General features: G+C 53.2%; 6 protein-coding genes and 1 pseudogene across 12 annotated transcripts; 3 read left to right on the top strand and 4 right to left on the bottom strand.

Annotated features, from left to right (window-relative positions):
- Positions 1-2244: 2244 nt before the first annotated feature.
- UBR7 (ubiquitin protein ligase E3 component n-recognin 7) lies at positions 2245-21591 on the bottom strand. The gene is made up of 11 exons (XM_004754791.3): positions 21267-21591; positions 19351-19484; positions 18873-18933; positions 17287-17382; positions 13947-14000; positions 13623-13728; positions 11736-11944; positions 11428-11577; positions 10741-10903; positions 8872-8933; positions 2245-4419 (listed from the first exon to the last, which is right to left on the bottom strand). The coding sequence occupies exons 1-11, from the start codon at positions 21414-21416 to the stop codon at positions 4327-4329; spliced, it is 1278 nt and encodes a 425-aa protein (XP_004754848.1). The 5' UTR covers positions 21417-21591; the 3' UTR covers positions 2245-4326.
- An 18-nt stretch (positions 21592-21609) lies between these two features.
- Positions 21610-25043, top strand: GON7 (GON7 subunit of KEOPS complex). Of its 2 annotated transcripts, none has more exons than XM_004754790.3 (2): positions 21610-21886; positions 24154-25043. In XM_004754790.3, the coding sequence occupies exons 1-2, from the start codon at positions 21679-21681 to the stop codon at positions 24246-24248; spliced, it is 303 nt and encodes a 100-aa protein (XP_004754847.1). In that variant the 5' UTR covers positions 21610-21678; the 3' UTR covers positions 24249-25043. The 2 variants fall into 2 exon arrangements, 1 of the variants encoding a protein (XP_004754847.1); XR_006604634.1 differs by having other exon boundaries at positions 21743-21901; positions 24154-24289.
- A 2309-nt stretch (positions 25044-27352) lies between these two features.
- LOC123390611 lies at positions 27353-27530 on the bottom strand (annotated as a pseudogene).
- Positions 27531-34853: 7323 nt separating this feature from the next.
- Positions 34854-37165, bottom strand: TMEM251 (transmembrane protein 251). Of its 2 annotated transcripts, none has more exons than XM_045073014.1 (2): positions 37079-37165; positions 34854-36182 (listed from the first exon to the last, which is right to left on the bottom strand). In XM_045073014.1, the coding sequence occupies exon 2, from the start codon at positions 36164-36166 to the stop codon at positions 35771-35773; it is 396 nt and encodes a 131-aa protein (XP_044928949.1). In that variant the 5' UTR covers positions 36167-36182; positions 37079-37165; the 3' UTR covers positions 34854-35770. The 2 variants fall into 2 exon arrangements, with proteins under 2 accessions (XP_044928949.1, XP_004754849.1); XM_004754792.3 differs by lacking the exon at positions 37079-37165 and adding an exon at positions 36618-37072.
- Positions 37166-37214: 49 nt separating this feature from the next.
- On the top strand, positions 37215-39371 carry MOAP1 (modulator of apoptosis 1). The gene is made up of 2 exons (XM_004754794.2): positions 37215-37473; positions 37578-39371. Exon 2 carries the CDS (start codon positions 37694-37696, stop codon positions 38741-38743), a length of 1050 nt encoding a protein of 349 aa, XP_004754851.1. The 5' UTR covers positions 37215-37473; positions 37578-37693; the 3' UTR covers positions 38744-39371.
- Positions 39372-84707: 45336 nt separating this feature from the next.
- Positions 84708-251276, top strand: ITPK1 (inositol-tetrakisphosphate 1-kinase). Of its 4 annotated transcripts, none has more exons than XM_004754795.2 (11): positions 84708-84937; positions 123012-123036; positions 183542-183667; positions 206603-206720; positions 233236-233334; positions 233696-233736; positions 237237-237402; positions 241598-241723; positions 242974-243041; positions 247316-247478; positions 249061-251276. In XM_004754795.2, the coding sequence occupies exons 1-11, from the start codon at positions 84843-84845 to the stop codon at positions 249417-249419; spliced, it is 1386 nt and encodes a 461-aa protein (XP_004754852.1). In that variant the 5' UTR covers positions 84708-84842; the 3' UTR covers positions 249420-251276. The 4 variants fall into 4 exon arrangements, with proteins under 4 accessions (XP_004754852.1, XP_004754853.1, XP_044928917.1 ...); XM_045072982.1 differs by lacking the exon at positions 84708-84937 and adding an exon at positions 96127-96143; XM_004754796.2 differs by lacking the exon at positions 241598-241723.
- A 3076-nt stretch (positions 251277-254352) lies between these two features.
- CHGA (chromogranin A) lies at positions 254353-266934 on the bottom strand. Of its 2 annotated transcripts, none has more exons than XM_013057448.2 (8): positions 266695-266934; positions 265819-265865; positions 263364-263457; positions 262459-262527; positions 260176-260271; positions 258213-258635; positions 257046-257530; positions 254353-254864 (listed from the first exon to the last, which is right to left on the bottom strand). In XM_013057448.2, exons 1-8 carry the CDS (start codon positions 266738-266740, stop codon positions 254781-254783), a joined length of 1344 nt encoding a protein of 447 aa, XP_012912902.1. In that variant the 5' UTR covers positions 266741-266934; the 3' UTR covers positions 254353-254780. The 2 variants fall into 2 exon arrangements, with proteins under 2 accessions (XP_012912902.1, XP_012912901.1); XM_013057447.2 differs by having other exon boundaries at positions 258213-258638; positions 266695-266933.
- Between the last annotated feature and the right edge of the window lie 12638 nt (positions 266935-279572).

The following is a 279572-nucleotide window of genomic DNA, read 5'->3' as shown; positions in this document are numbered from 1 at the left end:
AGAATTGGAGGGACCAGTCTGGCAAGTGGCCCTCCGCAGATTGAAAAGTTGTGTCCCTGTGTTAGGGTTCTCTGGAGAAACGGGGGTGGGGGGTGGGGGTGGAGTCCAGGCACTGTCCCACCTGCTGAGCTTCTGAAGAGAACAAAAAGGCAGAGGAAGGAAGAGGACTCTCTGCCCAGCCGTCCCTGCTGGAGCACGGATCTTCTCCTGAACTGGGCGAGTCCATCGGGGTCTTGGTGGCTGGTTACGTCACGGGCTCCCCTCCTTCTCGGGTGTTCGGGCGTGGACTGGAACTGCATCATCAGCTTTCCGGGGGCTGCAGCCGACAGCAGATCGCAGGACTGCTCAGCCTCTGTTCCTGTGGGGGACAATGCCTATGGTACACGGGGTAACAGAAGTCATATGTATGCCCGTGTGTATCTCCATACAGGATGTGTGTCTATGTGCCATTGGTTCTGTTTCTCCAGAGAACCCAAACACAGGGACACAACTTTTCAATCTGGCTGCAGGTGAGCTGCATTGAGGAGCCTTCAGGCCTGAGGCAGAGGCAAGAGAGGGAAGCCAGGAGGCTGAGATGCGAGTGGGGGAAACAGAGTCTCGTGAGCCACAAGCCCCACACAGGAGGAAAGATGGCTGAGGAGAAGCCCAGGTGGGAGTCTTCAGGTGGGGGCATCAGGGCAGGGCTGTTCGGCCAGGTGCCCGAGAGCACCACGAACAATCTCTCTCATTCCAGCTGGAGGAATCCCTGGGAGAAGACCGAAGATGGGGATGGGAGGCCAATGGAAAAGACGAGAAGCAACAGCTAGCCTCTTTGTTCGGGAAAATATATCAAGGACTGGGAGAAGGGGGTTGAGTGCCATGTGGGGCAGGGAGCATTCTGTCCCTCCAAGGGAACCACCTAAGTGTTCTCTGCTGCAGAAAAGTCTATTAGTTGTGCAAGCTTCGGGCAAGGCTTAATCCCGTGGCTCCATGTCTGGATCACTGAATCTTTCCCTTCTCTTTGCCTTCCATGGTTTTGACCCCTCCAAAGGCGGACCCTTCCAGGATTCACAAGATAAGGCCAGCAGCTGGGAGCGGTGAGGTTAGTGCCCCTCAAATCACGTGGCAGCGAAGGGGCAGGGCAGAGAGCGAACTGAAAGTTGGGGCACTGCCCCCAGCAGCACGGAGACGGGGGAACCCAGTGGTCAAGATCGGCACGGGGCGCCTGCGAGAACCAGCCGTGGGGGAGGAGCTCCTGTCCTGACAGAAGGGGAGGCTGGGTGATTTCTCAGGTCCCTTCCGACCGAGGGATCCTGTGATTATAAGCAGGGGACACACACGATCTGACGCCCAGTGGTTCGGCGGGGCAAGAAGGGTACATCTGGCTTTGACCCAGTGCCAAGTGCTACGTGCCTCCTCAGGCCAAGCCTTGCCTCCAGCAGCCACTTCAAGGCGACCTGAATGGGAGACGCCCTCACGGGCCTCTGGGAACTGGGTTGGCTCCTCGTACTTCCCACGTTCCCGGGACCACACTCTTCACTGGGGAGCAGAAATAGGTCACCGCCAAGGTCCTTCTGTCCTTGGATTGCTGTCAATTTCCTCCCGCCCCAGTAGGGTCCTTTCGTCCAGGAGCTGGGGGAGCTGCCGCTTTCTGGGCACTTCGGATTATGTAACCCTGAGTTTGCAGACCCATGAGCAGCTTCGGGGCCATGGACAGCATTTCATTCACCTGAGCTCAGCTCACCAGGCTGATGACAAGTCTGGATAATTCCCACGGTGGCAAGAGCTGGCATGAGGCCAAAGATGGGCTTCTGCATTGGCTTTTGGGTTTGTTTTCATGTTTACCTTGAAATGAGAGCTACAGCACGGGCAGACCTCAACATATGACTATGGGCTCCTGGCCTCTCTCCTTCCACACGGAGCAGTCCCTGAACACACTGCCTGCGGTCACAACCCAAGCCTGCGGTCACAACCCAAGCCCTTTCCTTCGTCCCCCCCACTCATTGAGGCCCCAACAGGAATCAGGGACACCCCTCATAGGAGGGGTTCTAAAGCCAGCGGGGGCCCCTGCTGGCAGACCTCAGCTCAGGCCACATCTCCTAGAAGAGCAGGAAAGAAATTTCCCAGTCCCTCCACTTGAGCAGGACACCAGCCAGGGCAGGAAGGGCTGCTAGATTCACACTCCGTTCATATCCCTTATAACCGCAGGGGAGGGCAGCGCTGTGCACATTTAAATAGGACTAAGAACCACCTATAACGCCATTATTTTGTTGAACCGGTTTTATTTAAATTTTACAGAAACCTGATTGAAGTATGTCATTGTAAGTCCAGTTAACAATTCTACAAAAAACGCACATACGATGCCAGAGTTCCTTAAAAGCAATACCATATTCTTGTCTTGCATAAAACATGCATTTATGTTATGTCAACTGCCACACGTTGGCCAAAATTCGTCTCCACAAGAAGAGACAGTCCGTCGCGGTCAGTATGAAAACTAGTTGTGAACATAGGTTTAAAAAAAGAGGTTTTCTGGTTAATGTAAAAGAAGGGTCAGTACCTTTCTGGAGGAGCCCTTCAGCCCCGGGAGGAGTGTACTTTGTGCCGGCTGGGAACATGTGGCCTCCGTGGCGGTCCTGGGTGGCCAGGAACCTCGTGGCCAACAAGCCGACGCCCGGAGGCGGAGACCCTGCGGGCCATTGCAGCGTCCAGGCACGAGCCTGCATGGAACAGGTGCAAGTCCTCAGACTCAGATGAGGGTCCCCAGCTGTCCGCCATCTCAGATGCCCCAAACCTGGCAACCTAGCCTCTCTACAAGACCAGTGCAGGGCACACAAGCATGTCCTGTGGCCACAGGCTCACCGAGCTCCACACACCACTCCTCATGGGGATCTGGAATTAGGAGTCTTGATGCAGAAAACCAGGGGTTGGACCGTTGCTTTGAGGCCCCGATGTTCTCTAGGCCGAGTTCATCTCATCCAGGGCCTGGTATTGGCCATGGCTGGACACACAGAAGGAAATCAATGCTCCCTTGTGGCCCCGAAGCCTCTGAGGCTTAAAGTCACATACCTTAGAGTGTGTCATCTCTTGTCAGCAGAGACCACGTCACTCCCGAGGGAGTTTATCAAAGGTGTTTTCCACATGGACTCAGGGCCATAAAGCACTTTCATACCAACCAAAAGGACTTCCCCTCAAATATGGGGTTTTATACAACCATCCAGAAGGTTCTTCAAAAGAAGATCTCATGGTCATTAGAGAACCAGCTATGGACGTTAACTTTTATTTACATAAAGCTCATCATTCGTGCAGCCTAGGGCCTAGTTGGGAATCTCTCACACACCGTCCGCCTCTTCCGAAACAGGACACTCACTGCCCTGCTCGCTACAAGGAAGCTAAACCAGTATCTTTTTTCTTCAACACAGATTTTAAGGGAAAAATAATAATTTACTGGGGTTCTAAGAACATTTCCATAACAGAACAATATCAAAATAGGTCCGTTTTTACTATACGCTTATGAATATCCCTGATAATATAAAGAAATCCAGAGGACTCTGTAAACCACCAAGATTTCACAGGGTAGTACCCGGTCTGTTTTCTAGGCAGCAGAAAAGGGACTAGTACACTGGCGAGTTTTCTCCAGGAAGCCCTGTGAGCACTACAGTATGGAAATGCTAATATTCTAGTGCCAAGAGAACTATGAATGAAATTTTCACTTGAAATTTATTAGTAAAAATCGTAACAAAGGTTGGCTTCCTCGATCCTGACCTCAGCCAACCTCCCTGCCTGCGACAACATCCAGCCCAGAAAACCATCGGCCCTCAGCCCCACTGAAGGTTGGGCCCGGGTGAGCAAGTTTCAAGACGCCTCTTTGCGGTGAGCACACCGGAGCAAGCACGGATGTGGGAAAGGAGACCAGGCCTGAGGAAGCGCTGACCCAAGGCACCACAATCAGAGGGGTGAGGGACCTAGCGGGGTTCTGGCAGACAGGAAGAAGGCTCCTGCTGTGCCCTGCAGAGCAGGTCCCTGGAGACAACAGCTTTGCGGCAGGGGAGATACGTTCAGGAGTTAAAGAAAATATCATTAGCAAAGAAACCAGTTTACTTTCTCAAAACCAAATCAAACTTCTTAAAACTCAGAAGCAAATAACCTGGGGGTTACTCGGTGGTCCAGCGGTTTGCGCGCCGAGCTGCGCTGGGCAGGGGCGGAGGGGGCCGGCCAGGCGATCGGCACCCACGCTGTGGCTACTGTGGTTAGGGAGGGAAGAGAGCGCGAGGCCGGGACAGGACCAGGTGTGAGATGCGCCTCTTTTATTCCGGGCACCATTAAGCGGCCTCCGTGGCGGCCTCCGCTCTAGCTACAGTAGTACTGCATGCCGTCCACTCGTCTCCTCTTCTTGGACTGGAATTCTTCGAAGAACTGCTGGATGTCTTCCCTCTTGACCACCTGTTGAGGAAAAACACAGCTTAGGAAGGGGCTGTGCATTCTGTAAGGGCAGTAACCAATCACAATATTCACAGGCGAAAGATCCTGCTGCTAAGAATGCTTTTAATGTGGAATTGATTCCACGGGCCCCATCTCAGAGGCATGGGCCTGGTCAAGGTCACACAGCTAAGAAGAAGAGCAGGACAAGTCCCTACCCTGGGTTCATCACACGGAATGAGAGAAAAGCTGCACCTATCTCACAGTGCCACTCGAGGAGCAGATCAGGTTCAATGCCTGTGAAACACAGCCCGGCACAGAGTAAGTTCTTTTTTTTTTTTTTTTAAAGATTTTATTTAGTAGGCAGAGAAGCAGTCAGAGAAAGAGGGGGAAGCAGGCTCCCTGCTCAGCAGAGAGCCCAACGTGGGCTCGATCCCAAGACCCTGAGATTACAACCTGAGCCGAAAGCAGAGGCTTTAACCCACTGAGCTACCCAGGTGTCCCAAGTTCTTAATAAACTATAGCTGCCGGTGCCTGGGTGGCTCAGTTGTTAAGCATCTGCCTTTGGCTCAGGTCATGATCCCAGAGTCCTGGGATCGAGCCCCCGCACTGGGTTCCCTGCTCAGAGGGGAGCCTGCCTTGGCCTCTCCCTCTGTCCCTCCCCCTGCTCGTGTTCCCTCTCTTTCTAATAAATAAAATCTTAAAAAAAACCCATTAGTTGAAAAGAAACTGGCAGAGTCAGCACACAACTGAGCACCCCGGAGGTCTCCCGAGACCACCGCCTTCTCTCAGTTTCTTGGGAATGTCCTTGGAGCTCCGTGTGAGTACCCAAAGAAAACAAAGTCTGTTTTGCTTTGAGATTTGTATTTTCTTCTTTACTGGAAAAAACTCTGCCCTCTCCATGAGTCCAAAGTCAGAAATGTTTGCTACATCAAAAGAGTAATTGACCAAAAATAAAGAAGCACTATCTTAGGAAATAGGCTATCCATTTCATGCAGTGAGAAATTCGTCTTCCATTTCACTGGAAAAAGGATTATTAGAGCATCATACAAAGGTGTTTATGATATTAGCAAAATAAAATATTAGAAATAAGAAAATAAGGCAAAGGAACAATATGGATGAAAAGGAAAGTGGGACCACCTTGAAGGAGTCCTTATTCACCCCAAGAATGTCTAGCCAGCTGCTCTGACCTCCAGCTGCTCTGACCTAACTGCCACCCGAAGTCCATCAAAACAGATAGGTTTGGCAATTTAGTTTAGTTTAGTTTTTTTTTTTTTTTTTAGATTTTATTTATTACTTGACAGAGAGAGATCACAAGTAGGCAGAGTGGGGGTGGTGCTGAGCAGAGTCTGATGCAGGACTCAATCCCAGGATTCTGGGATCATGACCTGAGGGAAAGCAGAGGCTTCACCCACTGAGTCACCCAGGCACCCCAGGTAACATATTCTTACTACTATGAAAGAATGAAGGTGAGGCAGGAAGAGGGAGAGAAAGAGAAAAAGCAAGCCGGGGGATGCAGGTGAGCATGCGGCAGAGAGGGGAAAAGGTAAGAAAATGGACAAATATTTGCACATGAAGTGAGACTCTCCCCCTTACTCCCCAAGGTAGGCGCTGCAAACATCCACAGACAGCCATGCCAACTTGATGCCTTCCTTGGGGTAAGATAAGATATTTATTAATCCTCTAAGTGGAAGAACAACACAGACCAGTAACTGATATGCCAGCTTCACAAGCACCAAGGCTGAGACAGCTGGTCACCCAGCAAAGAATCAGAGCCCCTAACAGATGCAGGCTCCAGGTGGCCGACCCACTCGAGATGCTGAAGTTCAAAGCTCTACTCTATGTGCTAAATGGCTTGGAACTTCACAACTATAAAATGCTAACATACAGGACACTTGGAAATTCCAGTTTGAAGGAACTGTCCCTACACCGGATCACCAACAATAAATACCAAAAGGCAATAAAAGAAAAGCAATTTTCCTTCAATAAGGTTGGGAGAGGTGACTTAAAAGCATGAAAATTAGAGTGCGCAATTTTAAGCTTCTAGACCTTCAAATGGTCACAGCCAACATGCAGAGTAGAAATGTTGAAGAATAGGGACGCCTGGGTGGCTCAGTTGGTTGGACAACTGCCTTCGGCTCAGGTCATGATCCCGGAGTCCCGGGATCGAGTCCTGCATCACGCTCCCAGCTCCACGGGGAGTCTGCTTCTCCCTCTGACCTTCTCCTCGCTCATGTTCTCTTTCACGGTCTCTCTCTCAAATAAATAAATAAAATCTTTAAAAAAAAAAAAAGAAATGTTGAAGAATAAATACTGGGGATCAATCATAAATCATTTCACCGATTTGTCTCAGACATTTTGTAGTTTCTAAGGATTCTTTCTTTTATAGTCAAACACAAACATAAAATAAAAGGCAGTCCCTCATCTGAGAACATCTACAACTTATCAGGACAAATACAGCCAAAGCAGAGGAACCTTACTGCAGCTTAAGGTTCTTATTTGTTTTTGTAAAGGTCTAGTTACCCATGTCATGGAACAAACAATTATTTTTTTTTAAATTTTATTTATTTATTTGACAGAGAGAGAGATCACAAGTAGGCGGAGAGTCAGGCAGAGAGAGAGAGAAGCAGGCTCCCGCTGAGCAAAGAGCCCGATGCGGGGCTCGATCCCAGGACACTGAGATCATGACCTGAGCCGAAGGCAGTGGCTTAATCCACTGAGCCACCCAGGCGTCCCTGGAACAAACAATTAAAAAATATATTGTCCTCTTAAATCATCACATCAGATACAAAAAAAAATTATCATAGACTCATAAAAAGCAGCTCTAGTGATGACAAAGATCCATATACTGAAGACACAGAAGAAAACCTTGAATAAAATTGCTTGTCCTTTTATGTGATTTCAAGCGTGTGTAGTAAAATCAATAATGGGCCTTGTGACCACAAACTGCATAAAGCAGAAGGTACAAGAAAAGAGTCAAGAACACACATGCTGGGGCACCTGGGTGGCTCAGTGGGTTAAAGCCTCTGCCTGCGGCTCAGGTCATGATCCCAGGGTCCTGGGATCGAGGCCCACATCAGGCTCGCTGCTCCATGGGGAGCCTGCTTCCTCCTCTCTCTCTGCCTGCCTCTCTGCCTACTTGTGATCTCTGTCAAATAAATAAATCTTTAAAAACAAAAAACAAAAAAACACACATGCTCTGACACATATAAAAGACCTGAAATGCCCACGAATACTGCAGAGGTTAAGACACCTGAAACCAATATAAAATTGCTAACTACACTTCAGTAAAAAAACAGTGCCAAGGTTGAAAGTTACACCTGTGAACATTCTTAGTTTTTGTTTTTATTTTTTTAAGCAGGCTCCTCGCCCAGCATGGAGCCCAACATGGAGCCCAAAGTGGGGGCTGAACTCATGACGCCGACATTAAGACCTGCACCAAGATCAAGTCAGATGCTTAACTGACCGAGGCACCCAGGCGTCCCGTGAATATTCTTAGGTCTAGCGAGAGAACTAGAGGAACAGGAATGACTGCAGTTCAAGTACTGCCAAGAAGCGGGAAGCTGAGAATGAGCAACATTCTCTAAAAAATAAGACACCTACTAAATAGAAAACTCTTAATTTCTGACTTTACAACTCATTATGGAGAAAGGCAGCGCTGGGACCCTGTCCAGATCTGCAGGCAGCTCCAAGCTCTTGCCACATTTATGAGCGATGAGAAAGTGGCTTCAAGGAGGCCAGCAAAGACTCCTTCCAAGGGACCAAGTGTCAGCACACTTCCCCGGCAGCCGACAGACACACCTGACTTGATTTCTGTGTCTGCGCACAGCAGAGCAAACCATCCGAAAGGACAAAAGAAAAGTTAAATTTTGTTTCTATCTGCCTGTGGAGGCCAGAAAAGTATTTCAGAAGAACATTCTGTCACAAATGTATGAATAGTAAAAAGCTAGGAAGTCCTTGTACATTCACCTGCAAGACTGTTTTGAGAATCCCACATTTTAGAATCAGTGTCACCCTGAAAAGCATACAGACTCTCTCATGAGCAAGAAAAATGTTTTCGCCCCAATTGTGAAGGTCTTTTATTCTAAACTATAAAATCAAAAAATCCAAGAAGAGGGGTCTGGCATTAATTTTTCCTTGCCTGGTCATTTTTCCTTCCTCCTCCAAGGATCTCTGCTTGAAGGTCAGGATGGGCAGAATCAGGATGGCTCATGTCCTGGCCTTCTCTGGCCACACGAACTCTCTCCAGACCCTGTACGGCCGCTCCGCTCCTAATTCCCAACAGCCCAGGGCTGGGAAGGACTCCCACCATGGCCAGGCCCTGCTTTCCCCACCTCTCACTGATTTCCCTTAGCTCTGCCTGCATTCACCTCCCAAGTTTCCAGTTTGACATACATGGTCATTTCTTCCTCCAAGAAAATAAACAGTTTATTCAGAACATACAGGGCCATGATTAAAGTTCTTTAACTCACATACCGTGCCTTCATCAGCAAATCTCTTGAGATAGTCTTTAAGTTCGGTCTTCAAGTCATTGTATTCTAAATCAAAACAACAAAAGAGGTAGTAAACATGAGACACATCATGTGCTTTTAGAAACAAAGTACTTCTTTCTCACTAAAATTTGAGAATGTTAATAGTTTAAATTTTTCTCTAAGTGAAACGTGCATTGAAACTTGCTCCTATGGGCCGCCTGGGTGCACAGTTGGTTGAGCTTCTGACTCTTGGTTTCGGCTCAAGTCGTGATCTCTGGGTCATGCGATCGAGCCCCACATTGGGCTCTGTGCTCAGCTCAGAGTCCGCTTGAGATTCTCTCTCCCTCTGCCCCTCTTGCTCATGTTCTCTCTCTAAATAAATAAGTAAGTAAATAAATAAATAAATAAGAAATAAATTTCTCCTGAGTTTTTTCATTTTGATATCAAGGACCCTACTTCTTTAAAAAACAAACCAACCAACAACAACAAAAACAAAAACAAAAACCTCAGGACCAAAAAGATTAAGTTATTTTTTAAATTTTTAAAAGATTACTTATTTATTTTGAGAGAGAAAGAGAATACAAGCAGGGTGAGGGGCAGAGGGAGAAGCAGACTCCCCCGCTGAGCAGGGAGCGGGATGCAGGGCTCGATTCTGGAACTCCAGGATCATGACCTGGGCCAAGGGGAGACTCTTAACCCACTGAGCCACCCAGGTGCCCCAGCTAAGATTTTTTTTTTTTAAAGATTTTATTTACTTCACAGAGAGAGACACACACACAGAGAGAGAGAGAGGACACAACCAGCAGGAGTGGAAGAGGGAGAAGCAGGCTTTCCGCCAAGCAGGGAGTCCGATGTGGGGCTTGATCCCAGGACCCTGAGATCATGACCTGAGCTAAAAGGCAGACACTGAACAACTGAGTCACCAGACACCCTGTCAGCTAAGAATTTTTTAAAGGGCTTCCTATGGGGTACCTGGATGGCTCAGGGGGTTAAGCCTCTGCCTTTGGCTCAGGTCATGATCCCAGGATCCTGGGATCGAGCCCCACACTGGGCTCTCTGCTCAGCAGGGAGCCTGCTTCCCTTTCTCTCTCTCTGCCTGCCCCTCTGTCTACTTGTAATGTCTGTCAAATAAATAAATAAAATCTTTTAAAAAATATAAATAAACAAATAAATAAATGGCTTCCTATATCTCTGGAATCCTAGTAGTTGAAATAATCTTGGGCTTGTCAAACTTTACGTTTTAAGACTTATTCACTCACTTAATAGTTTCTGTTATGTATGAGGCCCCCCCCAAGGGCCACAGAAATCTTTCAGATGCAGCCTCCATCCTTGAAAAGCTTTTAGTCTACCAGAGGCAAAGGAAATTCATCAAACAGTTAAAAACGAAAGACAGAAATGATGACTGCCTCTGAAGGGGTGGTACCCGAGCAGACACCAGGATGGAAATGACCAAGATCAGCTGGGCACACTGGGGGACCATCTGTAAAGGTCTGCCAGCAAGGGCTGGGATATTTCCCCCTCTGGTGGCTTCCTGGAGGACGGGTAATGTTCAATGCAAACCGTTTCAGTGGATGGAGAAAGATACTGATTTTCTATTATTCCTTACTCATACATCTACCATGAATCAAAAAAGCACACGTTAAGGGTTCTCAAGCACCTATCGCTTCTAGCACGTAATTCTGACAGTGGTAACAACCGCTGCATACCCAGCAACGCTACAATCAGGCAAGTGTAATTGAAGGCTACTTTATAATTCCAATTTCAAACCTTGTTTGTATTAGGTGAAAACAACAATTAAGTGCTCACTAAACATATTTTAAGAGTTAAGGAAACCTTAATGAGCTTTGTGAATTTTTGTTCAAACAGCATTTACCACAAATGAGTTCCACTTGCTGGACTCTGTCCATGCTGTTAAGGGTGTCCATTAAAGGGTCCCTCCTGTCAGCTGCCTGGTCGACCTTGCCCTTGTTTTCATAAGCCAGAACTGTGTCATATTCATCTGTCAGGAACAGGACATCTAGCTCGCCATACATTTTCTTCAAAAAATAAAACCAGTTTCCCATTAGAACTGTATGTTATTCTCAGAAAGTCAACTTCAGGAGAATCACTACAAATGTATTTAATGTTTTCAGGTTAACTGCCAGAAAACCTGAGCCTTTAGTACAGAAATGCTTGAGTGATTTATTCTTCCTGCCCAAATCTCTCTCAGGAATCTCCCAACTTCCCAGTAGGTGTTGTGGGGTCTTTATTTAAAAACGACGGACTTAACGTAACTTTCATGGATATTTTTATTTCCAAGCAAATTCTACGATATAAAAAAGAGAAGAACTTCTATTTTCTACTGAAATGAAGATAAGTGAATAAAAAGTCCTACATAATTCCTAATTTCTCCCACAAGCAGTCAGACAACAAGTAGCATTACATACATTTGTTTAATATAAAATATTTCAGAGTTCTCTACAGTCCTAGCAACAGTTTCATAAATATATTTTCCAGATGGCCCTATTTGTGGCATCGGTCCATAACAAACACGGTAACATAACGGTGACCCCGAACTCACCATGCAGTCTTTGCAGGTACATAACTTGCTGCGCCAGTTGACGGGCCAATAGGTGGCAGTGTCCTTCTTTACAAAGCGCTTAGCATTAAGCTCTTGAAGTCTGCAGCCAGACTGTGATTCTGAGTTGAGATGCTGATTCTTAAACCCTGTCTGAAATGAAATGAAATTCTGAAATGTGTTTTTTACACTATCACAGTTTCCAGAGCTTAGGCTATAGAGAGGAATTTCTTTAGGCATGAAATCCTACGGAGCTTCCAGAATTAATGCTTCCGCTTTATTTCTTTTATGTCTCAGACTTCCTATGTTACCTGAAGATCAGATTCAGAACTAGAGCTGGCACATGGTTCATTAGTCTGCTCTGCTTTGACTTCCTGGACTGCATCCTTTCCATGTTCTGGAACATCCTCTCTGAGGCTATTATCTTGATGATCTCCATTTTCGGGTTTGATGACTTCCTGATCACCTGTTCCATCAACATTCAGCACCAACCCGTCATCCTCTGTGGACACTTTGGTGACTGCGGGTTCAGTGCAAAGAAACACACACACATATCCATATTATTATTAAACAGTGAAATCACTTAGTCTGATCATAAAAAATTTCAGAATCTGGAAAAAGAGAGTCAACTTTATTCTCTGGAATAAAGAGAAAGGAATCATCAACTCTTTTTTAGGTTATGTCTACCTAATCCAGAGTTCAAGTAATTGAACGGTTCATTTAAAAATGTCAGTCACAGGACGCTGGATGGCTCAGTCTGACTTTGGCTCAGGTCATGATCCCAGGGTCCTGGGACTGAGTCCCACATCGGGGAGCTTCTTACTCAGCGGGAAGCCTGCTTCTCTCTCTTCCTGCCACTCTCCCTGCTTGTGCTCTCTCTCTTTCTCTGACAAATAAAATCTTAAAAAAAAAAAAAAAAAGTCAATCACAGGGCACCTAACCGGCTCAGCCAGAAGAACATGCAATTGATCTTATGGTCATGAGTTCAAGCCCCACACTGAGTGCAGAGATTAGTTAAATAAATACATCTTTGGGACACCTGGGTGGTTTACTGGTTAGGTGTCTGCCTTCGGCTCAGGTCATGATCCGAAGGTCCTGGACTGAGCCCCACACTGGGCTCCCTGCTCGGCAGGAAGCCTGCTTCTCCCTCTCCTCCTGCTCATGCTCTCTTGCTATGTCTGTTGAAATCTTGGTTTCTCTCTCGCAAATAAATAAATAAACCTTTAAAAATAAACAAAAATTAAAAATTAAAACGTCAGTCACTGGAGTGCCTGGGTGGCTCAACGGGTTAAAGCCTCTGTCTCCGGCTCAGGTCGTGATCCCAGGGTCCTGGAATGGAGCCCTACATCAGGCTCCTTGCTCAGCAGGGAGCCTGCTTCTCCCTCTGCCTGCCACTGCCCCCTGCTTTTACTCTCTCTCTCTCTTTCTCTGATAAATGAATAAATAAAATCTTAAAAAAAAAAAAAAAAAAGAACTTTGAGACAAATCAAAAGAGTAGGGTTAGATTTTAGGTATGGCTATGCTGTTTGTGGTTCATATGGTAAAATGTTCCCTAAAGGTGAGAAGGATAAGACATTATGAGGTCAGAGCAGCAAACACTATGAGTAACTGCCACTCTAAAAATAAATTAATTAATACATTTGCATTATCAGTAAAATAAAATACCTAATGCCTCAAGACCATTCATTGTTGATTAGCTGTTTCAGGCCAATTTCTATAGTATATACATAATACAATATAATATAAGCACTGGGTAGCGAATTACACCCCACACCTCCCAACCAATAGCATGTCTTCCATTTAAGAACAATTTATTTTGGTTCTATTTATTTTTCAAAGTCCCATTCAAAAACTTCCTCTTCCATTTTCCCGGATTCTGGTCTCCTCCAACTTAAAAACAGTTGCTAAAAGACCCTTGACCATAGGAAACAGCCTGAGGGTTGCTGGAGGGGAGGGGGTGGGGGATGGGAAACTGGGTGCCGGGCATGAAAGAGGGCACAGAATGGAATGAGCACTGGGTGTTATATAAGGCTGATGAATCCCTGACCTCTACCTCTGAAACTAATAATACACTGTAAGTTAATGAATTGAATTTAAATTTAGAAAAAAAAACAAAACAGTTGCTAAAAATTCTGGATTGAACACAGAAATGCCACGAGCCCGGGTTTGGGGCACCCCGATACCACAGAGACACGTACCCGCCAGCTGCGCAGCGTAAGCCCACAGGAAGGAGCAGCGCTTCATACAAGCCTGGCACACCATCTCCTGGAAGTCTCCGCTCTCGGGGGGAACGGCACCGAGATGCTGTGAATACGGGAAACCGAGGATTTTGCTTGTGGTCTCCAAGCTGCCCCAAATCCTCGTTATGTAATGAACAAATACCACAATACAGCACCGATCCTATCTTCATAGTTTATTTTTAGAAGAGTAATCATAAGGTAAAAGATAACGCCATTCAAAAAGAAAGGCTCTTTTCTCTTTTTGTGAAGACGAGGGCTTTAAAAGGTCAAAGCTTTCCTTACCCTCCCGTGGAACCAGTCTTCGCAGACCACACACTGGATCATCTCATCCGGAATCTAACGTAGAAAGCAGTTCGCATGTTAATGAGTACAGTGAATTCTGGGACACAGAAGTCAATCTGGCAAACAGTAGAAGCAGATACTAAATGATTCTCTGGCGATTCTGTGAGACTGCTCTCCATGTGCCAACAGTCAAGGGGACAGGGAGAAGGAGCGGGTCATGGGGCTAGAGAAGCTCACTCTCCAGGAACTGCTTTGCAGAAGGAGCACACTGAGGTGAGCACTTTGGAAGCAACCATCAAAAATTCACTTGGGCGGGGGGCGCCTGGGTGGCTCAGTGGGTTAAGCCTCTGCCTTCGACTCAGGCCATGATCCCTGGGTCCTAGGATGGAGCCCAGTATTGGGCTCTCCGCTCCGCAGGGAGCCTGCTTTCCTTCCTCTCTCTGCCTACTTATGATCTCTGTCTGTCAAATAAATAAATAAAATCTTTTAAAAAAAATTCACTTTGGGGGTGCCTGGGTGGCTCAGTGGGTTAAGCCGCTGCCTTCGGCTCAGGTCATGATCTCAGGGTCCTGGGATCGAGTCCCACATCGGGCTCTCTGCTCAGCAGTGAGCCTGCTTTCTCCTCTCTCTCTCTGCCTACTTGTGATCTCTCTCTGTCAAATAAATAAATAAAATCTTTAAAAAAAAAAAAATTCACTTTGGTTACTTGGCATCTTTTCATTTTATCCATAAACCAATGCCCAGGGAGGTAAGACGACTTGACCAATGCAGAATGTGGCAACCCCACATTCTTCAACCCCATCATTTTACTTAAACTGGAAAGTAAATATCATAACCAGTCTTTTGATAATATGGATAGCAACAATTTCCCTAACTTGAATTAGTTAAATAATTAAGCAATTAAATTCTGGCCCTAGGAAAACAATATACCAAAGGGCACAGACTCTTTTTGGAGTGGTTTTCCTTTCATTCCCAGACTTTCATGTCTACTGATTAATACCCCAATGTTGTTCTGTCTTTTCCCTACTATAACTTCTTAAAGGGGAAAAAGTGTATGTACCTTTATACATGCCCATACATAGACCTATACACACACACACACACTATATGTGTGTGTATGTGTGTGTGTGTGTATATATATATATATATATATATATATATATATATATATAAAATTCTTTTTTCTGCCTTGTTCAATTTATTCAACATCTTATTTCTGTCTTTTAACAGTGTCATAACACTTTACCTCATAACTTAAAATATCCAGTTTTAAGGATTTTTTTTTAAATATTTTATTTATTTATTTGACAGACAGAGAGCACAAGTAGGCAGAGAGGCAGGCAGAGAGAGAGGTGGAAGCAGCTCCCCGCCAAGCAGAGAGCCCGATGCGGGGCTTGATCCCAGGACCCTGGGAGCATGACCTGAGTCAAAGGCAGAGGCTTTAACCCACTGAGCCACCCAGGCGCCCCTAAGGATTTTTTTTTTAAAGATTTATTTATTTGACAGAGAGAGACATAGCAAGAGTGGGAACAAGCAGGAGGAGTGGGAGAGGGAGAAGCAGGCTTCCCACTGAGCAGGGAGCCCAATGTGGGACTCAATCCCAGAACCCTGAGACCATGACCTGAGCCGAAGGCAGCCACCCAACAACTGAGCCACCCAGGCGCCCCAGTTTTAAGGTTTTATCTTTGTTAACTCAAAGATATCTTCAACTTGTTCCCCTACATAATTTGGTTCAATAATTACAGTTCCAAGACAACTAGAAAGCAAGAGGGCAAAAGGCTAATTTCTCTAAACATAAAAGCACTTCTTCAAATCAGTAAATACACAAACAAAAGCCAGTCAAAATATGGGCCAAGACTATGAACAGACAATTCAGATAGGTTATTACAAATATTTAATAAGCTCATGTATGATGCATAATCTCACGCATGATCAGGGAAAGGAAATCTTTAAAAGATAATGGGGTGCTTGGGTGGCTCAGTGGGTTAACCCTCTGCCTTCGGCTCAGATCATGGTCTCAGCGTCCTGGAATCGAGCCCCACATCGGGCTTTCTGCTCAGCAGAGAGCCTGCTTCCTCCTTTCTCTCTGCCTGATCTCTCTCTCTCTGTCAAATAAATAAATAAAATCTTAAAAAAAAAAAGAGAGAGAGAGAGAGATATTGCTCTTCACCTATCAACATGGCAAAATGTAAAAAGACTGCGAACACGTAGGCCTAACAAGAGTATAGGGAAAACACACTACCATCTACTATTTGCGACTGAACTCTTTTTGCAGGAAATATAAGTATCCTATGTCTCTCACTGGTTCTCCCTCTAGGTATCCATTAATGCTCGCAGGAATACACTCAGTCATATTACTGTATAAGGATGTTCACCGCAGCTTTCTTTACAATGCCCAGAAATCACACAGCAGCAGTCTGCGACAGGACACCCAGGTCACTAACTTACAGCAGGTCACGTTATGAAGTGACCTGGGAGCAAGGTGGATTTGTGCGGTGTCATGTGGAAAGAGGCCTGTGATATACTGGTAAGTGAGAAAAGCTACACAAGTGAATGTACTGAATTTTCACTTTTGTTAAAAGGAAACTACACATTGAAACACACACCCACTTACATGGGCAGAGAAAGAGGTCTAAAAACATATCCCCCAAAAAGGTTATATCTAGGAAGTAAGAAGATGGAGTGAGGAAGAAGAAAAATTCTTTAAATTCTGTGAATATTTTTAAATAAATTTTAAACGTTTTGGGCGCCTGGGTGACTCAATGGGTTAAGCCTCTGCCTTCAGCTCAGGTCTTGATCTCAGGGTCCTGGGATCGAGCCCCGCATTGGGCTCTCTGCTCGGCAGGGAGCCTGCCTCCCCCTCTCTCTCTGTCTGCTGCTCTGCCTACTTGTGATCTCTCTGTCAAATGAATAAATAAAATCTTTTAAAAATAAAATTAATTTAAAAAATATTAAAATTTTGTATATATTGAAATCTTTAAGAGGATTCAGTCTGTATACCCCATTTCTTTTCTTTCAGGGAGGCAAGAAGTTGAAGATCATTTTTTGGACAATGTTTGGGGGAGCAGAGCAGGCAAGCAACGAGAGAGAGGAAGGAAGAAAGCGCTGGCCTTGAGAAAGTCCTGTCCAATATTTCACTCTCATGGTGTAGAGTGAGAATAGTCGAGATCTGATTGGTACCAGTTACAGCTCCAGCCCAGACTCCTAGGAAAGGATAAACCTAGAATCCTCTCATAATCCCCAAATCCCCTCTTAACAGCTACGGAGATCCACACTGGACAACAGGCCGAGGAGTGAAGGCTAGAGGAATTAACCTCCAAGTAACCTCTAATTCTCTTACCTCATCCTCAGGATCAGGATAAGGTCTCTTACAAATGCAGTACAATCCAAAAAAGTTGTCATTGTATTTATTGCCGGGATTTATCTTTGCTTTGTCCTGAAAGAGATTAATTTCAATATAAAATATGGTCTAATTTTGACTATAATTTCAGGTATCATGAAAGTATAAATTATCATAAATGCCATACAAATGATCATATATACGACATATAATACATTATATTTATTATATATCATCAGTGTAATATAGTAAGGCATGATAAATAACATGAATATAATATCATAAATATCATAAATTTCCTATTGCATGAAGTCCATGCATTCAATCAACTTCTACATTAAATAACTTCCTCCCCAAAAGTTGGTCTTTAACTTTCAAAGTACCAAGAAAAAGAATTCACTCCTATTAAAAGGGTACTTTTTCCAAGACACAGAGTATAAATAAAATTAATTTTTTGTACTCTCTTTGCAGTAATTGGAGGAAACCAAATATGTCAAATTTAATTATAAATGCTGGTCAAAGTTAATTATAAATATTAATGATCGACCCATGTAAATGAACACTGGCCTAGAATTTCGAAGTATTTCTTAATGCCCAGCTGTGATTGCCAAAGCTCCCAGGTTACTGGAAGGTAAAAAAGCAGGCAAGGAAATTGTCTAAAAATAACCTCGAAAGGAGGGAAATAGTAATTATAACGGAATAGTAATTATGACTAGACAGTGTAAAATCCCTTCCTTTCTACTTAGGTTTTGTTACTTCAGTAAACGTTACCATATAATTAGCAAAAAAGCAGTGAAAAACTCCTGTGTGCATCTAGCTCACATTCAATACGAGCAGTTTTTTGTTTTTTTTTTTTTTTTGTTTGTTTTTAAAGATTTTATTTATTTATTTGACAGAGAGAGATCACAAATAGGCAGAGAGGCAGGCAGAGAGAGAGGAGGAAGCAGGCTCCCTGCTGAGCAGAGAGCCCGATGCGGGACTCAATCCCAGGACCCTGAGATCATGACCTGAGCCGAAGGCAGCGGCTTAACCCACTGAGCCACCCAGGCGCCCCAGTTTTTTGTTTTTAAAGTCATACCCTTTGTTTTAAAAGCCTTAAACCATGAGCACAACCAATATAATCAAACCTGAGTTACTTTAAAGAACATTCCCACCAAAATATTTCATATTAATTACAGTCTGTAGTATAGGCTCTAAACAGGTTAGTTTTCCAACACCATAAAAAATGGAATACAGTCTAATACTGATTTGCCTATTTGCAAAGAATAAGCATAAGAACTTCCTTTTGGGGGGTGCCTGCGTGACTCAGTGGGTTAAAGCCTCTGCCTTCAGCTCAGGTCATGATCCCGGGGTCCTGGCATTGAGTCCCACATCAGGCTCTCTGCTTGGCAGGGAGCCTTCTTCCTCCTCTCTCTCTCGCTGCCTGCCTCTCTGCCTACTTGTGATCACTATCTGTCAAATAAATAAATAAAATCTTAAAAAAAAAAAAAGAACTTCCTTTTTGGAAAATGCATAGTTTTAATCCACTTTCGCAAATATCAGTCTCAGCTATTTTCAGTGCATTTTTAGTTACAGTGCTTACTTACAGGAAATAATTTGCATTCCAAATTTTTAAACTTGCTGTTCCCACAATCACAACGAAAGTTTCTGGAAAAAATGAGGAAAAACAGCTTTTAATTTTTCTTTTAAATCTAAGGAGTTACTCTTTAAATTAATACCACAGCCCAAAAAGTGATCTTGGTTGTTGTTCATGTATCCAATTTAAAATTTCTCCAAGCATATAACAATAAAATAAACATGCACAGAGACAAATATTTATATCACACATACACAAACAGACAAGTAAAACAATGGCAGGAGGAGGAGGACAGTTTGAGTTTATACCGTAATTATACTTTAAAAGGCCCTCTGGAAAAACTGTTCTCTCCAATTTAATTACATTAAATTACATTAAATTTGACCAGTGCACAACTACTTTAAATGGAAAAACAAGAAAAACAGTATAGGTGGGAAAGAATTCAAACACTTAAAAAGCATTCAGCACCAATGTCTAACTGTCTTTACCTTTTTGTGTATAGCTCAAATAGTTTATGACTTCCATGACATTCGTAACTGCAAGCCAGGCAAATTCCTGCTGGTTCTTCTCCCTCTGGGGTGCACGTACTACAGGCATATAGTGCTTGTCTCTTTACTGAGCCCTAAAAGACAGCCCCAAAATGGAAAGAGATAATAATTACACAAGAAAGTACCAAAACACCGTTGCATGTTTCAAATCATTATATATGTCCTATATTGGTGTTCATTTTCATACAAATTTTTCTTAAAATGATAGTTTTAAATTCCCAGCCAGATGAAAATAAGAAAAAGCTTGTCTGCACAACATTTTAACACATGAAAATATAGGAGAATATGCACAGGTTTATGTAAGCAGTATCACACTTATAATTTTGGAAAACACTTGTGATTCTGCCAAAGAGAAAATCAATGCATTAAAAGAACCCTTTGACTTTAGGAGGTGCATGCAGAAATATTTAGAGTGTCATTGTGTCTGCAACTTATTTTCAAATAATTCGGGGGAAAAAGTGTATTATATAGAAAAGAGAGACAAAACATACGTGACAAAAAATGAATACATGTAAGAGATACACAGGAGTTCGTAATATTATTCTTTCAACATACCTACAGACTTAAATTTTTTCAAAATTAAAAGCTGGGAGGAAAAACAGGCAATACTCGTCGAAATCTTGACAGTGGTTACTCTCTAGAAAGGAGGGAGACAGAAGCTTCTAGGATGCCCTTAATGTTCTATTTCTTGATCTGGGGGGCAGGGGTTAGTAGGTACATACATATGTTCACCTTTTCCCCCAACCCATAGACACGACTCGTGTGATTTTCCGCATACTTTACTATAGTAAAAAGAAAATTTTTAGGAAGTCTGTTTTATAAAGCTAACTACATTTCTAGAAAGGCTTACACACATTTTTTTTTTTTTAAGAGAAAAAGTTGTTTTAGTGGTGACCAAAGGTTTTAAAATAGCAGCCAACATCTGGGACTATCTGTAGATACCAGGTTAATTCAACAATCTAACCACTGAGCAGGGTAAACTCAACCGGTCCACGATGACAAGTGGTATTATGAGCTCAGTCCGCACCACATAACGGCCCCAAGTCTCTCGCCTCGTCCCCCAATTTCCACGCATCCCCCAGAGTCTGGGTAACCTCCTTCTTCCTACCAATTCTCATCCCGACTAGATTCCTTCTACCCACCTTGTTCCATTTTTGTACCTAGAAACACAGGACGAGTCACAACGCACCCCCTCAAATCCTGATTCATAACGTCTTCCAAATGCCAAATTTACCCTTCAAGCAAATCCTCTCCTTTCCTCCCCTCTTTCGCCAGGGCCACCTGCTGTCGCGGTTCCGGTCGGCTTCCGTGGGGGGCGGGGGGCGGGATGCAAATAGACACTGTACTTGCTTCGTCTGGCCAAAAAAACTACTACGAGCTCGCGCTTGTCAAGCTAAATTGTAGAGGATTAGCTGTCAAGGAACCCAGCCCAGGGGAGCTTTTTCAAATCCAGAGCTCTCTCCTTTAACTCTGCTTTGACTCTCCCCATTCGCTTCCTAAGAAACACTCTTAGGACGCGAAAAGTAAGGACAAAGATGTCGGGATCTGAGAGGTCACGGAGACGCTTTCTGAAACGCAGCCGAGGCACGGAGGAGAGACGGGAGAGGAAGGAAAGAGCAGGGGCCCCACGGCCGGAGCCTGCAGAGTCCAGAGGGACCGGACGAAGGAAGACCGAGGGAGGAGGGGGGCCCTGCTGGCTACAGGCTAAGAAGGAGGACCCACGAGGCTGAGGTTTAAGGGCAGCTGGGCCTGGGACGGGGAAGCCTACGACGAACGGCGGGAATAGGGCAAGGCGGGTCGGGAACAGGAGGTTCGGCGGGAGCCCGGGGGAGGCGAGGCCCGGGCCGCGCGCCCACCTGCGAGTAGGAGCACTTCTCGGAGTCGCTGCCGCCCAGTACGGCGCACGCCTCGTTCTCCAGCTCCTCGTCCTCCTCTAGAACGTCGACCAACGATACCACGGGCTCCAGCTCCGACTGCCGCCCGGCGGACCCCTCCGCCCCGGCCATCCTCAACTGTCAGCGGGACCGCCGCTCGGCCCGGCGGAGGCGGGAAAAGCGGCTGCGGGAGGCGTGGCCGGAGGAGGCGGAGCCCAATGCTAAGAGCCAATCCCAAAGAAGGGAAGAGAAGGAAGGAGGAGGAGCGACTCCCGACAAACGGAAGTCACGCCTCTCCCTTGGCCCGCCTGCGCCCGCCCGCGCCGGCCGCGTGTTGACTTCCGCTTCCGGATGGTACTTCCCAGACTCTCGCTGTTGAAGCTCAGCGGTCGTCATGGAGTTGTCGGGCGAGTACGTCGGGCTGGATGGGCAGCCGCAGCTGCTGCGGGTGCCCTGTGAGACGCCGGACGACGCGGACCCTTTCCAGGGCCTGCTGTCTGGTGTGGCCCAGATGAGAGAGCTGGTGATCGAGCTCTTCGGCCCCCTGGTACAGCAGGCAGCGCCAGACCAGGAGGCGGCGGCTCCAGAAGAGGCCATGGACGGTGAGCCCTGAGAAGGTGCTGGAGCGACAGGAGGGCGGGGCAGGGGAGCCCGGGGAGAGTGGCCGACTTGGAGAAAGCCTCGAGGGAAGAAGAATCCAACTAAAAATTGTTATCGTGTTATCTGGGCTGCTTCTACTTAAGCGTTTTCGCGACTCTTTCCATTTATGCCAAAGCGGGGAGGTGGTGGGGGGGGACCCATGCTGAGTGCCTAGTACCCTGCCAGGCGCTGGGCTGTGCTCTTGGAAAAGAATGAATGAGGTGAATGCCGCTCAGTTCCTGGCCTTGTGGAACTCTCAGGCTGGTGGGGTTAGACAAGCAAACACTTACTACAGACTAGAAGTATGACCCCAGGGCCCTCAGTAAACACTGCACGCTCAGAGGACCCAGGAAGGCTTCAGAAAAGGGGCATGACTTTAGGGTTGGGGGTTGAAGGATGAAAATGAGCATTCCCCGGGTTGAAATTACAAACATGTTAGGGAGACTGCCATCTATCGCAGAATCGGTTATGAAGACGTCAGTTTAAGGAGCTCTAACTCCCAGGGACTCCTTTCCCCTATCCCATTTTAGAAGGCACAGTTTGAAAGGAGAAATGTGAAATTCAGGTGAATACAGAAAAAGGTAAGGTACATTTTCTGCCCTGAGCTGAAGAACCCAAGAATTAAATTCTTGAATCAGGACTTAACACCTCTGAAGAGGGGCTTAAACTGTACTGTACTTTTTTTTTTTTTCCCATCTTGACAGTTACAGATAATGTGAACTCAGACCATTATACTGAGTGCAGACAATAGATTGGTGCCATGAATACGTTAATTGGGTGTTGCCACCTACCTTAAAAGTGAAGTCCTGTTTCTTGGCTCCAGAAGTACTTCTCTAATCTGTTGAAAGTGTTGTCATTGGATTATAGCTAGAGCCATTTCTTAAAATACTGGAAAAATAGCCGCCACCTATTCCATTAATGGCAGGTCTGTAGTGTCTTTGTATTGGAGAACATGTTTTTGTATATTAAATGAAGACCCCATAAAGCTTAGGTTTGAATTTCCTTTGTTAAAAGTAATAGAGATTGAAATGGTGCATTTTTGTGTTATAGGAATTCTATCTCAACAAATGTCCAAAATTTAAAAATTATTAACAATTACTAAAGAAAAGTGTTAGAACTCTAAAAAGTACTAAGTAGTGAAATTGGGTTACAAATAATCCAGTTATCAAATATGCAAAGGATCTGAATAGACATTTCTCCAGATGAAATATACAAATGGTCAGTAAGCTCATGAAAAGATGTTCAGCGTCACTGGCCATCAGAAAAATGCTAACGAAGACCACAATAAAAAACCCATCATGCTTACTAGGATGGCTGTAATCAGAAAGAACAATAACAAGTGCTGGCTAGGTTGTGAAGAAATTGGAGGCCTTATACATTGCTGGTGGAAATATGAAATGTTATACCTTCTTTGGAAAACAGTTCGGCAGTTCCTCAAATAGTTAAACATAAAGTTATATGACCCAGAAATTCCACTCATTCCATTCCTAGTTCTGCACAAAGAGAACTGGAAACACATTCACATGAAAGCATATTCATGAATGTTCGTAGCAGCACTGTTTTATAATAACTAGAAATTGGAAACAGCACAGAAGTCCATCACCTGATGTGGATAAACAAAATGTGGTGTATCCATCAGTGGAGTACTGTTCAACAATAAAAAGGAAGTACCAATAAACACTACAGTGTGAATGAACTTTAAAAATATGTTGAGTGAAGAGAGGCAGACAAAAAGGCCACATATTTTATAATTCCATTTATATGAAATGTCCAGAATAGAGAAATCTATGGAAGTAGAAAGTGGATTAGAGGTGGCCAATGGCTAACGGGAATGGAAAGTGGTTGTTAATGGGTGTGAGATTTCTTTCTGGGATGATGAAAATGTTCTAGAATTAAATAGTGGTGACAGTTGGTCAACCTAGGGAATATACAACAAATCAAGAAATTGTACACCTTAAAATTTAAAATCTATCATCACTTTTTTTGGAGATACAATTCATATACCTTAAAGTGAATTTTATGGTCTATGAATTTTATCTCCCAAAAAAAGTGATAAGAAATATTTCAAACACCAAAATTCTTGAAATCTTTTTAACCATACATACTTTAATCTGTTATATGCATGATTTTATTAACCCTTAAAGTTGAAATATCATTATCAACCATTTTAGCAGTCTCTTTCTTTGAACCACCAAACATATTGTCATACAACAAATATTTATTTTAAAAGGTGATGATGAAGATGATGCAGAAGATGAAAATAACACTGATAACAGAACTAACTCAGATGGACCATCTGCAAAACGGCCCAAACCACCATCTTAACAGTAGCTTTTATGAAATTTTAAAGGCTGCTACTATATCTGAATTACCCCACAGTGACATTTAGGAAAGACTTGAGCTCTAATTTGGAAAAGCATTTGTTTTATTCCCCTAGGACAACTTTGTCAAAGAAAAAAAGTTTCTTCTGTTTCCAGCAAAGAAAGATACAATAAATGTTTAGAAATGAATCTGCTTTCTTGAATGAGAAGTAAATTTCAGACCATGGAAATAAAATAGAACACTTAATGATGTATAAAATCCTCTTCTAAGTTGGCAACTGAATTTTTATTGTTTTCTGCTTTTTAAACAACCATTGAATGAAATTGTGTGATGTCTACATCTTTTGGCTTCTGCTTGTTATAAAAAATACATGTCAGTTCTTGGACAATAACATTTGAAAGAACCATGTGATACGAGCAAGTGGTGAAAATTGGATATTAAATTTAAGAACGGTAGTTCTGTGTAAGAAGAAGGAAAATGGGAAAAGAAGTACTGAAGGAGTGAGATGAGCTCTTGAGAGAGACCCAAGGAAACCTAGAATCCCCACTCACACCCAATATTCAGACCTCCAGAGATGATATCATTCAACAAATATATATTTAACTTGTACCTGAAGAGAGCTAAGTTGGGTGTGATTTTATGCTGTAACATGTTATGTACATAAACACAGATGTAAGTCTTTAACTTAAACAATCTGTATTGACTATAACATAAGGTATTTCTCATCCTGTATCCATGCTTTGATTTTGCTTACTGAAGTACGATTGAATCCTTTAAAATACATATATATTCCTAAAATGTGTGTGTGTGTTCCTTTGTGCTTGTCGGTGGGACGAAGACATTTTGTATTTAATGTGCATGTTTCCTGATTCATTTATGTAGCTAAAATGCAAAGAAATCAAGTAGCATGCATATAAGGAAATACAAATAGTTACAGAATCTTAGAAGTAACCTTACAGGGGTGCCTGGGTGGCTCAGTGGGTTAAGCCCTCTGCCTTCAGCTCAGGTCATGATCCCAGGGTCTTGGGATGGAGGCCCACATCTGGCTCTCTGCTTGGCAGGGAGCCTGCTCCCCGCAACCGCCCCCACCCCGCCTGCTTGTGATCTCTGGCAAATAAATAAATAAAATCTTAAAAAAAAAAAAGTAACCTTATATATTATATGATTTATTTCTGAAATGAATTGAATCTTAGAATAGGTGTTTGTCAGGCACCTGGGTGGCTCAGTCATTAAGCGTCTGTCTTCGGCTCAGTTCATGATTCCATGGTCGTGGAATCAAGCCTGGCATCAGGCTCCCTGCTCGGAGGGAAGCCTACCTCTCCCTCTCTCACTCCCCTGCTTGTGTTCCCTCTCTCACTGTGTCTCTCTCTGTCAAACAAATAAAATTTAAAATGAAAAACCTTGGGGCGCCTGGGTGGCTCAGTCGTTAAGCATCTGCCTTCGGCTTGGGTCATGATCCCAGGGTTCTGAGATCAAGCCCTGCATCAGGCTCTCTGCTCTGCAGGAGGCCTGCTTCTCCCTCTCCCACTCCCCATGCTTGTGTTCCCTCTCTCCCTGTGTCTCTCCCTGTCAAATAAATAAAATCTAAAAAAAGAAAAAAAACTTTTAAAAAATTACAAAAAAAAAAGATTACCAAAGTACTTTCCCAGTTACACATACTGAAGTCTATAGCTTAGAAGGTACATGCTATTAAGGAAACTGAATTTAGATACCTTTTAATATTTCAATATCTTTTTTTTTAAGATTTTATTTATTTATTTGACAGAGATCACAAGTAGGCAGAGAGACAGGCAGGGGCATGGGGAAGCAGTCTCCCCACTGAGCAGAGAGCCCAATGCAGGACTCAATCCCAGGACCCTGGGATCATGACCTGAGCTGAAGGCAGAGGCTCTAACCTGCTGAGCCACCCAGGTACCCCTTCATATCTTTAAAGTATTGTTTCACTTGGAACATCAGCCTTCCACTTAAGCCCATTTATGTAACCAAAGCAATACCAAATAGGGGGGGAAAAAAGGCAGCTAGAAAAGGACAAAGAGGGAAAAGGTATTTTGTATTTTCAGCACAAATAAGAATTACTGCCTTTTATAGATCTCATATGTACCAATCAGAGGGACCAGAGAAGTGGGCAAAGGAAGGGAATGGCAGGAACATAAGAAATCCACATGGCTTTTAATTGAAAAAAGGTGCTATTTCAAATAAAATCAAAGCCACAATGTAATACCATTTTTTACTTTTCAGACTAAAAGATCAAAAGTTTTGATGCAGGGGCACTGGGTGGCTCAGTGGGTTAAGCCGCTGCCTTCGGCTCAGGTCATGATCTCGGGGTCCCGGGATCGAGTCCCGCATCGGGCTCTCTGCTCAGCAAGGAGCCTGCTTCCTCCTCTCTCTCTGCCTGCCTCTCTGCCTACTTGTGATCTCTCTCTGTCAAATAAATAAATAAAATCTATAAAAAAAAAAAAAGTTTTGATGCAATACTGAACTGGAAAGGATGTGAGGGGTATACAATCCTGATGGTGAGAGTGTGATTTGATACAAGCTCTTTGAAAGCCAAGTGGGCACTTCTGTCAAAATGTTAGAGGTATTGTTCTTTGACTGAACAATTTCATTTATAGAAATGAATCCAGTGATAATAGCACACACGTGCACAGATCTATTTACAGCACTATTCATTGTAGCTTCATCCTTAGTAATAAGACTGTAAAGAACCTAAATGCCCACTTGCAGACTCTGGTTAAAATAAAAACAGAACCTAAATGTCCATTCTCAAGATGCTAGTCAATTAAATAAAAATAGAATATTAATATAATAATTTTGCATGACCATTTAAAAAGACCAAAGTGTAGCTCTGTGTATTAAAGAGCAATCTCTAGGATGTGCTGGTAAATGAAAACTAGTAAATGAAAACAGCGTGTAGAATGCTACTCATGGAGGATATTGGCTAGATACACATTGGGTATCTAAAAGGTTAGCCAGGGGTATGGGTGGCTCAGTGGTTAAGCCTCTGCCTTTGGCTCAGGTCATGATCTCAGGGTCCTGGGATTGAGCCCCACATCAGGCTCTCTGCTCAGCCTGCTTCCCCCTCTCTCTCTCTCTGCCTGCCTCTCTGACTACTTGTAATCTCTGTAAAATAAATAAATAACCAGAAATCTGCTGAGCAGAGGGGGTTGGGTTGGGAATAACAGAGAGACTTTTCACTGTACACTCTTGTTCTCTTTGCATTTTAATTAGCAATAATCACGCCACAGATAAACCTCATTGGCTATGATACTGCCACTGCGCAAAGCTTCTCTTTGCATTTTAAAGAAACATATTTTGTATTTTTCTACACAAATACAGAAAAAGTTACTGTTCTTCAAAAGTTATTGAAACTGTCAAATGATCTTTTAATTTTTTTATTTTATTTTTTATTTTTAAAAGATTTTATTTGTTTATTTGACAGAGATCACAAGTAGGCAGAGAGAGAGGAGAAGCAGGCTCCCTGCTGAGCAGAGAGCCCCATGCGGGGCTTGATCCCCAAACCCTGAGACCACGCATCACCTGAGCTGAAGGCAGAGCTTAACCCACCGAGCCACCCAGGCACCCCGATTTTGTTTTTTTTAAGTAAGCTCTATGCCCAACGATCCAGCGTCACATGTTCTACTGACTGAGCCAGCCAGGCACCTCAATTTTTAATTTGAAAAAATTATACTTTAAATTTAGTAAGGGTAGACCAGCCATATTAACAGTTTAATACATTTCTCATGTAAGTAATTCAGGGCAAAAATTAACTAATCTAGGGTACCTGGGTGGCTCAGTGGGTTAAAGCCTCTGCCTTCAGCTCAGGTCATGAACCCAGGGTCCTGGGATCAAGCCCCACATTGGGCTCTCTGCTCAGCAGGGAGCCTGCTTCCCCCTCTCTCTCTGCCTGCCTCTCTGCCTACTTGTGAACTCTGTCAAATAAATAAATAAAATCTTTAAAAAAAAAAAGGAAATGAATGGGACGCCTGGGTGGCTCAGTTGGTTAAGCAGCTGCCTTCGGCTCAGGTCATGATCCCAGCGTCCTGGGATCGAGTCCCATATCCGGCTCCTTGCTCCGCAGGGAGCCTGCTTCTCCGTCTGACTCTGCCTTCCACTCTGTCTGCCTGTGCTCGCTCTCACTCACTCTCTCTGACAAATAAATAAAATCTTAAAAAAAAAAAAAAAAAAGGAAATGAAAATAAAATTAACTAATCTAGACTTAAAAACCAAAACAAAGGGATGCCTGGGAGGCTCAGTCAGTTAAGTGTCTGACTCTTGATTCTGGCTCAGGTCATGATCTCAGGGTCATGAGATTGAGTTCCAAGTCAGGCTCTGGGCTGGGCATGAAGCCTGCTTACGAATCTCTCTCGGGGGCATTTGGGTGGCTCAGTGGGTTAAGGCCTCTGCCTTTGCCTCAAGTCGTGATCCCAGGATCCTGGGATTGAGCCCTGTATGGGGCTCTCTGCTCACCAGGGAGCCTGCTTTCCCCCTGCCTGCCTCTCTGCCTACTTGTGATCTCTGTCAAATAAGTAAAATCTTTAAAAAAAAAAAAAAAAAAAAAGAATCTCTCTCTTCCTGTCCCTCTCAAAAAAGGAAAGAATAAAAAATCAGGGCACCTGGGTGGCTCAGTCGAACAGCTGACTCTTGATTTGGGTCAGGTCATGAACTCAGGGTCATGGGATGAGCCCTGTGTTGGGCTTCACGCTCAGTGCAGAGTCTGCTTAAGATTCTCCCTCTCCCTTGGCCCCCTCCACCTGTGCATGCACACACTCTCTCTCTTTCAAATAAATAATCTTTTAAAAATCTTTAGAATTCTTTTTGAAAAAATCTTTTAAGAATCTTAAAAAAAGGGGCGCCTGGGTGGCTCAGTGGTTTAAGCCGATGCCTTCGGCTCAGGTCATGATCTCAGGGTCCTGGGATCGGGTCCCGCATCAGGCTCTCTGCTCGGCGGAGAGCCTGCTTCCCTCTCTCTTTCTCTGCCTGCCTCTCCATCTACTTGTGATTTCTCTCTGTCAAATAAATAAATAAAATCTTTAAAAAAAAAAAAAAGAATCTTAAAAAAAGAAAATTTAAAAAAATCCAGGAACATCTGGATGGCTCAGTTGGTTGAGCATCTGTCTTTGGCTCAGGTCATGATCCCAGGATAGATCCAGCCCTGCATCAGGCTCCCTGCTCAGTGGGGAGCCTGCTTCTCCCTGTCCCTCTGACTGCTGCTGTGCCCACTTGTGCACATGTTCACTCTCTCTCTGTCAAATAAATAAAATCTTTTAAATAAATAAAATAAAAATCCACATTTCCCCTCTGACTACTACTTTGTCAGAAAAGGGAGCAGAACATGACTTCTATAGAGGTAAGGAAAGTGCACTAATATGAGGTAGGACACCGTTTAAAAAAAAAAAAAAAAAAGGTGGGGCGCCTGGGGGGCTCAGTGGGTTGAGGCCTCTGCCTTCGGCTCAGGTCATGATCCCAGGGTCCTGGGATCGAGCCCCACATCGGGCTCTCTGCTCAGCAGGGAGCCTGCTTCCTCCTCTCTCTCTCTCTGCCTGCCTCTCTGCCTACTTGTGATCTCTGTCTGCCAAATAAAATCTTTAAAAAGAAAAAAAAGAGGTTTTTCTAAAACCGATATGCCTAGTTTTAACCTTGAAAAAGATGCCCTCTTGCCAGTGCATTATTCTCAAAGTATAAAATGAATTTTATAGTGTTGCCCTAACTCTTCCAGTTCTCAGGTGACCTTTGGGATCAGAATTGCTCTATTTAAAGACATGTCCCAGGGAACAGTGAATACTAGAATGTAAGCTTCTATTTAAAAAGTAGCAGCTCACATTGGGGCAGCAACAAGGCCATCGGGGTACAATTTTAAATAGAAATTAACTCCAATGCAAAAAGAAAAACAGAAATTTACTCCAGTGCCACAAATTCTGCTGGAAATGGAACTAACTTCTCAAAACACATTATGATTTTAAGTGAGCCATTTATGGGGCCAAGATACTGCCTTAAACTCCAGAGTGCCCCAGTGGTGGGCTGTAGCTCTAAGAGGTCGGCATGACACTTGATGATTCAGAAAACTGTTATCTTCATGATTGTAACTTGAGAATTGCTCAAGACTCTAATCTCACCACCTCAAACCTTGTTTGTAAGTGTGGTTTATGTTTTTGGGTTTTTTTTTTTTTTCCTGCATGAATAAGGAACATCCCTAGACAACCAACATCATAGCTGCTGGCAAAAATAAATGGACTCCATTTAAATCTTGGCCTCAGAAAGACTATATCACTACGTGCTGAAACCTGAGAAAGCTTAACCACTAAACTTATCTTGAACATGTGACAGATGGGACTTTGCACTTAGTAGAAAATGTTAACTTTAACCTTTATGTTCTCTGGAGAGCAAACCAGATTGCTCTGCAGTCTAATGAACGAGGTATTCGATGGCAGTAAAAATCAATTATTACTCATGTAATAAATAATTATGAGCACCTACTGTGTGCTAGGCACTGTTCTAGGCACAGGGTATACAAACAAGAGCGAAGAGACAAAATCCCTGCCCTCATGGAGTTAGACAAAATGTGTAACGTGTCATGTGATGTTAAGTGCGTGGAGAAAAACAGGGAAGGAGGATGCTTAATTTTAAACAGGCTGGTCAGAGGCAGCCTCATAAGGCTGACAACTGAGCAAAGGGTTGAAGACAGTGATAGAGCCTTGGCCAGGGCTGAGCAACCAGACAGAACATACAGAGTGCATAAGCCCTGAAATAGGTTTTTCTGGTACATTCTAGAATCAGCAGGAAGATCGGTGAGGCTAGAGTGGGATGAGGGGTGGACAGAATAGTAGAAAATGGTCAAGAGCCAGTTATTTAGGACTTTGCAAGCCATGTTAAGAACTTTTGAGTTTTATTTTCAGTAGGGAAGCTATAGGAGGGGTTTTGAGAAGTAACATTTTAAAAGAATCTCTTGCCACTTGTTCGATAGACTTAGAGGGGACTTGAGCAGATTTTGGTGCGGAGAGAAATGAAGAGCTTGGTTTTGGACAGGTTAAATCTCAGATGCCTGGTAAGACATCTTAGTAAATGCCAAACAGGCAGTTGGATATCCAAGTGTGGAGCTCAGGAGATATGCAAGGTAGTAATATAAATTTGGGCACTTGAAGCCATAAACCAGGATAGGATGACCAAGGGGATTGAGTATAGAGATGAGAACTGGAGGATGTCAACATTCAGAAACTGGGCAGAGCCCCAGGGAGGAGCCAGCAAAGGAGACAGGAACAGTTGAAGAGGAAGAAGGCAAACCAGGGAGGAGTCTAGAACTGGAGTAAAATCGGGTAGCTGCTAGCCACATGTGGCTGTACTAATTAAAATTTAAAATTCAGTTCCTCAGTCACATTAGCCACATCTCAAGGGCTCATTTCATGCAGCTAGTAGCTACTGATTTGGACAATACAGATATAAAACAGTTCCATCATCACTAAAGCTCTATTGGACAGCAGTGATCCAGAAACCAACTGAAGAAAATATCTCAAGGACAAGGGGTGAGTCTTGACCATTGGGTGATGTGTAAGTGACCAGTGACCTCTTGACAACAGGAAAGTTTTGGTAGAGTGGGAGGCAAAACCCTGATATAATAATCTGGTTCAGAATAATCTGGAAGGGAGGAACTGGAGCCAAAAATACACCTTGTTCCTGAACTTGGCCTCTGGCAGGCAGCCGCCTACAGTCTACTCTGTATGATCATGTCCACACTTGACAACGCCCCTGGAGTGGAGGGCCTGATAGGCCCCTCATGGGACTCCCAGTGCTGCTTGCCCAGATCATCTCAAGCTGCCATAGGAACAGCTCAGTTGGTTAAGTGTCTGACTCTTGATTTCAGCTCAAGTCATGATCTCAGGCGAGATCAGGCCCATCAGGCTCAGTGTGGAGTCTGCTTGAGATTCTCTCTCCCTCTCCGTTGCCCCCCACTTTTAAAAAATAAAATTAAAAAACTGGTGGCATCTTTAAAACTAGAAAAGTAATATAGTGACTAAAGCTCCAAGAATTACATGTTTCTCCAATTTAATTATCTATTCTCTATCCTGGCACATTCAAAAACAATAAAATATCTGGCATATTTCCATGAAAAACACACAACAGGTTTTACTTCATTTCAGATGTGGTTGCAAATAAGGTGACTTATTAAGCAACTAGGGGGAAGAATTAAGCAACTAGGGGATATTAACTTTTTATTTCTGGAAGCAGATACTCAATTATGAATTCTGGGATGCTTGTCCTTTCCCTAAAATCCCTGAAGCACTTCCTATATTTCCATGTATCCAATCCTGTACTTACTGCTTACTGTACTGATGTAAATATCAAGATACAGGTTTCCTCTCCATCAGCTTAACCTCCTCCTCAACCTAATCACTGGATTAATTTCACCTTTCCCTCTACAAAGAATGCTTGGATCTATTAGAAATTTTTTAAAAGATTTTATTTATTTATTTGACACAGAGGGAGAGTGAGCACAAGCAGGGGTAGTGACAGGCAGAGGGAGAAGGAGAAGCAGGCTCCCTGAAAAGCGGGGAGCCTGAAGTGTGACTTAATCCCAGTACCCTGGGATCATGACCTGAGCCGAAGGCAGGCGCTTAACTGGCTGAGCCACCCAGGTGCCCTGCTTTGAACTATCAAATAGCCACAGACAAAACAGGAATAACTCACAACTTGGGTAATTAATTCCTAAATAATCAAAAACATTAATCCTGCAATCTGTAATTTAGTAATTACATTTGGAAGTACTGAATTACTCCCACTCTATTTTAATACTTCTACTACCAAGGCAATCTGCTCTTGAAAGATAGAGATAGATCAAGCACTTTCTAAATCACCAAATACTAAAATCTGAAATATAAAAGATAAAGTCAGGGCGCCTGTGTGGCTCAATGGGTTAAAGCCTCTGGCTTCGGCTCAGGTCATGATCCCAGGGTCCTGGGATCGAGCCCAGCTCATCGAACTCTCTGCTCGGCAGGGAGCCTGCTTCCTCCTCTCTCTCTGCCTGCCTCTCTGCCTACTTGTAATCTCTGTCAAATAAAATAAATAAATTCTTAAAAAAAAAAATCAGGGGCACCTGGGTGGCTCAGTGGGCTAAAGCCTCTGCCTTCCGCTCAGGTCATGATCCCAGCGTCCTGGGATCGAGCCCCGCATCGGGCTCTCTGCTCAGCAAGGAGCCTGCTTCCCCCTCTCTTTCTGCTTGCCTCTCTGCCTACTGTGATCTCTGTCAAATAAATAAATAAAATCTTTAAAAAAAAAAAAAAATCAGGTCATGATCCCAGGGTTCTGGGATCGAGCCCAGCATCAGGATCTCTGCTCAGCAGGGAGCCTGCTTCCCCACGGCCGCCCTCCACCCCTCCAGCCTACCTCTGCCTACTTGTGATCTCTGTCAAATAAATAAATAAATAATAAAAGATAAAGTCTACTTTAATGAATAAGAATTACTACTTTATAAGACAAGTGATAGACTCACAAACCTTGCATTATATCAACCATTTATGAAATTTTAAAAATTGAAATAATTTTCTTAAATCAATCATTTTCAAACTACCACTGCCTCATAACTAATCAAATCAAATCAGAAACTGCTCAGTGATTCTCCTCAAATTATCCTTTCTTCTGCAAAGCAGTAGAACGAGGTGATAGGGCCGGGGGATCTGAAGCCAGACATCCTGAGTTCAAATCCTGGCTTTTCCACGTCCTTGCTGTGTGACCACGGGCAAGTTATTAATTCCTGTGCTTCCTCTTCTGCAAAATGGCACTAGTACCAGCGCGTACCTGCCTCATAGCCTGTTGTGAAGAAAGATGGAAATCACTCAGAAAACAATGATGGCACTATGCATACTACTAGTTAAGTACTCAAAAGATGCCAAGTGATTTGGTTATCTGACCCTCACAGAAACGGGTATTTCAAGCTGCTAACTACTGTGGACAGTCCGAGCATTGTATCAAAAACTGTAGCATTTCAGTCACCAGACCTCTGGAAGAAGTAAAGGGAAAGTGAGATCAGTTACCTGGAGAAGGTTACCTGGAGATTACCTGCTGCTTTTGAGTTACAGAGGTACCTGCTCTTTCAAGTAAAGCTTGCTGTGGAATGTTCAGCCTTCCATTCTAGCCAAGTCAGACTTGAACGCTGAGGTTGTTAGAACACTTTTAGGTTGTCAGTAGCTCAGACGAGAAAAAACTTTCAATAATGCCATTTCCATCCTTTGGCAGGGCCCAGCAGACAGCACCGTGAAACATGTCATTTGTGAAAAGCACTGCAGGTCGGTGGTTAGGATAAAGGCATCATACCTCTCGCTCTGCTGCTTCCCAGGTGTGTGACCTGAACAAGCAAGTTACTTTACTTCGCTACCTCAGTGGCTTTATCTGTAAAATCTGGATAACTGTTTTCTTAGGGTTGTTGAGAGGATTAAATGAGTTAATTCTGTCAACCTCTTAGAACAGAGCCCAAAAGAAAAAGCACCAAAAAAGATTATGATTATTTAAATCTATCAGTGTAAAACACTGCCTTGGTACTAATGACACAACTACATAAAAATACATCTTGATCCCGCCCAGAAAAAAAAAAAAAGGAAAAAAAAATCCTAAAATCTGATATTTCCATGTTTTAGTTCTTTGTATTGGTACCAGACATGAGGTAGTAAGTACAAATGCAAAGGAAGAAGCACACAGATCACATCTTCATGCAAATCACCTGTTGCCTGAAGACCTGAAGACTGGACCTTAGGCCAGAAAAGAAAATCAGAAGGATGACAACTGGTAGTATTTTAGAAGGGTGTCACACATCTGACAGGGACCAGACTAAATATTTCCACTGAACACCTTGTTTCCATCCTCTATGTGTTAAGATTTCTCAACTTTCAAACATTTAGTTTCTTCCCAAGTAATCTTTTAAAAACTAGTAGCATTAATAACACTGATAATGCTGACAGCATTACCAAAAGGAAGCACAAATTTTACTTATCAAGACAGCCATCACCTCAGTAATTTTATACCAATTTCTCACAAACTGGTAGCAAGCAAGCAGAAATAGTTGGCTTAGTTACAACACGCTGAATTGGTGTTTTAGTTTGAAGAATTCTAAAGCAAGCCAAGTTAATTGTATAAAATTTAAACTTTATGACCATGTTTGGACCTCTTTACATTAAGCACAATGGAAATGTTCATACTCATTTTTTTCCCCAAAGGAAAAATTTATGAATCATCACTATGTTGCACAGTAGAATAAAAATGGGAGTTCAGGTACTTATTCAAGTTTCTAAAGAATGCAAATAACAGACACGATTTTACTTCCAAAATCTGAAGTCATCAACATGATTTTGTAGTACTGTATCTCAGGCTTCAACTTAAAAATTCATTATTATTCAGATAAAGATAGCCCCCTAGTCACACTTTTTAGAAAGCCTCTGCCCCACCACAACTTCCTGAGATCTGTGAAGAAACTGCAGTCTTGTGACCAGGCTCCATACGGTAGTGGCAGTTTTGTAACTGTAAGGAAAAAATGGTGACCGATTCTACGTATCAATCAGTTGTAGTCTGCTGATCTGATTAGAAGCCTTGACAAATGCCTGGTGGCGATTGCAAATGACTGCCAAGCATATGGGGATAATGCAGTAGCCCACCGTTTTGGGGTCAGCTCTTGTACAAGAATAAAGGAACAAAAACATCTGTAAATAAGGTATCAGAAAAATAACTGTCCAAAACCAAAAAGGCAGGGAGAGTAACCGAGCTTTCAAGGAGTGTGTCCATGTGGTTCCTTCAAGGGGCTCTTCTGGGTGCTGCTGAATGTGTTCCAAGGCCAGCCTGTTGTAAGTCTCATTGATTTCAAAAACATAGTAAAACGCTCCTGCACTTGCTAACAAATACAATCCCACTCCAATCCATCCCATCCTCTGACGGAAGTTCATCATTCTCCATGCTCTGTGCCTTCAAATTAAAAAAAAAAAAAGAAAAAAGAAAAGAAAAAAAAAGTTAGGGTCTAGTAATGCTGTCATCGCAACGACTCCCCATTAGTGCATTTAAGGTTTGAAATTATTAAATTCACATTTCCTAAGAAATGTAAACAATGCACAGCTTGTTGCTTTATGTAATAGTTAAGAGAAAGTAAAGTTTCAGCATATACTGAAAGTGCTTTTTATGTAAGTCCCACAGAATTAATCAATCTCTGTATCCGGCTTAAATAGGTCCAGCACACCTTCCCTTGAGAAACTGGAATTAAACTGGTTTTCTAAGGAACACTTCACCATTATGGTCCAAATAGTTTCTGCCTTCACAGTACTGTTTTGGACGTGAACACTAGATTCTACAAGTCAAACCGATGTCGGAGCCCCCACGTTAAGACAGTAACTCTTAAACACTTACAGTGGTCCCGAAAATCTTCCTGTTCCCACGGCAAGCGTTAAAGAGTCACTCAGTTCTGAATATTCGGGTGGTTTTGGCATTTCAGAGAAAGCCACCATAAGAGAAATCCCCGGGGTCACCGGCTGGGAGAAATGGGAGCGCCGCCAGCCTGGAGCACAAGCTAATTGTGATTAAGCACAGCGTGACAGCGGCCAGTCACGCGGCGGCCCGGCCCCTGTCGCTGCGGCCGGAGTCCCAGCCGGTGTCACCCGGGCCGGGCCGGGAGGCTCCCCAGCACCCCCACCCCGGGCCTCCCCGGCAGCCGGCCCCGCCCCCCGCCGCGCTGCAGCGCCGGGCGACCCCGACCAGGGCTGCGCGGGCGGCGCCGGGCCCGGGCCTCTCCGCCTCGCGGCGCCGGGAGCCCAGAGCGGGGCAGCGGCCACCGGCCGAGCCTGCAGAGACCGGCAGCTCCCGGATCTCACCTTCCTGTCCCGTTTGGCCCGCCCGCCCGCCGTCCCGGATGCAGCCACGGTCGGGACTTCCGGCTTGGGCCGGAAGCGCGCGCCCTCCGCCCCGTCGCGACGCCGGGCCGCCTCCCAGCGCGCGCCCGGGCTCCGCTCTGGCGGGGACGGGGGCTGGGGTTGCGGCCGCGCGGGCCCCGGCGCTTCCCTTCACGTGGGCGGCGGTCCGGGCATCTTCGGGGCCGCTCGGCCCGGCCACCGGTGCCTCGCGGCGGTCAGTGGCGCGGCTGCGACGGCGCGGGCCGCCATCCCCCGGTGGCGCCGAGTGCTGGAGAGGCCGGCCTCCCGCGGCGCCGGCGACGGTCCGGGGCGCGGACACTGCAGAGCGGCGAGGGGCGCGCGAGGCCGCGGAGAGGGTGAGACGCGGCTTGTCGCAGTGGGGCGGGCCGGGAGGTCGTCCTCAGGTGCGGGGCTGGCGTCACTGACCTCTGCCGCTAACGCAGCTGCTTTGTGCTCGCAGGCCTCGGGTCGGGACGTTGCCGGCGCTCCGCGGGGGTGCCGCGGGGAAACGCCGTGCCTCGCGGCGGCGTCCGTGCCCCGGCCGGACTCGAATGTCAATCCGTTGTTCGGGGCACCATGACGCTGAGGCTCTTGGAAGACTGGTGCCGGGGGATGGATGTGGACCCTCGGAGAGCGGTGTTGGTTGCCGGCATCCCCCCGACCTGCACGGTGGCGGAGATCGAGGAGGCTCTGCGGGCCGGTTTGGCGCCCTTGGGCGAGTGCAGACTGCTCGGGAGAATGTTCCGGCGGGATGAGAACAGGAATGTGGCCTTAGTGGGACTGACTGAGGAGACGTCTCATGCTGTGGTCCCTAAGGAGATACCTGGAAAGGGGGGTGTCTGGAGAGTGATCTTTAAGCCCCCAGGCCTGGATAATGAATTGTTAAGCAGATTAAATGAATTCTTAGAGGGAGAGGGCACAAGGCTGGGGGAGCTGACCAGAGCCCGTGCATATGGAAACGACCCTTCTGACCTAGGCCAGAACATGATCCCAGAGGTGCAGGCCCCTATGTTGGCCCGGGCCTTAGAGGAGGCTCTTCAGCCTGTTCTGCAGTACCTGAAATACAAAAAGCTGAGAGTGTTCTCGGGCAGTAACCCTCCAGAGCCAGGAGAAGAAGAATTCGAATCCTGGCTGTTTCATACTACTGAGATGATGAAGACATGGCGGGTGTCGGATATGGAGAAAAGGCGGCGATTGCTAGAGAGCCTTAGAGGCCCAGCATTTGATGTTATTCGCGTCCTCAAGACAGACAATCCCTTCATTACCGTCGCTGAATGCCTGCAGGCTCTTGAGCAGGTATTTGGGGTGATTGATAATCCTAGGGAATTGCAGATCAAGTATCTGACCACTTACCAGAAGGATGAAGAGAAATTGTCTGCTTACGTGCTAAGGTTGGAGCCTTTATTACAGAAGCTGGTGGAGAGAGGAGTAATTGAGAAGGATGTTGTGAATCAGGCCCGCCTAGACCAAATCTTAGCTGGAGCCGTGTGCAGAACCCTTCGCAGGAAGCTGGCCCTGCCGCAGGGTGGCCCAGCCCCTGGCTTACTGCAGCTGCTGGAGCTGATAAAGGAGGAAGAGGCAGCTGAGGAGGAGGAGGCCCTTCTCCAAGAAGGGCATTTGTCCTGAGTCTTAGGCAACCGGGAAGGGAGAGCTGGCAGCAAGCAGAGCATGAAGGTAGAACAGTGCGTGTCCTCATGATAGACGTTGATCAGTCCCTTCCTTGCGCGGCCAAGGAGCTCATTCTGTACAGTTCTCTGTCTAAATCCTTTGTCATTTCTGGGCCTGTTTCGTGTCTCCCAAAGGTGTCCTAGACTAGGAAGAATGTAGTTCTGCACTAGTATTTATGAATATAGATTTACTCCTGTGAATTTATCATACAAAATTGTACAGAGGGCCCGTCGCTATGTATGCATGTGCTCTCAGAGATGTTAGCTTATGTAGTGTGCAAGGGTAGCGTGTCTGGTGTGATGATGTATCAGAGGTAGTTTTTAGGTGTGTATTGCCCTATGTTTATTATGAAGATACAAGCAGTGGCTAAGATACTAAGTTATTTTCCGTCTGAATCACAATTCTCTTGATTCTGTACAGTCCAAATCAGGCAGGATCAAATGCTGAGGTTGATAAGTTTGCAGCTGTCACTTCTAACCCTGGATTTCTGATACATGTCATCAGAACATCTGGTTCTGAATGTCATTTTAATAGGTGTTATAAAATGATGTATGTGAACTTATAAAATAAAGGAATGCTGATACAATGACCTTTTTAAGATGTTTTATTTATATCAAGATTCCAAGAGAGATTTCATTTGAACAAAGAATTCCAAAAGCATAAATCTGAAAAACACTGAGGTTACACAATCTTAGTCCCTTGGCTATTTTCCTCTTAGGGCCCAGTGGGTAGAAAGTAGTTTTTTTCTTTTTCTTTTTCTCTTTTCTTTTCTTTTCTCCTTCCTTCCTTCCTTCCTTCCTTCCTTCCTTCCTTCCTTCCTGATTTATTTATTTTTGAGAGAGAGCAAGAGTGAGCAGGGGAGAGAGAGAGAAGAGAATCTCAAGCAGTCAGCTCACTGAGCACAGAGCCCAATGTGGGGCTCAGTCGAACAACCCTGAGATCATGACCTGAGCCAAAACCAAGAGTCAAATGCTCAACTGACTGAGCCATCCAGGTGTCCCTGGGGAGTAGTTTTCTCAGTGAGGTTGCTAGAGGGATCTTCAACTGATGTACGAGGGAAGGAAACAAGATCAAACACAAATTAGGGCAAAGAGTATTCCAAATGGATCAGCATGTCAAATTTGGAGAGTGAAAGGGAAGAAATAAAGGTACTATGCTTCTCCGTGATAGACTGGACTAAATTAAAGTTTCCTCATGTGCTTTCTTGTTGAATTCTCTTAAAAATCCTCCAATATAGGAAAATCCAGTTTCTCACTTGTGGAAATGGGCACAGAGAAGTTTAAAAATACTTGCTCAAGGGGGTACCTGGGTGACTCAGTCTGTTAAGCATCTGCCTGCAGCTCACATCATGTTCCCAACACCCTGGGAACAAGTCTCACACTGGGCTCCTTGCTCTGCAGGGAGCCTGATTCACCCTCTGCCCAAAGCTCCCCTTGCTTGTGTGCACCCTCTCTCTGACAAATAAATAATAACTTAAGAAAATACTTGCCCAGGGCAAAACAACTAGTAAGTGGCGGGTCCAGAATTCTGTCCTCTGCCCTCCTGCAAGGCCTATATGCTTTCCATTGCCAAGAAAGAGAAGCAGTCATAAGAGTATGAGGACCCAACAGCCTTACAAGGGAAACATGGCAGGTGTTAACCACATTTCATATATGTCTCATATGCATTAGTGTAGAGTGTGTTGTTCTGAATCATTACTGCCAGCTAGACATGAGAAGTGGGGAGTATGAGAACCTGTAAGACCTAGGGGCATCCAGGAGGGCAGGCCTGGGTTAGTGACTTGGTCCCTAAAAAAATAGTGTGAAGAAAGTTTGAAAATTGCTGAAAAGCAGAAAAAAGTCTTCCTCATTGATAAAAACACCCCGAAGGACCAAATTTACAACTGTAGACTGTACAGTTAAATTCAGGTTAAAATGCATGCATGGAGGTCTCTCCAGAGTTCATAATAACAGCTGACATCCAACACTTGCCGTGGGCACTGCTGAACACATTTAGCCAAACAATACTGAGAGCTAAGGTAACTTGCCCGGGTTTTCCCAGCTAAGAAGTGGCAGGGTCAGGATTTATACTCCGGGCATGTATTTCCAGAGTCCTTGTCTATGCCGCCAGGTTAAATTCTCACAGAAACCTGTAAGACATACTGTCATTTCCCTGTTTTACAGATGAGAAGCTTCAGGCCTTGCCGGGGCAAGGGCACATAGTCTGATTCCAGAGAGCTCTTCTTGAGGTGTTCTGACACCATCTGGTCAACACTATAGAACTGTCCAAGATGGCAGTTATGTTTATGAAATCATATGCAGTAGTATGTTCTTTAATAGCCTGTGTTCTGGGAGGGAGACAAACCATAAGAGACTCTTAATCTCACAAAACAAACTGAGGGTTTCCAGGAGAAGGTGGGTAGGGAGAGGGTGGTTGGGTTATGGACATTGGGGAGGGTATGTGCTATGATGAGTGCTGTGAAATGTCTAAGCCTGGCAATTCATAGACCTGTACTTCTGGGGCTAATAATGCATTTTATGTTTATTTAAAATTTTTAAAAATTATTTTAAAAAGCTCACATTTCAAAAACGTGAACAACAAAACACGATAATGCTAACTGGTTGTGTCGGGATGATGGGATTGTAAAGATATTTTCATTTTCTTTTGCTTCCTAAAAGTGTGTTCTTTTCTTTTTAAGTAAGCCCTAAGCCCAACATGAGGCTTGAGCTCACGACCCCAGGATCAAGAGTCGCCTGCCCTGCTGACTGAGCCAGGCAGGTGCCCGTAAAAGTGTTTTTTAAATGAAAAATACACAAAGGAAGTGCTCAAAAACCAAAAGGAGGTGAAATGTCAAAGGGAAAACAGGAACCAGCGTGAAAGAGCTCCCGCTGGTAAAAGCTGCAATTTGAACAGAGCAAACAGCATAGCGTTGGGTTATAACCCAAAGTATAAAATAAATATCCACGAGTTCATGCTGATATAAACACATGAGTGAATAAATAAATATGGGAGAGGATTCAGGTTTTGCTTATGCAAGAATTTCAAATCATTTATGCGGATGCTTCCCCCTCAAGAGGTAGAGTTTATTCCCTTCTCCTGCTGAAGTGTGGGCTGAATTTAGGAATGGAGTAATGAAAGGGAGAAAAAGTAACTTTTCGGTGGAGAAACCTGGCAAGTACTAGTTTGGCTAGTTAACATCAAGGTTAACATCAAAGAATGCATAGCCCGGTCTAATGAGAGGAACACAAGATAGGGCCACCTGCGTGGCTTAGTCAGTTAAACATCTGCCTTCGGCTCCGGTCATGATCTCAGGATTCTGGGATGGAGCCCTGTGTCAGGTTCCCTACTCAGCGAGAAGCCTGCCTCTCCCTCTTCTGCTCTCCCTGCTTGTGCTCTCACTCTGTCAAATAAATAATCTAAAAAAAAAAAAAAAAAAAAAAAAACCACACACACAAAAAACCATATAAATGCAAATTGAAAGATATTCTACTAAATACCTGACCAACACTCCTCAAAGCTGTCAAGATCATGAAAAATAAGGAAACACCGAGAAACTATGGCAGACCAGAGGAGACTAAGGAATCATGGTAGCTAAACGGTATGTGGTAGTGGGGGAGGGCTTCTGGAATAGATAATGGACTTCAGTGGAAAGGTGAAATCCGAAAGTAGTCTGGAGTTTTAGTTAATAGTAATATAGCAATGTTGGTTCCTTGAAGGTAACAAATGTACCATGGTAACCTAAGATGTTAATGATAAGGGGAAACTAGGTGACTACTAGAGTGGGAACTCTGTACTATCTTTCTAACTTTTCGGCAAGTCTATACTATTCTAACATAGAGTGTTTATCAAGGGGCACCGGGCTGGCTCAGTTGGAAGACTATATGACTCTTGATCTCTAGATAAATAATAAAATGTTAATTGAAATACGTATACAGATGCTTACATATATACATATATACATGCACAAGCAAATACAAATGACCTGGCATGCCATTCAGTGAAAAGAAGTCATTAGGGAGTGAATAACTAACTGGAAGGCTCACAGTTCCTAAAAGTGTTTCTTCATCTAAGCACCACCAGGTGGCAGTAAGCACTCAGGCTATCAGTGGACAGGCCCCAACAGAAAAGGATTATTTCTTACATAAGTGGTCACACGTGCCCCCCTCAAAGACTGGAGAATTTCTCAAGCGTCTATGTGGAAAAATATTTAAGTACCCAATCTGGGAAGTGACTTCCTCTCTAGTCCATGACATTTCTAGAATCTTCTAATTAGCCTGAGAGGTCTGGCCTAGGCAAATGGACCAATGTGTCTATGTAACCGAAAACATCCTTAATGATTCCATTTCACTTCCGCCTGAACATTTCATTAAATTGGAAACCAGATGACTTTAGAATTCAACTTCTGAAAGCGTCTTTTTTTAGGCAGAATGACACGTGGGTCGAAAGTACTCTAGCTTCAGAGGGTTTCCTTACACTCTCCTGCCTCTGCTACAAGCAAGCCTAACTCTGCTCTTAGAGATGTTAATTTTCTTAGGTAAAAGCTGGATTCAGTGCAAATAATTCAGTGTAGAGTAGGGTTGTAAGGCTTTCAGTCATCATCCTGAGAGACGGGTTAAGAGTCAGAAAGCTGGGTCTGAAATGCTAGATGAGGCAGGCAAGACTCAGAAGTGAGTGACTTGCTCAAAACCACACAGCTAGGGGAGCCTGGGTGGCTCAGTGGGTTAACTTTGGCTCAGGTCGTGATCTCAGGGTCCTGGGATTCATTTCCATGTCCAGAAAGTCTGCTTCTCTCTCTCCCTCTCACGCTACCTCTCTCCCACTCATGTTCCCCACCCCCACAAATAAATAAATAAATAAATGCATTTAAAATAAACACACACACACACACACACACACACACAGCTAACTTAAATCCAAACCTAAGGTTGCTTCTGGCTTCACTATGATTTGCAAGTAAAGGCATTATATTCCTCTTGGATTTCCGTTTACTTACCTACAAAATCTATGGTCTTCTTTAGCTCTAAAACTGTGACTCGAAAGGTCTTCTAGTTGTCTGTGTTTGAATATCCTTAATTTAAAAACTGACTTAAATTCTTTTTTTTTTTAAAGATTTTATTTATTTATTTGACAGAGACAGATCACAATTAGGCAGAGAGGCAGGCAGAGAGAGAGAGGAGGAAGCAGGCTCCCTGCTGAGCAGAGAGCCTGACTTGGGACTCAATCCCAGGACCCTGAGATCATGACCCGAGCCCAAGGCAGCGGCTTAACCCACTGAGCCACCCAGGCGCCCAAACTGACTTAAATTCTTAACATGCCTTAATATATGTCACTTAACCTGTGTTCCCAAATTTTATCAGAATATCTTTTTTTTTTTAAGATTTTATTTATTAATTTGACAGAGAGAAATCACAAGTAGACGGAGAGGCAGCCAGAGAGAGAGAGAGATAGGGAAGCAGGCTCCCTGCTGAGCAGAGAGCCCAATGCGGGACTCAATCTCAGGACTCTGAGATCATGACCCGAGCCGAAGGCAGCGGCTTAACCCACTGAGCCACCCAGGCGCCCTCAGAATATCTTGATGAGTGTGCTTTCTAGCTCCCCAGCTAGAGTCTATGTTCCCCTTGATATCAAGGTATATTATATCACTTGTAAGTCCAACATGGTATTTCACACTTGGAAGGTAATATTTTGTAACTAATTAGTAATGCTCTGATATGCCTTATTTTTTTATTAAAGATTTTATTTATTTGAGATAGAATGAGAGATCACGAGTTGGGGGGGAGGGGCAGAGAAAGAGGGACAAGCAGGCTCCCTACTGAGCAGGGAGCCCAACTCGGGACTCGATCACAGGACCCAAGATCATGACCTGAGCTGAAGGTAGCCACTTAACTGACTGAGCCATCCAGGAGCCCTTCTGATGTGCCTTGTGTATAATAATAATCATGGTGCCTGGGTGGTCAGTCAGTTTAGCATTCGACTCTTGGTTTTGGCTCAGGTCATGATCTCATGGTTGTGGGATCAAGTGTGTCCAGCTCCGTGCTGGATGTGGAGCATGCTTGAGATTCTCTCTCTCCTTCTCTCTCTGCCCCTCCCCACACACACCCTCTCTCTCAAAAAGAATCAAATATAATCAAAATAATTATAATCATAATATAATAAAAAACAATCATAATCATAATCATAATGAAAGCTATCATTTGTTACCCTCTTCCTGTGTGCCAGGCATGGAGCTAAATGCTTCCCCTACGTTACCTCATTGAATTCTGACCACAATCTTCATGGGTACTTTACTAGCCCCAATTTCAAATGAGCACACAGACCTTTGGCTAGGTAAGGTGGTTTGTCCAGAATCACACAGCGAAAAGCTGCCCAGATCTGTCTGGTTCCAGAGCCAGGACCCTAACCACTGAGCCAGACCTCGTCCACGAGCATCTTGGCTCTGAACCCAGCTGGCACCATCTCAGGTGTGGAACATCAATGTAAGGACTGGAGCCAGTTTCTGACCGTGGAGCCTGAAGCCCGCCCTGCCTGATGCTTGCCTCCAAAGAGAATTAAGAGTAAGGATGATACAACCCAGCGAAAGCCAGGGAAGAGACGGCACCGGGAGCCACGATTCAGCTCCTCAGTCCCCTTCCTCCTTTGTATCTAAAGCCAGATGGCTCGCCCGCTCTACAGAACCGGGAATTTCGGGGGAAAGCCAGCTGTTCCATAGCCCCTGCAGGAAGGGGGGACGGTAAGTTTTGATTCGTTTAAGATGCTTCTGTCGCCTTTGCCAAACTGCTCATTTTAGGCAGGGACAAATGATGCAATTCTATCCTGTGAAATACGAGCAGCTCTTCTTAAATCCTCATTCACGTGAGCAAGGCTCCAGTGCCAGAGCCTCTCCATTCACACGTCCGCTTTGCCGTTTCCTAACTCTGTGGCTTTTAACCCTCGGTGGTGGGGGACGGGGGGCTTCCGTTTCTTCAGATGAAAATGAGAATAAGAATGGCACTGGCTCACAGGGTCGTAGTGAAGACCAAATGAATTATTCGTGCAAAGTGCCAGCACCCGCCTGCTCCGTAAGCAGCTATATGCCCAGAAGTCACGCCCTAAGCCCAGTTGTCTCCGAGTTCCTGTGGATCACAAGTCCGGGAGGTGCTGGCCCCGTCACCTACGGCAGCAGAGGTGTTGACCGGGACTGTGGCCGTCTCCTGGGAAACCTTCCAAGCTCAGCCCCCCGGGCTGGGGAGCTCGCCACGGGGCCCACTCAGGACCCAGCAGCTGATTTCTACAGGAAGCAAGCCGTCCAGAAGGGAGTGAGAGAAGACCCCGAGATAGAAGCCACAGTCTTTTTATGATCTTGTCTCAAAAGGGGCGCCCCATCTCTTCCGTAGTATTCTAGTCATTAGAAACGAGCTCTCAGTCCCAGCCTGCACTCCAGGGCAGGAGGTGACACGAGGCTGTGAATTCCAGCAGGTGCCTGCGGCAGCCATTGTCACCTTCCTTTACAGACACAGAAAACAAGTTTATATACATATTTTTTAAAGATTTATTTATTTTTATCTTTTATATCTATAAAGATTTTATTTATTTATTTGTCAGAGGGAGAGAGAGAGAGCACAAGCCACGGGAGCGGCAGGCAGAGGGAGAAGCAGGCTCCCTGCTGCGCAAGGAGCCCGATGTAGAACTCGATCCCAGGACCCTGAGATCATAACCTGAGCCAAAGGCAGACACTCAACTGGCACCCAGGTGCCCCTAAGATTTATTTATTTTTATTTTGAGAGAGAGAGAGAATGAGGGGTGTAGGGGAGAAGCAGGGGTGAGTGCCGGGGGGGCCAGGGGTGGGGTGAGGCAGAGGGAGAAGCAGACTCCCCACCCAGCAGGGAGCCCGAGGCAGGACTTGATTCCAGGCTCCCAAGATAAGGACCTGAGCCAAAGGCAGACACTTTGGAGCCACCCCAAGCGCCCAATACTTTGGTTACTTCTACTATATATGTTACCTTTAAATAGTAAAATTCTTCTATGAGATCCAGGCTAAAAGAAAAAAAAAAATCCTCCGTTACATTCCTCGTCCCTAACTTAATTGAGTCACGTATCAGAGTAATAAACACGGGATTCTTCTCTGTCCATTTTACAGGCTGCCACGGGCCCTCTCGGGTTTTATAACCAGCATATGCTCGGCCTTTTTGGAGTACAGCCCTAATTGCTTCCGCAAACTATCTCTGCTCCAAGCAGTAAAGGCCCAGCTGCTTTTCAGTTTCCAGTTCCCTTCTGATCTTGCCTCCCTCCTTTTGAGTGGTCTTTTAGCAGAAGCAGTAAGCCCCAGGGCCCCTGACACTCCCATCCCCTCCGGAGTGGGGAGATTTCCCTTATACCGACCAGCTTCTGGCTTTTCAGACGCTGCGCCTTCAAGATGCTACAAAAGCTTTTAACATGTGCATTCTTTTTATCTAATGTATCCCACTTCGAGAAAGGTCTCCTAAGAAACTAAGAAGGGATGTCCACAAGGAATGGGCTAAGTTTTCCGTTGTAATCCTTTTGATCATTGTGAAAAAGGAGAAATGACATCAGGGCCCAGGAGCACGCAGCAGGCTGAGGAGATGACACCATGCCCAAAGGGTCATCTACTCTGTAGCCGTTAAAACAGAATCGTGTTGGACGGAACCCCACGCAATCACTGTTTCTGTAGGTCAAAACTGGTTGAATTTTAGTAATTTCCTATGGTTCCGCCTAATGGAATGATGTTTGCTGGTATACAAATACAAAACAGAGTTATCTTTGGGTGGCAGAATTATAGGCAATTTTATCCCTTAAAAAAAAAAAAAGTTCCTGCTTTTCTCCAGTGAATACTTTCTATGGGTGCAAAGTTTACAGAGTCTTAAAAAAAATAGTAAGAGATAAATTCCAAGAGGCAAACACTATTCACTTATTTTTTTTTTTAGTTAGTAATTTATAATGCATTAGGCAAAGCAGGGGTGAGGCAGCTTCTCTGCAGGGAACAGACAGGCCACTGCTAGCCAGCTGGAGGGGACTCCGCTTACTCCAGGAGGAGGGCCTAGCTTGGGACACTCAGAAGACGAGTTCCATCTCGAAGTGACTGGTCGCCATTTGAGTCTAACTGAGACCAGCACAAGTAAAGAAACGTGCACATCTGGGGTGCTGGGCTGGCTCAGTTGGAAGAGCAACTGACTCTTCATTTTGGAGTTGTGAGTTCGAGCCCCATGTCGGGCAGAGAGAACACTTAAAATACATTTAAAACAAACAGTTTCAAGAAATGTGCACATTCCTCAGAACGTCTGAATTAGACACTTGCTCCTTTCTCCAGGGGCAGTCTGTCTTCTTCTGGCACTGGCCCGGGTCTTCTTGTGGATTCTCTCCCCCAGGCTCTGCCCTGGTTTAGGGTGCTGACAGATCCATGGCCAAGACCCAAATGAACCAGCAAGTCCCATTTGCACGAGGTGAGCATGCGACGGGATTTGTTACGGCTCTTGGGATATTTATTCCAGTTTTGTTGTTGCTGTTGTTCGATTTTTAGTTTGTTTTTTAGTTTTCTAGTCTTCCTTACCAAGTTATCGTTTCCTCCAAAAAGATCCATCCTTTGGTGGAGGCAAGTGGACCAGCCGTTCCGAGCCCGCACTGCGTCTCATGACCTATATGTCCCATCCATGGGTAGCCCTGTGCCCAAATTTCCTTTTTCTCTTTTCTTCCCTCTTTCATGTTGACGGATTTTTTTTTCAAATGGGACTGGTGTGGTGGGTTCTCAAGCGTGTGATGTCAATTCTCATCGTAGAGCGGGGGCATGAAAGAGCGGACTAAGTTCTGTGTTCGTGGCTGGGGCTGGGGCTGGCGATGGGATGGCAGCCAGCTTTTTGGCTGGGGGACCCCCAGATGTCAGGAGCTGGAGGTCTCCTCTCCCAGGCAGTTCCGTTCCTCCAGGGAACAATCCTTTATCTACTTACGTTCCAGAAGCCCGGTGGGAAACAGAGCCCTGGGGCCTCCCTGTTTGGAAGGCAGACCCTCGTCACTCTCCTGGTTTTCAGTCAACTCCACACTGTGTCTGGTGAGTCAGGAGCATCTGTGGCTCAAATTAAACCCGTCCACAGAAGAACAGCCCGTCTCCAGCCCGGGTGAGCAGCAGAGGGTGAAATGGGGGCCCCAGGAGTCTTCTTGCTCCTTCCATCTGACTTATTCCTTAGATCAGGCAAACTCTGAGTAGCTTCCTGTGCCCCGATAGTGAATTACCACAAACCTGGGGACTTAAAACAACAGAAATGTATTCTCCTGCAAACCTGGAGACACGGGTCCCAAATCAAAGTGTCAACAGGCTCTTGGGAAAAATCCACTGTTTGGCTCCTTGGCTTACGTCTTGGCTTGTGGTCACATCGGTCCAATCTTTAAGGCCACCATCGTCAAATCTCTCTCTGGCCCTCTCTTCCCGTGGCCTTCTCCTCCATGTCTGTGTCCAACCCCCTCCCCTTCCTTTTATAAGGAGGCCTGTCACCGCATGTGGGGCCCACCTGCATAAGCCGGGATAGTCTCCCCACCACAAGATCCTTGGCTTTCTCACATCTGCAAACATCCTTTCCCGGGTAGCGTTCACAGGTGCAGGGATAACACCTCTGGGGGCCATCATTCCACTGGTATGCCCTCCGTTTCCGGTCCTCTGTCCCAACCTTGCATGCTTCTGTCCCTACTGCCTTTCATACCTTTTAGAAGGTCCATGCGGGGTGAAGATTTGCTTTCAGTTGGCCCCCCCTCTGCAGCATGTAGCTTCCTCTGCTCCCCCAGGTCCTCAGGCAGAGTCAGACACTGTACGTTTGGTTCTAGGCCATTGCCATAAAGCGAGCCCCGCAATAAATCGAGCCAAGTGAAATGTTTGTTTCCCAGTGCATGTAAGTTACGTTTACACAATACGGAAGTCTATGAAGTGTGCAGTAGCACGATGTCCAAAAAGAATTCATACTTTAAAAAGCCTCCATTGCTAAAAAGATGCTAACCACCATCTGAGCTTTCAGCAAGGCATAATCACTAATCACAATTGCCAAAAAAAAAAAAAAAACCCCAAAACCAAACCAAAACAAAACAAAAAACCCATAATAATGAAAAAGTTTGAAATACTGCAAGAATTACCAAAATGCAAGAGAGACCTAAAGTGAGCCAATGTTGTTGGAAAAACGGCGCCCATAGATGCTTGACACTGGGTTGCCATAAACCTTCAATCTGTTAAAAAAAAAAAAAAATAAGGGCGGGTCTGCCAAGTACAATGAAGCATAAGCACAATAAAGCAAAATCCGCCTGAACTTGTCCACGGTCCAAAAATGTGTTGACGCCTTGCGGTGGTCTGATTGCTGACATCCTGAGCCCCAAAGCTGACAGTGTTAGGAGCTGGGACTTTGGGGCAGTGATTGAGGTCATGAAGGCGAGGCCTCACGGATGGGATGAGTGCCCTTGTAGGAGGGGCCCCGGAGAGCTCCCTCGCCCCTTCTTCCCACGAGGACACTGCGATGCAGAAGAAAGCCCTGGCCCAACCATGCCGGAACTCCGACGTTCGCCTTCCAGCCTGCGCCCGGAAGAAATAAAGGTCCACTATTCATAAGCACCCAGTCTGCGGTCTTTCGCTCCTCTGCCCAGGGGGGATTGTGGTACACTTCTCCGCAGGGGATGCACCCCGCCCCTCCTTGTTCTGGTAGACTTACACTTGTTTTAGTCCTTGACTGTCATTTTGGATGGGGTTCAAGTGGAAATAGATATAAACATGTGTGCTTAATATACAATGTTTAGCCAAATGTCTCTCCACTGGTTTTAAATATTTTTACAGATAGCTTTATTACTTCTTCCATTTGTTGCAATATTTATTTGCTTGTTTTCAACATAGAATCACACGAAGGGCAAGATGATGGAATGCTAGGAATCACACCTCTTAGCTAAATTTGATGGTCAAAATTTGAGTCAGCCGGGCACCTGGGTGGCTCAGTGGGTTAAGCCGCTGCCTTCGGCTCAGGTCATGATCTCGGGGTCCTGGGATCGAGTTCCGCATGGGGCTCTCTGCTCAGCGGGGAGCCTGCTTCCTCCTCTCTCTCTCTGCCTGCCTCTCTGCCTACTTGTGATCTCTCTCTGTCAAATAAATAAATAAAATCTTTAAAAAAAAAAATTCGAGTCAACCTTTATCATGCATGCATTTTTGTCTTTACATACTTTGTACCTCTTTTTCTTTTTTCAAAGATTTTATTTATTTATTTATTTGAGGTTGGGGGGAGATGGGGAGTGGTTAGAGGGAGAAGCAGACTTCCTGCTGAGCAGAGAGCCCAATGCAGGACTCCATCCCAGGACCCTGGGATCATGACCTGAGCCATAGGCAGTTGCTTAACTAACTGAAGCCATTCAGGCACTCCACCTCATATCTCTTTTAAAAGACCTATTTTTCTGGGGTGCTCCTGGCTCAGCTGAGAGTCTGCTTCTCCCTTTCCCTCTGTGTTCTCTCTCTCAAGTGAATAAATAAAATCTTTTAGAAAATTTAAAAATAAATAAAACAGCTGTGGTTTTTTTTTTAAGATTTTATTTATTTGTTTGACAGAGAGATAAAGAGCCCAAGTAGGGGAGCAGCAGGCAGAGGGAGAGGGAGAAGCAGTCTCTCTGCCGAGCAGGGAGCCTGAGGCAGGGGTTCAATCCCAAGACCCTGGGATCATGATCTGAGCCAAAGGCAGCCACTTAACCGACTGAGCCACCCAGGCGCCGCTAAAACAGCTATTTTCTTATAACACTAATACCACATCTGATAAAATTGTCAATAACTCGATCCTCTAATATCCAGTTCATTTTCAAATTTCCCTGATTATCTCAAAAATATCTCTCACAGAGTCTGCCTGGAATGCTCCCTTCCCCCACCCATGCTCCTCCCCCCATTCTCTCTCAAGTACATAAATAAATAAATAAATAAATAAATAAAATGTTTTTAAAAAATCTCCTAACAGTTGATCTGTGGGAATCAGATCCAAACAAGGACCAGACACCTTGGTGTCTCTGGAGTCTTTTAGCTAAAGGGGCCCCTCCCCTTCCCTCATCTTGTTGAATCTCCAGTTTTGAGAGGACACATAAGAAATGTACTTATGGGACGCCTGGGTGGCTCAGTTGGTTAAGCAGCTGCCTTTGGCTCAGGTCATGATCCCAGCGTCCTGGGATCGAGTCCCACATCTGGCTCCTTGCTCTGCGGGGAGCCTGCTTCTCCCTCTGACTCTGCCTGCCACTCTGTCTGCCTATGCTTGCTCTCGCTCGCTCTCTCTCTGACAAATAAATAAATAAAATCTTTAAAAAAAAAAAAGAAATGTACTTCTATTCCCTACATTGCTCCAAAATGGCTCAGAGAATCTAGTAGAGCGCACTATTCTTTGATAGAAGGACATGTGGGTGTGATTCGCGGGACATAAACTCCTGCCCTGGACATTTCTGTCCCCACAAAGTCCTTTTACTCTCACGTGCAGACTTCTTCAAGAGGCGTCTGTTTTCCACCCAAGGACCTTGAGTAGCCCTACCCAGGCAAACTTATTCTTGGATCAAATGCTATCCAAGAGAAGGCAGAGATGCAAAATACCAAATTCCTCCCGAGGGAGCTCTGGGGGCCCAGGGGATGGGTTCCCTGCTGTGCTCCCTTATGTTCCCATACAAACTGCCTCTACGGAAGGAACATCCAAGGACCCTCCCCTTGAATGATGGTTTCAGAATATGACCGAAACGTGCATGGGGAAAGCAGGAGAGGGGGCTCCCAGACCTCCTCTTTATATTTGAGGGTCTGCGCTCTGTGTTAGTTTCCAGAGCCGATGTAACCAAGTGCCACGTGCTGGAGGCTGAAAACGACAGAGAAGCGTTCTCTCACAATTCTGGAGGCTCAAGGGCAAGATCAAGGTGTCCCCAGGTCCGTGCCCTCCCGGAAGTCTCCAGGGAAGCATCCGTGTCACGCCTCTCTTCCAGTTTCTGGTGTTAGCAAGGTGTTCCAGCTCCTTGCTGTTCCTGAGCTTATCGACACACGGCTCCAATCTCTGCCTCTGCCGTCATGTGGCCTGTTCCCTAGTGTGTCTCAGTTTTCTCTTCCCCCTTTTTTTTTTTAAGATTTTATTTATTTATTTGACAGACAGAGATCACAAGTAGGCAGAGAGGCAGGCAGAGAGAGAAGGGAAGAAGCAGGCTCCCTGCTGAGCAGAGAGCCCCATGCGGGGCTTGATCCCAGAACCCTGAGATCATGGCCCGAGCTGAAGGCAGAGGCTCCAACCTACCGAGCCACCCAGGTGCCCCGTGGGCCAACTTCTGATCTCGTTTCTCAGGCCGTTCTGTGAGATGCCCAGTAGCCTTTGGTAGATCCCTCTGCAGCTTCCGTTGGCCGGAATCCGCTTCCTGGCCTTGCAACTAAGAGTCTTGAATGAGATGCAGAACATGAGCTCCCTCTGGCCTTAAATGTGGTTTGGTGGCCCCTGGTCACGTATCTCTCCGCGCTCCCCACCCCCATCTACCTGCTCTGGGGCTGGGACTCTGAAAACCATACTCCAGAATCCTGGGCCCACTGACTTGCTGACAGACCCAACCCGTGGAGAGAAAGACTGGCAGGGAGGAAGGGAGAAGGGACATTTTTTGCTGCTGCCCCATGCTCCTGTCTGTGCTGTCTTGGCAACAGCGGTCGGTGCCAGCGTCTGGATTCCCCCCCACCCCCACCCTTCTCCATCCTCACAGTATTCCTGCGGTGGCTGGGCAGCGCCCCTTCTTCAGGCTTGTTTTTCCGATGGGACTGATGGGTGACAGGGTCATCTCCGATCACGATCCCAAGTTAGGGACCTCCAGCTTGTGACATTGCTGGGCGTTGCCCTTGTTGGGCCGTACCTGGTGAGAACCCGACTCTGTCGCACGTGCAGACAACAGAGGCATCTGTATCCCGAGTTTTCCCTCCAAAGCAGTGAAATTCCAGCACACCCCTGTGCTCTGAATGGCCCCTCGCATGCAGCCCTGCTCTCAATACCTACGCACAAAAGCCCCACTTTCTTTTCTTTCCTGGTAGACTGATGGGCCAATAAAACTAGACACTCAGTCATTCCCCGCTGAAAAACTGGTTTCCCTTGCCCGGAGGGCTGGAAGAATTCATTCTTCATCTCCCACTGGGAGGAGGAGGGACATATTCAGAAATATTGGCACTGGGACCTGTGCTGGAGGTGAGCGGGAGGCTTCTCTCTTCAAGTGTATTGACTCTTTCCAAGGCAGGGATGAAAATGAAGACATTTTCAACAAAACTGACATTTCCATATTTAAAACGCTCATATGCTGCCTCAGCCTTAAACTAAAATAAACACTGCAAACAAAACGTCATAAACGTTAAATGAGCAACATTAAATCAAAGTGATGGGTGGTGATTTGCTGGCACTGAATCACTGTGAATCACCCGTGTGGGGTTTGATGGGGAAAAGATGTCTTTTCAACTTGAGTTTTGGTTTGGATAATGGACCATTATTTGAATCACTGACATTATCACTGTTGATTTTTCTTCTGGTTTTGAGTAATGAACTCCATTTTAACCACCTAGTCATTATTTTAATGAGCCAACCCATTCAATCGTGTACCCTCAAAATATAATACAGAGAGAGGGGCGCCTGGCTGGCTTGCTCCCCAGATCCCGCAACTCTTGATTTCAGGGTTTTGAGTTCTAGCCCTGCATTGGGCCAAGAGCCTACTTAAAAACGAAAATCAGGGGTGCCTGGGTGGCTCAGTGGGTTAAAGCCTCTGCCTTCGGCTCAGGTCATGATCCCAGGGTCCTGGGATCGGAGCCTCGAGTTGGGTTCTCTGCTCAGCAGGGAGCCTGCTTCCTTTCCTCTCTCTCTTTCTTTCTCTGCCTGCCCCTCTGCCTACTTGTGATCTCTCTCTCACTGTCAAATAAATAAATAAAATCTTTAAAAAAAAAATCAAACCAAACAAGCACAAAATATGATACAGAAAATATTTCATAGCATTCAATGAGATTTCTTCATGAACTTTACTGCTAGCACATTGGATAGGAAGGAGATTAGAGTTGCAAAATCCATCATTTCCTAGAACCATGCACTTTTCTTGCCATCTTTCTCTTTTTGAATTCTGGTGAGATGTTTGCCTTCAATGATACTGCATACTGATTCATCTGCTGTGAACATGACTTCAGTCTGAATGGAAAAGCAAGTTTTAAAATTGTGAGGTGCTCAGCGGGGAGTCTGCTTCCTCCTCTCTCTCTCTCTCTGCCTGCCTCTCTGCCTACTTGTGATCTCTGTCAAATAAATAAATAAAATCTTTAAAAAAATTTAAAAAAATAAAATAAAATTGTGAGGTGAGGAGCCCCTATGGGGCTCAGTGGATTAAGCGTCTGTCTTTGACACAGGTCATGATCCCAGGCTCCTGGGACCCAGCCCCCAGATTTGAGCCGGCATCCCTGCTCAGGAGGGAATCTGCTTCTCTCTCTTCTTGTGCTCTCTCTCTGTCCGATAAATAAATAAAATTAAAATAAATAAAGCCGTAGGTGGCCCTTGGTTCTGGAATGGTCAACTGGATGACCCTAAATTGAAAACAGAACATTTGAAGCTTTTAGTAGAACTCATAGACCCCTGCCCTAGGAATATACCTACAGACTCCAATTTGAAAAGCTCCACCATGAGTTAGGAAAGGAGAAGGCTAGGATGAAAAGAGATTGCTGGGGCGCCTGGGTGGCTCAGTGGGTTAAAGCCTCTGTCTTCGGCTCAGGTCATGATCTCAGGGTCCTGGGATTGAGCCCCACATCCAGCTCTCTGCTCAGCAGGGAGCCTGCTTCCTCCTCTCTCTCTCTCTCTCTCTCTGCCTGCCTCTCTGTATACTTGTGATCTCTGTCTGTCAAATAAATAATAAATAAATTCTTTAAAAAAAAGAGAGAGAGATTGCTCAGGGGCCCCATGTGTGGACCGTAGAGGAGTCCACTGCTGACTCGCAGAAGCAACTTAGAAAGACCCCAAGAGATGGAAGGAGTTGGGGTGACTTTCCAAGGACAAGAATAGATACCTCCTATACATGTGAGGTAGAAGTGGCTTCCTCCAGGCAGCCTGGTGCAATCCTGCCCAGAGTGGTGCTCCTTTTGGCAGTACATAACATGAGATATATGATTGCCTTTTCATGGTGCTTCCTGGAAACTTAAGATGCAAACTTCTTAAAAACTCAAAAATCAGGAATTAGAAGATTTTTTTAAAAGATTTTATTTATTTATTTATTTGGCAGACATAGATCACAAGCAGGCAGGGGGGTGGGGAGAAGGAAGCAGTCTCCCTGCCGAGCAGAGAGCCCAATGCGGGGCTCGATCCCAGGACCCCGGGATCATGACCTGAGCTTTAACCCTCTGAGCCACCCAGGTGCCCTAGGAATTAGAAGATTTAAAGAAATCCAGGGCAGCGCAATTATATTTTATGTGAATTTGAATGATGATACCTAAAATAGTGCAAAAACATGAATAAGTCCTCATGTTATGCCCCATACATTGAAATGCAAGACCCCAGCCAATTTTAAAAAATTAGTCAAGAAGCCCTTAATTTGGGGCGCCTGGGTGGCTCAGTTGGTTGGGTGACTGCCTTCAGCTCAGGTCATGATCCTGGAGTCCCAGGATTGAGTCCCCCACTGGGATCTCTGCTCAGCGGGGAGTCTGCTTCTCCCTCTGATCCTCTCCCTTCCCGTGCTCGCTCTCTCTCTCATTCTCTCTCTGTCAAATAAATAAAAGCTTAAAAAAAAAAAAAAAAAAAAAGAATCCCTTAATTTCAAAACTGGCGGGACCAGGGCTTGTACTCTGTTCATGAAATTGCCACAGGGTGGCGCCAGTTCAGCAGAAAAATCGAAATCCCTATCCTGAGCCGGCGCTGTTTCAAATGTGCGGGAACTACTGAGCTCAAGTGGTCTTTTAAGTGCAGAGGCTGAAAGCACATCACTGCGCTCATCGCTTTCCTGGAAAGGTCAGCTGAGATAAAGGGCTATGACGAAGGACGGTCACTGCCATAGCTCTTCTTACTTGTTTAAGTGTGAGCATTTTGCAAAATAACGGAGGTGGTGCAGAGAGCAAATGTTCCAGGGGAGCCTGGTGGGCTCAGGCGGTGAAGAGTGTGACTTGATCTTGGGATGTTAAGTTTGGGCTCCACATTGGATGTAGAGATTCGTTAAAAAAATAAAATCCTAAAAAATCCAAGGATGTTGGGTTATGGACACTGGGGAGGGTATGTGCTATGGTGAGTGCTGTGAAGTGTGTAAACCTGCCGATCACAGACCTGTACCCCTGGGGCTAATAATACATTATATGTTAATTTTTTTTAAAGGAAAGAAAAAAAAATCAAAGGATGATGTCAATTACACTTCAATAATAAAAATCAAAAGACAAAAATTGTTTAAAGGTTCAGTGGAAGGATGATATTATAACGGTTGTGGAATTTGGGCTCTGAGGATCAGGAGCCCAACTTTAGAGCTACTCTCATGGGAAAATTATTCTTGGCTTCTTGGCTTACTGAGTTGAAAATGATACAAGTCTCTAGATACCCATCATTGTTGGGGTACCTGTGTGTCTCGGTCAGCTAAGCATCCGACTCTTGGTTTTGGCTCAGGTCCTGATTTCAGGGGCTCAGGTCCTGATATCAGGGTCCTGGGATGGAGCCCTGCTTTGGGCTGCATGCTCAGCGTGAAGTCTGTTTGTCCCTCTCCCGCTTCCTCCCTCCCTCTCTGCTCCAGCTTCCCCTTCATGCCGGCCCTCCCGGTCTCTCTCTCTCTCTCTCAAATAAATAAAATCTTTGAAAGAAAAGAAACACATCGTTGTCATTAAATGTGGTGGGTCAGATTCTGATTCCTAGGAGCTGGAAAGGAAGCCCTGCTCTCCTAGAAAACCCAGTTCACTCCAGGATATCCTAGAAGAAAGAAGCCATTTTTATAAAGTTTATTTATTTATTTACTTAAGTAATCTCTACACCAATGCGGGACTCAAACTCACAATCCTGAGATCAAGCGTTCTGTGCTCTTCCAACCGAGCCAGCCAGGTGCCTCTAAACAAGCGGTTTTCTAGTCCCATTTCATCGTTATAATAGAGTCCCACCTGGTTTGGTTATTCACCTGTCCACTCCACAGCTGATCTCATCAGTGTCTTTCTTTACTGCAACAGATAAGGAAGCTGAGGCTCAGAGAGGTTAATTAATTTGCCCAACACTCCACAGCTGGCAGTTTGCGGAACTGGGATTTGAATCTAGGTCAAGCTGACAACCAAAGCCTGCTTTGTCCCTCTACACTACAGTGCCCTGAAGCTACGCCAGTGCTGTTATCTCTGCCATCAGAAATTCAGTAGGGGGGTTTCTAGGGGGCCCAATCAGTTGAGCGATGGTCTCTTGGTTTCAGCTCAGGTTGTGATCTCAGGGTCCTGAGATGGAGCCCTGCGTCGGGCTTCACCCTTAGTGTGGGGTCTGCTTAGGACTCTCTCCCCCACTCCCTCTGCCTGGGGCGCCTGGCTGGTTCAGTGGGTTAAAGCCTCTGCCTTCGGCTCAGGTCATGGTCTCAGGATCCTTGGATTGAGCCCCACATCAAGCACTCTGCTCAGCAGGGAGCCTGCTTCCCCCTCTCTCTCTGCCTGCCTCTCTGCCTGCTTGTGATCTCTGTCTGCCAAGGAAAGAAAGACAGAAAGAGAGAGAGAAAGAAAGAAAGAAAAGATAAGAAATTCAGTAGGAATCAACAGGTGTCTCTGTCCTTGATGAGGGGGGAGGGAAGGCATTTCTCAAGACCATATCGTTGCTTTCATAAACTGTTAGGACATTCGAAGTGTCCTTGGGCAAGATGATTTTGAAGATTATTTAAGTAGAAGTCACACCTTCCTTTCAGACATAATGTCACCAACTATGGTTAACTGAGCAAGGGCATATCTATGAGCAAAACTTCGGTGATTCACTTGCAAGGTTTTGTTTTAGCCAAGTCAGCAGACTGATCATTTCAAGGAGTCAAGGAGAGGCTGATGTAGGCAGGACAGAAAGGGTAGAGACCTGTGACTGAGCAGGAAGGTCAGAAACTACAAATGCTTCCCAATTCTTTGGGACATTGTAATGCTATTTACCCATCCACTAACCAAACACAAAGAAGGAAGTAAAGGCATGATATCCCGGATAACGTACTCATTGCCAGATAATACCAGCATCTGCCTTGTAAAACAGCAGCTCTCTGGCTGGCTGTGTTCTTTCTTTCTTTTCTTTTCTTTTTCTTTTTCTTTTTTTTTTTTTTAAGATTTTATTTATTTATTTGACAGAGAGAGCTCGAGATCACAAGTAGGCAGAGGACAGGCAGAGACGGGGGGGGGGGGGGGAGGAGCAGGCTCCCCGCTGAGCAGTGAGCCAGATGTGGGGCTCCATCCCAGGACTCTGGGATCATGACCTGAGCCAAAGGCAGAGGCTTTAACCTACTGAACCACCCAGGCGTCCCTCTGGCTACGTTCTTAATTAAAATAAATGTCGAACGGTGGTTGGGATCCCCTAAGTATGATGATAGGGGACATACACACTACGTTTTTGTTTTCAAAATGCTTTTACATCTGTTATCTTAATTTATCTCTGCACAACCTCCCAGCCTCGAATAAATTTTTATTATAGCACTTATCGCCCTCTAGTTAATGTTTAGTGTCTATGTCCGTCTCTCCTGCTGCTTTATGACCTTCAGGGCAGAGACCCTGCCGTATTTATGCATCTGTAAAGCCCGAACACTTGGCAAGGCACTGGCTAGGGCTTGTTTTCTGGAGAGAGATGGAAACCCACTGGATGCAATTTAAGCAAAAAGGGGCTCTGTTTCAAGGAGCCCCAGGGCGGGGGTTCAGCCGCGGCTCGGAGGAACAGGCTGTCTCGCTGGTCCACATCTCTTGCCTCCGCCTCCTTCACACCTCCTCCGAGCAGAAGTGTCTTTCAGGGCTTCGTGGACCGCTCGGCTGAAAACCTGGCCGCCAGCACCTCCGGAACTTGGCCGGCCGCGACCCCAGAGCCCCATCACTCACTGGGTCCCACTCTCTAGACTCCAGGGGTCGAGACTCCGATTGGCCCAGCCTCGGTGAGGTGTTCCCCTCTTGTCCAATCAACTGTGGCCAGAGGGGTGTGGTCCAATCGCGGCAACCGGGTTGTTCCCATGGTAACCATTGGGCAAGGGCAGGAAGGAAGGAGGCACAACTGCCTGAAAAAAGGGGAAGGGGCGGAGTAGCCCAAACAATAGGAGGCCACGTCCCGTATATACTTGGTGCTCCATAAATGCTTAGCGATCCGGCTGGCTTTAAGTGGTGCAGAGTGCTGTCTCGTTCTAGGTCCCCAGGCACCGTGAGCGCTTCCTGGCCTCAGGGCTTCCCACCTACTCTCTCCCCCAGGGCTCTCGCGCACCTGCCCCCTGCGCACCTGCCTCCGGCTGGCCTGCCTGAGTCCTGCTCCTCCTTCTAGGGTTCTACATCGGGATTCCCCACCTCTTCAGATGGAGTTTCCTGACCCCCTTCCAGAATATCCTGCTCAATTTCTTCAAAACACTTAGCACTTTGCAGTTACGTGTTCATGTCTGGCCTTCCCCCCCCCCCCAAAGATTCTAAGCTCCAGCGTTCCCAGAGACCCCAATGACTCCCCTACGCTATGAAATAAGCCACGCAGCTTGGGGGGTGGGGAACAGCAGGGGAATGAAGGCCCCATTAGGGAAAACTCTGGAGATGGCAGGGAGTTTACGATCTCCCCCGTCCTGCCACCCACGACAGACCCTCAGAGGACTGAAGGGAGACCTGACCCCAACTCAAGCCTCCTATACCCACTGCTTGGGGAAGCAGTTCTGTGGGAATCGGTGTGGGAGACCAAATCTGGGGCCAGCCAGCCTTCTTTCAGCCATGGGCTGTCCCTGGAGCAAAGCTCAGACCCCTCCAACCATAATGTCCGAGGCAGGAAGGGACTCTCTGCTCCGCAGCACCCTCGAGGGCTGTCTGCCTGATGGCTCTGGGATGCTGAGCCTTCCCCGGGGGGACCGGACACCCTCCACATCTCAGTCTACCAAGACGTGGCATGAGTCTGCCCAGCACTCTGGGACCCCAGGTGGAGGTAGCCTGGAGGTTCCTCCTTCATGACAAGCTTTCTGGTAGACCCTCTCCCTTGCCCTGGGGAAACACTGTCCTGAGCAAATCACCTTGTAGAGGACAGTCGGGACTCACCCAGAGGCCCAGGTCAGAGGCTCTCTCCTAGGCCATCGGGTCCTGGGCCTCAGGCCTGTTTTTCTTGCCTGCCTTTTCCATCTGGCTGTGACACACGCCTCCGTAGCTCCAGCAGTCCTGGGCCTACCGGGGTTAGTTCTCATTCAGCCCCCAACAGCCTAGTAGGAGGAGTCCCCTGCACGTCACACTCGCCATACCAAGAAATTGTCCGAATGCGTCGTGCTTATCGAGTCCTTTCATCTTTACAGCCAACGCCCTCTGAGAACAAAGGCTAGATAGACCTTGACTGGAACCCACTTTGGAAAATCTGAATGTGGACTGGGGATTAGAGGACAAAAAGGAATTATTTCTCACTTCTGTGAGTTATGAAAATACTGTTGTGGTTACTGTAGGAGGAAAATGTAATTTTTTTCTGCATAATGAAAAATTTAGGGGTGAAATTCAGTGATGGCTGTGTTTTAAATCATTCAATGACGGGGCGCCTGGGTGGCTCAGTGGGTTAGAGCCTCTGCCTTCAGCTCGGGTCATGATCCCAGGGTCCTGGGATCGAGCCCCACATGGGGCTCTTTGCTCAGCAGGGAGCCTGCTTCCTCCTCTCTCTCTGTGCCTGCGTCTCTGCCTACTTGCGATCTCTGTCTGTCAAATAGATAAATAAAATCTTAAAAAAATAAACAAATAAATAAATAATTCAATGACAACTAAATGAAGCAACTATGGTAAAAAATTATACATTGTTAAGCACAGGTCGTGGTATATGGGTGTCATTGGGCTACTCTCTCTACTTTTCTGTACATTTGAACATGTTATATAATAAAGGGCAAAACATGTTTAATAGGACACAAGTAGTATTAATTAGTAAACCCGTTTGACAGGCGAGAAAGCTGAGGCTTGGGGAGGTCCAATGGCCTCCCGGAGGTCACAGAGCCTGAGGGGCAGACCCGGATGGAGCCCCACCATGCCCGTTACTGCGTCCACACCTGGCGCATGCTCAGTCAGCCCCCACTGAGCAAACAGCAAAGGATTCAAGGGCTTGGGCCATTCCGACTTCAGCAGCATCCCTGGAGTGCATGGTCTCCTCTGGGCCCCAGCTCACACCCCTAGGGTTGCTGGATTGACTGGGCCCCTCCCACTCCTTGTCTCCACATGGGGAGCCAGAGGGACCTTTCCGAAGCATGAACCTGATCCTGGAACTACCCTGCCTGAAAATCTTCCCGAATTTTCCACCTGAGGTCCTGATGCTGCTCTTGTTTTATCTTTGATTTTTTAAAATTTCTCTCTTACTTCTCTGAATAAGTCATAACGCAATTGAGAATTCAACAAATGCAAAAGAAAATAGAGGAAGAAATGATTCGTCTCCCCATCCATTCAGCCACCTGGTCCCTCTGCCTGGAGGCTGTCACTCAACCCGGTGTCCTGTATATCTTTCCAGCGCTGGCCCACGTGTACAGACGCACATAGGGAGGGGGCCGAGGAGCAGGACCCTGTTCTGCTCCCACACTCCCACCACACCTACCTCCAAGCAGAGGAACTCGGCTTTATCTTTCCAGGGCTGGCCTCCTGTGTGAGATTTTATCTGACGGGGCTCTTGGTGCTAAGGAAGGGTTGAAGCCACCGATCACATTGAGGATGGCATCCCCGGCCCTTCTCCTGCCCTGCCCAGCCTTCCAGCTGCACACTGTCTCCTCCCAGTCAGCTCAAGTTCTGGCCATACCAAGCTACTGTCGCCATTGTGTCCTGTGCTTTCTTGCCTGCCGCTTTGCCTGTGGCATTGTCAGAACAACTTGCTTTGGGGTGCCTGGGTGGCTCAGTGGGTTAAGCTTCTGCCCTGGGCTCAGTTCGTGATCTCAGGGTCCTGGGATCGAGTCCCGCATGGGGCTCTCTGCTCAGCAGGGAGCCTGTGTCCCCCTCCCCCTCTGTCTGCCTGCTTCTCTGCCTACTTGTGATCTCTGTCTGTCAATAAATAAATAAAATCTTAAAAAAAGAATGACTTGCTTTGCTTTACCTTTCTTTGTTTCTGCTTGGTGAGTTCATTCTTTAAGATCTGTCTCAAATATCTCCTCCTGTGTCAGCGGGACCCAACAAGATTCTCTGCAACTTTGTGTTGAAGACCCCAACTATGTATTATCTCCACCCTCACCTTGCTTGGGAGGGTCCAGAATCTGAGATTAGCTCAGTGGGATTGCTCTGGCTCAGGGTCTCTCACGAGGCTGCGGTCAGGGACTGGCCAGGGCTACAGTCCCTTCTGAGGGAATGACAAGGGCAGGAGGGTCCACTTCCAAGCTCACTGACATGGCTCTTGGCAGAAAGCTTCAGTTCTTGGCCACATGGACCTATTCTATAGGTCCTCACGGGACAGGTGGCTTCCTTCAGAGCAAGTGACCCAAGAGAGCGAGACACAGGATACACAGAGTGGAAGGCATGGTCTTCCATAGCCTCCATATCATCACTCCTGCTTTGCTCTGGTGGCCACACAGACTGAGCCTGGTGCGGCGCTGGAGGGAACAACACAGGGCTGTGAGGACCGATCAGTCACAGCTCCCCATCCCAGTCCCCAGGGCATCCACACCTGGTACATACGTCTTGCGTCTCACTGTCTCACTCCCAGATCTTTTGTTGTTGTTGTGGTTTTGAGAGCAGTGGTTAAATTGTACCCATTTCCGCCTTTATTTTTAGCCTCAAGTCTGGTCTGATATAGAGTATTTATTCCATAAATTAATGCTGAAAGCATGAATGACTGAATAAGCGAGTGAATGAGTGGCTATCCAGATGGGTAGCTCAGTAGACTAGAGAAGAGAGCATCAACTATTACATGACAAATTTCCACCATTTTCTGCCAGTTGCTCAGAGCCCACTTCCTTTTTCTTGGGTTACTTCTCCTTCCCTAACACCCCTTGGCAACAGCCTCAGAGGGTTGGGCGCCATGTTGGTTTAAGGCCATCCTGGTTCCTCCTCACAGCTGACTGGGCCAGGGCTGGGCACCTGACCCGAGTCTGACCAATGGATTCCTTCTCCAGAGACTCTGAACCTGGGACTGGGAGAGAGCAAGCTTCAGTGGGACTGCTTTCTGCCGAGAGGGGCCTGAGAACGGGAAATTGTTGGCAACAGCAATTCTTTGCCACATGGCCTGGGGAGCAGAGAAAGCCAATCCGCCACGTGGGAAGAGAAGATCAAATAGAGGAAGGAGAATGAGGAGAGAGACAGGAAGGCTAGCCCCTGTAGCAAATGCACCCCAGTTCCTGCTGAGACCAGACAACTCTAGTTTGGTTGGTAACTCTAGCTTGGTTCCCACAATATACCCTTATGTTCTCAGACTCCCCTCTAAGCAGGGAGCCCACTGCAGGGGCTCCATCGAAGGACTCTGAGATCATGACCTGAGATGAGGGCAGACGCTTAACCGACTGAGCCCCCCAGACCCCCCTTCCCTTATGTTCTTTTTTTTTTTTTTAAGATTTTTTAAAAATTTATTTATTTGACAGAGATTACGAGTAGACAGAGAGAGAGAGGGAGGGGGAAGCAGGGTCACCGCCCAGCAGAGAGCCCCATGCAGGATTTGATCCCAGGACCCTGAGATCATGACTGGAGCCAAAGGCAGAGGCTTTAACCCACTGAGCCACCCAGGCGCCCCCCCCCTTAAGTTCTTTTAAGAAATGGGGTTTGAGCAACTGTGTACTGCCGCTGACTCGCACTGGCTCGTGGAAGTTTCTGGAACATATGTCTCAGACGGCACCACAATGGTAGCTTGACTAAGGTCCCACAGTATGTTTACACCACAGAAAGTGGCAAATGCTACCAATCGGGGCTCCCTCACCAAGAGCTGGTTATTAAACATTTGCAAGCATGCCACTAGGTTTAAGACCATTCCAGGGGTCTCTGTAACTTACAGCCCAAGGAGTTTTTTTGGACTACAACATCTAGGCAAACTCCTACTCATGCTCCACAACCCCGTGCATCTCCTATGAGAAGCCTCCCCTGGTGTTTGCAAGAAGTTAGTTCTCTATGTCCTCGCGGTACCTAGGAGACATCACGAGACAATCCAGAGCTCAGAGTTCTGTGACCCAGGCCTGGCGCAAATCAGTCACCCCACCTAGGCAGTAAGCGCCAATTGCCTTCGAGTGAAGTCCATGTTCCTTAGCACAGCGGGCTGGCCGCCCAGCGGTGACCCCTGCCCTGCCTGTTTCTCCAGGCTCTTTCCTGCCAGCTCCTCCCCTGCGCACCCGGTCCCTGTGCCGTGCCCGCCCCATCCCTGCCCCATTCCTACCCCATCCCTGCCCCATCCCCAGCCCTCTGCCTCCTCCATCTATATCCCCAAGTCTCTGCTCCACAAGTGCTCAGTGTCCCCGGGAATGTGATAAAGATCGCGGACCTTCACCCCAGAGGAGACACACATGCAGACACGTGCATTTGCATTTGGTGTCAGGAGATTCGCGGACAAATCCCTTCTTTTCTCCGAGGCCCCTCCAGCCTCGCTTCCCACCAAGCACAGCTCCTTCTTGTCGCCTTCAACGACTCCACCGTTTATTTATTTTTGAGCCTTTTGCTATCCTGGGAGTTTCCCTGGGGAAGCACCTACTATTGTCTTATGAATGCCTACACAGGTGACTGCGGGATGACAGGTGCGTCCTGACAGCCAAGTTCTAATCGTGAGATCGGGCTGCAACTGCAGACACAGCCTGCTGTCTAAGCACGAAGGCGCGTCACTGGGGATGACTTCAGCACAGCTACAGGGAAAAAATGCCAGCCCAAGGCAGGGACACACGTGGAGAATGAGGAGCAGGGGTGGCTGGAGCCCACATGTTCCCGGCACCAGTGGCTCAGGGTGTGGGGGCACGTGGGGCAAAGGAGGAACCCTGGGAAGAGCCTGAATTTTGGGGTCCTAGAGATCCGGGGTCAGATTCTGGCTCTGTCACTAAGGCTTGGGACCATGAACAAGTCACTTTGTGTCTGAGCCTCCTGTTTTCTCTTTGTTGAGTCACTGTTAAGATTAAAAGACAATGTATGTGACTTGCCTCAGTTACAGGCGATGGTCAATAAAAGTCAATGTCCCCTTTTCCTGTATTCTTGCCACGTTGGTCCTATACCACAAAAGCAACTCTGTTAGACTAAAGCCGAACATTATGATCTGAGGGTCGTGGGATCAAGCCCTGCATTGGGTTTCCCTGCTCAGTGGGGAGTCCGCTTCTCCCTTTCCCTCGGTCTTCCTCCCTGCTTATGCGCTCTTTCTCACAAATAAATAAATTTTTTTTAAAGTGTATATAGGGCGCTTGGACGGCTCAGTCATTAGGCGTCTGCCTTTAGCTCAGGTCATGATCCCAGGATCTTGGGTTTGAGCCCCACGATTGGGTTCCTGCCCCGCGGGGAGCCTGCTTCTCTCTCTCTGCCTGCCGCTTCCCCTGCTGTACACACACACACTCTCTCTCTCGCTGTCAAATAAATAAATATCTTGAAAAATAATAAAATAAACTTTTAAAAAAGGGCCTCTTTGCAGGAAGGGGCTGGAAACACAAAGCCTGGATGTTGCTTCGGCACTAGCCCCGGGTTGGGGGTTCTTTCCCCACTAGGGAGACTGATGCTCAAGTAGCTGTTTGAGGGTATCCAGCTAACTCCCTTTTCACCCTCTGACCCCATCCTCACTTACATCTACAAGAACAATACAATTATCTGTACTCTTGTGTTGGAGGATTTGCATATATTATCTCTTTTCGTTCTCAAAGCAATATTAGGGGAAACACTGGCATGGCTCCCATCTCACAGATGAGAATACTGAGTCTTAGAGAAGTGACCGAACCTGCCCAAGGTCACATAACAAGAGTCAAGGCCAGGACTTGAACCGTGGCCGACCTGCTCTCCCGCCTTCTTTGGTCCTTAATCCCTGACATCACCCTCACCTTGTCGGCTTGAGGCTTCCTGTGTTCTGGCTAGTTCTAGCGTTGTTCAGGAAGTAAAACCCCAGGCTCACAAAACATGTCAATGCCAAGCTTTTACTTTTATTTTTATTTTTAAATTTTTATTTTTTTTTTAAAGATTTTATTCATTTATTGGACAGAGAGACAGTGAGAGCGGAAACAGGAGCAGGGGGAGTAGAAGAGGGAAAAATAGGCTTCCCATTGAGCAGGGAGCCTGATGCAGGGCTTGATTCCAGGACCCTGGGATCATGACCTGATCTGAAGGCAGATGCTTAACGACTGAGCCAACCAGGCGCCCCTCTGCTCATTTGCACATTTGCCCAAATGCTCCTTTTATAATGTTCACAGCATGAAATAAATTCACAGATAATGAAATTTCCTTAAGCCCATTCTTTAAAAAGAATCAATAGGATGTACTGTAATTTAAAAAAGAAATAAAAGAAAGTTAACATTGAGTAATTTCATATGTATTCTTAACATAGAAATGTTCTGGTGGCAGTCTGTGTCACACAGAGGAATTATAGATGGGACACGACACAGAGGTGATGTGTTGCCTCAAATTCCACAGGGATGTGATTTCCTAAAAACAGTGACCAACTCTTGGTGGAGTCCCAAGCAAAACAAAGTATAACTTTCCCTCCGTAGACACGGTTCTTGGATTCCTGGAGATGCAGGGAGTGATAACTCCGGGTACTATGTCGGTTGTGCTTCATTAGAAAACCAAGTTAAGGTTCAAGTTCTTATTATAGGTATATTATAAGCAGATTTTTCACCTACACGGATTTCGGTTGGACCATTCTAGAGTTGCACGAAGGGAGTTAGTCTTCATCCCTTCAAACTTCCATCTGTCTTGTGCATCCAAGAATGTCTGGTCTCCCTGACACCGGCCACCTAAACGTCTACTGTGCTCCCCCAATGGGACAACCCCGGACATTTCCTAAAATGTCCGCTAGGCGTCGCTGCTCTCGAGAGAGAACCGTCGCGGTGCTCCGTGTTATTTTTCTTGGCTTCCACCGTTCTGTGATCTTGTAGGCTACATTATTTTTTATTTTTGGTCCGTGTAGTGTCTGTTTTCAATACTAGAATGTGAGCAGCAGGAAGGCAGGGCTTTGCTTCTCGCCCTGATGCACAGCCGAGGCCCGGACAGCGCCTGGCGCCCGCGGGCACTCAGGGAAGTAGGAATCTAGGAGTCCTCTCCAGGATCACCCTAATTTCGGTCCCTAGACCTCTGCCTGCTGTGTGTTCAGGATCAGCTCAAAGAGGATACAAGATTTGCAAGCCAAAGTTGACTTACGTCCAGCCCCCCACTTTGTACAACATTGAGATTTTTGGTTTTGTTTTGAAAGATTTTAATTAATTAATTAATTAAGAGAGAGAGGGTAAGGGAAGGTAGAGGGTGAGACAGTCTGAAGCCGGCTCCCTGCTGAGTGTGGAGCTTGCGGAGGGTTGGGGGGGACAGGGAGAGGGGGTTCAGTCTTACCAGTCTGAGATCGTGACCTGGGCCAAAACCAAGGGGCAGTCGCTTAACCCCCTGTGCCACCCAGGCACCTCAAAAACATTGAGATTTTTAAGAGTGACCACCACCGTCCCTTTCTTGGCGCAAATCAGATTTTAAGCATAAGAACAACAGTCAGTGATATTCACTAGACGCTCATCACATGCTCGATATTGGTTAAGATAAGAATTATCTCTTTTTTTTTTTTTTAAAGATTTTATTTATTTATTTGAGAGAGAGACAGTGAGAGAGAACATGAGAGGCGAGAAGGTCAGAGGGAGAAGCAGACTCCCCGTGGAGCTGGGAGCCCGATGCGGGACTCGATCCCGGGACTCCAGGACCGTGACCTGAGCCGAAAGCAGTTGCTCAACCAACTGAGCCACCCAGGCGCCCAGGATTATCTCTTTTTTGATCTTCTGGGAAATCCCTTGAGTGAGGTGCTAGAGTTGTCCCCATGTTACAGATGGGGAAACTGAGACTCAGTAGAGAGGCTGGCCAATGTTCTCAATGCCCCTCACCCATCCAAGGGTGAGGCCTGGGCTTTGAATGCCAAGCATGCCCTGCCCACACGGGGAGCCACCGAGCTATCCTCTCCTCTTGAAATGCTCTGGGCGGCACAGAGTAAAAAGTCCGGCTCAGGACCCAGAGACCTGGGTTCCAAGAGTTGTCTTGCCACCAACTTGCCATGTGACTTTGGGCAGGCGCCTGGGCCTCAGCCTCCTTATCTGAACTGTGACCACATCCACAGCCGTGTTGCTGTCTACCTCAAGAAAAGGACATTCGACTCTGCCTTGAGGCGGTCAGGGGAACCCAGCGGGGCCCAGGGGGGCCTGGAACTGGCTCAGGGAGCCGCACCCGCAGGAGGCCACGGAGCCCTTCTCGCATGGAGATAGACCAGAGGGAAGGTGGGCCTCAGGCGGGCTGGCGGGCTTCTCTCCGAAGGGTGGCCCAGAGGGCAGTGGAGCTGGGCCGGGTTTCCCCGAGTCCCAAGGACACCTGGTGCTCCTGACTGACGGTCAGAGTCCGGGAGAAAGGCCAAGGTTCACACTGCAGAAGGCAGAGAGGAGGCTCCTGGAGTGTTCCTAGTCTTAGGTTAGAAGATAAAAGCAATTGAGTCCACCAAGGGAGCTGGAAGTTGGACATGAGAGACAAAAGTGCTTTCTAGAAGTCAGGGTGTGGATGCAGAAATGGGCTGCTCTGGGGGAGGGGAGCTTCTGGGTGAGGAGATGCTCCAGAGCCCAGCAGGAAAGGTCCTGAGGGGCCTTGAACATCTCTGAGGGGCTTTTCCTCAGGGATGACAGGAAAGAAGCCGCTCTGACCCTCTTCTACCAAGCCCTCTGGGCCCAGCGCCGCCTGGATATTTCTGGCGCTCCCAAAAGAAAATAAATCTTTACCCACTAATGTAAGCCGGCAAAGTCTTTACCCAACAAAACAAACAAACCAGCTCTTCTAGGCCTTGCTTGCCTAGCTTCCCGAATATAACATCAGGGACAATGCCCTTGGAATCCAGTCCACTCAGATTGTCCCACTCCCAGGAGCAGAGGAGGGGCTAACCCCAGGTGGTAGATAAAGGTCACGTTCACACTGAGGGGGCTTCAAAGATTGGATGTGGGTCTTCGGGGTAGGATTGCTAGATAAACTGCAGGAGGCCCAGGAAAACTGGAATCTCTTACAAAAACCAAACTTGGAAAAAGTGTAAGTATATCCTTGGATGACTTGGTGGCTCAGTTGGGTAAGTATCTCTCTTTCTCTCTTAAGATTTTACTTATTTATTTGAGAGAGAGACAGACAGAGGCAGAGGGAGAGGGAGAAGCAGACCCCCAACTAAACAGGGAGCCCAACATGGGGCTTGATCCCAAAACCCTGGGATCACAGCCTGAGCCAAAGGCAGGCCTGTAACTGTCTGAGCCACCCAGGCACTCCAGCATCTGACTCTTGATTTCAGCTCAGGTCTTGATCTCAGGGTCGTGAGTTCAAGTCCTGCATTGAGCTTCATGCTGGGTGTTGGGCTTACATACACACACACATGCATACATACGTACCTGCATACCATTCATTCATAAATAAATAATATAGAAGTATAAGTATATCCCACAACCTATTTGGGACATACTTATACTAAAAAAAAAATTCACTTTGTATTGGGGATTCAAATGTAACTGGGCTTCCCGTATTTTAATTTGTTCAGTCTGGTAAACTTGGGGGCTGCATGTAAATAAATACAGTAAGCAAGCAGGGGTTAACCAGAGTCTTTAAAACACTTGTCAGGGAAGGACCTCCCTGGTAATTCAGGGCTTCTGCACATGGTTCATTTACATATGAAGACGCGGCCCCATTTGCACTAGAAAAAATAGACCCTGAAATGGCCGCTCTGAGCAGGAATCACCATTTTAAAAGCTTCCCGGGAAGCCCAAGTCAGCATCAGCCTTTGGAAATGCCTCTGACTCCTTACTGAAGGAGGCTGACCCCGTTATTCCCCTGCTGAGGAGTCATTTCCAAGGGAGGTTTAGGTGGAGACGCCCAGCACGATCTCTAACATTGCTAACACGTCCCATTGCTAACATGTCCGTGCGCTTCAGCGAACTGCTTGCTTAGCCCTCACAGTAAGACTGAAAACCGGGGGAAACTCTGGAGTCCCATCTGGAGTCCAGGCAGAATGGTGCGTCATTAAAACTAATGATTATTAAGGCTGTTCGAACAAAGAAGGTTGTTTTTTGTTTGTTTGTTTGCTTTGGTTTTTTGAAGATTTTCTTATTCATTTATCTGAGAGAGAGAGAGAGAGAGAGAGAGCAAGCGTGAGTAGGGGAAGGGGGCGAGAGAAACTCAAGCAGGATCCATACTTGTTGCACAGCCGAGGTGGGGCTCGACCTCAGGACCCTGAGATCGCGACCGGAGCCGAAACCAAGAGTCTGAGGCTTAACTGACTGCACCACCTGGACATTCCCCAACAAAGACCATGCTTAATGAATGGTGAGAACGTGGGACAAACCATTAAAAAAAAAAAAAAAAACCCAAAACGTGTCACCTGTTTCTAGAGAAGATGCTGGAAGGGAAATCCGTGTTAACTGACTGTTAGTTTTTCCTCCCACGGTCTCTTTTTCCCAAAAATCCTCTACCGAGTGTGTATTAAATTTTATTTTCAACAAACAAAACCAAACTGGAAAGTCTTCTCCAATCCTCCTTTAATCCAGAATCTACCCGAGGTCATCGCACAGAGGCCTACACTATCTGTCTTACCTACTCTCCTCCCTTTCCACTAAACTCAAGGCAATATTTAATAAAGGCCTCTTAGGTACCAGGTCCAGGCCTGCAGCAGAGCAGCTGGAATCTGGAGTTGAGGAACACAGAAAGCCTACCCTGGGGGGTGTTCCGCCCAGTGCTTCTATGTAGCACCTGCTAATGACCCCTGCTTCACTCACCTCCTCAGGATGCCTTCCAGGATAGCGGCTCCTCCTGTGCCCATAGAGCTCCCCACGTAGTCAGCTGATTTTCCCACTAGATCATGAGCTTCCTGAGCCCAGATGCTGGGTCTCTTTGCTCTGACTCCCCGGAGAGTGTGATAACCTCAGGAGAGGTTTGTTTGCTAGATGAATGCTTCCTCTATCCCACACACACTTGTAGTTCCTCACCCACTTTCCTTTGCCATTTTATTTCTCTTAGTCAGCGGCTTGCTTTCTTCAGGCCTGGCCCCATGTAGCCCCATAGACAGACACGAGAAAGGTGAGGCTTCCTTTCGCCTCGCCCGTCAGCACGTTCACGTTGATTCTCGGACTTACGTCAATCCACCAGAAATCATGGACAAGCAACCGGCTGATTTATTGTTCAACGACTCTATAAAAGCAACTTTTTACAGGGTCCAATGTAGCAGAGTTTGAGGGTAAAAGCAGGAGTCATTTAAGTGTAAAAAAAAGAGAAGTGGAGAACTGGCAAACAGCGTGACCATTTGAAGCAGGGGTCAGCAAACGTTTGCTGGCAAGGGCCAGATGCAAACATTTTGAGCGCGGCAAGCTGTGCGGTGCCCGTGGCAATGACCCAGCTCTGGAATTACGGCGGGAACCACGGCCGTGGACAAGACAGAAAAGAATGGGCGGCTGTGTGCCAAGAAAACCTGATTTAGGGGACACTGAAATCCTCATTTTGTAAAGTTTTCATATGTCATGAATTCTTCTTCTTTGGATTTTTGTCCCGCAACCATTTAAAAAATGGGACAACTGGGGGCACCTGGTGGCTCAGTCAGTTAAGTATCCGACTCTTGATTTCGGCCCAGGTCACCCTTTCAGGGTCCTGCGATCAAGCCCTGTGTCCGGCTCGGTGCTGAGCGTGGGGTCTGCTTGGGATCCTCTCCTTCTGCCCCTCCCCCTGCTCACTGTCTCTTCCCCTCAAATAAATAAATAAATAAAATTCTTCCAAAAAAAAAATAAAACTAGGAGACCCATTCTTAGATGCTTGTCTGTACCAAAACCAGCGATAGGCAGGTTTGGCTGGGTTCTAGCTTGCTGTCCCCAGTATGTAGTGTGGGCGCAGGGGTCAGTGCCAGCCTCTCCAGCTGCTTACTCTGACCTGGTCCTTTAGCCTCTCAGCCCCGCGGTGTCGTCCGGTGTCAGATGGGAGGACTTGACTTTGGCTGCAGCCACGCTCCTACAAGACAATCCTTAGGAGACTGAAGGAGCCCTCTGCATGTAAGCAGTCAGGGCCTTATAAATTTGTGCGTGGTGGCTAGTTCCCTTTTTGTTTTGTTTTGTTTTCTCTTTTCAGCATGTTATTTGTCTGCTTAAAATTAGAAAAAAAAAACCCATAGTTTTTAAATTAAACGTTTTATTTTGGGCCGCCTGGGTGGCTTAATGGGTTAGGCATCTGCCTTCAGCTCAGGTCACCATCCCCGAAGTCCCAGGATCAAGCCCCACATCAGGCTCCCTGCTCGGTGGGGAGTCTGCTTCTCCCTCTGCCCCTCACCCCACTTGCGTTCTCCCTCTCTCTCCAATAAAGTCTTTAAAAAAACGTTTTTTATTTTAATTCCAGTATCGTTAACACACAGTGTTTAATACGTTGGTTTCAGGTATATGATGGAGTAATTGAACAATTCTCTACATGACTCAGTGTGCGTCACTATAAGTGCGTTTATTTATTTATTTATTTTTTGACCATAAAGAACACTGGATAGCTGATTATAAATGATGATGATGATGGTTTTATGACTCATTTCTCCCTCCACCCCCAACGTGCTGGGACAGGGCACTGGTTCTCAATCCCTACCTGCATCCCACCGGCGTTCAAACATCTGTGGGCTGACAGACTGGTCCATTGTTCCATTTCTTGTATTTCTCTCTCTTTTTTAAAAAAATATTTTATTTATTTATTTATTTGTCAGACAGAGATCACAAGTAGGCAGAGAGGCAGGCAGAGAGAGAGGAGGAAGCAGGCTCCCTGCGGAGCAGAGAGCCCGATGCGTGGCTCGATTCCAGGACCCTGGGATCGTGACCTGAGCCGAAGGCAGAGGCTTTAACCCGCTGAGCCACCCAGGCGCCCCCATGTCTTGTATTTCTTTACGTTGATCTCAGGAACAGACGATCTCAAGAACAGCAATCTTCATCTCATTGCGCATTACCATCCCTGGGGCCTGGAAGAGGCCGCTCTTGTCTACTTTTTGACTCCGACTCTCCCACCAGGTAAGAATTCTGATCCACGGGTCTGGGGCGGGGTGCGGACAGAGAGATGTGTTTTCAGAAGCTCTTCAGTGATTCTAACGTGTAGCCAGGGGTGCACAGAATCGTGTTCTGTTACGGTTGCCAGTATCTTGCAGGTCAGAGTCACCCACGGGCCAGCGGCAGCAGCCACACTTGCTAGAAAAGCGGGGTCCCAGCCCCCCACCCCCAGGCCCGCTGGATCTTTGAGATGATTCCAGCGGATTCCTGTGCTCGTTCAGGCTGAAGCAGCGTGTTGCTCTGGTGTCATGTGTGGCTCCCACTTCTGTTTCTGCAAGTGACGTGTGCTCCGAAGTGGTGTTTGAGAAACACAGCGCTTTCGATGGAATCCGATTTTCGACGCAAGCGGAGCGGGTCCTGGTAAAGCACCAGCAGTAGAGGACGTGGGCTGTGAACTTGTTTTTCCTTCTCTCTCTCTCTGTCTTTCCCCCCCTTTTTCTCTTTTTTAATTTAGGTTTCTGGTAAAGCAGTTCTCTGTCTGGCAGAGTCCAGAGGGCAGGACTGTGCCAGGAAAAGCAATTTAGGACTCGGGAGGCCACCAGGGGCCTCTTTCCCCATGACCCCGGAGAGTGGACGTCATGGGGACTCACGGGGCTGCCAAGGGTGGGCTGTGGATGGCATTTCTTAATATAGTTAGTCAATAGCTATGTTTTCCAAGTGCCACAGAGGACTAAAGGAATGTCACTAAATGTCTGGCATAGAGGGGACAGATGGTTTGCAGAGGGACAGTTCCCAGGCCTTGGAAGGAGAACAGATATCTTAGAAGGGGGCGTTCATGGAGACAAATCCCCATGCATGGGCCTGGTCACTGCTTTTTTTGTTTGTTTGTTTGTTTTGTTTTGGACCATTGTGGCTTTGGGCCTGAATCTAATGGTGTGGGCAGAGAGCTAGCACGGGCCGAGGAGGCTCTTGCCTGGCCATCCTTGGAGCACGGCTTCCCTCAGCTTTGCTTGGCTGCCTTTCTCCCTCTGCCTCGGTTAGTGGGCCTGGGTAGAGCGCGTGTGGCCGCAGCTAGCTGCATTTCGAAATGGGGTTACGCGGGTTTGTTTCTGTATTTCCTTCCCCACTCCCCCCCCCACACCCCACCTTCCGAGGTCTTGAAAAGAAGGTTCCCGCCCTCCACCCCTCTTTGCGGCTTCTCACAGTGACAGAGAGGAGCAGGAAAAGCCCAGCATGGGGTTCAGGCCCCTCTCGGCCACCGCCACCAACCATGTGACTTTAGCGGGCATTTGGCCTTCCAGGTGCTCTTTTGCTGTAAAGGGAAACCCACGCTCCCCTCTTTACAGGGAGGCTGCAGAAGTCCTTCTTGCAAAGTACCAAGGGGCTCTCTGCAGACCACATGGCAGGGACTCAGCACCTGTGTCTCCTCTCAATTACCATTTCTCTCTCACTTTTTCTTTTTTAAGATTTTATTCATTTATTTGAGAGTCAGAGAGAGCATGAGAAGGGAGAGGGTCAGAGGGAGCAGCAGACTCCCGACTGAGCTGGGAGCCCGATGTAGGACTCAGCCTTGGGACTCCAGGATCATGACCTGAGCTGAAGGCCGTTGCTCAACCAGCTGAGCCACCCAGGCGCCCCTCGGTGAGCATCTCCTGCCTTGCGTCTGCTCCCTCCCACTAGAGCTGCAAGGCCACTGTCCGTCTCTCCTACCCCACTTTTCCTAGGGTGGCAGCCGACTTTTTTTTGCAACCTCTGAGGAAATCGTGGATTTGGGCAAAATTATCAGTTGGTGCTCAAATCAAAGGAGGTATGTCACTGGGGCGCCTGGGTGGCGCTGTCGGTTAAGGCTCAGACTCTTGATTTCGGCTCAGGTCCTGATCTCAGGGTGGTGGGATCGAGCCCTGTGTCTGGCTCTGCGCTGGGTGTGGCGTCTGCTTGAGATACTCTTATCCTCACCGCCACCCTGTGTGTGTGTGCGTGTGTGTGCATGTGTGTGTGTGTGCATGTGTGTGTGTGTGCACGCACCCCCCACCTCCCAAAAAAGTGTGTCAGCAAGGGGATGGACAACACAATTGTGGCCTATTCACCCCATGAAATAAGACAGTAAGGGTGGAAATTCTTTTTTTTTTTTTTAAGATTTTTATTTATTTATTTGACAGAGAGAGAGACCACAAGCAGGGGGAGCGGCGGGAAGAGAGAGAGGGAGAAGCTCGTGCCCCACTGAGCAAGGAGCCCGAAGCAGAACTTGATCCCAGGACCCTGGGATCATGACCTGAGCAGAAAGAGGACACTTAACTGACCGAGCCCCCCCAGGGACGCCGGGAGATATTCATACACACAACAGTAAGTTTGTATATACATATATACGCAACAGTATGCCTCTCACAGAGAATAGGACGCCATGAGGGAAGATGCAGAGAAATCCAGAAGGTTGGCCTTCCACAGGACAATCAATCTAGTCTCTTTCACAAGGTGAACTGGTCAAGGTCGGAAGAGATCAGGAGACCGGACAACCAACCGGCAGTGTGAAGTCTCAGTTAGGACAAACCAGTTGTAAAGGAAATTAGGAGCAATTAGGCAATTAGAGGCAATTAGGGGTATTTAAATATGAATCAAGTTTTAGTTGACAGTAAAGAATTGATTTTCCTGGGGGCACCTGGGTGGCTCAGTGGGTTAAGCCTCTGCCTTAGGCTCTGACTCTCTGCTCAGCAGGGGGCCTGCTTTTTCCTCCCTCTCTACTTGTGATCTCTCTGTCTCTCTCTGTGTCAAATAAATATATAAAATCTTAAAAAAATTGTTTTTATGTTTTATTTTTAAATATTTTAAATTTTTAAAATTTATTTTTATTTTCCAATTCTTCTTCTTCTTCTTTTTTTTTTTTTTAAGTAGGCTTCCCATCCAGCTTAGAGCCCAATGTGGGGCTTGAACTCAGGATTTTGAAATCCACACCGGAGCTGAGAATGAAGAGTCACTTAACCGACTGAACCACCCTGGCGCCCCATATTTTTTTTTTTAAAGATTTTATTTATTTTATTTGACAGAGATCACAAGTAGGCAGAGAAGCAGGCAGAGAGAGAGAGAGAGGAGGAAGCAGGCTCCCCGCTGAGCAGAGAGCCCAATGCAGGACTTGATCCCAGGACCCTGAGATCATGACCTGAGCCGAAGGCAGCAGCTTAACCCACTGAGCCACCCAGGTGCCCCTGGCGCCCCATATTTTATATGTGTTAGAGCATCATAATGCTAATGTGGTTCTATTAGAAAATGTTATTTTTTTAAAAAAGATTTTATTTATTTATTTGACAGACAGAGATCACAAGTAGGCAGAGAACCAGGCAGAGAGAGAGAGGGGGAAGCAGGCCCTCCGCTGAGCAGAGAGCACGATGTGGGGCCTGATCCCTGAACCCCCCAGGATCATGACCTGAGCTGAAGGCAGAGGGTTTAACCCACTGAGCCACCCAGGCACCCCTAGAAAATGTTATTTTAAAAAGATGCATACTGAAGACAATTCTGATTCATTTTCAGCGTGGTGAAGGTCAAGCGAACCCACAGGAGGACATTTATTTTCAACAGGGAATGGACATTTACTGGAAATCTCCTGGGTGCCAGCCCTTTTTATATTTTCTCATTTCATAATAGTCATGCGATTTTCCTTTCTGTAACTATTATTCATTTAAAAAGTAATACATGTTTGATGAAAAATACTTTGACTGCCAAACAAATATACATTATTCATTAAATGTAATACATGTTTGATGAAAAATACATTGATTGCCAAATAAATATACAGAGTAATACGAGACGCCTCTCACTGCAGGCACCTTGTTTTTCTAGTTCCTCTCCCCTAAGGCAACCACTGCTCATGGTTTCTTGTGCACCTTCAGAAGCAAAGACAGTCTCCATCCACACAAACATACATATGGAAGTGTGGTCCCCTACTTTCTTTACTTGGTGGCAGCCTCCCGTCTACACCGAATTACGCTTATTTTGTTCTTGACTTAACATATCTGACAAAGCCTTCCGTACTCCGCTGTCTGAAGGCCACCAACGATCTCCCATTGTCAGGTCCCAGGCCACCTGTCTTCCCACCAGCTGACGCTCTTTCCTCCAGGACCACTTCTCTCACGTGGCTCCCAGGGCCAGGACCCTCTTGGTTCCTCCCTGACCTCTGAACACTGTCATACCTCTGAGGCCCAGCCTTGAACTTTTTTTTTTTTTTAAATTTTATTTATTTATTTATTTGACAGAGAGAGAGAGAGAGATCACAAGTAGATGGAGAGGCAGGCAGAGAGAGAGAGAGAGAGGGAAGCAGGCTCCCCGCTGAGCAGAGAGCCCCATGCGGGACTCGATCCCAGGACCCTGAGATCATGACCTGAGCCGAAGGCAGCGGCCCAACCCACTGAGCCACCCAGGCGCCCCAACTTTTTTCTACCTATACTCACACCCTTGCTGACCTCACCCAGGCTCATGGTTTTCAGTCCCATCTCTGTGGCGACCACTCCCGATTGTATATCTCTAGCTTGAGTCATGACCCTGCACCTTATCAGTTGGTCTACTTGATGTCCCTCAGATGTCAGACACATGTCTCCAACCTAAACTGTTCAAAACAGGACTCGTGACATAATCCCTGAACAAGGCCTTGCCTCTTGCTGCCTTCCTCATTTCAATTGTGGGCAGATCCATTTTTCCAGCTCTCAGGCCTCAAACCTGAGACATCCATGATTTCTCTCTAGCATTCAACCCCATATCCCATTTACCAGCAAATCCCATGGATTCTTCCTTTGAGCGATATTGGGGAAAGTGACCACATCTTCCATCCTCCCCTGCTAGGGCCCAGGGCTGAGCCACCATCCTTCCCTGCTAGCGTACTGCAATGAACCTTCACTGTGTCTCTCCGTTGCTCTTACCGCCTCACCGGTCTCTCCTGCACCCGGCGGCATCGTCCTGGGGAAACGACCAAGGTCCTGTGCTCCTTTCTTCAAGGAATCCTGTCTTGTTCAGAGAGGAAGGCGTGCATGGTGTCCTGGGAGCCCGGCATTCTCTACCTGTGTTTTCCTCTTACCCTCTCTTTTGCTCATTTTGCTCCGTCCAGACTGGCCTCCCTACTCTCTGTTGTTAACACCCAGGCCCGAGGCTATGTGAGGGCATCTGCTGTTTCTCCACCTGAGAGCCCTTTCCCCAGATACCTGCACCACTTGGCAGCTCACCTTTGTCACATTTTTGCTCAAATGTTGCCTGCCAGTGGGACCGCCACTGAATTAAGATCCCAGTCCATGGTTTCCTATCTCCATGAGCATGACCTACTGTTTGTCCGTAGCACGCATCCCTTGTGTAATATACTATACACTTTACTTTCTTATTTTGTACATTCTTTTTTTTTTTTTTAAGATTTATTTATTTGACAGAGAGAGAGATCATAAGTAGGCAGAGAGGCAGTCAGAGAGAGGGAGAAGCAGGCTCCCCGCTGAGTTGAGAACCTGATGCAGGGCTCCATCCCAGGACCTTGGGATCATGACCTGAGCCGAAGGCAGAGGCTTTAACCCACTGAGCCACCCAGGCACCCCTATTTTGTACATTCGTTATCCACCCCAGGTAGACATTTTTCAGTTTTCATCACTCTGGTGACCCTAGTGTCTAGAATAGCACAGGTGCACAGTAGGGGCTTAATAAATATTTAGGGAATGAATGAATGAACTGGTATTATTCTATTTCATGATGATGATGATTTCAATGAAGTAGGCTCCACACCCAAGGTGGGGATTGAACTCACGACCCTGAGATCAAGAGTTGCATACTCTACCAACTGAGCCAGCCAGGTGCCCCCCTATTTAATGATTTTAAGGGCTGCAGAAACCCACGGTGGGGATGATGTAGGAACAGCAGGACACTCATCAGGCAAGTCTGATACAGTCCTTCCTTAATTTAGCTCCTTGACAAACTTACAGTCCTTTATACATTTACACTCATTTAAACTTTTTAAAAAAGTTTTTATTTATTTATTTAACAGAGAGAGAGAGAGAGAGACGTACACAGTGAGAGAGGAAACACAAGCAGGGGGAGTGGAGAGGGAGCAGCAGGCTTCCCACAGAGCAGGGAACCCAATGTGGGGCTCGATCCCAGGACCCTGTAATCATGACCTGAGCCAAGGGAGACCCTTAACAACTGAGCCACCCAGGTGCCCTCAACCATTTAAGCTTCTTAATGATTTTATGAGCTAGGTTTGATAGTCACTCCCACTTATTTTATTTTTAAAGGTTTTATTTATGAGCGAGAAAGAGAAAGCGAGTACGGGCGGTGGAGGGGAGAGGGGCAGGAGAGACTCTCAAGGGGACTCCCCGCTGAACACCAGGCCTGCTAGGGGGCTTGATCTCACAACCCTGAGATCCTGAGCCCAAGTCCAGGGTCAACGCTTAACCATCGGAGCCACCCAGGCACTCTTTATTTTATTTGTAAATTATTTATCTTTGGTGTCCCATTTAATAGATTATAAGACCGAGGCTCAGCCAGATTTATTAATTTGCCCAAAGTCACACAGATAATAAGTGGCCACCACAGGCTGTCTGCATCTGAACTAGTGTGTTGAATTACTTGTGCCGAACCAGTGCAGGCTGGGTATAACCAGGACTTTGTTTCTTTTTTAAAAAATTATTTTTATTAACACATAATGCATTATTTGCCCCAGGGGAACAGGTCTGTGAATCATCAGGCTTACACATTTCACAGCACTCACCATAGCACGTACCCTCCACCAAGGTCCATAACCCCACCACCCCTACCCCTACCTCCCCACCCCCAGCAACCTTCAGTAACCAGGACTTTCGTAACCAGTCTCCTACTAATACATACCATCCTATGGTTCTCAGATCAGGAACACTGGACTCACAGAGGTTAGGAAGATTGCCCAATACCCATCAGCCGTATCCTAGGTCTGAAGTCTCCATCATTTCATTGTCTCACTTCCCCAAACCTGTGTCTCCTCCAGAAGGACTGGGATTCGGAGGGTTTCCCAGACGGCCAGCCTCTATACTACTTGGCAGTGCCCTTCCTCCCCAATGCCCTCCCTCTAACCACAGCTCCTCTTCCAGTTCTGGAATAATCCTCTCCCAGATGGCCCCAGGACTCAGACGCACAATAGACCATTTAATCCCTTAATGGTCCATCTGCCTCCCAGAGCAAATGTAGATGTCTCCAGGTTCCGGTTTGGGTTCTGGAGTTTTCCTGCTTTTGCCTCTTACCTCAAGAGAGATCAGGGATCGCCTGGGGGGACTAACCTGACATCCATTTATCAGATCACTTTTCTTTTTTTTAAAGATTTTATTTGTTTATTTGACTGAGAGAGAGAGAGAGCACAAGCAGGCAGAGAGACAGGCAGAGAGAGAGAGGGGGGAAGCACAACTCCCCACCTAGCAGAGAGCCCGATGCGGGGCTCGATCCCAGGACCCTGAGATCATGACCTGAGTCGAAGGCAGAGGTTAACCCACTGAGCCGCCGAGGTGCCCCATCAGATCACTTTTTTTTTTTTTAAAGATTTTATTTATTTGACAGAGATCACAAGTAGGCAGAGCGGCAGGCAGAGAGGGGGAAGCAGGCTCCCTGCTGAGTGGAGAGCCCCATGCGGGGCTCGATCCCAGCACCCTGGGATCATGACCTGAGCCGAAGGCAGAGGCTTTAACCCACTGAGCCACCCAGGCGCCCCATATCCGATCACTTTTTTTTTTTTGATCACCTTTTTTTTTTTTTTAAAGATTTTATTTATTTATCAGAGAGAGAGAGGGGGAGAGAGCGAGCACAGGCAGACAGAATGGCAGGCAGAGGCAGAGGGAGAAGCAGGCTCCCTGCCGAGCAAGGAGCCCAATGTGGGACTCGATCCCAGGACGCTGGGATCATGACCTGAGCCGAAGGCAGCTGCTTAACCAACTGAGCCACCTAGGCGTCCCCCTCTGATCACTTTTTAAAAAAATGATTTTCTTTATCTGAGAGGGAGAGAGAAAGAGAGAATGCACACAGGAGCGTGGGAGAGGCAGAGGGAGAAGCAGATGACTAGTGAGGAGCCCAATGTGGGGTTCGATCCCAGGACTGGGATCATGACTTGAGCTGAAGTCAGCCACTTAACCGACTGAGCCACCCAGGCGCCCCTATCTGATCACTTTTATGAGCACTTCTGCGCAGGCCGCTGGTAGAAGCAATTTGACTTCATCTGAAGCCAAACCGAATCCAGCCTCTCAGCCAGTAGGACGTACTAGAGTGTTCAGACACTCAGAGTGGTAAGAAGACAAAAACACACTTCCTGCCCTCGAGGGGCTCACAGTGGGGGACAAACATGAGTCAAGTAAGACAAGTGTGATTAGTCTCCTGGTCATTGAAGGTGTAGGGATCCCTGGGCTGAGAGCCGGTGGATGACTTCATACGCAAAAAGGGAAGAACAAACCAGAAAAACGGACCGAATGTAAGGGTCCTAGGGAAGGCGGGCATCCCAGAGGCTAAGATGGTGGGGGCAGGGTGAGGGGAGTTCTGTGGGAGATGAGGCTGGGAGGTGGTGGTCTTGCCAAGGACTTTTTTTTTTTTTTTGCCAAGGACTTTTGGCTTTATTCCAAGTATGGCGGATTTGCTTTCTGAACCCTGTTATGGCTGAAGAGTGGAGAACAATCTAGAGGGACCTACAGGGGACAGACAAGGCAGGAAGGGTTGGTAGGCTTTGTGGTTACTCAAAGAGGTGCAGAAAGTAGTAAACTGAGAAATATTTGCCCCAAGGTCATGCCCCTCCCTGGGGTCAACTCACATCCAAAGACCGATCCATTGGGCTGCAGTGGGATAGGTGAAATGGTTCACTCCTTTAGTCCAAGTGGGACAGCTGTGGACGGTGGTTCTAGCGCCAGAATCCCACCCTTCCACGGGATGACCAAGAACTGAACACAGAGATAAAAACCCCACCCCGTCACGGTTTTAGACCTCACAGTCACTGCACTTTCGCAGTGTCAAGGGCTCTCATGAGGCAGGGCTTACTTATCTCTTGCTGGAAGAGGGAGCACCGGAGGCTCAGAGAGGTTCAGGGGACTGCAAGGTCACACAGTTAAGTGCGCATCGAGGTCAGAGGTGCAGGAAGTGGTCACGTGTGATCACTCCCCAAGTCCCAGTGCAGACGAGCCTCTCCTAGTTGCAACTTGGAAGACCAGCAGGAAGAGGGGTTGGGGAGGTTGTAATTAGGGGAAGAAGACAGGCCCCTAGGTCTGGGCCTTAAAAGCATGAGCTCAGGTTTGGTCAAGGAGGGTGTCATTCCTAACAACTTGGTTCTTTCTCTCTACCTCGGTTTTAGCTATTCTCCCTTCTCAGGCCTACCAAAATCTTCCAATAATATTTTCCCAGGCCAGCTGAAATGTCTCCCCCTGAAACTTTGAGCCTCGCCCCCCCCCAATTATTTTTCCTGCCTGAGCCTGAGAGGTCTTCTCCCCCCAAACCCGAAGCTCTTTTAAGGCTCCAAGAAGGCTGGAAGCTCCCCTGCCTCACAGGGCGTGGGCAGGGCGGGGCCGGGCGGGGCCGGGCGGGGCCGGGCGAGGCAGGGTTAAAGGCACTGAGGCTACCGCTGACTTGCACTCCGAAAGCAGTGGGTCTCCTGGAAGTGTTCCAGCCTCATCTTACATGCTTCTAGCTCCCGCCCCGTCCCCACAGAGTTGAAGGGGACCCGAGGAGGCAATCAGCCTCCTAAGTCTGAGAAGACCCTGGGTGTTCAGGTCACCACCCTAGGCAGTCCTCCTCCTCCCCCCACCCCTCCGCCGCCCTGGGCAGGGGTCTGTCTCCTCAATGAGATGACCTCATTGAACGTCCGTATCCGCCCTCCCCGCAACTGCAATTCTACAGAATTACTCAGGGTGGGGGGGCGTTGAACACTGCTGGGGGTACAGAGGTGCTTTTGATTTAAGAAACTCCCACGGGTCAGGCAGAAAACGCCCACGGCATGACGCCTGTTGCCCCTTTAACAAGCAACGACCCCTGGGCAATGGCCGCCCTACACCCAGTCCCTCGCCCTCCGTCCCGAAGCTCACCGGCCAGAGCCCGGACGCAAATACGCCGCAAACAGCCAGGCCGGGAGAGCGCGGCGCCTTTAAGAGGCGGCGAGCGACGCTGCCCCCTAGCGGCCGGAGCTGCGGCGCTTCCTCCGCCCCGGCGGGGTCCAGCGGGCCGGCCGGCCGGGTCAGCGCGGCGGCGGCGGCGGCGAGGGCGGCGGGGCCGGGTTCGGCGGGTGGACGGGCTGCGCGCGGGGACGAGAGCTAGGAGGAGGCGGCGGCGGAGGCGGGTGAGGATGGCGGGCCGCGCCGGGCCGGGCCGGGCCGGGGAGGTGGGGGTGGGGGTAGGACGCGGGCGGCCGCGTGCGCCCCGCCGGGGTCCGAGCGCGCCGGGAAGGGCACGCGCCCGGCTCGCGGCAGCGGATCGCGCCGCCCGGGGCTCGGGGTCGGGGCCCGCGGGCGCGGGCGGGAGGGCGGGGAGGAGGAGCCTTGAGGGGCGCGGGGTGGGGGTGGGGGCCGGGCCCGCGCCGCCGCGGCCGCCGGGGGGCGTGCGGCCCGGGGGGTCCCTGGGCTCCGGGGGCCCGCTGCGGCCCCGGCCGGGCGCTGGCGATCTGGCGCGCCGGCGAGCCCCGCGGGCGGCGGGGGCGTGGGCGGCGGCGGCGGCAGCCAGTGGCACGCCGCGCTGAGCGCCGCTCCCTCCGCCCGGGCGCCCGCCCCGGCCCGCCCCTCCCGGCAGGACTGCGCGCCCCGAGCCCCGTTCCGCGTCCCCGCCGCCGGAGGAGGTGCCCGCACGCTCGCGGCGCGCGCCGGGCCGCCACACTCGGCCTGTGGGCGATTTCCTCCGGACCCGAGCTCCCCGCCCGAGGAGGAAGATGCAGACCTTTCTGAAAGGGAAGAGAGTTGGCTACTGGCTGAGCGAGAAGAAAATCAAGAAGCTGAATTTCCAGGCCTTCGCCGAGCTGTGCAGGTAAGGAGGGACGGGGCTCGAGCGCCCGGGGACCCCCGGCGCCCGGGGACCCCCGACCCGAGCCCGGCTCAGCCTCAGCGGCTGTTTCGGGAAGCTGGAGCGCTGGGGAAGGAGCGGTGCGCGGGGATACTGAGTCCGAGCGGCCAGGTGGCTGTGGTGGCTGCCGGCTGTGCTCGAGGGAAGCGGCGGCCAGGATGGGCGGTGTGGCCGGGACCCGGGCTCTCAGGTGCCCGGTGACCAGCGCCCCCCCCCCCCCGGGTGGGGAAAACCCCAGCTGCCCAGAGCGCGTCGGCGGCGCCGCTAAAGGTGGCAGAGGGATCTGGGCAATCGGGGAGTCCACGCTGTCTGCCTGTGGCTGGAGGTTACTTTTGGATCGGAGTGTTTTTCTTCCTTCGTTCCTTTCGTGGAGAAGAGCACCGCTGTTTGTACATTTGCGGATCACCTACTGTGTGCCCCGCGTGTGCAGCCCTCGACGCTGTCATTGCATGTCACCGGGTTGAGCCTGTGTGAGGCGAGTAGCAATACTTGGCATGTATGTGGTGATTTGCTGTCTCATTAGAGCCTCGCACCGGCCCTGAGAATTGACCAGGGTGGTGACTCTGGGCCACGTGTCTGAGAAGGGAGAGCTGATCTGCAGAAAGGTGGGGTCCCCCGTCTCGCCTGTCCGCCTGGGGTCCTAGAGCTAGGGAGTGGCTGGTGCAGAGGAGGTGGGATAAATGTATGTGATGCAGAATGGCCTTCCTCTGTCTGACGCCCCCCTCTCCCCCCCTGTCCCCCATGCTGGTGATCAATGGTGGGGATTCATGGTGTTTTAAGAAGATCACATTTCTAGTCTATTACAGAAGCTTCCAGTCTTGGGTCAGGTACACCTCACCTTGCTCTACAGCCGTGGCTTTACCGTTGGGAAGCTGTTAGGTAAATCCCAAGAGACTCTGGCTCCCCAACCCTTTTGCAAAGTGTAGGTGGGATCCTTTTGTTTTGCAGTGTCTCCTCTTGGTGGATTTGATTGTTGAAAGTGTGTTCTATTTGCACCCCCCCCCCCCACCGTTGGGTCCCCAGATGTGTCGCAGAATCGAACAATTGGGTTTCCTTATCTCCTGGTCTGCAGAGCAAGTGGCAGGTTTGAGCCGGTCACTTGCCAGCCTGTGGCACCTCCGTGACCCTCCTGCCCGTCCCTAGGGCCTGTTGCTCCTTTGCCCTGGGCATAGCTCCTATGAAACAGCTCCTGGCTCTCCATCCTTTGGCCTGGGGATGGAGTTTGGCTGCCATTTCTCAGGCTGGCTTCCTCAGGAGAAAACAAGCTTTTCATGGGTGGTGGGGCATGCCAAGCAGCCCGGGAATTCAGGAGGAAATCAGGAAATCAGGAGGAACTTGGAGCTAGAACTTTGAAAATGGGTCCTAGGACTTTGGAACATTAAAAAAGAACGCTTGAACATGGCACCACAGACACACACACACACACACACAGACTTATGGAAAAAGTCCCCGAGACATAGGAGACGTGGAGAAGTCCCTTTGACTGACATATCTTTGAAGCCCCATGCTGGTGTGAGGTCCCCGAGCTCCTCCTGCAGTCATCTGAGTCTTGGGAAATCCCAGCTAATACCTTGCACCCTTTTCTCTGGAGGTCTGTCTGTATTTGTGTCATCCTGTGTCTGCAGCTAGAGCACGAGGCTTGTCATCTGGCTGGTATGTTTTGCTCGTTAATTAGGAGCCTCTTGCAAAACACTTCCAGCCCAGACTCGGGGCTGCGTCTTGCGGCTGGACTTGCAGATGGCCTCTCCCTCCACTCGGACTCCCCCGGCCTTTAAGTGCTGCCGGAGGGGCGTGCAAGGCAAGCCCTGAAGTCAACCATTCTGGGGGAAATCCAGCGTGGAGGGTTAATTTCTCGAAGGTTGTGGCCCTCGGAGTCTGGATGTCTACTACTGGCCAGAATATTGGCTTCAGAGAGAAGACAGAAAGCATCTAGGCCATTCTAGAACCTCAGGAAGCCCTGCTTGGGTTTTCATTAGAGCAGCTCTAGATATTTATCACTTAAGCTTAAGAAGGAAAAGAAAACACCCAAGAAAGAGTTTTCCTTCTTTTATTACTTTCTGGGAGGCGCCCCCTGGTGGCCACATTTCTAGACCGGCTGCAGGAAGCTCCCTTTGGGTTGATCAGAGCCCTTTGCTGCTGTTGTGTTTGGTATGAATGCTGGTGTGATTTTTAGTGGCCCAAGAGGAGACATTGTCCTTTTTTTGACCTTCACAACCTGGGAGTGCAACGCTCCTGTTTTGATGGATGATGAATTGCCCATGACTTTCTCATGATGAGAAAGTCCAGAAATGTTTGAAAATGATTTGAAGCTCTGCTTGAATGTTTAGGGCAGTCCGCGCCAGAGAGGAGGGCCTGAGCGGACCAGATGGGTTGTTTAGTTGAATGTCAGGCCTTGTAAAACTCTTAGAACAGGAAGGGATGTTGGGGATCATGTCATCCAGCTCCTTTGTTGTCCAGATGGGGAGACAGGCATGAGAGGGGCAAATTCCAAACTTCTCTTCCTTTTGTTGAACTTCTAGAACGGGCCCAGCCTGAGGACCTGGAGACCCCACAGAAAGCCCTTTCTACTTGGGCACCCTCTTACCTTCACAGGGCTCCAGCTGCTGCCCTGTTGTCCTGGAGACACTTTTCTTTCTTTTTTCCTTTTAAAATTTTTCTTTTTCTTAAGATTTTTTGAAAGTTTTTTTTTTTTTTAAAGATTTTCTTTATTTATCTGACAGAGAGATCACAAGTAGGCAGAGAGGCAGACAGAGAGAGAGAGGGAAGCAGGCTCCCCACTGAGCAGAGAGCCTGATGCGGGGCTGGATCCCAGGACTCCGAGATCCTGACCTGACTCAAAGGCAGAGGACCAACCCACTGAGCCACCCAGGCCCCCCTCTTTTTAAAAAAAATTTTTTTTAAAGGATTTTTATTTATTTATTTGCGATCGAACAGGAGCGAGCAAGGAAGAGAGAGAGTGCAAACATGAGAGGCGGGGAGGGGCAGAGGGAGGGGGAGAAGCAGGCTTGCCGCTGAGCAGGGAGCGCTACAGGGGGCTCAGTCTCAGGACCCTGGGATCAGGACCCAGGCCAAAGGCGGATGTCCAACTGACTGAGCCACCCAGGTGCCCCCTGGAGACACTTTTCCTTTCAAAGCTGAGTCGTGCCCTTAGCAAGTATGTAATGCCTTGTTCTGCCAGAGGACATTGCATGTTTTTGGCGGCTGTAGGGGGTTGGCACCTGGGCCTGCCAGGATGTATGTCTGGTAGGCATAAGGGCCCACCCTTCACACCCCTGGGGCACCTTGATGGGATGGCCCTTTCTGACTAGTCAGCAGATGGGCCTTTGACTCAGCTCGTTTTTCGTGGCACTGTTTGTTCCTGTCATCCCTCTCCGTGTTGTCCCCCCTCGGGGACAGGGCTGTGGATGAGGCTCTGGTTGTGTTCTCTCTCCTTCCACCATCCTCCCCGCCCTGCTGCTAATGCCGGAGCAGCCTCGCCCTTCCCTCCCGTCCTCTCCTTGTGCCTTTTTCAGGATGCCCAGGGGGGACTTCCTGGGGGAGTCAGAGAAAACAAGTTGGTAGTTGGAAATGTGGGGGAGGTTTTTAATTTTTAATTTTTTTAAAGTTATCTACAGGGTCTTGCATGGAGATGCTGGCGGGCCCGCACCCCTGTGTTCCCTCTGTCAATGTCGTCCGTGTTCCTTCTCCATGTCTTTGGCTTCTCACCCTTTTCTGTCCTGCGGCTGAACCTGTGCTGGGGGAGGCGGTGGAGAGTCACTGGGCTTCCGGAAGCATCTTGGTATGAGATGGGGGTGGCCCTCTGTCCGTCTTTACTGTTAGGTCCGCTGCCTTTGTCATGCGACCCTTCCAGGTACTTGGTCTCAGTTGGTGCCCCAGTGGCCCAGGGCCGAGGGGTGGGGATGCTGAGGCCTGGGGAGGGTGGGAAAGAGACCGCTCAGCCAGCCCGTCAGCGCCCTGGGGCCTGGTCCCGAGGCCTCTTCACTGGATGACATGGCTTCCTTGTTATGTCTCTTCTCTGCCCAGGTTAGCCTGGGGCTACCTCGAGCTACCTCTCTAACAAGAGAACCTTGGAGGCCAGCAGGACTGACGAGGCCTGCAGGAAATGGGTTTTGGGAGCAGTCTCAGACCACGTTCCTGTCGCAGCCTTTCCCACCAGTTCCTTCAGAAGGAACTGGGCCCAGCGTCCTCTGAGGCTCAGGCTTGGCCTGAGAGGCAGCAGGTCCCGGGGCTACAGGGTGGGGCCCCTTGCCCGCATGGAGCTGGGAGTGTGGTGTTCACAGTGACCTGGCCTGGGAAGCCTGCCAGGAAGGGCTTGGGTACCATCAGGCCCTTCCTTCTTCTCCCCCTACGTTCCTTCCTTTAAAAGGGGGCGTCTTGACGGTCCCTTTCTGCTGGGATGGCTTAGCGTTCTGGGCTCGGGATTCTTCCAGGAGATTCTTAGGGAGGGGAAGGAACCCATTGCTGGGGTGAAGTGATGCTGGTCTGGGGGTCGGTATTGCTCTGTCTTAATGTCTGGGTGTGCCCCATTTTGGGGGTGTAGGGGTGGGAGGAGGGACTGACTGTGTGACCTTTGCCCCAGTGCCCCGACTCTGTCCCTAGCTCAGCCTTGCCAAGAAACGCTTTCTCCCTGCCTCCAAGGGGGGAAGCCGGACTTCCTGTGGGCGAAGCTGTCCATCGGGACAGTGCCGTCTGTGGGTCCCCAGCCCGATTCCACAACAGACCACCCACGTGACACTGGGCCCTCCGTGCCTCAGTTTCCCCCAGGCAAAGTGAGGATGTTCGCAGTTACAAAGCTCAGGGTGGTGTGCAGGAGAGGAGTCAGGACGCAGGGCCAGGGAGGGTGAGGGCCTGCGCCTCTGTCCACGGTGCTTAGTCCTGCCGGCGCGCTGGGCTGGCCGCGAGTGGGTCAGCGCGCCTCAGCCACTCCGGGATCTTTGGCACTTGTAGGTTTGATGTTCTCGGTCTGGGCCGTTTGTGAGAGACCCCGAGTCCCTCTATGGTTGCTGCCCGATCACCCTGCTGGGTGTGGGGTTTGTGGGGACGGCAGCCCCACGTGCCTCCCCACGTGCCTCCCCACTCCGGGATCTTTGGCACTTGTAGGTTTGATGTTCTCGGTCTGGGCCGTTTGTGAGAGACCCCGAGTCCCTCTATGGTTGCTGCCCGATCACCCTGCTGGGTGTGGGGTTTGTGGGGACGGCAGCCCCGGCTGAGGTGCAGGGACCGTTCTCCTTTCCCAGGGGCCGGGAGGCAGGGCTGCTGCGCTTGCCTGTTTAACGCAGGAGCACGACGGTCCTTCCTTTTTTTTCCAAAGTTTGCACATTCCAGAGGAGTTTGTGCTGGGTTTCCTGAAAATGCTGAGTCTAAAGGAGCAATTGTGTTACGATTTTTAGTAACTTCTATTGTTTCCTTTATCTTTGTGAATGATTACCCCATGCATATGATACAAAAATAGCAGAGGACTGCAAGTACGTGCTGCAAAGTCCGTTTCCTTCTTGTTCCTGAGCTCCCGTCCCTCGGGGACCCCTGCCACCGGCAGCCCCTCTCTCCAGGTGTGCTGTGCGGATGGACACACGCGTGTTCTAGCCGAGGCTCATTTCACGGAACCCCGTGTCTTAGAGAAATAGCACATCTCTGCTTCATCGGGGGCAGATCCGTATCACTTGCCTCGTTTCTTCACTGGCCGAGTGGTCCAGCTGTCCTCACGACAGACCATGTCTCTCCCCTGCTGAGGGGCCTCCGCCGGTAGAGTCAGGGGGACAGCCATGTGGGTGACCGTGGCTCGATGAGGGAGTGTTGGGTCAAAGGGCACAGGCGGTTTACTTTTTCTGGGGCTTTCTGAAGCTGCTGGCAAAGAGGGGGCCCGCTACCAAGTGACAGCGAAGGGGAGAGCCTGTTACCCACACCCCCCCCAGTGCAGCCCCCGCGGCGGACGGTTGGGATCTTGGCCACATGCACGGGTGGCATGGGACCGTAAATTTGCATTTCTCCTTTGCTGTTGAGACTGATTGAGACTGATTGACGTTGTGGGGCCTCGGGCTTCGGGGCAGAGCTGGGCTCCCTGGGCCTCCAGGCTGGGCCCCTCCATTCCTCACCCTGAGGCCATCATGCCTCCGCTGTGTGTCCCCGTGTGGGTTGGCAGGCTCGGGGCACCGCTGGTCGTGTCCCCAGCGTGGGTTGGCAGGCTCCGGGCACTGGGTAAATGCTGAAGTGAAGCGCCTCACGAGGGCACTGCCTAAACAGTTGCAAGTAAATAGGGTTTCTGTTCCCACTCATGTTGTGAATTCAGCTGGTAAGCTAGCTCTTTGTGGGAATGTTCTGGTACCTCCTTTTTAAAAAGTAAGATTTACCGTAGAAAGCAGATCATCACTCAGGAGCCGCTCTACAGACTCCCAAGAGGGAGACCCAGGCCTGGCAGGGTGGGGTGGCTTGTCCAAGGTCATACCATGAGCTGTGGCTACAAGGCCAGTATGCTCTCCCCACCGCCCCTCCAAAGTCCCTTTTGTAACAGCCCTGCCTCTGGAGGTGCCTTGGGGAGCAGCCCGGCCATTACCCTTGGGCTGTTTGAATCCAGCCCCGGGGCTTTGTCTTGCCTGCTGCAGGCCTCCCTCAGCGACCGGCTGCCCTGCGGCCTGCACTTCCCCAGCTGGGCCTCCCGGGCTGGTTTCTGTAGCCCTTCGTGGTGCCAGGCGCGGATTGTGACAGCTCCTGGTCGTGCCCTCCCCCCACCCCGCTTCTGGGGCTCAGAGGCTGGCTCTGTCGCTGTGTGTGGGGACTTGAGGATCGCTCCTATGAGGATGTCCCCGGCATGCCCTGGGTGGCCGGAAGCCATCCCACCATGTGGGACAGGCCTGCTGGCAGAGCCCACTGCTAAGCCATCGGCTGCCCCTGGAGGGGGAATCCGGGCACAGTCAGGCGAGGTCCCTCCCCAGTACAGCTTCTGAGAGGTGCCTGTGTGTGATCTCTCTCTCTCTCTCTCTTTCGGAAGAGTGTGTTCTTTCTCATTTGAGAGCCATTCTGTAGAGCGGAGACCTGCGGTTGTGTCTGCTTCCGAAACCCAGGGTCTCTGACGGGACACATTGTAGGAGCCGAGAAGAGTACCTCTTAGAGAAGGAAGGAACTGACTGGTGGGTGTTGGAAGCCTTTTCCATGTCAGGGAGGAGCTTCATTCCTTCATTCTTTTTTTCCATTTAGCATATCCTGAGCAGGCCCCCGGCCAGCCCCAGCCATCCCTTGCTGCGTGCTGGTCCCTGTCCTCAGGCACCCACATGCTTGGGGAGATGGTGAAGTCAGCGCACAGACGCGCTTCCATGCAGCACAGTGTCGTTAGTGCGGGCAGCCTGTGAACAGGAGAGCTGCGGCAGGGGTAGCTGCAGCCACTTTAGCACCCTGTGGTCAGAGGAGGCCTCTCTGGGGGTAATGTTTAACCAAAGAGTCTGAGAGCGGTTTCTTCTGGGAGCTGAGAGAGCTCCGGGGTGGGAGTTGTCTGCTGCTGAGAGGCCACGTGACCCCGGCTGCCTTTTTCAGAGCCCTGGGTCCCGTGTGGTCCGTGGGCAGCTGGTTTCTACTTCAGACAGGGGGTCCAAGAAGGCAGTAGAGCGTCCTTGGTACCCTTGTTCACTGGCAGTGTGATGGGGGGCCGGGTGGGTGGCCCTGGGACCTTTTTCCCACTTGAGGCTGCAACCAGGCTCTGGGATCCCTGGGAGCCGAGGCCTGAGGCTACGTGCTTCCTCCCTGGTCTAGCCAGGTCCAGCCTTTGTGTTCAGGAAGGAGCTGCGGTGAGCCCTGTGGGTGAGGGAAGGAAGGGGAGGGTGGGGATCCCACAGCCCTGATGGGTAAGCCCTAGGGCAGCTGACCTTTGCCCTTTCCCAAAGCTCAGGTGAGGCCTCAAGGTGGGGTCTTGGGACGGGGGAGGGAGGCGGGGGGGGGGGGTGGGCAGCTAGCTGTCTTTAACACACATTGACCTTCCTCTAGGCCAGTGTTTGCTCACGTGCCCAATAAAAGAATCACCTGGGGCACTGGTGGAAACTACACAGTCTCCGGGGCACGGGTCTGGGAGTCTTCTGTCCGCAGCAGTGCCCTGGTGATTCTACTGGGAGACCCCAACGGGCCTTTCACCGAGTGTGTTACTAGGGTCTCCCCCAAAGCTGTCAGGTGTGTCTAATGCTGAGTTAAACAGGTAAGAAGGGGTCCCTTGAGGACAAGGACTCTCCAGGAGGGCATCCGATTAGATTTCCAGGCCCGTCTGTCCTGGGAGCTCAGCAGGCAGTTGGCTACCTTTTGGGCAATCCTCTCTCCTCTTCTAAACCTTGCTTCCCTCTGGCTGCTGGCTTGCAGTGGAATTACTGAGAGTTGGGTTCTGAGGCTGGACGGGAACTAGCTTTTGCACAGGAGACAGTCCTGGGGGTATCACAGGGGTTGTCAGGCCAGGGCTGGGATGGGGGGTGGCGGCCTGGCCCGCGGGTCCCCACTTTGCCTTTTGCTTTGCACGCCTGTTGGGGTCGAGTCAGAGGTCTGCACGCCTTTGGCTCCCAAGCCATGAAGCTGGGACCTGGGGCTCAACCCTCCACGCTTTGGGAGGCTGTCGTGACGGCCCCTCCCTCCCCCCAATCCCCAAACTGGTGGGTCACATCAGCGCGGAGCGAGGAGCGAGAACCTGCCGTGGCTCAGGCACTATTGCTGATGGGGAGTCGGTCGGGGAGTCGGCCGACTCCGGCCGTCCCAGGTGGGGGCGTGTCTCCCCATGCCAGATGGGAATGCTGTGGCCTGGGGAGGGGCGCCGTGACCTGCCTGGGTCCCCCAGCTGCAAGTGGCAGAGCTGAGGTTGATGCTGGCGGCCAGTTGACTCCTGCAACAGCGCGGGCCGTGGCTGCCCTGTCAGGGGGCCTTGGCCCCCAGTGTGAAAGTCGCATCCAGGTACCGCTGGGTTGACAACCATCTCGGAGGCAAACCAGGGTGTTTTTTTCTGAGCATTCCCTGTGGACAGGTACTGGGCCCAGAGGGGTGGTGGGTGGTGTGGACGATGGTAGACATGGAGAGCAAGACTTGCCCAGCTGGCCGGAGGTAACTGGACAGGCCTCCCCGAGCCTCTGCTCTGCTGTCAGGTGAGCCTGACGCAGCCACCTGTCGGGCTAGTGAGCACGGCAGGTGCGTCGTGGAGGATGGCATTCCCCCTTCTCCCCAGGAGGCTGCTGCCCCGGCCCTCCTGCCTGTCCAACCTGGGGCCTGGGGCCTCTGACGAATCTCCGGGAGCCCCCAGCCTGGGGCAGACAGGCAGCCCCCACAGCCTCCCCTCCTGATCCTTTTCTGGTGTGGGGGTCCTGCAGGGTCAGTGACCAGGACACACCTCCCGCCTCCCTGCTCGCTGCTTCCTGAGAGGGCTGGGGGGGGGGTGATAGATGGCGCCGAGGTGTTCGGCTTTCATTTCTGCCCTCCGCCCTATTTGCATCCAGCGGTGGACGGCGGGGGCGTGGAGGCAAGGAAACATATGGGCCACCCCCCAGCCCCCGAATGTCTGCGGCGGGCCCAGCCGTCTTCTGTTTAAACAGCTCATTCCCTCAGGAGCCGCAGGACAGTATTTAGTGAGTGCCTACTGCATGCTGGCCAGCCCTGGGTCGTAGGGACCCATAGAGCCCTGCAGAGTCCACTCTGGCCCCTGGGACAGCCCCAGTTCTCCTAGGGAACATTTGCTGGGCTGTGCCCCTAAGAGGGGAGGGGGGTACAGGGGTGCAGCTTGCGTGGGGTTCTCTTCTCTTCTCCCGGGGCCCTGTGAGGACCCTAGGAGAGGAGAGAAGGAGTCCCAGGTGCCCATCCTGGAAGGACCGGCTCCCGCCCTCTCAGGATCCTGGGTGTCTTCGTGAGGAATGTTCAGTGCTGTGGGACTGTTGGTTTCTCTCTGAGATCTTATTTTTTATTTGAAAAATTTTTTACTCTATTTATTTTTTTGAGTAGTAATCTCTGCACCCAGCATGGGGCTTAAACTCAACGACCCTGAGATCGAGAGTCCTGTGCTCTACCGCCTGAGCCAGCCAGGCCTGGCCCCCAGCCCTCCGCCCCGTTGGTTTCACTTTGGATGGATTTTCCCTTTGCACCTCACCCATCCTTTTTTTTTTTTTTTCTTCAAGATTTTATTTATTTATTTGACCCAGAGAGAGAGAGAGCGAGCGAGCGCGAGTGCTCTTGTGCATGAGTAGCGGGGAGGCAGGTAGAGGGAGAGGGAGAAGCAGACACCTTCTGAGCAGGGAGCCCGATGCAGGGCTCTATCCCAGGACCCCGAGATCATGACTTGAGCCAAAGACAGATCCTTAATTGGCTGAGCCACCCAGACGCCCCTACGCCTCACCCATCTTGTAGATGGGGAAATGAAGGCCTGGAAAGAAGATGTAGCCCCGCGCTGTAGAGCTAATAGGAGGGCCAGCTTAGATTTGCACTTGGCCTTGCTGACACTAAAGTTTATTTTCTTTACTGTTCTATTCTTTTTTTTTTTTTTAAAGATTTTATTTATTTGACAGAGATCACAAGTAGGCAGAGAGGCAGGCAGACAGAGAGGGGGAGGGAGCCTCGCCACTGAGCAGAGAGCCCATGCGGGGCTTGATCCCAGGACCCTGAGATCATGACCTGAGCTGAAGGCAGAGGCTTAAGCCACTGAGCCACCCAGGCACCCCTACTGCTCTGTTTTTTTAAAGATTTTATTTTATTCTTCAATCTTTTTCTAAAGATTTGTTGCAGGGTTCTTGAAAAGAAAGGGAGGTCTGACCGTACCCTTGGAGGGCCTGTTCCTGCCTCTGTGTGAGCATCTGGATTGGGGGGGGATGGAGCTCTGGGAGGGAAGGAGTTGTGCTTCCTGAGGAATCTGCCCCAGTCCCCTTGCCCGCACCTTGACCTGGGCGCAGCCACGCTGGTGCCTGTGCAGAGGGAGGTCCAGGGCCTGCTTCCTCACTGCGCTGGGGAGGAAGGTCCCGGCTGGAGCCGCTGGGCCTCGCACAGGCTGTCTGCAAATCGGGAAGTGCCCCTGCGGGGAGGAGGGTGCTTCCGCCCTGGGTGTGGGGGGGGCGCTGTTGGGTCCCCACTGCTCAGAGGTGCTCACTGGCCTCTGCCGGAGACCGCGGAGTCAGGGAACAGCTGCTCGACCTGGCCTGACGTACCAGCTGCTGCCTTAAGGCTCTCAGTCCATGTACGGAAACAGAGGCTCAGAGGAGGGGTCTGGAAGCATTTTCGGGGTTCCTAGAGGGTCACTGCCGGGGTGGGATTTGAACAGCCTTCTGCCTGAGTCCAGGTGTTAGGCGTTGCTTTCGGCAGACGGACCCAGAAGACGGGAGGATGGCTTTCGTTGGGTCCGTGCTGGTTTCCAGCACCTCATCCTCAGTGCCCGGGGTCATCAGCTTTTCTCCTTTTCCCTTTCAATTTCGTTTTGAAATCCCGCTTGCCCAGAGGCAGGAAACTTAGGCACTGACTCAGTTGACAGCCGCTCAGCTGGGGAGGCCGGCCGTGGTTCCGGGAGATGTCTGGGGACAACGTGTGTTTTGGTTGGTGGTGGGATTTGAACCCTGGTTTGGCCTCTTACTGGATGGGTGGCCCTGGGTGCCTTTCGGCACTGCTCTGGGCCTGAATTTCCTTCTTTTTAGGAGTTGGCCTTGTGCCTGTGCCCAGGAGGCTCTCGACAGGCAGACTTCTCCCTCCTTCCTCCGGGCCAGAAACCGTCTTCGAGGGAGAAAGGGGGCTGTCCTTCGCCCCCTCACCTGCAGTCACACCTGTAGTGTCTGCCTACAAGTGTTAGCTGAGTCAGGGTTGTCTGGTGAGGTACAGAGGTTCACCATCTTGGAGGAGGAATTCTCCAGAACCTCCGAGCTACGAGGTATCTTTGCAGATGAAGATTTAGGGTTCAGAGCGGCTGGCCTGGCAGGTTGGCGCACCCGCCGCGTGGGGGCTGGGCTGGGGTGCCACCTCCAGAGCCCACACTTGCCCCCTCCCCACCCCCCTGCCTTTGACCTCCCGGGAACCATGTGCGAGGGTGAGGCAGGCTCTGTTCTGCTCTGGGCCATCTGGGTCAGCCATCCCCAGCCACAATGGGCTGTTTTGGTCCTTGGTCCCGGACGGCTGGGGTCCCTCCACCGCCTCCCCTCCCCTGTGGTCTTCCTCCAGCCTTGCTGGCAGTGCCGAAGGCCAGCTGTTTGGATTCCGGAAGCTCTGCTGGGAAGGGTAGGGGTGTGGACAGGTCCCTCCTTCCCCGAGGCAGCCATGTGGGATGTGGGCAGTTCTGTGGGTGCCTGTGTACCAGCAGAGGACCGGGGACTCTCCTGAGAGTGAGACCTGTGCCCGGCCGGGTGCCTGCAGATCTGTCCCTGTAGCTGGAGGCCTCCCTGGCGGCTGCGCGCTCCCGTCCTCTCCCTCCTCTCTTGGTCACTAGTGACCGGATGAAGTCCGTGGTGAGCACGGTCGGTTAGACGGCTGATTCCTACAAGCCGCCGGGATGTATTGGTTCCTACAGAAACCTCAGTGCCAGCCGGGCTCAGTAACGATGAGGCTCTGTAAGTGGGATCTCCTCGGAGAGTTCTGGCTTCAGGGGCTCAGACGATGTCCCAGGACCTGGCCTCTCTTGTGCTGCCTCCCTGCCCAGGCTGTGTGGCTCCAGGTGAGACCTCACACCGACCTTTATCCCGAGCCAGGCTATGTGCTGAGTTCTGGCATGCGCTCTCGTGTGATCTAAGCCCACTCCTGTCTCCTGTTAGGGGACATGGGGGCGGAGAGGGGCTGGGGAACTTGCCAGGGTCGCACAGCTAGCAGGTGGCAGAGCTGGGATTCAGACCTGGGTACACTGGCTCCAGGGCCTCCCTCCAGCACAGGTGCAGGTCCTAAGAGACCCAGGATTAGTTCTCATTGGCCCTGATCAGTGAGCCTGAGCCGGCCCGTCGTGGGGGCCGGTGAGGATCCTTTTCCTTACTCCGCGGTCCGGGTGTGGGCAGGGCGGACCCCGCACAGGAAGTTGGGGACTGCTTGCTGAGCAGACTCTCATGGGTACTGGGCAGTCGGGGTGGGGGGCAGCGGTGCTCCCTGGTTCTGGGTTCCTGGGCCTGCTAGGGGGAGAGGGGCTGCCTTCTGCCAGCCTGAGGGGTCACACACGTCTCCTGGTCCAGGGCACTGCTCCTGAGAGGGGAACGAAGAGCACCCCCATAGGTCAGAGCCGAAGGCTGGGCCCCTGGCTCCGTCTGAAGAACGAACCCGTGGCCAGCTGGACTCAGGTAGATTCTGGGGGCCCTGGGCCCAGGGTTCTGACACTGGGTGTCCTGGAGAAAGGGCTTATGTAATTTTGCCTTGAGGGATGGATCTCGATGGGGCTTTGGGGAAAGTCTGCCAGTAGTCCAGGGTGAAGGCTGACGTCCTCTGTGCCCCGCTATGCTGTGCGGAATGTTGGTGTTGGACAGTGTTTTGGGGTGAAACAGTCCCATGTTATGTAAACTGTTACTGATGGCCTTGTCCCGTGCATGAGGAAATGTTTAAAAGGCATCTTTCCTTCCCAGGCCAGGAGCCTGGAGTATGTCGCAGTTGTGAACTCTTTGATTGAGGTTCTGGAACTAGAGGGGACCTCCTTCTGTCCTGGGGGGCGGGGGGAGCGTGGGTGCAGCGCCCTTAGCTGACATCCTGGCCCTCCTGCTCCTGATCAGGCCTGGTGTGGGAGGAAGCCCCAGGATGAGTTCCTCCTGGAAGGGGGAGGAAGTGAATGGTGACTGTCCACACCCAGACTTGCACACCTCTGGGCCCCAGTCCTGAGGGCCCCTGGCTGAAGGGCCAGGCTGGAGGCTGGGAGAAGGCTCAGGATGATGGGGTCCAGGTAGGGCTTGAGGTCTCTCCTGGCTCCTTCCTGGAACCAGTGAGGAAGTGGGGACTGTTGAGAAGCCAGGAGCTGTGCAGCCCAGAGCTGTTGTCCTGCCTGGCAGGTACCTCTGCCTGGGTGTTCCAGAGCTTTCAGAGGCCAGTGGTTCTTTTCCGTGCCCTGGCATCCTGAGGTAGAGAGATAAAGGTGGTACTGGGGGAAAGCAGTGGAAGGGAGGGCGGTCCTGGGCACTCTGTTTTGCTGTGCCCACTGTGGACAGCCAACAGTGGCTGTCCTGATATTTGCTAGCCCCCCAGAAGCCTCTTGGGACTGTGCCGGTGGCCGGAGCCCGGGTCAGGGGGCTGAGGTCTGGTTCTTCTGCTGTCTGGTCGTGGGGCATTCATCGGACTCCTTACGTGAGGGCCCCCTCAGAGCCCTGGGAAGTGAGTCTGCAACCCGCTGCCTGCGGCTCTGCTGGGGGGCCGCTGTTTGGACCCGAGCTGTCACGCTGGACAGCGGAGAACTACAGGGAAGTTCTTTGGGTCTGTCGTGGGAGGCCACAAGGAGGGGTCATTTCAGTTTATCTGCTGATAAAAACAGAGCACTTGAAACCAAGTCAAGAAGTTTGCTGACTTGTCGGCAAATGAAATTGCTGAGTTTCTCCCGGGTAGATTCGTATCTGACTTGTGAACACTAAAAAAAGCCTTTCCTTAAAGCCTGACCTACCTGATCAAAAGTGAAATCCTAGTTATGCTTCCACACATTTGACCCTGATCCCTGGAAGCCATGGTACCACGTTGTGGCCTCTTCCTGGGCGTGTGCTCAGCTGACACGCCAGTGTGTACGTGCGTGTACACATGCACACTTGCGTGTGCACACGGGTGCGGGCACACACACAGCCCTCCGCTTCCGTTTCCACACCACGATGGCCTTACCTCTGCTCTCCTACCTTCAACTTTGTTTTTCGTGTGCTGCAGTGGAGACATGCCTCTGTCCCCACGCGGCACCCGCTCTGCTGCAGGGCCCCTCAGCAGCCCATCTTTGGGGTTCTGGGCTTGCCCCCGGCGCTTGCCATTTACCGTCTTCCTTATCTTAGGCCTCTCAGGCCGCTGTAACAAACAAGCTTGAACGGCCGGCGTTTATTCCTCGTGGTTCCGGAGGCTGGCTGGCCAGTTCCCGGGGAGAGCTTTCTTCCTAGTTGATCGACAGCCGCCTTCCCCCTGTGTCTGCCTATGGAGGGGAGAGACGCAGAGAGCCCTCATCTAAGGGCACTCACCCCCTTCTAGGCTCCTCTAGCCCCCGTCCCCTCCCAAAGACCCCACTCCTGATACTATTACGTTGGGGCTTCGGGCTGCCCCATGAATTTTGGGGGGGACCCAGATGTTTCGTCCATAGTGGCTCTCCTGCTGGGGGTTGTGCAGCACCAGCTGCTGTCTGTCTAAGGCCGGGCGGGGCCTCAGGCCGGTTTGGTCCCTCTACCTCCTACCCGTCCTACGTGTGGCTCAGCATGCGCTGCCTGGGGAGGGAGGTGATGGGTGTGCTGCCACTAGCCAGCTTCTGAACCCAGCCCCCGCGCCCGGGGCATGACTGACTTTGGGCAGGTGAGGGGTCTCCCGTTCCTCATCTGTAAAATGGGAACATTATCACCCGATCGTGGGGCAGATTGGGGGAATCAGAGAGATGATGGCTGATTTGCTGCTGGTGGTTTCCAGCCCATAGCAGGCGATCTGATTGTGATTTACCCTCTTCCCCAGATATATATATATTTTTTTCCTTTTGTTGCAAGATGAATTTTAGAGACCTGAGTGTCGTTTCTTCTCTTAAAACTGGTCAAAAGAAGGGGCTACTGCTGTGATTCCTTCAACTGGAAGCACAGGTCTTGGTTGATAGCTCCTAGCTCTGTGCTCTTCCCTGCCTTCTGGCCAGCTGGGGTGGGGGGCCAGGGCCCTTGTGGGCGGCTGAGGGTCCTCTCCACAGCTTCCCCAGCTGCCTCCTGTGGTTTCCAGCAGCGTCCACCCGCCTTCCCAGCCCCACATACTTCTGGGAGGGGCCCCCGCCAGCCAGCGCTCCCTTCACGCGGAGTCCCGGCTCAAGGAAGCGATAGCTGTGTGCCGTCCCTTTCCCTGGAATTAGTTGTCCTCTGTGAAGACCATCATGAGACATGAATGAAGACATGAGCGCTGAAGACATCATGAGAACAAAATTTGAAGAGACAGATGTCTCCTCCACCCCCCCACACTATGTCTTTGCTGCTTTGTGTTTTGTGTGGAACACGGAGTAGGAATCACTGTGTCCTCAGCATCATTTTTGCATCCTGCCCACAGCACTGTAAACAGATTCCGTGTTTCTACAGTCTTCAGAATGATCTTCCTAAATGTAGTTCCTAGGAGCTTTTATTACGAAAATTTCCAACATGTACAAAAGAAGGGAAAAAGAAATTAACAGTTCCCCCATCTCAGTATTAAGTGTTAACCGTCGTGGACTTATGGCTAATCTTGCTTTTTATTTCCCACGTATTATTTGGAAGCAAACTCCAGACGTATGACTTCACATGTAAATATTTCAGCACGGCCTTTAAAACACAAATGTAGTGCCGTTATCACACCTGGAAGTAAAGTGACAGAGCACGATCCTTTCCAGTCAGGATGGACCCGTTCTTGCTGTTGGACATGCGTGTGTAATGGAGTGAGCTGTCCTCTTGTTATCAAATACTTGGATTATTCTTGCTTCCCTTGCTGGTGTAGATAATGCTGCCTTGGACATCTTTGTGAATATATATTTTTTAAAGATTGATTTATTTATTTTAGAGAGAGAGACAGATTACGAGCAAGCAGAGGGGAGAGAGAACCCCAAGCAGACTCTGTGCTAGGCACCTAGCCTGACACGGGGCTTGATCTCATCACCCTGAGATCACAGCCTGAGCCAAAAACAAGAGTCAGTCACTTAACGGACTGAGCCACACTCAGGCCCCCCCATCTTTGTGAATATCAATATCTTCCTTCCCTTTCCGATCTGTTGTGTGTAAGGGGAGTTGGATCAGTCACCCTAGAGGCACAAACCATCTGAAGGTAGTGGCTTTGAGCAGGATGCATTGGTTTGGCTCACCCTTCGGTGGGCCGGCTGTTCAGGCTGGGCTCCCTGCCGTCAGCTGCAGGTCAGTCAGCGTCTCCGCCTCTGTGGAGTGGCCTGTGACTGCCCGGGCCAGTGGGGATGACCCGGCCACGTGTGTCCTTCCTCCCGCACGCTGCCTTGCCGTGTTCTGGTCCAGGAGGCGGGGTTCCAGGACACGGTGGGCATGTCCAGGCCCCTGGAGGCCAGATCTTTTTTCCACAGCTGTTGGCCAAAGCAAGTCACAGGGCCAGCCCCAACTCAAGAAATGAAAATGAACTTCACCTCTTTTTTTCTTTTTTTTTTTTTTAAGTAATAAATGGAGGGGTGCTTGGGTGGCTCAGATGGTTAAGCGTCTGCCTTTGGTTCAGGTCATGATCTCTAGGTCCTGGGATTGAGCCCCATGTCCGGCTCCCAGCTCAGTGAGGAGTCAGTCTGCTTCTCCCTCTCACTCTGCCCCTGCTTGTACTCTCTCTGTCTCTCTTTCTTTCTCAGACAAATAAATAAATCTGTAAAAAAAGGTAACTGGAAATTCGTTGACAGAAATACAAAGCCCTTCACATAAATCACCTGTTTCTGGAGGTCAGGGTTACTTCTCCTTTCCTGGAGGTCTTTGCTGCCTTTGAGATTCAGACGAAAGCTGCAGAACGTATTCCTAGGAAAATACCCCTAACGCTGTGATATAAAGAATGCCACGGATTTTCTGAAAGTCAGGGTTCTAGGGACCTCAGAGAAAATGTTCTTGTTTGATGCTTGTGGTACAGGTTTTCGGGAAAGAATATACAAGCCTTTTCAGAACAGGGTTTCTTACCAGGTGATCCATTAAAGAGTTCTGTGGTCGCGTATGTTTGGGGACAGTGCATCTCATGAGATTGAAAGCACATTTTATCTCTGTTTATCTTGGCGGGGTACGTGTGGCCTATTTAGCATCTCAGAGAAGACTTTTTGGGAGATGCTGGCGGATACCGCTTGGTCTGCAACTTACTAGCTTTGTGACCTCTGGCAAAGAACTTAGCTCTGAGAACCTCCATGTTCTCGTCTGTGAATGTGGGACAGTGATACTAACTCCTCGTCACAGCAGTTAGCTTGCACAGTAGATGTCACCTCTTGACTGGGGCAGTGATGTCATTGCAGAGGGCACCGGCACGGAGCAGGGTCAAGAATTGGGAACATGTCTGCATGTGAGAGAGTGTGTGTGATCTGGCCCTGTGTACCTGCCAGCCTCCCCGCAGACCCCTCCTTCTTTGGTCCCTGGCAGGTGCTCAGAGTGTGCTGTGCTGGGCGTGCGGTGGGTGGAAAAGCCAGGGTCCACCTCGGGAGACCCCGGGGTGCTCATTCTTGTGTGGGCTCTGTGATGAGGGATGAATGCCCATCAGTTGTTCAGAAAACATTTCTGAGTGCCCCACTCTGCCCCCTGCTCCAGCCCCCAGCTCCAGCCAGGTGCTCCCTGGCCTGGGCCTCCAGGAATTTGGTGTCCATTTAAGGAGAGGCTCACGACCACGGATGGGGGCGGGGCGGGGCGGGGGGGGGGGGAGTTGCAGGTGTGATCGCAGTGTGTGCAGTGGTGAGTGTTGGTCCCCATTTGTAGCCTGATGTTACCTGTGTGGCTGCTTCCCTGGCTGACCTTCATTTCCTTTAGCTGGAAGAAGAGAACATCAACAACGGAGCCCCCAGATCCCAGACTGCTCTCACTGGGAGAGCCCTCAGGGCTTTCAGCGGGGAAACTAGCAGGAATCTGGCCATCACTCCCTCCTGAGCTGGTGGGTGCTGTAGCACTTCTCAATGCTTCCAGGCCCAGTTTCCTGTTGTTGGTCTGCTTCTCCGTGTTTCTACAGGGACACCTCGTGCATCCCCTGGGAGAGAGTGTGCGCACAGATGGCTGGTGGTGTCTGTGTACTGGCCCTCGTGAGAGACCTGTGGGGGCCGGAATGGACACGTCCTTGCAGCTTTAGTCTTTGAGGAGGAAAGAGGGGGGAGGGCCTGTAACAAACATGTCAGCCGGTAAGTTAAAGGGGGTAATTTTAGCATGGGTGAGTCCTCAGGGTGGTCACAGAAGGCCTTTCTAAAGGAGGCACTCAGGGCTATGGCCTGACTCGTTAGAAAGCAGGTATTTGAAAGTCTGGGGCCAGAGCCTCTCAGGTAGAGGGGAACAGCACCTGTAAAGGCCCTGGGGTGCTTTTGAGCAAGGGCTTTTGTGTGTTTGTGGAGCAGCAGGGAGGAGGGCGAGGCTGAGGGAGGGAGCAGCAGGCGCGCGGGGGGGGGGGGTGTGGGGTGTGGGGGGGGTGGGGGGGGTGGGGGGGTGGGGGGGCAGACTCTGAAGGGCCTTTTTAGGCCGAGATGTATAAAGTTCTATGTGACGGATGAGGGCAAAGGCTCCCATCAGATGACTGCAAAAACTGTGAATGCGGTGATCCTTTAAAGAGCTTTGGCAGGGCGCCTGGGTGGTTCAGTGGGTTAAAGCCTCTGCCTTCGGCTCAGGTCATGATCCCAGGGTCCTGGGATGGAGCCCCGCATCGGGTTCTCTCCTCAGCGGGGAGCCTGCTTCCTCCTCTCTCTGTCTCTGTCTGCCTCTCTGCCTACTTGTTTGTCAAATAAATAAATAAAATCTTTAAAAAAACAAAAGAGCTTTGGGCAGCACTTGCTGGCGGTGGGGTGGATGGCTGGAGCTCCGTGCTCAGGCGCACAGGCAGGTGGTAAGTGTCAGACGTGAAGTGGTGCTCCCACTGTCCGTGGTGCTGTGCCCAGTCCTCAGATGGGTGATGGCCTGTGGGTGTGACCGTGCCCGAAACCAGCAGTTGTCCTGGGCTTGCGGACACCTCTGTCCCCACAGGGCCGCCGGGCTGGGTCCCCTCCAGCTGCTGGCCAGGCAAGGGTGCCTGGGGCAGCCGTGGAGGGATGGACCTTGCTCTTGGCACCGTCCAGCTCTGTGGTTTGGGCTGGTTTACCGAGGGTCTCCGTGCCTCAGTTTCTACATCTGTGGGGTATACACGGACCTAACCTTCGCATTTGGGGTGTCAGTTGGAAGAGTGAGTGTAAAGCCCTGTGGTTCGCTGCCTCTGTGTGTGTTTGTTTATAAATATTTGAAGCAGCCCCAGTAGCTCCTTGCAAAGCTGTGGCAAGCGGTGGGCGTGGGTGGCTGGTCTTATTGTCACAGGGCAGCATCGTCGCAGGGGAGCGTCGCAGGGGAGCGTTCCTCCGGTGGTGCTGTGGGTCTGCCCTGGGGGCTCAGCTGGGTGGGTGGCAGGGGCATCACCCCCCACGGCGTTGCTAGGGGTCAGGAGGGGCTCCCTGGGCAGGGGGGTGAGGGTTTAAACTTCAGGTTGTGAGCCGGCATGTGGGAGGGTGAGACGCTATGAGGCCGGCGTCTAAACCTATACCGGTGCCCGGGGAGCAACGAAGCCAGACTGGAAGCCAGATGCGAGCCCTGAGAGTGACTGCCCCTGGGGGACATTTGGTGATGCCTGGAGCCGTTGCTGGTTGTCACAACTGGGGGAGGAATGGCACCCCGAGTCTGGAGATCAGGGTGCTCTGGTGGCCAGGACAGCCCCTAACGAGAGAGAAGGATCTAGCCCCACTGTGCAAAGAGACCCCAGCTGAGGAGCCCAGTCCTCTGTGGACAAGCACGGGGATCTGCCTGGACGTGCAGTCAGCTGAGAAAACTAAAACTTCCCAATAAATACGTGTGTGTGCGTGCAGAGATGCTTCTACAGAAATGCGGGTGCACACAAGACACGCACTTCTCTACATACACCAGAATAACCTGGACGGTTGGAAAACAAGGAGCAGCTGGGGGGGTGCAGGGCAATTAGGGGATAAGGGGCACAGCTAGAACAGGGCCCTTGCCAGCATAAATCCTTTCCTGCCTTTGCATTTGAATCATGTAACTGTACGCCAGTGCATTTACATTCCCTCAAAACTAACAAAACAACCTTTCCCTCCATCTGCAGTCTCCCTCCACCACTCAGCCTCACGGTTCTGAAAGCCTCCAGAGCAGGACAACCCAAGGTCAGTCACCCCAAAACGTCTCACTGACAACTGTAACTAGACCCTTGACTCAGATGCCCACAGAGGCAGAAAGCCAAACTCCAAAGATGTCCTGTCCCCGCCCACACCTGTCCCCACAAAGCTGGGCCTCTGGCATCTCTGACCTAGGCAGGGCTGATGTCAGAGCCCATGGGGTGACCCAGCCCAAGCTGGGCATGCTGTGGTCCTGGCCTGTGCCAACCGGGCCAGCCAAATTCCCATCCCATTACAAGCAGCCTCCAGCAGAAGGGAGCGTGTGCTCACTGGCCTGGGCCCTGCTGAGCCTCGGCACCGTCAGACTCCAGAGGGGCTGGGAGCCAGGAATCTAGGAGGAGGGCTGGAAAGGCGGGCTCACCCTGCCTCCCCTGAGCTCCCAAGCCCCAGGCACCAAGTTACCCTCTCCTCGTGCCAAGGACACCTGCCTCCCAAGACCCGCCCCCATCATGAAAAACACATCCCACAAAGCAACATCTCAGCAAGGCCTGGTGGACACCCCGCTGGCCCTTTTCTGTTTTTTTTTTTTTTTTTTTTTTTTAAGATTTATTTATTTATTTGAGAGAGAGAGAGACAGTATGCACGCAGGAGCAGAGAGAATCTCAGACTCCATGCTGAGCACGGGCCCCACACGCGGCCTGACCCTCGGACCCTGAGATCACAAGCTGAGCCAAAAGCAGGAGTGGGATGCCCAACCGACTGAGCCGCTCAGGCGCCCAGACGGAGAGAGTCTTAAACCGTGGAGCCCGACGTGGGGCTTGAGCCACGAGATCAGGACCTGAGCTGAAACCAAGAGTCGAGGCTTAACCGACTGTGCCCCCCAACCCCCGCCAGGCGCTCCCCGACCCTGCCAGCCTTTCTGGCAGTTGCTTTGTTTGGTCCTTACCATGACCCTCCTCCGCTCACCGAGCTCTCACCCTTGCACACTCCACAGCGTCTGCCTCCCACCCCGAGGACGACCGTTCACTCAAAACCAGGTCTTTGTTTCTACGGTCCACAGTCAGGCATGTCTGGACCCAGTGCCCGTCTCTCGACCCAGCAGGCAGCTAATCACCCGACTCCGTGGGGGTGGCCACACGCCACATTTACATCTGCGGAGAAGCTTCACCAAGGATGAACCTCCCGGTTCCAGAGCCCCAAGGGCAGAGCTAGGTGCCATGGGCCCCCCTGCGGAGCCCAGCCCTTGCAGCCCTCATCAGTAACCCCTCTGTAGTCCCCATGCTACCCTGGGTGGTCGTGATGGGGCCCCTTATGCCAGGGAGGCCCATTCCACATCCCGTGTGACCGCCTCCCGCCTGCCGCCGACCCGCACCTCCATCCGCAGGCCACTTCCCCCATGGGGAGGCCTGGGCCTCACCCCTCCCTCCTCCCCTCAGACCCGCACCCAGGGGGCAGCAGGTTTTCCAAGCCAGGGCGTCTCAGATGTGAATGTACAAATGCACACCCCCCTCCCCGGACCGTGCATAAGTGCAGCCTGAGCTGTGGGTCTGGGTGGGGGAGACTGCAAGGCTCCCAAGCTCCCTCCCGGCCCAGGCCACCAACCCCAGAGCACACCCTGACAAGCGAGGTTCCAGCAGGTCCTCACAGCTGGCCGCAGTCCGGTCCCTCCCCGCTGGGTCAGCCCCAGCAGCCTCCCACCCGGCAGCCCACAGCCCCGGTCCTGGCCGCTCCGGTCTGTGCTCCACACCGCTCCACATCGGCCTCCGGCCGCCCTGCCCACATGCCTGCTCCGGCTCCCACAGCCTTCCAGACAAGGCCCAGGTGCCCAGTGATGGCTAACGGGACTCTGTGCCACCCGGACTTGTCTCGGGCCTCATCCCCCATGTCGGGCTCCAGACAGACTGAATGTTTCCTGGCTCCTGGTTGCTCCTTCCGGCTCTGACCGCTGGAGGGAGGGCCCGGGGTGGGGGCACCCCAGTCATTCTACCTGAGGGGCCCAGCAGGTATCCAACCTCTGATCTCCTCATCCGTTTGATGCCAGGATGAGCACACCCAAGGATGTCGGGGTCCTCTCCTGCCTCCAGCCAGGAACAGCCCCGTGGCGGGACGAGACCACGGGGGCAGGGAGTTGGGGGAGATACAGGAAGGTAGCGGCTCTGTGGGCCGCTTGAGAATGAGACAGCGAGTCCGCAAGAAGCAGGGCGGTGTCTCTCCAAGTCTGCTCTGGAAACTCATCTGTGCCCACAGCTCTGAGGAGACATCTGTCCCCTCTGGAAACTCATCTGCCCCCCAGCCTCACACGCCACCCCCGTGGGTAAGGCAGCAGGAGGCTGTCAGCCAGACTCAGCCTCAAGGAGCAGGTTTAAATGCCACCATTTTATCCTCAAGTGCTTGCCTCGTGCTCAGTGCTATTCATGGACCTCCTGTCCCCCGCAAGCAGCCGAGTGAGGGGGCCTGCCGTCACCCCCGCTGAAGCCTACAGACTGCATTGACGTCCCAGTGGGGCAGCTGGGTTCCGAGCCAGGGGGCCAGGCTCCTGACTACGTGGCGTGGCCCCTCGCAGAGTGTACAAGTCCTGCCATGGGCCACCCTGGTCTCCAGCCTTGGGGTGCCATTCCTCCCCCAGTTGTGACAACCAGCAACGTCTCCAGGCATCACTGGATGTCTCCCGGGGGCAGTCACTCTCGGGGCTCGCGTCTGGCTTCCAGTCTGGCTTTGTTGCTTCCCGGGCATGGGCATAGGTTTGACCTGCTTTGGTCGCCACTCACCAATTCCCACACACCCGACCAGTCCCTGTGGCGGTGCACTCGTGGTCGATCAGCGTGGCTGGTTCTCTGCCTGCCAGGAAGGACGCCCAGATGGAGGAACGTGGCTCTCACGCCCTTGTTGGAGACCCTGAACCTGTCCAAACTGCTCCAAACCTCGGCTTTCTCATTTTGGAATGGGGCTGTGATAGCCCTTTCTCTTCCTGGGTGCCAGTGTGGACTGAGGACACTGTGAGTGGTGTCCTCCCGCCAACATCGCTAGCGTGGGGCTTGTCCACGAGTGCCTGGTGACAGTTGACCTCCTCCTGACTTTTCCACGACTTCAAGTCCCTCTTCCTGGCCTTGGTTCTGTTGTGTATAAAATGGGGGGACCCCTTTGCAGTGGAGGCCCCAAGTTATGAGGTCCCTCCCTACCCCCGCTGTGGCAGAGAGGAGGAATGGAGGCCAGCCGCCCAGCCAGAGCCTGTGGCTTCTTGAGCTTCTGGTCCACATGCGCGGAACTGGTCCGTACTGTAATGAGGGTTAAATGGGAGGAGGCAGCGAAGGGTCAGGGTGACATTGACGGGCAGCTCACTGCGTGCCGGGTGTCATTCACTCCTCATGTCATAAGTTACCACTGTCATGCCCAGTTACAGATGGGGAAACTGAGTCACAGAGCGCCGCCCTTGGCTCTAGGAGGCATAGAGCAGGTGAAGCTGTCCTCGTTAGGATTAACTGGATGCTCTCGGGACTTGAGTCCGAACGTCACAGACCCTGAAGGTGCAGAAAGAAAGAGGAGAGAGAAGGGCCTCCTGCTTTCCTGGGGCGGGCCCTGCGCTGGAGGCGGAGGGGCTGGGCTGGGCTCCTGGGGGGGCGGGTGCGGGTGCGGGTGCGGGAAGCCCGGGCAGCTGGGAGTGCTTCCCCGGGAGCAGGCTGGCTGGCGCTGGCGCCTTTGTTGGCTTCATTCGTTTTTGCCTGCAGGGGCCTGAATGATCTGAGCTGCCGGTAAAACACTTGTCGGGGCCGATGCTGTAATCACACTGCGAGGGACACTTGAAATTATATCCACATTTGGGAAGCTAATTTGAAAGAGCGTTTTCCTTCCTAATTATATGCAATCAGCCAGTGTTATCGGGGGTTCTTTTTTCCCTCAGCCAGGAGACCATCTGTTTTTCTCTTCCTGCCTCTCCTTCCAGCATGGAGCGGGCCACCTCCCCGGGAGAGGGACCCCCAGCCCTTGGCTGCCTGGAGGCCCCCCGTGAAAGCTTTCCGTGATGACTGATGGGGGACGAGGGAGAGGGGAGGTGAGCGTGAGGCCGGGCTGGGGCTGCAGGGTGGGTGGTGGCGCTCGCTGTCAAGTCTGAGGCACAGGTTGGTGGAGAAGGTGATGGAGTATGATGCTGTGGTTTGGACACTGTGGAAGCCAGGATTCTTACGGTGCAAGTGCCAGAAGACCCAGTTCAGATGAGTTTAAGCAAAAGGAATTTCTGGGTCCCGGTTACCAAATGGTATAAGAATAGCCCCTCCGGGCCCCAAGACATGCCTCCTGCCCCTGCCTCTCTTTCTCTCCACACTGTGATCTTTCCTCAGTTCTTCAGCTGCTCAAAACTCTTTCCTACCTCAGGACCTTTGCACACGATGCAGTTCTTGCTTCCTTGCAGGCTTTTTCTACCCTCATCACACCACTGGCTTCTTGGCCTTTAGATCTCAGCACAGACCTAGCTTCTCTGCCTCAGCCCCTTGAATGTTCTTCTCAGAGCATGTCACGTGTTGTTATATTTATTTCACTTGTTTGCATGTTCACGCTCCCCTTTATGCTCTGAGTTCCTATATGACAGGAATCCTCTCAGCTCTCTTTACTCTTGTGTCCCCCGTAGTGAAACTGTCCCAGGCACATAGTAGGTGCTCAGGAAATATGCGTGAAACAAGTGAATGAATAAAAGACGACTTTGGAGAGAAAGGTAGTTTTTGTGAAAGCAAGTCACCAGGAGGAATTTAGTTTAAGAAAACCCCTGGCAACTTAAAAAAAAAAAAAAAAAAAAGCCCCCTCTGTGTGCCCCCTGCTAACTGGATTCATTCCTCTCTGTCTTGGGTTCTTATGCTGGCGGTGAGGGTCATTCCTGGAGAGCTGTCCAGCAGAAAAGCGTCTGAGTCAGGGCAGTGACTTGGATGTCTCTTAGGGTGGGGTGTCTGCCCTTTGCCTGTACTCAGGCTTCTCCCTTCTGAGGAATCACAGCTTCCTCTTTTTTGGCATTTCCACTTCTGCCCAAGGCCCGGGCTCTTGGCTTTAGGTCGCTGCTGCTGCGACAGCCCCGTGGGGGTGTCTACGGGATTTCTTATGATGCTCGGGGCCTGTTGCCATGGCTTGCAGCTGCAGAGCCCCGGACGACGGGAGTCTGAGCAAAGAAGGAGGTGGGGGCATGTGCCTGTCCCCCCAGGCAGGCCCTGGGCCCCCTGAGGCTGGGCTGGCTTGTGTTTTTATGGTGCCTTTGATTTTCTGGACTCCAGCGACCTGGCCGGCTGTTCTCTCTTGCTGGTGGATTTGGAACCTTCTTAGGCCATGAGCCCCACCATGTCCCCCACGTACCAGTCTCCGCCCCCCGCCGGCGGTGGTGGGCATTTTGCTGCTGCGGTCACGGGCCGGTTCCCCCCGCTGAACTCTGCTTCCGGGGTCCTGATTGGAAGGTGTAGATTCCAAGTGACATTGTAGTCCCAGGAGCTGTCAGCCCTGTGGAGGAGGGAGAAACAGGTGATCTGGGACCCGGCTGGTCCCCGTTCCCTGTGGTCTTGGGACGTCAGGGCCCCTAGAAATGCCTTCTGGCTCTTTCCCCACAGGCCTCCCCCAGCCGCCCCGGGGTCAAGGGATGTCAGCGTAGGATCAGGACGGTTGGCTGGGTGGGGGGCCAAGGGGCAGCTGTGTCCAGCCCAGTTGCTCCTCCGGAAATCCCTGCAGCCTCACCCCACAGACCCACCGGACCCCCGCCCCCCGCCCCAGGCCACGGGCCGAGCCTGGTCTTTGCCGACAGGTGCGACTTTAGACAGTGGCTCCGCTGTGGCTTACTTGGTTTGAGTTTGGGGGCAGGTTTCTTTGTTTAGAGATACAGGTATAGTTTTTCCAGTTTTATTGAGATGTAACTGAAAAATAAAATTACATTGAGAGCATGAGGATGTGAAGATTCGATGTGTCTGTGATCCGTGGAGTGACTGTCTTGGTGGAGTTAGTGAACACGGCCGGTTCCCCCGTATTCGCCTGTTTCTGCTGGTGGCGGGAACAGCCCCACTCTCCGTGGACTTTGGTCACGCGACACAGCCTTGTCAGCTGTGGTCCCTGTGTTACACATTAGATCCCTGGACATGACTCATCTTGGGACTGAATGTTTGTCCCTTTCGCCAGCCCCCCCCATTTCCTCCTGCCCCTCCCCCCGGTCCCCGGTGACCACCATTTGACTCTCTGTTCCCACGAGTTGGACTTTTTTCCTGTTAGATTCCACAGGTAGGTGACACCGAGCAGGATTTGTCTTGCTCCGTCCAAGTTTGGACGAGTTTCTCTGTGAATTTCCTCACTTTAAGAAACAGGACCATCACACCCCCTAACGCGGCCTTTGAAATGACCCCCGCTCTGGCCCCTGACTCCTCCCTTGTCCTCTCTCCCTGGCTCAGGGAGAACAGGCCTGAGCGCGGCTGAGGGGGCCCAGGAGTGACTGACTGATGTTGCTGATCATTTGTTCGGGTTGTGCCGGGGCTCTGCAGTCTTCCTTAAATTTAAGGGTCCCAAGAGTGCCAGATGAAGGCTTTGCCTGTTTCTGGAGTTGGGTGTTCAGTGCATCCAGAAAGGTGGGGAGCCCCAGACTTGTACATGGGGGCCCGGCAGGCCCCTGGGGTCTTCAGCGTGCCTTGTGCTGGGCTCAGGCCGCAAATACCTCTCTTCAGGGATTGTCTGTCGCTGCTCCAAATCACTTGGCAGGGTCTGGGGGACTGGGCCGTCAGTGGAGCCGGGTGGCCTTGGAGTGAGTGGTGGGAAGGTCTGGCCGGGCCGGGCATCTCTCGTGGGCCTTACGGTGGACCCAAGGATCAGGAATATTACACTCCCCGCCCCCCACCCCAGCTTAGGGCCAAGGCTTCCAGGTCTGGGGCCGCAGGTCTCCACGGCCCAGACCCAGGATGCCTCTCCCCGTCAGGGATCCCCATGTGGGTGTTTGCTTCTGCCCCTTGGGGTCCTCGAGGATTCCCGATGGGGCTGAGCTCTGGCCTCCTTGGTGACTGGGGAGGCTTGGGCCAAAGCTCCTGATTTGTCCCTGGCCCACCTGTGGACACTTCAGGGGGGTGTCTGAGACTCGTGGGTCTTACGGCAGGGCCGTAAGAGCCTTTGTGTTGGGGGAGACGGACTAACGCCCCCCGCCCCCGCCGGGTGTCTTCTGGGGTGGTGCCCCCTCACCCAGCGGAGGGGCTTTGTGGATGTGTGTGAGGGCCTGGACGGAGGAGAGCCCCCTGGACGCTTGGGGGCACCGGCACAACGATGCTAGTCCTTACGATAGGGAGGCAGGAGGGTCTGGAGGAGATGAGACGGCAAAGCAGAGCTCCAAGTTCTGGGGCCCCAACAAGCCAACGGGTGCGGGCGGCCTCAGCAGCTGGCCAGGGCAAAGGCGTGCTTTCTCCCTAGAGCCTCCAGAAGGAAAACTCAGCCCTGCCGATGCAGTTGAGGTTCCTGACCCCCGGAGCCGTTGCGCAGACACTCGTGTCCGGCACAGGGGCCGTGTCGGTGCTGATCCGTTACAACAGCATTAGGAAATGAGGACAGTGCTCGTCCGCACCGCCTTTCTCTCCAGGCTGGTCTCCGGGAGGGACCGGGTCATGGTCAGAGCCAGGCTTCGACTCCCTACCCTTTGTCACGTGCCGCTGGAGAAGGCTGTTACTTGACCTCTTGGGCCAGGGACACCACCACCATCCTGTAGCAGCCCCGGGGTTGGGGACATTTTTAAATAAGGTGCTTTGTGGTTGAAGTTTTCTGAGATCGGGGGTGGGGAGAACCTCACCTTCCCTTTGATGGGGTGGAGGGGGCTGGGGAAGCCCCGCGCCCAGAAGCCCTGGCTTGGACAGCCTCCCTCCTGGTCACCCTCCGGGCTCAGCTCAACCAGCAATCTTTAGTAGCCTTCCCGCAACCCCTGCTGCCCCCACCAAATGTTTGCTCTATTCAGGGGGGCCCCTGTGGCCACCAGCATCTCTGGGCAGGGCTTGTGGCGTGGGGGACTCCTCTGTTCCCAGGCTAGCCCAGGGCTGAAAAAAGAAAGCCCAGCAAACGTTTGACGGCAGTGCTACGGGGACCTCTGTGCTCCAGTAGTGGGACGCCCAGCAGCGTCCTGCCCCCTCCCCCAAACTGCAGGGCTTCAAAGAACCCTCTCATGGTCTTGGAATCCAGCCGTCGGCCGGCCGGAAGGGAGCTTTCAAGCACAAGGGAGTGTTAGCCGCAGGATCTGGGCGGGTAGAGACGATTAAGCTCCCTTGGAACACAGCCCTTAAGTGTCACCCTCCCCGGTGCAGGCCCAGGACACACGTTTGTGCGGCTATTTTAAGGGTGTGTGGTCCCTGGAGGATAGGTGATAAAAACATCCCGACCTCCTTGGGCCGACTTCTCGCTCCCCCAGTGGCTCCCAAGGAGGAAAATGTCAGCGCTGCAATGCCTGTCTCTCGTCCTGCTGAAGCTTAGTACTGTGTTCGTTAGGCTGGTTTTCAACTGACTGTGCTTTCTTGGGAAAGAGAAATTGCTGTGAAGAGAACAGGGTAGCCCCGAGGCAGGCAAGGCTGACAATGGGAGGGGGGTGGTTTGCTGGAACCAGCCATTCCTGCAGCCCCTGGGGTCTCCTAGCAACACCCCCCAACCCCACCCCAGCCGTTTACAGCCCACCCCTGAGGAGGAGAAAGAAAAATTACAGCACCTGCAAGGAGGTAGTAAAAGATTTGCAAGGGATTTCGGAGAGTTATTAATTTCAGAAAGTGGGAGTGTGCCAAGTGCCATTGAGGCAATCTCCGTATTTGTTTTCAGATGAAAAGTTGCGGTGATTTCCAGTCTGAAGTGGTGACACTTTGGATGTGGCAGGACACTCCCTGGGGTAATCTCCAGCCCATCCCTGCCTCAGTTTCCCTACCCTGAAAGTTGAGGGGTGGAGGTTTTAAACATACCTTGGCCCCTGGTGGCCCTGGCTGCTCTCCTTTCCTGCAGGAGATGCTGGGGAGGTGAGTCACCAGCCCTGCCTGTTGCCCACCTCCTGGGTTCACCAGGGAAAGCCCTTTTCAGGGACCCCTGGGGCTTGTTCTGGGTCGGAAGGAAAACGCTGACTCACGCTTCTGCGTCTGCACCCTGTGGAACCTGTGAGCTGCCCGCCTCCTCCAGGTGGGGCACCTGGTCTGGGGGAAGGTCTTCAGTGATGAGAGTTGGTGACAGTCCACTCAGGGGAACCCCCCCGCAAAGATGTATGGCCATATGGCAGCTTCCAGTTTATCTGGTTCTTTCCTGGAGCTATCCAAACAACTCAAATGTTTGTATTGCCTTTAAAATTCTGTTCGCATGTTGCCTTTATATTGGGCCATTTCAGTTTCTGGCGTTGTGAGTAAGAGGGAAATCCCAAGTTGTGAAACCATCAGTAGGTGAAGTGGGCTTCCGAGGCTGCAGATGCACAGGGATGGCTCAGGGTGGGAGCCCCCTGGTGCTGGGAGACTGCGGCATTCATTCAGGAAGAGGCCCACAGAGCATCTGCCAGGTTCAGGATCCACAGTGGGCACGGGGTGCTGAGCTCCCAGCCCCCGGCCTCGGGAGCCCAGGGTCCAAAACCCAGCATGAGCCGTCTCCAGTGTCAGACAGCTGTGGGGCCACAGAACCATCCTTTGTGCTCTGGGGAAGGGGCAGGGGAACAGCCTTCAGCTGGCATGATGTCCAAGCTGTTCGTCCAAGCTGTTCGTGATGCTTGAGCAGGAGTTTGAGGGGGGGAGGAAGGCCATAGCAGGCAGAGAGAGAATAGTTTGTGCCAAGGCACAGAGGTGGTTCGGGCCCGGGTGTTTTTAGAAAATGGGGTCCCTCCTGGGAAGGTTTCCTGAGAGGAGGAGCTGGTGCCACCTTCCCCCCAACACCTTTATGCTGTGCCCCCATGTGCCATGGGCCAGGGGTTGTGCTCAGAACTTGGGGGCGTGGACGGAGGCCACTGGTCCTGTTTCTTGGAGGGGCATTTATCAGGGAGGCAAGGCTGCAAAATCAAACAAGCCCCGGAGGTTTGCGGCAACAGATTGATTTATAGCTTGTCCCTAGTCCTGTGGCTCAGGCCTGGTCTCCGCAGTTTAGGTCAGAGAGCCTTTTGTTTCTTGTAGGGCCTCCACCCTGGGACGCCTGGAGCACTTCCCCTCAGGTGATACGTGAAGATGTCTGTAGGTGTTGCCCACTGGCTCCTGGAAGCAAAAAGTGCCCTGTTTGAGAACTCCCACAAGCCGAAGGGCCTCTTAACGGGTATCCATCTGGTTCCTGGCCTGGCTTTGTGACTGCCCTGCCCGATTTCTTTTCAGGAGTGGGTCTGGGCCAGCTCCGGGGGCCATCTGTGTCCTCATGCTCCCACGGCAGTGGCTGATGTCCTGGAGGACTGGCTGCGGAGCTGGATGCTGGCAGTTGAGAGCCTGAAATTGGAAGTGACCTGGGTCACTCTCTGCTCATTTCATTGGCCAAAGCAAGTTGTGGGGCCTTGCTGAACCTGGGTGTGTGTGTGTGTGTGTGTGTGCGCGGGGGGCAGGGGAATGCCCAGCAGAGCTTCCAGGATTGGGGGCCACCGTTACTATTGTCTACCACAGCATTCTTAGCCTAGTTGGGGGCGGCGACACGGAGCCAGGTGGCCTCTCTGTGCTCAGTGCGGGGGCTCCGGGGCTCTGAGGAGGCTGGGAGCCAAGGGAGGTTCCTGGGGAGCTGGCCTCGAGTGTGAGGTGGTGACCTTGGGGTGGCAGTCAGGGCAGCGGGCAGTGTGTCTTGTCTGTCCGCACACATGGGGGAGGGAGGAGGTCCAGCTGTGGCTTTACCGGAGTCCCGGGGAGGCCCTCTCAGGGCCTGACCCTCTGCAGGGTGGGGAGGCTGCCTGCAGGTCTCTTGGGTGCTAAAGGCCATTATTATTCCGGCCTCCTGAAGTTGGCCAGTCACCAAACCATGCTACAAATGGCTTGGACGAGCGCATGCCTGGCTTTCCACTTGCATAATTACACACTTCCCATCTCTAAGTGGTTTTCAGCTCTGGGTGCAGGTGCAGCTCCTTTCCCCTCCCCTCTCGATGGGAGGGAGCTTGCGTTTCCGGGTTGATTCCCTCTGCTGTGAGTCTCCCTTGGCAGCTGGGTTAGTCTGCAGGCCCGCTTTCTGGGGCGGCCTGCCCCCTGTGGCCAGCCCTCAGCTGTGCCTGGGCAGGAGACAAGTGACCGTGGCCTTGCAGATTGCAGGAAAGCGGTTCTTGATGAGCCCGTGAGCCTCCCGTTTTGGACAAGCTGCTTTAATGGCCGCCCCGCTATGTCCAAGGGCCTGCAATTCTCCCAGCTGCCACCGGACTCTTCTCTCCCCGGCGGTCAGAGGAGACCTCTCGGTCTGAGCGTCACCCTCTCCCCCTTGGTTTACTTGTCTGCAGGCGTCATTTCTGACATCTGCCCTGGAAGGTGGGCCGGAAGGGTCACGCCTAGTCATCAGATGGGGAAGCTGAGAGCCAGGCCCCGGCCTGCTGCTGGTTTCCACAGGGCCCCGCTCTGTGGTCAGGCAGGCCTGCCTCTTGTTGGGGGTCGTTCTTCCAGAAGGCCCCGTGTTGGCCCTCCTGATGCTGCACGCAGTGGCCTTCTTGTGGCATGGGCTCGTGGACACATCTCCCTCGGGTGCTCTACCTCCCTGACTTCGGGGACCTCCTGCTCCTCCTGCTTTTGATTCTCTTCATTTGACTCCTTCGTCATCTCCTGTCCTCCGGCGCTGGGCCGTCTTCAGGAAGTGGTAGTCGCTGTCACTTACAGAGTACCTGCTGTCATCAGCGGGGCAGTGGTCGGTGACGGAAACGCAGTGTAAACGGGCTTCAGCCAATTCCGTAAGTGCGGGGCCGGAGAGGACAGGCTCCGGGCCGGCTGGATGGAGCGCTCGAGCTCCGACAAGACGGTGCTCAGGCTTTTTCTCCTGCTGTGGCCTCCTCCTTGTCAGTCTGGCCACAGAGAGGCCACGGAGCGCTAACGCTCTTGGCCATGCTCTTTGTGCTGTGCATAGTCCCCTAGGACCTTGGGCCCCCTGCCCATCCTGCATCCAAGCGAGGTACCAGGCCACGTGTCACTCCAGGAGAGGATACAGCCCCTCAGTTGTTTGCATGCCCATTGTGTGGGATCAAGGAGGGCCAGTTCTGGAAGGCAGGAAGGCAGTACAGAGTGAAGTAACAGAACCCCACATTCGTAGCGTGGGCCCCAACAGCCCTGTGGGGTGGGTGCCAGGATTCTCCTCACTTGACAGATGGGGAAACCGAGGCATGAGGTACAGTTGGGTCTGCTTCCAGGGTCTCCTCTTAGGGACACACCTGCCCCTTCCGCTTTCACCTGTCTCCCCGATCGTATTTTCCTAGCCCTGAACTGTCTGCTCAGCTCAGTTCTCTTTTTCTGATCCCCTCCTGGTACGACCACAGGCCAGAACACAGAAGAGTTTAGCCACCTTTGTGCGGCGTGCGTGCTATCCTCTGCTGGTGCTGGCCTGCGCCTCGGCCTGCTGTGCCCATCATCTGGTTGGAGGGGCTGCCCCTGGATGAGCCCTCCCACCCCCGTCTGGTCCTGCTCCTCCTCACACCCAGGCTACACCTTGTTCCCAGACCTGGCTGCTCCGAGCGGCCCCCGGGGCCTTGGCAAAGCCCGAATCCCTCCCAGGATCCCACTCAGAGTCCACAGGACCAGAGCTGAGGTTTTGGACATGTTCCACTGGGGGTATTTGGGATTTGCTGGTGCACAGGGTAAGGGCCAGGCTGTGCTGTGACATTCTGGGCCTCTGGGGCTTCCAGCCCCTTTTCATTGCCCCTGCCCAGCCCTTTCTGTGGATCTTGCCCCCCCTCCACCAACATCCCCAGGCACCTTTGCCGAAGGGGGTGCTCCTCCTGTTGTTTCTCTTTGACCTCTATTCCCAAGTGTCTGTCTGTTTCCTTTCATTGATAGGGTCTATGCCACCTCCTCCCTGAAGCTGTCTCTGATTGCTCCCCCAGGGGCTGTGAAAGGATAGTTTCCTTAAATGAGCATTTTAAATTCCTCAGGGCTGTGCTCTCCTTTGACTTCCAGCGAGGAGGAGTCCTTTTACAAGATAGATTTTCCCTTCATAGCAATTCAGCTTTTGGAAAAACAGGTTTATAATTAGGAGCCCTGGGCATAGTTCTCTGTCCAGAACTTATTAATCAGTATTTATCGAGAAAACAACAGTTTCAGAGTCTGTACAAGTTTTCTCCAGGTGCAGGTTTTAAATAAACTTCTTTAATTCTTTAACTTTTACCGTTACTTTTTCTATCATTTCGGATGTAGTTTCTATGTTTATTGTAGAAAACTAGAAAATACAAGGAAATGTAAAGGAAAAAAGCCACCCATGTCTTTCCTGCTGCGGCCATAGTGGACAGGCGGTGCACGCCCTCGCCGTCTGCATGCCAGACAGTCGAATAGTTAAGTGAGTGTGCTCAGACTCGGGACCAAACGCTCCCGGCAGGGCAGTCTTGTGGTCCCAGAAGGGCACTGTTTCAGCTCCTCTTTGAGTAGGACTTGGAAGCTTTTCTAGATAAATCCTGAACTCCTCTACTTCATGTTATTTTTAAAAAGTATACATATTTTTAAAGATTTTATTTACTTATTTGACAGAGAGGCAGAGAGCCTGAGCACAAGCAGGGGGAGTGGCAGGCAGAGGAAGAAGGAGAGACACAGCCTCTCCACTGAGCAGGGAGTCCCATGCGGGACTCGATCCCAGGACTCCAGGATCGTGACCTGAGTGGAAGGCAGACTCTTAATGGGCTGAGCTCCCCAGCCCCCCCGCCCCCGCCCAGTTCGTGTTACTGATTGACAATTGATTCATGCCTTTATCAGGCATTTACCTTATGCAAGCACTGGGCATGGAGGCAGCTGGAGTTTTACCAATTATTTAAAAGATAATTAAAAAAAAAAAACCACTTGTAGTGTTTGAGAATGTGTTGTTGGGTGCACGGGGCACAACGGTCCAGCGTGAGAGCGTACAGTGAAACAGAAGTCGTCTCACCCCACCCCACTGCTGCCCTTGCCCTTGACCAGAGGCCACCCACCACCATTTTCTTTCACTCTTTCTGGTGGTACTCTCAGATTCCTTCTCTGTGTGTGTGCAAGCCCGAGTTCTCGTGCCGGCTGATCTGAGCCCAGGCCGTGGCAGGCGGCGCACAGAGCTTTGCACCTCGCGTTTTCACATGGGGGGTTGTCTTGGTGATGAAGCCTTCTGGGCGCGTGGGGGGCTTCCTCGTTCTTTTTATTACTGCCCAGTATTTCTCTGACCACGTGTGGTTTGTTAATGGCCCCTCTTGGGGTCTTTAAGTTGCTGCCGGTCTTTTGCTGTCACAGTTAATAGCCTGAAACACCGCACATGTGAGGATGTCTGTGGGTTGGGCTGGCGGCGCTGGGGTTTTCAGGAGGAACTTTTCATTGCTTGCAGCCGGTTTTCTGGCTTATCGTCCCCTCCCTTCTCCCCCTTGGTGTCAGAAACCAGTTTCTGGACTTCGGCAATTTCAGGAGCCTGCTGCTTGGGAAGCGAGGGTAGTTGGCCTCTTGGTCCCACCGGAGTTTCAGAGGAAGGAATGAGACCCCGGCAGGTTTACGTTCTCCTTTGCGCCATGGGCTGCAGCGGTGTGCATGGGGTCCCTCCACCGTGGGGCGTGGGGCTTCCTGCCTGCCTCCCTTCCTCACTGAGACCCCGGGGCTCCGAGACCTGGCCGGTCTTCCTCTGTGCCTCCCCTGCCAGCTCTGCTGTGCCTGCTGCTTACCACCGGGGCGTGGGTTGGCCACACGGGACACACCATGTGTCCCCGTGGCCAGCCACAATAGGATCTGGCCAGTCGAGCCAGATCCTATTCTTGGAGCTCTGAGCTACAGAGGAGCTGGGCTGGCTCCTGGGACCTCAGTCCCACTTAAGATTTTCCACCTGCCTGTGCACAAGGTGACTTCTTGTTGTTTCTTTTATGTTACGGTTCTCTTGTGTTTTCAGAGTTGGAGTCCTGTTTGTTTTTTAGGTCTGGGGGCGGGCGAGCTGACTGGGACGGTGTCAGATGAGGGCAGGTTGGAAGTGACCGCAGTCAGCCTCGGAAGGAGATGAGAGCCACACGCCGGGATAATCGGGATGCCATGAGGATTAACTCACAGGGAAAACCCAGGGCCTGGAGGCAGCCCAGGACAGGCCCTTTCCTCCTGGTGCAGGTCACGTACGCATGCACTTGCTGTCCCCTTCGGTGCCATCTGTCCTTCCCGTGGTGTGGCCCCAAGTCTTGTCCTTAGGGACTTCCCAAGGAGCTGTTCCCTCAGCTGTTGGAGATTTTTGTCCTGGATCGGGGCCAGGGGCAAAGTGAGGAGTCCCTCTGAGCCCAGCCTGGCTGGTCCCAGTCACGAGTCAAGCGGCCGTGGACTGGTCATGTCACCAATGCTCGGGTGGAGAAGGACAGTCTGGGAGTGAGACCAAGGCTCTGAGGGGTTCCCGCTGAGCGTGCTGGTGGCCCAGGGGTGTGCTCTGAGCCCAGTCTCTCCCCTCATGACGTCATGGCAGCCAGTGGGTGTTGGCCGTCATTCGTTCTGGAACAGCGGAGAAGCTGAGTGATGGTGGGGACCCCGGAAAGCATCACCCATTGGTTTTCAGGTTGGGTTCCTCGGGGCCCGGCGGCATGTCAGGGTGTCGGGTTGAGGGACGACTGGCTTGGTGTATCCTGCAGCGCCAACCAGTCTGTCCCTCTGTCTTGCTGACTTAGGTAGTGGCTTCCCTTCAAGGTTCCGCCGGCGCCGGCTCCAAGGAGGTGCCGGGAAACACTCGGGTGAGCCAACCAACAAATGGAGGGTTGGTAGGCATCCCCGCCGCAGTGTCATGTGAGGGGATGGTGACGGTGCCCGGGGGCCTTGGTGCCTACCTCCTCCCCTAGACCATGAGCCCCTCCAGGGCCTAAGCGTTTGGTGTGGCCCCTGAGTGCGGGGCCAGGCTGCACACGGGAACCTGAGCTGAGTGTTTAGGGAGTGCCTGGGTGCCAGGCGGGCACCCTCAGTAGGCACACGGTACACACAGCTGTTGGGCCTGCCATCGTCCCTGCTTTGATTTCCAGCCTTGCCGGGGCACAGCCTCCTCTGAGCACCCTGGCCTTTCTTCCCAGGAAAATGCACATGGGCATAGCCATGTGCCGTCAGCATAGCCTACAGACCCCTGTTCCTGTGCCTGTGCCCTGCCCCCAGAGACAGCCCATCAGGACTCTGGAACGAAGGGCCAGGATGGTGGTGTTCCCTGGTTCTTGGGACTGTTCTGGCTCTGGATAGGTGGGTCGGGTGAGCGTGTCATGGTTCAGGGGAAGGCCTCCTGGGAGAGCGTCGGTCTGAGCCGTATCTGAAAGGCTGGGTTGGAAAATATGGACCAAGGCTTGGAGAAGGGACACAGCCCATGTGCCCAGATGCTTGGGGCGGGAGAGGTAAAGTGAGTGAGTTGCAGGGGCCCTTTGTGCATCCGTCGGAGAACTGGACCCTGTCTGGAGTGGGCTGGGGTGGCCGTGAGATTGTGGGTGGGGTGGAGGAGGCAGGGTCCAGGCTGGCAGCAACGTTGGCGAGGCCCGTGGTGGTGGTTGAACCAGGCTCAGAGGACGCGTAGGGTGTCCGTAGGGGCTAGAGACTGCTGGTGTTGTGTTAACTAAGCCGAGGAGGGTTGAAGGGTTTTGGGGCCTCCTGCAGCATGGGAGAGCGGACTGAGGCAGGCCTGGGAGGCGGGGCCAAGGTGTTAGACCAGATAGCAGAGGAAGCGGGGAGCCATGGGAGGTGCTGGAGGCAAGGAGGGAGGGTCAGACCATCGGTGGTGAATGCGGTGGAGGGGAGCGTCCTGGGGTGATCCAGGTTGGAGCTGTGCCCCTGAAGGGCTGGCCTGAGATTGGAGAGGGAGACAGCGGCTGTGAGGAAAACAGGCAAACTTGGGGTCTTTGTAGAACAACAGGCAAGTCCCCCTGAGAGATGATTCTTTCTCTCTCTCTGCCAAGAGGTGGTCTTGAGGACTGACTAGGAGCTCACAAACCTTCCTGTTGCTAATGGGTCTGTTCTGGGGACTGCGCTTGAGGGATGCAGCCGTAGGCTGTCCCGTCCTCCTGCTTCAGCTGGCCTTAGTGAATGTTCTGGAAGGATGCTTCCTGCCTGCTTGAGTAACCTTTGTTTTCTTTGTTTCTCTCCACAGGAAGCGAGGGATAGAAGTGGTGCAGGTGAGTACAGACCACGCCCTCGCCATTTTCTCCTGTGGGTGGGCCTTTTAGGGCTCCCCCCTCCGCCTCTCCCACAAGCGTCTGGGTGCTTGAATCCCTTCCTGAACTTCTCCCTGTGTGGAGTCTCCGATTTCTGCCCTGGCAGGACGTGGGTTGTGGTCGGTGGTCTCGGGGGTTTGTGGAGTTGCAGCTGCTTCATTGGTGGATGGAGCTGGCAGGGGGAGACGTGCGGCTGTGGGTAGGGGCGGGGTAGGCAGGGTGCAGGAGCATGGCCACCCAGTGAGCCTCTGGGGTCCTGTGGCCCCCCACGGTTTGTCTGTGTCTGCACTCCATCTCTGCTGAGGGAGTACAGGCCCCCCACATCCCCCCGCCCTGGGCCCCTGCCTTGGCTGCTCGGCCCTCTGGGGGTGAGCCCTCTCCTTTCTCGGACCAGTCTTGTAAATGGTATCATCTCTGAGACGATGCTTGCTCCCCTGCCCTTCTCCCCTGCACCCCTAGGTCAGGAGCACCCCCTCCCTGCTGTCAGCGCAATCACATCTGATCTTGCCTGTGGGCCCCTGGCTCCTGGAGAGTTGCTGGAGTCAGTGAGGTGGCTCCTGACTCCCAGGCTGCCTCCCCTGGGGGCAGACTTGGATCGGGGCTTGTTGGCTGGAGAAGGAAGGATGGATGGAGTGCGCGCTCTGACAGCAGCCGCGGGAGCCCGGTGGAGGGCTGCTGAATGAGTTCTTCCTCTGGCTTCCCTCCTTGGAGCGGGTTGAACTTGTGACCTGGAGGCTGAGGTTGGTTTTGGGGGAGGAGGTGGTTTCTGGAAGCCCCTCATGGGCTGTCAGTCAATTTTTCATCCAGGCTTATTTTGGCTCTGCAGAGTGGCGTGATCTGCACAGAGGGTTTCTGTGGACCTTAATTTCTTAGACCTTAAAAGGGGGTAAGTCAGAATTCAGGACGGGGTAAGACGCGTGCTTGCGGGGCTGTTTCTGATTGATGGGTAGTGGCAGTCGGCAGGGTTCCAAATCATCCCTGAGGTTAGCTACAGTGCTTGTCAGGGTTCACGCAGAAATTTCTGTGGGGGGCACGTTTTAGAGGAAGTGAATTCATGTGCTCACCAAGACGTTACTTAAAAAGGGAAGAAATGTGCCCTTCCCCCAATACCTGATTCCTGTCCTGGAAGACCCCTGACAAACATGGTGGGATGCTCCTCCCCGTGCCCCTCCCCTCTGCCGCAGGAGGAAGGGGAGGGTTGGGAGGGCACAGGGCCTGGAGTTTCAGGATGGAAGGAAACCTGGGGCTATAGCGTGTTTGTTGTCCGCGGCTTCTTGGGAAGATTTAGACTAAAACCTTTAATCCACTTAGTGCAGGGTGGAACCAGAGACTTGGAGCCATTGTTCTGGAATTTACCGGGCAGAAGAAGAGTTGCAAGATCTTCCTTGATGTGCCTGTTGTTCACTTTGGGCGGAAGTGGTGACTGGGGACCAGAGAGAACCCAAAGTGGATGCTTTCCACACCCGTATCTAAAAATAAAACCCCTGCGATGTATCTCTCTGCACCTCCTCCTGGCGTCCCCCAGTGTTTGGAGAACTCGGAATTTCAAGATGCAGAGAAGGGCTCTTTGCAAAATTTGGAAGCTGAGACTACTTGGCTGGTTTCTTCAGAAGCAGCCAAGCCTCTGTGGGCCAGATGCCCGGGCTGGTGGGCCCCTGGATGCCGGGAATGGGTGCTTGCCGCACCCGAGGGGTCTGTGACTGAAGTGGGGGGAAGTGAGCATGCCGTCAGCCAGCGCCCAGGGTTTCTTGTTTTCTTGTGTCCGTTGCCTCAGTGGCATTGTCCCTTTTTGTGAGCCACTCAGTGACAGGAGTAGTGTTTTCATACCCATTTTAGAGTTGAAGAAATAAGAGGCTCAGGATGTCTCTTGGGGAACTTGGCTGGTGGTGGTGGTCTTGGAGTTTGGCCCGCGTGTCTCCTGAGCCCATGGTTTTTCTGTTAACCGGGGCTCCTTTGCACGTTAGTTTTACTAAATGTTTCACTTACCAAACGTTTCCAGGCCTGTTATTACCTGGGGTTTGGGGACTATTTTTTTTCTTAATATATTATTTGTTTATTTGATAGAGATAGCAAGAGAGGGAACACAAGCAGAGGGGTTGGTAGAGGGAGGAGCAGGGAACCCGATGCGGGACTCGATCCCAGGACTCTGGGGTCACGACCTGAGCTGAAGGCGGACGCTTGACAGCTGAGCCACCCAGGTGCCCCTCTTTTTTTTCTTCAAGAGTAATTATTTATTTATTTAAAATATTTCGTTTATTTTTTGAGGTTGTGAGAGCGCACAAGTTGGAGGAGAGACAGAGAGAGAGGGAGAAGCAGGCTCCCCGCTAGGCGGGGAGCCTGACATGGGATTCGATCCCTGGACTCCAGGATCATGACCTGAGCCGAAGGCAGACGCTCAACCGACTGAGCCATCCAGGCACCTCAAGACTTACTTATTTTAGATAGACAGAGTGTGTGGTCACAAGAGAGTTGGGGGGGTGGAGAGGAGGGGCAGAGGGAGAGAAGCTTCAAGCAGACCCACTGCTGAGTGCAGAGTCCAAGGCAGGGCTTGGTCTCAGGACCCCGAGATCATGACCTGAGCCTAAACCAAAAGTTAGACACTCAGCCAACTGACTCATGCAACCAGTTCCCTTTGGGCTCTGGCTACTATGTATGTCTGTATGTCTGTATCTATTTGTTTTTTAAAAGATTTTATTTATTTATTTGACAGAGAGACAGGGAGAGGGAACACAAGCAGGGGGAGGGGCAGACGGAAGAGGGAGAAGCAGACTTCCGGCTGAGCAGGGGGCCAGATGTGGAGCTTGATCCCAGGACTCTGGGATCATGACCTGAGCTGAAGGCAGATGCTTAATGACTGAGCCATCCAGGCGCCTCTGGGCTCTGGCTACTATTAAAAAGAATATTGGGGCCCAGGGTCAGGAGCCATGACTGTAAAGTGCTGGTAAGGCCCTGCGGTGTCCTCGCGTGAGGACAGTTCTCTGGAATGGTGAGTGGTGGTAGTACCGAGTGAGTGTTGACCTTGACTGCGGATGGTGGTATGCCGGACACCGACGCCACTGATTTGCCAGAAGCATCCGTGGGTGAGCGCACATCTCAGAAAGCAAATTGTGCAGCTCCTCAGCTCCTTCATGGGCTCGTGCCCGCGGCCCACGTGCTTGGGAAGGTGCTTGTAAACACTCCTTCCTTACATCCTTCCCACAGCCCTCCCCCCATCTCTGTGGAGCCAGTGCCCTTAGCAGTGATGGTCAGGATCCCCTGGGCTCATCTTTGTGGCTGTGTGGTCGTGGGCCAGTCGCCTAACCCCCCAGAGCCTCAGTCTCCCCATCTGTAAAATGGAGATAATAGTTGTGCCTGTCCCTGGGGATCACGTGAGGCATCATTGAGTTAATTTGGGTAAAGCAGTGGGCACATGGGAAGCTTGTTCTTTACATTGTCCCCAGCAGATGGGACCCTGGGGCATCAAGGCCGCCGAGGCCTCGAGGCTGCTGGTCACTGCGATCCCAGGACAGGTGAGGTTTCTCCATTTCTTGTCTTGTAGCAGCATTGCAGGAGGATCTGATTTGGTTGTCCACTGATAGAACATTGGGAATGATTTTTGATAACAATGATGGTAATTCGTGGCACGTCATTTTAAAGGAATTCAGAGAACTTGCTGTGTACATCTCCTTCCATCTTTTTATTTGCTTGAAGAAGTGGTTTCAGCACTTGCAGCTGTAAGAAACTGAAAAATACAATGGACAGTAAGCTCTGCCTTCATCCATGGATACATGAAATACTTCTTAAAAATTCCTGTTTGGGGGCGCCTGGGTGGCTCAGTCGGTTAAGCCTCTGCCTTCGGCTCAGGTCATGGTCTCAGGGTCCTGGGATCGAGCCCCGCATCAGGCTCTCTGCTGGGCAGGGAGCCTGCTTCCCTTCCTCTCTCTCTGCTGCTTCTCTGCCTACTTGTGATCTCTGCCTGCCAAATAAATAAATAAAATTAAAAAAAATTCCTGTTCATCTCTCTTGTGAGATGCATTTCTAATAGGGTTTAATGTTTTATGTTTATTCCTTATACAGTTTGTAGGGTTTCCGTCACAGGGATCAATTATGTACTAAGTGTAATTCTAATAATAATTCAGTCCAGAAGAAAATTTCTGACAGCTTGATGGTCACATGAAATTAAAAAATTAAAGCATTTATAGCCTTATTGTTATTATTATTTATTTTGCCTCATAGTGAGATAGACTTCTCAGTAAAAAGCCTTTAAACACGAAAGACACTGAGGGCTGTGGGTTGGAAATTGGAATTTGAGGAGGCAAAAGGAACTTTCCTAAATTTCCAAGGGTTCGGGAAGGAGCGGACGCGGTAACTGCAGGGTGGATGTCGGCGGGTCTCAAATTCCACTGGATCCATTTAAAAGAGAAACAATAACAGTTTTATTTTGAAATGTTAATATTTACAATATGTTGGAAATTACATCCTCTACAAGTATTTAAACTTAGATGAGAAATTTTCGATGTCAGCTTGCAAATGTACAAATGGACGCATAGTTTTAAACATTTATTCTGGAGGCTCCGAAGTGAAGGCCATTGCTTTTGAACATTACCCCACTGGCTTCTCAGAAGTGGGCTCTGAGGCAGGTACCAGCTTGGAGGGGCCAGTGGCCTGGCCCCCAGCCCATCCATAGGCCTCCCTCAGCCTGGGCCGCTCACACTCCACCGCCCGAGCATCCACGGAGACAGAAAGGCCTTCGCTGTGGGTCTGTCTGCAGGCGGACCGGCCTCCCCCAGGCTGGCTCTGTGAGGCCAGGTAGATGCTCTGATAAGGAAAACCTGCCGTTCTCTCTGCTCAGGCGGCATGAGAAGCCCCAAGTCCAGGGGGGCCAGAGAGAGGAAGTCATGCCTCGTGCTTCGTGTCGGGGCTCAGGCAGGAGGACAAGGGGAGAGCTGAGCACGATCTGGGACAAGTTGCCCCCATCCCCTTCGTCCTGAGGGGCTGCCTGTGGTGACTGATGGTCGCAGGTAGCCGATTTCCTCAGTTTCTTCCTTCGTGTTACTGTAGGGAAGATGCTGGGCCCACACGCCTCTGACTCACCATTTCGGGCCTTTCTTGACCACTGAGAGGAGGCCCCTGCTGGCCAGCAGGTGTGGGTTAGGAACTCCAGGCTCTCCCTTTGGCAGCAGATCTTTCTGGGGACCTGCTGTGTACCGGGCCCCAGGTGTGGGGGACTCACACAGGTCACAGCCTGGCGCCTTCTGCTGTCGTCCGTCTGGAAGAGATTGTTGGGTCAGGAAGGCTGCCCTGAGGAGGCAAGGTGAGCCTGGCTGTTGGCTCTAAGCCTCGTCTGCCTCACAGAACCAGGCTGAGAGGCGGGTTCAAGCCCACGGTCCCGACCAGGGCTTCGCCTGCCCCCAGGCTATTCTCCTCCTGCTTCTGCAACACAGAGGTTGCTAGAAACACCCAAGTGCCAACCACGACCAGGGCACAGCCGTCACTGTCTCTCCACCCAGGGAGGCTTTGTTGGGAGCAAACCTGTCTTGGCCACTTGGGTCATCTGTGGCCTGGGGGGGTGGGTGTGGGGCATGGGCCTGGGGCTCTGCTGAGGGCCAAGCAGGAAGCTGTCACCTGGGGAGCATTTTCCTCTCTGACCTGATCCATCTTCGGGGAGGCTTGGGACGGAAGCCTGGGAGGTTCTCTGTCCCTGAACCCCCCTGCCCCTTGCTAGGGCAGCCCTGAATCTGATGGAAGAAGACCAAGACAGAATAGCACATGCCGTTGCCTCCAGCCTCCAGCCCGCTGCTTCCAGCCTCCGCATCCTTGGGAAGCTGTTTTGCATCCTTCCCCCTGCCTCTGGGGCTTTCCACCAGGTGTTTGTAGAGCGCAGGGGGAGAAGCAGAGGACCGGTTGTGGGGGAGGGAGATGGAGTTGTATTTTAAAATGCAGAGGAGCAAACTGGAAGTGGGGGAAGTACAGCCAGCTACCTGGCGGAGTTCACTGTCCCCTTCCAAATTCCTTGAGAATTCTGACCTGGCCAAAGCCCATCTCTGGAGCCGCCGTCGTTTCTCAGGGAACCAGGATGGGACTGAGGGTCCCCGGATTGCCAGAGAGCCAAGGGCAGGCAGCAGGCCTTCGCTCCGGGTTTCTCGAGAGTGTCACCTGTTTGGGATGCTGAGTGCCTTGTGCATGCATTTTCTCTGCTTCCGGGCACGCCATCTGGGAAAGGAGGTTGGGTGAGACTGTCCGGCAGAAAGGGCAAGACGGAGAAAGAGACGGAAGGATGGCCAGAGCTGGAGACTGTGTGCTGCGCATCTGGGTGGGGGCTGCCATGGGGACTGTCCCCGAGCTCATGGGCGAGCTCTGGGGTGCTCTGAGGCTTGTCTGTTCTGTGCTGGCGGCCCGTGAGGACACAGGAGGGGCCAGTTAAAGGGAGGGGGTGGGCAAAGGGTGAGGAAGGCCATGTTGGGAACTTGATGCTTCTTGGTACAGGATACAGCAGGCCCAGGTGTGGATGGGGAGTAAGGGACTTGAATGTCATCGCAGGTGGGGAGCACAGGTGGGCAAGGGCCCAGAAGGTGGGCAAGAGGGTCTGTTGACGGTGAGGGGTTTGGAAGCACTGGGGCCTTGGCCCTGAAGGAGTTGGCAAGTGGCCAGATTGGAGAAGGCGGCAGGACCAGACCTAAAGAGAGCCCATGAGCTATTCACGGGGCGTTGGTTCGGAGGGCATCGAAGGGCTTCTGTGTGGGAGAGGTGTGTGCCGCAGTTAGAGGCCACGGCAGAAGATCTCCCAGGAGGGCACAGGGGCAACAGATAAGACTGGACCAGAGGGTGGAGTGCTGGGTCTTCTGGAAGGAGCCTGGGGCCGTGGCCTGGGGTGGTGGTGGTGGCCCTGACGGGGTCTGGCTGGAATTAGTTCCATGGTGGAGCCTGGGGTGACAGGTGGTAAGGTGGGGGTGGATGTGGCCGGGGAGGGGGGAGGGAAGGGTCACGCTCCAGGTTTCTCACTTGCGGGGGCACTGGAGCGAGGGTGGGGTGCTGCGGGAAGGGGAGCGGCCGGGGAGGGAGGACTGGTTCGCGCAGGTTCGTTGAATCCAGGCAACGTGAGTTCAGGAGTGAGCGGGCTTCCTCACTCAGGCCAGAGGGAGAGCCCGCTGGCCAAGCCGTGTGCTTCTTTCCAGGGCTCACAGGTGCTCAGTTCTGTTGGGCTTTGAAAAATGTACTTTTCAAAAATGTGTTACTTGGGTAATATTTTCAGTGGTTCAGAAATAATTTTAAAAGGTACACAGTTAAAGGCATCTAATGATCACTCCCCAGCTGGGTCCCCTCTGCCACCAGCCTGTCTCGGTGACCTCCATAGACTTTATTTCCAGGTGATCGCGGCCCCGGAGGGGTGGACCCCTGGTGCTTTGGAGCCAAGTGTCAGGGGCTGTGGGAACGTGAGCTGCTTTGGTGTTTACTGGGGCCTGACCTTCTTGCAGCAGAAGAGCCCACGGCAACTCTCCAGCCCCCTCCTCGTGGGTGGGGGCTTCTGAAGGCTCCAGAGTGTGGCTCTGACCCTGACCTCTGACAGCAGACCCCCAGCTCCTGAGGCAGGGTGGCCATGGGATTGGGAAATGGACTCTGTGCAGAACATTTCCGTGGTCACTGGGTTCCATTGCTGGGATGCAGGCTGTTCCTGGCTGTGCTTGACCCTTACCCCATGGAGCCCAGAGACCTGGGTTTGAGTTCCCATTAGCCTGTTTTCTGACTGTGTGCGATCCCACTTCCATCGTCTTTAAGAGGAGAGGACACTCACCACACAAGACTGAAGACGCCTGACAGAAGCTTAAGGGATATAGGTTTCTTGTCACTCATCCTTTGTATGAACAGCGTGGTTTTGGGGGGAGGTGGGGTACAGCTGTAGGTGAGCAGTGCTGCTTAGAAAAATACGTCACCTGGTGTGAAGAACGTGGTCTGGGGGCACCTGGGTGGCTCAGTCAGTTAAGCCTCCGACTCTCTGTTTCAACTCAGGTCATGAGCTCAGGGTCCTGGGATTGAGTTCTGCATCGGGCTCTCTGCTCGGCAGGGAGCCTGCTTCCTCCTCTCTCTCTCTCTGCCTGCCTCTCTGCCTACTTGTGATCTCTATCAAACAAATAAATAAAAATCTTAAAAAAAATGTGATATGTTTGCCCCACCCCACAGCACCCCATCCAAGTAACACTTTGGTGTTTCTAACTATTGTGGATTTGAGCTGAAGTCCTTTTTAATTTATTTTTTATTCATTAATTTTTTAAAAAGTAGGCTCCATGCCCAGTATGGAGCACAATACGGGGCGTGAACGGACGACCCCGAGATGGAGACCTGAGCTGAGGTCATGAGTCAGCTGTTCCTCTGACCCAGGCGCCCCCCTAATTGCTTTTTATTTTTTATTTTTTTTTAAAGATTTATTTATTTATTTGACAGACAGAGATCACAAGTAAGCAGAGAGGCAGACAGAGAGAGAGGAGGAAGCAGGCTCCCCGCTGAGCAGAGAGCCTGATGCGGGGCTCGATCCCAGGACTCTGGGATCACGACCTGAGCTGAAGGCAGAGGCTTTAACCCACTGAGCCACCCAGGCGCCCCCCAATTGCTTTTTAAAGAGAGACTTTGTTTTTTGTTTTTTTCTTAACTTTTGAATGTAGGTGTTTGCATTTTTTTTTTTTTAAGACATTGAAAATTATCTTCATTCACTTTTACTTAGGGTACTATGTGTAACAGTGTTAGACAAATGTATGTGACTATTTTTTCCAATAATGTCACCACGGGGCGGGGGTAGCCTTCTGTCCGTCTGGGTCTGCTCCCCTCGGGTGCTTTTAGGAGCCATTCAGGAGCGGTGGCCTCTGGGAGAACAACGTGGGAAAATGCTCAGGAGATGCCGCTTGCTGCCTCTGTCTCTGCCGACTGGTTTCCGTTCAGTCAGGTCTATTTTTATTCTTGAGTTTTTAGGCTCGCTGTCGCAAATAGAAACTGTCTCTGGGGTCGGGGCAGTCCTGTGCAGCTTCAGAGGCCTGGGAGCCTCCGTGCTGGGGTGTTCTCTCTCCGGCCTTCGACTCACTGACTCAACTTGAGCTTGTCCTTAACACAGAAAGCGCCCCTGCTGGGGAAGCTGGTGCCGGTGTGTCCTGGGGCTTCCTGGTCCCTCCGCCCTGCCCCCCCCCCTGCCTCCCTCCCCCCAGTACTTCCACATATTAGCAAAGAGATGTGCGGGGGAGGGGGGGGGATAGGGAGGGACAGAAAGGAAAACCCTGAGAGCCAGAAGCAAAGATTCTGCCTTGAAAGTTGCCGCCCGATTCAAGGCTGCTGGGAGGTGAGGTCGCCTGGGGTGTTGCTGCCCAAAGTGGGGTCCGCTGGCCGGGGGCACGTGGTCCGGGGCTGGTCAGAGTGCCCGGCCCAGAGCTGCTGGAAACCCCCCATCCACCCCATGCAGCCGGGTGCAGCATGCCGGCGCAGTTGGGGGATCCTTGTAGGGGGGGACCGTGACTCACCACCCCGTGGTGAGAGGGGGACCGACGGGAGGGCACAGCCAGCACCGAGAGGAGCCGCTTCTGCTGTCCACTCCGCCTCACAGGCCACCGGGAGGCTTGACTCATGGGCTGACAAGCTGGCACTGCCCTCCCCGCTGCCGTGTTTTCATTTGTGCTGCTAGACGTGCCCAGGTGTCACCTTGCCTGTGACACCTTCCTGCTCTCCCAGCAGACCCCCCCCCTCTGGGCCCCGCCGTGCCCAGCTGGAGCTGTGAGTTGAGGGCTCCTTCTGGACCAGAACTTTCTTGACTCTGGGGAGCGCAGGGCCTGGCCCTGCTGTGTGCTCCGTCTACCGGGTGATCGGATTAAGGACTGAGCTGTCCACACAGGACAGGGCAGGCCCTGAGTGTCTGTGTCTGTTAAAAACGAACCACAGATAAAAAAATTCTTGATTATTCTTTTACTTTTTAAGTAATACGTGCTCGTTTTTGAAATCTTGGGAAGGAAAGGCTTAAAAACGAAAGGCTGGGGACATCTGGGTGGTGCAGTCGACGAAGTGTCCGACTCTTGGTTTCAGCTCAGGCGGTGACCTCAGTGAGATCAAGTCCTGCGGCAGGCTCTACACTCAATGTAGAATCTGATGGAGAATCTTTCTCAATCTCTCTCTCAATCTCTCTTTCTCTCTCTCCTGCCCCTCCCCCACTCATGTTCGCTCTCATAAATATTTATTTATTTTTTAAATCATGTTGTGTTAGTCACCATACAGTACATCATTAGTTTTTGATGGAGTATTGTGTGATTCATTGTTTGTGTATAACACCCAGTGCTCCATGCAATCCGTGCCCTCCTTAATATCCACCACCGGGCTCACCCGTCACCCCACCCCCTCGCCTCTGAAACCCTCAGTCTGTTTCTCAGAGTCCACAGTCTCTCATGGTTCGTATCCCCCTCTGATTTCCCCCAACTCACTTCTCTCCTTCACCCACTGTTCTCTGTGTTATTCCTGACGCTCCGCAAATAAGCAAAACCATATGATAATTGACTCTCTCCGCTTGACTTATTTCACTCAGCATAATCTCTTCCAGTCCTGTCCATGTTGATAGAAAAGTTGGCTATTCATCCTTTCTGATGGAGGCATAATACTCCATTGTATATATGGACCATATCTTCTTTATCCATTTGTGTATGTTTTTTTAAGATTTTATTTATTTATTTGACAGACCGAGATCACAAGTAGGCAGAGAGGCAGGAGAGAGAGAGGGAAGCAGGCTCCCCACTGAGCAGAGAGCCCCATGTGGAGCTCAATCCCAGAACCCTGGGATCATGACCTGAGCCGAGGGCAGAGGCTTAACCCACTGAGCCATCCAGGCGCCCCATCCGTTTGTGTTTTGAAGGGCATCTCAGCTCCTTCTATAGTTTGGCTATTGTGGACATTGCAGCTGTGAACATTGAGGTGCACATGCCCCTTTTTTCACTACATCTGTGTCTTTGGGGGGAATCCCCAGTAGTGCACTTGCTGGGTCATCGGGCAGCTCTACCTATAACTTTTTGAGCAACCTCTGTGCTGTTTTCCTTTTCTTTTCTATAAGATTTTATTTATCTGTCTGACAGAGAGAGAGGGAACATAAGCAGGGGAGAGGGAGAGCAAGCAGGCTTCCAGTGGAGCAGGGAACCTGACATGGGCCTCAGTCCTAGGACTCTGGAATCATGACCTGAGCCGAAGGCAGATGCTTAACGACTGAGCCACCCAGGCGCCCTCCATACTGTTTTCCAAAGAGACTGTATGAATTTGCATTCCCACTAACAGTGTAAGAGGGTTCCCTTTTCTCCACATCCTTGCCAACACTTGTTGTTTCTTGCCTTGTTAATTTTTGGCGATTCTAACTGCTGTAAGGTACTAAGTATCTCCACGTGGTTTTGATTTGAATCTCCCTGATGGCTAATGATGCTGAACATTGTTTCATGTGTCTGTTAGCCATTCGTATGTCTTCTTTGGAGAAGTGTCTGTTCATGTCTTCTGCCCATTTTTTGACGTGATTATCTGTTCTGTGTGTGTTGAGTTTGAGAAGTTCTTTACAGATCTTGGATATCAGCCCTTTTTCTGCAGTGTCATTTGCAAATATCTTCTCCCATTCCGTGGGTTGCCTCTTCGTTTTGTTGACTTTTGCTATTGTTTCCTTTGCTGTGCAGAAGTTTTTGATCTTGATGAAGTCACAAAAGTTTTTTTTTTTTTTTTCACTTTTGTTTCCTTTGCCTTTGGAGGCACGTCTTGAAAGAAATTGCTGTTGCCAATGTTGAAGAGGTTTTACTGCCTAAGTTCTCCTCTAGGATTCTGATGGATTCCTGCCTCACGTTGAGGTCTTTCGTCTATTTCGAGTTTATCTTTGTGTATGCTGTGAGAGAATGGTCCAGTTTCCTTCTTCTGTATATAGCTTTAAAAAAAATAACAGCTCAGAGATAATCATCGAAAAGTTATTTTAGTCTCTTCTCATACCGTTACCTAAAATACGCTATTTGTTACTTATCATGTGCATCTGGGTGGGACGTTTCTGTGTCGTCTGGGGGATGGACGAGCATGTGCTTGGGCTGTTTGTCACCTTGGAACTGACCGTTCCGGGGGTGGTATCTGTTTTCCGCGGTCACGCCGTCCCCAGTGTCTGTAACCCATTTTTCCGTCCCAGGGCCTCAGGCTCTCGTGGTTTTTGGTCTGGGGCTCGGAACAGTGCTACTGTGGGTGTCGGTCACATCCCGGGTTCTGACTTTGATATGGCGTTCCTGAGTGTAAGGCATCAAGATCTCCTGGCGTGCGGAGCCCCGTGGTTTAGAGACTGAGGCTCAGCGCAGACTCGGTTGTTTACTGCATTGTAAATGCCTTGCCTGGGTCCCCGCTAGAAGTCTGGGTCGGGGGGACCCAGGGATGGACTTGCCACACTGCCTCGAGGTTACCATGACTGCCCCCTGTGCTGTACTAGTCTCTGGCTCCCTGGAGGTGGGGGGAGGACCATGCTGGGGCAGGTCCTTGAGGCTCCTTGGCCCCTGAGAAGGGGTGGGGCAGGGGATCAAGGCAGATGTGAGCACAGGCTTGCTGGGGTTCAGGAACTTCTGTGAGCACTTTCCCGTGTTAACTCATCTCACCCCTGTACCAGTGAGGAACTGTCAGTACTCTTATTAGCACGATTGAACAGATAAACTTTTGTTATCCCCGCTTTACAAATGAGGAAACTGAGTCAGAAAGGGCTCGCCCTAGTCCCTCAGCTAGCACAGGCAGAGAAAACCCAGCCGACTGGTGTCACACACAGTCCACGTGTGACCTCCTGCGTCCCGCTCCCGGTTCTGCATCGTTCTGAAACCAGCGCTTCCTGGGAGCAACTTTCTTGCAGTGTCTAGAGCTCTCTCCTGGGCCCGCCCGCCTGTCTGTCTGCTGTTTGAGCTGCCGGAACGCTCTTTCTGACAAGCCCCATCTTGTCCCAGCTCGGCTGCAGCCCCAGGGGGCAGGCTGATGACCCGTTCCTTGAGGGGGGTCCATGAAGCCCTTGAGACTTGCTGCCCAGTCCAGGGAACTCAGCCCGGGCCACTTCCTCAGAGACACCCAAAGTACCCCAAGCAGCGTCCCAGTGTCCCTGTGGCGAGGCCTGGTTCCCCTGCACCCTCCTTGGGTAGCCCACCACGCTCCTCTTCCTGGTCCATCTGGCCAGCGCTTGCTGGTCTGTCTGAGCAAGCTCAAGGCCACTAGCTCCACAAAGCCTAGAGAGTCCCTCCCTCCCATGGGCCCCTACATACCCCATGAGCCCACCTCCTGGGCGCCAAAGCTCCCACGTTATGGTGTAATCACGGACCGTGGGGGCCTTTCCCCCTTCTCTGGAACCTCCTTAGGGCCATGGATCACACCTTGTTCTTCTGGGGTATCTGTCCCCCTGGTGTTCGGCTTACAGGTGCACGTTATCAAAAACTCTTTGGACATCAGTGGAAAAATAATTAAATATTACAGAAATAAATGAATTGGCAAAGTTTCCTATCATCTTCTTCTCTAGAAATAATCAGCATGAGCTTCTCCATTGGTTTTGTATGTCTGTACTAACATACCCTTTTTTTGTCTTTTGGATCTCCAGTACCTGCTTAGAAACCTTTTAACGAACATTTAATGTGATGGTTCTGACTGATGGTACCCTTGAACCAAGGAAATACAGTAAGGACGTGTTCGTGTATTGTGGAAGCTTCTTAATCTGTGCCTGATGATGTATAAAGGCAGAGGCCGGCTGAGGGATCTTGGCATTTCTTGTTCAGCAACAGGAAGATGTGCCATGTAGCACCATTTTGTTTTGCAAGTTTACTTAGTTATTTATTTACATAATGGCCAGACCCAGCATGGGGCGCAAACTCACCACCTAGAGAGATCAGGAGTCGAGTGCTCTTCCTGTGGAGTCGGCCAGGCGCCCCTCATGGAGTCCCGTTTCGAAAGGTCAGAAAGTGTACGTGAGCTGGAAGAGTTTTTCTTGTTCCTATGAAGTGCTCACTTATGAGATAATTTGCCATTTTAGCTTCTCTCAAGGAAGAACGAGCTGCTTTCATTAATTTTATAGTTTAGGAAGTTCCTCCCTTTTAGTGTTCTATGTGCTTTGTGTTCTCTTTCTCCCCAAAGGAAGAGTTAGTACCACAGAAGAAGTAAATCAAGGCGAGGAGCAGAGGGGGGCTGTAGTGTCTCTTGTTGGGCCTGTGGCTGTGAGTGCTCACCAGGGTCGTTCTGAGCCTCCGGGGGCTGGTGCTTGCAGGGAAGTGGGATTCACTGCCCCAGAGAAGAAATCTGACCTCCTCAGGAGAAGGAGGAAGAGCCATGGGGAGGATTGAACCTTCCTTCCTACTGAAGCACCTTGTCAGCATCACAAGTAGGAACTCATCGTCTTGATGTGGATGAAGATAGAGAATTGTAAGACGAGCAGGAAGGTGGTGGCCTGTGCACATTCTCTGTGAGTCTCATGCAAGGATATTGTTTTGGGGTGGGGATCTCTGCCTGGCCAGCTCCCATTCTCCCCACATCCGTCTACCTGCAGCTTCCTTATGGAGCCATCAGGATTGGTATTCAGTTGCCAGTAGCAGATTGGCAATAACAGCAGCCTAAATAAAATCTTTACCTCTCTCCGTGCTGCAGAAGCTGGATGCAGGCTAACCTCGGGCAGGTGGGGGGCTCCATAGAATAGTAAAGAATTCTTTTTTCCTCTGTGCTACACTGTCTTTTGGGCTGAAGCTGGCCTCCTTGCTGAAAGTGGCTGCTGGAGCTCCAGCCATTGTGATTACATCCCAGGTCATAGGAAGGCAGTAAGGGAGTAGGGCACCCCACCTCGCACCTGAGTCTGTTCTTATTAGGTGACCTCCTTAGAAATCCCATGTTATGTTGCTGCCTATGCCGGCCTTGGTTGGAGTCAAGCTTTTTAATGCCTGATGGCCTCTAGGCTGGGAAGTATGGTCTTTCTGCTGGGCACGCTGTCTGTCCCCTCACATGAACCTGGGATTCTGTTACTGAAGAGGAGAATGGATGTTGGGCTGCAGCCAGCCGTGTCCAGCACACTTAGGCCTGGCACCGACCCCCTGTGAGCCTCAGTTGCGTCATTTACAAGCTGGCAGTAATAATGGGGCCAGCCTCGGGGTTGTGACAGGGATAAGGTCCTTCGGGGCTTGTGGAAATCAGCATGAGTCTAAATTCATTGGGTGATTGGATAGGTAGATGAGCCAGAATAAAAGGATCTTCCTTGCTTGATTTTTATCCCAAGAAAAGCAGCCAGAAACGTTACCGTGTGGGTTAGGCCCTCTCGATTCGCTTAGAGAAGGGCCTACAGGGGTGGTGTTCTGCTGTGGGCCAGCGGCGTCCTGGCTCACCGATCTCCTCCTGGCTCTGGTGGCCTGTGGCCCTCTTCTCTGTGCGGGAGCATGGGCGGCCTGGTTGGGGGTATCATTGGGGGGCAGAGCAGAGTTGGCCCTGCCTGCGGTGGCATTCAAGGGCCCAGGCTCATTGACCTCTTTCCTCTTCTGCCTCTCTGAGTTCAGCCACCATGGGGTGAAGGCGCCACCTCTGACAGTGCTCAGCCCCCCACCCTGGCTGCATAAGGCCCCTGCCCCCCTTCCTGGGTGTGCTAGATCAGCCTTGCCTTGCGGGGAGGTCCCCGGAGTACTGTGCACAGCTGAGGTGTCACGGGTTTTCCCCACATTTTTTGCGAATCCGGAGCTGTGACTTGGCTCTTTCTCTCTTCCCTTGAGCCCCCACCCCCACCGGGAGAACTCCGCAGGGGCATCACCACAGCCCCATCTTACCCCTCCCTGCTAGGTCTCTGATGTCCTGTACAAGGGGCAGGCGGGTAGCCCTTTCAGGGACCTGGTTGCTCTGGGCTCCTTGCTTCCCGTCTACACAGGCCTGTTTTGCAACAGGAATGCCGGTGTTTCTCTTCCTGAACTTTCTGTGATGGCCCTGGAGCACACCCTATAAGGAGATCCCAGGACTTGGCGGTGCAGCAGGGCACACTCATCACTCCGCAGGAGCCGCCTGGGAGGCGCTCAGCGGTCCAGTGTGGGGGGTGGTGGGGAGCTTTGATCAGGTGTCCTGGGGGCACATGGGGGGGGGTCCCAGGCCTCTGGGCCGTAATCCCCTCGTAAGGCCGCTTCAGACCTCTGAGAGGCCCACATAATCATTTCAAAATGCTCTGGTGTCCTTGGGCTGGGCTTCTTGCCAGCAGCGCAGGTGGCCGCAGTGACCCCTGTTGGTGCCTTCTTCCTGGGCGCCACCCTCAGTGCTCCCAGTGGCCGGCGGGGAGAGCGCGGTTCCCACATGGGGAGTGTCTTTGCCTCGCTAGTGAGCAGCAGGGCTGGTGGGGTGGGCTTCCAGGGGCGGCTGTGGCAAAGCCAGCGGGTCTCGTGCTCAGGAGGCTCCCTGCCTGGACTGAGTCGGCCGGAGGCGGCCCTGGCTCCGGCTCTGCCCCTCTGTGGCGCGCAGCTCAGGGCAAGTGGCACAACTTCTCTGAAGCTCCTCTCGCAGACGGTGACAAGACTGGTGAAGGAGATGGGGCGACTGTAGGGGAGAAGGCCCTCCTTAGGGGGTGTGTGAGTGGCTTGAGGATAGCAGAGGGGGCTTGGGTGTGTGGGGTTGGGGAGTAGTGACGACCGTTCAGCAGCTCCGTGGTTTTTGGGTTCCTGAGATGACCCCCGGGGTCTTAGGAAGTCCATCCCCCCACCCCCGCCATCGAATTGGACAGGAGTTTGGCCCCAACCCTGAGTCTCCCATGCTCGGCGGGTGAGGGCTTGTGGACCCCTGGGCAGGGGGAGTGTGGGTTTCCTGGCATGGAGGCAGCCCTTGGCTCCCTGGCTTCTCCCTGCCTGGATGGTATTTTTGCTGCAAGCCCTGCCAAGTGGAAATAAGTTATTTACAGTGTTTTGACAGGCTCATCAGAAGCCTGGATGGGAAAGGATGCCTTTGGGACTGAGCTAATGGCCTAGGAGTGTGGCCAGGGGAAGGGGAGCCTGGCCTGGGGGAGAGAGGAGAGCCGCACAGTGGGGGGTAGGGGCACACTTGATCCAACTTAATAACGGGCGCGAGGCCCACCTGGTCCTGCCCTGAGCCCAGGGCCTGATGAGGTTCGTGCTCATTGGCTGTTCCTGGCTGACTAGTTTCAGGCTCATACTTCTATCGGACCCGGGTGTCCCCAGTCCAGCTCGGGGCCTCAGCCTCCTTATTTTGCGGTCTGAGGCTTCAGTGCTATCATTTGTTGGCGGGGAACGAGGGCCTCCCAGCCAGCATAGCCTCAGGAGAGGGAGACGCGGTTATGGGGTGTGATGAGGGCAGACCTTGGCCTTGACTGTGAGCTGGTCCGTCCATGACACAGCCCAGAGGATTCGGCTGGGCCGTTCTTTGGCCATCCTGCTGCCCAGACAGCGTGGGGCTCTGTGAGGGGGCTGCCTGCCTGAGCTGCCACTCTGTCCCCCTCCGGCCCGTGGATTGTCTGACCCTTCAGAAGGGGTTTGCAGATGTCCTTCAGGAAGGTGCAGAAGGGCCTTGGGGGCAGCCCGTGGTCCAGGGATGACCGTCATCCCTGCTTCATGAACATCTTTTGAGTTTTTTCTCTGTATGTAGGTGTGGAAGATGTATTTACATATTTTAAACAAAATTGTTGTCCTTTTGGAATCTGCTCCCCACAAACACACTCACCCTATTGTTAGTGTTTCCCCTTTTGTAAAATGTTCTACTTAGGCTTGTTTTCTTAGTGGCTGCATGATACTCTCCTGGAACCAGAGTTGGTGAGTTCCCTCCGTGAGTGTCGGTGGGGGTTGTGGCTCGTCCCTGTGACAGCGTCGTCATGAGTATCTGGTTCCGATATCGCTGGGCCAAGCCTGCGATTATTTCCTGGGCTATATGAGTAATAAATCACATTTTATTTATTGTTCTTGCAGTTTATTAAAGTAATGGGTACTTCTGGGGGGAAAAAACCCAGCCGTTGGAGAGAACCATGGCAAGACATCATTGTTTTGGAGTTTGTTCTTCTGAATTTTTGAATGTTCCCAGGTACTCCGGCAGCGTCTGTCTGTTTCTTTCCCGCGTATACTCTCCCCTCCCCCCACCTCCCTCCCTCCCTCCCTCTCCTCCTCCTCCTCCCTCCTTCCTTCCCTGCTGAGCACGGAGCCCCAGGCGAGGCTTGATCTCACGACCTTGAGATCAGGACCTGCGCTGAAACCAAGACTCTGCCACTTAACCAATTGCACCCAGGCATCCCCCCACGCCTTTCTTTCTCATTCAGCACCCCCCCCCCCGCCACCCCGCCCATCGCGGCTGTGGCTGGGAGCTGGGGCCGCCTGCAGCCCTGCCCATCCGTGGAGGTTCCCCTCGTGTACTTCTTGACCCAGGGAGAGGGAGAGAGTCTGTGCTGGTGGGAGGTGGCGGGCCCCTGGGTGGTCCCCAGTCCTGCTTCTTCCCAGCACAGCGGGGCTGCAGGCTGTTCCCCTTCCGTCCCCCTCTGGGACCCCTCGCTCACAGGTGCTTTCCTCTTCTTTGCACACAATTTTCACTTGCTCGCTCCATCGAAGTTCTGACTGTAGCACATAGCCGAGAGCCGGGGGCGCTCCCCTACACCCCCAGTGCCGCTTCCATCAGAGGCAGCAAGCATCGCACAGTGGTCCAGGGCCAGCCTTTTCCACTCAATTATAGGTGTCTGGGGGCTGGTTATGTAGCGCTCGGCCTTAGCGTCCTCTCCTGGAGGAGTTGTCCATCACATACCCTAAGGCGGAGAAGACTAATTGAGATAGAGTGTCAAAGCACTTACTCCGGAGCTTGGCACAAAATCCATGTCCAGTGATCCCTGACTAGCTGCCCGTTCGTATTCGGGGAACTGGGGATTGCAGAGGGAACTTTTGAAAAGACTATCAAACCCGCTTCCTTGTCTGCCTCCCTGGGGGATGGGGCAGTGGAATGCAGCCCTGAGTTAATCCCGCTCATGCGTCCTGTCCCTGATGGAACAGGCCCAGCCCAGACTGTGGAGGAGAATTTCCAGGGTGGATATATGGGTCCCTGTCCCAGAGGATTCTGACCACAGGATGTTGAGCTAATCCCTTATCATTGCCGAACCTGGGTTCCTCTGTCTTTCTTGGATGATTTTACTTTATCTGGTGAGTTCTCAGACTCAGTCTGTGAGGTGGGATCTCTTTATTCAGATGGGGAAACTGAGGTTCAGCTGTGTCACTTGCTTAAGGACGCGTCTGAGGTTACAGAGCCAGCAAGCAAGTGCTAACTGCTGTCTGAACCCAGGTGGGCTCGATCCCCACGGCCTGAGCTCTCTCTCCCACCACCCTCCCCACCCCTGCCCTCGTGCTGACCCAGCCCCCCAGGTTTCCCATAAAACCCTACAGTGCCCTTACTGAATTTTCCACTGCGGCCCTGGACCCATCCCTCACTATCTTGCGAGGGCTTTTGCAGCAGAGCAGGGTCACCCCATTCCCAAGCTCTGCCCCCGGCCCCACATGCCGATGCTTGCCTGTTCCAGCTTCCGACCCCTCCAGCCTGCGCTCACGGCCAGTGAGAAGGTTCATACCCTGCCCGCTCTGTGCAACAGTTGCACGCTTGTCTCTCTGACCCGGATTTGTTCCCGTGGCTCTGACGCCGTGATGTTTGATGATCCAGCCATGTCCCTGTTGAACTCCCTCTGCGGAGCCCCGGTGAAGGGACTTCACTGGAGAGGATTCTGGAACCTAGCTGTGGGGCGCTGTATGTGCTCCTAGGGCCTGTGGGGCGAGGGCCTGTCCCAGGGAGGCTGTGGTCCTGCGAAGTTGAAGCCCCTGCCCAAGCCTCGAGTGGAGGGCAAACTCCCCCAGCCCCGCTGTCAGCCTGCCCTTGGATCTGGCTGGAAATGCAGGGGCTCGGTGGTCCTCGGAAGTCAGCCTCCAGGCCTGGAGCAAGGGGAGCGCGAGCAGGATCAGCCAGGAGGGCCCACGCCCCCCTCTCCCCTGCTGTGTGATTTGGGGGCGCTCAGGGCAGAGGTGCCATCCCTGGGCTGTTGGGAGGGGAACTCGGGGTCCTTAGTCGTTGCCAGGATCTAGCGTGATGCCCTTGCTCTGAGGGTCCTGTCTGACTCTCCCCCGTGCCTCTGTGGCTGTTAGGGTACAGGCCCATTTTCTCTGGTCCTGTCGGTTGTGATCGAGAGGGCGGACGCTTGGAGGACTGGGACTAGGGGCTCACCCCTCCATGCCTTCTATTCCTGGGGGTTCACTCAGGCCCCTGTGATGCCCCCTGGGACCACCGAGATAGCCCCGTCTCCAACCCCCTACCAAGGGCAGACAACCCGAGGGCCGCATCAGAGGAGCAGGGCACGGGGCCTCTACCCGACCTGGGAGCGGGAGATGGGAAGGCTCCTGTCAGCACAGCGTGCCCAGGGCTGGCGAGTCTCCCCCGCCTGTTTGATCTTGAGGCGATTCGTGTATTGCTGAACTAGAAACTCGGGTCACAGAGCCCTCAAGCCTGGGAGAGTGACCAGGGGGGTACCTGCAGGTGCTCCCAGGATGTGTGTCGCTCACGGTGGGGGAGGGCGTTCAGTCAGGGTGGCTGGCTCCTGGGGTCCCAGGACCCAGGCAGCAGGAGCCCTGGGCTCACTGCCTGTCATGCAGCTGGGCCGGGTTCTGGTTCCTTCTCCGTGAAACAGGCTGAGGCTCCTGATGGGATCTCTGGCCTCCTGTCTCACTCTCCCCTCGTGTGAATCTCTGTCTTTGCAGGAAGCCAGGGTACGCTCTCTCCATCTCTGTCTGCTTATTTCTGAGTCTTTCATCTTGAAGACAGTGGATCTGGGCCCGCCTGCCCCCTGGGTGGTGTGTGCCTGTGAGAATTTGTTGATTTGTTTGAAGCAGCCCCCTTTGATGCTGTTTAAATAGGGCAGATTTCTAGAGAACTTGGCCAGCTCCCCACATCAGACCTCGCTCGGGTGCATTCGTGTGTTGTAGTAAGTAAATGCACACGTGACTGGCTATACATGCATTGTTTTTGGACTTGGACTGGCCTGAGTTTGTGTCCTGTCTCTGACCTTGACCAGAGTGAGTGACCTTGAGCAAGTCACGGTGGTGCTTGAGGCTCTTCGACGGCTTCAAAGCTCATCATCATGGTGGTGTTACTCGAACTTGCCCCACTGCCTCACCGGGCAGCAGGGGGGTGAAGGCCGCTGCTTTGTAAACTGTAAGGTGCCTTCTGAGGTCAGCAGATGTGCGATGTGCTCTCTGCAGCAGCACCCAGCTCTGGAGCCTCAGGAAGTGTTCCTGGCAAGGCCCAGATTTCAGTCTTGAAACATCACGCTTAAAAAATGCTCGCAGGCGGTTTATTTAACTTTAAGTGGGGCAAATTCTGAAATGGGTTGTTTACTGTCCAAGCTGAATTTTTAATTTCTCATAAATTCCCCACAAATTGCTCTAGTACATCTATATTTATTGAACCTGTCAGGGTTGTTTATGGCATGGAGGCTTGGGCTCCTGTGTTTGCGGTTGTTGCCATGGGGATGCTGGGGTCTGAGGCTCTGGAGGAGAAGCCCTGTTCTGAAGCAGCATGGAAGGTTCTGGAATGGGCTGGCGGTGCGAGGGAGAGCTGTGGCTGCCACACTGAGGGCCAGCCTCGGGCCAGGCAAGGTGTTTAAGACTCTGGGTTCCATCCCACCTTTACCTCATCCCTAGAGGTTGGTCCCTCTTCCCTTGGGGTGGGGGAGGGGAGTGCACGGCTTTGGTCTCCCTTTCTGCCCCCCCCCCCCTTGCTGCTCCAAGCGTGTCTGGGAACCGGTGGGAACTGCGCCGCAGGGGTGTGCACATGCCACCGGATCTGCCGTGCGGGGAGATGGCAGGAGACCTGTCTGTAACGCCTCAGGCCCTCCATCACGGAGCCCAGAGGCCTGGCGGTCCTATGTCCCCACCCCCATCCTACCCCACGATCTTTCTGACCTCTCTCCCTTGCTCCTCTCTGTCCTGCCAGGACCCGGCATCCGAGGCTCCACACTCAGCCCACCCCTCTGCTCTGCCCGAGTCCTTCTCTGCTTGTGCTGCCTGCCCCAGCCTTCTCTCCCTGGGGAAGTAGAGGCATCACCTCAACAAGAGACAGCTGCTGAGATGTCTCTCTGTGAGGCCCTCTCTGCTTGGCCCTGCTTTGCTGGAGCTGCCCTGCGCCCAGAGGCCTCCCCTGCCCCAGCCTCATGGGCCTGCTTGCCGTGTGGCCCCAGCCCTCTCCCCTGACCGTGAGCTGGCTGGTGCTCCGCCAACCCAGCCTGTCTTCTGGGGGCTTGGCCTGCAGCGGGCTGCCCAGAATGCTGCTGCATCAGCCGGCTCTCGCAGAGCCAAGATTTGAGCCTGGGCTTTTCCCAGGAGCCTTTACATTCCGTCCCAGGAAAGGGACATTGTGCAGCAAGAATTGGGGTCAGGGGAGTCTCTGGTCAAGGTTTAATTGGCTGCTGGGGCTAGGGACTGGATGGGGATGATGGAGGGGAGTCTTGGGCTGTGGACAGGCCCCCAGAAGGAAGAAGGGGCCAAGGGGCCAGCTGAGAGGTTCCCCCGAGCTCCTGCGTGCTGGAGAGAATGCAGAAGCTTTGTTGGCCTGCAGGTGTTTTTAAAGCATCTGCTCTCGGCCAGCAGAGTTGGGACTTGGGGGGTCTGCTGTGCAGGGAACACACAAAACCCCTGTTGTCCAAGCGCACCCCGTCCCGAAGGGTGAGGCACCAAAAACGGGTGGACAGGGTATGAAGCGTGTGATGGTGGACAGGGACAGGGAAAGAAATGAAGCCAGGTGAGGGGTTGGTAGGGGCTTTGTCTGGAGCGTCGGAGCAGACCACGTGCTAACTTTGACGCCACCGTTCTGCCCTGGGTGTGTTTTCCCAAGTGAAAAGAGCGCTGTGTCCACCAAGAGACAGACACGGAATGTTCAGAGCCGCGGTAGGCATGGGAACCTCCAAGTGGACGTGTCCATCAGCTGTAGAACAGACATGCTCGATGTGTTCCGTGCGGGTGATGTAATTCTCTCGCTCAGCGAGAACGAGCCAGCAGCCGCCACACGTACACCGTGGCTGATCCCGTGGACAGAGTGTGCACCTGGAGAAGCTGACCCGGACGGGCGCTGGGCACGTGATGCTGCCTCAGTGAAGTTCTTGAACACGAGAGCTAGTCTGCAGGCTTGTGGTCACCTCTGGTGACAGGGTCCTGGGTGGGTGGGAGACACGGTAGATCCTACTGGGGCCTGCAGGGTTCTCTTCCCAGCCTTGATCTTGGGGATCATTTTGAATATTCAAGCTGCTCCCTCGTGGTACATGCCTTCTTATTTATCATATGTTGGACAGGAATAAAATGCTTATAAAACATAAAAGACAAAAAAAGCTACAGTAGGCAGGGCATGTGAAATTTGTTTTTTTTTTTTAAAGATCTTATTTATTAGAGAAAGAAATAGCATGCACAAGTGGGGGGAAGGGCAGAAGGAGAGGGAGAAGCAGGCTCTCCGCCAAGCAGAGAGCCCCAATGCGAGGCTCGATCCCAGGACCCTGAGATCACAACCTGAGCCGAAGGTAGAGGCTTAACCGACTGAGCCACCCAGGCGCCCCAGGTGTGCCATTTTCTGTAATACGTACCCTTGGGTTCTTTCTCGAACATAGGTTCTCAGGCAGCAGGACTGAGGGTCCTTCCTCCCGAGGTTCCCTTTGGGAGAAGATGGTCCCCTTGCTGCTGACGATAGAGGCTCCCATGACAGGAAGCCAGTAGCCTCAGCAACGTTGTCCTCGCTCTTCCCGGGACGTCTCCCACTGTTCAGAGGAGTGCAAGTTGTGGCCTGTCCCTGCCTCTGGCCCGGAGCAGCCGCTCTGGGAGCATTTGTGGAATGAAGGGGATTTCTTTTACAGTGTGTCCGGCGTGTGTGTGGTAACGTAGTCGTGGAGAGAGAGGACACCCTCTTCTGTTCTCTAACTCTGGCCTCCTAGCCAGAGAGGGGGTGCGGGCAGGAGGTGAGAACACCGTCTGATTGCTCTTTCCTGTGGAGTCGGCATGGCTCCAGGTCGTACCGGCCAGCTTACAGCGACCTGTTTTTACTGTGTGCCAGGCCCTGTATCCCCCCCTCGCACCTTCACGAGGCATTACAGATGCGGAGACTGGGGTTAAAGCGGGACACGCGGGTGCCACGCTCAGTTTCCCCTGCTAGCAGGTGGGGATTTCGGTTGACTCCAGGTGGTGGGGTGACTCTCAGACCAGCCTTTGACGCACTGACTACCCCAGAGGGAGGGGTTAAGGCCGATGCCGGGAAGCAAGATATTAAAAGCAAAGTTGGAAAGAATGAGCCATTCCTCACTTTCTTCCGCACTCCTCTCCCTCCTACATTCATGAGTATGACTTCCCCTCGTTCTGGCATCTTCTCTGATGGCTGACGACCTGTGTGGTCTTACCTGCCGACTCTGAAGCCTGGCTTTCCTGCCTCCCTTCCGAGCATCAGCCCGGGTTCCACTGACGAGGGGGGATAACGGCCGCCTGGGAGCTTGTGGGGCTGTGTATGATCAGTCCTCCAGCCCCACGGGCTTCCCCACAACCAGCACCCCGCCCCGCCAGAGGGATAAACCTGCCACATCATAATCCCCCAGAGTCCGCACTTTTCATGGGGGTTTGCTCTTGGTGGCGTCCATTCCTGTGAGTTTTAGCAAATGTGTGATGACGCGTACCCCTTAGTGTATCTCACCCTAATACCATAGGCCATATGGTCCCGTCTGGCTTCACTGCCCTGCAAATCCTCTGGTGTTTTTTAAATACTTAAAATCACTGCTGGGGCAGCGTTAGTCGAATCCAAGTCTCCGGTGTGAGTCCCGAGTGTCGGCAGATGGAAAGCTCCCGGTGATACACGACCAGGTGCGGCCCATCGGATGCAAGCCCGGAGTGGCCCCAGAATCCTCGGGAGGGCGTCTTCAGCCAGCTGGTGGCCTCCCTGGAGGCCCTGAACCAGTGAGGCTGAGGGGACGGAGATTGTATCAGTGTCAAGTTTCCTGGGAAGGTTGAGGCTGCTGGTCTGGGGACCCTCATCTTGGAGCCCCTGGCTTTAAGCCGTCCTGGTGAAAGATGTCGTGGGGACAAGGTGTGCCTCACCTGGAAAACCACCGAAGCTCTCTCTGAGTCCTCTGGGTCATCCGGGGGAGTCTGCCTGGGTGCTCTTCCCAGATGCGCTGTCCACCCTCAGAGTAGCGACGGAATCTGCGACGCCAGGTGGCGTGCGTTTCCTCTGTGCCCAAGCCCACGTGCTCCGGCCACCGGCTCCTTGGGGATCCTAGGTTTGAGGGGAGGGTGGTGCTACTGGGGTGTATTACACTGAATGCAGCGGGGCCCAGGTGAGCAGGGTGGGTTGGTCACCAGCGGGGAGCCCACGGAGCCAACCAATTGTGCCATCTCTGGGGGGCCCAGTAGCATTCCCAGCAGGACAGATTACCCCCCCCCCCCGCAACAAGGACAGTCCAGACCAGCCTCCCTGGGTGGGACTGTCAGCCAGGCCTGGCATCAAGACTCAGTCCAGGACTGAGTAGAGAAAACCTTCAGTAGAAGTCAGTCTGCTCTGCTAGAGCCTCCGGTATCCTGATAATAAGATCACAACGATACAGGTAACATTTGGGAGTGGTCTGTAAAGCCCTTGAAAGAAAATCTCTCATCTAAATTACCCAGGCTGTCCCATGTGCTATGGGGATGACTAGTTGTCCTGCCTTTTAGATGTGGACACTGTCGGGTCACCGGGCTGCTTGTAGGCAGGGCAGGGCTGGGATTCGAGCCCTGGGGGCATTCTGCTCCCCAGCCCTCTGCTTGCCTCCAGGTAAGGCCCCAGATGGGGATGAATACTCCTCCCTAGCAAGCTCTGGCTTCCAAAGCGGAAGACGCTGATGCTCTCAGCGGTGGAATGTGCTCGAATTCCTGACGACAGAGTTGTTCTTGAGAAGAGTGCTAGTTCTTGGCGTTCCTCCTGAATGGTGTGGCGGTGACACCCCCCCCCCCCCCCGCCGATCTGTGATGTGGCAGGGACTGGGGAGGTACTCGACTTCTGGCCGCGGATGCTTCTGCCACGTCTCCTGTTTCCCAGGCTAGGAGTTGGGGGGCCCAGGGCTTTTCAAGCTCATTGGATTAGAGTTGGCAAGGGAGATACCACAGCAGTTTCCAAACTGGGCTCTCTGAGGAACCCAGGGGTTCCTTGTGGGGTGCGGGGGCATGCCTGCTTTTCCAGGGAGCTGTTGCTGATCCCTTCGGTTATACCCGAGACTTTAATCTGTCTAATCTGTTTAATCTGTTTTTGGTTTGGGGTTCTCTGTGTTAGATTTCAGGCAGGATGTTGGGGTTCAGGGGTGTTTGGGAACTGTTGGTGTGTGGGGGACAGAGCCAGGAGGAGGAGGCAGCAGCCGGAGCCCTGGAACCGGGGCCTGGGTCATGGAGGTGATGTGTATGCAGAGTGCTGTGGGGCTGCTGGAAACCCTTGGGAGTGGAGGCTGGCCGCCACTGGCCGGGCCGATTCCTGGACTGCTCATCAGGCCTTCTTCATTCGTTTGTGTGCTGGGCCGGCTGGGCCTGTGCTGGGCGTGGGGGGATGGTGGAGGGGGGATGTCGTTGAGAACAAAATTGCCCCAGTCCTTGGGGAACTTTGGGTGGGAGGACGGATTCTGGCTTTGGTGGGCTTTGACTCTCTTCCAGCACCTTCTGGGCACTATCCTCAAAGAGTGCAGTGTTGTAAGCTGCAGAGATGTAAGGAGACCTGCCGTGGGTCCCATTTCTGCGGACAGGTCAGCAGGCCGGTCAGCCTCGCTCACTTCCTCTCAAGACCTTGAGGCAGCGCCACCTACTGGACCGTGACAGTCATAGCGGGCTCTGGTGGCTCCGGGGTCTTAACCGGCCCTCACCTGACCCCATCTTTCGGGAGTTCCTGCTTGCCATACTTCTCACCACAAGGGCTTTGATTTGCCACCTCTCTGCTGGGTGGGGGAGGAGGAAATGTTACTTGTGCGAAGAGAAGCGGGGGCCAGGTTTGATCTTCCATCACGGCTGGGGCGCTGTCAACGGCCAGCCGTAGGAGAGAGTCACTTGCCACCCCGACCCCTGGTGTCAGCTTTGTTCCTTTCCATCGTGGTGCACAGGGCCCAGGTTGCTTTTCGGGGCTCCCGGAGCACTGTCCAGAATGCATGGTGCGCAAGAGTGAAGGGCTTCCTTGTACAGGACGGGGACCTGGTGGTTTGTAGGGCGAGCGCGAGCGGAAGTACTTGCCTCCCACCCCCGCTGCACGGATGTGGTCCGGATCAGAGGGCTGCTGTCCTGCCCACTTGGGGCTCTTGGAAGACGAGGCTTTTACCGGTGCGAGCTGAGTTCTCATTTTACGGGCTGGCAGCACGCGCGGGCGGGAGAACCAGCAGAACCCCTGGGCTTTCTTTCAAGTGTGCCTCGAGCGGGGCTGACCGCAGCCCAGCCTCCTCCGGTCAGCTCCTGCAGGCCGGCCGGAGCACGGGGCTTCTATTGAAGGCAGTCAGAAGCTCTTCCACAGCCTGCTGCCCCCTGGCCTTGCTCTGCCCTAGGAAGGCTGTTCCTCGAAGGGCCTTTTGCACTCAGATGAGGCCGAGCAGGGGGTGCCCTTCCCAGCGGGGAGGGAGGCTTCACCTTCCACTCACCCCCAGCAGGCCTGCAGTCTTTGGGAAACACCCCAGTGTGGACCCACCATGGTCTATAATTTGACTTTTTTTCCTTTCTAAACCCACATCCTCCCCTGCTTTCTTGGGTCATGATGAAGGTCCCGCCTCCCACCTAGGCAGCCTGCCCAGATGCCGCTGTCCCCCCATCATCCACAGCTCATCAGTTTCCTGTCGTAGGTCCCCTGTCCCCGCCCCCCTTCCCTGGGATTGCCAAACGCGCCTGGTGTCCCTGCCTCTCGGCCCACCCCTTGCCTTGTGGAATAGTCTTTTGTGGAGAATAGCCGCTCCCCTCCCCTGCGTTCCCTTGTCTTTAGGTGAAAGTCCAAGCCCTGTGCTCTTCCCGGCTGTGTGCCGCCAACCTGGCCACCTCACTGCATGCCACTCCCCAAGTCAAACACCAGTGAACCCCCAGCTGCCCCCATCTCTGTGCCTCTGCACACATGCCCATTGTGACCCGCCTTGGCACACCCAGTCAGGTGTCTTTGCAGGCGGAAGCATTCCGGACTCCTCCTTGGGCTCCTCCCTCTTAGGGCTGCCTCTGCCCTGGCCCCAGGCTCCTTGGCTCTCTCTGGGCTCCTGGCTCTTTCAGGGCGATGGCTCTCTTTTGCTCTTAACCTGTGAGGCCCTCGAGGGCAAGGAAGGGGTACTCAGCAAGGAACTTGGCCTGTGGGGAGCCCTTGATCAATGATTCTTAGGTATTGGTTGACTTTGTCGCAAGGTCAAATTAAAAGCCACAGGTATGTCTTTTTTTTTTTTTTTTTTTTTTTTTTTTTTTTTTTTTTTTTAAGGACTTTGCAGAGACACACAGGGACTCCCTCATTTCTTAGCTTTACTGTCTGGGGAGTTACCCTCTCAGCACTTCTCACTCTCCATCTTGCACACAGTCCCTGTTTTAATCCTGGTGGCATTGGTGCTTGACCTAGGTCTATCACGGACACACAGTTGCCTTTTCCAGGGACTTGGGTCCCAGAGGCACCCGTGTCTTTCAGTTCTGACCCGTCAGATGTAAGGAGAAACAATAGTATTTCCTCTCCAGAAGGGCAGCTATTTGGCTCTTGTCCCCATTTCCCTGCCTTCCAGATATCCTCTGGGGATAGGGTACCTGGAGCTCTGGCAGCTGTTTTGTGACCACGAGGTGATAGTATTGAGGACAGAAATCTACCACAGTGAGGATGGCAGAATGAAAACTTGAAAAGAGCATGGGTTCTTGCTGACCGTGAGCCATCGAGACCCTGGACACCCACCTGTCCTTACGATGTAAGCCATTTTTAGTCATATTTCTTAAGATCAGACACATCTTCACTGATTATTCTGAGTTTGGCTGATTGGCTTCTTGTTATCAAAAACCAAGTGTGTCTGGGACACCTGGGTGGCTCAGTGGGTTAAGCTGCTACCTTTGGCTCAGGTTATGACCCCGGGGTCCTGGGATCGAGTCCCGATTCAGGCTCCTTGCTTGGCGGGGTGCCTGCCTCTCTCTCTGCCTCTGCCTGCCTCTCTCTGCCTGCTTGTGTGCTTTCTCTCTCTCTTTCTGACAAATAAATAAAATCTTAAGAAAAAAAAAATCAAGTGTGCCTTTGTTATAAGGACCGGCCATCACAAAACAAAACTCTGAAGGCTGAAGCTGTGTGCCAAAGACAAGGACCCTAGTGCCCGAGTGATGTTACCACACATGTTGGAAGTGTAGGCATCCACGGAGGCTCTTGGGAGCCATGTTCATTTGGACTTAATGTTAAAAACAAAATGGGACTCAAATTTATGTCACCAGGAATATTGTTTCACTTCTAGCCTGCCTGTGTAGGTTGTACGGGGGCAGGTTAGCCAAGTTGTGAGAAAACGATTGTGGGCAGCTCCGTCCCATCAGCTCGGCAACCGCAGGGATGCTCTCCTCTTGCCCCGAGGTCCAGCCAAAGTCCCGGGGCTGGCTGATGCTGTTGGTTCTGACTGGTCTGGTTTGAGTTTTGTGTCTCTCGTATTAGTTCCCTCCAGGGGGGCGCTGCCATAACAAACGGAAACAACAGAAATTTATTCTCCACTCTGGAGGCTAGGAGTTGGAACTCAAGGGTTGGGAGCGCCATGTTCCTACTGATCCTTCCTTGCATCTCCCGGCTTCTGGTGGCTCTAGGCGTTCCTTGAGTTGTGACAGTTTCCTTCCGGGCTCTGCCCCCATCTTCCCATGACTTTGCTCTCCCTGTGTGTCCTGGTCTTCCCCAGGTGGTTTCCTCATCCTAGAAGAACAGTCTAGTTGGTTCAGGGCCCTCCCTAATGGGCTCATCTCAACTTCACAACTTGTGCAAGGACTGTTATTTCAAATAAGGTCACAGTCACAGGTGTGGGGGGAGGGACCTCAGCCTGTCTAGGGGAGGGGGACACAGTTCAACCCCCATCACCTGTCTTCCAACCAGTCACTTTGGTTTGGCTGACGTAATGTCCTCATTGCCCTGTCCTGAGTTACATGTCCAGCCCGGAAGTGAGTAGGGGTCTACCTTCTAGCATTACGTGGCTGAAATGTGGGAGCGGAAGGTTCTCCAAGGGGACTAGCTCGGGGCAGGCTGCAGATAGACGCAAGGCTGGCAGAGACAGGAGTGGTTGTTTGTTGGCAGCTTGCGTGGGGGCCCAGGTGTTTCAGACTCAGCGGGGGGGGTTCATGGGTCTGATGCTTCTCTCCCACCTCAGCCTCCCCCCCCCCCCACTTCTGTTAGTGGACATCAGGGAGGGTGCGGTTCGTTCCCTTGGGGGCTGGAGGGGGTGAGAAAGCAGAGCGACAACCCAGAAGCCTCTGTGGTTTACATCCTCACAGCTCCTGGGGGGCCGAGGCTCACGAGGGGCCGACAGCAGGGCACCCAGCACCCTCGCCGTCCATCCTTCAGGCAGCCCCCTGACGGGAGCCCAGGTTGGGTACTTGGACACTGAGCCTGGCCTATGGTGAACGGCATTTGCTGGTTTTGTTTATTGGAGTCCGGCAGCCGCTGTGGGAGGTGGCGGCCGTGTCACAGGGGCAGGAAGAGGGTGGCTGGAGTGTTTGGTCCCTGGAGAAATGGAAAAATCCCCATTCTGCCCTCCTGCCCCTTGCCTTCTAGCTGACCAGTTGTTTGGAGGTAGATTTGTCTGTGCTCTTTCCCCGCAGGCTGTTGGTCCCCCTGCCCACGCCCTCCCCTGAAGATCCCCAAGCCCCAGAGCACTGGGAGCCCCGGGCACTACATTGTGTCCAGCCGTTTCCCCACTTCCTGTAGGCTGGCCTTATCTCTTTTATGACAGGGACACAGTTCAGAGTTTCCTTTTATCGGGAGCATATGAGGGGACACGTGGGAGGGGGAGTGGGAGCCGGGCAGAGCCATCAGCCTGGGGCCCTGGGTTAGTGCATTTCCCCAAGGCTCCGTTTCTTCCTCTACGAAACAGAAAACGAGACTGGGCCCTGGTCCGCTTGCTGGCTGCGGCTTTCCTGCGAGCAGTTTCCTGCCAGCAGGCTTGTGCGTATCTGAGACTCTGAGCACAGGCCACAAAAAAGCCTTCACGTGGAGCCCCGGGTTGGCCCTGAAGGGGAGGTCACGATGCTCTGCTCGGAGATGCAGGAGCAGGGCTGGCTGCAGACCACACACGAGTGTTCACAGCCCAAGAGAGGGCGGGAAGGGGGTCCAAGAGGGCTCTGTGTGTGCAGGCCGAGGGCTTGGGTCCCGTTTCAAGGACCGTGGGCGGACCTGTCCAACCAGAGCAGAGCTGAGAGGGTGGGTCCTTGTCTGGGGGCAGTGGGGAGCCACGGAACCTGTTTGAGGCCCGGGGGGGGGGGGGCAGTTTCAGGATGAGTGCTGTGGCCCTTCCTGCCCAGGGTGTAGGATTAGGGCTCGCTCAGGTTAGAGACCGGACTCTGAAATTACTTCTGTAGCAGTACAGGTTCTGGATTAGAGCATTTAAGATGGTAAAAAGATAGTTTAATTTTAATATCTGGTCCTTGCTAATCAGTTGTCTGATTTGCATGTAAACCAAGGTCTTTAATTGGTTGCATGTAAACCAAGGTCTTTAATTGGCTTGTAAGAGCTGTGGTACCTTTCAGCCGGGCACCCTGCTTCCTTCCCTCTGCGCCCCCCTACCCCCCACCCCACTTGGGCCTTCCTCCGAAAGGCCTTTGCTCCCTGGAGGCATGGAGGATTTCCGGCCTCCAGCCTGTGGGTGTGCTCCCGGGGGTCCTTGAGGAGCTGAGTTAGAAGACTGCAGTGGCCTGGCCCCGGTTGTCCGCTGGCTGAGTGGCCGGCCCCTCGAGGAACTGTGTGGCAGGTGGGTCCCAGCAGGCAAGGACAGAGGAACCTGAGGGTCTGCCCAGAGAGGAACCTGCGTGCCTGGTTATTTCTGAGAGGCCAGGCTGAAAGGCGTGATTTGGTTCAGGAACACTCGAATGTGCGACCTCTAGACCTGGGGCTGCAGTGCAGACTTCGGTTGTCTGAGAGGCCATGTGGCCTGGGCTGTGAAGTCAGGGTTGTGGTTTTTTATGGTGTGTCTTAGGGTAGGAGCCATTCAGTGCCCCTTCCTTAGACCTCCCTGGCTCTGCAGCCAGATGGGTCTTGGCCCTGGAGCTCTGGTGTCTTCCCTGGTCGGGGTCCCTGGATGGAGTTGGACTCAGCGGGTCACAGCATCATTGGATTTTTTTTTTTTTTAAGATTATTTATTTATTTATTTGAAAGAGAGAGAGAGAGATCACAAGTAATGCAGAGGCAGGCAGAGAGGGAGGGGGGAGCAGGCTCCCTGCTGAGCAGAGAGCCCATGCGGGACTCGATCTCAGGACCTGAGCTCAGGATCATGACCTGAGCTGAAGGCAGCGGCTTAACCCACTGAGCCACCCAGGTGCCCCGGATTTTTTTTTTCTTTAAAGATTTTATTTATTTACTTGACAGAGATCATAATCAGGCAGAGAGAGAGAGAGGGGGAAGCAGGATCCTTGCTGAGCAGAGAGCCCGATGCAGGGCCTAATCCTAGGACCCTGGGACCATGACCTGAGCCGAAGGCAGAGGCTTTAACCCGCTGAGCCACCCAGGTGCCCCGGATGTTTTTTTTTTTTTAAGATTTTTATTTGTTCATTTGAGAGAGAGAGAGAGACAGAGCACAAGCAGGGGGAATGGCAGAGGGAGAAGCAGACTCCCCACTGAGCAGGAAGCCGGATGTGGGGCTTGATTCCAGGACCTGGAGATCATGACCTGAGCTGAAGGCAGACACTCCACCATCTGAGCCACCCAGGTGCCGCTGTCATTGGATTTTCTTGCTGCTTTCTCCTTAGCATGGGTGCTTGAGGCGGTCCCCACGCCCCCCAATAGAGCTCTTACCACCCCTTGGTGCTGATGTCCCCTGGGCCACCGTCCCTCCCTCCTGTGGGATCTGACATCCCCGTGGGGTTGGGGGATGGTCAGCATTGGTTATTTGTCCTGTGTGAATCAGTCCCAGCCCTCAGGTCCTCTGTCTGGAGGACCCTGTGGGTTACCACCATCTCAGAGTTCCCGACTGCCCTGTCACTCACCAGGGCCACAGCTTGGCAGGTGTGCGAGGGTGGTTAATTAGCACCACTCTGGGCTTTGGGCTAAATTCTGTTTTGGCCTTGCTCAGTAATTCCCAGTGTGACTTTTGTCACGGTCACCTTCATTGTGCCAGGGCCTCAGCTTCCCCACCCGCACAGAGCAGGTCGCAGATGGGTGACTTGGATGGTATCTGGCCTGCAGGTGACGGACTGGCTTGGCCCACCCGGGACTCTCACCTCCTTTCCTTTGAATTGGTGGCCCGTGTTTAAACCACTTTCCGCAGTCCCTCGGCTGCCTGTTTCCCCACAGGCAACTGCCTTAGTCCCCTGGCCCCTCCCGCCTGGAATTTTCTTGCTGCCTCTGGCTCTGGCCTCCCCGGCTACTGGGGCAGAGGTGAGAGGCTTGCCATGGACAATCCTGAGCCAGAGTCCAGCATGGTGGGAGTGGAGGGCTCTGGGGATGAGGAGAGGGTTTTCGGGTGCTCAGAACTCACGGTGGGAGTGGTACCTGGGAGGTGGACTTTGAGACCGTAAATGTCTCAGGGACGAAGTGGAAGCCAGAGCTGAGGAAGGGTGTGAGTGCTGCTCTGGGGTGGGGGAGGATGAGGGGCGTGGTGTGGGAAGGGCTGGGGTGGGGCAGCTCCCTGTGGGGCCTTGGGCAGGATGCCAGGCCTGCCCTGACAAGTCAGGAAGAGACTATGGTTGGGGCCTGACCCCCAGAGCCATGATGGGCCACAGTAACAGGCACCTGATTACAGCCCTCCCAGCCCCAGGGCTGAGAGATGCCCGTAATCGGGCCTGGCTTTTTAATCAGGCCCCAGAGAAGAATTCGCCTCCTCCCAGCCAGGCGGGGGCTGGCAGAGGCCCGGGCGCACATTCCCGACGGGTGCACTTTGTTCTTCCGGGGAAGGTAGGGCTGGGTGGGGTGGGACTGCCAGGCCACCAGCGATCCAGGTTGCCCCCCCCCCCCCATGGCATTTCCTGTTGGTAATAGCCCCGAAGGAAAGCATGGTCTGTGGCTTGACCCTGCGTGCGTTCCTCTCTTGCGGTGACCCCACAGAGCATGTGGGGTTTTTGCCCTCTGCCGGTGTTCCCGTCTGCAGAAACCCGCCTGGCCCGCCTTGTTCTCTGCCTCCCTCAGGCCTCTCCCCGGCCTCCCCTCGCAGGCCAGGGTGGCTCTGAATCCTGGCCTCCCGAGCGGTGTGACCTCGGGCAAGTCATTTTACCTCGCTGAGCCTCAGCGGCACCGTTGTGTGTGCCGTGAACCCACCTGGGTCAGCATTTTGGGCGAGCGCCAGGGAGTTTCTAAGACTTTACTTAGAGGGTGGGCCTTGCTGGGCAGCCTGGTTTTCTTATCCTGGCAGTATCCATGTGAGGCAGGGCTTTGGGCTTCCGGTCAGGCTGTAGGGATGGGGCCGGAACTTTCATTTTCTGCTCCTCTCCTGAGGCCCCCTTCCTTTCTCTTTCCGTTAGCACCCCCTGTGTTCCCGAGCTCCTCCAGCACTGTGCAGATGTCCCTGGCTCACGCCACAGGCCCCCGTTCCCCTGGAAAGGCAGGCGGTGCACAGGCCGACTTTCAGAACTTTCTTTGAAGGCCCCGTGAGGACCCACTTTGACCTGGCCCTGGTGAGGCTGTTCCAGCAGTACCCTTAGAACAGCCTCAGACAAACCTTTTTTGCCAAATGGCTCTGTGTCAAGGGGGTTTTGGTGACCTGGAGAAAGAATCAGGTGTGTTCCAGAACCCCAGCACCAAGGCCCACGCAAGCACAGGGATCGAAGCTCCTGGGCTGCGGAGAAAGGGACAGGCTTGTGTCTGTTCTGAGCAACCCGTTCTGTTCATAGATGGCTATCGTACCTTCAGTAGACATTTGTTGGAATTTAATATTCTACTCTCAGGAGGCAGAGTAGGAGAAACACGTGTTCCCAGTTTGTGAGACCCGTGCTTGAACCGTGGACCTGTGACTGTGGGATCCAGGGCTGTAGGAGGTTGATTTCCTTACCCTAGAGTGATGAAGTTGGGTGCACCTGGCTGTCCCGTCCCGAAGGTTGAGCCGAGATTCGCTGGTGCCTTTGCCTGGCAGGGGTGTGACCGTCACTGCTGCTGTCCTTGCATAAGGTGGCCTGTGGTCATCGGGGGCTGTGGTGGGTACAGGCTGGGTGAGATGGGGTCTTTGCTACTCAGAGCCCTTGGTCTGAGAGGTCAGCACGACACCATCATAGGGGCTGGCTGTCTTTTGGGGCTTCCCAGCATCTGAACCTCCTCCCAGTTGACATCTGGGGAATTCTCTTCCGAATGGGTCATCGGGGGCCAGGCCGACAGGGACTTCCTTGCTCCCTCCCGTCCTGTGTGTAGACACATGCACCTGCTGGGTGTGGGCACGTGCCTGGGAACCTGCCAGCCCCAGATACCGCCTGGCTTTGGCGTTTGGGAGGCAGGGACAGGGAGCCTCATTTGTAGTGGTCGGTGCCAGCTGGGACGGCGCGTGCTCTGTGCTTGGGTTTGGGCTGTGCGGCGAGTCCTCGTTGACTGCTGCAGGACCCACTTGCCTGGTGCTTCTGGGTGCAGCCCCCCTGCTGGGGTCCCGTTTCTGGGAGCGGCTCTCCTGGTCTCAGGTCTCTGAGTCTCACAGTGGCCTTTCAGCGAGTGCTCTTTCTGCTCATCACCGCCCCTGGTCACTTCTGTGCTCACAGAGCCCGTTGGCCTTTGGGACGCACAATAACACATGCTGAGAGCACGGAGGGAGAGGAGGATGGCCACCTCTGCCTGCAGGGAAGGTCAGGGATGACTTCTTGGAGGAGGGGGCATTTGAAAGGCACTTTGTGGGATAAAAGTCCTGGAGGGGGGAGGTTGTGGATGAGGTTTGGGCCAAGTGCATGCGATGAGAGAACAAAATCCAGTCACCAGGGTCGCTCTGTTAGTTCCTCTTTGCATCTCTTTTCTCGTGGGTAAAATGTAAATGGCAGTGGTGCTTGCCTGATAGGGTCTTTGTGAGGAGTGCAGGGTTGAGGACGGGCCCAGCCCATGGTCATCTCTCAGTAAAGTGAGCGCGCCGGGCTCCGCCAACCCTCGGTTCCGCTTGTCGGTGAAGGGACAGCACACCCTGGGGCCTGCAGACGGCGAGGCCGGAAGACCCAAGGTGGGCACAGAACATTCATTCCCACCCGGGGCCAGGATCGCGGTGGCTTGCAAGACCCCAGCTCTGTCTGGAGGAGGCGGGGGGGGGGCGGGGCGGCGGGGGAGAAGATGTGTGTTTAAGGAGCTTCTGCTTGGGGACTCCCATGTCTTGTTTAATCTCTACAACCCACCGTGAAGGAGGTGTGATCTGAGAAGCCGGCCTCGGCCTCGTGAGGGTTAGTAACTCACCCTGTTCCCAAGGCCATCCAGCCAGTGGGATGGGCCTTTCTAGCTGGTCCTCCTGCCTCCCTAGTAGGTCCCATGTCCGCACACGACCACATCCCTTGTGGACATGGGCTTGGGGGAGAGAGAATGGCAGTGCCCCAGGTAGCCTGGGCACAGGTCATCTTCCGTGAGGCGAGAGCATTTGCATAGTCCTTTCCAGGAGCCCTGGGAGCTCGCCAGGTAGGCCAGGGAGAAGGGGGGACAGGCTGCTGAGGCCTGAGCCAAAGTTGGCCTTTGAGGGGAGCGGCACTTGGGGTGAATGGCCTGTACCGTGTTTGTGGGGGTGCCCAGGCAAGAGTTGTGGGCAGAGCGGTATGACAGAGGACCCTGTGTGCTCGGTCAGGGACTTGGACCTCATTCTGCCATTGGTGGGAGTTGGTACAGGGGAGATTTGGTATGGTGAACAAAGACCTGCCCCTCCCCCACATCCTTGTGCCTCAGGGCCGTGGCCGAGGACCCCGCATCCAGGCCCCCGCTGTTGCAGCGGGAGGCCACCCTTGTTTGGGGAAGCCCCTGGGGTGGGCTCAGGCCGCCCCTCTCTGCCCTCACCCACGCCCTCAGAGTCCTCATTCTCTGATCTGTGGAATGGCCATGACATCACCCGTGTCTTCTCCCAGGGAGAGGGTGAGGATGAAGAACCTGCCGGACATGTGAATATGGAATTTTTAAAATTAAGACAGTTTTACCCAAAAGGAACGTTGTGTGGACCTAGAAGATGAAGGGGAACTGAAAGTGCCCAGTGTCACTCCCCACCCCAATCCCACCCCGGAGCACATGGCCACCGCCCGATCTGGGGGAAGTACAGTAGCCCAGTCCGTGCAGGCCTGGCATTTCTGGCCCGCGCACCAGGGGCCAAGCTGGGAGGGCGTGCCGGGTACTGCGGAGGCTGCCCTCTGTCAGGAGGGACGTCATAGTGACCCTTGGAGGGTTGGTGCCTCCTCTTGCCCAGAGCAGGGTTCAGTGACCATTCAGGGTCTGTGGGTCTGACTCATATACCTTGGCTTCAGAGAGGCCCAGGCATAGAACTGGGGGAGGGAGATGCCCATAGAAGTCAATCCAGGAAGGCCTGTTTGAAACAAGGAGGTGGGGGCAGGGGGATACAGGGCGTTTCTGGGAAGCAGGGAGCCGCATCCTGCTTGGCTGGCAGGTGCATGGAGTGAAGTGGGGGGAGGGGAGCCCAAGGCAGGCTGGGGCCAGATCCGGCTGTGTGGCCAGGCACAGGCAGGTCAAGGGGCGCCGGTGGCGGGCTTTGATTCCGCAGTGCCCCCTCAAGCACCGGCTGCAGGAAGATACCACAGTGGCTGGGGGTGTCTGCGGATCAGGGGTAGTAATGCAGCTTCAGAGAACTGAGCAAGAAAAAGGTCCCGGGTTTCAGGCATTGTTACTGACCATCTTATTTTCCAGCATGACTAGGAGGTACGGTTTTCCCATAAATGCATTTTTTAGGTGGTTGCTTGGAGCTGACCTATTTGTTTTCAGAAAAATGGTCGCTCAGGTTTACACATGTATCCCCACTCTTGTTGAAAAGAGGAGTTTGGGGTGCAATTTGATCCTTTTCTGCTGTCGTTTCTCATCGTGCAGTTAGGAACAACCACGTGGTAAACGGTAGGAGGTACTGAAATAAATTATGCTCTACTGATCTCTTAATGTTTAATTTTGTATAGATCTTTAAATGATACTGTGTTAGAAGAATATGTCATCTCACAGGTGAATGTTCTTTATAGCATGTTTAATTAAAAAGTCAGATCTAAATCTTTTTATGTGTGATGATCCAGTTTGGGGCACAGTATATCTAAAATTGGAGGAGGTATAGCAAACTACTGTCGGTTATCTCAGAGATGGAGGAAGAATTGTCTCCTGTGAATGAGTAACTTGGAACTTAAACATCTCTTACAATCAGCCTTTGTTAATTGGATCAGGCCTTTTTTTTTTTTTTTTTTAAGCTGCATTACATCATAGCCTCATTGGTGTCTTTCTACCCTGCCAGGTTTCTGCTGTCTCCAGTTGGGGACACTCTAGAATCTGAGCTCCTGGTGAGCTCCGTGTTCCATTTGGGGTTTTCTGGGGTGCCCAGTGGCATTGCTCTGTGAGGGGCTCTTAGACCTTACCTTTTGTAATCCAGATTTTTGTCTCAAATCCGTGATCTCTTACTGGGTCTGGTTGGGTCCCAGGCCTGGCTCCCTTTGTGAAGTGGGGACAGAAGGGGCGGGTGCTCTGCCGTCTGGGCTGCGCTGTCCTGGTCTGGAAGTCTGGAGCTCGAGGCCTGGAGGGGCCTTCAGCTGGGCCTACCACTTCCTTCTGACAGTGAGACCCAACCTTGGGGTTTCTCGAAATGCCTTTATTTGTTTAACTTAATTTAATTTAATTTAAATTTTTTAAAAAAAGATCTTATTATTTTATTTGACAGACAGAGATTACAAGTAGGCAGAGAGGCAGGCAGAGAGAGAGAGGAGGAAGCAGGCTCCCTGCTGAGCAGAGAGCCCAATGGGGGACTCGATCCCAGGACCCTGGGATCATGACCTGAGCCGAGCAGCTCACCCCTGCACACAGTAGGGAGAGGCAGAGGGAGAGGCAGAGAGAATCTTAAGCAGGCTCCACGTCCATTGTGGAGCCTGACTCAGGGTTTGATATCGCCAACCCTGTGATCAGGACCTGAGCCAAAATCAGCAGTCAGACACCTAACCAACTGCACCACCCAGGTGCCTCTTGAGATACCCTAAAAACACACACACACATATAATTTAATTCATTTGACATAGAGAGAGAGAGCAGCAGAAGGAGAGAGAGAAGAAGACTCCCCACTGAGCTGGGAGCCTGGTGTGGGGCTCCATCCCAGGATCCTGAGGTCAGGACCTGAGCCAAAGGCAGACGCTTAACTGACTGAATCACCCAGGTGCCCCCTCGAAATACTTTTAATACCGTCCTTACCAAAATTTGAATTTTTGTTAGATGTTGGTATGAATTTGACCCTTGGTCATGTCTTTGGAAGGAAGGCAGGGACCCCCACCCCCACCCCCACGTTATAAAACACACAGGTGGGATTTGACCTCAGAGTGTGGAAGCTCCATTCTGTCCTCTCTGTGCTGCCAACCATACAGGGGATGCCGAGGGGTCAGGGTTTTGGCAGGGAGGTTTGCTCTGGTCAGGGGGTTCCCGGGGGCCCCCAGGGACGGGGGACTGATTTGACTGGCCTAATGCTACCGGGTAGGGAGCCACCCAGGGTGTAGGGGAACAGCCCTCAGGGGTGGCCTTGTTGGTGAATCAGCCCTGGCAAGTGGGGTCACTGCCCAGGAACAAAGGAGCAGTGTTGAGAGGGTGGGGGTGGGGAGGACAGCGGGGTCATGGCGGGCAAGAGCCTGGGCGCTGTGGTTTTCCCAGCTCCCCAGCAGCGAGGGCTGCGCTCCCTGGCGGGTAGGGCCCTCCTCCTCCCTGTAGAGCTGCGCCTTCCCATCTGCCCTCCCTGTGCTGCGGAGAGTTTGGGTAGCATTTCCCAGTTCTCGAGCCATGTCCTCCCCCTGCCCCGGGAACTGAGATGATGGGGGAGAGGGCAGCACGTGGTTTTTGGTCGTGATCCTGGAGCCCGGAGAATAGGGTCAGTGTTCCAGGGCCTCGGGAAAGGGAAGTAATTATCGGAGCTGGCTGGGAGAGCCCCGTGCCTCCCTCTCCAGGCAGGTGGCGGTGCAGAAAGCTGGCCAGGCTTGGGCAGCAAGGGCGGGTCGCGGGGACCCTGCTGCCTGCAAACAGCAAGGGCCTGCGGGTCCGAGAGGCTACCTGCCCCGCCGCTGTCTTAGGGGAGGTCGTGCATAGTGAGGTGCTTGTCACGTTTCCGTTCGTTTTCTTGGTGTCTTTGATTTTATCTTCCGCCTCAAGGAGACATTTGCAGATTTTCTCACCCTGTCACAGAGAGGCTGTCCATTGTGGCCTTGACCGTGTGCCGTTTGGATGTTTCCGTTCCCTGTCCCTGTGCGGGCATCCCGGGACCCTGCTTTTTGTTGCAGGCTTGGGGAGGAGTTTCACTGACCACACCTGTTTCTTGGCCTCGGTGACCACCGCTCCGCACCAGTTTCTGTCCTCTCCAAGGATGCTCCTTGGGAGTAAGAAACTCATCAATTACTCATCAGAGCGCTCAGGTCCGGGCTGGGAACGGGGGTGGGGACACCAGGAACCGCATACCCCTTCCCACCAAGTTTTGTCTGGAATACCCAGGCCCACTGTCTACGGCCACAGACCTAGAACCTTTGTAGACCTTTGTGGATGCCCAGGGTCCACGCCTTTGGTTCCCAGGCTGACCTGGGCTTGGTTGAATCCTGGCTGTGCTGTCTCCTTGTACATGTGGCGAGTGCTGCCGGGGCTCCTGTTATCAGCCAGCCCGACGTTACTGCTACCCTGGATGACGTCGGGAGTGCCCAGAGGACTGCTGCTTCCCGTTTCCCCTCTGTCAGGAACAGCTATGCTCATTTCTCCTGGCCCGAGTCCCCACCCCTGCTCCCAACTGGCCTGTTCTCTCTACCTCGTTTCCAGGGCACTGCTGCCTGTTTGGCCATTTGCTGACCTTCCGTTTCCCCCCCACTTTGAGATACACAATTTCCATGGCACTGTCGTCTGTGGCACTGCTGTGGTCCTGCTTGGCGTCTGCTGGCAGGTGACACATGAAGGCAGCGGCCCATGGTCCTCTCAGCTCAGCTCACCAGCCTCCGCCTCTAAGTCCACATCCAGACCCCCACCCCCACCCCCACCGCGTGCTTTCCTTTGAGCTCCTGCTCTGTTCTTTTCGATTGATCCCATCCTTTTCTGTCTCTGGGGACGCCAGGAGTGCTTAGTTTGCATGCGTTGCGTGAAAGACCGTGAAGGTGTGTGACCAGGGTCCCCGAGGCCCTCGGCAGCCGGGTGGTGGTTTTGTTTTGGAGGGGATGGTGAGCAGGGGAGAGCGAGGCCCCATCCTGGGAGACGGCAGAGCCCTGGGAAGAGAGCGAGGACCCAGAGAGGGGTGTGCTCACCGTGGCGTGGGTGCCCAGGACACATCAGCGCGGCCTGGGGTGGTTTGGGGAAGCGGGGGAGGCCTGTGGAGGCGCTGTAGCCCGAGGGGGGCCGGGAGGGCAGGAGGGCTGGTGCATGGAAGTGGAGGAAACCATGGAAGCCTGGGCCCCAACAATGAAGACACACAGGAGATGTGTCACTGTCTTGGCTGTAGGCATGACATGTCCACTCCTCCCTCAGTGACTTCGCTCCTGTGGTTCTCGTCTGAGTTCCTGGCTTGACCCTTGCTTGGTGGGTCACTGGGCCTCCCTTCGGCCAACCGCAGACACTTGCCATGTCCCCACCTCATATGGGTTCCAGGTCTCAGGAGTACCCAGGTGACTGGGACATGTCCTGCCCTCCGAGGAGGGCCGGGTAGCAGAGAGATCATCCCGACCCAGGATGGTTGGAGCTGTGGTGGAGCCCACCTCCTAGTTCCTTTTCTGGTGGAAGGTTCTGGAAAAGCACACAAATGAGTAGAGGTGTAACTAGGTAGAGGAGGCCTGTGGGATCCCCAGAGGGAAGAAGAGTTATCTGCATCAGAAACAAGGAGCTCAGGAGCCTCTTCGCATTCCAGTAAACCCAGTGGCTTTGCCCTTGGTTGGTGTGGGCTTTCCCATTTCTTCCTCTTCTGCAGAGAGGGAGGGGTGGTTGCCATGGGAACCACTGGTTGCCGCAGGCCCCTGTAGGCTGAGGGGGAAGCCGCTTCCTAAATCATTCGGCTCGTGGGGGCCTGCTGGGGTGGGATGCCGAGGGGGGCACCTGGGAAGAAGGTGCTGGGTCGGGGGTTAGGGACCTGCCAGGAAAATACTTGAGTGCTTTAGGGGGCTGACCCTTTGGTATCAGAGGCCCTTTTCTCCCCGTTCTTGGCTTTGGGGAGAGGCTGCCGGCCAGCGCTCCCTCCCCAGCCCTTGGTGCGGCTCTGTCCTGTGTATGTACTCACCCCCTTCCTGGTCCTGGCCACTCAGTCACTGTATATTCCTGCCTCCCTGACCCGCTCATCACTGCCCTGGTTCCAGAGATTTCTGTTTATCCCTGTGTGCTGCCTGGAAGCCCTCCTGTGCTCTGGGCTTACCCTGCTGCACACACCCCGGGCTCTTCTCTCCCATCACAAACCCTCTGTTGCTCCTGAGGCCCAGGGAATTGACATGGCCCTCTTTGGAGCCGCTCTCTGTCCTGGCAGGCTCCCGCCTCTCCTTTGACCTGACCCCAGCCAACGCTCCATACTCAGGAATGGGTTCTGACATGCCCTCTTCCTTGACGGAGCTTACTCTCTTTCCGTTTCCCCAGCAGGAGGGACACCCCTGCCCTGGCTCCCTAGTCCCTTACACATCCTGTACTCCTGCGCTGGGCACCCTGGTTGGTGGTCCCTGGTTATGGATCATGGATCCTGTTTTCTCGCTTTGCAAGCCCTGGTTCTTGTGTCTGGACCCAGCATGGGGCCTGGCCCAGGGAAAGTGCTGGGGGCTGTGGGAGGGGGGCAGAGGGAGTCTGCGGCTGACACGGGGCATTAGTGAGGCTCCTGGGAAGGTGGGAAGAAGGAACTATGTTGGGCGATACAGTCTTGCTGGTTGATACAACGGCTGTTCCTTTGAGCCATTTGAGGCTAATGCAGAGTTTTGTTTTGTTTTGTTTTTTAAAGATTTTATTTATTTGACACAGAGAGAGAGCGCACAAGTAGGGGAGCAGCAGGCAGAGGGAGAGGGAGAAGCAGGCTCCCTGCCGAGCTGGAGCCCAATGTGGGGCCCGATCCCAGGACCCTGGGATTTTGACCTGAGCTGAAGGCAGCCATGTAACTGTGACTGAACCACCCAGGTGTCCCTAATGCACAGTTTAAAAAAACTTGACATCACCCACGCTGGGAAACCTTTCTTGACCCTATACCCCATCCCCCAGACTTGGATCCGATGACCCAGAAGTCCTCCCCTTGCCTAAAGGACTGTAGTCATACATGCCTTGGGACAGAATCTGTGACACGTCTGAATTTACTGATTTAATCTGTAGACCCTGGAAAAGCCTGTGCCCGGTTTTGCCCCACCACCCCTCTCTAGGAAGCTGTACCTTTCACATGACCCGAGGGCCTTTTCACGTCTCTGCTTTCACTCTGAGTCTCTTCTGGGCACCCCTGTGTCTTGGCCTCCTGCGTGGCTCCAAGCAGCTGTTGCCACCATGAGAGGAAACCCATGAGGCCCTTTGCAGAAGGCCAGGCTCACCCTGCACACAGGGTTATGAGCTGTCCTGGCTGTTGTCACCTGTTGACCTGAGCTTAAATGCTGAGCTTCCGAGCAGCTGCTCAGAGCCATGGAGTGCATCACTGTAGTACACAGTCTTCCTCCATGAGGCCTTGCTGCTCACTGAGGCCATCTTGGGGACGTCATTAAGCAAAAGTCACAGGCATCAGGTTGCCCCCTCGCTGCCGGTGTGTGCGTGATCCCTGGGATTTCCTCCCACTGCAGAGCCAGGCTGGGTCCCCCGCATTTTCTAGGGGCTCCCGTGGTGATTCAGTCAAGTTTCTAAATTTCTGTGACCTGGCCTTATTCTCGAGAATTCTCCCAGGTGAGGTGTCGCTCTCTAGCACATATGAGTATTTTTAAGTACCCACGAAGTGCTATGCTAAAGACACCTGTTGAACTTGACCCAAGGCAGCACCTTTTCAAGCGATGTTGAGTTCCGGACTTTTCTTCTTCATGGAATATGTTTCTTTTCTTTCTTTCTTTCTTTCTTTTTTTTTAAAAAGCTCCATTAATAGTACATCAAATGCCTGTTTGGAAACTGCCTCAAGGAATGGTCTTTTTGGACTGGAACTAAGTGAATATAGAAAGAGTACTGCTTTGGGGCTTAAAATATAATCTGTGCGGGCTTTGTAGAAGTTTGACTCAGAGTTTTCCTGCCTTATTGTTGAAGGGGTGCACAGAGAGAGTGTATTTTTGGCTCAGAGAATGCTGAGCCGTTGGTGGCCTGAGCTGCCCGTTGCCATTCTGGGAGCAACGTGGAGATAAAGGATACACTGAGATGTGTTGTCCGTTGTCAGCCGAGAAAAACAGCCTGGGCTTTGAGCCAGGGTTGGGTGGGGAAGAAGGGAGCGTGGTTTGGGACGTGAAGTGGGGTTCCCAGTGAGGGCTGGGCCGCTCTTCTCATGCCTGGAGTTCTTGGAGCCAGACCTGAGGTCTAGTGGGGTCTGGGGCTCTCATGTTAAAGACCGGGCCCACATCCCTTACAGGTGAGGGACCCTGTTACAGATGAGGGACTGTCTTCGAAGCATCCCAGAGTTCAAAGTTCTTACATATAAGCCCCTAATTCTGTGGGAGCTGTAAAAATGATAGCACCTAGTCCCGAATATTAGGGCTTACAACATGTCCTGGGTGACGTGTGGACACCTCATTTGTGTTAATTTCCAGAGTGTTCTTTCCAAAGGGAGCCGAGAGCACCGCTCCCTGTCTGACCCCTCCAGTGGCCCCTGCACCACCAGTCCCCGCCCCCAACCACTTTCCCAACTCCTGATCTGGCCCTCGGAGGCTCTCTACAAGTGGCCCCCTCTCCTCGCCCACCCTCGCCCCGAGACCCACTCAGTGCAGCCTCTGCTTGGGGTCCCACACTGGTTTTCTCCTTCCTGGGAACTCCCTTCCCTTGGCTCTTTCCAGGGTTCTTCTTGTTCGGGTCTCTGCTCGGACAGTGCTGCTTCCTCAGGGAGCCTTGCCTGACTCACCTGGGCTGCTGTAACATTTCCACAGCGTGGGGCCTACACAACCAGCGAGTTGTCCCACCATTCTGGCAGAAGCCGAGAAGAAGCCGAGACCAGGCGTGGGCAGAGCTGGGGCCAGTTCCTTCTGGCTGCGTGGGCAGCCAGTTCCTTCTGGGGCCGTGAGGGCGAACGTGGTCCATGCCCCTCCCCTACCCAGCATCTGGTTTTGTCCACCTTCTGTGGGCTGTAGATACATCGCTGTGACCTCCAGCTTCATCCTCACAGGATATTTCCTTTGAGTGCATATCGGTGTCCACCTTTCCCCTTGGGGTAAGGACACCAGTCCCAGTGGATGCGGGGCCCTCCCTATTCCAGGACGCCCTCATCTTAACCCGTTGCATCTGCAGTGACCCCGTGCCAAATAAGGTCACGTCCTGAGATACTGGGGGATAGCGTGTGAGCAGAACATTCCTGGGGAACACAACCAAACCCTTAACAGGCCTTCCCTGATTGGGACCCCTACCTTCCCATCGTGCTCTTTACATAGCTTTTATTGATGGAATGCTTGGTGGACACCTGGGGTTATCGTGTGTGTGTGTGTGTGTGTGTGTGTGTGTGTGTGTTTGCAGTGTGTGTGACCTAGAGTATATAATCCAGGATTGGCCAGGATTCTGGCCAGCTTGTCTGCCACTGTGTCTCCAGAGCTTGGGCCACGCCAGGCACCAAGGACCAACTCACAGGAGTGAATGAACATATGCATGCGCGGGTGAATGCGCGACTTCATGGACGAAAATGCAGCCTATAAAGTGGGACCCCCGCCCATATAAACCGAGGTTTCGAGAAAACAAGAACCGAACAAAGGACAGTCCTTTATGTATGATTCGTGAACTGGTAGCGGTTTCTGTTCTGTTCAAACCCGAAAGAGCAGCCACAAGGGTGGCTATTACTGCTTTGTTGATCTTTTAAGCGTTTGTCAAGGGACTCGCTGTATTTTTGCTTTTCCCCATCATTTCTGCTGAAAGCAGGTACTACTCACCCTGGTGGCCCGCCGGCGCTGAGCACACTGTGTGTATGTGAGGCTTTGGAGGGTCAGGAGGTTGCCACATGGCACTGGACACCAACCTCAAGTTCACTGTCTGGGGCGGAGGTAGGGATGCAGGTCGGTCAGTCCTACTCAGTCGGAAATCCTCTGCAGGATGTGCAGGGAGAGCGCGGGTGGGTGGCGGGTGGCAGGGGTGGGGAGGTGTGTGTGGGGGGTGGTGCCCACGGGCTGGCAGGGGTTTGCTGGCTGCATTTGAATTCATCTGGCTGGGAGCTCTGACCCATGGCCCCTCAGGCTGTTAGCTTTGGGGGACAGCCAGATGAGGTGAGCTGAAGCCTGTCTGTGGGACTGCGTCCCTGTCCCTGTGCCTCCTTTCCTTGTGTGCCTCGTAGGTCTCGGAGGGTCAGTGTCCGGTGACTCTCCCATCCTGCACCTTGCTCAGCTGTCCACACCTAGACACGGGGCCCTTAAGACCCTCGTGGTCTGCACAGGAGGACAAGACTCAGGCATAGGAAGCCGTGTTGCAGCCAAGGTGTGCGGCTCCTCCCACTGCTCCTTTGTGCCCTGGTTGGAGCCCCATTGTCTCTAGTCCCCAGCATCATGGCCTGTTGGCTTGGCTAAGAACACAGTTGCTGTAAAACCGACAGCCTCCCGCCCCCGGACTCCACGTAAGCCATAGCCCTTTGCATGGTGCAGGTCCTGGGCTGGGACTGGGGTGTCTGCGTTACCTTGTCCTTCCCCTGGGCTTGTGTGTTTTTGCTTTCTCCATTACTCAGAGGCTGTCTTCGCTTTCTAGCCCTGCCATGCTCAGAGTGTCTGCAGCCCTTTGGGACTCAGAGAAGTCTCTGAAAAACTCTCATGGAGCACCCCCTGAGCCCACCACGGGGGCTACTAAGCTTAGAGGCCTTGGGGGGTGCAGGCCCAAGGAGAGTCAGTGCGCTGAAGGTGCAGTGGCCCTGGGGAAAGGGGTGGGTGAATTTGTGATCAGAAATACCTTGGGCCTGCCCCCTGTTGGCAGTGACCTTGGACAGGTTACCTGGTCTCTTTCTGTCTCATTACCTTAGTGGAGAAAGCAGCTAACATGTACTTGGAGGAGTGGTTCTGTAAGTGCTCAGTAAACATTGTGTGAATGGCCAGGTGTGTGGATGGCTGCTAGGAGCCTTTGGCCGGTGTGTGGATGGATGCTAGGAGCCTGTGCTGGTGTGTGGATGGATGCTAGGAGCCTCTGGCTGGTGTGTGGATGGATGCTAGGAGCCTTCAGCCTCGGGGATTCAATTCAGTGCATGTTTTTGGCTCCTGGCAAAGCCAGGCCCTGTACCAGGCCACGTGGGGATCACAGGGAGGAAGAGGACACAGTCCCGGACCTGAGAAGGAATGTACAGGCCTTGGAGAACTCTTCTTCTGCAGCTCGCTGGTGGTGTCAGCACCATGCTTGGGAACCAGAGCATTCGGGAAAGGCCATTCTGAACCTGAATGGCAGTTACTGGTTGGCATCAATGGGAGAGGGCCGGGTCAAAACTGACCGAGGAGGGTCTAGGGGCACCAAGAGTAGAGAAATCTCCAGGAGGGGAGAGCTGGTCCTGGGGATCCTGCTTGCTCGAAGGCCTGCTATAGGCCTGGCATAGTGCTAGGCTTCACCAGCACTGTCTTGTCCAATGCTGGGGGCAGATGTCATTGGCTCCATTTTACAGTTGAGGAAACAGAGGCTCAGAGGGGTTGACGGTCACTGACTGAAGGCCTAGATTCTGTCCACAGCTGCCTGCCTGCTTCCATTTGCTCCCAGGACCAGAGAGCTGGCGTTGGACACATGGTGATCGACACCTGGGGCAGAGATTTTTCGTGCCTGGATGTTTGTCAGCATAGATTAAGCTAAGCCACTATAACGAACATCCCCGATAGCTCAGAGGTTTAACACAGCGAAGGTTCTGTTTCTTGTTGTGTCACTTCCTGATGGTTTTTCCAGGCTGTAGCCTGGGACTCTGGGTTCTTCCTATCTCCTCCCGGAGAGCTTGTCTCTGGCAGTGTGGCTCAAGTCAGAGATTTGAACTGTCTTCGCCTGGGTGCCTGGGCCCATAGGGCTGCAGTTTCCCATTAATGTGCTCTGATTGTGGAAAGCCCAGAACAGCTCCTCCTCCTTCTCCACTTCTCTCTGGGGACAGAGCACCGGCATCTCTAGCCCGTGGTTGAGAAGAAGGCCAGGATTCCTTGTGGCTTTGACACCTACACTGTGAGCTGGGAGAATTTTCCAGTGAACCCCTTGCTGCTCTTGACCAAACCAGCCAAACCAGGCTGGTTAGTGGACTGAGAATGAGCGATTTTTGTGTAGGAGTCGGGGCTGGGACCAGGAGGACAGTAGGGGAACCCATTGCCCTTCACAGTTGGCGATCCCGTTGCTTCCTGAGTGGCTCCAAGACCCAGGGAACTAGTAACGAGAGTGCGTGTGCCTGTGGGTGTCCCCGCGTGCGTCCTTGAAGTGTCCGTGTCCCAGGCGTTTGGAGCTTTAGTCACTGGAGTCTTGTTGTCCAGTTATCTCCCTCATCTCTGGCCCTGGGAGTGCACCCCACCCTCAATAGCTGTGTGAACGGGGCACGTTGTCCACCTTTTCCAAGCCTTGGGGTCCTCATCTGTGTAATGCGAGTAAGATTGTCTCGCCTCCCGGGTGGTTGCGGGGATGATTCCCGGGCTTACAGCAACGTCTGGCACACAGTAGGCGCTCAGTGTATGTTACATACCAGTTGGGTTTAGATTCGGGTCTGACCCCAAATGTAAACAAATTTTTGTATGTACTGCTTACCTGGTAATTAAAAAAAAATTATGTTAAGTAATACGTCTCACTGGTGGGAAATGAAAAAGAGCCCGCACTGGCCCCCGCGGATCCCCTGGTCCTTCTCTCTGGAGGCTGCCACTTTGACCGGCTCCTTGTGACCTTCCTGAGACGTGCCCTCATGTACAAGCAGCGCGCATGTCAGTCTTTTCTTCCCCCCATACGTATTGCTCTGTCCTTGTGATCTGTACCTTCTTAGAAATCTCTCCTCAGTGCAGAAGACAGTCCTCATTCTTCGTTATGGTGTTGTAGGTGCCTCAGTCCGTCCCTCCTGATGGACTGTTGTCTCCCTCTCCCTCTTCCTACCTCCTCTTCCTCCTTCCTCCTCCCCTCCTCCTTCCCCCCAGCCTCCCCACCCCCCCACAGTGCAGCCAGGCATAGCACATAAAGTAGCAATGCCTGACTCACTTGGGCTGAGTTCCTAGAATCGAACCTGCTGACCAGAGAGTGTGTGACTTTCAGTTGAGACCGATACTTCCAACTTCCTTCCTGTGGCGATGATTCAGATTTGCATCCCCCCCCCCTTGGGTTTGAGTCCCTGTTTCCCCACACCCCAGTCAACAGGGTGTATTACCAGTTTCTCAGACTTTCAGCCAATCTGGTGGGCAGAACGTGGTATCTTAGTGCAGTTACGATTTGCTTTGCTCTCCTGTGCGATGTTTAGCATTTTCTCACATGCATGCAGTTTGGAACTGTTTTATTTACTTCTCTGTACTCAAGTCTGAACATTTCTTTGTTCATTTTTATTTCTGTGGTGTTGTTTCCTTCTTAGCAATTTGTTGGAGCTCATTTGTGAGGTGAGTTGGCAAATACGGCGGGATACCATGTTCTCAGTAGGAAGACTCAACCTCAAGCCATGAGTTTCCCCTAAGTTGCCCATCAGTGTGACTTTCCCCTAGTCCCAGTTCTGTTCTAGAAGACGTGCAGAAAAAAATAAATGAGGGGCCTCTGGGTGCCTCAGACCGTTAAGCGTCTGCCTTCAGCTCAGGTCATGATCTCCAGGTCCTGGGATCAAGCCCCATGTCCAGCTTCTGGCTCAGCAGGGAACCTGCTTCTCCCTCAGCCTCTGCCTCTCCCCCTGCTAGTGCTCTCTCTGTCTCTCTCTCTCCCTCAAGTGAATAAATAAAATCTCTTTTTTTTTTTTAATAAATAAAATCTTAAAGAAAAATGAAAACTGAAAAAAGAAGACTGAAGAGGGGGAACTAGCTTTTCTAGGTATAAAACTGTATCGTACAGCTACTGTAATTAAAATAACGTGGGGGAGGACAAAAAGAAAGCCAGACCAATGCGGTGTTGGTCTGAGACCGCACACTTAATGGAGAATCCAAAGTGGGCAAAGTAAGTGTGGGGTTAACGTAGGAAAAGAGTGGAGGCACCGTTGAGCGTGTCGGGGGTCTGGATTCTGGAGTTTTCCGTCCTGACTGCTGCCAACACGGTGTGCCACTGTCCGCTCAACAGAGGCTCCAAGCCAAGGGGCCCGAGGCCAGCACCCCCACCTGGTAGGCATGAAGGCCCCCCACTGGGGGCGCCGCTGACACCTGCTTAACGTCCTCACTCTGTCGCCCTCTGAACTTGACTGGAGGTGGGTTTTGCCCCAAAAGCAATCTCTAGTTTTCTACGATTCAGAATGTTATTTTCTTTTTTTGGTTCTTCATGCCCTAAATTATTTTTCAAAATAGCTCGTGGTTCCTCCAAGTATTTCTGTTCTCGGTTTTTATCATTACATCTTTGTTCCACTTAGAATTTGTCTTGGTGGAAGACAGGAAGGTGTGTGTCTCCGTATACGTATTTTGTTCTCAGGTGTATACTAAATCATGCCAGTGATGTTTACTAATCATCCATCTTTTATCCCCTGTTTTCAGATGCCACTGTTCTTATATATGAATTCCCATATTAATCTTGCCCTTTTTGGAGCTGTGGGCCAGACCCCATGTGGGGTGCCCTGTGCCTGCCATGACCCCAGGTGGACAGTCCTGTCCCCAGTCCTGGTGGGCGGGAGCAGCCCTGCAGACCATGTCTTAGAGTGCGTGGTGGCCACCCCAGCCCCCTGCTGTCACCTCGAGGAACAAGGTTTCTCCAGCCTGTCCATTTCCTAAGGAAAGCAGAGGGCTTAGGAACACCTGTCCCAGAGCCACAGGGACTGGGGGACAGAGACTGTCTCCCCCACTTAATTACTGCTTATACAGCCTCTGTTGGGCTGTGTTGTCCCCTAGAGTGTTCCTTTTCTCCTCTGTCCAGTGGTAACCGCCTCCCCTGCGTCCTAGGGACATCTTAGGAGTTAGATGAAATGGGTAAGGGGTGTGCTTAGCACAGCACCTCTGGGCCTGTGGGGGCTCAGGGAGAGAATTGGCCCGCAGTGGAGCAGGGTGAGCTAAGGGCGGAAGGGCTCTGGGTTCCCCCTGTGGCATGGGGACAGGGAATTAAGTGGGGGCACCGTTCCCCATCCCGACTCTCCCTCTTGCAGTCAGCCTAAATTAAAATAATAAAGTTAGCATGAACTTTTTTTTTTTATTTGAGACAGAGACAGTGAGAGAGAGCATGAGCGAGGAGAAGGTCAGAGAGAGAAGCAGACTCCCCATGGAGCTGGGAGCCTGATGCGGGACTCGATCCCAGGAATCCAGGATCATGACCTGAGCCGAAGGCAGTCGTCCAACCAACTGAGCCACCCAGGCGTCCCTGTTAGCATGAACTTTGACTCTTCTTCCCATGGGTCCATATCTGCCAGTCCTTTTCATGCTGTCTTCTTTCTTTTTTACCAGCTTGTGGTTTGCGTGTTCCCCTCAGGACAGGACCAGGTTGATGCCTAGCACCTAATGGGGTGGGTGGGGAGGTTGGTTTCCACTGCCTTGACTCCTGCCAGCAGCTGCCGCGGAGAGCCGTCGCATGCTGGAAGCAGCCCACTTAGTTGAGCCACACAGGCTCAAGGGACTCATCGGGCCGATTTGGGGGCTCTTCTGGGGGTGCTGGAGGACAGCCATGTCAGGGCGTGGCTCCACGCAAGGTTTTTGTCTTCCAGTCTGAGGGGATTGGACATTTAATCTTCCCCCTTACAGGATAAATCCCTGTTGTCATATTTCATCGAAATACTGAATTATATCTTTAAAAAAAAACAACAACAATAAAAGCCAGTTACCTGGAAGTTACCATTTGCTTTCATTAGCTTTCCCTCCGCTTCCCTTCCACGCTCCTTTTGTTCAAACAAATGAGAAAAGAGAAACCTGCGGGGCACACCGTTAGGACTAGCGTGTGCTGTGTAAAGAAACCCCAAATCTTTACAGCTTTAAATGGGGTTGTTGTGGCTCACTCCTGCCACGTGTGTGTGGGGGTCAGCTGGGGCCTCGGTTCACAAGTGCTGAGAGATCCAAGGCTCCTCTTTGAACGTTGCCAGTCCTGTGCCAGCGTGGAGATCGCGCAGGAGGCCCTGGCACTTGCAGGGGAACCCTGTGCCAGGAGGCCAGGGTTCACTGGCTCTTGGCTCATTGGCCAGAACCAGTCACGTGACCGCACAGTGGCAAAGAAACTAGGAAATGCATCCTGCCATGTGTCCCGATGGGCTGCTCTTCCCATGCTGGGTCCCCTGTGCCCAGGCTCCTCTCTCATTCGGGTGTGTGTTTCCTTTCCAGCTTCGTGGGTTCACGTGGTTGGGACACCCCCCCCATCACCCCCCCCCCCCCCACACACACACTTGTTTCCACTAGGCCCCGTTTGCCCAGTAATTCTTTAATATCTTCTGGTGTGGGTATGTCTGTTGTTACCTAGCCAGGCCCCCTTTTGGGGACATGTATTCTGTGTCCTCTCTTTTGTCGATATAGCCACAGTGAATCTTCATGGGCCAGAGGGACTTTTCACCTGTTGATTTTTTTTCTTAACCATCATCCCAGAAGTTGGCTTACTGGGTCAAAGGGTATGGTTGCATTTCTCTTTTCAATCTACTCTTGAACCTGGCTCCCTAGCACTGGACAAGGGCCAGGCTTTTCTTAGCTCCTAAGAACCTGGGGTCAGCCCTTTTCTCAAGGAGCCATGCTTGCTGAGTGGGTGTAAGCTTTTTGGCTCTTTGAAATAGTCAGCTTGCAAGTGCCCGGAACTTTGGAACTCTAAGGTCCGTCTGTCCTGGTATCATTTCATCAGCTTGGCCCCTCATCTTCTGGGGGAAAAAGGTTGTTCACTCTTTGGCCTTAACCAGATCATTGTTTGTTATTACCCAGTAACTGGAAACCAGTTACTAAGAAATCGGGGAATTGGGTCAGAGAGTGTTGGCGACAGTCCCGCTCCCCATCCTGGGCCAGGGGCTCCCGCGGTGACCGGCTCTGTCTTCAGCCCAGCCTGCCGATCTTGGTGGCCAGCTGCAGGTGGCCTCCAGCTCCTGTCCTCTCTGAGGGCCCCTTTGGGCTCTTTGGGGAGTGAGAGTTGCTCTTGCTGGGGAAAAGCCTTCAGTCTGCTGTCCCCGAGTTGTCTTTTGGAACCAGCCTTGCTGAAAAGATGTGGCCGGTGCTGCACCCTCCAAGGCTCGGCTCCCTTCGGAAGTCTGCTCATGAGGTGCCAGACCTGACTTCTTCAGCAGACACCTGCTCCTGCATAGTGAGGCTTTAAACGTGGGAGATGTGCTCGTTCTGTCCCAGATACCCAGCTCCGTGGAGAGCACAGGGGAATCCAGCCGAGTCGCGCCCACTCACTTTTCATGCAGACTATTTTGTCTGGACCCTGGCTGAGACCAAACTTTTCATCTAGTAACTTCCATTTGAAGTCACTGCTGAAAACATACCACATGAAAGCATTCGCTGCAGGAGTGAATTAGGGGGGAAGGGGACGGAAGGAAAACAGCAGGCACCCGGGGCACCTTTTGGCTTAGAGGTTAGTTGTCTGGCTTGGGCAGGAGGGAGACCCGGGTCCCAGGCAGCTGTAACTCTGTGAGCCTGGACCGGTGACTTAACCTCTCTGTGCCTCAGTGTCCTCAGCTGCACCTCGTGTAGTAAGCTCCTGTGAGCATAGTCTGTGGCCCAGAGTAGGGACTTGATAAACGTTGACCATTACTAACAACGACAGTAAATTTCACGGTGGCAGCAGACGCTTTGAGGAGTCTCTGTGAGTCAGTACAAGGGACGTAGCTTTGTGAAATTCAAATTCTGGCTTGTGATTGTCCCCTGCTTGATAGAGAGTCAGGGAAATTTCCACTGGTCAGTAATAATGTGAACCATAGGAACAGGAAAGAGAATAGCTGACATTTATGGCGTGCACTATTGAGTAAGAAAAACACACCTCCTGCCCATGTCCTTTACTGTCAGCTTACTACACGCCCAGAACACTTCCAACACCAGCCGTGTGGGAGTCTTCACCCCTGACCGGGCCGTCTTGTAACCCTAGCTGGGTGTCTGTGGCTGTAACCCAGTTCTGACTGCCTCTGCCTGGAGACAGTGTTAGGTCCCACAGGCGAAAGGTTTGGTCCCACAAGACCGCCGCTGCCGCCCCCAGATGCCACGCTCAAGTCCATCTTGTCACCCGTGCTCCTGACCAGCCAGGCGGCTCTCAGTTGGAGGGTCCCAGGACCCCCTTCTCGGGTTTCATTAATTTGCTAGAGCAGCTCATAGAACTTAGGAACAATTTACTTCCTGCTTGCTGGCTAATTATAAAAAGCTGTGCTGAAGGGTCTGGTCGGACATCCAGCTGGAAGGGAGGCACAGGGCAGGGTCTGTGGGAAAGGATGCCAAGCTCCCTGTTCCCTTGGAGCGCGCCATGCTTCAACACCTCCCCGCGCTCTGCACCTCCGGGATTTTTACGGCATCTTCATCACGTTGGCATGCTTGAGCATTAACTCAGTTTTCGAGTCCCTCTCCCCTCGCTGGCGGACAGGAGATAGGGCTGAAAGCTCGTGGCTTGGACTTCCTGGTGACCAGCTCCCATCTGGAGGCCCACCGAGCTGTCCTCAGTAGAACAGGACACGGTGCCCACAGCCAGGGCGTTCCTCGGGCTGATTCCACGGCCGTGCTGCTGCCTGGGAACAGTGAAGATTCGGCACAAGCCGCGAGATCTGCGGCGTGTTACTTGACCGCTCTGCCTCTTGTGGGTCCCGATCCCAGGCCGTTGGAAGAACTGCATGAGCGAGTGCACGGGTCAGGTGCTTAGAACAGGGCCCGGTCAGGCTTCGCGCTGCGTGGGGAGTCTGCTGCAGATTCTCCCTCCCCCTCTGCCCCTCCTGCCTTTCCTGCTCCCTCCCTCAAAAATAAATCTTAAAAGAAAAGAAAAAAAAAGGATAGGGCCTGACTCTGGGTGAGTGTGCAACAGCTACACCCTAGCCACAGGGCAATGGGTCTTCTTGCCTAGAGGCTGGGGCTGCGGGAGGGTGGTTCTGTCACTCAGCTGGTTCCTGCTCTGCCTGACTGGCCATTCAGAGAGGGATGGGTTGTTTTCGGCTGCCCAGACTTCTGCAGTCACAGAACACCTCGCATCTTGCGTCCAGAAAGGATGCGCAGCCCCAGTACCAGGGGCGGGGAGCCCGTTCTCCCAGGCCCTCTGCCTCCCTGATGCGCCCCAGAGATGGTTTTACATTTCTTTCCTATCCGGCTGCTTATTGATCCCATCAGGGAAGCACGTGTGGAAGTTTGGGGACATCTGGAAGCTTCTGTTGGGGTATCCTTGTCCTCCACTGCATACATGCTCTCTCCTCGGGGGACTGTATTAGGGCGGGCTAACTGTTCAAGCCTACAACCTCCATATTTTACCTTAACACACTCAGGATTTATTAGGTGTTCACACTATAGCACAATTCCAGTCGTGCCTGGTCCTCTAGGATCCCATTTCCAATCTGTAGATGCAGCACAAGAGGGGTGGTCCTAGGCCTCCCCTCCCAGGGGGCCAGCCCAGGGTCCGTGCTATAGGTGGGACCAGCTCTTTATGCGGACGCGGTAGCCTGTGACCCCCCCAGGCATTTGCAGTTGCCCAAGTGCAAGTGGAGAATCAAATGCAGATGATTTCTGCAGCCACTCCCGCTGCCTGCGTTATACCTTCCTTGCTCCATTTCCCCTCCTTCTCCAGGAGGCTCTTTCTAACCCCCATGGCTGGAAGGAATCCCCCCGCTTCGTGGAATGTGCCTTCTAGTTGGTCTGCAGTGTTCACTTTGTTCTTTGAAACATCAGTGGCATTTAGCACACATTCGGCAAGCTCCTCTTACCTCAAGACACTGTTTAGGTCCTGGGGAGGCCAGGCTCAGCGCTGGTTGTTGGGGATCTCAGGATCTGGTATGGCAGGGTCAGTTAGAGCAATGACTTTATCTTGGGCAGTGAGGTTGCAGTTGTGGAGGGAGAGGCAAAGGGTCCTGGGGCTCTGGGTGAGACCAGACAGCCGTCACATCGTCCTGTTTGGGGTGCACTGAATTGAGAAGTCTGGAAAAGGTTTGAACTGTGGAGCTGAGACTTGGAAAATGAGTGCGAGGTCCCTGTGTGGACAAAGGGGTGTGGGGCCGGGGGACATTCTGGGGAGAAGGAGCTCGTCTCCCAGGCAGGACCTAGAGCGGCACGCGGCTGTATCTTGGTTCTGCTGCCACAGTGCGCCAGACAGTCCTGTTACTGACGGACAGCCCCCCGAAGGGAGCGTGGGGGCTGTCTGTGTCTGGCACCCAGGACAAGCAGAGAATGCTTGTCGAATGAATGAGCAAGTGAGCTGCGGCGGGACGTTGTCTGAGCACTCCGCGGTGTTACCACCGCATCCGCTCTGCATCAGCCCTGCGCCACATCTGCAAATGCAATGTTCTAACCCACCCAAACAGCCCACGAAGTGTCAGGAGTAGAAGCACCTTCGTTTTATGGATGGGGAAACTGAGGCATGGAGACGTTACATCACCTGCCCAGCCCCGGGGCAGCCGAGCTGCGATGGGGTTTCCCGGGCGTCACAGGGCAGTCAGACACTAGCTCACCTGGGATCCTGGGCTGGGCGTGACTGGGTTGCTTGCTGCAGAAGTCAGAGGTCACATTCCAGCCACTGGGCTTTGTAGGCCTTTGTCCCAACTCCTCCCGCCCTCCCCGACCACCGCCAGCCAGCCTCCTGTCATAGTCTCTGAGGGGGAACAGTGGTCCCTTGTTCGCTCCGAAGCCTGAGCTCTGAGCTCTGTGCGGAACAGCGTTCAGCCTTGGCCTCACAGGGTGGCGTGACTTGGAAGCATGGCACCCACAGGCCTCCTCTGGCCACAGTGGGCGGCCCTTTTGTTGAGACCTCCTTGTTACTGGCTGAGGGACAGATCAGACCCCTTCCGCAGACCGCAACAAGTCCCTGGGAAAGTTCCCTTTTTCTGGGGGCAGAGTGTGGTCAGAAAAGCAAAATGAAACGTTGAAACGAGTTTCCTTCTGTCTGAGCTCCCCTCCCCACCCCATCTGTGAAATGAAGCCTGGGCCACCAGGGTCTGCTCCTCTGCAGTGTCTTGGGTCCTTGGGAGCAGGCCTGCTCTCCCGTGGTGTGCCTGGACCCTGCCTGAGCCCCCCCTCCTGAGTGGCAGTCCCAGAGGGCCCACCTTCTCCTTCCCAGCCAGCAGGGAGAGACTCAAATCCCCTTGAGGTCTTTGCAGGAGAATAGACCCTTCAGGGCAAATGTGGCTTATCTGGCTGCTTTAGGAGAAGCTGGGCTGGAGAATCTTCTGGAATCAGTGGCCACTCCAGGCAGGTCTCAGCAGAGATGCTGCAGTGACAGACGGCCAAGCCAGGACCAAACCAGGCCTGATGTGTGTCCCAAGTTGCTGTTCTCATGAAATGGTTTTACTGGCATAAAAATGCTTGGAAAATATACAAAGGGAGGTGGCCGGCTTCCAGAACTCCACTGTTTACCTTCCGTGGAATGGCCGAGAATGCGGAGAGCTTATTTTCCAAACAGCCCCTGCTTGTCAGGTCTGCAGGCCCGAGGCTGGTGCCAGGCCGGGACGAGCCAGGGGCATCTCCTTTCCCCAAACCCACTGGGACACATTTCTGTCCCCTCCTGCCATACAGGAGACCCAGAAGCTCCTCCCTGGAGAGGTGAAAGCTGGTGGAGGTGGGGCTTCACCCGTGTGACCCAGTTCGTTGCTGTTTCTAGCTGCCTCGGTCTGAAAAGATTGGCTTCTCATTTGTGGTACCCGTCATGGTGGAGCTGCGGGTACAGCCAAAGTAGGTTTGCGTCCGTGGCGTCTTCTGAGAATTTGCGCTTCTCTGCTCAGGGTACCACTTCCCACTGGCTTTGCTCCCCTTCCTTCCAATTCTGTTCCTTGTTTTGGCTTGTTTTCCCCGGGAAGTGGGTTTGGATGGGAACGTAATCCCGCCTCCACGGGCAGAAGCAGAAGGATCCTCCCAAGTTCCTGTGTATATTGGAGGGGAAACTGAAGCCCGGTGGGGAAACTGAGGCCTGGTGGTGGTAGGGAATGAGGAGCCAGGCTGGTGCACAGGTGTGAGTGCTGAGTGCTGCACACTCAGCCTGCAGGTGTTGCTGTTGGGCCTCCATCCAGCCCCCGCCCCCCACCAGGCCTTGCCCCATGACTTTTCTTCCCTGGCCTCTTGGTGTCTTGGTCTGTGACAGTGGGAGTGTGAGGACCGCAGGCGCTGCTTCCCTTCTCCATCCGGGAGCCCTTGGAGGAATGGCCGGCTTCTCAGCTAGTCGGACTTGTCCTGGATTGTATCTAGGCTGGTCACCCTGTGGTGGGAAGAGGCTCCTTCAGTATTATTGTGAGGTCCGTGGGATTATTTATTTATGTATTTATTTATTTAAGTAGGGGAAATCTCTTTCTGTTAGGCCAAAAAAAAAAAAAAAAGTTAAGATACCAGTACTTTCGGAAGACCTAAGAAAGCTAAGTATTGGTACTTAGCTGGTACTCTCGGAAGGTTTGACGAGACAAGAGTTTAACGAAGAGAGGATAACAAGGTGGGGGCTGGGTCAGAGCCGCGAGCGAGATGTGGCGTGGCCGCCACAGTGGGGCGAACTGTCACCACCCCAGGCTTGAGGGGACAGTGGAGGGCTTGGGAGAGGAGCTGCCTGCTCGCAGGGGTGTCTGGTGCCAGAAACGCGGCGAGGGTGTGAGGACGGTGGAAGCAGACACCCGGACATCTCTCTCTCCCCCTCCCCCATCTTCTCATGTGCCTCCGTTGGCCGCTCGGCAAGAAGCCAGAGGACAGGGCGGCCTGCGGCCCGTGGCTGTAGAGCCCAGCCTCCCCGGACCCAGAGTGGGCTTGGGGCTAGGGCTTGCGCTGGACGGCAAGCTCGCTCCAGGCTTCAGATCTGCATCTGAGCACCTCCACTTTCTCGCTGTCAGACCCTGGGGTGAGGGGGGCTGGGATTCCAAAAGTCCGTGTTCCCCACTCTCCTCATTTGTGAAATCACCTTTCATCACGTGGTTGGCAAATAAAAACCGTTTCTAGTGCGATGCCTACCCAGAGCGGACACTGTGATTTCTTCACTAGCAACTTGGAAACAGCCTGGAATCCTGGAGGGAGCTCTGCTTGCGGGGCGGGGTGGGGGTGGGGGGATGAGTGGGGGTGGGGCTGGTGACATTCTCTGGCCTCTGCTGAGGCCATCCTGGGGGTCAGCCAGGTGCCGGGCTGGCGCCGCTGCCTCCAGGGGCCTGGTCTTGCAGCTGGTGGTGGCTGCGTGCCGGGCGGCAGACATCTGGCGGGTCAGGGAGCGTGCTGTCGGGCTGCCCCGTTGTTGGCAGGTGCTCTGGCTCTGGGGTCAGGTGACACTGATGCTCTGTCAGCCGGTGGGTCTGGCTCCCTGGGGATTCGATCTCCCTAACCCAGCGTTCTTGAAAAAACAAACAGAGCCCCCTGTGGAGCAGGGCCAGCAGGGCCACCCTACAGTCCCTCCCGGTGTCTGGGACGAGCCTGGATTTCAAGGTGAAGCTCGAACTGCCCGTCTGCCCGTCTCTCGGGGTGGTGCCTCTTGGGCGTGGGGATCGCAGCTCTGCTGAGGCCGTCGTTCCGTGGGAAGAGTACCTGCCTGGATCTCACTTTAGACCTGGCCATGTGACTTCAGTCATTTGGCTTCGCCTCGCAGAGCCCTGGTTTTCCGACCTGAAACATCGGGGTCATTGAGCAGATTGTGCGTGTCCGGTAGATGTTTTCTCTGTATAGCGACGGCACGGTGACGGTCGCTTAACCCGTAGATGCCTTGGTTCCACGTGTGTGTCTTGGGTATCCAAGGTGCTGTGGGGGCTCGGAGACAGAAATGCACACACAGGGCCTGCCGTGGGGGAGTTCTAGAAGCTTAATGGGTTTGCGCCTTTTGTCCTGCTTGTATTGCCCGTGAGCGCCGGCCTTCCTCCTGCCCGCTCTCCCAGGGCCGCAGGGACGGGCCGGGGTGGGTTGGGGGGAGACAGCCGGGCAGTGGCTCAGGTGCTGAAGTTGTTCTTTTTCTCCATGTTCTCCCCGCCTTTCCCTGGCAGCTGAACCTTAGCCGGCCGATTGAGGAGCAGGGTCCCCTGGACGTCATCATCCACAAGCTGACTGATGTCATCCTCGAAGCTGACCAGAACGACAGCCAGTCCCTGGAGCTGGTGCACAGGTTCCAGGTGAGCGAGGACAGTGAGGAGGGACGGCCCCAGAATGACCCTGTGTGCTTCTAGAACTTCAACGGCCGTCTTGCCGTCTAGTCCGGGGGTCGTGGTCCTGCTGCTCCCAGCATGTGTGCTTGTGGGTGGGCACCTCCCTGCCAGGGCCTCTGTCTCCTTGGGTGTCAGAGAGGATCCAGCCAGGGTGTGGTCAGCTCACCCTCCGCGCTCTGCCGGGGTAGATGAGCATTACTGATCAGAGCGCTGCCCTGTCCAGATGTGGCCTCTGCCCGCGCAGCACACAGTCACGGTCCGTGGTTGGCACCGGGGCTGGGACCCTCCTGCCTCGTGTTGAGAAAGGGATCCCTGGGGGCTGTTGAGGTAGAACAGACTGCCCAGCTCCCCGGGTTCTGCCTTGGTGGAGAACAGCGCCCCCTCCCCCCCCCGCCCCCCATGCTCACTGCTTGGACCCCTGTGTGCTGGTCTCTGAGCATGGCGGCTGTTCCCTCCTCCCTGCCTTCGTCCCCCATCCCCCCACGGCCTTGAGCCCTCAGTGACCCACCCCCACCTTGGGAGGTGCTACCTTTGTCCCCACTGACTTGTCCTGTGTTTTCTCTGTTGGAGGCAAGACCATGATTCGTCCCCTTGAAAAACAGAGTCATATTATCAGTGAAGTACAGCGAAGAACGTGGAGGGCCTCCCTACTGGGAGGGATGCTTGAGCGTGTTTTCAGTGTGTGATAATTGGAGATTGGATGTCCTGTCCTTCTGTAGCCACACCAAGGGGACTCTCCTTAGCCTCCTTGGTCACACAGTAGCCCTCCTGCTGAAGTATTTTCTTTCCCGCCTGTGTCCGCGGTCGTGACCTCAGCCTCCCTTGTTTGCTTCCCCATGGCTCTCCCCTCTCTTGGCCGGATCTGCCACGGATTCCCACTTCCCGTGTGCAAGCAGCCCAGAAGCAGTTGTGCCCTGCTCGTGGCCCTGCTGGTGCGCCATCCCCCCCCCCCCCCCCCCCCCCCCGCCTGCGGGGCGGGGGGGCGGGGCGGATGCTCCTCCAGCGTCTTCTCCATGGCCCAAAGTCCCTCATGCTTTCATAGGGCTGGGGGCCATGGGCAAGGCGCACCCAAGGCTCCTCCCTGACCTCGCTACACTCCGGTTTTCCTATTTGTGAGATGGTATCAGGACCAGGAAAACCTCCTCCAGCGTTGGTCAGAGCACACGACGCCAAGCCTGTGAAGTGGTTCTTATACTGCTCAAGGCCACTTTGATCATGTGACCTCCGTGAGCCTTAGTTTCCTTTTCTGTAAAATGGGGATGCCGATAGTTTCTAGTCCTGAGGACGGCCAGGTTGCCATGCGAAGTGAATGTCTGTGTATGTAGAGGTGCCTAATGTTTGCTGAGCGTGCAGGCATTCTGCTCCTGCAGCCGGGACTTCCAGGCGGCTGCAGCTATTACTTATGTTGCTCTGTTCACCAGCATCAAGGGCGGTAGCCCCCAGGCAGCCCCAGGCAGCCCCTGGGAGTTTGGGAACGACTGCCCCGAGGAGCAGGGGGCTCCCATCCTTCACTTCCCGTGACCACACATGTGCCCACAGCCCCGGGCAGGCGGTGGCCAAATAGTGAAGGAGAACTGGGTCCCCGAGTTCCGGTCTGGGTGGAAGACAAGGTTACAGGAGAACGTGGCGGGGCTGGGGGTGCGGGGACCTGGGGCTTCAGGGTTTCAGCCACTGCGTGCATTTCCCCGGGAAGCCTTGGACTGGGTCCCTGGAGTCTGTCCCAGCCTGGGCACACATAACTCAGCCAGCCCTCAGACGACTGAGGTGACCTCAGTGTAACCTTCCAGCCTTGGTATTTTTGGGATAAATTTTCACTGCACTCTGTGCTCGAGTATGAAGCTGGATATCTGATAAGGCCGGGACGTTTCCTCCTTTGTGAAGGGAACAGTCCTTTGGGGAAAAGGGTGATAGGCTGAGCTTTCCAGAGGCCTAGGGAAGAGAGCAGACAGTGGGGGCTGGTGAAGAGGGGGACAGGGGGACTCCGGGTGAGGGCCAGGGGAGAGGCCCGCTCGGCTGCACCCGGCCTCCCTCCTGCCACGAAGTCACTGACCAAGTTGACCTGTAGGGTTCAGAGCCAGACCAGATAAACTGGCACGTGACCTTGGTCAGTCATGCCTCTTGTTTTCAGGTTCTTGTTTTAATATTCATGCAAGACTTTAACAAGAGGCTGTTGGCTGGGGTGGGTAGGGAGCACAGGGTCCGTGGCAGAGAAGCCAAGCCCAGGGCTTGGGTTTGCAAAGCTGGCCTCTCTGCCTTTGGTGTGATTAAGGAAACAGAGAAATATTTTGGCCCAGAAGGGGCTCATCTTCAAGGGCCTTCTCCAGACGCCATATTCTGGTCCCAGGAGAAGTGAGTGGAGGAAGAGGTGTTTCTGAGGTCTTCCTGACAGCCCTAAAGCTTTCTGCCCCTGGGATGCTTCCATGAAGCCTCCAGCTTGCGATGGAAAGGAATTCTCTGAGCTCAGAGGTTAATGCTTTTTTCCTGGCTGCCTTTGAGGACAGGTTGGAGGGTGTGGGCCTGGGGTTCATTGCAGATCACTAAAACAGGTTGCCATAGAAACCACCTCCCCAAGCCTTTTTTTTTTTTTTTTTTTTTTAAATATTGGCCCCGAGAGAGCTTTGCTTGGAGAATCATCAGGATGATTCAGTTGTTTTTCTGCCCCAGGGTTCATGTGGAGCCAGCAGCCTGGTGCCGCTGCGGCTCTGCCCAAGGGTCAGCTGTTACTAAACAGACCTGGGGGGGGGGCCCTGCCCATGTAGGCCAGTGGGGTTGGGGTGGTGGGAGGGTCCCCATCCCAATGCTCAAGGGTGCTCTGCCCTCTTGATCTGTTTCCTCTGGGGGGCATGGAGAACCTTCTTCTCACTGTCACAGCCAAGGCAACCTGGGAGGAGGGGCTGGGGGGTGGTCCTCCTGCAGCCCCTTCCAGCCCCAGAATCGCCCAGAAGGGTCACAGTGGTTATGTTCTGTGGGGCATGTGGGGCTGTCTAGGTGGATCTTCCTGGGGTTTTCCCTGAAGGAGCTAGGAAGGGGGGCGGGTCTGAGTCTAATCTGACAGCTCTTCCCCACCTTGATAAGCTAGAAGATTGGTAAGTGCTTCGTGAGCACTAGATGAGGACCTAGCCTGGAGGCGAGGCTGATGGGGAAACCAGGAACTGCCCCCAAGGCCCCCAGAGTGATGAGTTAGGGCACACACAGACTTGGTTACTACATTTCCTGGCGTCAGACCGTTCTGTGCCTTCTCTTCCCAGTGATAATGAAGACTTCATTCAGTCTTGAAGCGGGCCCCTGAGGCCTGCGTGATCTGCCCGTGGCCTCCCCCCGGCATCCTCACCTCGGCCCACCTCGGCCCACCTCGGCCCACCTCGGCCCACCTCGGCCCACCTCGGCCCTCCAGCTCTGCACTCTTGCCCGCCTCAGTGCCTTTGCCCAAGCCGTCCTCGTGCTTGGGATTCCTCCTTCTCCCTAGCTCTCAGCTCAGGTGTTCCTCCCTTAGGAAGGCCTCCCTGGTGACCTTTCTGAGGACACACCCACCACCCTAGGCGCCCTCCTAAGGTTCTGCTTTTCCTCTCCTCATTGGGAAGTGCCTGATGCTCTAGTGCTTGCTACGGTCTGTCTGTCCATCGGGGGGGGGGGGTTAGCCGCACAGGGGCAGAGATCGCACCCATGTTGAGCTCACTGGGATCCCCACGGCCACACATGATTCCTGCCATGTAGGAATTGTGTCCGTGTGTTTGTGAAGGGACAGGGTGCTGGCGGTGCTGGCGGTGCTGGCTCAGTGCTTCGCGCCCTGGTGGGTCAGAGGAGGGAGCACATGGCTTCAGCTGGAAGAAGGGCCCAAGGAGGGCTCATGAGGCAGACGGTGCTGCCCGTCGGGTACATGTGGGGATGCCTCCGGTGGGGGGGCTGCAGGGTGAACAGGTTGGAGGGAGAGGGCTTTTTCCTGCCAGGCTGTGGAGCTTGCACTTTATCCTGCAGGCCAGGGGTGAGGGCGATAAGATCAGATTTCCCTGGCATGAGAGAGGCCCTGCTTAGGAGGAGGCCATTGCCAAGGCAAGATGAACTCTGAGGAGCGAGGACACCATAGTCATCGGGGCCTGACAGTTTCTGCAATAAAGAGAGAGCTCATGCCCTGGGGGCTCAGCAGTGCCCCCATCCTCATCCCGGTGCCCCTGGGGATCCCTGGGCTGTGACAGGCTGGCACCGATAGGCCCGTGTGTGGCAACGCCCCACTCACCTCTTGGGTCCCAGCTGGCTCTCGGACTTGTGACATGCATCTAGGAAGGATGCTCCTTCCTCACCTCGTGGATGCAGGCAGGGAACGCACACTTTGCACGTCGGTTTTACCTGAAAGGAAGCAGGTTTTAGAATAAACCTTCAGTAGCCCCGCTCCCCCTCCCCTCCCCTGTCGCTTGAAAAACAGGCTTATTGAGCCGTAACTCACATACCGCACCACTCACGCACTTGAAGTGTACGGTCTGATGGGTTTCAGTGTATTCGTAGATCTGTGCAGTCCATTTTAGGACATTTTCGTCATTCCCCCCCCAAACCCCAAATCTTTTGCTATCACCTCCCTTGCTGGCCCTAGACAGCCCCCACTTTCTGTCTCGATAGCTTTCCCTATTCTGGACTTTAATGTGAATGGAGTCCTAGAATACTTGGCTGCTGTGACTTCCTTCTGTCACTTAGCATAAGACTTTCCAGGCACCCCCCCCCCCCGCCCTGCCAGCCCCGCCGCGTGTCATAGTATGAATCGTCACTTCCGTCCTTCCGATGGCTGAGTAACATTCCATTTGGAGACACACACTGTGTGTTCGTCATCAGCTGACGGGTTGTTTCCATGTTCTGACTCTCAGGAATGGCACTGCTGGGGCACCTGGGCGGCTTGGTCGGTGAAGCGTGACTCTTGATTTCCACTCGGGTCATGACCTTATGGTTGTGAGATCGAGCCCCATGTCAGGCTCTGTGCTGGGCGTGGAGTCTGCTTAAGATTCTCTCTCTTTGCCTCTCTCTCTCTCTCTCTTTTTTTTTTTTTTAAAGATTTTACATATTTCAGAGACAAAGGGAGAGCGTGAGCAGGGGGAGGGGCAGAGAGAGAGGGAGAAACAGACTCCCTGCTGAGCAGACAGCCCCAAGTAGGACTCAATCCCCGGACCTCAGATCATGACCTGAGGTGAAGGCAGACCCTCAAGTGACTGAACCACCCAGGCGTCCCTCTCTCTCTTCAAAAAAAAAAAAATAAAAAACCCACTGCTGTAAGCTCTTCTATACATGGTCTCCTTTCTTGTGGGAATACATGTGGGGGGTGGGGCACTGCTGGGTCATGTGGGGGCGTTTTCCGAGGTTGGGGAACCCCCAGCCTGGTTTTCCTCGTGCGGCACTGTTTTCCGTCCCCGCCAGCAGTGCAGAAAGCTTTCAGCGTCTCCACTTCGTCGCCAGCACTTAATCTCATGTTGAGTTTAGCGATCCTAGTGGGTGTGAGGGAGCACCTTGGAGTTTTGGTTTCAATTTCCCTGATGGCTGACGATGGCGGGCATCTCTCCACGTGCTTCTTGGTCACCTGGGGGTCTTCCCCGCAGCCCTGCTTCTGTCCCGCGTGTCGCTGTCTGGAGTCCGCGAATTGGCCGCTTTCCTCCTTCGGGCTCTCGCCCCCCCAGGGCACAGCGGTTAGGCACACTGATGTCAGAGCCTGCAGCCTGGGTCCAGAGGTACCCCCCAACACTTCTCCCTGCTGGCATTGGGAGTGTCTTCTCATTTCTCCTGTGTTTCCGTTCCTTTATCTCTAAAATAGGGGCAGGCGGCGTCCCTGCCTCCCAGGGCTGCCAGAGACCTGCGTGCGCTAACTGTGCCGGCTGCTTGTCGCTCCTGGAGCTCAGGAGGGGCCTCTGTGGGCCTTGGCCGGTGTGTGACTTGCCCCTGCCTCCCAGGCTGGCTGTAGACTCCAGTTTCCTCTGACACTGGGGCAGGGCGGAGGGGATGGCTTTTGAGGTCCTTCCTGTGACAGGGTATGAGGACTGGCTCGCAGCAGTAACAAGCGGCTCCCCCAGCCCGGCCCAGGCTCATTTCTGCCTGCGACGCCATCATCGGAGGGTCGACTGGGCCCCACTGCATGGGCGGGAGCTGGGGTGACAGAGCGGCTGCAGACAGGTCGTCGTGGCAGGAGGAGGAGAACCCCGCGAAGCACACCCTGGCTCTTAAGAGTGTCTGTGATCAGCACTACTCATCAGCAACGTGGTGGTTCTGAAAATGTCCCAGATGACAGGTGTCCTCTGTGCCGGGACCAGAGATGGGCAGTGACTGGAGGCAGGGCTGGGTGGAGGTCAAGGGACTTTGGTACTATGCCCAGCTCCGCCTCTCACCAGTCTACCTACCAGGGCCTCGGGGGCCCTGCCTGCCTCCCTGGGCACGTGCCAGGATGACAGTGTGGGATAGGACCTTGATTGCTGCGGCGTCCCCACCCAAAAGGCGGTGGTCGTGAGCGGCAGTGATCACCCCCGGGACCATGGCTCCGCTCTGCCCCCGACCCCTGGGGGTCAGAAACGATTTCCCAGCTGCACCGGCTCTAGTTGTCCACTCTAGTTGTTCACTGGGCGGCCGCCAGCCTGGGGCTTGGTGCCGCACGCGGGAGGATGGAGTGGAAGCAGGAGCAGCATGATCTTGTGGTTCTGGGCCTTCTAACCTGATTCGGGAGGTAACATCTAAACCCGACAAAAATCAAGTGAGTTTCTCTTTGGGAGCAGAGCTTAGTGGCATGTGGGCTTCCCGGCTGGAGGTGCCGGCGATGGATTCGCGCAGTCTCCGTGGAGGCCCGTGAGAGGCCACGCTTCCCGAGCAGGTCCCAGCTGGCCTCCTGTGCTCTGGGCACTCCGCATCTCTTATCTCATTTTGTGCAGAGGTCAGTCCCTGGGAGAATGGAATTTTTACTTCCCCCTTTTTCAGGTGAGGAAACAGGCCCAAGGAAGTTAAGACACTCGCCTACGGTTGCTCAGCTAGAGCACCACCGAGGCTGGATTGTCTCTTGCTCACAGTTCTTCCAAGTAGGCCTCAGAGCAGCCTTGGCCAGCAGCTTGGTGGGGGGGAAGGGCCAGCGACTCAGGGTCACCTGAGGGAAGAGGTCACCGTCTGGGATTGCCTCTGACACAGCTGGGGCCACGCGGTGACGGACAGCAGCCAGCAGACACCAGGGAAGTCAGGACTGGGCCTTGGCGGTGGCCCTGGCCTTAGAAGACAGGTCCTGGCCTGGGGTGGCCATGAGGTCAGGCTCTTCAGGACTCCTGCCCCGGGTGACAAGGCCACTCCCCCAGTGGTGGAGATGGCCGCACAATCTGCCCATTGTGGGCCCAGATCAGGCGGGGGTAGTGAGTCATTCTTGGTCCCCGTGGGGTTGGTGCTGTCGAGTGCCATCGGCTGTCTGCGGGGCCTTTCCTGCGGAGAGCGGAAGACCGGTCCCCCAGGCAGGTCCACGACTTCATGACCCTGTTTCCAGCCCCTCCCCACCGAGCTGGCCAGCTGCCCCGGAAGCCTGAGCTCTGACCCAGCTCACAGCGGCGTGTGGGCCGTCCGCGGTTTATGGCACAGGGTTTGAGGTATGCTGGGTTTTAGAAATATTAACGTTTATTAATAGTAAAGTTATCCAAGGTTGAAGAAAGAACTTATGCATGTGATTTCAGGGTTCCTTAGCTCTGACACTGTGACGTGTTGGGCTGAACGATTCTATATTGTGGGGCTGTCCTGTGCATGGTACAGTGTTCAGCGACATCCCTGGCCTCCACCACCCTCAATCGTGACAACCAAAAATGCCTGTTGCTGAATGGCTTCTGGGGGGCGGGGGGCAAATTTGCGCCTGGTTGAGACCCCTGCCTTTCTCAGAGCGCAGCGGCTCTGACGGCTTCCACCCATAAGTGGAGCCACTCTTGTTTTAAAAGCGTGGATACGGAGGCCTCGCTGGATGCAGCTGGGTCTTGGAGATTGGGATCTCAGACCAGGGGACTGAAGTCTCATGGGCTCTTATTTCAACAACACCTGCAACAGAAAGGTCACCTTCTGCCGTTCTCCTCTTGGCCTGTTTTGGGGCCATGACTTCCTGACTTGCTTCCGTGTTTCTTGTGTGGGCTGCGTGCTCACGATAAAGCCATTGCGGTTTCCTTCGCCTTCCTGCGGTCAGTCACAAAGCTGCTCACCAGCCAAGCTGGCCTCTGCTGACCTCGGTCCTCTGAGGCACGAGGACCTCCCTGAGCCCCTTGCTGCTGGGGTCCCCGCCTACTGTCTCCGTTCTCTCGCACCCCCCGGTTTCCAGCCCCTGACCTGGCCCGTGTCTCTCAGTCTGTTCATTGATCTCCAAGATCAGTCATGGCAGAGCTATTATCTCATTCATTCAGCCAAGTCTTAATTGAGCACTTACTGTGTGCCAGAATCCTTCAAAGACGGCAGATACAGTAATCAATATATCACATCAGGCGGACTCAGCCCCTGCCCCCACACAATTGTATTTGGGTGTGTGGGGGTGGGGTGGGAGGGAGGGAATGCACACAAAATACAAGCAAGCAGAGAAAAAAGTAACACGGTCTCCAGTTACAGAAAGTTCTGGGAGTAAGAAAAATTGGGGCTTGTGGTAGATGTCAGGGAAGTTCTTACCACCTGGTCCTGCAGCCTCTCTCAGGAGTTGACGTTTGAGCTGAGGCCTGAAAGGTCTGTTGGTGGGGAGCAAGCCAGGGGACAGCGTCCTTTGGCCGGACAGGCCCAGAGGTCTGAGGACCCTGAAGAAGGCGGTGGGGGGCCGGGTGGGTGGATTGGAGGAACCTAGTGAGCCTGAGGCTGCCGGTTAGAGGGAGGCTGCAGGGTGCCGAGGGGAGTCTGTCACCTTCTGAACCAGGGTTCCTGCTGGGGAGGAGGGGGGATGTGTAACGGGCGTGTGGTGCTTGTGTGGTGGGGCAGCTGAGCCTTCCTCCTGGAAGCTAGGAAGCCTGGGGGGGTGCGGCTGGGGGCACCGAGTGCGGAGTTGAGCGGCCAAGGCATGTTTGGGTAGAGCCGCCCCTGGTTTTCTCCGAGTTCAGCAGCACTCGCAGACTCTGCCCTGCTCCCCGATGACTCCCCCCACCCACCCGCCCTGCTGACAGCAGGCTGGGCACCCTGAGTTCTGTGAGTAACACTTGCACACCCAGCAGAGCCCTGGGGAGCCTGTGGGCCTTGGGGAGGCCTCCGTTGGTTCTGGGAACTGAGAGTTCAAGTCTGGCTGGAGGGCTGGGTGCGGGTGGGTGGGTGGGGCCGCTGAGCAGTCCTGTGGCCTTGTCCTGGGAAGTGGCCCGTGGCCCAAGGGCACGGGCGGCTCCACAGCTCACTGGAGCCACCTGGGGGGTGCCTGTAGGGGGATGTGGGCATGGAGGGGGTGTGCTTGTGGGGGCCGTGTGTGGCAGGGATGCAGAGGGGTGTTAACACAGGTGCTTAAGGAGCACGGGGCCCAAGCAGCCGCTGCCTCTGTCTGGTCCTGACATTGCCCAGCTGCTGGCTCTGACGGGTGGGCCCCGGGACTGCTGGGATCCCGTCCGGTCCCCCACAGGGATCCCTGAATGGAGGTGCTAGTCTGTCCTGGTTTAGTGTTGGCCTGTGAGGGGACGCGTTCTGACCAGCACCCAGCCCTGGGGGTCCTTTCCCCGGCTCCAGAGGACCTGGGTAGGGCCATGGCGCTGCAACAGGGCATGGGAAATTCGTCGGGTGGACAGTCCAGCCCGGCCCTGTGCCAGCCTCCTGCTGAGGGAAGATGGAGAGCCCACTTACAGGTTTGGTGCTGCAGTCTGGGGACAGAGAGGGAGGGACTGTCTTCCATGGTTTTGGGGGGGGCTGGGAAGGGCAAGGAGAAGGCATTTGCCATCTTAGATAATGGAGCAGCCTGTTTACTTCCAGCTCTTTCTTCCTCAGCATTTGGGGATATGTTTTGGCGGGAGCTCATGCGTGGACTTTTCTGTCCGCTCTGTGAACAAGTTTCTCACCTGTCAGGACCACACTGTCGGGCTCAGGGTGCTCGCCGGTGACTGAGCAAGGCACGTGATGTGAGACTGTCTGGGGGTGACCCAGGTGGACAGTCAGCCATGGGGGGCAGCCGGCTCTGGGATGGGGGTGCCCGTTAGGGACACTGAGGCGGGCATGCAGAGTCGCACACCCAGGAGAACCTGCTCTTAGGGGTGCTCAGGCCCAGCCCTGCTCCACACAGCACTGTCTAAGCATCTTCCCTCATCCAGAAAGGGGCTCCCCTGGGCCCTGTCAGTGGTATGAGTCTGTACAGTACAGCTCATTCTGGAGTCTGGGGCCTGGGGCTCTGGCTTCTTGTCCCCTCCGAGCCCCTTTTTCTGTGACTGTTCTGTTCATTGGCGGGGACGGGTGTGGGGGTGGTTATTGCTGGTGTTCTGCTCCGTGGAAGCCTGCTGTGCCCTTCATGAATGTTCCAGTGTTTCTCCCACCTCATGCCCCGTCTGGGACAGCAAATCGCCATCATCTCGTGGACTATGATTCTGGTGCATTCCTTAGGCGTGGCTTTCCCTGTGTCGTCGGTGGGTGGCTCTCACCGGTCCTGACGGACTGGTCTTGGTAATGTCAGGGTCTTCCCCCACCACCTCTGCTGCCCAGCCAGCCACTTCCCATCTTGGTGCAGCCGTCGGTTCCCCGGGACCTTGAGCCTTTTTGTGTGCGAACAAAGATGGTCTTCCGTTCCCCACACAAAGCCGTTGTTCCCACAGTAGATCTGGGAAATGATTTTGCATCAGCCCTTCGGGCTGCCTCATTCTGTTTAATGGCTGCATGATATACCATTAACTGGTCTTAAATCCTTCCCTTAATTAGCTCTCTACTGATGTTTCTGGAACATGCCTTGGTGATGAAATGCCCTAGTACATGTGTCCGTGTGCACACGCAGGGAGTTCTGTGGGATAGATACCTGGAAGTAGAGATGCCGAGTTCATGTGTTCTTGATTTTGCTGGTGTCCGGTTTCTTCCCATAGAGTCGAGCCGGTTACACTCCTACCAACCTAGAGCTGGTCCGTCATCCTCCACTTTTGGACATGTTTCTTCTCATCAGTTGAATTTGGCCATGAGTTCTGGAAAATAGGGGGCTGCACCCCTAGCTGGTTCCCCATTCTGTAGTGTTTGCTGCTGGCGCTCAGGGCCCTGGCGAGGGCAGCGTCTGTGCCAGGCTCATGCAGCCTGTCTGGACCTTGACCCCAGGCCACCTCGCTTCTGTCTGGCACTCACGTGTTCACACCTTGCCTTCTCTTCTGAGCTCCCAGTGCTGTGGGGGCCTGACCACCCCAGCCTGGGTTCATGGGTTTAAATAACAGGTCTGAAGAGCAACCAGGCTGAGGGGCAGAGCACATCATTTTCCTTTCTCTGGCTCTGACAAATCATGCCAGAGGTCAGGCAGTGTCTCGGTCCTTCTGGAATGGCAAAGGCTGGCACCCATGCCTCTAATGCCAGCTCTGTGTCAGACACACTGCTCAGGCCTGTCCCTTCCAAGTTCAGCCCCTGGGCCTCGGATGCCAACAGACAGGTCACTGCAGAGGTCAAAGCCAGCCCCGCCCCTCCTCGGCTGGAGACCCTGTTGCTTTAGGATCATGTCCAGACGCCCTGGCTGCTGTGTCTCCCGCTGTCTGTCCTGCTTTCTGCCTTACGTAAACTGCTCTTTGAGACCTCGTCTCCCCAGTCATGAGGGGTTCCCCCCACCCACGCCTTGCCTTGTGCTGTCCCCTCTGCCTGGAATGCCTGTTCTCCTCGTGGTCCATGCCGGTGACCCTTGGTGGTTCAGCCGCCCTGGCCTCCGGAAACCCTCTCTCTTGCCCTTCTGCTTCCACTCCGCTTCCCTCCGCCTACGGCTAGATTAGTGCCCTGACCCATACCCTTGTGCGTCCCGTGTGGTGACAGGATCGTTCCCTGCATCTCTCTGCACTTAGGAGCTCCTGGTGAGGCTGGGGGGAATGCAGCCTCCCTGAGCTTGCAGAGGTACCCCGGCTCTGGTGTGCACATGCACGCACACGCACACACACACGAGCGTGCACACTTAGGGGCTCCCTCCCTTCCTGGCTTCTTGCTCTCTGGGAGGCCTCAGGCTGAGTGCTCAGACACTGGCGACCTCCAGAATAGGATCAAGGTGGCTGAGGACATGGCAGCCCCGCTCTCTTCAAGGAGCCATTTTAGAAAAGTTAGAGACGTGGCAGGGGAGGAGGTGCCTTCCCCATGCCAGGGCTGAGTCCATGAGAACTGGGGAGTCCTCTTAGCGGCTGCTCTAAAAGGCGGTCTGGGTATGTGTGGTCTTGCTTGATCTGGGGAACTGATGTCTGTCCCTGATGCAGAGCCATTGGCCGTCTGTCATTCGTGTGGCTGTCCTGCTCACTCTCTTTCCTCCGCTGTCATGGGCATGCGTGTCACTGTCCTAACGAGACTGGGTTCTGCTCAGTCACTGCACTGTGTATGCCCGAGGGACGCAGGTCCTAGACTCCAGGGCCCTGAGAGGTTTTTTCATTCATTTATCTCTTCACAGCATCCAAGAATCCTAGGACTTCAGAGTCAGAAAGGATATTATAAAAATGCATTATTCCAGCCTACTTGTTTTATAGGAGGGAAAACTGAGGTACAAATGATTTAAGTGGTTTTCAGGACGCATAAAGTTAATGTCAGTGTTAAGACTTGAACCAAAACTTCTTTTTTTTTTTTAAAGACTTTATTTATTTATTTGACAGAGAGAGATCACAAGTAGGCAGAGAGGCAGGCAGAGAGAGAGGAGGAAGCAGGCTTCCTGCTGAGCAGAGAACCTGACATGGGGCTCGATCCCAGGACCCTGGGATCATGACCTGAGCTGAAGGCAGAGGCTTTAACCCACTGAGCCACCCAGGAGCCCTGAACCGAAACTTCTTGATGGCCTTTGCCTTAACTTTTGCAGTGTCTTAGGGTCCGTGTGCTAGAATTGGGATCAGCCAGGTGGTGCTGGGTGGAAAGAGGTGCTCAGCCAGTGATTGGAAGGCTTAAGCCTTGGCTGATGGTCAGGGACTGTTACATAGGTTGTGTACTACACAGCTCAGTGGCAGACTACGTGAATGTCATCCTATGTGGCTGGACTTGGCAATCCTGCCCCTGGTATGTACTGGATGCAGTCACAGCCTTCTCTTGGCCCACAGGTTAGCTGCATGAATCTCTAGCCCCAGCCCTATGCCAGACCTGGCTACCTCTTCAGACGCCTGGCCCATGATTCTTGAATAGCCATGGGTGCTTTGGTTTAGCCAGGGCCGAGGTTGGCTGCCTGGCACATTGTGTTGCACCAAGATACCTAGGTCTAGCATGGATTCCTCAGGCTCTCTGCGGTTTTCTGTAGGGTGTAATGAACAGACAGGTATTCTGGGTGGTGCCAGGAAGGCTTTGCCTGGGGGACATTTGGCCCTGGCTTCAGTTGATTTCATGTCCATGAACATGAAATCATGTTGATTTCATGGCTTCAGTAGTCTGCCCAGAGCGTTCGTTAGCAGTCCTGCCCAGCAGTCCTTGCTCAGCATGGGTCATGACCTCATCATGCGGAGCTGATCTCCCAGGAACGTGTTTCACTTTCTGCAGAAGAGTACCATGCCTTTGAAGGTATGATTGCCCAGGACACCATTTCATCTATTAGTCTTCCTCCCGCTGGTCCTACTCCACTCGGCAGCTGTCCGCTGCAGGCATTCTGTGCGTTCAAATCCTACATGTATCTTGCCTCAGTGCCACGTGGATCTTCATCCCAGAGACCGTTGTGGGCTCTAGCGTCTGGTCATGTCATTTTTGTACTCTCCTAAGAGTGGCTGTCTTCTGGTGGTTGTTAGTTTGTCTGTGATCCAGAGTTGGGAACGGAAGCAGAGACTCTAGCCCACTGTGGTCGCTCCTTGGGACGTTTGGGACAGAATGAGCCAGAGAGGACCCTGGGGTAGTATAAGGAGCATATGCGGTCATGGTCTCATCTCTGCCCCTTCCCCATGTGACCTCTGGCTAGTTTCTGCTTCTTTCTTCTTTTCTGAAAAGACTGGCTGGACTAAGGGACCTTAGGTCTCACAAGGTCTGGAAAGGAACTTGGGAGCTCTGTTGCCATTTTTGCTGGGGTGCTTCGCAGCCTAGGCTTGAGTTGGCTGACTGTGAGAAAGACTTAGTTTTCTTTCTTCAACATAAATTTTAAAAGAATGCACATGAGAAATTCTAGTTGTAGCTAAAATTGAGATGCCTCTCCTTTAGCCAGGGCCCCCTATGCCTTGTCTTGCCAGCTAGAGGGCTCTGGAACCAGATGGCCTGGATCCTGGGAGAGCCTGGGCCAGGTACCGAGGAGCTCAGAACCTTAGTTTCTCTACCTGTCAAATGGGGCTGCTAATGGGACCTACTGCCTAGGGTTGTTCTGAAAGTGTGTACAACAGTCTGGTACTTGGTGAGCATTCTGGAAAAGTTAGCTGCTATCATTACCATTATTACTGTAATTATTAATAATAATTCCTTCTGGCTTCTTGCCAGGACTTCCATCACAGTGGTAAGACTTTTTAAGGAACTGGATGTTTCCTGTCTTTCATCCACCACTTGGTGTGGAAGGAGTGAGTTCAAAGGCCAGCCTTTGTGGCCATCAACTGGAAGGTCTGGGCTGGGGCTGTGCTCTCAGGAAGAGTCAGAAGGAGTGAGATTATGCTGAGTAAGCCCAAGGTTACCTCTTTTCCCATAAAAGCCTGGTGAGTAATTTTTAACAGCCACAGGGAAGAACGTCAGGTCTTCCCCAGCATCTCTTTGGTGACTGAGCGCTCACGGAAACACACAAACTCTGACTCATGGGGTCTTAAGGAATCAGCCTGGAGCGTTTGTTCTGTGCATGGCATGTGGGGTTCGTCTTGGGTGCCCATGCTTGTCTGACTTCTGGAACTGAGTGATGATCAGGATTCTGAATCCCATTGGGGTTAGTGCAGAAGGCTGTTGTGGTCCCCAAGTGATCATTGCCTCAGTTGGTGGTGATGGCTGCCGCGGCCCCAGGGAGGTGTGGTGGATGGGTGCCCCCCTTTTCCATCCTTGATCTACCCCGCACGGGGGGCTGGAGTCCCAGAGAGTGTAAGTGTAAGGCAGGCCACATAGCAGAGCGGGGACTGGAGCAGGTCCTTGCTGTTTGAATAGTCTGGTGCTTTGGTTCATTCTTTATCTTTTTTTTTTTTTTTTTTTTAATGCGTTGAAGATAATACACACAGAAAGCTATACAGATAAGTGAGCAGCTTCACGAATTTTGCAAACCAGATACACCGCCTATCCATGACCAGATCACACAACAGAGCAGAGCTGCTCCCTAGAGCCACTCATGGGCTCCCCACTCCTTCCCTGCCTTTTCCCGACCTGCCCTGCCCCTTCTTTCTCTTTGCATTCTCAGTGAGGACCTGCTGTCCTGCTGTCCTCTTCATAAGACCTCTTCCTGGGGGGTGGGGAATAGGGACTCTGGAAGGAAGGAGGCTGGAGATGAACTTTCTCCAACAAGTTAATGCTCTCAAATCCCTGTTCCATCAGTGGCTTCCAGCCTGGTCCTCCCACACTGCTCCTGGCCGGCAGGGTTTCAGTCCTCTAATTCTCCTCCTAGAAACCACCTCCTCCTCTCCCTCCAGCCTTCAGGTTAATGTGCAGAATGCTTGGCAGGGGAACCTGGCACTTAGCTTGCCCAGCCCTACATGTGACTCCTTTTTTAGCCTTCCCTGTGCAGCTTCCTGTCCCACATCGCTGGAGATGGAGAGTTCTGGAACATAGGCAGGGCTCACTCTTGCTGCAGTGCTTGCATAAGATTTGTTCTGTAAGTGCAAATACTCAGGAAGCTCCCGTTCAGATAGCCAGCCTCCCCTAGAGACCCGGTAGAGGCTGCTCTGTCCACGGGAGGTCTGGACAGCTCTCAGCCTCTTTCCTCTCAACCACTACCCCCTACCCCTTGCTGGCCCCAGGCTTTGGTCCTCTCTTTCCTGTTCTAGACCTGTCCGATGGAATTGTGCACAGGTTATCCAGCACTTAGGTTCAAAAATGGTCCTTAGGCTTTGTGGGAATTAAAAAGCACTTTAGCCACATAACTTGTTGGGGTAGGTGACAGGGTTGCACTGCAGAAGCTGTGGGGTTGACCTTGTAATGGGAGGTTTCGAATCCTGGCAGAGCCCCAGCTGGTTATGTGACCTTGAGCCGGTCACTTTGCCTTGGTCAGAGGCTCAGCTTTTTTCATCTATAAAATGGGAATAAAAATACAGTTGTTTATGCTACAGGTCACAGAGATTGCTTTGAGAATCAAATCTGGCGTTTATTTTGTGTGACTGCAGCTTTGGAAAATCAGAAAATTGGTTTCTTTTGTGTACTGTGGTAGATTTCTGTGATTGCTACCTTTAGAACCTCTGTGCTTGAGCGGCTGAGAAGTTTTGTGATCTTTTGCATTCTTACCCCAAGAATATCCGCTGTGTAATCCAAGGGAGATGAAAACATTAGTCCACACAGAAACCTGTGTCCAGATGTTCATCGTAGCGCTACACGTAGTAACGCCAAGGTGAAAACAAGCCAGAGACCCGTCCCCTGATGAACGCATGAACAGATCTGGTATTTCCACACGGTGGAGCGTTGTTCAGACCTGTGTCACAGCGGGGATGAACCCTGAAAACATTACGCTCAGTGGAAGAAGCCAGTCCCAAAAGACCGCACTTGATTCCATTCGTATGAAATGTCCAGAATAGACAAGTCTGTAGAGACAGAAATGGTTTCCAGGGGCTGGGGGGGAATGCGTGAATTGAAACGGAGAGCTCAAACATACGGATTATTTTTTTTCTTTTGAAGTGATGAAAATGTCCTAAAATTAACCGTGCAGATGGTTGCACAGCTCTGTCGACGTATTAAAATCCCTGGACTATAATCTGTAAGTGGGTAAATCTCATGGTATTTGAAATCTATCTCAATAAACCCTTTTTTTATTTTGTTTTGTTTTTGTTTTTGTTTTTTTTTAAACATACTGTGAGGTAGGAGCTGCTCTGGTCCCCATGTTACAGATGAGGACCGAGGCTTTTGGAGGCAAAGTCACAGGCAGGGAAGGCGGGATTCTGCCCCAGTTCTCACCGCCTCTGGCTCCAATGCATGTCCCCTCTTCACAGGACTGGCCTTCACCTTACAGAGGTGCCAGAGGCCTAGAGAGGAAAAGGGGCTTCCAGGGCTCTGTGTGGTGCTGCTGCTTCTATCCCAGCTCCCCCGACCTACTGGAACAGTCCACTGGGCCTGAGTTGCCCAGTCCTGCCACGGAGGTTAACGGTTAGGCTGTGCTGGCTGATGGCCTTTCAGTGGCTGGGTCGCGAGCACCCCGAGGTGAGGCTCTGCCAGGTCTCGCGTGAGTGGTGTCCTTGACTCGCACCAGCTCCTGATGTTGCGAACATACAGTTTATTTCTTCTTTGCTACTTTTGGTACCGTATCTTAAGAAATGGCTCTCTGATTCAAGGCTATGAAGAGGTAAACCCATGCATTCTTCTACGAGTTCTATAGTTTGAGCTCTTACCTCATCGTATTTTTATATTAAAAGACACCGTGCTTAAAAAAGAGTATTTTCCCAGCAATGCGCACGTCGCCAGCCAGTCCTAGGTAAATGGTGGCTGCTGTTATTTAAAAATTATGGTGATGATTATTTTTATTTATTATCTTTTCCATAATCTCTCACTGCATTTCCCATCTGGCTGGCTGCCTCCTGCTCCTTCGGGAAAGATAGTGTTGGTGTTTGAATCGGTCTCTGGCACAACTATAGGGGTGTGTGGGCTTGAAGAAAGGGAGGACCTGGTTACTTCACCCCTCCCTTCCATTCTGTCCCCAGTTTTTTTGTTACACAAAGTTTAAAAATACTGGAGAAGAGGCTGCAGCGCCCTCCCCCGTCCCGCCACCCAGCTTCACGAAGTAGCCCCGTGCGACCACTCTTGTTTCCTCTGCCTTACCTACGTCTCTCACCATCCGCCATGCCTGGTTACTTTGAAGCAGATTCTAGGCATCGTATCTAATCTGTAAATAATTTCAGTATGTATCCCAAAAAAATGAATCACCGCTTTCTAAAAAGGGGCCTGCAGTGGTTGGGGGGTGGGGGGGCAGAAAGTCCCCTATGTCTGAGAACTGAGGGGGCGGGAACTGGGCACGGGCGCTTCTCTCCACGCCCCCGTAAGGGACCGGCTGGCTGGGTGCCACTGGCATGGTGGGCTCTGCCAGGACCTGTCTGCAGAGGGATGCGCCCTGCAGCCTGGGCTGCTGTAGGCCAGGGGATTGTGTGGTGCTTCGGGCGTCAGTGGGAGGGTTGACCCCATCCGGAAGAGCCCTGTGGTTCTCCCCAGGTGCAGGGCTGGCCTGCCCCACAGTCGGCTGCATGGGGCATGGCTGGCTGAGCTCAGAGACCTTGGGCCAGGTATGGTGCTAAGAGCCCACGTGCTGTCCAGCTGCAAGAATCCTCTTTTTTCCAGTCCGGGTCTTGTTGCCCAGAGTAGCTCCCTGAGATGGGTTTTATTTAAAATGCAGGGGCGCCTGGGTGGCTCATTTGGTTAAGTGTCCCAATTCTTGAGTTTGGCTCAGGTCATGATCTCAGGGTCAGGAGATGGAGCCCCAGGTCAGGCTTCACACTCAGGGTGGGGCGGGGTGTCTGTGTGTGTGTGTTTGAGATTCTCTCTCTCCCTCACCCTCTGCCCCTCTCGTGTGTGTACGTGTGTGCGCTCACTCTCTAATAGATAGGCGAGTCTTTGGGAATAAAAATGCCCATTTGGCACACCAGGAAACAGAATCTCAGAGATAAACTGCAGTTTCTCTTTCACAGATATAGGGTAAGTGCGAGAGGCAGGATTTGAACTTGGGGCTTCTGCCTGCATTTTCTGTTGGATAAGAGCAAACCCTTGCATCTGCCAGCTTGTTTCCTGTTGTACATGGAACCACAGAGGAAATGGCATCTGTGGCACCCCTGATCCTTTCATTGGGCTCACTCTTGCAGTGGGGAAGCGTCGACTTCCTCCAGCCCAGCAGAGAGGGCTCCGGGTCCCTCCTGGCACCATCATCCCTCGGGCCTGGGGGCAGGGGGCCGGGGACACTTGTCCGGCCTCTGCCCCTTTGTCCCCTCCACAAACAGTCTGCACTCTCTAGCCCTCCTCCTGGCCCCCTGACGGGGGGCTGTGTCTGCTTTCCCCACTTTTCAGTCTGCCTCGAGCCGGGCTGGCCCTTGGTCATGTCCAGGCTCCCTTTGTAGGTGTTCTGCGGTGGACGCTCTAAAGGAGCATGTGTTTACCATTTGCCATGGAGACCGTTTGGGCCTTTCTTCTTCTGAGTGGTGATAAAATGGTACAGGGCGCTCACCCTTCCAGCAATTTGTTTGGTAATTCTAAGAGTCTTGTGAAAAATGCATGAGGCCTGTAGTACAATAGATAAGCTGAAAGGCTTGGAAGGAAATCCACTTGTGGACAGCGGGGCGTTTGGAAAAACTCTTTCTTTGCCCTCTCTGTCCTCATCCCCAAAGAGATCGTGTTTAGGAATAAGTCTTCTGTTAATACTGATGCATTCATCCCGGGTCAAAAGCTTGTTGGCGCCTGCTTGTCAGATATTTTCCCCCTTCGTTTCTCCTAACTTCTTTCCCTCGTGAGTTTGGCTTAAATTCATGTCTTGATGATTCAGAGTTCTCTCTCTTTAAAGGTCGCTGCCCTAACGCAGAGAAGTGCAACCACATCCAGCAACTACTCGGATACTCTTCTTGGGACTGGGGGTGGGGGTGTGGATTTTCGAGGGGGAGGAAGGAGCATGTGTGGACTTCAGGGGACTCAGTTGGTAGGGAGACCTGGGCCAGCCCACTGAGGCGAACACCTCTGATACCGGCCCGTTGCTGAAGGCAGGCAGCCAGCATCGTCCATAAGGCCTCCAGCACGTGGCTTCTAAAGCAGCCCTTGTGTGCGGCCCTGAAGTCTGCCTCCATAAGCACCAGTCCTCCGTTTTTTTTTGTTTTGTTTTGTTTTGTTTTTTTAAGATTTTATTTATTTATTTGACAGAGATCACAAGTAGGCAGAGAGCAGGCAGAGAGAGAGGAGGAAGCAGGCTCCCCGCCGAGCAGAGAGCCCAGTGCGGGGCTTGATCCCAGGACCCTGGGGTCATGACCTGAGCCAAAGGCAGAGGCTTTAACCCACTGAGCCACCCAGGCACCCCCGTCCTCCGTTTTTTTCCAGGGTAGGCTTTTAAGTCGCAGATGAGGGAACTGAGGCCTAGAGAAGCCAAGTGGCCTGCCCAGGGCGACCCTGGAAGGTGATTAACAGAGGGAGCCTGGGTTTCTTGAGTCCTGGGCCCTCACTCTTTCCTCTGCACCGGGTTGCTTCCTGGCATGTTGGGGTAGGAGAGGAGGAGGGGTTGTGGGGACAGTTCAGTGCATTTAGGTTGTAACCTGGAACATGAACTCGTTGGCCACAATTATAGATCCAATAAGGGGAAGCCCAGAAGGCTTTCATTCATCCGTGTGTCTTTAGTACTCTGCACGATGCCCGGGGCACCGTGAGTGATATGCACTTTGTCGTGTGGATGACCTTTTAACATGAAGAGAGTAATGCAATTTTATATGTATGCAGTAACCTTGGTGTCTCGTGAATGACATTGTCTTATGGCAGTGTAGACCTGGGCCAACGGAACGGTGTTGACAGCGGGTACTTGCTGATGGGGAGCCTGCTGTGGGGAGATGCAGACACTTAGGCAAGGCTGAGGCTAGAGAGAGGAGGTCTAGGCACGGCCCCCGGCCTGAAGGCAGCTCTGGATATTCCTTCCTTGAGGACACTTCTCAGCTTGTCTTTGTGGCCCCGGTGGGTGGCAGATGTGGACTCGCCCACATCAGCTGACAGTCTTGTCCTGTATAAGCAGGGAAGTGGGCCAGGAACTGGGGTGACTCGCTGACGGCTGCCTGTCTCTCGGGAGGAGGGGGAAGGTGGCTTGTCTTCTCTGTTTGTGTCTGTAGTATGGGTATGTGGGGAGAGGCGCCGAGAGCGTGCTGGCCCCACAGAGTTCATGGGTGGGAGGGTGGAAGACGGGCTCCCCACTGGCACGTACTGGGCACCCTGCAGGAACAGAGAAGTTTTTTTAAATTTTCAAAGAAAAAGATACAAATGTGCCCATAAGCAGATACTCTGGTATGAAACCCAAGGTGGGGAGCAGATTTCAGAGGAGACGGAGATAGAAATCTCTGGCTTTGTGTTGAGAGCTCTTAAAAATGGTTACTAGGAACCAAAATAGGTTCACTGAAAAAAAGAGTAATTCCAAATGGCGCTTTCTTTTTTGTTGATAAGGCCGACTTGAAAAGAAGCATTGTGGCTTTCTCCTTGGCCTCTGTTGACCTCGCAGACTGATTTTGTAGACTGGGTGGGCAGGGGAATGAATTAAGCTGGTGTGTTCATTCCCTGGGGTGGCCTTGACAAAGTACCACAGACTGGGTGGTGTAAAACAACAGGGACTTTTTCCTCTCACAGTTAAGGAGGCTCGAAGTCTGAAGTCAAGGTGTCTGCAAGGTTGGTTCCTTCTGGAGGCGCTGAGAGAGAATCTGTCCCATGCTGCTGTCCTGCCTTCTTGCAGTGGCCAGTGGTCCTTGGCAGGCACGACATCAGTCACTGTCTCCGTCTTCAGATGGCCTTCTCCTTGTGTGTCTCTTTCCAGACTGCCCATCTTAAAGACACCAGTCAATGGATTAGGGTCCATCCTAATCCTCTGTGGCCTCATTTTAGTTTGCTTCTATCTGTAGAGACACTATTTCCAAATAAGGTCACACTCACAAGCACCAGGGCTTAGGACTCGCACAGATCTGTTGAGGACACAATTCAGCTCACAGTAACAACAGCTGGCGAATGGCCTCCCTCCCACCCAGCCTTTCCTCTTAGCCCCTCTCTTGTTCCTCCAGCATTCCATATTTTTGTTCTTGGACTCCGTGTTCTGGGGCCAGGCGGATGGTCTCAGCCTGCTGAGCTGTCGTGGCCCACGGATGTGGCTTGGGCTCCTGTGGTCACAGAGGTGCCGAGGGGCAGGGCTGGGATCCTTGTGTTCCTTTCCCAGACACCTTTTGCCCAGTCTCTTGTTGAATTTTGTCAGAGATGGTAGTTTCTCGTCTCCCAGGTGCCTAACTGTTATTTCTCCAGGGAGACCCTAAATTCCTTAAAGGCTGATTTGGTCACAGTCTTGCTTGCGTGTTCGCAGTCTACCCTGAAGCTGGTGGGTAGAGAAGAAGAATGTTGTAGTGGGTACCTGAGGGTCGGGGGCTGCCCTGGGGTGGGTTTGTCATCCTGCCTTCCACACCGATCCTTACCTGAATCCCAGCGTTCATTCTGCTCTCGCTGGCCCTGCCCCAGAATCCTTATCCATGCAGGGCTTTGGGCCCTTCTCGAGTGTCATCCACAAGGGCAGCAGAGCTGGTTTCAGGTGAGGCTTTATCCAGGAGCCAAACGAGTTGACCGGAGGCTGCTTGTGCTCCTTTTCTTGGCTCTGTTCTCTCAGGCTGGCCTCTCGTTCTCAGTTCTGGCTTTCCCGGGCCTCTCCCTCAGATTTCAGGGTGACTGCTCCCAGCTGCCTGGTCCCCTCGGTGTGGGAGAGAATGGTTTATGTCCCAGCATTCCTAGCGAGAGCACTGAGCCTGCGTCTGATTGGGCCGACTTGGGTCACGTGCCCTGTTCTGGAGCCTATGGCCAGGGTGGAAGGTGCTGATTGGTCTAACCAGCATCATGTGATCCCAATGGGGCCAGGAGCATGAAGGCATCCTCCCCAAACAGTGTGAAGTCAGGGATGGGGGGCAGCGGGGGGAGGAGAGGGAGGATGGATGCCGTGAGGGCATGTCGGATGGAATGTTGTGGAAAACTCATTTCTAACTCGGCCTCCAGCCTCCAACCAGAAGAGGTGTGTTTTCCTTTCAGGAGTACATTGATGCGCACCCTGAGACCATTGTCCTGGACCCCCTTCCTGCCATCAGGACCCTCCTCGACCGCTCCAAGTCCTATGAGCTCATCCGGAAGATCGAGGCCTACATGAAAGGTAGGGACACACGTGGCTTGGCCCACATCGCACGTGGCCCACCCCTGCAGTGACAGGGTGGTCGTTGCATGGGGGTGGGAGGAGGGGGGTGTCTGATATTTTTTAAGCCCTTTGGGGCAGGAAGGAGTTGAATTCCCCAGGGGCACACGTTCTTGGGAGGGCCTCGCCCCTCCTCTGACCAGCAGAATTAGGAAATAAAAGCCTGAGGGTGCTCTTCGGGAAAGAGAGCGGCTGCAGCCACTTCAAGGCGGTTTTGTTTTGTTGTCTTGAACCCACAGAGTGGTGATGAAGTGTCCCGATAACACAGTGGTTAGAGAGCAGGGCTGTGTGTAGAATAGCAGAGCAGCGGGCTGGGAAGGGAAGTTGTGTAACCGGGCAATGTAGACAAACAGAGAGATTGAAGGGCCTTTAATCAAAGCTGTGGAGCTGTGTCATGTGGCGGCTGGACCTCACGGGGTACGCTCTGTTCTTGACGCAGGAGCCTCCTGCTTAGCTGTGGGAGCTTTTCCTGCCAGCAACATCCTCTTGTCCCTGAGGACTCTTTCTCCGCATCTTCCTGGGCCTGGCCGCTCTGGAGAGGTTGGATGGCCTTCCCAAGGTGTTTGTTTTTGTGAGAAGGGCTTTTTTGGAAAGAGTCCTGTTAACAGTAACGTAGCTCTCTTTGCCTGGCCCTGTGTTCCCTGCTGAGAGTTTTCGTTTAATTTTGAGGAAAGGCAGCCTCCACTCCTGCCATCCAGACCATGACGGTGGCCCGCCTGGCCCTGACCTGGGTGGTGACTTGGCCAGCTCTTGTTTCGTGTGACAGTGGGACCGGCAGGAAGAGTTTGGCTGGCCGGACCAGGGCTCAGCCTTCTCCTTGTGCTCTGTCTTTCCACACTCCTGAAAGTGGGGGCGGTCACCCCCCCGTTTTGCGGACGGTAGTGGAGACCGAGAGCATAGCAGACGGGCCCGCATCACACAGCCTGTGTGTGGTGGGGTCAGCATCCCGCCAGGTTCCCCCAACTCAGGCTGTCAGCTCGAAGCCCCTAAGCTTAACTTATGTGTCCGTGGCCAGATGGCCGTGGATCTAGCAAGCGCCTGTCCTCAAGGACTTTGGCCATGAGAGTTGGCAAGTCCTTGCTTCTCTAGGGAGCATGCCTTGTGGAAGAGCTGGGTGTTGGACTGGCTGTCCTGGAGGGGGTCTCAGGGCCTCTTCCTGAGGGTGCCTGGTGTTCGGCAGGTGGCATAAAGACCAGCCCCTGAGCAGCGTCTTTTCAGCACGCCGACACCCTTTTCCCCTTGGGTGTAGAGTGGTCAATGATGATGTCAGCTTCTCTTTGCTTTGCCTTCCTTCCCTGGGTCCGACTAGAACTCTCAGACGAGAACAATCTGTAGGGATGTTCCGGCTAAATTTCAGTTCTGGAAAGGAAATCCCAGGAGCTGTGCGTGTTCGACACCAGCTGTGTGTGAAGGGACAGGAGATGAATCCGATCCTGATGAGAAGGGCTGCTTAGTGAGTGGGAGGAGTCGTGGGTCAGTGGCCACATCTCCTGTCCTCAAGTCCATGAGAAGAGTGATGTGTACCAGTGGGGTCAGGGACGTCACTGCTGAGAAGGTTTTTTTCAGAGCAAAGAGCACAGGTTTTGGGGGGAGACAGGCTGAGGTCATATCTGAATCTGGGATGTTGCTGCTGTTGTGCCCTTGGCCAAGTCCTTTTACCTAGCTTAGGCCTGTTTCCTGTTAAGATGTTGATAAGAAGTGGTTTGTCCTCAGGGTCTGCGGTTGAGATAACTGGGGTGACGTCTGGTGAGCACTTAGCATGGGTCCTGGCACATGGTGCCACCTGGGAATGTCCGTGGCTGGCACAGCGCCCATTCTGTTGGAAGGGGCTGAGCTTGGAGTCTCTCAGTTTTCATGGGCAGAGAATCAGGGCTGGGGTCAAGGGTGAGTCTGGGCCCGGAGTGGGACTGTGCACAGTCAGGGGGCAGGGGACCAGTGATGGGTTGTGCTTGTGCGTGCCTCACAGACGTTGAGTCAGTGTCAGGTTCGTGGAGTGCCTCGTGCAGTTGGGGACGTCGTTCGGCACCCACGGAAGGCGTGTGGGTTGGTGAGCGAGGACATGAGCGTACGTTTTAGATCAGTGCAGACATGGCCTGGAGACAGGTTCCAGTGGCCATTACCTATATCCTGGTGTAAAGGTGACCCACACAGAGCCACACGTGTGTCGGGCTGGCGACCGACCCCCTGTGGGGAGAGAATGAGCCTCCGCTCTGCTGGGTCCAAGGAACCTCAAACCCCGGGGGTCCTCAGTCCAGGAGCTGCCTGCAGGGCGGCGGGGAAGTCCCCTCCATGCTGGGCAGGAACGTGTTGACCGAACCCTAAGGCAGGCTTGGTCCTAGGCCAGCAGGAATTGTTTTGTGGGTGGGCCGTGACTGCTGTACCCTGGATTTTCTTTATCGTGCACTGAGCCGGGTTGGCACTCTTCCAGGAGGGTGGGCAGGAGCTGGGATTTCCTGGAGCCTTTTCCTGACCCCCTCCGCACCCCCATGGCCGTTCTTATGGAAGCAGTGCTGGCTCTCGCCTGCCAGCCTCCCAGAGGCGGGGCTCCTTCTCCAGGAGGCATATCCCCAGCACTCCCCCGCCCCCCTCCTGCTATTCCTGGAGGCAGCCCAGTTAAGCGCACTGCAAATGGCCATAATTACCTTGTAAGTTCCGTAGACAGTTAGAGCAGCCCAAGTGACACTGCTGTAGCACTGGAAGAAGGGGCTTGCTGGAGACCTCCTGGGGGTGTCACCGTTCTTCATGCCAGGGTGGCTGTGCCTGCCTCAGAGAGCCAGAGCAGCTGCACAGTAAGGCCCGGGGAGGCTGCCGCGGAGAGGTGCCCAGAGCTCCCTGCTCTGCAGTGGGGGTGGCGGCCTCCCCGGTAGGCGGCGGAGCACTTGGAGCGGGGGTCCACGCTCTGGGTCCATGCAGAGTATCAGCTGTGGAGACAGGGGAGGCCTGCTGCCCGGAGCCCCCAGCTCCCAGTCTGAGTATCTGGGCGCCAGCTTGATTCCTTGCTCCCAGGGTCCATCCTCTTCTAGTTCAGAGCCCAGAGGGAAGGTGGGGTTCTTCTGGTGCCTCACACCCATCAGTCTCAAACCTGCCCATTTGCTTAGCCCTGAAGTTGCCATAGCAACAGAGACCTGAAATAACGGTGGCTTAAGTGAGATAGAGCCTCATTTCTCTCTCATGGAGCAGCCCAGAGGAAGGACCCAGACTTCGTCCAGCTGACTGTTCTGTGATTCGAGCCTGCTGGTCCACAGTGGTGCTGCCGAAACTCCAGCCATCATGTCCAGGGTCTCGACCTGCGGGTTGGGAGGGACAGAGGAAAAGGAATCCAGGGGAGATAGCGGTGGTTATCTTTTTAAGGAAAGGCTCTGACAGCCACGACACAGTGCTGGGTCCACACGTCACTGGCCAGGACTGAGTCCCACACGGAGCTGCAGAGGAGTTGGGAAATGTGGATTTTATTCTGGGCCCCCATGTGCTCAGCTGAAGTTGGGAGCTTTGCCACTGTGGAAGGAGGGGGAGACCGAGGTCCGAGGGACGGCAAGTTGTCTGTCCCCTCACCTTCCGAGAAGTGGGCTGCTACCTGGGGAACCCAGGGGTGAATGACTCTTGGAATGAGACCATTCCTCCTCCGGCTGGCCTGGGAGGCAGTGGCCTCAGCCTGTGACCCTAGCAGTAAATTCCTTCCACACAGCAGCTCAAAGCAGCGTGAGGTCCCTCGGCTTGCAGAGTGACCCACCCCAGAGCATTTGGGCCACAGGGTTCTCTCATTGAGTGACTGTTTGTGGGCGGGGCTGCACCCCCACCCCTTAGCCAGAGGCACAGATGGCACTGAACCTGGATCCAGTTCAAACCAAGGGCAGGAACCTCCCAGAAATGGAACATTGCCTGGCACAGGCATGGGGGAGGGCGGGGGAGGCTGGGTCATCAAGTGATGATTGCCGAGCACGCATCTGCAGGGCTCTTCTCTCCTTGCTACCTATTTTGCTGCATAAGGCCAAGATTTTGAGATGGAAACCCCGAGACCAGGGCCTGGCTCTGCCACCGCAGGTCGAGCGATTATGGGCAAGGCTCTAGCTGCCTCCTGAACTGGCCGAAGCGATCTGAGAGAAAGCTGTGCTGTGGTTGGAGGACACAAGCTGGTGTTCTCAGCCCTGGGGGGTGGCGGTGGACCGTGGCTGATGGAGGGCATTAGGCCACAGGACAGAGGGCTCGAGAGACCCTTCAGAGCTGGTGACAGTGGTGGGTGACGGGTGACATGTGCTCTGGAGGTGACAGATGGCCTTCGGGACACCAGGCCTCCCTGGGGAGGGAGGTACACAGCACGGATGGGAGCATTTCTGCCTGTGGTTTTATGGGAATTTAATCAGGGCTCATTTTGGAGCCCTGCTGGGGCGCTGGATTGAAAAACGGAGTGATCTAGACAGCAAGTGAAGAGAAAGGAACATGCCTCAGAGCCTGGAGGACTCATTGCCCCCAGAGCCTCTGTTGGGTGAGGACTGTGGGGTGGGAGGGCTGTGATGGAGCTGGGGGCGGGGCAGAGGCCTGTGGGTGGGAAAGGAGAGGCCGGGGAGGGGGCCTGGAGTCAAGGCTTGGGCCTCAGACTGCCTGTGTCCCCTGCGTCGTGTGGCCTGTGCAGGTCACTTTCCTGTCTGAGTTTTCTCTGTCAGCATGTGGTAGGTCCTGGGGGAGCACCTGCCGCATGTCCGGTGCTGCTGGGAGCACAGCACGCCCCAGCTGATTGCATCCGCAGTGTAGCCAGTGAGAAAGGTTCCAAACCGAAGTGCGTGTCCCTTCAGGCCAGAGCTGGGATTTGAACAGTTCTGTCCGTCTGTGCTCTTAGCTGGTGGTTCCTGAACCTGTGGGCATACTGCGGCCTCCAACCCCACTGTCCCTGACAGCAGGGACCAGCGGAGGTCAAAGCTGAAGCCCGGATGGTTGTCCAGTGGGGCTCTGCTGCCTGGGGACAGGTGCACTTCCACTGCCAGCCAGTGGCACTGTGGGGCGCCCTCTGGTGTTCAGGAGATGACATGGCCCAGAGAAGGTCGGGTTTGCTTGACAGAGGATCAGAGTCCCTGTCCGATAGGAGTAATCGAGGAGCTGGGAATCCAGTCCGTTCCCTTTCAGAGCAGCCACACACAGTCGTGGAAAAGAACAGACCTTGGCCCTGACAGACCTGGCCTCAGCGCTCCTCATTTGACGTGGGCCTCTCTGAGTCATCGGTGCACCTGTCCCCGGGGTGGGGGGCTGCCGTCACCTCCGTGGGGGGTGGTACCGCATGTCTGGCCCTATTCATGGCAGCGGGTGTGGCCCAGGATGCGGTGTCAGAATCACACCTGCTGGGTGCCTGGGTTCTAGGTGGGAGGCGTGTGGTAGAAGCTGGGAGGGGGTGGGGGGCCTGGAGTCATGAAGGACAGGAGGAGGGGAGGGAACGCACCCCAAGGACTGTTGCTCCCAAGTCAGCGAGCCGCCGGCCTGATTTTGTGCAGGAGGCCAGAGTTTTGGATAAGCCGTCCACGAAAATGCTTCATACCTATTGAGTGAACTACTCGGGAGGCCTCGGCTGCCTGCCTGTGTCTCGCTGGAGTCTCAGCGGGCCCAGCCTACCGTGCCGAGGCCAAGGGGATGGGGCCAGGCCAGGCCGGGACCGATTCCCAGAGCAGGTGGCTGTGCGAGTGGCACAGCCTCTACAAGCTGCGCTGGGGATGGGGACTTCGGGTAGGTGCTCGGCTCCTGGTTTTCCTCTTGGACTTTGGAGCCTGGGGAAGAAACACCATCCAGGTTTCCAGCGACCTGAGTAGAGACCCCATGTGCGGCCGGGGGTGGAGGGGTCTGCGGAGCAGGACAGTGGGTTGAGCGTCCTCTGCAGGCCAGGCTGAGGGAAGCACGTTCCTGGCGGCTCCGCCTGAACCCTAGCTCCGCCCTGGTGAATCTTCCTTTTGTCACCTGCCAAGAGGAGGTCGATGCCCTTCCCCGGGGGCCTGAGGGGATAATCCTCAGGACCAGGCCTGGCTCTGGGTGGGCAGCTCCTCCTCTCCTTGTCGCGTGAACCCTCCTAGCGCCGCTGGGCTCTTCCCCTTGGGGGTGAGAGAGTGGAGCTCGAGAAAGGCAACGGTTTGCCAAGTCTTCACGTCGAGCTCTGAGTTGACCCCAAAGCTGAGCCTCCTTCCTACACCAGATGCGTCTGCAGCAGATTCTCCAGATGCCACCCATCCCTGTGCCCTCTGCTGACCCTGCGCGGGGTCTGCTCCTGTCCCTGGCTCCATCCAGGTCGGAGGCCACGCCGGCTGCATGGGCCTGGGACCAGGGCTCCCCCTGCCACCGTGCAGGCGTCCTGCCCTGGAGGGACTCTGCGTCTCTCCCTTCTCCCTCCACCCTACCCACTCCTCCTCAGCTCTCAGACGTCTCCTTCTAAGGTGAGGCTGTGTGTCGCCCCCAAAGGGACCCACGAATCCCGAGAGTGTTCGGCCCTGTGGGCCTGACTCCCAGTACAGACTGAAGAGCCCAGAGCACGGGGAGGACACCCCACAGGCTCACGTCTGCTCGCCGCCGGTGCCTCACCTGCCCCCACAGGCCCAGGCCTGCTCATTCTCTTCCAGCCAGAGAGCTGTTTCCTTGGCATCTCCTCGCCGCCCTGGCCTGCCTGCTTCAGTGGGTAGAGCCGTACCTTGGGGAACGAGCAGACCCCAGCTCACTCTTCAGCAGCCGCCGTCTTGCCGCACTCCTGCATTCCAGAAGGCAGAGGTGGGGCCCAGAGGGCAGTGGCCCCTCTTCCCCGGAGACGCAGACTCCGCTTCTGCCTTAAGAGTTCTCCGGGTGCCGGCGTTCTGGTGCTGAGGCCCACCGGCTAGTCCTGCCAGGCCAGAGGGAGCAGTGACTCCCTCCAAGGGGAGGATGCAAGTGTCCCCTAGAAATTTTTAGAAATTTTCTAGATTTCTACCAGAAGCCAGCATCCCAAAGCTGGGATGTTCTGACCAAACAACAGCAGGCTGGCCCCCGGCTCCCCACTCCCCTCTGTTCCTTCAGGCGGCTGTGGTGTGTCCGATGGGGGTGCACCCTCCATGCCGCGCTGGTGGTCCTCCGCCACATTCCTCACTTCCTCTGCCACGCCACAGGACACAGGACTGGAGACTGCGAGGAGAGATGGAGAGAACGAAGTGAGCTCTCATGGTGCCTGGTTGCAGCACCTCCCCCCCCCCCCCAAACCCCTCTGGAGGAGACCAGGCCCATTCTTGGAAAGAACTTTCCTGTTTGTGCTCCAAGCTTCTCACTGGGCCTTCCCAGCCGTTGGGACTATAGCAGCAAGACGGGGGCCTTCAGCACAGGTGCCTCCCCTTAGCTGCTTCTAGCTCCGCATGATGTCTCTGCATGGGCTACCCGGCTCCTTGCTCATCTGCTGGGAAGCCCTGTTTCCTCCTGACCCACAGACTCACCCCTCCACGCCTCCTGAGGGACCCCACCAGGCTCTGATGGCTCCTGCAGGCCAGTCTTTTCTTCCCTGTAAATGCCAGTCGGAGAGCTGACACTGGTTCTCTTTGAGACCCTAGCTCCCCTTTCTGGAGTTTCTTCACTCTTGTGACGACCAACGCCTCCAGACTGGAGACTCCCAGGAGTCCGTCCCCTGCTTCCCCATCACACTCAGAGTCTCCCAGGTCCCATGTAAAAATTCTCAACGGCTCTTCCTGGGACAGAGTAGGGCAGGGAGACTCAAAACATACTTGTGTTGGTCACGTTGATCAGAAAGTGTCACAGACCAGTCATTTACACATTAGTGTGAATTTAAGGCCAACTTAGTGTCTTTCCAGCTGAAAGAGGTCTTGAGCTCTCAGTGCCTCTGAAGCTTTTCCATATCTTTAGAGATGAGAAAAGGGGCCCAGAGAGGCTGTAGGACTATCCCAGAACCCACTGATGCCTGCCTTTTGCAGTTCAGTGCTCTCTCCAGAGGACCTGCCCCTCTGCTGCAATCTTCCCAGAAGCATTCCAGGTCACACCGCCTGGGTTCAGGTGCTGTCCTGACCCCTCACTGATTGAGGCAAGTTATTTCACTGTACTGAGCCTCAGTTTTCCTCTCCGAGAGGAGGGATAATGACAGTAGCACCTTCCTCATAGGGTCGTTGTAAGGATTAAATGTGCATTTAAGGCATAAATACCCTGAAGACGGTCATTCTCCCAGGTGACCCCGCGCTCTGGGTGTCAGACCCCACCTTGTGTGTTGTGACCTTACTAGTTGTGGGTTCCTGCACTTCCGGTCAGCGCTGGATTTGTGCTGACCTTCTGAATTGTGGGCCCTGTGACCCCAACGGGATCCAGGCCCCTCCAGGGCAGTGCTCCCCACCCCCGTCCATCCTCCCCAAACACTCAGCCCCACGCTCATAAATTCGTCCCCTGGGTTTCTTTCCCTAAAGGAGAGTCTGCAGGGTGACCGATTTTTTGATTATTGGAAAAAAATTATATTTTGGAAGAACTCACTACATAAGGTGACAGAATTCCAAAATCAAATTACATGAAAATATACATCGCCATTTCTTTGTACAATAAGTGAGAAAAATCTGCAATATAGAAGAGTAGAGGCAAAGAAACGCGGAGGACCGTGGAGAAGGGGATGGGGGGTCCACAGCATCTGTAAGAGCAAACTCACGAGTTAAGCAGAAAGCCTGCAGCCGTGCACACTAATCCATTCAACCTGAACGCCCAGGGACCAACGGGAAGGCAAAAGCCAAACCAAACCAGATTTTGTTCTGTCTGGGGCAAATTTCAGTAAGTTGAAAGCCCTGTAGTCCCCGCAGGGCTCTCATCCTGTCTTCCTGGCTTCTTGACGTACATTATGGGTGTATTGCCTGTAGTAACTTATTAGTAATGAAGTTCCCCTTATTATTTTAGTGTAGTTATTTATTTATTTATTTTTATTTTATTTTTATTTTTATTATTCAGTTATTTATTTTTAAGTAATTTTACATTTACCAAAAATGTTGGAAAATCAGCCCGCAGAGTTTTCATAGACCCTCAGTATGCCCTTCCCATGGCTGCATCTTGAGGTCACGCTTCCCGTGACCGCGATACAGTTCTCTGACCCAGGGACGTCACATCAGCAGCGGTCCTGTCATGAACCATGTCCCCAGCTGCCCCGCTGTGACCCTTCTTCTGGTTGTCCTCTGTGGCCTCCTCGCTTCCAGGCCAGGGTCTCAGGCTGTTTGTCTCTCACGACCACGACACTCGGAAGGGCCCAGCTTCGGCCTGGACTTCTGGGACGTTCCCCGGTGTTGCCGGATTTGGTTGACGTTCTGCATTTTGGGCAGGAACGCCACGCCAGCGATGCCTCTCCCTCTTTTGCCCCTCCTGTCTGTCAGGAGGGCATGAGCTTGACGTGGGGCCCATCTGGTCAACCAGACATTTGGTTGGAATGCTGTCCCCATGTCTCCTCTGTTCTTTTCTGTTTTTCTCTTTGTCATTGGCAGTGGTCTTTTAAGGAGACCCTTAGCAGATGTCCTGTTTCTTGTCATACTTTGCCTGGTGTTTTAGCATCCATTGATGGTTTTTGATGACAGGAGTTGCTGCAGTGGTATTTGCCAAATGGTCGTTATATTGAATTTTAGAAAGTCAGCATGCCTCTCTTCCATCCAAGTACTAACCAGGCCCGACCCTGCTTAGCTTCCGAGATCAGACGAGATCGGGCGCGTTCAGGGTGGTATGGCTGTAGACAGCGTGCCTCTCTTCCAACGCGGACTTTTGCAGACGTTCATAGGAGACACTTCGCCTGAGCCCTAGCATCATCTCATTTGCAAGTAAAGGGAAAGGCAAAGATGAGAATTAAGAAGGAAGAAGAAAGGGGGATTGTGTTGGAGAAGCTTCTTTGCTACAGAACTTCTCAGAGCCTTTAGCATGTGATTGAGAATCTTGAGTCTTCTAGGGGGTGGTGTACTGAGTTTTACCACTGAAGGTAAGACACCCTGCTAGTTTATATCCCACTAATAAGGGGGGAAGTGCTAATTACATTGTGATACGCGGTCAGTAATGATACGCATCTTAACTCAGAGATAGAAAATGAGAAACCGCATGTCTTCGAATTGGTGGATATGGCCCTATTTGATGTCTTCCACGTTATCGGTCATAGGTCCTCTGCTTCCTCTTAGTAGGGCTTCTGTGAGAGCCTTGCTGCACCCAACACACTTTAGGAATTCCCAGACCTAGGAATTCAGGATTCCCTGATTGTTGGTGACTCACGTCCCAGCGGCTGCTGCTTTGAGCAGTGTGGAATCCATCTTTCTAGACCCTTCTCGTACATGTACAAATACAGATTTATGTACTTAAAAGTAAAAGCAGCATCATATTACGCGTGTTCTCATAAAACTTGTCTTTTCCCCAACTTTTGTATCTATCTTGCCTTCTTTCCATGGCCCATAAAAGAAGAGGGAGATGGGTCCGCGTGGCTCTTTTTGGTGGCGGCTTAACATTTCAGCATGTGATTGAAAGAATCACCATTTACTCCATCACATCGAGGTCATAAGGTCATTTTGTTTTAATTGTTTTTGTTAACTGGGCTGTGGTAAGTGTAGATCTTTGCATATTTCTGTCAAATTAATCCTTAGAAGTAGACTTTCTCAGAGATTTTTTTTTTAAGATTTTATTTATTTCACAGACAGAAATCACAAGTAGGCAGAGAGGCAGGCAGAGAGAGCGAGGAGGAAGCAGGCTTCCCGCTGAGCAGAGAGCCCGATGCGGGGCTCTATCCCAGGACCTGGGATCATGACCTGAGCTGAAGGCAGAGGCTTTAACCCACTGAGCCACCCAGGGGCCCCAAGATTCTTTTTTTTTTTTTTTTTTTAAAGATTTTATTGTTTTTATTTGACACAGAGAAAGAGAGAGAGAGAGTGGGAGGGGCAGAGGGAGAAGCAGGCTCCCCACTGAGCAGGGAGCGTGATGAGGGCCTTGATCCCAGGACCCTGGGAGACACGTAACTAACTGAGCCACCCAGGTGCCCCTCAGAGATTCTTATAAATTTCCCTTCACGGGCAGATACTGCTGGGTTGTTCTTCAGAAAGTCTGAGCGGATTTCAGTCTTCCGTGCCCGTCTGCCAGGGAAATGATACCTATGTTAATTTGCACGGTTTCCATCCTCGACCAGATGGAGCATTTCTTCATTAGCTAGTTTTCCCTTTGCATTTCTTCTGTGTGTGAATCTCTTCCTGTCATTTGCCCACTTTTCTACTGGCTTGTTAGTCTTTTTGTTATCGATTGGTGAGAGCCCTTTTTGGATTAAGGAACTTGTCTCCTTGTTTAAAATACAGACTGCCGGGGTGGGGGGTGCCTGGGTGGCTCAGTCTTTAAGCATCTGCCTTCCGCTCAAGTCATGATCCCAGGGTCCTGGGATTGATCCATGCGTCAGGCTCCCTGCTCGGTGGGAGGTCGGCTTCTCCCTCTCCCATTCCCCCTGCTCGTGTGACACATTCTCTCTGACAAATAAATAAATAAAATCTTTTTTTTTTTTTAATTTTATATATTTATTTGACAGAGATCATAAGTTGGCAGAGAGGCAGGCAGAAAGAGAGAGAGGAGGAAGCAGGCTCCCTGCTTAGCAGAGAGCCCAATGTGGGGCTCGATCCCAGGACCCTGAGATCATGACCTGAGCCAAAGGCAGAGGCTTTAACCCACTGAGCCACCCAGGCACCCCAGAAATAAATAAAATCTTAAAAAAAAAAAATACCAACTGTGTTTCATCGGTGGAAGCCTTCATATTTGCACCGGAGCCAAGCTGACATTTTCTGTTCTGCTTTTAGAATATGTCCTGCCAGAGAGAGCACTTTAAACATTATTTTTGAAACGTCTTAAAAACAAAAAAAAAGGCTGTGAAATTTGGGAAGTTGGGGCTGAGCGGGGACAGTGAGTGTCTGCCTTGGTCCGGAAGGCGCCATAAATCATTGGACCCAGCTGCCATGAAGCTAATCCACGTCTCCAGCAGCCGTTTTCATCAGCAGGAACGGGGCTCAGGAATGTCTGTGTCGCTGCCCGGGCCCGTGTTTGGCTCCACTGTTCCTGGTCTTTTGGAACACCCAAGTGCAAATGGCGTTCTGGGTCCTGGAGATGAACCAGATCATTCGTGAAGTCCAGTGGGAGGAAATGGTCACCTGGCCAGCCAGGGCAGCTTCAGAGCAGGAAATATCAGATCTGTGGCCTTTCTTTCCCTCTGGCCCTGCCCACAAGCAACCTCCTGCCTCAAATTCAGGCTGATTCCACATCTTCCAGTGTTGTGGCCCCCACCCCCACCTTGACACCCCACCTATAGCCAGAGAGTCCGAGGACTGGTCCTGGCAGGACACTGGCAGCTGCAGCAAAGGCCATCGTGCCCCTCGGAGCCTCCAGGAGCAGGGTAGGGGCTGCAGCCGCCAGTGGAATGTGCCCTCCGCCCTGTCTCCAGTGAGACACGGAGATAAGTCAAGGGACACGGTCAAGTCAGGGACCCCTGTCAGGGCCATGGCCCCCTGCCCCCTGCCTTTGGAAGAAGACTCTGCCAAGGGAGTTTTCACCGTGCGGCCTCAGAGGGCTCTGACCGTGACCGAGAACGCTGTCAGGCCTGCGAATGTTTCGTCTCTGTCACATTTCCTCAGCCCGTTGCTGACATCACTGATTCCCTGGCCCTGTCGGGGACCGACAGCTCAGATCTGACCTTGCGTTCTGAGCATGAGGTTGCTGCCCCGGGTCGTGCACTCTGCTGAGAGGGGAGCGGGGCCCTCTGGGGGACGGCCTGGGTGATGGCTCTCAGCTGCCGGAAGAGTCCCAGTTCTGTCCCGGGGGACAGATGGACAAGAAGGCTCTGTGTTCTTCAGTGCTTGGCGTCAAGGGCACTATCTTTGAGCAGGAAAAAGCAAGCATGTCACTCTTCCATGTCTGCTCTCTTTTCTTCCTGTTCCCCCCCACCCCACCCCGGGGGCCTTGTCAGACCATGCAGAGTGGTGCTGGGCTCATGAAGGTGATCTTGGACTCTTTAAAATGGTAGACCTTCAAATAACTGGGCTGTTAACAGTGGTAGAGGGGACGGTGGGACCTGCCACTTAGTACCTACTATGGACCAGTTTCTGTTTTAAGTGTTCTGTGTATTTTTTTTTCCTCAAGATGTTATTTATTTATTTATTTGACAGACAGAGATGACAAGTAGGCAGAATGGCAGAGAGGGAGAGAAGCAGGCTCTGTGCTGAGCAGAGAGCCCCATGCGGGCGGGGCTCGATCCCAGGACCCTGAGATCATGACCCGAGCTGAAGGCAGAGTCTTTAACCCTGGCCTGAGCCACCCAGGCGCCCCCTTAATTGTTTTGTGTATTAACTCATTTGATGCAGCAGCTCCATGGACAGGACTGAAGACTGTTCTTATCCTCATTTTATAGACCAGGAAACTAAGGCACGGAGAGGTTAGGGAACTTTCTCCAGGTCACACGTACCCAGGCAGCCTGGTGTGTCTGGCCACATGGTGGGGAGGCACAGGCAGCTTGAGTCCTCTTGTCTCCTGGTCCCTAAGATGGGAGTAGGAACCTTTTTCCAGAAGTCCTTCAGCGGGGCCCAGAGTCCTTCAGCGGGGCCCAGAGTCCTTCAGCGGGCCTGAGGAGAGGAGGGGAGAGAGGTATCACCTCAGAGGCTGTTGTGAGGTATCACCTCAGAGGCTCGTCGTGAAGGCCTGGGCAAGCCCGCTCTCCCCCCTTCGGGCTTCACTTCCCAGGGCCTCAGTCCTTCCACACACAACAAAGGGGACAGTAGGAATCTACCCGTAACGTTGCTAGAAGAGTCCTGTGAGTGAGCCCTGCGGGTGTCTGCGAGCCCTGCGGGTGTCTGCGGTAGTCCTGGCACAGGACTCTGTGTGCCCGCCGGGTCCCCCTGTTGTGGAAGACTCCGTGTTGTCAACCTGCACATCTTTCTACAGCATATCGCCCGTGCGGGCCTGCAGTGTTCTCAGCTCTGGGACAGGCCCTGAGGCGAGGAGCGGTCCCTGGTCCCGTCAGGGGCAACTGGGTGCCAGTGGTGTTGGGGTGTGAGCCCAGGGTTTGGGAGTGGGGGATGGGGACCTCCACCTGCCTAGCCTCCCTCCCCCCACGCCTCACCTGTGCTCTGTGGGAGCAGTCAGGAGACCACGTGAGGCCCATCCACTCTCAGGATGTGCCGTTTCTCCCCTCCCCTCCTCTCCTCTCCCCTCAGGGGCATTCTGGGGAGGAATACCATCCCAGCCCGGCCCTGTGCCCATTGCCCTCCAGGTCCCTGCCTCATCTGTGTGGTTGGGGACCCGGGTAGAAGGAACCCTGGCCGGCCTTCCCTCACAGCCACTGTCCTCACTGGCCCTTTGAGGTGTCAGGCCGTCTTGGCCTCAGCTGCTCGGGGTGAAGTGTGCGGATGATCTGGGGAGGGCTTGCCCCAGGCTGCCTTTCAGGAACCTGGTTTCCTGTGGGCCGCTCCCTCTCAGCCTTGACCCTCTGGCTCTGTTTGAGCTCCTCAGGGCCAGAGCCATGTGAGTGGCTCTCTCATTCCAGAGGGGACGAAAAGGACACCTGTGTCCTATGCTGAAGAGTCAGAGATGGTCCCAGCTCCCGAGGAGCCCTCAGCCCCATCGTAGGTTCATCGTGGGCCTGGGGTATTGGCTGGACCTCAGTGAGTGACTGGTGGTACCTCGAAGCCGTATCTCATTCGTCTCATGTGTGCCGCCCATGGTCCCAGCGCAATGACTCTCGATGGCTTAATCAGTCCTCACTTGTGTGTGGTCGCTGCTGGTGGTTGTCCCCATCTTGCAGATGTGGAAACTGAGGCACAGAGAAGTGGCCTGGATTGAGACAGCGGCCCTAGGATTGGAACACAGGCACTTGGCCCATGACTGTCCATATATACCCAGAGCCTCTGAGGAGCCGTGAGGATAAGGAAGCGCTTCTCCTGGGGCCAACCCGAAGCCCCCCCCCCCCCCCCCCCCCCCCCCCCCCCCCCCCCCCCCCGGCAGAGTCCCAGGTGGTTTCCATGAGTCAGGCTCCCCATCCCCAATTCCCCAGGGCACTACGGCTTTGAGGGCCTCAAAGCCTGTGATGGTCTTAGAACATACTGTTTTCGTTTAATCTCTTCTGAGGCTGTGAATGGGTCTGAAGACACACACGATGATGTCACAGCTGTTTGGTTGTTTCCATTCCTTTGAGGCCCAGCACAAATCCCCCCAACAAATCCAAGGGGCCCTCGGGCTGTGGGGAGAGGTGAGTCACCTGTTCCTGCCTCTGTGCGTGTCTGGGTCCTAGTGTCTTCTTAGAAGGACACGGGTCAGATTGGATCAGGGACTGACCAAAGGACCTCATTTTAACCTGTTTACCTCTTTAAAGGCCCTGTCTCCAGAGTCACATCCTCCCAAATTCACATGCCGAAGTCCCAACCCCCCCAACATGCCGGGTTGGGACTTCGGCATGTGAATTTGGGAGGAACACAGTCCAGCCTGTAACAGGCAGGCAAAGGTGAGCAGGATCAGGTTGCAGAAGCCTGGAAGGGCTTTGGACTCAGCCTTGAGTGAGCCACAGAGTTCTTGAGCCGAGAGCAGCCTCACTTGTAGGTGGGCATTTTGGGAAGACGACTCAGGATCTAAAACCGATGTGTGGTTTGGGTCAGATGCTGAAAAAGGTGAGCAAGACACCAGAAATCCGTGGTCTGTGGGTAGAGCAGATGCTGTGGGAGAAAATGGTTATGGGATAGGGTGCCGAGAAGGAGGTGCCTGGATTCCCAGACTCCAGGAGCGTGTCGTCAAGCAGCTGGGAGAAGCCCCGCTGCTGGGCCAGGGCACTTGTTCGGCCAGGGTCCCAGGAGGGCCGGCTGAGGCCGCTGCAGCTGCCCAGACCCTGGGGCGGAGCTGCTGGCCAGTGGGTGGATGGTGGGGCCTCCCCTCCCAGAGGGATAGGCCTTGCACAGGTGCCCCGGGAGGGTGGTGTGTCCACAGAAACAGGGCTAACCGGTTCACAAGGTGTCTCCAAACGCCCTTCATGCATATGGCCTCACCGAGTCTCTGTAATTGCTCCAGGAAGTGGACAGCATTGCTGTCCCATTTTACAGATGAAAGAAAGGACCAGAGAGGATCAGTGGCCTGGCCCAGGGGGCACAGTTTGCAGGGACTGGTCTGGCTCTCGGCTGCAGAGTTGATGCTCATTCTCGTGGCTGCATTTTGCTTTCTGGGCCATGATTTGCGGTGACTGCCACCTCCACGCAGTCTAACGTGACTCATCTTGTGTCCCAATGGACACGGTTGGGGTATGTATATGGCAATTGACGGGCCTCCTCTTCGCCAGCACCCCCACTTCTTCTACCTACACTTGGTGATCTGGGATTGGACCATTTCCTGACTTACAGTGTGTTTTCTGAATGTGGGGGTAGGGGACAGCCCTACGAGGTAGGTACTGTTGTTCTCACTTTCCAGTGAGGACACTGAGGCAGAGAGGTAAGGTTGCTTGGCCAGAGGCACACAGCTCATATGAGGTGGAGCTGGGGTTCAATCCCAGGTAGCCGGCATCCCCTGCAGAACCTGCGGGGTGCCCAGTCTCGGCAGAGGTCGACACGTCACGAGCCACCCAGATGAGGCGAGCCAGCAGAAGGGACCTGTTCCTTGATGCATGGGAAGGGGTGTTCCGCGGAGCGCGCCAGAGCAGGAAGGTGGCTTGATGGGGCTTGGATGACAGCCCAAGAAGGGGCTAGAAGGAAGGGGTCCGCTGGCCAAGAGATCAGCATGCACGAGGCTCCCGGCCTGCACCCTCAGGGCGTTGGTTTTCCCTCAGCAATCAGGGGACTGAATCCTGCGGCCCCGGTGTCTTGTCCTGTGCTGGCTCTGTCCCTGACACTCCTGCGTCACACCATTTCCTGCTCTGGGACAGGGGGCTCCTGGGGGTGGAGTATGGCCCAGGAAGGCAGGACAGAGCCCAGCTCTGAGAAGCCGCATCTAGGACTGTTGTGCAGGGTCCGTGTCTGAGATGATGCCGGCCCCTTGGGAACTGTGTTTTGATAGAGGCCACTTCTCTCGGGCCGGGGGCAATGGGAGCCCAGGCCAGTGTCTGCTTTTCCCTCATCCACGCGTCTCTTGGGGGTTGGGCCATGAACGCGGTAGAGAAGCTCCCTGCCCTCACGGAGCCTGCGTTCTGCCTGAAAGGCGGACCCGCATCTGTGCAGCTACACGGGCTAAGGTGAGAGGGTGTGTAGAGGTGGAAACTTCCTGCCTTCCCCAGGGTCCACTGGCATGGCCTCCTCCCGTGGAGCCCTCCCAGTCTTCCCAGGGTGCAGCTAGAAGCTGGCCCTCCGGAACCACATGCTTCTTAGCGCCTAGGGCTGGGGAGGCCCGGTCCGCTGGCTGGTCCTCGGAGTCACAACGGTCTCTGCCGGCCTTGCCTCTAGCACGCATGGGGTAGGGATGCTCCTGTGGCCGCTGCTTCTGTCCCTGTCTGGAGTAGGGGGTGGCCAAGGGCTCCGTGTCCCTGTCTGGCTTGTGGTGACCCCGGGGCCTAGAGGCTCCCTCACTGAATGAGGAGGGTGTGAACAGACGGCAGCACTAGGCCCTGCCGCTCCTGAAGGGCTGACTTCATTATCTGGCCTTGTGCAGGTCCTTTGCCCTTGTCCTTGGTCCCAGCATGTAGACAGGGCTGGCTTGAGGACTCCCATTCTGCTGGCCAGGAGCCCAGGGCCCAGGGCTGCTCTCCAGGCCCCCATGTCCAGGGCTTTTGCTGGTAGTGACTCCCCACGCCAGCCTCACTGTCTTCATGCCTCCCTCACTGTTCCGGGTGGGCCGCTGGCCCCAGAGTGACCGGATGTGTGGTGATGGGGTTGTTCCCCAGGTCACCCATGGTCCTCCTTCCCGAAAGGACTGCCCGGGTTTCTGAACATGGGACTGCCCAGGGCAGAGACGGTGCGGTTAAGACGGCCCAGTGCAGGCGCCACAGCAACGTCCCATAGTCCTTTCAGGAGACAGTGTGGCACCGCGCGGCAGGAGCCCCGAAATGGCGATTCCCACAGACCCCCAGAGTCACTTCTGGGAATTTGGCCCGTGGACGTGATTTGCTGCAAACACAAAACCTTACGTATGATGAGGGGCTGTCATCAAAGCCCGGTCTGGTAGAGAAGAATTGGCACAAATGTAAATCCGTGACTCCAGGGAAAACGTCATAGGTCCAGTGTGCATGATAACGCAGGATCTCGGGAAGATACCGCCGGCAGGTGTCCAGTAACGTGAGGTTCAAGTGGCGAGTCTGGTCACAATCATAGCAAAGTAGACCAAGAGGATGCCTGTGCAGGCGAAGCGCTTCAGAGAGGAAAGGCCAGGCCGAGCAGGGATGTATGTGATTGCTTTCTTGTTTCCGAGTGGGACGAGCCCAGGGTGCAGGGGTTTGTCCATGGGGTGGTGTGAGGCCCGGTGGTAGGTGAGACCTGGTACGTGGTTCTTTGTGCCCAGACATGCTGACCACGTGCCCTGCATCTGTCCAGATGGGGCTGGATGACCGAGGAGCCAGCCTTGTGTGTTAGGCACCATGGGCCCCTCCCTCAGCGGCCCAGGTTGTGCACTCAGCAGGGTTTTGTTGCAGACCTGCTGTGTGCCAGGCAGTGTTCTCGGCACCGGCCTGCAGCTGCGGACCAAACCCAGAATCTCCCGCCTGCCTGCTTGGAACTGACGTTCTAGATAGGGAGACAAGCCAAGCCAGCGATGTAACACGCGTGTCTCTTGGCACATTCCCATGGTGTTGTCTCGCTGCTCAGGACCACGCAGCAGGCTCCTGGCCACCTGGGTCCCCTCCCTGGTCTGTCTCCTGCTTCTCCCCTCTGCCCGGCCCTGACACCTGGGTGTTGTTCACTCCCGGGACCCTGCCCATTGCAGAGGCTTCAGACCATTGCAGCCCCTGTGTCCCCCAGGGACTGCTGCTGCCCCTGGGTCTTTTTTTGGGGAGATACCATCTGGGTGAAGAAATTAAACCTGATCAAGAGAATGGGAGCTGAGGCAGGGTCCCTCAGCTGTCCCAGCCTTCGCTGCCCACCCCCCTCAAGTACCCTGCTGGGGCCCCTCTCAGCCACTCGAGGACGGCCTGCTCTTGCTCTGCCGGCACCACATGGGGAGCACGGGAAAGCAAGTGCAGCACCTGAGACGCTCCAGGAAGCTGGATGTGACCAGTAGCTACTATGCAGCATCTGCCTGTCCTCCCGCAGGTGTCCCCAGCCGGCCTGGCCGCTGCGCGGCCCCCCAACCACCCTCCAGGGAGACACCGCTCCCATTTTCCAGATGGGGAAATTAAGGCCCAGCAGAATTTGGTCACTTGCCAAAGATTACAGCTGATGAGTAATTTACCCCCAGTTCAGAGTCAGGCTCCAGAGTGCTCTCTCTCTGTCCCCCACCCCTAGCTTTTCCCTTGTCTCCACCTGTTTGTCTTTGGCTTTTTGTCTTCTGGGGAGCTCTCCAGAAGCTGCCTCCAGCCAGGTAAGGGCGTGGCCATCTGGCAGAGTGGGGTGGGGTGTGGCTCGAGACGCCTGGGTTCTCCGCCTTGGCCTAACTGGTATGTGGCCGTGAACTCTTCTGCATCTTTCTTTGGATGTGTGGACGCGTGGTGGACGCGTGGTGGACGCGTGGTGGACGCGTGGTGCGGTGGGGACTTGTGCATCTCCGAGGGCCCCCAGCTTCCTGTTCCGTGATGGGGGCAGGCAGAGAGGAAAGACGGGGGCAGAGTTCCAGTTTCCCAGGGGCTAAGATTTCAGCTCTTCACAGAACACAACCCACCATCCAACTAAAAAAAGCCTCTTTCCAACTCCCATCCAGAAATAAAGACGGTAGATAAATAAGCAACAGTGGCCTTTTCCTGGGAACCAGAAATAGCTTCCCGGGCTCCCAGTGCTGACTTGGAGCAAGAGTCTTCCTTCTGTCTGTCTCTGGGGCAACGAGCTGCAGGCGATGTTGCGGGTTTCCCACGGCGAGCCCCTGCGGTCGTCGCTCCTGCGGCCGGGCCAGTGTGTCGGCTGCCACCGAGGCACTGGCTCTGATGTGTGGGGACCCAGGCGGCCTTGGTGTCTGAGAGCTAGACGGCTGTCCGCATCTTCCTCTCGGGCTGGGGCCAGGTTGCACAGAGGCAGCAGCACGGCCCTAAGCAGAGCCTTGGCATGGGCTGTCCCCTCTGCTGAGAGCACGTGGACCCCACCTGTGTCGCCTCTGCCCCCTGCCCCCCATTTTGCCTTGTCTTTGTTCAGCAAGATGCTCCCTGCCCTCCCTCCCTACTTTGTGGTCCCCACCAGCACTTTCCAGCTGTGCGTTTTACTTGCCAGGGGTGTACTGTTGGGAACGCGAGCTCCGTGAGGGCAGGCTGTGTCTGGGTGAGCTGCTGTATCTTTGGCTCCTAGCATTTAGTCGAGCCTTAACCTTTTTTTTTTTTTTTTTTTTTTTTTTTTTTGCCATTGGTGGTGAATGGTTATTGAAACCAAAAGCAGTTGTTTCTAATTTACTGTGATTTCACAGACATGCAGGATGGTTTTGGTTCCAAGTAGCCAGAAAGTTGTTCAGGAAATTAAGACACTCATGGTCCACTGGCCCCGAGGCCAGAGTGGGGCAGCCTGGGGCACGGGGCAGCTGTGGTCTCCTGAGGGACCGGGGTCCCTTCCCGCCTCTGCTGTGCAGGCTTGGGACTGCCTTCGCCCACGGCTGGCCTCTTGGGGGGAGCTGAGCTTCAGCTGCGGGTCCTTCCTGGCAGGGTGCTGGGGCCAGTCCCCATCCCGGCCCCCTCCCCGGAGAGTGGGGGAGGCAGCTGGTAGTGCCTGCTGCTTGCGGTGTGGTCAGCAGGCTCTGGGCAAGGAGGAAGGAGCAAGACGGTGACCGCGTGCGCCTGCCCCTCTTCCTTGGCGCGCTTGGCTCTTTGCCGCCATGGCTCTGCGTTGGGCCCGGCCTCAACCAAAGCCTGGGATTTCAAAAGGTGGGAATGTCTGGCCAATTGCTAGATGTGGTCCATTCACTGGAAATGTCTCGTCTCTGCTTCTCACTGGGACCCCGAGTGTCTCTGGGGGGAAGCACTCGCTGCAGGCGATGTTGCGGGTTTCCCACGGGGAGCGGTCCTCTTGCACCTTGGCCGGGCGTGGGGCGAGGGGCGGGACTCTGCAGGGCTTGAAGGAGACGCTGTACAGGGAGCATTTGCTCAGCCCAGTGCCTGCAGAGAGCCAGTACTTGGGGGAAGACAGCTGTGGCTGCTGGGGGATTTTTTTCCTTTCTTTTTTCTTCTTTTTTTTTTTTTGGAGAGAAAACTTCTTTTATTTAACTCCAGAATGTAATCTCTAAGAATTTCCAAATATTTTGTAAGTTTATTGGTAACACTTCATGTGGGTGAGTAAAGACATTTCAAGGTAATTCCAAAATCACAACTCTGAACACGGACTCCTGTTCAGGTATTATAGTGGCCTCTGCAACAAGGGGACGGCCACTTCAGCCTGTCTGGTTTGGTGAGGTTATTGTCGAGAAGCTCCGTAGATTCATCCCTGCTGGTTCTTAGGAAGCACAAGCTAGACAGTCCATTTAAGTTCTTTATGTTGTTTCTTCCTCAAGACAATATCCTCAAGTTTTTTAAGCCATTGAGGTTGGCAATTTTTTCAATGCAGTTTGTAGGCAGTGAAAGCTTCTCGCAATTAGCAAGTGTGGACAAGGAGGCATCCATCTTCTCTATAGGGGGAATCTGAGCATAAAGCTTAATCTCTTTGGCTTCTGACTGGTTTTCTCTTCCCATCTGGCTAGAGCTTCTTTGATTGTTCTTGCTTTTGCCATTCTGGCCGTTGCTACAGTCACTGCTCTGGTTGCTACGACCCGCCCTCTTTCTTTTTCAAAAAGTTGATGTAATCCACATGCCATAAAATCCACCTTTTTGAAGTACACATACAGTTCAGTAGCTTTGACTCTATTCCCAAAATTATGCAACCAACACCACTAAGTCCAGAACATTTTCATCACCCCATAAAGAAATGTCCCCATCTGTAGTCCGTCCCGCCCCCCCCACGCCCACTCTTGCCCTGTGCCCCCATGCCCCTGCCCCTGGTAACCAGTCTCCTTTCTGTTTCTCTGGATTTGCCCATTCTGGACATCTCGTATGAGTGAAGTCATATGGCGTTTGTGACTGGCTTCCTTCCCTTCTCTCAGCATGCTGTTTTCAAGGTCACTTTGTAGCGTATGTCATTCCTTTTTCTGGCTGAAGGATGCTCTGTTGAACAGGCACATCACATTTCATTTATCCACTCGTCAGGGGATGGACACTTGGATTGTTGCCTTTTTCGGCTCTTACGAATGATGCTGCCACGGACACTCCTGGGCAGGTTTTTGTGTGGACATACGTTTCCATTCCTTTGATTGTAGAACCAGGAGGGAATGACCATGACTGTAACTCTGTGCTTAACTGTTTGAGTTGCTGCCAGACTGTTTCCCAAAGCAGGGCACCCTTTTACTTTCTCACCAGCAGTGTCCGCACTTGTTCCTTTGTGTCCTTTTGCTCATAGCCATTCTCAGTAGATATGAAATAATATCTCATTGTGGTTTTGATACGCTTTTTCCTGGTGGCTAGTGACGTTGAGCATCTTTTCACGTGCACTTGGGCCATTTGTAGGTCTTACTTTGAGAACTGTCTATTCAAATCCTTTGCCCAGGGACGCCTGGGTGGCCCGGTCAGGTTAAGCATCTGCCTTCAGCTCAGGTCATGATCCCAGGGTCCTGAGATCGAGTCCTGCATCGGCAGGGAGCCTGCTTCTCCCTCTGCCTGCTGCTCCCCCTTTTGTGCATTCAGGATCTCTCTCTGACAAGTAATTAAATAAAATCTTTAAAACAAAACCACAGAAAACCCAAATCGTTTGCCCATTTTAAAATTTGGTTTGTCTTTTTATTGTCTGTTAATAGTTCTTTATATGTTTTGGATACTAAACCCTTATCAGATGTATGATTTGCAAATATTTCCCCCCATTCTGTGGGTTGTCTTTTCACTTTCTTGACAACAGTGTCCCCTGAAGCACAAAAGTTTTTAATTTTGATGATATCAGATTTATCTATTTTTAGTTTGGTAGTTTATGCTTTTAGTGTCTAAGAAACCATTACCTGACCCGAGGTCATGAGGATTTGCACCTGTGTTTTCCTCTAAGCATTCTACTCTTTTAGATCTTATAATTAGATCACGATCCATTTTGAATCAATTCTTGTGTATGGTGTGAGGTAGGGTTCCAGCTTCATTCTTTTGCATGTGGATATCCAGTTTTCCTATAACCATTTGTTGAAAAGACTGCCATTCCCCCCTTAAATTGTATTGGCACATAGGGGACAGTCAGTTGACCCCAGATGGATGGGTTTGTTTCTGGTCCCTCCATTCTAACCCACTGAACTGTACGTCTGTTCTGTACCAATACCATACTGCATGATTACTCACACTGGGAAGTGTGAGTCTTCCAACTGCGTTCTTTTTCAGTATTTCAAGATTGGCCATCCTGGATCCTTGCAGTTTTATATGAATTCAAGGATTAACTTGTCAGTTCCCACTAGAAGAAAGCTGGGATTTTATGGGGATTGCATTGATTCTAAAGATCAGTGTGGGAATGCTGCCAACTATATTGTCTTATTCATGAGCATGGGGTGTCTTTCTGTCTATTGAGATCTTCTTGAATGTGTTTCAGCAGTCTTTTGTAGTTTTCAACATTTAGGTCTTTGTTAAATTTACTTCTTGTGTTTTTATTTTTTTAAGACTACTGTAAATAGAATTATTTTCTTAATTTCATATTCAAATTATTCATGGCTAGCATATAGAAATATGATTGTGTGTGTGTGTGTGTGTGTTTGTGTGTGTGTTTGTGTATTGATCTTCTCTTTTGCAGTCTTACTGAACTTACTCATCTTAATAGGTTTTGGGTTTTTGTGTGTGTGGCTTCCTTGGGATTTTCTATGTGCAGGACCATGTCCCTGCACGTGGAGGCAGTTTTACTTCTCTTTCCAGCCTGAATGCTTTTTATTTCATTCTCCCTCCTAGTGACCCTGGCTAGGACCTCCAGGGCGGTGTTGAGTACGAGTGGCAAGAACAGACATCCTTATCTTGTTCCGATCTCAGGGGAAGGCGTCCAGTCTTTCACCCCACTGCACCATGTTTCCGTGGATGCTGCTTCATCAGATTGAAGAGATTTCCTTGTATTTCTGGTTTGTGGTGTGCTTTTATTCCGAAGGGCACTGAATTTGTCAGATGCTTTTTCTGAGTCTGTAGAGATGATCCTCTCAGTAAAAGCTTTGTCCTTTATTGTGTTAATACGAAGTGGGCCCTTTTACCTCCCAGGGAGCAGCTGCCCAGGTCTGAGCCTCCCCAGGTACACCGCATACTCAGCGTGTAACTCTGAGTGGGGGACTTGGTATGTAAACTGGGGGTGGCTGTTCTCTTATGGGGTTCCTATGAGGGGCCTTGAGTTGCTCTGTAGACGGGCTTGTCTGGCACGTGTGAAGAGCACGCGGCTGTGATGGGTGACATGTGAAAGTGTGGATGGGCTCGGGTGGGCGGGGGCACCGCTGGGGGCAGTGCAAGGCTGATAATCTAAAGCCTGACTGATGCCCACGCTCTGACAAGTCCGCTGGTGGGGAGTCTGGAAGTTCTCACCGGAGGTGGCTCGCTGGGCTCCACTGGGCTCTGAGTCTTGCTGCGGGAGGGGAGGGGATGGGCCGTGGATGAGGCCCAGGTGAGCGCAGGTCGGCTGCAGAAGCCTCCAGTGTGTGCAGGCGTTGCCTTTCAGGTTCTGTCGGGGCCAAGCGTCCGCCAAGCGTCCGCAGCAGCAACCTTCCCTACCCGGGCCCCGCGTCCCGCTGGGGGTGTGGAAATGGGCCTTGGGTAGGTAGTGGCTACCGCTGAGAGCCAGCACGCAGCCCTGCCTCCCCACCCCGATTTCCCTGACTTCTCTTTTCCTGGCCTGCCCTTCAACCTGGCTCCTCGTCCTGCCTCTGTCGTTGACCGTCCTTGTGACTTGGGGCAGACTGCCGGTCGGGGCCTGTTGGGGTCTCTGTCCACAGAGACGCTGGCACAGCAGTTTGAGGATTGAACGAAGGCTCTGTTGGAGGATTAGCAGCACAGTCTGCTGGGGATCAGCAGACACCGCCCCCGACCACCCTCCCGTAGTCCCCCAGAAGCCCCGCAGCCCCGACGTCTGCAAGCCCTTCTGCGTCTGTATTATGGAGTTTGGGTTTTACAGGTGGGTGTGGGGAGAGAGAGAAACATTTTCAACCTGCCCTGTGTAATTCTTGGCATTCGTTTTTATGAGCTATACGAGGCTGGATCTTACCTTGGTTTAATGTACTGACCTTCAAGCCAGCCAAGTAGCTCAAAGTTCCTGGAGACAAGCCACAGCGCTTCTTTACTTACGGTTTGTTTTCCAAGGTTTAGGGGAGGAGGGCCTCTCACTAACCCTCGGCCTTTCCTGGCCCCTGTGCTCAGAAGTACAGGGCAGTCCCCCCTCCTGAGGAGCTGTCGGTCTGATCTGAGAAGGGGCCAAAACAAGGAGCAGTGATAACAAAACAGTAATGTGAGCTCGCCGGCGGGAGGGAACATCAGAATACATTTGGTTATTCCGCAAATCACCTCTTTGGCCCTAACTCGGTGCGTGGCGCCAGGAGCATCCCGATAGCCAGAGCAGACTCCACTCCCAAAGCTTTTCAGAAAAACCAGTCATGCTGAGAACCCACTGGAGGGGCGCCCCATGAGACTGGGGCCTCAGGGAAGCCAGGGTGTGAGAAGGTGTTGGCAACGGGGCAGGGCTGGGGCTGGAGTGTGTCTGGAGGAGGCTGGAGAAGGCCCTGAGCGCGCTTGAGAGAAAGGGAGGGAAGGAAGGAAGGAGTCTGCCGGCCAGGCCCAGCAGGCAGCGGCGGATGAGAGTGTCCCTGAAGGTAGCCAGAGGGCAAGGTTCCTGTGTCCCCAGGCTCAGGAATGCTCATGTAGCCGGGAGCACACACCTCGGCTGGCTCCTCCCAGGGTTCTGCAGACCTGAGAGCAGGTGCACGCCCAGGCAACAGCACAACGCCAGACATGGTGGGAGCCAAGCCCGCGGCGGCCCTCCTACGGTCACCGTGGAGCCCAGAAGGCCTGTGTAGGAGAAGCCTTCACCAAACCAGAAAACGGTCATAGTTCATTGCATGAGGGTTTGGGCAGCCGAACAGCATCCGGGGGTGAAGTCCTGTGCTCGTGAAGGCTTGGCCCCGGGAACAGCCCCGTCTCTGGGTACACGTGGTTCTTTTCTTTGGTCTTCGGGTTTGATACTCACCGTACGTTGGTTCTGTAATTACGGCAATGTTAACAGAAAACATAATTAACACGCCGCTGTTACTGTCAGCATGTGTGTGTGCGCGCACGCGCGTGTGTGTGCCTTCACTGCGGAGTTGGGGGCGTCTGCTCGGGAGAACGGGGAGAGGGTGTCCCCAGGGAGGTGGGTCTGTCACAGGGAGTGGGCCGGGGGGCTCATGGGTGGCCTGCTGACGTGGGCTTCTTCTCTGTCCGCAGACGACAGGATCTGCTCGCCACCCTTCATGGAGCTCACGAGCCTGAGTGGAGACGACACCATGAGGCTCCTGGAGCAGAACGGCCTGGCCTTCCCCTTCAGTGCGTGTCCCCCCCCCAACCCCGGACCTGGGCACCCCTGGGCAGACTCGGTGGGCCGTGGACTGGGTGGGGGCTGTCCGTGGCTCCCCGGGATGCACGAGGGCCTTGGCTGCCAGGAAGGGCTGAGCCCCGCGTCCCGCCTACACAGGGGAGACGGGTGCGCAGGCGGCATGGGCTGTCTGGGCCACCCTGAGTGCAGATGCTGGCCGCCGTTGAGCCGGCGTGTCTCCCCAGCTCCCCCTGCCCCTTATCCCCACGGGCTGCAGGGGTTTCGAGAATTTCACCCCGTGTCTGCCAGGTCAGGCTTTGTGGAGAAATCACCTCACTGATTTCTCTCTGCTTTTCTCTCCCTGCTCTGTAGTTTGCAAAACCAGAGTGGCGCATGGCACCAACTCTCATGAGGTAAGTGGAGCTCTGACTCCCCTCTCCCCGCATTTCTCCCTCCCCACCCCTGCCCCGCTCCTCCTTCCAGCTCCCAGTATCTCCCTGGGAGCCTGCACCCCTGCTGCTCCTGTCCTGCTGTGGCTTCATACATTGTCACCAGCTTCTGCCCCGTGCCTGTCGTGTCCCCAAGGATGGAAGGCGTGTGCCAGGGGTCTGCCTGCCACCCCTGAGCCCTTGTGGATCTCCTATTTGACCTGTCCAGGTTTGCGACCTCTGGCTTGTCAGTGTCACTCGCTGCCTGGGTGCCCGCCCTGTGCCAGGCACTGCCCTGGGCCCCTCTGCGTGCTGTGAACTGGAAGGAGGCTCTCACCGCCCCCACGGACCAGCTGGCCCGGCTATAGGAGGGCAGGAGAGGCACGGGCACCCCACATGCTCGTATGTGGCGACTCCTCCGCCCTCTCGGGCGTTCTTTGTGCCCCCGGCACGTTCCCAGCTCCCCCAGTGCCAGGGCACGAATGCACAAGATGGTGTTCTGCCTCAGTGGTAGAGCCCGAGTCCCCGAGATGCGCAGCCCCAGTGAGATGTGCCGAACCGTAAGCAGAGGCAGCCTGCTGGGGTAAGAGGACCAGATGGCCGGGCAAGGATGCCGTCGGGTCTTGGTTGCCCTTGCTGTCCTTGGAACCACAGCCAGGACATGCCCTCAGGCCCCCCCCCCCCGCCCCGCTCTCACCCCTGCCATGTGTTTTTCGTACCCTCATGGACACAGCCTGGCCTTGGGGCCTCCTTGTTAGGCACTTGGGAGGGTGCTCTGGGCAGCAGACACGTCACCCCTCTGGAGGGCCCTGTGGGGAAAGCCTGCCCTTGGGCCACCTCCCAGTCAGACATCGTCTCTAAAACCTTAGGACAAAACATGGGCAGTTCCATGGCAGTGCCCTATAGATTCCTGGGGCGCTCTTTATCCCCAGCCGGCGTTTGTGGGGAGACGTCCATGAGCAGATGGCCGTGTGATGGGAGCTGCAGGGCGGGGGCGTGCCTCTTCTCGGGGCAGGCATGTGGGGGCATCGGCTGGAAGTCACGGCCTGCTGCAAAGGCCAGCTGTCTCCTGGGGTTGCGGAGCCGTCTCTGTCTGGGCCCGCCTGGGCTCGGGGCCAGCGATGTCCTGCCTGCCAAGTGCTGGGAGGGAGCAGGAATGCTCGAGAGCAGCCAGCGTCCTGTCGCCAGAGCCCACGTTCCCTTCGCTGGCACCAGCCAACGTTCCACCTGCCCCTGTCACTAGCTGGTCCCTCTGTGGGTCAGCGCCTTGCAGTTTTCTGAATGGAAGGGTGGCCGTCGTCCCTCTTAGCGTGGTTGGACCGTGCTGATGCAGAAGAGCTCAGCCAGCAGGAGATGAACCGCTTCTCTCTTCCTGAGAGAGTTCTGGAATCATGTAGACCTTGGAAGCAGGTCTGGCTCTGCGCATGGCCAGCTGTGTGATGTTAAGCAGATCCCCAGCCTCTCTGCATGTCTGTCTGCACTTGTGAGGGCGGCTGTGGAGAACAGGCTTGCAGCATGCGCTGCCATGGGCCTTGGCACGGAGCAGAGTGCCTTGGGTGCACTGGGAGGGAACTAGGTCCGGAGTGACCGCCAGGTCACTGCAGAATGATGGGGGATCCAGATCCAAGTGAGCCCCTCCGTGGCAGAAGTCTCAGCCCTCATGTATGGGGTCAGTGCGTTCCGGCGAGGCCTTCCTCTGTTAGTCTAGCTGTCAGAGTCTGGCTCCAAAATGTACACGTGTGCCTCCCTGTCTCCCCCGACCCACAGTGGGCTGCTTCGGGGGGGGCTCCTCTTCTCCTGAGTGAGCGGTTGGGAATGGGGCCTTCGGGATTGGAATCTGGAGGCCCCCAGGGAGTTTGTATGTGCCACGGGCCGCCCGCCTCTCGGGAGGCTTTCTGTCAGAGGGCTGCCCCCTCAGGTGCATGAGTCCAGAGGCTGGGGGACAAGGCTCCTCACCTGTTGCAAGGGTGCCTGGGGATGAGTGCAGCGAGGACGGAGGGGACAGCTCTGTGGACGTGCTTGGCTTGAAATAGGAAAGTGAGACTTTCTGATTAAGGTCCTTGCCTGTACCATGGTCTCCCTGAGCCCTGCCTCTGAGTCCCCCAGACCCAAGCTCAATGAAAACCAACTGGTTTGGGCAAACTACTCTCTTTTCATTGTACATTCACAGAGCTGTCTGTTTTGTTTTGTTTTTAAACCACTGCAAGCACACTGATGTGCTCAGAGTAGAATTACCACCGCTTCCCTGTTCTGTTAAACCACTGAGCCGGAAGCCAGAGCGCCCCTGAAGCGGTCCCGTGGTAGTTACTGCTGCTGGTTTACAAGTGGGGAAGACGGAGCATGCAGCAGGTTCCCCACCAGAGCCCCTGCGTTCTTTCCCTTCCTCGGCCCCTGGGGCGCGCGCATGTGCGTACACACACACACACACACACACACACACACAGTGCGCACACGTTCCATTTCCCCATGTGACCAGGATCTCTACTTCTGCCCCATGCAGCTAAGCCCCAGGAATGTTGGGGTGGTGCTCGGGGACCATGGACGTCAGGGGCAGCAGCCAGTGCAGGCAGCCAGCTGTCCAGGCTCTGTCATTCCTGCCCTGAGTCCTGGGCATCTGGTGGCTCCTTCCTGGGGCCTGTGGGCTGCGAGGGATTAGCCGTGGCCCCAGCCCCGGCAGCTGACAGCCAACGCAGAGAGTTTTCTCCAGCTACCCCTCTGCTCTCCCTACTTTAGCGGCCTACCAGATCCTTCCAGGGCGGCACCTTTGTCCCCAGAGAGTCAGGGACTGGGAGCAGCATATTCTCATTCCTCAAGTATCCGTGTAGCTTACTCCGGGTGTCAGAGGCCAAGACTGCATGCTGGGCAGACCCTGTCCCATACCGGGCTCTGTCGCTTTCCAACAAGCCACTGAGTTTCTTAGGGCCCCAGTTTCCTCATCTGTAAAAGGTGCACGAGAATAGTACCCCCCTCAGAGGTGCATTGTCAGGACAGCACCAGGTGACTCACACAAAGCAGTCAGAACAGGGCTGGGCGTGTCGTGAGTGCTCAACCAAAGGCAGCCCTTGTTGACGTACAGATTTTGACTCAGAGCCTCCCAACTCCCCATCCATGGCCTTCCTCTTCCTGCCTCACCTGGATCTTTGTGGAGGAACCTCTAAGGAGGTCATAAAGATTGAGTAATATACAATTCGGATGTCATTCCCTGGATTACAGTGTGAAAAGTGGAGTTGTGCAGTACACTGTCCGCTCAGCTGTACAGGGAGAGCCTGATGGTGCAGGGTTTCCAGACTGCCACAGTAGGAGTGAATTGATTCCCAGGTGTTCTTGACTCTCACTCCATTCGTCCTGGCTTGAGATTCTTCCCAGAGTCCTCGGTTCACAGGGATGGTCCTTGGTGGCAGAGCTCTGGACCGGTGACATGCCCCTGTGTCTAAGACTGAATAGGTGGTGGACTCTGACAGAGCCCTTGGCCCCTGTCTCCACAGATGGCCATCGTGTTCAACCAGGAGGGCCTGAGTGCCATCCAGCCGCCCTGTGTGGTCCAGAACTTCATCAACCACAATGCTGTCCTGTATAAGGTGTTTGTGGTGGGCGAGTCCTACACCGTGGTCCAGAGGCCCTCGCTGAAGAACTTCTCTGCGGGCATGTCAGGTAACCAGGTTTCCCGCTGTCTCGGGGCCCATCTGGGACAGGCATCAGCCGTCTGTCTCACAGCACTCCCCTCTGCTACCCTGTGTTATTTTGGAGGTCGGGGGCGGGGATGGGCCAATCTGAAGGTTGGAGTCGCGTGCATTGGGTGAGGAGGTCCTGGAGAACAAGGTGAAACCCCATTCCCACCAGGTCGTTGTAGGGGCTCCACCCATGCAAACCACTGTAGGCAGTTCCCGGAAGCGTCTGAAAGCTTTCTGCGCCCAGGGTGCTTCCTGGGGCCCCACGCAGTAAGGAGAGTCACGAGGAATATGCTGGAATGGATGATGGGCCCCTCAGGGAAGTGAGGGCTTGGGAAGGGGCCCCTCGTATTTTGAGGGCCAGAGTGCTGACTCCTTTATCAGGTCCCCTTTCTCCAAGTGGGGAAACACCGAGTTCTAGCCGCTTCTGCGGCCGCTGAAGTGACTGCGTGCACCCTAAGGAGTCCTGCGGTACTCCTCACTGTGGGACCTCCCGTGAGCACGGGTGGGCACAGTCACCCCCACCGGGCCCCACCTTGCAGGGGTAAGGATCGAGTCTGAGGGTTCCGGGTCCTGGATGTCCCTCGGGTGTCCCAGGGCGGCAGTGTCCGTGGGGTGCTGCCATCACTGCAGGCCGAGGGCTCCACGAGCTGGGCCTTTTTTTATCTGTTCTCCTGACACCAGGTGACCTTTGGCCCTTTCAAAAACAGACACTAAGATAGGGATTTGCTGGTGCTGGGGCTACTCAAAAGAATGTTCTGGGGGCCCTGAGGCATCTCTAAGGCAAGTTGTAGAAAGCTTTGGAACAGAGGGACAGCGTCTTGGAAATAAGCAGAGCCTTCTAAGAGGACCCCTCGGAGGACGTTTGACTGTCCTCATGTGGCTTGCTCCAGCACGCCGTGCATCCGTCTTTGCGAGGGAGACCCGCCATCGCCAGGTGTGCTGAAACACCGGGCTGTTCCGTCTTCGTCTGAGCCAACAGCCGTGTCTTCTTAAAGTCTCTCCTGCTGGGACTGCCTGTCACCACCCTCTCCTGGTGGCTTTAAGCCCCTCCTTTTGAGTGAAGTTCAGCTGTGCTCGTCTTCCCTTCTGCGCTGTTCTTCCCCAGACAGCTTCTTTCTTCCCAGTAACACAACACAGAGAGCAGATACTTGGTAAATGTGTGATTTTTCACTTCCTTCTGAGTGCAGGCAGCTTCCCCTTCCGGTGTGGGGCCCCAGGACTCAAGGCTGCATTGTCCGGGTGTGGGACATCCCATTGTCACGCTGGTCCCGGTCCCTACACACTGGGAGGTGAGAGCACCATGGTCTGGGGACGTCTTTTTGCGTGGGATTATGTACCAGGAAGAGGCATTCTTATAAATTATGGGCTGGAAGAGACTTCTTTTTTTTAAGTAGGCTCTATTCCCAGCTTGGAGCCCAACTTGGGCCTTGAACTCATAACCTTGTGATGAAGACCTTGAGATCGAGAGTCGGATGCTTAAACAACTGAGCCACCCAGACTCCCCAAGAAACTAGTTTTTAAAAATCCTCTATTATTTTCCTCATTTAAAAAAAAAATGTGTGTTTGGAGTCTGTGGAAAATATATTAAATTTAGAGTGGTATACCTTATGTAGCTTCCTTTCTTTTTTCTTTCTTTCTTTCTCTTTGTATTTTTTTCCTTACGAAAATCCCTTCCCGTGCAGACACAAAGTATCCCTTTTGTTCCCTCCTTTCCTCCTGGTTGCAAAGTGCTGGGCGAGCTTCTGTCTCAGCCCCAGGAGCCCTTAGCAGCAGGCGACGGGCTCCAAGTCTGTGAGTCTCCTCCTGACCATTCCCAGCTTGCCAGTTTTCCAAAAATGTCGGCTGGGGCTAAGTCAATGAGTAGATAAGCACACAGAGCTGATGCCAAAATGATTATTGTGCTCAGACAAGCTGAGTAACTTCCAGCGTGTCTGTCTGTCCATGCCCAGAGCGGGTCTCCTGTCTGCAGCCTTTGCAGCTTTGTGCCAGGGAGCTGGTGTGGGCTTTGTCCTCTTGATGCGTGTTTTCTTCCCGGATCAGAAGCATAACTCGGCAGGAGCCCTTCAGGCTGGACCAGTGGAGCAGGGGGGCTCCTTCCATCCCACCATCCAGGCTTTCTGGTTCTCGTCCAGTACATCAGGCCTGCAGCTTCCTCGGTCCACACACGGAGCTGGGGACATCTTGAGTGGGATTCTTCAGGACACCGAGGGAGCTAGGGACACTAGCCTTCCCTCCATAATGACCGTGCTCTGTTGATTCTCAGATCTTGGTTTTTACCGGATGACCTCTCTGAAGTCAGGTGTGTCTTAGGGCCGGTGGCATCTTGGCACTTGCCTCGGCTGAAATGGCAGTCAGGTTCTTGCTGAGACGGTTGATGTTGGCCTGCCCCAGACGCATTCTCTGCCTGTGGTTCACTGTTGGGGCAGTTGCTCCCCCTCTCCACCTAGGGCCCGGATCCAGATGGGCACGTTTCTCTGCTCTCCCTTTTGCGTGGTAGGTTTACTCCTATTTCTTGACTGTGCGGACTGGCACCTTTATTCTGCTGTCCTTCCTGGGCCTTTTCCCCCATGGGGTCCATAAAAGAATGGCATCGCTTAGCACGTATTGCTGGGCTCAGCAGACTTTTTCTGCAAAGCGCCAGGTAGTAAGTTCGTCCAGCTCTGTTGTAATTATGTCCTGCTGCCCTTGGAGCAGGAACATGGCTGCAGACAAGACAGAAGCCTCTGGGCATGGCTGCGGCCCCACAAACTGTACTTACAGAGGCAGGCTGCCGGGCTCTGGTTCACTAACCTGTCAGCTCGAGCCTCTCCGTAGATGCCGTATTGCCTTGAATCTGCCGTGTGCCCAGCCCCGTTGCCAGGTACTGATCCACGAGAGCCCGAGACAGTCAGCCAAGCATGCTGCCCCCATGGGCTCATATTCTGGCAGGAGAGAACACGCATGTGGAAAGAAAGAATGAAAAGAGTCATCATGGCACAGATGCAAGGCTCCAGAGAAGCAGTGGGGCCCTGGGCCGCCACTGGATTGGGGAGCCCCTGGGACAGGGCAGCCAGGGCGGGTCCCTCTGTGCAGCGGAAACATGGATGGGATCCTGAAGAACATCTGCCCCCGCCCCCCAGCCTCCCCCGCAGCGCTGTGACCCATTCCCCCGGCCCAGAGACACGCATGAAGATGAGGCAGAGCAGAAGAGCAGGTGGCCGCTGCCCCCGATGGCCGGGTTACTGGAGCACTGGGGGAGTGAGCTGGCCATTTACTCTCTTCTTTTGAACCTTTTCTTCTCATCTGTAAATTGGGGGCCACGGCACTCCTTTTCCCCTCACTGTCTCTCCACCCCTGTGTGTCTCAGGACTGCTGTGGACATAGGCAGTGCCTGGGGCCCCAGATGCAGAGTGCCCCTGTGACCGGCATGCCTGGGCTTCGGCAGCTTCATCCTTAGAAGGACCTGGGTCTCTTAAAGCCCCCCACGTCAAAGGATGTGTGACCCAGTCTGACCCATCTTGGCCTCCTGGTCTTCGGGGTCAGGGAGTGGCCAGAGGCTGCCCACATGCCCTGTGGCCCCTGTTTGGGCCAGGCACAGGTAGGAAGTGAGCAGAGGATGCCCCCCGTACCAGTCCTGAACAGTTGTCTGGCCTGAGCCCTCAGGTAGGAGGTAGCTAAGGGGAAAAGCAGTCTCCTGTGAAATGATCCACATGTGTGGTCGGTACTCCTGCCACAAGGAGCCGTTGGGTGGCACGGCCTGTCCAGTTCAGCAGCTGCTGGCTCCACCTTTCTGAGTGCCCAGCTTCTTGCCTTCCCAGCATAAACACTCGTGGTGATCCCTTGTGGCTCCGGTAGCTTCCTGGCCTCCCTGAACTTGGCTATGTCTGCCTGCTCTGTGTGACCCTTTCCCACGCCCCCCACACCCAGGCTTGGTCTGCCACCCCTGGGGACCCTTGGGGTGGGTGGGAGGCACCCTGAGTTTGGTAGGGTTGGGCCCGCTGGGCTGCAGGGTAAATAGGTAAGCCGTGCCTGCAGAAGGCCTGGACCCCCACTCCAGTTGCCCGAGCCGCACTCTGTCCCCTGGCCCACAGGCCTTGCCACCGCTCAGGGCTCACTCTTCTTGGCTGGCAGCGCCCAGAAGTAGAGATCAGTGGCGTTGCCTGGCGCAAGTCCTGCAGGGTGTTTATTTTCCCCAGGCTCTTCCCCAGGACCATCTCTCGTGCCCCCCGTCTGGACTGGCTCTGGTCGGAGCGGCGGGAGGACTGTCGGGTACACCGGGGCGGCAAGGGGCCTGTGTGCCTCACTAGCGGGAAGGATGCCAGGTACATCTCAGCGCCTGCCTGCTTGGCCTCCGCCCGAATCACTTTCTCATGCATGATTGTTACAGCGTCGTAATCCTGGAGCTGGGGCGGGGGGTCCTTGGCGATCAGAGCAGGTGCCCCCTGCGGCCTGGTCCCCCCGCACTGTGGTGCTCAACCAAGGCCCTTCCTGTCTTGCGCTTAGGGCCCTGGGTCCCAGGGGTGATCAATGTGTCCTGGGGACGGGAGTCACCACGCCCCATCCTGGAGGGACTGAAGCAGAGGCCGCCGGGGCCCTGTAGGGGCTCATGGCCCAGGACATCCCCATGTCATTCTTGGTGGGGGGGCATGGGGTGGTGAAGCTCGCGGTTTTGTGATTCTTGCATTCCTGTGCCCATGCTTCTAAGTGCTCGAGAACGTGTGGCCGACCAGCCTCACTCCACGGGATGGATAGACTAACCAACTGCTTATTGCACTCATCACTCTTGGGATCGGTGTGCCCACCTGGGTGCCCCGGTGGGACTGAGGGTGTGCTGGGAGGCAGAGGTGGACCAGGAAGTATGGTGTGGGAGGAGGAGGAGGGTATTTCGGGGGTCTGTGCCAGCTTCCAAAGCTTCCAAAGCCAAACAGTAATCGTTCTGTGTACTTTCCTTGGATGGACCCTTCAGAAGCCCATGTTCTGATTTCCCGCTGCCCCGTGTGTAGTCGGGAAGCAGGAGAACCTTTATGTTCTAAACACGCATGTGCCAAGCGGCTGCGTGGGCGTATTTCTCAAGTGCTGCGCTGAGAAAGAGTCCCATGGGCGGATACCGGGAGGGGCTGGGACTACGGGATTAAATGGCATTTACTGAACCTCTTGACTTCAGGCCTTTGATGCTCCCGGTACACTGCGTTTCCCACTCGCTCAGCCCCCGCACCATCCCCTAAGCCCCCTTTCTAGTGCCCTGTCCATAAGACACACTAGACACACTCTGGAATGGGCGGGCCGTAGGTGTTGGGAAACGCGGACAGGATACAGTAAGGTGGTAGCCGAGGTAGGCTCGCTAAGACCATTATTTTTGTATGGGGAACGGGAGCCCTGCGTGGACGTGTTTCCGGTCATGGTGCCCTGTCTCCTTGGCGTGGGGGTGCCCGGCTCACGGGGGCCCCAGGTTGGCTGCTGCTGAGGCCACCCGAGACTGTGGCTGGGGGGGTGCTGCCCCCTGCTGTCAGGTGCTGGAGTCACGTCCCCGCCTTGAGCTAACGCCTGCTCCTTCTTGTCTTTGCTTTTTCAGACCGGGAGTCCATCTTCTTCAACAGTCACAACGTGTCCAAGCCGGAGTCCTCGTCGGTCCTGACCGCGGTATGTTCCTTCCGCTGTGGCGGCCTTCCCTCCTAACATGGGGTGGGGGGTGCCCCTGGCAGTGGGGCTGAGGGCTGAGCTCCAGCAGAGCAGGGAGTGGGGACCAGAGAGCCCCTTTCTTGGCTTGCTGCGGGCCATCACAGCCACACCCGCGGACTTCTGGGCTACTCCCGAGGGAAGATTTTCTAACTTTTCTCCCAGAGTGAGGATCTCCCCACCCACCTCCCAAGTCACGGGGAATTTGAAGCCCTGTTTTCTAATCTTTTTTCCTGATTTATAAAAGGGGGTAGGAGGCAGCATCACACCCGTTTTCCTTTCTCTTTCCTTGTCCACGTGAATCCAGTAAGCGTTTGTTAAGGGCCTGCTAGTACCTCGGTGGGGGCGGGGGTGGCAGTTCCCCGCTGGCAGAACTTGGGCGAGTTCCGTGAACATTGTGGCGGGTCAGGCACTGTCCGAGGTGCCCCACAGCGTCACAGCTGGGCCTCGCCACAGCCTCGCGGGAGCCGGGCAGACAGCTCCGTTTTCTGAAGTGGGGAGGCTCGTGATCAGGAGGGTTGAGTGGCTTCTCCAAACTCACAGGGCTGTTCCTTCAGGGGCCACACTGGCTTACGACCCCAGAGTGGTCTGTTCCGAAGCTGGGTGTCTTGGGAATTTAGGACTTATTCCCTCACTGTACCTGCAGCCAGAGTTAGAAATTTGTCCTGGGGCAGCTGCTTCCATCCCTCTCAAGTCCAGCGGGCTGGCAGTCTCCGCTGCCCCTTGCCCCTGACCTTAGAGCCCTGGGCTGGGTCTCCTGAGTCATGGGTGTGCTGGCTAATCTGGGAGGATTTGCCTGGGTCTTCCTCCCTGTCCTAGGCTGTTCTCACCAGCAGCATCCACAGTCGGCCCCTGCCCCAGGCCTACTCCCCTCCTTCCTGTGCTGGGGGCGCGCACGGGCCCATTCCATCTTGCCTCCCCCCAGCCCAGGCCGCCTGTTCATTTCTTGTTTGTGTCTGGTTCCTCTGAGGAGCCAGCCGTGTGCTGAGGGTTTGACGGAGCACAGGCGTGGACGGGGACCTGGAGGGAGCACCGGTGTCCCTCAAGATGTTGATAGATGTTCCTGGGCCAGGAACAAGTGCCATGGTCAAGGAAGCTTGGAGAAGAGTCAGATTTTAAACAGAACCTCTTGGTGCCTGGCTGTGTGCACTCTAAGATGTAAGAAGCTGTTTTGTGCCAGAAAAGCTTTGCCAGTCGTCTAACCTTCAGAGACTCTAGACTGACGCAGTCCGCAGGGCTTCTTCCCTGAGAGGCTCTCAGTCCTTGAGTGGCCAGGGACTCGCGGTTGGGGAGGGGGATGGCATTCCACAGACTTCCTGGGACGCGATCCCTACCTGTCCCGTGTGGCTCTGGCGGCCCCGGGGGCTGCTCACTGATGCCCAAGGGTCCCAGGTAACGTTCTTAGATAATTACCTGCCTGCTGCTCGGCCCGTTTCTTCATCTGTGAAATGGGAAAGCTTAGGGAGACTTCAGGGCCTCCTCTCTACCTATAGGATGTGCCCCCACCTCCTCCTTCCCCTGCGGGAGGCCCCCAGGACCGACATCACATGAAACAAGACAAGGGCACACACTTAGCCGTACCCTTTCTGTGGGAGATGAGAGCCCCTCCTGCCTTCCTCCCTCCCAGCCGGAGTCCCTCTAGTCCCCCTCAGGGCCTCGTGCAGGGGGCCGCGCAGGGGGCCGCGCAGGGGGCCGCGCAGGGGGCCGTGGCCTAGCCTTGAAGCCTCCCTCCTCCTGTGGAGGCTGCTGAAGCTGAACCCCACCCACACCTAACTGGCGGGCCCCCACACACCAGCGTCTAGGGGACGGGTCAAGAGCGCAGACCCTGGTGAGATGGACTCCAGGGGGTTTCAGACGTGTGGCCCGGGAGGCCTGTTGCCTTGCTGAGCCTGTCTCCCCCTCCTGCCCTGCAGGGTGGTCAGGGGATGCGGGGAGTTGTGGACGCAGAGGACGGTGACCTCCGTCGCCTCCCCATTTCCCAGAGGGTCATCGTCGCCTTTGCGATGACAACCCGGGATCTCTGTGCCTTTGTCTTGTCCTAGGGTGGCTGTTGAGTTTAAGATCATCAAACAGCCTCGGAAGGATTTCTGAGATGCCTTAGCTGAGCTGAGAAAGTGCTTTTCTGAGCAATGTGTGAGGAGACGTGGTAGAGGGCAGCAGAGCCCCTCGCTGGCCTGCCTGGGTGCCGGCTCTTGGCTCCCGCGTCCCCGGTGCCTGTGATTCTATTACCCCATTTCTTGGGGCGAGAAAACCAGACTCCGAAGGGTACAGGACAGCTCAGAGCCTGCAGAGGGATATGGGCGGTGCTGAGGCGTCTGTCTGGCTCTCTCTGACTTGGGGAGGACCCTGTGCCACTGATCCAGTGGCCGAGCGGCCGGGCTGGGCTAAGCCGCTGGCTGGCAGGAGTGACCTCGAGGTGGGTCCTGGCTTGGGCAGGGGCTCAGTGACAAGGGCTTGTCAAAGCCAGGCTGGCACTGCTCCTTAGGAGGTGTTTCCTCTGCTAGGACACTGAGGCAGCAGGGTCATGGGCCCGGGGGCCCTGCAGATTGTGCAGAGCTGGTGGCTGTGGCTTTCACGGGGGACCACTGATGGTGCCCTGGTGTAGGCTCCTTGCTCTGTGTGTGTCTGGAAGTTCCCTATCAGCCATTCTAGCTACTTGTGCTGGGGGAAGGACCATCTGTGCCAGGGTCTGTCCTCAGCCCTCCTGACTCAGCTTATTATTATTATTTTTTAATGGAGTGAAATTCACATAACATACAATGTAGCCATTTTCTTTTTTCTCTTTTTTTTTCTAAAGATTTTTATTTATTTATTTGACAGAGATCACAAGTAGGCAGAGAGGCAGGCAGAGAGAGCAAGGAGGAAGCAGGCTCCCAGCTGAGCAGAGAGCCCGATGCGGGGCTCAATCCCAGGACCCTGGGATTCTGACCTGAGCCGAAGGCAGAGGCTTAACCCACTGAGCCACCCAGGCGCCCCGCAATGTAGTCATTTTCAAGGGAACAGTCCAGGGACATTTAGTCATTCACCGTGTTGTGTAGTCCTCTCCTTCTACCGTGTTCTAAAACATTTTCACCACCTCTGAAGAAAACTCTGTATCCGTTCAGCACTCACCCCGCCTTCCCGGGGGGGAGCACTCACCCCGCCTTCCCGGGGGGGAGCACTCACCCCGCCTTCCCTCTTCCTCCCAGCCCCTGGCAGCCACAAATCTGTTTTTCATCTCAATGAACTTGCCTATTCCGGACCTTTCATAACAGGGTCCTACAATGTGTGACCGATGGTGTTTGGCTTTTTCCGCTTGGCCTGACGTTTTCAGGGTTCGCCCATGCTGTGCCATTGTGTAGCTGAATAATGTTCCGTCATGTGGAAACCAGATTGTGTGTCTGTCCTTGCGTTGATGGACACTTGGATGGTTTCCACCTTTAGCTGTCGTGAACAGCGCTGTGACGCTGGCAGACACGAGTGCCCGTCCTCAGGTTGGTGGGTGCATACGCAGGAGAGGCACTGCTGGTCACCTGGTAATTCTGTGTCAGGGTCTGACCCAGCTTCACTTTGAGTCTGATGGGCCTGCCACCCTTCTCCCCCTCTGGCCCCTGAGCCCCACAGCCGCCAGGACTCAGGACTCTGGTATTTATGGGGCATCTCCTGTAACCTTCCGCTGACGGACTTAGAGGCGTCACAGGCCCTCCCTGCCCTAAAATGCAGGTGTGCATCCCCTCATGGCCAGGCCCATACTGTTCCCACCACATCAGCGACCAGCAGAGGAAAGAGGCCTTTTTGGTCCCATTTGCACATGAGCAAACTGAGGCACGGTGAGGCCGAGTACTTTTCCCTGGGACCCCAGGGCTAGGGCTTCAAATCCCTGTCCTCCTGATCCCAAACCCTTTCCAAGGTGGCCCTTCCAGGGGCCAAGCTGGAGCCTATGAAAATCCACGTGTCTGTCCCCGGCTGGCTGGAACTAGAGCAGACCAGCCTTGTGGGGCCGTCCGTCTGGGTTGTTACAGGAACTAAAGGGGTAATGCATACTAGACACTTAATACCTGCCCAGTTGTCTGTGGGACTCGGGGAGTGGCCGTGGGAGTGCTGCTCACCAGGGGTCTGTCCTGCCCCCTTCCAGAGGGGAAGGCCAGGATTTGGGGCACCTGAGTGGGGTCTCTGTGTGTGGTATGGTGTTGCACCACCCCACCTGTGGTCTGACTTGACTTCTGTGTGTGTGTCTGTGTGCGTGTGTGTGCGCACAGCTGGATAAGATCGAGGGCGTGTTCGAGAGGCCAAGCGACGAGGTCATCCGGGAGCTGTCCCGGGCCCTTCGGCAGGCGCTGGGTGTGTCACTCTTCGGGATTGACATCATCATCAACAACCAGACGGGGCAGCACGCGGTCATCGACATCAATGCCTTCCCAGGTGAGCGGCGGAGCCAGGAACCGCCTTCGTCAGTCTGTAGACCCGTGTCCTCAGATGCTGGCACAGGCGGGTCAGGTTGACCAGTCCCTCCCTCCCCGTCGGTGGGGCCTGGGGTCAGCACGGTCCCGCTAGGCCTCAGCCTGCGTGCGGAATGGGTTTGTAGCATGTGGTGAAGTTGGCAGACGAGGTATGCAGGGTAGTAAGGCCTCTCGCGTGGGGTGTGGCACATGACCCAGGCTGAGCGGCTCCTGGGCTGCGTGCCTGACGTGTGTCCCCTGACTCAGCGTGCAGCCAGGCCCAGCCACCATCGCAAGCCTCTGCCCAGGAGACCAAGGCTGGCAGGACACCACTGGCTCTTTCCCAGATCAAGCTGATCTGGGCACAGGTGCAGTGTGACCGCGGCTGCTAGAGCCCTGACGTCAGAGGACAGGGGCACCCGGGGGCTCCTTCTTGACATGGTGGAGCAGAGCCTGGCGGGAAGGGAAGGAGCTACCCCCTGAGGGCTCCGGGAGGGCCTGGGACACGGAGGCCAGAGATGAGCCCTGCCCTGTGGCGTGTTGAGAGCGTAGGGTTTCACTCCGAGGTAGGTGGGAGTGAGTCACCGAGGCCCATGTTGGGACAATGGCCTGTGTTTCTCCAGTCACCCTGGGTGCGCCCTGCACGGAGGCCTGGGTGTTGGTAGAGGTGGGGTTTTGATGAGTAAGGGACGGAATGAGAGAGACCACGGGACGTGGTCTGGGGAACAATGAAAATAAATGAGAGGCTCTAAAGCAGGAAGGACATGAGGGTGAGGACTGTGAGGGCTAGAGGTGGCCATGGATTGGTGGGACAGGGGAGGGGGGTGATGCAGGGCTGTCAGGGTGGAAGTTCTAGAAGGGTGGAGTTGGGAGGTGGTGAGAGCATGGAGCTCTCTGCGTGCGCTTTGGCTCCGTGCAAGGTCCCGAGCCGGCCCCGCCAGCCTGTGCGGTTTGGGCTGGACGACATGAGGCATGTTATTTTCTGGGCAAGTGAGATTGTGGACAGTGGAGGCCACCCCTGCTGCCTGGCCCCGGGCGGGCTCTCCTGTGACAGGAGAGTGTCCGGGCTGTGCTGGCGGCTGTGAGGGCCATCCTGGAGGACGGGTGAGGGTCCCGGCGCCCTCTGAGGCTGGACGGTGAGAAGCAGAGGGCGGTTGGTGATGGAGTGTGAGGAGCGGGCCTTTGGTCCTGCCACGTCCCGCCATTCCTCTTGCCCATGTGTCTTAGCACACCCGGTGGGTGAGTCCGCGAGACCCCGACACCGTGCTTCAGAGGGGCCAGGCACAGGGCGTCTGCCTGTCCACTCGAGCGTGACAGCTTCTCATGCCCTGGGGACAGCTGAATTCAAGGACTAGCCCTTGGGGGCCGCCCACACCCAACTTCGAGTCTCAGCTTGGTGGCTCTAATGTGTCCCCTCAGTTACTGAGCCTCGGTTTCCTGTACATCCCGAGCGTGCTACCTTGAGTTCTGGGAGCCCTGTGCGCCCCACGCCCGCTCTGCCCTGCGCCCGGACCTGTGTCTGCCGCAGCCTGGCCCAGCGCCTGTTACGTCTGTCCCACCCGCAGGCTACGAGGGCGTCAGCGAGTTCTTCACAGACCTCCTGAACCATGTGGCCACCGTCCTGCAGGGCCAGAGCGCAGCCACGGCGGCGGCGGGGGACGCGGCCCCGCTGAGGCACAGCAGGCTCCTAGCGGAGCAGGCGGGTGGCCTGGCGGGCGAGCGGACGTGCAGCGCGGGCCCCGGCTGCTGCAGCAACTTGATGGGCCCGGACCCTCCCTGGACGGCAGAGGCCGACGCGGGCGGCGTGGGCCAGGGAGGCACCGCCAAGCTCCCGCACCAGAGACTCGGCTGCACTGCCGCCGTGTCCCCCAGCTTCCAGCAGCACTGCGTGGCCTCGCTGGCCACCAAGGCCTCCTCCCAGTAGCCGTGGAGCCCAGGACCCAGAGGGCGGCGCGGGCCGCAGAGTGCACCTGCTGGGCCGGCAGCTCCCGGCGGTGACGCTCCGACTGAGAATTCCCAGCGATCTGATTCTTCTTCCTCTTCTTCTTCTTCCCTTTTTTTTTTTTTTTAAATTTTTAACCTGATTTTCTGATGTCATGATCGAAATAAGGGGTGGGGGAGGGGGAGATGGCAAAGAACCCCAAGTGGTCCAGCCTCGGGGGAGACGGACGTCCCGCCGGATGCCTGCTGTGCAGATGTCTTCACTGGGTTTACACTTGCTGTGTCTTCAACACTAGGTCTGAGTGTAAGGTGGGGTGTGTGTGTGTGTGTGTGCGTGTGCACGCGTGCGTGTGAACGTGTGTGTGTGTGTCCATCCACGTCTGTTCGTCTCGATGGCTGCTGTGGATCAGGCCTCGGGGACCCCGGAGGGGAGCAGGCTTTTAGTGGCTGAGCAGAGCGAGTGAGGGGTTCCTTCTCTCTCTCTTTTCTCCAAGCCCCCTGCACCCAGGCCAGGCCCTCTAGCTGTCCCCCTCCGACTGGCCGCCTCTGCAGCCTTGTGAGATACAGGGCCTAGAGCCCCGACCAGGTGTGCAGCTGTCCCTCCCAAGAGCAAGTGAGAGGCACACCTGCTGTTTCCTTGGGGGTTTCCATGCAGGGGGTCTGGGCTGTGGTCTGCCTGCTGCTTGCTCCCACAAGGGAAGGAGAAGGAAGCTTCCCAGGCAAGGCCAAGGCCTTGAGTTGGCTTCTCTCCACGTCCAGCTTCCTGGGGTCCACCAGGCCCTGGTGGACCATGCAGGGTTCCGTGCAGCCCTGCAGGGGGGCCTCCTGCCCTGACCAGGCACTGCTCCCCAGGACCCAGGACAAGACGGCCTGGTTGGGAGCCCCCGGGCTGATCCTGCCTGTGCCAAGGATTTGGGCCGTGACTTTGGACAGATCACCCCAGGAGTTGCCCGGCCTCTGTGTCCTTATGTCTGATGAGCATTTGAGCCCAGAGAACTCGGAAGGGCAGGCATGAGGCCCCAGCCCCCGACGGGGCAGCCTGCTTCTCTGAGAAGTCAGCCTGATGCACCTCCCCTTGGCCTCAAGGTGTTCGGGGGAAGCTGCCTGTATGCATCACGTCTTTTCACACCCGCCCAGCGGGCCTGCCCACCCTTCCCATACTCACTGTAAGCCCTAAGCACGAAGCCAGCTGAGTGTGAAGGGAGCTGCAGCCCCAGAGAGTAGGAAACTGGTACTCCCTCCTCCATGAGCCTCAGCCCAGCCCCCGATGGCAGCAGATCCCGTGGGCCGCTCAGCTTCCATGGTGCAGTGGGCAGGCCACCCGCCCCTCCACAGAGAAGAGGGCTAGCCATGGGCTTTGTCAGCCTGGATCAGGGTGAACCTGGGTGAGATGCATAGGACCCTCTGAGCATGATCTCGTGTCTTCAGATGTCCCTTCACTTTGAGCAAGTTGGAAAGCCTCTGGGCTGTCCTGCATGGTCTGATGAGGATGGTCCCAGAGAGGCTGTTGGCCTGGGCATTTGGAGGAGGTACCTTCAGGCCTGGCTCAGCAGGGGCGTGGGGGTCACCCACCTTCAGGAAAGGAAGGGCTGGGTGGTGGCCGCCACCGAGCCGGGGCTGGGCCTAGGGGGAGAGCTGGTGCCGTCAGAGCTGCCCGGCTGGCTTGGAACCCGAGGGCCCACCAACTAACTGCGTTTACACGACTTGAGTGTTGAACCCCGATTATAATGTCTGTACGGTGCCTTTCCTAGCCCAACCCTGAGCCCCGGGGAAGCAGGAAAGCGCGACTGGCCTCTTGCACTGCTTTGTCTCCAAAATAAACTACTGAAATCAAACTGCATTTCACACGTGTTTACAGATATTGCTGAAAGTTTATGCCATTCTCCTGGTCTGTTCTTGAAATTCCAGTCCCTATCTGCCTCAAGAACAGGTGCGGGGTGGTGTGGCGTAACCCCCGATGCCAGGTTGGGGCCCCTGGCCAGGTCGTGTTCCTGTGTAACTTAGGTCTACCCCCCCCCCACCCCAGGGTCACGCACGCTCCGCTCCAGGGCCCACAGATCCAGTAGCCGTCACCCGCTGGCCTCGATGCCCGTGGCAAGCAGGGTGACCGCCGCTTCTGGGGGCGGAAACTGAGGGGTGGGGTTCCCCTTCATAAAGACCTGGGAGCAGCAGGTGGCGGCAGAGGGAAGGCCCCCTGTGAGAGCAAGCGGGCCGCTCCTGCCTGGGCTGGTGACCACCATCCGGCAAACACCGTCTCTGATCAAGGGCTTCGCGATCAGAGACGAGGGGAGGGGCCGTCGGTGGGGAGGAGTGTCAGGTAGGTGCACTGATGGTTTTGGGTCCTGGGACACTCTCCACAGAATTCATTGCCCCTCAGGCCTGGCAGTTTCTGCGTCAGGGAAGGAGCCACTGACATGCACCTGGCCTTGGCAGCCTTTTTCGCGGAGGCTTGCTGGTGCTGCCCCTGAGTCAGGGCTGCTGGGAGTGGTCTGCTGTGGTGTGCGTGTGTATCACTTGGAGCCCACCCGGCCAGAACCCCAAGGGCAGTTACAACTCTCATTGCCAAGCATCTGGGTGGTGCCAGGGGGGTGGGCGTGGTGGGGGTCTCAGTGGCCGGGGCTGCTGGAGGCTCTCCTGATGTCAGTGGCTCCAGGAGCAACTGCCAGGGCCGAATTTTGGCTGAGGCCCTGGGTAGGTCCAGAGGGTCACGTGCAAGGTCTCTGCCCTGGGCAACCTGGAGCCAGGGTCTGGGGTTAGGTTCTGCTTACAGGTGCTTTGATTCTAAAATGATGTGACTCCACAGACACCAGGCCCCAACCGAGGGCCGGCTCTTGGTCTCTAACCTCTTCCCAAGGGCTGCGTGGAGTCTCCGGTGTGGCGTCCTTACATTCACGGAGGGGCCTGGTGGGCATGCTGGGCCGGAACCGCTCTGCGTAGCATGGAGGTGGACACAGCTGGAACCCTGGGGAGTCCCACGGTGCAGCCTCTCAGTGGGCCTCCGTCAGTGCTGGAGAGAACAGCTGTGAAAACGACTTCCTCCCTACCCAGAAGCCTGCCCGTGGGCCTCGTGGAAGGTGGAAGGCCCACAGCCAGAAACGAGCTTTCCAGCCAGCGAGGATACCCAGCAGTTGCCTGCCATGTGGCCACTCTGAGACCAAAGGAGACCGTGTCCTCATCCTATTCTGGAAGCTTGTTGGCTCGGGCACTCACACTGGCCATCGGCCATGCAGCAGACCAATGGCTTCACTCGCGTCCCTGGGGTCTGCATAGGCTTTTCCTCTGTGCTGTAGAAGTGATCATTCGCCCGGCGGGGTCCCCGACAGCCCCTCGCCCTCCACGGGCCTGGCCCGGAGCTGCAGAGACCTGGAGCTGTGCACTGGCTGTCCTGAAGGCCACGGGCGCTGATCCCTGAAGAAGTTTCGGGGCGGCTCCCTCCCTCAGCCAGCCTGGCTGGGCCCTGCCCTTCCCTGCCCTGCTCCGCCCCGCCCCGCCCTTCTCTGCCAGAGCCCCAGCCTGACGTGATGTGACTGAGACTCCAGACCCGTGATGGTCTCGCAGGTCCTGCCTTCCGCGAGGAAGGGCCTGTGCCTCTGCCCCTTGTCACTGCGCAGCGTGGCCAGTGTGATCTCCACCCCCAGCCTCCAACACAGACCGTTCGCAGGTGGTCAGACCTGGGCACTCCTACTTCTGGTTCTGACCACAGGCCCCGCCCAGCCCACCTGGAGCCTTTTCCAGGAACGGTTGCATTTCTCCTTTACTTCCAGACTGATCCATGACCGGTGGCTTGGAGGGGCTGTCCCTTCCCCACAGCCTGGCTGACCTCTTCCTCCAGGGCTGTCTGTGGGGTCATCTGTTTTCTCTCAAAAGTCTTCTCTCATAGTGGCTTCACCCCAAATCTGGCGGTTCCAGTTGTAGGGACACCTGTGCTCTGCCACCAGCGCAAATGCTCCGATCCTGTTCCCATAAGCAACAAGCAACATTGACCGGAACCCCAAGCTGCCTTGTGCTTGATTGTGTACATACACTGTTTCTGTGCATAGATGGACTGTACATAAGATTGCTGCTTCTGGAAAAGCCAGGAAAGGTCCTCCAGCTCTTTTGATGGGGCTCTGTGTCCTGTGTGAATTTTTTTTTTTTTTTTAAATTTGTCAGAGAGAGCGAGACAGCACAAGCAGGGGGAGAGGTAGGCAGAGGGAGAGGGAGAAGTGGGTTCCCCACTGAGCTGAGAGCCTGATGCCAGACCTGATCCCAGGACCCTGGGATCATGACCTGAGCCAAAGGCAGACACTCAACCGACTGAGCCCCCCGGCGCCCCTGTGTCCACGTGATGACAACACAGGTGGCCATCTTTGGGATGGGTTATGTCAGGGACCAGGCGACCCCGTGTTCTCTCTAATAGGTTGTGGTAACGGATGTTTTGGTATCTGACCGCCTCGTGGAATACAGTGTGGTGTTGCGTGTGTTATTTCTCGAACTGTTGGGGGTGGAGTGCACCCTTGAAACGTGTGAAGAAATAAACAGCTTAGAGCTCCAGCCTCAGAGGGTGTCCATCTCTGCCTTGGGATGGTCGGTGGCAACAGTGGGCAGCCCCTCACCGGCCTCACAGGCGAGGCCTAGACCTGCCAGGACCCTTTGTTCAGAGACCTTGTTTCATCATCATCGTGGGTTTATGGTCCAGGCTGCCCGGGCCCTGGGAACCCTCCTCACATCTGAAGAGGAAATTCTATGTGTTCTCGCCATTTTACAGCCAAAGAAACCGATGTCCAGAGCTACAAAGTCACTTGCCCAGAGTCCCATGGCTAAAAAGTAGCCCAGAAAGGAGTTGCTCCAGCGGAAGTAAACCTCCACTTGTCCCTTTGCCCAAATCCACCCCCCACCCCCGAGTCAACGGGGGAAACATCCACAGAAACCAGAAAGCCCAGAGCAGATTTATTTTTCCTTAGATAAATTTTGTACAGAATATATTACAGTTAGGAGGTGTCAGCTTTCACCAAAAGGTCAGAAGTTATTGCAGTTGTGCCCAATGGCTCTGACAGTGGAAAGGAAACTTCTAGAAAGCTGCCTGTGTCCAGAGAGAAAAGATCACCATTTAACGTTGTGGTGGGGGCGTCGGGGGTGGAGAGGGGGTCTGCCCTGCAGAGGGCGCACTGGGGCGGGAGTCAAGAGCTGGAAGAAAGGAGTGAGGGGGCCACCGGGGTAGCCTGGGCTTGGGCAGGCTGGGAGCAGCCTCTCTACCAGAAGCAGCACCCGGGCCGTCTGGCCAGGACCTGCAAAGGGGACAACAGAGCCGGGGACCACTGGCTGCCTCGGGGCCCTGGCTGGGCCGGGGGTGGCGGGTGGGGCGTCAGCCCCGCCGCAGCGCCTGCACCTGGTGGGCCACCTTCTCCAGCTCCGCCTCGATGGCTGCCAGGCTCTCCAGCTCCTGGTCCTAGGAGAGAACACCACGGCTCCGGCAAGGACTGGGCCAGCTGGTGGGTGGCGCAGTCTGCCAGATGGGCTGTGCCGCTGGCCAGCTGTGTGACCTCAGACAGGCAGCTTTGCCTCTCTGAGCCTTAGGGCCTGCATTCATACCATGGGGATGGGGGATGCTGTCCTGCTGGGATTACTGAGGGTTACTGTGCACAAGAAACGGAGAGGGAGGGAACAGGGGCCCTGACCCCACACAGTCCCTGGTGGCTTCAGATCCAGACCAGCCTCTTCCTGAATGGCTCTGGGCAGACGTGGAAAAGGAGGCCTCCTTGCCCTCCAGTGCTCTTCCCAGGCCCCCCACCCCAGGGCCCAGTGACCCCAAGGGCAAGGCCAGGCTTCCCTGAGGGAAGGACCGTGGACCTTTGGCACAGGCTCGAGGGGATGAGAGCTGTCCTCTACCTGCTGAGGGTGGTGTGGATCTTTGGTCCCCATCATGGAGGCCCCCAGCTCTGGCTGCCAGGGTGGTTCAGGGCAGAGGACCCTTTTGGGAGCCCTGCTCTGTGCGTCAGCCTCAGGAAGATTCTAGGACCCCCTGAGCCCAGACTGATGCCCACAAGCCCATACCCCGGGACTCGGAGCAGGGGTCTAGGAAGGCCATGCCCCCACACCCAGTCTTGACCTGCTGGGTACCAGGCTGTTGAGGACAGCCACTGGGGCCGCTTGGAACAGATGGACAGTGGTTGTCATGGAAATAGGGACCCTGGAGACCTCTGTCTTGGAGTAGCCCCGGGGGCATGAATTTGGTGATGGCTGGAGCATTTGTAGGAAGACCCTTGGGCGGTATGGAGGGGACCCTGCCTTTGTCCTGTCCACATGGCCCTGGGGTCCCCACTTCCCCGCCCTGAGTCCAAGCTCCCTCTGCCTGTGGAGAAGGCAGGCTAGCAGGCACCTCACGGCACCCTGCTCTCTCCAGCTTCTGTGGGTGAGGAAGGGGGTGGTCAGAGGTGCCCTCGCTTGTCCTGGTCCAGAGCTAGGGGTGGAGGGCAGTCTCCCGAGGACATTGACAGATGACCTCTCCTAGCTCCAGCTGCCCGGGAATGTTCTTCTCTCATGCTGCAAAGAACCTGGTCCCCACAGAGAGAGAGGGTTGGTGCCCGGGGAAGGGACTGCACCCTAATCTGGAGGGGCAGTGAGCACTGGGGCCACGGAGAGGTCCCAGACCCCGTGGGGCCCTGATTCCTACCTGGGCACTGAGCCAGGACCACAGACCCCTCAGGCCTCCTCCAGCTCCGAGATGGCATTGCCGGTCTGCCACAGACCCCAGCTCGCACCTCCTCACCTCCGGGGGGGGGGGGCTATGTCCCAGCACCCCAGTGAGCTAACCAAGGATCCCTGGACACGGCCAGGTTTTGAAAGCACGTGTGTGTCCTGACCATAATAATGAAGTAAGTAGAAAGGACTCCTTACCCCCATTTCTCAAATGGGGGAACCATAGAGGCTCAGAGAAGGGCAGCAACCCACCCAAGGTCACACAGCTAGGAAGAGGCAGAACCAGGGCCTTCTGGAGCATCTGTGCCCCCCTCCCCCACTCACCACCAGGTGCTGAGGTCCCACTGGCCCTGGTGCTGCCCCAGGGGACAGAGGCAGGGTCTGAACCTAGGAAGGGGGTGTGCCTGGGCTGCCTGGAGGCCAGGAGAGGTTGGTGCTGGATTAGCCCACCCTCAGGAGCTTCCCAGGATGCCACCTGCTCTTTCACGACCCCTCCTCCCAGGCCCCCCCAGCTCTCTTGGGGCCAATGGGCTCCCCCCACCCCACCCCAGACCAGACCCTGCCAGGTCCTGGCCTTTCCAAGCTTCCTGTGTCAACAGCTCCACTCAAACCCGCAGAGCCCCTCTGTCACTGACCTCCAGAGCTGAGACCTACTCAGTGCCCCAGGGATGGGCTTCCCCACCCTCTCCTGCCCCGTGATCTGAGCATTTCCCTCTCCTGCCTGCGGCACTCGCCGCCCCCCCCCCAGCGCCGCCCCAGCGCTGCCCAGCTCCCTCAAGCCTCCCTCCCCCTCACCCCTGCCACCTACATGCCTCTCTCTTCTCAGACCCATGGGGACTGATTGTGCCCCCTCCGTGGGGCAGGGGGCTGCATGTCTCTGGGCCCACACTCCGGAGGCCTGGCCCGGGGCCGGCACCCGCCCTGTACCAACCTCTGGTCTGCGGTTGGCGCTGCCCTCCTCCTCCTTCTTCTCCTCCGGGTAGCTGCGCACCTGGAGGGGCAGGCCCGCCTCCACGCTGTCCTCCTGGGAGGACGGCCTCCAGCCTCGACGCAGCTGCAGCTCAGGGCCCCCGAAGTTGTAGGCCCGGGCCCGGAAGGAGAGCTTCATGGAGCGGTCAGGGTCATCCTCCTCGTCCTCCCCCTCCAGCCGCTTCTTGGCCGTCAGCTCCTTGGCCAGCTGGTCCATCTTGCTCCATTCCTTGGCATCCTTCCACTTCTTGGAGAGCTGCTCCTCCTCCTGTTCCCGCTCCAGCTCCCTGTTCTTCCCGCCCGGGAAGGGGCCTTGAGGTGCCTCTGCCATCTCCTCCTCCTGCCGGGAGTGCGCCCGTTCCCCCTTCCCCTGGGGGCGCTGAGCCTCCTCAGCCCCAGACTTCCTGGCTCCATCGATGGCCAGAGCCTCGGACCAACCTGGAGCAGCTGGTGGACAAGAGCAGGAGATTGAAGGAGGGAGCACCACTTCCCCTGGTCCCCGCCACTCCCTGCCGCCTCTCTGGCCATTGCTGTGACCGCACTCAGGGTCCGTGATTCCACTTGGAGGAAAAACCATCTTGATAGAGCACTTTGCAAGACCCTCTCAAAGCTCTGAGGAGTGGGCTGGCAGGAGGCTGCCTCTTCTGTGCACCCTCTTCTCCAGGAAGCCCTGATCCGGGGCCACCCAGCTGTGGAGGGAGGAAAGGCCCTGAGAAGGCCCTCATGAGTTGCCAGGAGCTCACATAAACCCTGGGTGAAGCTGACACTGTCCCTAGACCAGCCTGTTTTCACCTGTCATGCTGTCCCTCTGTTCCTGAAGCTCACCCAGCCTGCAGAGCCCCTCTGGTCTCCTGGCTCAGAGGGGAGGGGCTTTGTGGAACAGTGGGAGATGCAGGGTTTTGGAGTCAGACAAACTTGGGTTGGAATCTCAGCTTCTACTGCAAATTAGCTGTGTGACCTTGGGCAAATTACTTAACCTCTCTGAGCTTCACTTTTCCATCTGGGAAATGGAGATACTACCTACCTTTCCGGGTTGTTGTGAAGGTGGAATGCGATCGTAGATGCGGTCCTTCTTCCCACCCGCCCCCTCTCCCTGACACACTTGTTCGGTCTCAGACATCATACATACTCTCGCCCCTCTGGGTCTCCTTGTAGCTGAGGCTTGGGTGGGGGTTAAATGCCTCGGTGGGGCCTTCTTCAGGGACAGCCTTCTCTCCAGCCTCTGCGCCCTCCTCCTCTTCCTCTTCTCGCTTGGTCTGCTGCCCTTTCTCTGCATCCACGACCTTCTCTCTGTCCACCAGGCCCTGGGGGTGGCTCTGGCTGTCTTCCTCAGCCAGTGGGTCTGGGTGTTTCTGGCTGGGAAGTTTGTCTCGGGGATCAGGGTTGGCGGCCTCCTGCTCCCCCAGGGCCTGACTGTCCTCCTCGAACTTGGACCCCTGGCCGGGCTCCGGGGAGGCCTGGGGCCTGGCTCCATCCATGTCTCCACCATTCTCTGTCTCTTTAGGATCTTCTCTTTTCTCCGTAGCATCCTTGGAGGACACTTCTCCCATTGCTTCTGCAGAAACAACAGTCAGGCCCTGATGACCAGGCTGCACGCGCGGGCTCCTGAGAGCCCGATTTCACAACCTAGTCCTTGTATCTTTTGGTTTCCGTCAAGTGCGGCCCAAGACACTCACGCCAGATTAGCATTGCCTGCTCCGCGTCTGGGTTTGATCTGAATACAATTGGGAGATGCTTCTTTCTTTGGAATTCTACTTCTTAAAGTAGGAAGTGATTAAACAAAACAAAACAAAACAACTACCACCTTGAAAATAACCCCAGAATTGAAAATTAGGACATCAGCTTAATTGCTGTATGACCTTGGGCAAATATCGTAACCTCTCTGTGGACAAGGCACCATTACTGCAACTTCGTTCTCCCTTCCACGCGAGGCTGGAGTGTCCTGTGGAAGCGCCCCATTCCTATTTGTACAGTTTCATTAAAAGGCATTTTTCTGGTGGCTGCCTTTTCACCAGTAAAAACCCCTCCCAGCTCTAGAACAATTACTGTTGGACCAAACACTACCAAGTGCATTCCACCGTTTGCCAGGGACCCCCGGTGATGGTGTTCCCATCCCTTCTACAGAAGCTCTCTCCCCGACTCTCAGACAAGTCACATGACTTCTCCAAGTTCACACCCCATAAGCAGCAGGGCCTTGGATCCAAGTCTCCAAATGTCAATTACAGGGTGCTCTTTGCGCGACACACAGCTGCCTCCCCCACGAAGATAAGGAGATAAGAACAGTAGTTACAAGATCAAAGATTGCTAGGGGTCAAGGACCCCCTCCTTTAGGCACTATAAAGTACCTAGCTATCATTTTGATCTTCCCTGTACAAATGGGGAACTGAGGCCCAGAGAGGTTTCAGTACCTTGTAGCTTCCAGGTGGTCCGGATAGTAGATGTCCACTGAGATCCCTGGTTCTAGAACCTGGCCGATCCACCCACCTCCCACGTGCTAACAGCAGGCCTCGAGGAGGCCGTTGATGACTGTTTCCAGGCAGGAGGATGAGTACTGGGGCATCCCCTTGATCTAGCCCGTGATCTCTTTGACCTTTAGAAGCTCTCTGGCTCCAAGAAAAATGACCCAGTTTCATTCAGTGTTTGAGACCTACAACAGGACTCTCCCTCGGCATGACCAAGTGCCGGGTGGACAGGTGCTGCGTGATGGTGGGGGGTGTGGGGGAGTGGGTTCTGCTGCAATGGACTCTGGGACAATCCAGCATCGAGCCTGCCCTCCTGCCAGGCCAGAGACTTCCTGCCCTGAGTGTGAGCCCCTATGGCAGGCAGACGGGACTGACCTGGGACTCTGGAGTGAAGTAGACCCAGATTCCCATCTCTAGTTACGCTGCTTACCTTGGACAAGGTACTGAAACCTCTCTGGGCCTCAGTTTCCCCATTTGTACAGGGAAGATCAAAATGATAGCTAGGTACTTCATAGCGCCTAAAGGAGGGGGTCCTTGACCCCTAGGAATCTTTGATCTTGTAACGACTGTTCTCATCTCCTGCCCTCCTCCCTCTCCAGCCTCGGGCTAGACCGGCCGGCCGGCTCTGACCTGTCAGCTCGGCCTGGTCATTCTGTTTCTCCAGAGCCTCTGAGAGTCCATCCTCGAAACTGCTGTGTTTCTTCTGATGTGCCCTCTCCTTGGCACCTGGTATGAGAAAAGGGGAGGGGGAAAGAAAGAAAAGGAGAAAAAAAGTTCCATTTAGCCACGCCCAGCCTCTGCATTTTTGTGAGTGTGAAGGCTTCCATTTCCTTATCTGTAAACGGCAGGTCAGTTGCAAGCCTGCCTAACGGGACACTGAGGGGGCAAGAGCTCCAGGTTGGGGGCGGGGGGTGCTGGCTGCCCCTGCCCTCTCCCAGCTTCCCAGCTGGGACCCATCAGGCTGCCACAGCACCTCTCCCCCTGGGGAGTGAGAACAAGCATTGTCTGCTACCTTGGACAACCATAAAGACTCAGACAGACCAGAGGGTCCCAGGGATGGGAAGAAAGAGTGGGGGGTCCCTCTGCTCCTGGTAGTTAGGGGGACCCTGCAGCAGGAGTTGCAGTGACTGCTAGTCCCCTCATGGGCAATCTTGAACCAGGCAATCGCTGCTCCCCTGTACCCCGTAAATCCAGGTCCTTGGGAGAAGGCCAAGCAGGTGCCTGAGCTCCAGCCCCGGGCTGCCACCTGCTGATATCCACACATCCCTCTCCCTGTGTTGGCCCTGGGCTGCTGCTGCTACTTCCTCTGACTATCCCCATCTGTGCCCAGTTCCAGATGATGGGGTCTCTCAGCCAGGCCAACTCTGCAGATGCTGCTGTGATTTCCCCACACTGGGAATCGTGGGGATGGGAGCAGATGCACCTGTCACAGCGGCTGCAGGCCAGGGAGTCTGCCCAGATTTGACCCCGGGCAGACCTCTGCCTAGTCACTCCTCGCTCTGTGATCTGGGGTAAGTGGAGCTTTCCGAGCAGCAGGTGCTCACCTACAGGACGGGGCTGCCACTTGGGAAGCCCTAAGACAGAGGTACTCGGAAGTCGCTTTGAGAGTGTAGAAGAGGGAGTGGACGGGTGGCTGGGTAGGTGGATGGACAGGCAGACACCTAGCTACATCCTGTACTCTTTTAACAGAAAACAGTAATAGGGACACGTCTTGAAAATGGCTCATATTGGATACACACACATCTGTGTGTACATAGACATTTCAGGACACCTCCTCCTAGAACAGTCTCTGTTGACACTATCTTTAATTATTTAAATGTAATACGTTAGTCATTCAATATTTAATTTTGAAATTATCATATTGCAATAAAATATTTAACGTTTAGCTAAAAACAAATCCCACCAGGGTCAATGGAGATGAAGTGGGATGCAAGGAAGAGCCATGGCTCTAGCCAGCACCTGCTCCATGCTGGGCCCTCACCCAGACGCCCGGCACCCATTCTCACAGGTGGCCTGTTCTGTCACAAGGGTCTCTGAGGGGGGCTTCCCAGAGCTGGAGCAGCTTTCGTGCCTCCCACCTCACCCGAGACCAAAGCCCAGCCCTGAGGATGGAACCTTACTTCCTTTGGAAACTGATGCGAAATTCCCCACAAGGGCCCATGCTGGGGTAGAGATACGGGGCCAGGGGCCTGCCCCTGATAAGCAGCCGCTCCCCACAGAGTATCAGCGTGGGGCAGAGGCAGGGCCAGAACCCATTTTTTCCCCAGCTTGCCAGGGAGTCTGTGTCTCCTGTGAACCCACGAAGGAATCTGTGGGTGGGCATCTGACAACAGTCTAACTCTCTAGGCTCTGCTTAAATACCCCCAGTGACAGGGAGCTCACTACCTCACAAAGTCACTCCAGTCCCAAGAGTGTCAGTGGATTTTCTTAATCTTTTAGAGAAAGACATAATTTACTCTAAAACATGCTGAAAGTCTGGTCTGAGTTTGGGGGGCAAGCAAGACCTTTGCTGTCCCCATCTACCCTTTGAGCAGAAGCTCACTAGGGGAAAGGGGTCCCTCTTCTCTCCTGGAAACCAATTTGCTCTTCAGTTAAAGGGGTCCTCTCTGCAACGTAGTCTTAAATGCGTCCCCCACTGAAATGACTGATCCCCAGAGATGGCGGGGTATTAGGTGAGCTTCATCTGGTCTTGGCATGTCCTTAACTTACCGTGTGACCTTGGACAAGTCACGCAACCTCTCTGGGCCTTAATCTCTTTAACTGTATCCATGCCAGATTGGAGAGGATTACCTTTCTGTAATTGCAGGGCAATAACCGAATCAGAGAGAACTAGGACCTCGCTCAAACTTCCACGCTGGTTTTCTCTCAATTACTGGAATTTACCCAGATTCCTAAGCAGGGACTGGAAAATACCTTGAAGAGCAAGGTCTTGGAGCTCTTTCAGCAAATTCTGATGTCGCAGGATTGAGAGGATCCGCTCATCTGCAATGAAGGAGAGTCGTTATGGGTGGTTTCCAGAGGAGAGCAGAGAAAGAGATTACCATCAACATTTTCAGCTGAGCACAAGGAATTTATTTTGGAGACTCCAAACCTGCGTGGTGGCCGCAAGATCGGGTCTTGAGATAGCACTGGAGGTGGCCTCCTTCCCAAGCAGCCAGCACATCCTTTGGCCTCAGGAAGGTCAGCTGCTGGCCCGGCCCCCAGACATCACCCAGGAGACGCCAGCCCCGGAGGGGAGGTAGGGGTGTCCTGCCCCATGTGTTTCCATCTCCGTGTCTGCTCGAGGGTTTACTCCACCTGGACTAACCTTTCTTGATTTTTCTACTGATTTCTAGCTTTCTCTGAAAGTCCAACCCCAATGTGAATGGTGGAGCCAGCTGGGTAAAACTTGACCGCTCAGCTAGAAACACTTTGGACTTGCCCTGCCCAACCTACGACAGTCCTTTACTCATCACAAACCTACAGATTGTCTGCCGGGTGCCAGTGGCTGTTCAGGGCTCTGGGGACATAGCAACACAACATCTCTGTCCACAGGGTGGACAAGGTGACTTGCTGTTCTGACCCTGGTTTCATTCTGCCTGGAATTCTAGTTAATTGTGCTCCTCTCTGTTCTGTCTGCTCATCTGTAAGCTCCGGGAGCACTGGGCTGTGACCCTCTCATCTCTCTAGACCTCTCCCTCACTAGCACAGGCCAGGCCAGGCACTTGATCAGTGACTGCTGAATTAAATCACTGGGTTCTGCCCAAAGTCACACACCCATATCCTCACTCCCCAGCCACACGGGCCCAGCCCCTCCCATCCCCAGCCTTTGCCCGTACCTCCTCTGAGTGTCTCGAAACACTCCTGGCTGACAGGCATGGGGCTGGGCTTGGAGAGCGTGTCAGAGATGACCTCAACGATGCACTTCATCACCTAGGAAGAGAGTGGGGGCAGGCTGGGACTGGTCTTTGTATGGGGCTCACTGCCCCCACCCCACCCCGAGGCTCAATGTGCCCTGAGGGCAGATTTCTAAATAAGAATATGAGGGCATTTGTTTTTGTCTTCAGGAGTCCATGGATGCCTGTGCCCAAGATAATCTGTGTTTTTAGCCAGACAATAATAGCAATAATAGAAACCCTTTATATGGTGCTTACCATGCGCCAGGCACCTGATCATCTGGCCAGCAGCTGGCCCTCTCCTGTGGGACATGGTGGGTGTGGGTACCCAGTACCCAATAGCAAATGTTTCTCTAGATGGGGAAGTTGCTGCTGGGCATTAAGGTATGTCTTGTAGAAGTACTTTAGTCTTGCAGATGGTGACAAAGTCAACTCTCTCCAGGGAGTATTTCTGGACTGCCCAGAGACCAAAGACCTTCCCTGGCTCTACCCTGCCTGGAAACAGGACTGGGATCCCTGTCTCCTAAAACCCATGATGATGTTACATGCAGCGAGTGACAGCCTCACGGTCTGGCTCTGTGTTCCCCCATGGGATGAATCCTGTGGCTGGACGAGGGCACAGCTGCCAGGCACAGCAGCTACATCTGGGTGCTTGTCCCAGCAGCCAGATCTCTGAAAGTTCTATGCAGCGGCCAGCAAGGTGCTGTGGCTGGCTAACCAGGCAGCTGATAAATGCTTATTTGAATGTAGGGCCAAATGCAGTGCGGTATCCTAGCTGAGTGATCTTGGACACAGGACTTGACCTCTCCGAGCCTCGATTTTCTCATTTGTATGATGAGACTTTCCCAGCTTCCCTCCCAGGGTGATCAGAAACAGAAGGGAAAACACTCTACAAGGCGTGATGAGCCACACACACCAAGGGAAGGATTCGTAACGTTGAACCTGCTTCAGCTGCCGAGAGCCGGGCAGGAAAGCAGAAAGTGTCAGACATGCATCAGGCGGTGCTGGTGGGGAGTGAGGGGGTGGCAGGCTGGGTCTATGGGATGCCAAAGCAACCCATCCAAAAATTCAGGATGGCAAACCCTCAAACAGTCTCTCGAGTAGTCATAGCATCGTAGGATGGAATAGTTAGGTCTTCACCAGTGGATACGGTGCTCCTGACCCCAGGCTGCTGGGTAGTATATGGGGACCAAAGTGTCTCCCATAGAGGATCTGGTAGGAAGGACCTTGCAGCCTGTACCCTGCATCGTCCTGCAACCAGGGACCTTACACTGGGAATGTCAGATAACCACCAGGCCACGAGGACAGACTTAGGGAGAGAGGAATTGGGTATGGTTCCCAAGAATAATAAGGAGCTCTGAAGGGAAACTCCAGGTGCCCATTAACCGAGGGCCTACTTTTCGCCAGGTGCCTCCCATCTAGGATTCCATCGCTCACAACTTCCCTCAAGGGAAATACTATAGATAGGAAAAGTGGAATCCTCTTCAGAGAAGTTAAGGGATTTTACCAAGACCACACAGTAGAAGAGTGGAAGAGGCATATACAGGCCTGTCTGCAAGTAAAACACAGGAAATATAATTGAGCAAACAGAGATTGGAATTGCTTTGATGTTCTGGGTTGAACCATAGCCTCTCCAGAATGGAAGGAAACAGCTCCTGAGAAGTGAAGGGTAGAAATGTCCCTGGGTCACAGGTGGGGTGTCTGTGAGCACCAGAGACTGCAAAAACAGCCCCAGCCCAGACATGAATGAATTTCAATTGTGCCCCACAACAGAGAGTGTCTCGCAGGCTGCAGAGCCCCCCAGCTAGTATCTCCTAAGGCCCTTTCCTGGGTGACCTCCCCCGGCTGCCCCAAACGGCCAGGATCCTGAGTGTAGAAGCCATGATCAAGAGTGTTTCCATTGGGGCCCTTTGGGAGATCCAGGGCTGGAGTGCCTATACGGTGGGGGTGGGGGTTGCTAGCAGAGTCTTGGGAGGAGGGGAAGATCAAAGGGGGAGGCCAGAAGCAGAGACGTGAAGACCATCCCTGCAGGTCTGGGGACAGCCACAACCCAGAACCACAGGAAGCGCCCCCCAGCAGCTCAGGCTGGGCATTGCCAGATTTGGAGGGTTCAAAGCTATAGGTCTGGCACCTTGGCCCTGTAGCTAAGGCACAGGCCCCATCTGCAGTGTACCCAGCTCAGAGGAAGCTGGGGAAGTCCCCACAGCAGGACGGCAGGGGAATCTAGCAGTCTTTGATATTTTCTTTTGCAAGCTGTCCCCAGGCTTAGCAGCCGCAGTGCTGCCTCTTGGATTTATGCCATACTCCTTCCTGCAGCAAGCTGCCCCAAACCTGGCTGTGAGGTGTCCACTGGAGCCTCCTACCCACCATCACAGGGCATCCCCATACCCCTTCTTACCTCGGTGTCCCCTTTATTCATAGGGCTGTTCACAGGAAAGGCAATGACTGGGGGAAAAAAAAGAGAGAGCTGGGGTGACTCTTCTGCTCTGAGGGGAGAGCCCAGTCCTTCCTAACTGGGTTTATAGGGGGCCCATTCACCCCAGTGCTCCCTCTCAAAACTGCCCCTACCCAGTGAGATGCTAGGGTTGATTTTGTTTCCCTTCCCTGGCTGCTGCCCCCATGGGGATGGTCCCCAGAGGCTGCACTGAGCTCCCTAACGCTTCCCTTTGGGAAAGCTCCCGCTCTGGGGCCCGGGGGTGGGGTGGGGAGGGGGGGAGCTGAAGGCTAGTGCTATGAAAACAAGGCCAGCAGCTGAGTGGGATTGGGGTGGAGAAGGAAGTGGAGAGAGGAGGAGAGACCCCAGAGGTGTGGGGGAAGAGAGGAGGAGAGGGAGGATTGTGAGAGATGATAGGGAGACAGAAGCCAAGGGCAGAAAAAGGGGGGGGGGGAGCAGGAGCAAGGAAGAGAAAGAGGCCAGAGTGGGAGCCGGCCACAGCTCTCCCAGCTCCCCTAATGACCTTGGCCAGCCATGGCACGGAGCCAGAACTGGCCCAGGTGCAGTCGAGACGTCGAGCCCAGATACGGGGTCGGGGCGCCAGGGGGTCTTGTCCTGCAGGGTCAGGAGTCAGGCCCAGATTGTCCGGTCTGCGGGTTTGGCGCCGAGGCCACTATGCCGGGGGCCACTATGCCGGGGCAGCTGGGAGCCGGGGGCGCTGTCCGCGGTGCTGAACACTCGCCGCGCCGGAGGGGAGGGACGAGGGGCGCGCTGTGCCTGGACCTCAGGGCAGGCAGGGGCGCCGAGGACCCTCTCCCACGAGACCCCGCGCTAGCTCACCTTGCCCGGCGCAGAACAGAAGCGCCAGGACAGCAGCGGAGCGCATGGCGAAGCCGAGGCGCCGAGGAGCTGGAGGTCTGGGGCTGGGCACGACAGGAACCCTGGCGAGGGCTGGCTGGACGGGCGACCTGGGAGCGGGTTGTGGCGGCGCTGGCGCGGATTGGGGGCGGAGGGCTCAGCTTCCCAGTCTGTATCTGTCTGTCGGTCCACCCACCAGCCTCTCTCCACTGGGCTCTGGGGCTGCAGGCATTTATATACCCCGACCCCGGAAATGACGTCATCGGGACCGCCCCTAACCCCTTTTCCCACCCCTCTGGGGGTCGGCCGCAGCTCGCTCCGCCCTCAGCCTCAGGCCTCTCGCTTCTGGTGTCAGCCGCTCACCTGCCTTGGGTCTGGCTTCAAGGCGGTTATCTGGCTTCCAGGAGGTGACAAGGGGCCTTGGCTAACCCTGCACTCTTCGAAGTTTCCCCGAGTTGCTGTGTCCGTGGGCAGATATTCCCAGTCTCTGGGCCGTGTGTTCCTCCGATGTCCCTACAAGCTCTAGAGCACCTACCATGCTCCTGAGTTCTCTCTGTGGGGACACCCCTGCCCTGATAGAGTCTGGAGGCTGGCTCACCACTCAGGGCTCCCTCAGATATCTCAGGAGTCCTAGAGAGAGGCTTCTCTCTCTCTGACAACCCAGTTTTGTGTTTTCACAATTTGTCATAGTGTATATATGTATTAATTTGAAAATGTTTGGTCACCATTGCTTCCACAGTGCTGACGGGGGCAGCTGGCACAGAGTTAATGCATTTAATAGGTAATTGTTGAACCTACCGATGAAAAGAAAGGTCAAGCCAGGGATGAATGAGTGAATCCTGGGCTCTGGCTGTTGTTGGATAGCTCTCGTGTGGGGTGGCGGGGCAGGAACAGGGGACAGCTCTTGGTATCAAACCAAAATAAGAGTTGTAACGTGGACTCGTTAGCCCTAGGATGACCTTCTTGCTGCTGGTAACCGACTGTGTCTCATGTCTCTTTGAGTGTTCTCAACATCTGGGTGTTTCGTGTGTTAGGTTGGTTTCTTGGTTCGTGTCCTTCTGCCCTGGGGCCACATTGCTCCTCCCAACCTAGATGACACACTGGAAGCCCTTTGCCACCTGAGCCCAGTGCCATGGTGAACTTGGTAACTGGGCTAGGGTTTGGCATCAGTTGGCATTGTCCCCACATCTGCTGCTATTATTCCCTACTTCCTGCCCCACCCGTGCCCACTCCTGGGAAGGAAGACCTGGCAGGAGCCCAAAGGACACTGAAATGATCCTTTTCATGAATTTATTCTTTCATTCAACCACTATTTGCTTAGTACCTACTATGTGCTTTGAACACCCTAGAATGGCACTCAGCTATTCTAGGTGCTGAGGATACAGCAGTGAACAAAGAGACAAAGGTCTGATTCTTATGAAGTTTACATTCTAAAGGGTAAAGACAGGCAATGAATAAGTAAAGAGGTGAAATACAGAGCTGTCAGGTGGGGACAAGTGTTATGGACAAAAATGAAGCAGGGAAGGGGGATGGGTGTGTTGGGTGGGGGGAGGAGGCTATGTTTTAAAAGGGGTGGGTCTGAGAGATCTTGATTGACCAAGAGGTTTGTTTCAGCAAAGATCTGAAGGTGAGGAGGAAGGAGGTTGCATGTGTCCAGGGACAGGGGGCTCCAGGTAGAAGGAATGGCAAGTGCAAATGTCTAGTGGAAGGAATGTGTCTGACATTCCAGGAATAACAAGGAGATAAAGCGAAAGTGACCTGGGAAATACAGCTGAATAGTAACACACAATCCATCTCAAAAACTTGGAAAATGCACAGAAATGCAGGAAAACACCATACGGACACCACCCAGAGATAGGCATCAATAATTTTTAAGTATATACAGCATTCTATAGTCTTTATTGAGGCAGCTCCTTTCATAAAGCAGAGTTTCCAGTGAAAGACCTCAGCTGAGCCCTGACAGATTACATGCACCAAGCCTGTCTGATGTGGGGTCCCCCTGACTGGGCTGCAGATTCCTCTCCGGAGTCCTAGCCTACAGACTTACCTGTGTCCTGAGCATAGCAGCCCACCAAAATTTATTGTGTGCCACAGTTGTTTTGACTAATGTACAGATAGATTTCCTGGTTTGTTTGTTTTTTTGTTTCTGTTTTATCATGAGATTGAAACAAGTCAAGCTCCACTTTAAACTAATTCTCTTGCTTTTTCTGCCCCACCTACAGTTTCTTCCTCTCATGAGATTTTGAACCCCTCAAAATCATCCATGAGGGTTGGAATCCACTTCTTCCAAACTCTTGAGAATGTTGATATTTTGACCTTTCCTGGTGAATCATGAATGCTCTTTTTATTTTTTAAAGATTTTATTTATTTATTTATTTATTTGACAGAGAGAGGGAGAGACAGAGCACAAGCTGGGGAGTGGGAGACAGAGGAAGAGGGAGAAGCAGCCTGAGCAAGGGGTCTAACTTAATTTTAACTTACTGAGCCACCCAGCCATCCTGATCATGAATGTTCTTAATGGCATCTCAAATGGTAAATCCTATCTGGAAGGTTTTCAGGTTAATTTTCCCAGATTCATCAGAGGAACCCCGATCTATGGCAACTCTAGCATTTCTGTCATGTATTTCTTAAATAATAAGACTTGAAAATCAAAATTACTCCTTGAACCGTGGGCTACAGAATGGATGTTATGTTAACAGGCATGAAAACAGCATTCATCTAATTGCACACCTCCATCAGACCTGTGGGTGACCAGATGCATTGTCAATGAGCAGTAATATTTTGAAACAAAACAAAACTTTTTTTCCTCCTTGAGCAGTACGTCTCAACAATAGGCTCAAAATATTCAGTAACACCTTGTTGTAAAGAGATATGCTGTCTCCTAGGCTTTGCTGTTTCATTTATAAAGCATAGACAGATTTAGCATGATTTTTAAGGACCCTATGATTTTTGGAATGGCAAGTACACATTGGCTTCAACTTACAGTCATCTGTTGCATTAGCCCCTAACAAGAGTCAGCCTGTCTTTTGAAGCCTTGAAGCCAACCATTGACTTCTCTTATCTAGCTATGAAAGCCCCAGATGGCATCTTCTTCCAATAAAGGCTGTTTCATCTATACTGAAAAATCTGTCGTTTAGTGTAGCCACTGTCATTAATTATTACAGCTTGATCTTCTGAAGAACTTGCTGCAGCTTCTCAGTTAGCACTTGGCTGCCTTACCTTGTACTTTCATGTTTTAGGGATGACTTCATCCCTTCAACCTCATGAACCAACCTCTGCTAGCTCCAGACTTTTCTTCTGTAGCTTCCTTACCTCTCTGAGACTTCCTAGAATCGAAGGAAGTTAGAGCCTTGCCCTGGATTAGGCTTTGGCTTAGGGGAATGTTGTGGCTGTTTTGATCTTCTGTCCAGGCCACTAAAACTTTCTCCATATCAACAATAGACTGATCTTGCTGTCTCATCGTTCATGAGTTCACCCAGTAGCACGTTTAATTTCCTCAAACAACTTTTCCTTTGCATTCCTAACTTGGCTGTTTGGCATAAGAGACCTAGCTTTGGTCTATCTCAGCTTTTGATATGACTTCCTCACTGAGCTTAATCATTTCTCCCTTTAGATTTAAAGTGAGTGACGTGCGACTCTTCCTTTCACTTGAACACTTAGAGGCCATTGTAGGGTTAGTAACTGACTATTGGTTAGTAATTAATTTCAATACTGTGCATTTTGAAGAATAGGGAGGCCTGAGGAGAGGGAGAGAGATGGTGGAATGGCTGGCCAGTGGAGCCGTCAGAACACACACAGCATTTATGTATCAATTGACTCTTATGTGGGTGTGGTTTGTGGTGCCCCAAAACAATTACTGTGCTAATACCAAAGGTCACCGATCACAGATAACAAATATAATAGTAATAGGAAAACTTGAACTATTGCAAGAATTACCAAAATGCGGCACTGAGACATGAGGTGAGCAAATGTCAAAAAATTGTGCCAGTAGACTTGTTTGACACTGTAGATTTGCCACAAAACTTCAGTTTGTAAAAAATGCAGTATCTGCAAAAGTACAATAATGCAGAGCACAATAAAACAAGATTGTCTGTGTACTGTCTTGGTTTTGTATGTCGGATGCAGCATTGTGCTGTGGATGGGGGGAGATGTAGCTCAGAGAGGAGGAAGTGAGGGGCAGAATAGAGTCAAGAAGTCTTTGCTTTTTGAAGATACTGTGGATTAGATTGCTCAACCTCCCTCCCAACCCTGGTGGGAAGAAGTAGGACGGGGAAAGTAGGAAGGGGAAAAACTACATTTCCCAGACTGTCTTGCAGCTAAGGACCTGGAAATGATTTTGTTTCCACCAACCAGAGGAACTGGAGTTGGAGTCAAGTGTAGAGAGAGAAGGTGCAGAGCAATCATGTTGCCAGTGTGGACACGGCAGAGGTGGGTAGCTCTGGTGACAGCGCCCCTACTTGGCAGGCAGGTCAGTCCCTGATCCCAGCAGGGGCTGCAGTACCAGTGGCAGCTCAGTTCTGAGGTGTGACTTTGCAAGCTCTTTCTGGAAACAGCTGACAAAACTTGATACAGTATGATCAACTTCTCCAGTCCTCCCAATCACTGCGTAAGCCATTTTAGCATTCTGTTCACTGCAGCTGAACCCCAACTGAAACGGGAATGTCCTGTGAGGGCAGTGAGCAGTTCTGACAACAAACAGCAACACCGGGGTGAGCGTGGTCAGGTGACCAGGGTGGGTGTCTTTTCAGACCCTCTTCTCTATGTCAAGGGAGAAGGACTGGTCAATGCCAGGCACATATTTATTTCCAAACCCTAGACAGCACTGTTCAGATTCATTCAAACTGGGATGCTTGGGTGGCATCTGACTCTTGATTTCGACTCAGGTCATGCTCTAGGGGTCATGAGATCAAGCCCAGGTCAGGCTCCACACTCAGCATGGAGTCTGCTTGGGATTCTCTCTACCTATGCCCCTCCCCCACTTGCACCCTCTTTCTCTCTCTCTGTGTGTGTGTGTGTGTATAAAAATTAGTTAAATCTTTAAAAAACAAAAAACAAAACCCCTATAAATTCATTCAAACTACAGACTTTATAAAGGATACCAGCCTTTAGGGTTTCATCATGGGGGTAAAAATCTCCTGGTTAATGGGGAGTTGTCTGAATAACTGTTTGAACTCCGTGAATGACATTGGTGTGGCCAAGAATCTAGTCCTATTCCTGAGGTTCAGAGATGGCAAGGGACTTACCCCAGGCCACACAGCAAGTTGTAAGAGCCAAAATCCGTTCTCTGATTCTAACCGAATCTTTCCACTGCTGCAGTGAATGCCAAAGGAATGAAGAAATGATGTCAGAGGTATAGGACCAGCCGCCAAAATATTACCCAGATTCCAGAGTCCGAGGGCCAACCTGGGGGTAGGGGCGGAGAGGGAAGAGAAGAGAAGGTAGACTTACATAGTGTGAACTGTGCTCAAGATTCTTAATTTTTTTTTTTTTACTTTTTACATGTAAATTCAGCTAGCCAACATTAGTTTCAGATGTAGGGTTCTCTCACATATCACTTGCATAAAACACCTGGTGTTTGTCAATGCTTAAAAAAAAAATCACTCTAGCCAAATGCATAGAGACAGAAAACAGAATGGTTTCCAGGAGCAGTGGGGAGGGATGGATGGGGAGTCACTGCTTCATGGGACCAACATTTCTGCTGGGGAAGATGAAAAGCTTCTAGGGATGGATGGTGGTGATCTTTGCACAACAATGTATTTAATGCCTCTGGACTGTACACTTAAAAATGCTTAAAATGGTAAATTTACGTTATGTACATTTTTTTTAAAAAGCACTCTCTGCCCACTAATGTGTGATTGTGTTAACTGCAGAAGGCTGTCTGCTAGCCCAAAGGGTGGAGACCAAGGGACAGAACAGTGTCCCAGTCTTGCTATGGGACAGAGGCTATCCACCCAGCTGGCATACATGGGAGCACTCCAGGCATGAAGCCGGGACAGTAGGAGTCCCGCTGGGGGTGCATGCCAGGGAGGCACATCAGAGCCTCCCACAGAGCTGGTCTCCCAGGATGCTAAAGGTGGTTCCCACAGATATGTTGCTCCCCAGATTGCTCCTACCAAGAGAGACCCCAGAGGAGGCTCCGTCTGTGCCCACTGGGAGCTGCAGGCTCAGGGCTGGCCAGAGCCCCTGGCTGCTTCCCAAGCTAGCTGCCTCCAACTAGGAGGCCCAGCCCGAGTTTTGCTGATGTCTCAGGGACCTTTCATGGTCCTGGCCCACCTCCCACACCTCTCGCTTCCAGGATCTGCCCTCAGTGCCCAAAGCCTTTTAACAGAAACCCGGAAGGCTTCTCTGCTCACATTGACCAGAAGCCAAAAGCTCAGGGGCTTGCCCTCTGCCAGCCAGCGTCAGATGTTCATTCAGAAATACCCCCATTTCCTCATCCCTGGGTGGGATCCTGAGGACAGGATCCTGGTATCATTTCCCTGTGGCTCCCTGAGAATTCAGCTCCGTTCTCATAGTGGTGTCTGGCTTAATCTTGCATTGCACACTTGATTGACTTCATCTTTTCTCCTCTCCCCTCCTTCCATCCTGTCTTCCTTCCCCACCCCCATCGCCACCCCGACTAGGGATTCCTGATAAACCAAGTATACTCACATCCTTGACTCAGGGAACCCAAGCCAAGACCCTGGCCCCTGCCGGCTCTGTCTGGGGTGTGGGTGGTTTGACAGCATCCAGATCGCGCGCCTTGGTCCTGAGCTGCATGGAGCTCGGTGTCTTCCAAGCCTTGCCCCTTCCTGGGCCTTGATAGATTTCCCTCCATGCCTGGTTCTCGGGCTTGACCGTTCTTTGCATTAATTTGGGGTTTGGCTCTTTAGACCCCTGTCCTAGTTGGGAAGTGTCTTGGCAAGTGCTAGGCCACGTCAGGGTCTCTGACCAAGCAAGGCCCAAAGGGGGAGGATGGGCCAAGGTCAAATCCACGGGGTTGGGGAAATCCGCTGCAGCAATGGAATGAGGAGGTACAGAGAGCCCTGGGCTCTGGGGTCAAGGAGACATAGGGTGCTCCCTGGAGCTACCACTGACTTGCTCAGTGACCCTGACTAGCCACTTTCCTACTCTGGGCCTCAGGGTCCCCACCCAAAACCTGGCTCTGAGGACACAGGACACAGTTGTGCTCAAAGAGTATAAATGAACTCTGAACCAGAGTAATTGACCCTTCGGCAGGTGTTGACTGTTTTACTCTTCACACACGTGTGACACGGCTGCTATCATTATCCTCATTCATAGATTAGGAGACAGAGGTTCAGAGAGGCTGCCTAAACTGCCTAACACCACACAGCCTGTTCAATGGCAGAGTCAGAATCTGACCTCAGGCTATCATGTGAAAATCCATAATGTGGCAGTTTATTGATTTTAGATGAAAAGAGTAAATACTAATATTGGCTGACCAAAGAGTAATTTGAGACTCTGAGATGAACAGTGGCTCGTCCCGAGTCGCACAGGAGGGCTGTGATGGGAGCCAAGCTCTCCTGGTACCCAGCCTCGGGTTCTTGGACAAGGCTGCTTTCCTCTGGTGGTCCCCCTGTAGTGGGACTGTGGGGATGGTTACCCGGGGGCTTTCCGGGGGCAGGGGGCTCAGTTACCGCATGCACGCACATCTGCCCTCTCTGGACCCAGCCTCTTTCCCATTAGCTCCACCACACTTGTCAGGGGGAGGCGTTGGGAAGGTAAAACATTCCTCCATTCAATTATTATTGAGTATAATACTCCATTATTGAGTGCCTACTATATTCCGAGTTTGTTGTCAATGCTCAGAATATGCTAGGGAAGAAAACAGGCAAGACCTCTGCCTTCTTGGAGCTTGTGCTCTAGGCTCGGGAGCAGCAAACAATAAGCCATAATAAACAAGTACATTATATAGTAGGTTAGGAGGTGCTGATGCGGTGGGAGAAAAGGAGGAACAGAGCAGGGTCAGGGGCTTGGGAAGAGTAGGGTGGGAGGGGGTGGCCTCAGCGAACAGAGGGTTGGGGTAGGCCTCACTGACACAGTAACTTGAGTCAGGATTTGAAGGAGTCGAGGGAGAGAGTCATCGAATATCTGGGAGAAGAACATTCCAGGTGAATGAAGAGCCAGCGCAAAGGCCCTGGGGCAGGAGTATACTTGACAGGTTTGAGGCAGATCAGAAGGCCAAGGTTGCTGAAAGAGAGTGAGTCAGCAGAGGGTAGAGGGAATGAGGGAATGAGACAATACTGGGCCAGATGATACAGGGCCTCATGGGCCTTGGTGAAGACTTTAGCCTTGACTTTGAGGAAAACAGGAGTTGCTGAGAGAGGATAGGAGGTGGTGGGATGCTCAGGGGCATTATATGGTTGTGTGCATGAGACCTAGCTAGCTTCCAGATCCCCAACGCCCCACTCCATCCCAGGGGCCCTGCAGAGATGCTTCGGAGTCAGGCGTCAGGGAGAGGGGAAGACAAAGCCATTGCCATCACTTGCCCATGGTGGCCAGATGTCCCTGTTGATGAGCTCCAGATCCCTGAGAGGGACCAGTTTCTCCTCTGGCTAGGGCTCAGGCCATCTCTATTTGGGAAGTCCCTGGCAGGGGTCCCTTGGGAGCAACTTTCTGTCTGTACCCCAGGGAAAGTGGCAGCTGCTTATCTGACGGTGGGGGAAGGGCGCTGGGGCAATGGACATTAGAGTCAACACACTCTTGGCCCAGCTTACAAAATCATATTTTCCAAACACACAGCTCCTCCAAGCCTCTTATCGGGCCTCCAGGTGGCAAAGCCCTGTTGCTGGGCAATGTTGTTTTATCTGCAAGGTCTGCACAGAGGCCAGTACGAGGTGATTTCATTAGACCCTCTCCCATCTGTCTCTGCAAACATCCCCAGCAGCCTCCAATTAAGGTATTGCTTTTCTTCTTTGGCAGATGTTTGTTTTAATCTAATAAAGCGGTTTACAGGCCTCAATGTGTGGACGAAGGCCTCAGTGGGCCCTGTCCCGGGAGGTGGTAGGAGAGGTGGGGGAGAGCATGTGGGCGTCAAGCCCTGGAAGTCGAGGCTAGCTCACTAGGAGCACAAGGCACAGCAGGATGGAAAGAAGGACCAGGCCTGGCCAAACTCAGATGCAAGAGGTCCTCCCTGTGCTCCACCTCCTTCCCGGGGCTATCTTGCCACAAGAATCTCACAGGAGTGCCTCAATCCCGAGCAGGATGTCTTCTAGGGAGATAGCCCAGGGTCAGAATCTACTGTATCCAAGGGGGCCACCAGAGGGGGTGGGTCTGCAGGGGCTCCGCGGAGAAGGTGCTGGGCAAGAATTACTTAGCAGTGTGCAAGCTCCAAAGCCATGCCGAGAAGACCAGAGCAGTGGACACTAGGCTCTGGCGGGGATAGAAGGGTGAGGGTAAGGCCCAGGCAGAGAAAAGGACAGGGGCTGGTCTGGCCAAGACATTGGGGAAAACAGGGAGGTGGAAGGCGCCCCTGCCCTAAGAACAGGGTCAGAGCACCATAGTGGGGCTTCTAGGATGGGACCAGGTAGCCAGGACCTTGAGGGAGAGAGGAGCCCTTGCCCAGGCAACCTCCCAACCCCCAAAACCTGGCATTTGAGGGCTTCCAGGGAAGAGTCTTCAGGGGACTTCTGGGTGATCCTTGTTCCCAGAGCTCCTCGCCAGCTGGGAGAAGCAGCTTAGGCTGGTAAGAGGAGCTCCCCTTCACACTGAGGAGAGCAGGGCTACTTCCTAGGGCTCTTGTGAGGGTTCACGGAGTTTCTCTGTCAGGCATTTTCACACGGGGCCTGGGCTAAAGTAAATGCCAAGTCAATGTCCACACCTACCCATTATCAAAGAAAATTCAGGATGTGATTTTCCTTCAGGTGATTGTGTGTCTCTAATGTCCTAGACAGTGGAGCTCCCCACAGCTGTGTGTAGCATCCTACAAAGTTGAACCCTGGAGAGGGGATATTGTGATGCGTGTGGGGGTGCCCTGGAGACCTGAGGGCATGCTGATTCTGCTTGTATGGGGCATGGGGGGCAGGTGGTGAGCTGATCCCCCCCACACCCCGACCTTGCCCTTCCCTAGCCAGTCCAGCTGATGGTCGGGGGCACAGACTAAGGTGTCTTTGGGGGAGCTCTGGCCTAAAGGGATGCACAGGGAGCTCCAATGCATGTGGGGCCCGCAAGGCAGCACATGAGTTTCTTACCTTCTCCAAATACATGGCTCAGTTGGCTGAGCAACCTTCTCCCCTAGAGAACAGGCTGTTCTCTTCCCCAGCTCAGAGACAGAACAGAACTCTTTCTCCTCATGCCTTTCCACCTCGCGGGAGCTGGCAGGGAATCCTGGGCCATGTGGGGCTTAATCATGGACCTTCCTCCTTACCAAGACCTGAGGTGCTCCAGGTGCTGGCTGGTATCCTCAGCTTCATTCACCTGCACAAGGAGACTCCTCGTGCTTCTCCATCTGAATTCCATCCTTGTGGTCAAAGCCCTGCTCCCCCCACCTTCACCCCCAGCAGGAGGTGCCAGGCTTTGGACTTTCTTAGTCATTTACTCTGCAGTACAGTTGGGGAGAGGATCCATGTCAGTAGAGTGACAGGTACCAAGCAAGCACAGAAATGAGGTATTTCTCAGGGGGAAAAGGAACTATGAAAAAAAAAATGGAGGTTCTGCCACAGCTTTACCTTCCAGAAAAGTGAGGAATTCATACTCTCAGAATGGCCCCTTCATTTTTCTTTGATTTTTCTCTCTTATTCCCCTCCCCTCCCCACACCGGTGACTGCTTTAGCCACACCAGTCCTGACACTCGCCCCACCTCCCCTGTGTCATATGCAGGTGTCGTGCTCAGTACTTCCTATAAAACACACGTGTTTTATACATCCCCTTTCCAAGAATGCCTTTTCTTGCCTCTTTGTATTCCTCAGCCTTTCAGGCTCAGATCAGCTCCACTCTATGCCTTTCACCCAGGAAGTGTTTTAGACCAGCCCCACATGCCCAGATCGCCATCCACAGAGATCGTTTAGCCAAGACTATCAGCACCAATGTTTGGCCATTATCAGACTATTATCCTGGGGTTTAACCTTGATGCAACTATTCTGTCTGCTCAACTAGATTTCAAGGCTTTTGAGGGGGAATAATATTGCTTAAAACCATCCCCAATCCCGCATTCATAGGAACAAGATCTATGTTTTTTCATGGAGGTGAAAATATCTTCACTTAAACGCTGGAAATTTGGCACGATTTCTGACAAAGTAGAAGGCTGGCTGGGGAGATATTTGGGGAGCTAGGTGCTTCCTGGACCCCATGTCTGTGTGTGAATAGTATTCACCTTGGATCCTCACTTACAGGCAAGTGAATTCAAATGACGCTCCACAAAGTCTCTGGTTTACTTGACCGCTGTGGTCGGGAGTCAGTGCCAACCAAGCCCAGAGGAACAGACAAGAAGCCCAAGTGCCGCTGTCCATCGTTCTGAAGCATCACCCACCAGAAATCCCAGGATGCTCGAGAGGGATCTTGTCCAACATGTCCTTGGAGTCATAGCTGAAAGATCTTATTTTTTTTTCAAGCTTATTTAAACTTTTTATATCACTAAAAAGTAATTGGAATAGTAGTTATGTTTATCAGTCGATGAAGTTGATTTACCTCATGGCATTTTACCTTATTTCTAAGGGTTAGATGCTTTCTACGTCTAAGAAGATGGAGGGCAAGGGAGTCATGTGTCTACTCCACCAAGTCCCTCAAAATCATATTTTTAAGATTAAGGACCCTCATAACTTCATGGGAACTAATGCTCTCCCACCTTTTTGCTTCCTTTTAGAGACATTGTTTCAGCTCTACTTCATACTGACTGATCTTGGGCAAGTCAGTTCACCCATCTGGACCTCAATTTTTTTCCTTTACAAATAGTTGATGTGATGAGGGGTTTGCAGTTGATTATAGGAGAGATACCTTTCTTTGTTGAAATGATGGCTCCTGAGTCACTGGGCTGGTCTCTCACATCTCCAGGAACCCTTCTCAAGCCCTTTATTATTTATTTATTTTTTAAAATGATATTTATTTACAGAAAGTGAGAGAGGGAACACAGGCAGGGGGAGTGGGAGAGGGAGAAGCAGGCTTCCCGTTGAGGAGGCACCCCGATGTGAGGCTCAATCCCAGGATCCTGGGATCATGACCTGAGCTGAAGGCTGATACTTAACAACTGAGTCCCCCAGGCGCCCCTCAAGCCCTTTAAAATAAACAAGAAGATCCAGGACATTTCCCACATCAAACCCAAAAGACAGTTTTTTGTAGGTGGCTTCACTTCCCATTGCTAAGAATAAGATGAGGGCTCTGCCTATGATACCCACAGCCATCTTAGAAGGACATCCAAAACACCCAGTCTTCTTTTCTATATTGAGGTGACTTTAACAGTGTCTCAGCTTTCTCTGGTGGAAGTCATGTGTTGAGGAGGATTTGGACCCTAATGTAAATGATGCACTTTATTCTGTGCATGCCAGCTCTTCCAGAGAAGATCTGTGCCTACACAGGAGGTTTTAGAGACAAAAAAAGCCTACTTATTTGGCCTCAGAACCAGATACGCTCCCAGCTTGGAACAAGGGTCTCAGAGGACTTTGGCTGCTGTCATACCCTGGGTAAGGGCACTCTGAAGAAGCCACAGCACGTCTGCCCCTAGTCCTCTTGGCTCCCATCTCCAGGAGAAGAGGTTCAGGACAGCGGTTACACGATGCTCTCTCAGGTCAGGCCCGTCGCTAGACTACTCAACCACCTAATCCCAGGATCCCAGTGAGAGATCTTATTCTTGAGGCATTGAATGCTAATAAATATTAAATGCCAAAGTGGACACAGAACAATGATACTGAGAAGCTAGAGAATGTTTG

The sequence above is a fragment of the Mustela putorius genome, unplaced genomic scaffold, assembly GCF_011764305.1.
Source record: "Mustela putorius furo isolate JIRA1106 unplaced genomic scaffold, ASM1176430v1.1 tig00000129_pilon_pilon_pilon, whole genome shotgun sequence".
NCBI lineage: Eukaryota > Metazoa > Chordata > Mammalia > Carnivora > Mustelidae > Mustela > Mustela putorius.
The sequence above is the reverse complement of the archived record's forward strand: the minus strand, read 5'-3'. Positions and strand labels throughout refer to the sequence as shown.

Bases quoted from the DNA above. Each gene is read 5' to 3' on its own strand.
- GON7 (XM_004754790.3), top strand. From the start codon at position 21,679: ATGGAGTTGTCGGGCGAGTACGTCGGGCTGGATGGGCAGCCGCAGCTG. The intron at 21,887-24,153 runs GTGAGCCCTGAG...TTATTTTAAAAG, and splicing joins TCCAGAAGAGGCCATGGACG to GTGATGATGAAGATGATGCA.
- TMEM251 (XM_004754792.3), bottom strand. From the start codon at position 36,715: ATGGTGGCTTTCTCTGAAATGCCAAAACCACCCGAATATTCAGAACTG. The intron at 36,183-36,617 runs GTAAGTGTTTAA...TTTAATTTGAAG, and splicing joins GGAAGATTTTCGGGACCACT to GCACAGAGCATGGAGAATGA.
- CHGA (XM_013057447.2), bottom strand. From the start codon at position 266,740: ATGCGCTCCGCTGCTGTCCTGGCGCTTCTGTTCTGCGCCGGGCAAG. The intron at 260,272-262,458 runs GTATTTTCCAGT...TTCTCATACCAG, and splicing joins CCAAGACCTTGCTCTTCAAG to GTGCCAAGGAGAGGGCACAT. The intron at 258,639-260,175 runs GTCAGAGCCGGC...TTGTTTCTGCAG, and splicing joins TGACCAGGCCGAGCTGACAG to AAGCAATGGGAGAAGTGTCC.
- MOAP1 (XM_004754794.2), top strand. From the start codon at position 37,694: ATGACGCTGAGGCTCTTGGAAGACTGGTGCCGGGGGATGGATGTGGAC.
- UBR7 (XM_004754791.3), bottom strand. From the start codon at position 21,416: ATGGCCGGGGCGGAGGGGTCCGCCGGGCGGCAGTCGGAGCTGGAGCCC. The intron at 18,934-19,350 runs GTAAAGACAGTT...CATTTTTTCCAG, and splicing joins TTTGAGCTATACACAAAAAG to AAACTTTCGTTGTGATTGTG. The intron at 14,001-17,286 runs GTAAGAGAATTA...TTTCTACGTTAG, and splicing joins ATCCTGATCCTGAGGATGAG to ATTCCGGATGAGATGATCCA.
- ITPK1 (XM_004754795.2), top strand. From the start codon at position 84,843: ATGCAGACCTTTCTGAAAGGGAAGAGAGTTGGCTACTGGCTGAGCGAG. The intron at 84,938-123,011 runs GTAAGGAGGGAC...TTCTCTCCACAG, and splicing joins GCCTTCGCCGAGCTGTGCAG to GAAGCGAGGGATAGAAGTGG. The intron at 237,403-241,597 runs GTAACCAGGTTT...TATTTTCCCCAG, and splicing joins CTTCTCTGCGGGCATGTCAG to GCTCTTCCCCAGGACCATCT.